Genomic DNA, 288,358 nt, shown 5'->3' on the forward strand with positions numbered 1-288,358 from the left:
TTTTTTTTAAACACTCCTTGGTATAATGACGCACATCTGCAACTCCAAAGCGTATTATCTTCTTTTAATCTTTAACCATTGGAGAGCGCTAAGCTAGCCATTTGTACCTTAAGCTAGGCTAATTGTTACAGACTTTAACTCAATGGTTATGTGTCATGGAGATGCAAGATGAGGGTCCTGAGATGATCAGAGGTTTTGCAGTTCATGAAATGTTGCACACTTAATTTATTATTTTATTTTCTAAGACCAGTGGTCTCAAACTCCAGTCCTCGAGGGCCGGTGTCCTGAAACTTTTCCTTGTGTGCCTGTTGCAACACACCTGAATACAATTAGGTCATTCACAAGACTATAGAACTGCATGCTGAGGTGGCATTTCAGCCATTTGATTCATGTTACAGCAGCTCATGAGTGAATGAACATGGTGCAAAAAATGTACTTTTAGAAGTACTTTTTTTCCAAACACTTATTTAAATTTACTTGAGTTGGGTTAGGGGCTGCCACCTCAGCATGCAGTCAAGTTCTAGTCTTACTAATGACCTACTGATTTTACTCAGGTGTGTTGGAACAGGGACAAATAGAAACTCAAGGACTGGAGTTTGAGACCCCATTTTAGACCATTACCATTTAGAGAGGAATCTAACAGCGTCCTGAAATTTTACAGCAAAATCTGTCAGGGGAAAAAGATTTCCCTTGCAATAATTTTTTTTTTTTTCCATCAGATTCGATTGGTGATTCTGTTTGTTTATATCCTGGTCACCACAGAAATTAGTGAGTTTAGATACAGCTTTAAAGTAAATCCCCAGCTATGTGCCCAGAGGTGTTTTAAAAATGGATGCCAAGCTGTAAAACCTGCTTCTTTGTCTGAACCATGCATTGATTATGACATGTGCCAAAAATGTATCTTTGATCAAGTGAGCAAGTTCAGTCTACGAAACATTTTAGTTTGAATATTTTAATCAGCTTTTCTGGCTCAACTTCAATGCAGGATGAGGCGGTAGACCAGTGGTTCCTCAAACTGGAAGACATAGGATTATTGCTGGTGGGGTGTAGATAACCAGGGGGAAATATACAGATTGAAAATAAACTGAATAAATAATTTTTGTAGGGCAAATAACTTATTTGCTCTGAAACTCTTGGCTTTTGAACAGAGTCATTATAGTTCTGTTTACTACTTATTTTGTTTGGAGTTTTCTTTTTTCCTGGTTTAGTTTGCTCTTTTCATCTTATAACTTTCAGTGTTATGAGCTATAAGGAGGGTATTTCTCAAATCTAGTAAAATCAGCACCATCTCACAACAAAGATTTTCTCCAGCTACTCCAGTTTCCTTCCACAGTCCAAAGCCATGCTTGTTAGCTTATTTGATCTTAGGTGTGAATAGTCATCTGTGTTAGCTATGCAATAGACTGGCGACCTGCCCTCAGCGTACCCTTTCCTCCGATGACAAGCTCCGGAGTAAGTTTAATAAAAAGGTGATGTACGTGTAGGTATGCAGACATGGTAAAGATGACCTGCAGAAGTTCAAACCTGAGCATCAGAATGGGGAAGAAAGGTGATTTAAGTGACATATGGGTGATTTTTGCCAGACAGGCCATGTCACAAAGCTAATGAATGTACAGCTGACGAATGTGAAGCAACGATGTGTTCACCTTGCTTACTCAAGGCAGGACAGCCAACACAATAATAGGAAATGTACCCAATAAGTGGACTTGAGTGTGTTCCCTCATTTCTTGTTTTGATCATGTTGGTGGAGAGCAGAGTCCCAAATCCTTCCCCAAAGGTGCTCAGTCACGTTACGAAGGTCATACTCAATGAGTCATACTATTCATTGAGCCCTTGTGTGCTATGAGTGGGAGCACAGTCATCCTGGAAGAGACCATCAGGACAGAAATGTTTCATCGTAAGGTAAAAATGATGACTCAGTAGTGATTGACATTGACATTTCCATCTCAGGGGACAAGATGATCCAAACTATGACAGCAAAATTTCCCACACAGAACCACTGGATCCCTTCACTGTAGCAGGAAAGGCTCCAGGTTAATCAGCCAAAAAGCTTTGCATTTAATCCCATGGCAAGAAGAACAACAGACGCATTTCATAAAAGATCCAACTCTCAAACTAGAGACAGCTTTTCAAGTAAAAGATCCAGGCCTTGATTTAACAATATATAATTTATTTACAACAATTTTCGGATTGAATTACTATACATACCTTTCTGAAATGTCATAGATAGATATATATATACATAAGGCCAAGTAAATACTTGAAAGCACTTAGAAACGAATTTCCAAAATTCTACCCACAAATCCATATCATTGTCCAAAAAAGTACAGAAAATCTCCCTTAGCAGAAGTTTTTCCATCGCCACAAAAGTTTCGACAACAATTTACATTAACGATAGGGAACACAAAAAAGGTTAAAAACAAAGGAACATAAAGGAGGATTATACAATTGCATAAGCGCTGTGGCATGTAATAAATACAGCATTTTTGACTTGCAGAAAGGCAAGGAACATTGAATCAAGGAACTAAAGAGAAAAAACCATTCACAAGTACAGAAGTCTATTGTTCTTACTTCAAAAAGAAAACAGTTTAGTAAGAGTGACGGGGAGGTATGCACACACCCAATCTCTCTCACACACACACTCAAATACATCCTTGACACTGAATAGTAATGAGTGACACAAAAAGTACAGTGCTGAGATGTTACATTTCTCCCCATAACACAGGGGTGAACTGACAGTATAAACCCTTGAACAAAGCTTGTATGTTACTGACACATACTTACACAGAATTATCAGGCCTGGGTTTTCTCTCAAACTGTATTCATCGCACACACACGCGCACACACACTGAGTCATAGCAGAATTGTTAGATTTGTCGGATGAGCTAGATGTGAAGATAAGATGCTCAACATCCTGGCGGCTGGTGAATTACATTACTGAAATGTGCTTAGGCAACATATCCAAGACGATGACTGAGGGGGGTGAAGAAACACACACATGCGCTCTGACTGTACAGCTGCCGTGGCTCATCTAAACGTGCGCTGACGCGTCAGCGTCCGAGAACCGACACCCTCACTCTCCAATTAGCCACGCAGCCCTCCCACCGACGCGGTGACTCGTTAAGCACAAGTGACAGTTTCCACCTTGGATTTTTAAATGCTTAGTTACAGAAATAATCAGGTGCGCAGAGTTAAGGACGAACAAAACGTCGACAGAAAGCTTTCCTGTGAAACAGTCTCGAAACCCTTAACACTGCAAATAGTCTGCTAGATCGCCAAACAACAGTATATAGGCAAACACGTCACGGTTTTAGACTTGACAAATGCTGCGCCAGTTAAGTGTCTTTTTTGGCTTCATATTAAAATATAATTTACATTTGTTTACAAAGTGATAAGGTGACACAGAGTACTGCGTAAACAAACTGCATTGAGATGCCTTAAAAAGAGGGAAAAAGGAAAGAATGAAAGAGACAGCTACTCTAGAAAACAGTGGATTCGTGGACACGGCGTGAGGATGCGGTGGCCCTCGAAATGATATTCAGAAAACTTTGGTTAACAATTCTGCTGATATACAGTATGCAAAGTGACAGCACACGGCTGGTATAGAAAAGTATTTACAAATTATGCACGGCGATCTGATTCAACGTGAAAAGATTTTGAGTTTCTGATCATTTTCACGGCATCTTTATATAAACTGGTAACGGGACTCTGAGGGGAGATGTGGTTTAACGAGATGGGTTAAACGAGCAAGGCGATGGGCGACGGTATAAAAAGAAAGTCAAACTTTCTGCCTGCTACAAGGAAACTAATGTACATTCCAAAAAATCTGACAATCATTTCATCTTAAAGGTTAAAAACCATTCGAGCCCGCAGGATTGGGCCGTCCTCGCTGTTTGAATGAAAAGGGGCGGGGTTTTCATTATAGCTTTGAACAGACAACTTCACATGCAACCCTGAGGCAGACATAGAGAGAACCTATGGCTAGTTTGGGACTGCTCACACCTCACCGAAGGAAAATTGCTAAACGAGAAATTTTTGTGTTTGTTTGACAGATTCGTTACGAGAAAAAGAAAAATACTGTTAGTGAAATACAACAGAATGCAAATGCGCCGCTTCAGTTTAATGATTTTTGCATGAATCTATTGGATAATTGTTGCTGTCTGGATACAGATAGCCAAAAAAAAAAAAAAAATCCTTTCAAAGGATCTATTTGTGAGCAGAGGGGGTGACATTATGAAAAAGCTGCTCTTTATTTTATCTGAGAGATGGGCTTCTCTCTGATGTGGAAATACTGTTTGCCACACAGCAAATGCAGAATTCCCACCAACATTGCTTTATGAATAATACAAACAAAGCTGCACAATTACCCTTTCAACATGAGTAATCTTGTGATGATTTTGAAGAATTTGTTGTCAGATTTTTCTGAGGGAAAGTGCTCTACATAATTCATATGGAATAATAACCCTTCGGGCCATGTTTTTAGACTACAAAAATCAATGTAATCAAGAGGAAAATGTCATTTTAGAAATGAGCTTTGACGACATTCAGCGTTTGCACACGTGCAGTCGGCGTGCCTCTCGGCCCTATGGCCTCTTCATTAAGCTGTGGAATTTAAAACAGAGAAACGCCACGATGAACGATTGGGGTAATATAAAATGTGGAAACCTTATGGATCAAAATCAGAAGGCTTTAAATAGAAATTTCCTTTAAAATATGACTTTAAGTCAAGATATTAATCACTTCAAAAAAAAAAGAAAAAAGAAAAAGGATCCAGAGAACTCAAACCTCACATATATCGATTTAAAAGGAGGAAAAGCTCCAAAGCGTCTCACTGAATCAAGATGTTAGATTCACAATAGTGATACCGGCTGGACTACAACACACACAAACGCACACACAAACTACATGAGATGGGTTTTTGGGGGGCTCAGACACACAATCTGTTTTTAAACCAGCAAGTCCAGAATCTGCTACAAGCCGTCTGTGTGTTAAACAGATTATGTGACTCACACACGCACACAGTCTCACTGGGTTGCTTTAAAATAAAATAAAAAAGGTAAAGAAAAAAAAAAGTGGGCTAATCTTCTGAGTTGATGTCATGTGACGAACCTGCCAATTGCATATGTTGCTGGTTCTCTTTAACCTGAAATGACCTGCACCCTTTTTTGCCACCTTCCTTTTAACTGACTGTTTAAAAACACACGGTTTTTGAATCCAAGTTCAAAAATTAACGACTGAATTTGCAATATTGGCCATTACTAATAGCGTTACATTTGCATATTGCTCCTTGTTAAGCCGTACGCGGCCTGTTTAGAAGAGTTAATTTGATGTTACCTTTGCAGCAGAACTAGGGTATGGACTAATTTAACTTGGGTCTTTGATGGGAAATAAAAGGTACTTTCTCTACTGAGTCTGTGAATACGTTTTCCCCAAACACACACACACCCAAACTCTACCCCCTTGTTCCTCATTTGGTCTGTCATTTAAAGATTTTTACTGTGTTTGATGGGAAATAGGGACTCAATCCTACATAAACACTTTCTTATCTTCTAAAGTGAAGAAAAGGAACGCTGGGACAGCTCTGTTCTTCGATTCCCGCTGCAGTTATTGTTTTTTATGTGTGTAAGAATGCGTATTAGTGTATCACGTTGTGTACTTTTCCTCGGCACCAGTCTGTCCCTCTTTTCTAGGTTAGCACTCGCCATCGGAGACCAGGAATATCATGGCTTCCTGTTTGCCGATGTCGGCCATGACCGTGGCCAGCTGGTTGATGTTGCCGCTGTGGAAATGTTGCGCCTCCCATAGGTCCAGGATCACAGAGGTTGGGCTTGCTTTGGATGCAAAGAAACTCATGTGTCTGCGGGGTGAGAGAGAGCAGAGAACACAGAAAATTAATTAAATCAAGCGACGCGCACACATCAGAAAGCAGAGCCTCTCATTTTCTCTCCACCTAAAGAGTGTCAGGAAAACCTTTCACCGGGTATTTTATTGTGCTGCCTCTTCTTCTAACTCTGTCAATGTCAGGTTTTATTGTGGGTTATATTGCTACATCCTGATATCTAGTGTCGGCGCACTAAGTAAAAAAATGATAAAAGCTACAAGAACACAGTCGGAGCTCTCGAAACTGCCGTTACATACAGACTCTCTAACAATTCTCATTTGAAGCTTAACTCCACAACCCTCATTCCCTCTTTATTTGATGTTGAAATTGGCCCCAAAATCCCATATAGTAAATCCTATATAGACTTTCACAGTTAAGTCGGAAGTGACCTTTTCTATTTTGGGAGCAGAACCTTTACGATCAAACCCAATCAATGACAACAAAGCAGTGGCCCGCGTCAGCTGGATATTTGATGTTGAGTGGGACCTTATCCCCGCGGTAGCCGAAGATGCTTGTTTGATTAAATGGCATTTCTCTGTTTTTCCAAATGTCCGGGGCTTTAACTCTTATGTAGAACCCACATGACATTAAAAAGGAGAACGATGTAAAGCACAAAGAATCACCGTGCCGTGTGGGTGTTTCGGTGAGGGGGGGAAAGGGGAGACCGGAAAATGCCACCGAGCCTTTTTCACCTTGAGAAAGGTCAGACGGAGTCAGACTTCCTCGTGTCTTTCTGTTTGCCTGGTGAAGCATTATGTGGAGGTTATAAACAGGTGACTGCAGCGGTAGGACACAAGCACCGGGAACACATCGTCACCGTGCTATTTTAAGTCAATTGGATTTTATAGAACGTGAACGGCTCTGGCTCTGCATCAGGACAACGCAACAAAGAGGAGCGTTGGTCAAAAAAAAAAATCTTTTGGGAATGAACCTCTGTGTCATTATTAAAGTTTAAAAAAAAGAAACAAATGTGTCAACCCTGCTTATTCACCTCGCCGCGTGAAACAAGAGCTTATCTTGTATGGCTCAGACGCAGCCGCTCGCACCGTCCTGGGAGAGAAAGATCAAATAAAAGGTTCTTGGCATTTTAAGTTTTATTGATTGGTCCCGTTCCGCTCGGTCTGAACACTTTACACGCGCAGAAACAAACACAGAAATGCAGCATGACAGAATGCCAAGGAGCTGCAGCCTTTTGAGGAAAACGCGTTGTTAAGGACAGATCAAACAACGGAGCAGTTGTTCCTTCCTGAGGTCTAAATGAGAATTGATTATGTTGAGCAAAACATTGCTAATTAAACCTGTAGTGCATCAATTCAATTTGTGATTAATTGGGGTAAATAAAAGTTGATTGGACAAATTAAGTGTACCTATTTGATTTCATTACCAGGTAGAAATTAAATTGGAGGATAAGAGATCAATGCCCGACTACGCTCTTGTTACAGGTGCTTTGGTGATAGAGTACAGTAGCTGTGAGAACGAAGTGGTCGGCACAGATCCAAACCTATTCCAACTTTATCCCCCCCCCCTCCCTGCCGCTGATGGGCAGCTAGCTCGCTGCATTTCCAATTACAGCTGTTAAGCAGAATGTAGCAGGTAGAAGTTTAGCTGCAGACTTTAAGCTTCTTACCTGTTTCTGAGGGAGAAATGAAGAAGGGGGTCATGTTTTCTTGCAGAAATGATAGCTGTATCCATCAAGTCCGCATTAATCCTATAATACTAGCTGTGTCAAAAGAGGATTAGCTTGCTAAAGCATTACTCTGTTTACCTGAACTTTAGGAAAAACACTCCGCTGAGGTGAATCACTCCACACCGATTGTGCTTGATTACTGAAATTTCACTGTTTTTCTGCCAACATCTGTATTAGTACACCTCTTTACTATCATTATTTTGAGTGAGCTGTATTCACATATTGTGCATAAGTCTGCTGTGAAACCTCACTTCCCAAGAAGTTTGGATAAATAAGGCTCTTCAGAATTTCTTCAGAGCTTTCAAAGCTAAGCCGCCGGCTCCGACATGCCTTGACAACGATCAGATCAGCAATCAGATAAGGCGTTATTGTAAAGCTGATCTTTACCTCTCGAGTTTAAGTCTTTGTGCTAGCATTCTCCAGTCGGCTCCGTTGGGACAGGGGGCGTCCAGGCTGCTGCAGATCTTCTGCCTGATGAGGTACGGGATCTGAAAGGCGCTGGGTCCCGCCAGAGCTGTGGCGTTACTGTCCATTAACAGAAACTCAGAGTCCAACGCTCGAGTGTCCTGGAAAGGGGGGGACAAAAAGCCACACAGGTTTTCTGAGCTCAGCAGAAAAATCATCTCCTTTACAAATACCCAAAATGATAAATAGTAGCTGCGGCATAACCAACCGCAGCTTTTAAGTGAGCAGAACGAACGTTACCTTGGCAATGTTAAAGTCCAGGCTAAAGCTCTGTCCCTCCCCCTCCACCTGCCACACACACAGCTGGCAGGTGAGCTCGCAGGTGCTGAGGCTGAGCCGCTCCAGAGTGAACGTGCAGTGCAGGTACCGCTGGGAACCGTTCCAGATGTGGTAGAACGGGATCTCCTGCAGTAGAAGAAGAAGGGAAAAAAGAAGCACATGCAGGCAGCAGCACAGTCAGAACTGCATGTCTGAAACGCGCCACAACACGACCGCCTGCCTAGAATACACTGAGATTATCATTAATTACACTGACATAAGCTGTCATCATTATGGCTAAGTATATCTGAGGCAGCGGAATGACAACGTTCAATTAAGTTAAAGGGAATAAATGCGCTGTTACTGACAAATAGAATCTTTAATAGGAGTTAAGAGCTGCCAGCCCGACTCTGCTGATAACAGAAGAAATCAAACTTTGGATTTTAATAGATTACACACGCAATCTGTCACGCTGGCAATGGAAGCTTTTTTTTTTTTTCCTTTTCATCTATTTTCATTAACTTGCTTTAGCTTTGTACGAACTTTCAGGCAGATATACAAATGGTGGCGTTAGTGTAAACGCTGAAATATCACACCACTACTTTAAAGCTAAAGCACATCACGCGGCGAATGCATAAGCATACTCAATAGCTCTGAGTATTGCTGCTGTATCGGCTTCAGCTTCTGTCTAGCAAACGGATACCAGGGAGTCTTTGGGAGAATGCATTTGAGGCTGCAATTTCTACCCCTCTCTCTCGTCTGCTGCATATTCATGACTTGTTTGCATAACCCAGGAGAAGCACTGTTGTAATGCTGGAGAAAGAGGGGAAAAAAAAGTGCACACTAACTCCTCGCTTTACCCGAGTTCAACGGCTACCAGGATTCTCAGTCGAAAAGAAGTGTGGCCTGCAGCACATCCTACTAACCAAATGGGGGCACTGTTACCCAGGCAGACTGGCAACAGAGCAGCCGAGTGAAACACACAGAAGTCTTCATGGGCCCCAGGGAGACTAAAGGCCTTTTTGACTGCACTGCTGAGAGGGGAATAACACTTCCAAATGAACAGGCACAGTCCAGAGGAATAAGCCTCTGTTCTGGGTGCATTGTTGCCGCCTTGCTTGCTTGGCACAGTCTGCATGCTCTCATTGGGGACCCGGTACTCAATGCTCACATAGTTACAGCCAGAACATTTTCTAGTCCTGGAACATCCCTTGTGCGTCGGGCTGCAGTGTAACTGGCCACGCGCAGGTGCGGGGAGTGCAGTAAGGTGGAGCCGATCCAAAATTCAGGTTGCAAAGTTCGAGATATTTACATACTGCTCTATATTTCATACGAGCCCCCTTTGAGAGAGCGACAGCTAGTATAATCAATCAGCTTGCAGCCCTGAGTTAGTGCACGCAATTCAGCTCCTCTATGCACATGTATACACTACGTGCACACTCGCGGTCTAGGCACAGGGGTGCACACACCCCCAAAAAAAAAAAAAAGTAAAAAGGTTCCCTCTACTCTGACAAATGACTAAGTTCCAAAGTGTGCCAAGAACAGAAAAGGTTATTGGACAGCAGAGTCCTGCAGTAACAGACTTAGAAACACTCCTTTGTGTGAATCTTTAAAGTGATCAACTGAAGCCAAACCAAAACATGCTTAATTAAAAAGTCTGGCCCAACTCTAATGAAAAACAACTTTCCAGAGACATTAGGAGACCACGAAGCCTCATTAACAATAAAAAAAAGTTTCTCCCAAATAGCTTCTGAATAGTCAGTAACTTTTTAACTTTTGTTAACATGCGTTCAATTCATTTTTTACTTTTCTGGATGGCTAATTTAAACTAACAAACGGCATAGATTTTAAATTGAGCTCATAAACAAACACATTTGACGGCCTTATTACTGCCGGTAAACAAATTTAACAGATTCGGCCAGGCACTTGTATTAAATCTCCTTACTCCCACACTGATCCAGAGCGACTCCCTGCCCCTGCAGCCCCTCAAGGGCAGCCCAACGCACCTGGTAGCCGGCTAGCAGCTTGCTCCTCCAGTGCGCCTGGGGCATGTCATGGATGGACAGGCGCAGGTTGTGGTAGCTGTCTTTGAAAAGCAGGACGTGAGGCTCGTCAATCAGCCGACCCCCGAGCTGCCGCTCCATCTGCATCACCTCCTGATCAAAGAGAAAGAGGCGAGAAGAGGTGTCAGGGCTCGGGGATGAGGGGGGGGGTACATTTACCAACACACTCGCAGAGGTAAGTGAAAACGTGTAAAAACAATCCATAACTGTTTTCTGTTTACACTTTGTCTGGTGCATCACTCACGCACACAAAACGGTACCGCTTTGGAATGAAAATGTATCAGCGCACACACACACACGGACGCACGTCCAAAGAAATACACAAAGACATGGTGGAGACACTGAATAGATTTAACTCAAACAGAGAGATACACACAAAGGCCTGTTTGCGCGCACACACACACACACACACACACACACACACACACACACACAGCACAGCACAGCATGAGCATGAGGCAGGGGTACAGTACATCTGAGGAAAAGAAGATAGTGTCTCTGCGTGCGGCCACAAAGGACTGGACCGACTCGTCTCCACGGTGCTTTAATGTCATCGCAAGGTTGATCCTCTGCCTCGGTTTGTATATGCCAGTGTTTTCTGCATCTGCATTAGCATGCAGGAACTGCAGCCATTCCCAGCCTACTGGCTACCTGGGCTGTGATGAAGTAAGTGAACGAGCCATTAGTCAACTGCTCATTGTTCTCGCATGGCGAATCTCCTTAATTTCATTTTTGTTTTTGTGCCAGTAGAGATTTGTAAATGCATGCTTAATATTTTAATCTCTGTGGGACTTGCTCAGTGGACCATTTGTTGCCATCCAAATGACCATCTGGAATGGGATGATAATATCCGGCACATTTGCCTCTGATTTATCAATTCGCTTTGAGCTGGATGCTTTGTTCTGAACATGTCCTCAGAAATCCAGCGCTTTGGTTGCCATTCACATGTGCTGCCTCATACTCCAATCACAGGAGCATACTACAACAGAGAAAACAGGCCTCTGAAATTAGTGGTGTGAAAAGACATCCAAAATAAGACATGTTCTTTTAATCTGTCTGAGGAGGGGAAACAAGATGGCAGCAGAAGGAAAACAGTCAGCCCGGGCGCTCCTCGGAGTCGTACCTCAAAGACAACAGCTCCGAGAGGGCGAAGTGCGTATAGATGGTTGCCATATGTTGAACGCTGCATGCCAGCATGGTTGCCCATGGTATGATTTCAGCAAAGACATCCAATTAAGGTGGAGAATGGTGGTAATTTCTATCTGCACAACACTGATTCAATTTTCTGCCCTCTTTCCCAGGAACAGGCTAGACTGATTCCAATTATAATGGAAAGAAAGCTGTTAATTATCCATTTGGAATCTCTACCTGCGTTATTTCATGTGCTCTCCCCTTTGACGAATGAGCAATTTTTGGTTCAGGCCGACAATTGAATTTCACTGTTTGTTCGCCGCATTGTTAATTTCCATGTTTGCTTTGTGCTTATCTTCTTGTTAACGTGATTATTATGCCCCTTGTGATTATCTAGATTAATTCCCGAATTTGCATTGGTTTACCTTTTTTTTTTTTTTTTTTTAAACCGTAAAAAAAAAAAAATCTAAAATGATCTGAATGTATGCATCTAGCTGGAATATACTTCTCCATGCTCTGCCAGACAAGAGTCTTGTGATGTTACCCAGTCCACTTACTCAGAGAGGGAAGGTCAGACAATGGCGCTGAATCAAAGCGTCGAGGTCTAATGAGTTAATAACAGAGGGCAGCGCGTTCTCCACAGAAAAGCCCTCTGCTATTATGTCTCTTACAGATACAAAAGCCACATTATGTGGGCTTCCAGAGAGGTTCGTTTAAACAGTTCTTAAGCACAATTATTTGTTGGGCGGCGATTAGCATTGCAAATTGGGTGTTGGACTTTGATCAGGTTTTGACCTATAGAATAGATCTATAGCCCCGCTAGCAGCAGAACGAGTGCAGAATGCCAATTATCCTATTATCAAATGTGGCGACTAGAATGAATACTAACTCGAGCCGCCTAGCAGCACGTCAGGTTCAAGGCCGGCACACTGGGATTACAATCAAAACAGGGTCTGGGACATGATTCTCTTGCTACCTGACAGGGACACTGAGGGGGAGGGGGGGTTGAACAACACGGGATGATGCATTTGCTCCTTTAAAGTGTGCTCATGTCCTCGCTTTCAAAATGACACCGTCTCGCCCGCATGTTGTTTGTGTGCGTCCGAGTGGCTGTGACTGTGTGTATTGCAGAGTGGCTTTTTTCTGCAGGATTTCAGCATATGTTCTGGACTGAGAGAATAATGGCCCTCTTTACGCCCCATTATCCTGTTAACAAATGACAGTGTGAGCGAGCTAATAGATGAGAAGCTAAATTTGACCGTATTATTTACTCTTTCTGGGAGGAAAACAATGCAAGGTTTGGAATTAGTTTATCAAATCACATATTAATCATGATTGCACCAGCTCAGTTTTGTTTCCCCCAATTCAGGGGAATATAATAAGAGCTGTTTTCTCCTAAGGCGCCCTGAACCTGTACAGCTATGGGAGCATTAAGATGCATGAGATGGGCAAGAAGTTCAAGTACCGCAGGAGAAAAACCCCTTTTGTTCTGACGGAATTCGAGATAGCCTGGGGTGTGTGTGAAGACTGTGAATTTAGAGTCAGGCAAAGCCAAGACCACCCCCTGACATTCAATGAGGCTGGCTAAAGAGAGTGAGATAGAGCAGGGAGGAGTGAAAAGAGCAGGAGCAGGAGAGGAGAGAGACAGAGGCAGCTTAACATTTGTGTCTCCAGGTCACTAGAGTGGCCAGCTTTAGCAAGAGAGATAACAGGATTACTGCAATCATGGCCACAGTTTTCTATGACTTCAACCCCCTTTATACGCTCACTCATGTCCCCCCACCCCACTCTCCACCCATCCCTTCGGCATGGACCAGAGCTGGGACTGTAATGGACTGGGGGCCGGGCTCCACCAGGAAACAAGAGACACTCATACAGCTAATCTCTCCGGGCTGGTGATGACAGAAAGAGGTTAGTGGCTGCACCGAACGCTCTCCTGCGACAGAAAAGAACAGCCAGCCTTGGATGCCGGGTGGAAACACAAACGAAACAAATCAAAGTATTAGCAGAGGCGTATATATTAAGAACCGGACTGGCACGAAGCTGCAGACTTTCCCCTCACAGCAAGGCCAAGCTGCTTCTTGTGGCCTTGTGTTGTGCCGGCTTTGTGTGTAGCAAACTGATTAACACAACCAGCTCTAATGGAGATTATGAGTAGCCTTTGATCAGTTAATTAGTCAAGCTACATGTCATCCGAAACATGGAGCTATACATGCACACGGGCGGTAATATCCTCATAAACTCGTCCTCAGCCCCTCACTCTCGGCGACGCGGTGTCGTCGTGTTTAAAAATGTGCATTCATAGTGAAGATCCATTTTCAGAGCTGCTCTTTTCAGGCAAATGCATTTGTTTATAGAGAGTAGCCTGGCTATGTGGGCTCCATAAATCTGTGTATTTGTCAGCAGGATGTGACAGGCTTTTCCTCTCTGACTGAGAGTCTATCGGTCTGAGCTCCAGTGGCCGTGCCCGCTACAGTCAACTCTGATTAATAACTACAAATAGAAGGGACTTGTCTGCTCAGTTATAAATGGGGACTGTGTTTGCAAGGGAAAAGATGCACATTCTGCTTAATAAATCACAGAGCAGGACGGGAGAAAAAAAGCACACAGGAACACAGAAATATAATATGGAAACAATTTCTCAGCTGGGCTCAGTGATAAAGCTGACTGTCTTGTTTAACTTAATGCCAGCAATTACTGGGCTATGCTCTTCTGTTTTTCTTCTAGAATTTGTTGCCAGTAACTTTTGTAATGGAGGGATCAGAAAAAAAAACAGTTTGTATTTCACTCCGTACATGCTGCTTTTCCGCTCAAACATGGCTCGCTGCTCAGCAGCTAGCAAGGAAACGTCATAGTGGGAGCACATAAACAGTTTATGAGCCCTTTTTAACGCAAATAAGAATCATTGCTCGAGGTCAAACACTGTACAAAAAGAATCCAGGGGCCACTATTTAACCAGCAAGACATCAATTAACCACCCATTTAAATCCTGGAACATACATTTCTACAACAGGGAGACAGAGAAGCTAAATGTATTGGACTCGTAAGGTGTTACTGATGAGGGAGTAAATCTGCAGTTGGAAATAAAACACCAGGAGTACAAAGAGAGTTCACTTTTACCTCAGCATTTAATTCCTAGATCAAGACTTGGAATTTTATGACTCTAAAAACCACATAAAGGTACAACAATGATTAATTAGACAAACACCTGTATAAACATGTGACACACAAGATAAGCCACCCCTTGTATCTTGGCAACCGTGCCCTTTTATTGCCATGCAGCCATTCCTTTTGGCACCAGTTTTAATGGCTGCTACATCTAAGCAAATTTATCCGAGTCTAAAAGTATTTATGATGCTTTGTTTTTTAAGATGATCTTTTATGTTGGTGATCTGTCAACTATTTACTTCAATTATATTTACACGGTGCCAACAACAGTTGCCTCAAGGCACTTTATATTGTAAGGTTAAGAGAAAACCCCAATAGTCAGATGACCCCCTTTGAGCAAGCACTTGGTGAAAGTGGGAAGTAAAAACTCCCTTTTAACAGGAATAAACCTCCAGCAGAACCAGGCTCATGGAAGGGGAAGTCATCTTCTGTAAACAGTTAGGGGTGACAGGACGAAAGACACGCTGTGGACGAGAGCCAGAGATTAATAATTACTAATGATTAAAGTGGTGTATAAACACAGAGTGCGAAAAGAGATAAGAGAAGAAGAGATGCTTAGTGCATCATGTGAATTGCCTAGCAGCATAGGCCTATTATAACAGGCAATTACTACAAAACAATGCAAACTGTTAAGCTCAATATCAGTCTGAATTGATAGCGGTTATGGGAAAAAGTAAGCATCATGCCAGGAGTTAAACTGAGCCAGCCAAGTTACCCTACCATAAGATACTGAAGTTATTTTAAATCTCTTAACTCCATCTTGTATTTCAGTGCAATATTACACAACGTGTTTAGTTTATCACAAATTTATTTTAGCTACTAAGTATTTTTAATAGGGAAAGTGTACAAGTACACCAAAATCATCTCTGATGAGAACCTTGCACTAGATTATAATCATATACACTGCCCTGCTCGAAGAAACAAGTCCCACTAATATTTCCCTGGATCATGTTTAGACTTGATGAGTTATTTACAACATTTATTTCTGTCTAGAGATGCATTACTCTTGTGCCAAGATCTTGTATTAATGCTGCGAGAGTCAGACTGTTGCGTAAAGTCTTCTCTAGCCCACGCCAAAGATTCTCAATGGGGTTAAGGTCTGGACTCTGTGGTGGCCAATCCATGTGTGAAAATGATGTCTCATGCTCCCTGAACAACCCTCTCAAGATTTCTGTCCGATAAATCCTGTCACTGTCATCTTGCTAAACCTTGAGTGCAATGGAAGGCTGTTGCCTATTTGCTTAAATCCAGGTGGCGACCTTTTTTGTGTAGATATAGGGTAGGTCCCAGTTTTTCATGTGGAAGATGGTCAGTTTAACCGCAGGTGGCATACTCTCTCTACTTTTAAGATTAGGCTTAAATTAAAACTTTCCTATTTGATAAAGCATACAGTTAGGGCGGTATCCAGTGGCCATGAATCCTCCATTACTTACCCTGTAGTAGGTCTAGGTTTATTGCAGAGGGAAGAGATTTTCTTCTTCATTTACATTTTTTCATTCTATGCATAGATACACCACTTTGCATTTAATCATTGGTTATTGTTAATCAACTAATAAGCAGTCTCACAGTCAGTCCCACCCCATCTTATCACATCACGGGATTTCAGAAACTAATGGGTGATTATCAAGGCACCTGTATGGGCTCAAAATGTGGTCATAAATATTTTGTACTTGTAAATCGGTTTTGTACTTGTAAATCAGGATTTGTATGTGTAAAAAAAATTTGTGTGTGTGTAAAAAAAGATTTGTGCGTGCGTAAAAAAGATTTGTGCGTGCGTAAAAAAGATTTGTGTGTGGACTTGGCCAAAAAAAACCCCTGCAAGTTACAAGTACGAATTTTGACCCTATTTTTCTTCCTTTCCTCTGATTGGTCAATGTCATGTCAATCACAAATGTAACAATCCAATCAGAGAACAGATGGGTTTGGCTGTCGGAGGGGCTCTTTTTTTGAACTGCAGGTCTTTGAAGGGAATAAATTTCCTTTTACATGCCAACCCAGCGTTTTCCTTCATCACCACGAAGGAAAACAGTCTGTGGTCGTCCGAGTTTGGTGATTTTTGTGTCACAGGTCTACGTGTTTAATATGTTGACTTCCACAGCCTTTTCAACAGCGCTGCGGACCGCGGGGGGGGGGGCAGTGTTTTGGAAATGACAGTCTTCATTACAAAGCTTTCTTCGTTATGAATTAGCATAGATGTTTTTATTGAACATTTGAAGAACTAGCAAAAAAAACAGAAACTCTTGTAGAGGACATAAAGTCAGAGATAGAAAAGACAAGGAGCAGGTGCATCTAGTACAGGTAGAGCTGCTGCAAAAACCCACAGAGCCCAGCAGCCAGCGCAACAAATTCTGGATCCTTTGCTTTTAGTTAGCAGTTAGCATTAGCAGCACATCCTGCTGATGTGAAAGGACTTTTATGCTGTGACTCACAGCAATGGTCCCGGGTCAGCCCTGACTTTGTGTTAAACTAATCCTAAAGTAATAATGGTATTTCTAACCACTGATATACCACAACTTTATCCTTTCAACAGCTACTGAAAGTTAGGGGACCTAGCTGCTATCGGATATTTACAGTATATAGAGATCCTCCAGCTTCAAACTGTATTACCCTTCAAGGACCTGCAGTTCAAAAAAGCGCCCCTCCGACAGCCAAACCCATCTGTTCTCTGATTGGATTGTTACATTTGTGATTGACACGACATTGACCAATCAGATGAAAGGAAGAAAAATAGGGGAAAAAATTCGTACTTGTAACTTGCAGGTTTTTTTTTTGGCTAAGTCCACACACACAAATCTTTTTTACGCACGCACAAATCTTTTTTTACACATACAAATCTTTTTTACGCACACACAAATTTTTTTTTTTTTACACATACAAATCTTTTTTACACATACAAAACCGATTTACAAGTACAAAATATTTATGACCACATTTTGAGCCCATACACCTGGGTCCATTTTTTACAATGGGGCAAAAAAGTATTTAGTCAGCCACCGATTGTGCAAGTTCCCCCACTTAAAATGATGACAGAGGTCAGTAATTTGCACCAGAGGTACACTTCAACTGTGAGAGACAGAATGTGAAAAAAAAAAAATCCATGAATCCACATGGTAGGATTTGTAAAGAATTTATTCATAAATCAGGGTGGAAAATAAGTATTTGGTCAATAACAAAAATACAACTCAATACTTTGTAACATAACCTTTGTTGGCAATAACAGAGGTCAAACATTTACTATAGGTCTTTACCAGGTTTGCACACACAGTAGCTGGTATTTTGGCCCATTCCTCCATGCAGATCTTCTCGAGAGCAGTGATGTTTTGGGGCTGTCGCCGAGCAACACGGACTTTCGACTCCCGCCACAGATTTTCTATGGGGTTGAGGTCTGGAGACTGGCTAGGCCACTCCAGGACTTTCAAATGCTTCTTACGGAGCCACTCCTTTGTTGCTCGGGCGGTGTGTTTTGGATCATTGTCATGTTGGAAGACCCAGCCTCGTTTCATCTTCAAAGTTCTCACTGATGGAAGGAGGTTTTGGCTCAAAATCTCACGATACATGGCCCCATTCATTCTGTCCTTAACACGGATCAGTCGTCCTGTCCCCTTGGCAGAAAAACAGCCCCATAGCATGATGTTTCCACCCCCATGCTTCACAGTAGGTATGGTGTTCTTGGGATGCAACTCAGTATTCTTCTTCCTCCAAACACAACGAGTTGAGTTTATACCAAAAAGTTCTACTTTGGTTTCATCTGACCACATGACATTCTCCCAATCCTCTGCTGTATCATCCATGTGCTCTCTGGCAAACTTCAGACGGGCCTGGACATGCACTGGCTTCAGCAGCGGAACACGTCTGGCACTGCGGGATTTGATTCCCTGCCGTTGTAGTGTGTTACTGATGGTGACCTTTGTTACTTTGGTCCCAGCTCTCTGCAGGTCATTCACCAGGTCCCCCCGTGTGGTTCTGGGATCTTTGCTCACCGTTCTCATGATCATTTTGACCCCACGGGATGAGATCTTGCGTGGAGCCCTAGATCGAGGGAGATTATCAGTGGTCTTGTATGTCTTCCATTTTCTGATGATTGCTCCCACAGTTGATTTTTTCACACCGAGCTGCTTGCCTATTGTAGATTCACTCTTCCCAGTCTGGTGCAGGTCTACAATACTTTTCCTGGTGTCCTTCGAAAGCTCTTTGGTCTTGGCCATGGCGGAGTTTGGAGTCTGACTGTTTGAGGCTGTGGACAGGTGTCTTTTATACAGATGATGAGTTCAAACAGGTGCCATTCATACAGGTAACGAGTGGGGGACAGAAAAGCTTCTTACAGAAGACGTTACAGGTCTGTGAGAGCCAGAGATTTTCCTTGTTTGAGGTGACCAAATACTTATTTTCCACCCTAATTTACGAATAAATTCTTTACAAATCCTACCATGTGAATTCATGGATTTTTTTTTCACATTCTGTCTCTCACAGTTGAAGTGTACCTCTGGTGCAAATTACTGACCTCTGTCATCATTTTAAGTGGGGGAACTTGCACAATCGGTGGCTGACTAAATACTTTTTTGCCCCACTGTATACTGTCTATTGGCATGCTAACATACACAACCTAAGCAGCATGTCGTAGGCAGGACTGTCCCAATTAACAGCTGCTCCAGCCTTTGTGGTCTTTGAAGGAACTGGGACACACGCATACTTATCGCTTGTTAGCAATGTTAGCTAAAACGGATAAGCATGTCAGTGGGAGCATATAAAGAGCTCTTTCAAAAGCCGAACACAGAACAAAATTGTACTATTTCTGCTACAACAATAATTAAACAAGAAACCTTTACTATATGCTCTATGAGACTGCGTTTCACAATGTTTCACCATTAGCATGCTAACAACAGTCACTGGCAATGCTAATGCTATCACTTGCTAATTAGTATTAAAATCAAAGCCACTGAGAATATTAAGTTTAAATTATTGGACAAATTATTTGAATTGTGACAACATTACGGTGCTATCGTACAATCTACCTGAGCATCATGCCTAGCTGTATAAAATGTCCTTTAAATCTGTCAAGTAGTCAGAGTGGATTGAAATGGTGGCTCAATCTGACAAGTACTGCCAAAGCAAGCAAATTAATCCAATCCAGATATTTATTAGAAACACTACTGCATCAGTATTTATTATGGTTTCTTTTACAATGTACTGGTTAATACGGAAAAAAAAAAAATCTGTGCTTCAACCTCAGTAAAAAAAAAAAATCTGACAGGGAGTGGGTGGTTTATAAATCATTTTTTAAATGTTTTTTTTAACTGTACAAAAAAACACTGGCCTCACAAACACAGACATGTGGGTGTAAAGGAAGCACATTTACTTATCAATAAACACAGATTTTTCATTAATGTTCCGCTATTCAAATTTGGATTATGCTCAGTAGAAAAACATACAGACTTTCAAAAGCTGTCAGATTGTGAAGAATATCACAGCTAAACATATATATATATATATATATATAAAGAAAAGCAGCTGCACTATATTCCAGTCCTGGAAGACACCCTTACAGTTAATTAGATAAAGGTGTTAGGTGTATCTCTCCTCCGAGTTGGAGGCTTGCTTCACTGCAGTTGTGGAATGGCAGAACCTCAGTGATGCTCTCCCACAGGTTTAGCTGGAACAAGCGAGCACACAGCGAGGGCGCTACCAAACGCTGATTATGTCGCCTCTGCTGCTGTGCCAGCCTTGGCTGGGCCGATCAAGAGTGGGACACACATTAAATATTAACTTAATTGGTCCCAGCAGAGCCGTGCTAACATACGGCAAGCATCAGACGAAAATGTCACTGTTTCCCCAGAGCCCCCGCACACTTAGGATCAAAGACAATAACATTGGTTCTAATCTGCTGTAATTGGGAGATAAGAGATTCAATGGTACAGCATGCATAAGTGTAGCTGAATGCATTTGTGTTTGTGCGTGTGCGTGTCTGTCATTCTCCCTGATGGAGGCTTGTCAGCTCAGAGTGACAGCCAGCAATGGGACTAGTCAGAAAAGCTCAGCATCCCTTCTGGTTTCTACACTTTCCTGAACATCCATTTTATCTCTCGTCATTGAGCAGCCTGTTTAATGCATGGAAAGTTAACATCTGCGGTGCATTAGCAGGTTGCAAGCGTGGTCATAAAAGTCACATGTGCTGAAGGTGTACAGTACATACACTCTTCACTGCACCACCTCCCGCTGGTCCACCACTCTCATGCACTACAATTAACTCTAATGGTAGCCATAGTGAAAGTCTAATCATAAATGGTGCATTTTAAAGATAGTGATTAGTGATTAGTCTGAACCTCTCCAGGGAAGTTTAATCTCCACTCAAAGTAGTTAATGTACTTGCTAAATGAACTGCTCCCTCCATAATAGCACCAAGAGCAGTGTGGAGTCGAGATTACTAAGCAGCGTGGGCAACGTTCTAAATCACTCACTAAAAACTACAAAACCCTGGAGACGCCGTGGCTTACCACAGCACCAGGTTGTGTGAGAGACGGGGAGCTAATGCACTCAAGGGCGTCGAGGGAGCTGCAGAGTATGGCAGCACAAGTGCTGGAGTCAACAAGCTCAGATGTCCTTTTCTTGGCTAAGAGAGCCGGAGAATAGCAGAACAAGAGCTAGCCAGAGGGAGAGGAAGAGAGAGAGAGAGAGTTTTTGTGCACCAGCAGCCTTCCTGCATCCAACGCAGACACACAAGGTCATTTCAACAGTCGCACACTACTGGGTCATCGGATGATCTGAATAAAGAGAGCACGCTACTGTTAGAGCTACTCTAATGTCAAGTAAACATATGGGCTGAAATGTATCTGAGGAAAAACACTCTTTAGCTCCCATGTCACATTCTTTTATACACAGTTCATGAGATTTTTCGCCAGGACTTTTCCTGAGTGTGTCGGCTATCATGTGATAGCAGCAGGGGCAAAACTGAAGCACAAACGGACAGACGTAAGGCATGAGAGTCTGTACACAGTTTCCATCTCATCTTCAACTCCCTGACTGTGAGAGCGCTAATTTCAGTGCAAGCTCCCATTGACTTTCGTTTGCCGATGTCCCGCAGACGTCCGTAGATTGCGCTTGTGGAGGGGAGGTTAGCCATTAAAGCCAGCGAAAGTGGACTCTAGCGGGAAGTGGCACTTGTGGCTGCGGGTGGTGTCAGAAGAAGAGGAAGAGCTCAGAGGGAGGGGAAAAAAAAGAGGTGTGGAGAGAAAGAGCAAGAGAGAGAAAAGAGCGAGCGCACAGGGGTTGCTGGGAAAAGATTGGGACAGGCTCTCCTTTTAATTTACTAATTAACCATGCAAATGAAATCTTAACAGGCTACTCAGAGGCAGTCCTCAGGGGAGGGAGGAAGGCATTAGTGCTTGATTATACTCTGTCCATGTGGAGGGGGGGAAAAAAGCGAAGTTGAAATATGCTGTTGAACAAAGTGATGGGAAACTTCTCGGCCTGTGGCAGCCAAGCAGAACCACAGCTTGGGAGTGAGATGTCTCTGTTGACATGGATGGAAAAAGAAAAGCAAAAAAAACAAGAACAACAACCCAAAACACATATAATATATATTATGTGTTTAAGCTGGATGTGTGGATTGTTTCAACTGACTTAGGGTCAGTGTGTGTGTGCGGTGGCGGGGGGCAATCATCATCTGAACAAATGGCACAATCCTGAACTGTACATGGTGTAATCAGGCCTGCGATATCATTCAATTTATCATGGCTGTGCCTACCTCCTACACGTCTGTGCCAGTTTCTGCTAACCTTTCAATGTGGCAGACGAAGCTGTTAGACATAATAGTCCACCTATCGCTCAGCTGATTCGAAACCGGCCAATCTCAGGCCTCACAAACTGCCCGTCAAACACAATAACAGGCAGCGCCACAATTTTCACAAGTTTACCTTGAAGACGTCCTGCGTGTCGTCCATGCAGTATACCCTGATGTTGTATTCCAGCGTGGAGCAGTAAGCGTCCGAGAAGAGCACCAACCTCAGGCGCTTGGCGGCGCCCATGTGCAGGGACTCGCCCACCAGGGCGAATGTACCCAGCTGCTCCGAGAAGAGCCGGCACGTCTCGGCCTCGAGCTGGCAGTAATAAGGGTCTGACACCAGCTCCTCTCCCATCAACAGGACGTCCTGGAAGAGGCAGGGGTGGGGGAGGAAGAAAAAACAACAAAGTGTGGATAGAAGGTCAGGCACCCAATTTATGTAGGAGGCAAGGGCGATGTGTTTGCCTGGATATCTGGTGTGTGTGTATGTGTGTTTGCAAAAGGCTTTTAGGAAAGCAGACTGGCGCAGTAGAAGAGCATCAAACTCTATTGTTCGTGCTGTGTGACAGAGTTACATCAAAGGTAAAAGGTCTTTAGGTAATGTTTAGATCAGGGGGAAAAAGGTCTTCTTTGATCTCGCTTCAGATTCCTTTTTCGCCGCACTACGACTTACTACATCCTGACATAAAGACACACACCTCATACAAAGACATACATCCTATAGAACACCATCAGTTTCCTTAATAATGCATGAACGAGGTATTCAGTTAACATGAAAGGAGACTCGAACAGATTCCTGGCAAGAACAGACGCTTCTGCAGAAAGGAAAGACTGGAGGTGCACTGAATATTGGATTATCGAGACTGCTGGAATTTCCTACAACGATTGTTTCAGATTTGTTAAGAAAGGTGAAAACAACTTGCCAATTTATCTGCAAAACAACAGTCTTGCCTGATGGTGAAAAGTGCTGAAAAACACTAACAGGCAGTACAAGAATTAATTGGTGCTTTAATTTGCCACGGAGAACAAAAAAAAATGACAGGTTTAAAACAAAAACAGAAAAAAACCCTCAGAAACAACACCTTGCATTTTTCATCGTCGTTACAGAGAAGAAATCCTGCATCGCAAATCCATCCTTAACAAGGATGAGGTACCTATGAAAATATCCCATTCCATCACAGTACGGGATATTTTTCATGAGATAATTCCACTGCTCTCTGAGATAATTTGATGGAGACAAATTGGACCCAAGGTGACAACATTTTCTCTAAAATCCCTTCATGCCAGTTGACTGACTCTACCCATTAGCCAATCAAGCTGAAGAGAGCATTCTGCCTGCCAAATGCCCAGCGAGCCCCTGTAGGATCGATTCAACCAGACACCATCTACATCAATAGAATTAGTATTGACACAATTCATTTGCTATGCAACCACAATGGAGTCTCACTTTTTCATCATCTTAATATTTCTACAGAGTGGAACAGAGACCGAGGTGGCTCAATTACGCCACTAAGCGCTCGCTCTACGAGCAATTCATTCCTCTTTCTCCCTCTGCAAGCCTGTTATCCATTTTCACTCTCTCGCCTTGCGTCGTCCTCGCCTGCATGGCGTTCCTCTAGATCTGCATTACCTGCCTGTCTACTTTTCCTCTCTCTCTCGATCTTATTTCTTTTTTCCCCCCCTTCCACTTTTCGTCACACTCTGCAGTTATTTCCACCCTCTCGTCTTCTATTCTCTTGTCCACCTGGCACTTCTATCCCCTTTGGTGTCCACGCAAGCCAGGCCGTTGGGCTATATTTGGTCCGGCCGATGATTAAAAGGGCTGGTCTAACCTCTGCCTCAGACAGGCCAATCCATCCCACAGACACCCCACCGCTGCCACACAGGGGGGGGGGGAGGCTGAATAATTTATGCACAATATCGAACATGAAAGAAGACCTAGTAACACTCTGAAGCCCACCAGCACCCTTTCCAATCTCTCTGGATTGTCGAGATGGTTACACTACCTCAAACTGTGCTTGTTTGTGTGCGTGTACCTGTGTGTGTGTGTGTAGGCAGGTTCTTCCCAACTGCATCCTATTGGAGCCTGGCACTTCTGGTTACTTTCAAATTTCATGGATAGAAAAATGGGGAGGGAACTCTGTAATTGGAAGCCGCGGTCAGAAATGGTCAAGGAGCACTCAGAGGAGTACTTTGAGGATCAGTAATTTGCTTAGAGAATGTCTGTTTTGAGAAACATGTTGCTTAGCAACTCATCAGCTAGAGAGCCAGCGCTTCCAGGCTTTTGTTCAAGCCCCGATGAGAAAACACCTGATGGTCAATAATTTAAACCCGATGGAGTAGATGAGTGCCGGGTCAGAACTATCTCCGCTATATACCACTGAGTGCCTTTCAAGTCACTGCTGAGCAAGTTTGTACTTTTTTGGGGAGAAAAGCTCTGAATAAGTTTAGTAAGACTTTACAAATTCACTGGATGGCAACTTTGTCTTTCTCCAAAGGATTTGTGCTGGAATGATAGTGCCGTCTTACCTCCCAAGCGCCCTCATAATTCTGCTTCTTAAGGCGCACGGCCCAGTTATCCAGGCATGCATCAAAGCAGTGGTCCATGCTGAGGATAACTGGTCGGCTCAGGACCACCCCCGGAGGGCCACAACTCACAATGGGGCTGAGGAGGGTCTGGCAGCCAGCCACGGGTAACCTACACCGGGGAGAGGAGCAAGAGAGAGCGATGGATGCTTTTCCTCATTGAAATATAAGTGAGAATTTATCGGTCTCTTGTAAGCAGGATATGATACTGTCACCTCTGCAAATTATCTAGCAGCTGTAACAGAGAATCATAAAAGCCTGCTGGACTCGCTGACTTGTCGCACCAAGCTGTGATGACTGAGTAATAACATGACACTACCGCGGCATGCTGCAGTGGCTGTGCCACGAGAGACTGAAGTGCAGCAAGCCAGATAAACAGTGTTTTCCCAAACAATTCATTTAACTTAAATAGTGCACATCCCGGTAAAAGGCTACGTTATTTATTTACATCCTTTCTCCACAGTACTGGCACAGACTGCTAAGCCGTTCCTAATGGAACAGTAGAGCATCAAAACAAACAGCCTAGTGGCAGGGAAGACTGCCAGTTAGACAGCGTTAAAGAGACCCACCTTAAATCTTCCTTCCTCTGAACAGTGAGATAAATCTCATAGATCTTTCCTCTGGGGATGGCCTCGGGAGGAATGAGCAGACTGATTCCTAATGCAAATAACAACAAAGGGAGAGAAGAGAGGAGGGGGGTAAGCAGGAGGGAGGGAGGGGGACAGGCTCATTTGTTCAGAGTGAACAACGCTTTTGTCATCCCACAAAGGAAGCCAGCCTACTCGACAAAACTGTAAGGCTGCAAAAACAAAAAACAAATCTATTCTGAAGGTCAGAGGCAGCCTCCTTCAGGTACAGTAGATGCAAATCTCTGCACCGGCAGCCGAGGCGGCACGCGTCCCCACGGTCAACAATTAGCTGAGACAAAAGCGCATGCTGCATCGCAGTTTAAATGTCCTCCGTCTGCCACCAAGTAGATAATTGAGACCATGGAACAGACTACTCCAGGAAAATTGCACTTCCCCAGGAGAGTGTAGGAATGCACACTGGAGAATAGGCAGAGCTATTGAAATAGCTTGAGTGTTGTGGCATTTGAGCTGTGTTTCCGGTGCCAAAATCATCCACTTAGAATCCCATTTTAAATGTTGTACAAATAGAGACTATGTGACACAATCTCAACAGTCTCGGCATGGTAAAACTGGGCCTCTATTCACCATAAAACATCTGTTTGAATAAGGCGAAGGTGCCTAAATGCTCACAGCCTTGTCTGAATCTATAAACCATGTCTTCCATGTGCCCACTCTGAAACTGTGCTAAATGACAGTATATCTGCTTTGAGTTGAAGCATAAAAGTGGTGAGATTTTTTTTTTTCCCCCCCTCTGTGTCCCACTGAGAAGATGGGTGCCAATGCGTGGTATAGTCAACATGGCTTTGAGTTAATCCATGCATAAAACATCTTCAAGAGAGTGGAAGAGAGGCACAGAGAGAGAGAGAGAGTGGTGGCAAGGAAACAGGAAGGGAAAAAAAGGCCCTTTTCTTCCACAAGACGTACCAGCATCGGCTAATCTGGACAGCTTACAATGAGCCAAATGAAAACACTGTCTTCCAGTATAATTATATAAGCTCTAATCGGCTAATGTGAAGAGGGGAAGCAAAATAGGGACTTAATGATGACGCGGTGGACTTTTTATATCTTTTATAAGGCCGATCTTTGCCGTCTTTTTCCCCCTTCTGTCTGTTCTCTTAGCATAAAACTGACACTTGTGGACATTGGCTACAACCCCCAACCAGCTCTGTCATTAGCCAAGGAAATAATTGGAATAATTTGTTATAGATTTTATTCCACATCTCTTTCGGGGCACGGCGTCTTCGGCACACACTCATTATATCTCATCTTGTCACTGCACTGAATGTTCTTTTTAGTTATTCATGCATTGCTGTGTAGATGTGGCTTGTTGACAAATATAAGCAGAATCGCTGTTTTTTTGTGTGATTTAATGTTGGATTAGTGACTTTTTCGGTGTCCCGTCTTATTTCCCTCATAACTGATGGAAACTAATTTGTATCCCATACAGAAATACAGCCTGTGCACTTCATGGCTGTCCTGGCATGAACCTATTAGGAAACATGAGTTTTAAGGCTGAATAGTCTGCAGTGGGTTTCAACAAGACAGTAATGTTTATGGGACTGAGCCGTTATTGTTCAATTCTCCTTGCAAATGTCCAGTCACAGACACTAAAGCAGGTGTAATAAAACATATAAAGCCAACTCGCTCCTGCAGCATTTCCAAACACAGAGCAGATGTTAAATTGTTTAGATCATGTTTCTTTGTGAGCTTAAAGTATAGCTGTAAACAGAGGAACATCCTACAGAGGATTAAAGATGCCATTGCATGACACAAACTTACAATACCGTGTCTGGTGAAACAAGGCCCGAATAAAACAACTGTTTTTACAGTCCAAAGTTGTTGTTTTTTTATTCCACTTTTATGAATCACGTTTATAAGTTTGGGAGCAGTAAAGTGGAAATTGCTTTCAAGTTTGAGGTTTCACTTCTTATTACGAAGAAGCCAAGAGCTGTAAACAGAGAAACATACAGAGTGGTGGGTTAGCTGTTCTCTGTGCAGTGTTTGTGACTGTCATTCTGCATCAGCCGCTATATGGACCTCCAGGGCAAAATCAACTTCTCGAGACTGACAGATAGTCTGCTGCACCTTATGTCTGCAGCACAGTTGCCTGTTGTCACAAAGAGCTAACAAAGAAATAATGTATGGAGTGCTATTAGTTCAGCCAGCAACTGCATCTTTGGTAATAAATAATAATATACAGATAGCGATAGTGTGAGCCTTCATCCATCCAAATGATGTTACCAAAGAGACGTAATAACACAGACTATAGAGAGGCAGCAACCACATCACTACGGGTTTCTGATCAGACCTTTGATCATTTCCAACACCTGACATTTGATTTTAGGATAAATTCAAAACGTTAATTACTGTTAAAACTGAGCTATTGAAAAATAATAGTAGGTTTGTGAAGGTCCCGTCTCCCGTCATCCCCAACTGGTCACAGCAGATGGCTGCCATTATCTGAGCCTTCTTCTGTTGGACATTTCTTCCTGTTAAAAGGAAATCTTTCCTTCCCACTGTTGCTAAGTGCTTGCTCATAGGGTGATATTTTAATACTGGTGTTTTCTCTGTATTACTGTAGTGTCGTCACCTTACAGTATAAATTGCCTTGAGATGACTGCTGTTGTGATTTGGTGCTATATAAATAACACTGAACTGAGGTGAAGATCAATTTCTAGAGCAACCTTTAAATAAAATGCAAGCTGCATGTCTGTAGAACTTGCAGCTTGCATGCATTTTAAATTCTTCAATGTTACTTTTTGCACTCACTTTTTTTTTTCTTGTCATAACTTTCATTTATTTTGATGTAATTCCCCATTTTTTTTTTTTACACTTTTACACTTAAGGAATAAGAAAGTATCAAAGTTCTCAGGGTCCACCATTTGTGTCCTTTTAGCTCCTACTTTAGCCAAATTCTCACAAGCACATAAGGGGAACCTTTGAGTGACCCAAATGTACATTTATTGGTCTATGCCTTGTATGCCCCCTCATGTGGTGAGTGGCACAGCAATTTGGAAATGTATACATAATATTTATATATATATATATATATAAAGATATATAAATAAACCAGCATAGAAATTATAGTAGAACTTTGATGTTAGCTTTAAAAATGATACAAACAGGGAAATTGGTCCAGGCTTTAAGCCTTTATATGCAGCAGAGGAAATATAATGGAATTTTGACTCAGCAAAGCAAAATATAAAAAAAATCTTCCCTAGCATTTCCTCTCAGCTACCTAGGGCATCCAAACAAACAGTGCAGCAATGTAGAGAGAAAATGCAGAGAGGCTGGAATAGGATTACAAGAAAGCAAAAGGCCACAACAACCAAAGCGGATCCAAATAGGCCTATTTCACAGCAGCTTTTTTCCATAAAATGTTGGCGAAACACACATACTAATGCCATTAACAGAGGTTCTGTTTTATTCAGGCACAAAGCCTTTATTAATGTGATTAGTAACACCTGTGTTTCCCTGCCATTTTATCTCAAATTGGCTGCAGTGTGGCTATGGTTTACTGAAAACCATTAGCCACAGGCCTGCACGCGCTGGTAATGTGGGCACGAAGGATTTGTTAGTCAGGATAATACATCATGTTAGGTGGTTGGAAAGCAAACAGAAAAAGATCCCCTGAGGGTACGAGGTTCTCAGGGGGACCACCCTAGTTAGCAGCAGAGCCTCAGGTGGGTAGAAAGCACCCAAAACTGTTTGGTAACCCCACACTACTTGCCCCGGGTAGTAAATACTTCCTCCTGATGTTAACCTTATTATTTCTTCTGAAAACACACATTAAGGCCCAGTAATGTACTGCACTGGTGTTATTTGGTCTCAGAAAAGGGAGCATTATGATGCAATATGACATCAACCAAAGCCTCCAACAAATAGCCAATAAATATGACTTTCTGTTTACAACAATAACAGACATGTAGCAACAGTGAGCTTTTTGTTTACAGGTGATTACAATACGTGAACAAAAGCTTAAGTGGAAGTTTTTTGTTTTTTTAAGCCAAACCAATTGATCTGAACAGTGTGAGAGTCGGAATGAAACCTAAATAGACCTTAATGAAGAACCTACCTGTGTTGGGGATAGTCAGCCTGCCGCCTAGGAAGTTGAAGGTCCCATAGGAGGTGTTGGCCACATCGCGGGGCAGCGTTTTAAAGTAGCTCTGGGTGGAGAGCCTGCTTACAAACTCGGCAGCAGCGTCAGAGTTGAGCTTGCCGTTGTGCAAGGTGTGTGAGCCGTTGGGAAGCGGGTCCAGCAGAGGCCCGTTGGTCATCGAAAACTTCCCGGTGGCATCGTGGCGAGAGCGCAGGGTGCCTTGATAACTGGTGGTGGTGGTGGTTAGATCAGGCTGGATGGTGAGTAAATGGGAGTTCTCTGTTTAGATGATAAAAAAAAGCAAAAACAGCAAAAGACAAAAACAAATGTGTGAATCTCAAAGAGTGGTGGGAGGAAGGCTGGGGAGGGGAGTGGAGGGAAGGGGTCCCTACATCACAGAGACAGACCTCGCACTCTCTAAAGCTGTTGCGAGCTGCACAGAAAACCGAAACAAACACAGAAAAGAAGACACATGGCACAGAAAACAAGAGCACTTGCACGCGCGCGCACACTCTCGACAATACACAAACACAAATTCCAGTCAAAGCCAGTCAATTCCCATCTTCTCTCTCTCTCTGTTTCTCTATCACTGTCTGTCTCTTTAGCAACCACACAATCAATTCCAAACAGAACTCAGATGCAGCTTAGCATCCAGAATATATAAAGGCTTTTTTTTTCCCCCTCTCACACTGAATCACAGACACAGCAACCCAGTCCCCCATCTCCATCCAACTCAGACAGTTGTATTTCTATTACTCGCTGTTAAACCTCTGAGGCTCCACACAGGCAGTAAACAGAGTGGGTACATTTCCTGACAATAAGGTGCTGGCGAAACATAATGTGTCAGGCAGGCAAATAAACAGCTCGTGCACCACACACACGCAACATAATAAATCTCGCTTAGACCACAATCCACTGCAAACACATTCGCGCCACCTCCACAACCACAAACAAACAGCACCGGTGGTACATGTAGATGAGTGCGGCACAGTCACTGTGGCGAAGACGGACAGACGAAAGCGGAACAAAGAACAGTGTCCTACTGCTGTGGGGGGGAGCCCTGCGTGACCGCGGCGCCCACACACCTGGCTTGCTGGGCTTGATGCCCATGGGCTGGAAGCCAGTGGTGAGGATGGAGGAGTCGGCCACGTCGGCATCCAGGCCTTCCTTCTTGCGCCTGTAGACCAGGACGACCACAATAAGCAGCAGGGTCAGACACAGGGCCACGGCCACCATGCCCACGTAGAGCGCCACATCCTCAGCTCCGCTCACGGCTGCAAAGGGGAGGACAAAAAGAGGAAAGAAAGAAGAGGAGGAAAAATTACTAATCAAGACTGGAGGATGCCCTCTGGTGTTCAGTGTTAATGTCATTTTGAGCTGCTGCAACATGTTCTGTGCAAAGGTCTCACTCGAGGACCTGTTTAATGGCATGAAGCATTCCTTCGCTGCCACCTAATGTTGCTTGACGCCTTCATAAAAAGTTAAGGGAGCCAACATTATCAAATACTGCAGGCCAGAATTTCTAAAACTCTGAGGTCTCGATGTCAAGCTGTGGGAAAAAAAGCTAAACAGGAAAAAGCAGTTTCTGAAGCAGATTTTCACCGTTTCACTGTCACATTTCTTCATTTCTGCACCGGATAAATATATCTTAGGCCAGCATGTTCTTTTACCTCTCTTTCTCTAAGCACACAACACCCCAAGAGAAACAGAGAGGGGAAAAAATGAAGCATTTGCTTATGAAATTCTAACTCCTCGTATTGACTGCCTGTCTCACAAATGCACAGGAGTGTCTTTCTCCCAAAAGTACAGTATGAAGCTGACAGCCAAGCTGAGACAAACATCAATGTGTCTGCTTGTTTCTGTCTATGCACTCGTGTGTGTGTGTGTGTTTGTGTGCAAGTATGTGTTTTGCAGCAGAATGGGATTTGCCACGGCTGTCTCCCGGGGCTGGGGGAATTTGGTGGTGGAGGTGGAGGATGCTCCTGGGGCCTTTGTGGAGGGCCATTGTGCTGGTGAGCCACGGGGGCGTAGCGCTGTCAACTGAACACAGTCAAGGAGGGGACGCGCTGAACAGCGCAGCTTTGAGGGATGGAGAACAACAGCAAAGGTTAAAGCACTGCAGGCTGGCATGTGGTGAGTTGACAACAAAAGGAGGAGAACAGGAGCAGGGAGCGCGAGGGGAGCAAGTGTACAAGAAAGAAAACGCAGAATTAAAGAAGACTAAAGCGAAGACAGCGTGTGCCTGCGACTGACAGCATGTGGGATTTGCATTTCAGCAATGAGCAGCAGTAACACGTCCAAAAGGTTTGTGTCAAAATCAACCTGATTACCATTAGGTTTGTCATCTTTTGATAAATATCTCCAGGCTGTCACCACTGTGTAATCCTACTGCATGACAGGAGCCGCGCTCAACCTTAGAAACGCAGATTTGACAAGTTTTAATTGGTGTTTGTAAATCTGTGACACGAGAACGCCACAATTGAATTAGCGGAGCGCTAAAAGTTGACGAGAGAGAGAAAGGGAGAAAAAAATAAGCTCCCTTTCTGTCTGCAGCTCTCATTTCTATTCATCTCTTTACATCAATTTGTCCTTGCCTCTCCTTTTGCCTTGAAAAATCCATCTTTGGACAAAGCTGCCTGACATACCCAAGTGTTTAAGAGAAATGCCAGAATCTATTTCATGGGTGATTATCTCAGTACAATCTGATACTTTAAGTAGCGGATTATATGCAGCCAACCTCTATGGCAGCTCTTCGTAATGCCAGAGATCTCTTGACATGTAATCGATCGCGAATGACTGGCTGAAGATAAACACGAGACTGTGTGTTTTGTTCGTGATGCTACGTAGCACACCTGCACATAACACACTTAAAGCATGAGGACTCTTATCTGATGCATTCAACCTTCCTCCACCTCTCCTCTTGTCCATTTACCTGCCTTTGCCTCGCTCTCCTTAGAGAAGCACAGAGGTGCTTAACTGCAAGAAGCCTGGCTAAACTTTCCCTCCCTTTCACAATGAGCTCCAAAAAAAGGAAAAAGAAAGAAAGAACAAAAGGATGAGAGAGACTCTGGCTGAACTTCTCATTAGAGTTCCCAAATCCAATTGTCTTGGCGAGCCAAAGGCCAGATGATGCCGTGATATTTGAACTTCTTGTGCTGCAGTCCGCTGGGAGATGTGTAGTTTGACTAAAGACAAAGCAACACCCGTCAGTGAGGAGACGAGCCAGCTGGTTTTCGCTGATTGGATAAACATAGCCTTAGATTGGCCGGTTGCTGTTTACTTGCTAAGGGCACACCAAAGACAACTGGCTAACCTCAGATGCAAAGATCCAGTATCTCGACTCTTCCCTTTTCCCAGCATCCTCGCGCCCAGACAATAAAGCCAGTCAGTCAATCAAACAGCTCTTCCTTCTTTCCTTTCTCTCTATTCTGGCTGTAATCTCTGGTGGCTTATCAGAGCATCGCTGAGTGAAGTTTTATCTGACCCGCCAGGTGTCCTAGCGAAACGATCCCGATGCTCACAACAACCCTGACCAACAACTGCTCTCAGCTCCTCCTGGCCCCACTCATTGATTTTCATGATGCCAGCCAATAATTGAAAGGACATCCATCACAGTTTAATTGACATAGCTAATCAGGTTTTATAATTGGATGGGCTTTACTTTAGTCCCTCTCTAACATGCCCCCTCTCTCACACTCTCTCTTTCCAATCGCACTCCACACCAATTTACCTCTCTTCCTCTCCGCCATCAGTCATTCCATCTTTCATTTCCACTTGACTTAATTGCTGGCAAAAACTTTTGATTCTCTTTGTGTGTGACCTCTCGTCATGAGTGACACCCGCCTGAGGATAATCTGTGGATGAGATGAGCTTTTTTCAGAGTTGACCTCAGGCCAATCTCTCTTTGCGCCCGTCTCCACGAGCTTTCGCTTCAGCTCCTCAGACTCGCTCCGGGGCTGGCTGGTAGGGGATCAGTTTCTGACTCGAGATGGGCCGGTATAATTCATCTCCTCTAAGGTCGGTGTTATCTGGCTCCTGTTGAAGTTTGGACTCTGGCTGTATTGACAGTCAGCACAATGGCCGCACCTGATAGTCCTCCACTCTCTCTGCCTGCTTTCCCCCCTCTCTCCTGCATTGATAAATAAGAGTTTTGGAGCCTCCTGCGCCTCTTCCCCAGGCATTTATCAGGACACCTGAGAATATATTTCATCCCATGGCCAATCCTAGTCACTCGCCCGAAGATGAATAACACAGGAGTTCTTAAGGTCAGGGAAATATGGCTACTAAAACTCTCAACGCGAACGTGACTATTACTATCTCCACAATACAGTCGTCCCATCCCTCAGCAGGCTCCGGTGAAATATGGCCCAAAATAAATGTCCGGCCATTTTTCACAAAGCACCGTGACCCCGCTCTGACAAACAAAGCGGTGACGGAAAATCTCAGCCTCCGCGCCGCCAAATTAGCTCTGAAATAAAAAAAAATAAATACAAAAAAACAAAACAAGAACAGGCTGAAGATAAATTAACAGTTTGATGTGCTTTGCTCAATAATTTGTGACACATCCCAAAATGGGATGCTGCTGCAAATTAAGTTCATTACCTTCATTACACACATTAAGCCGAATAATTGTTTTTATGTTGTCCTAATTCCCTGCGCCTGAGAAAACGAGCACCATTATTTTCCCTCCACTATCCTTTCTCTGCCCTCTAACACCTGTCTCCCATTTTGGTTCTGCCATGCTGCCCGCATATTTATTATTCCCCCTGCGTAGATTTTGCATAGAGTATATGTTTGGGCTTCACTTGTTTGTTTTATGAAAATGATCCTTCCTGGGTCAGATTGCTTTTCCAGCTTTGTGTTGCACATTTATTCTCATGTACATCTAAAAACAATAACCTCATCGAACGCGTTTCATTTCTAGCTTAATGAGGGAGATTAGACGTGTCTGTGAGGTCCTCAGACGGACGACGGCTTTTGTTGCAGAGTGACTGTGGTTCACTGTGCAGTTGTTGTGTTAGATTGCGCTGGGAGAGCAGGGTGCCTTTTGTTTCAAGGAGGGGGAGTTTTCCATCTCAGCTAATAGCCTGCAGACATGGTTGAAGTATGGGAGTTGCTGACAAGCCAAAACCATCTTGCTATTTTGCTTATTATAATACTTCACACAGCAATTGTCTATGGAAACACATCTGCTGGGAACAGATTGGGACAGGCATTCTTCAGAGGCCGGCGCTCCGCTCTGCTCTGTCAGTGTAAATACTGAGTGACTCTGTGTGTGCGTTTGCTCGACTGTGTGTGTGTGTGTGAAGAACAATGACTGGCATCTTTGTGTATATATCTTGCTTCTCTTGGGAGGAGCTGCTGACCTTTGATGATGGGCTGACTGAACTCCCTGGTTCACTGCACCAGCCAAACCCGGCTATCGGTGGACACTCGCACATACGTGCACTTGCTTGCGTTGCACTAACACATGCAGCACACAATGCAGCATTCGCATGCAATTCCAAACAATCCACGCCAGCCAAGCATCGGCCTATTTGATCACATCAATCACGGCAAAATACATAATTCAGTTTATTAATTCAGTGGCCCATGTCAACTGAATCCCCATTAAAACTCAGTGTTTACCATGCAGATCAGCCAGAGAGCAAACTATTTATAACATTTTCTCTATGAGACGCCACCCAGAGACTCATTGTGGGCAACATGCAGTATCTTTCTGTCTTTGATATCTGTAGGAAGTGACAGAGCTCTCCCTTCATGTCCATCTGTTCTGCAGAGGACCCCGTGGTGTCACTTTTCCACTCAGCTGCCGTCTCCGGCCATATGAGCCTTGCCCTTTCTCATCCTGACAGTATGCACATGCCCTATTAATGACACGCAGGGGAGTGGCACCACAGTATAATCTGGCTTGAATTAAACAGAAAAGTGCACATGCATTCCCCTACGTTTTAATATACGCACAATATGAGATTAATCACAATTTTAAATGCACCAGTGTAATTGATAGGTTGTGTTGTAATCAGAGGAGAGATGCTTTTATTCCTGGTTTTATTAACAGGTCATAGAGCAACACGGCACCAATATGCAAGGTAGGAAAGAAGGTACATTACCCAATGATAATTAGAAATGATCATCTGAAAAGGTCACACAGGTGGGGATGAGCCAGCAGTGGGCTGCAGATTAATCTTTTGTCTGTACGAGTGTTTAATGAGATGGACACCTTTCCTTCACGAACCCTTTGTAAGATGAACTCAACATCTATGACAAAAAGGAGGCTTCAAGTGTTTGATCGGATAAAAGGAAGAAGATGAGGAAGAGGATCCTTTTTTTCCCCCCAAAATGAAAAATGTTTTTTAAAAAAAATCAAGTGAAAAGCCTTTCCCCCCTATTCCCTTCTAGCATTTACTTGAGGGGCTAATTGATGCTAATGTTGTACACCTGTTCTCTTTGTATTGTTTGTGATCTACTTGTTATAGCTGATGAGGTTGTGAGACTGAACCCTGTTTAATATTTACCTTTGAATAAATTTTTCCACTTCAGCCTTGAGTGGCATGCTTCTTTTTTTTTAAATTAACAGTGTATAATCTAGCAAAAGCTCTCAGATGCTGTTTTGAGTGCATTTATTGGTTTTTAAAATGTTCATTTGCCACTCATCAGCTCAGTTTTAATACACAAATACATAACAAAACAACCATCTACTGATCCTTGTGCCAGAAACTGGCTAAAAAAACATATCTAAAGTAGATGTTTTGTATTGTTTCACTGAGTTGAAGAGTGAGAGTTATCTTGTGGTGCGTGGGTGGTGGTGCACTCACTCTGTGGACACTGCTCGCTGGTACAGTTGAGAGACTGGAGATCAAGCCCCTGGCAGTCTTTGCCCCCTGTGCCAGGTGAGGGCTGGGTGCACTCTCTGCTCCTCCACATCGAACAGTCTGCGCCACATGCTGACCACTTGCTCCACTCGCTCCAGCCTCCATCCACTAGAAAAAAAACAATATAAAAAAATAAAAATAACAGTGATGAAACACATGCACAGCAGCTAAAACTCAAACGAATTCTCTTCAAACAATTTATTTCAACAATAAACCGGGCCATAACTCCCCTTTTTTCAGCAACAACGTGAACTGGTGGAAACGGTGGCGCCAAACTATCTGTGTATTTGCGTGCGAGATGAGAACAAGTGGTTCAACACTCTGTTGCCATCCTGTGTAAATCTAAAATGGAAACCTGGTAATGAAAACCTTTTAAAGACATGCAAATCCACTTGCACACACTCAAATCCAGCAGCTGCACAGAGAAACCGAAGCGTGTAGAGCTGCTGAGGAGAGCCATATTGTCTCTATTCTGTTTTCTTTGTTTATTTTCAGCATGGAAATCAGATGCAACTAAGTTTAACCCCACTGGTGCAAGTGCGGCCTGGTAAACCAAGATGCCAACAAACCAAGGGGAAAAAAGTAACCTCTGAGCAAGCGGTCCATACATACGCAAGAATATAAGTTTCAGATTTCTCATACACCCAGCACAACATAATATAACATTTGAGAGAAGGAACCATCTCACCCTTGTTTGATTTCTTTGTCAAGATGCTAATATAGCGCCTGCGGTGTTGCCTGAAGTGCATCCGAATGCATGACAAAATACATGTGGTATTACTCTGAAAAGAAGAGAAAGTACATTACACCTGCAGCCTGACCATAACTTCAAACAGCCCACAATGAGCACAATGGAAATGGGCCCGTAATAGTTCGGAGCACGCTTGGCTGTAAGAAATATCAGCAGCTTTACCACATACAGAGAGGAAGGCCATTTTGCAAAGGTGGGGGTAATTTGGCATTGCGGCTGGTGCGGGCGGTGGCCGGGAGTAATATTGAGAGTGACACAGCGCCAGGTCTGGGGAAGGTTACTATAGGGCTAATGGGAAAAAGAGCAATAATGAGCTCTCATGGGGGAAAAAAAGGAAAAAAACCACCACTGTCTCACTCTTTCTCTCTCTCCCAAATGTAAGGGTGAAGGGGACCAGACGAGAATTACCTGAACACACACACACGCAGTAAATGCACACCTCTATGACAGCAGCAACCCTTCCCCTGGCTGACCTAAGGGCAAGCAAACCTTAGTGCTCATTAATCCTAGCAATAAAGAGTGCAGGGGGCATGACCTGCAGAAAGCAGCTCTGACCCACTGCAGGTCATGAAGCTTTGGTTAATAAAACATAAGTGAGATGTTACTGAGGGCGAGGGTACCTGTTACTGCATAACTGTATCAACGAATGATTTTATTTGCTTCGCAAGCAAATCCCCAATTGGAGAAATGAGATAGAAAAACACCGCGAGCGCACAGGGTAAATTAAACCCTGCTCCCACACAAGTCTATGTGTCGGTCCGAGTGCGTGTCCGGAAATGACAACCAGAGAATGCGAGACTATTTTTGTGCAAGAGCATATGTGTGTGGTAGGATGCTGACACAGCTTGGGTCCTTTTTTTTTGCAGTCAGATCCATTTGGCAGAGAGCGCAGAACCAATCAGATAATTGTCCTTGTTTGGCATTGAGTGGACCCATCCGTGGGCCAGTGGGCTGATTATCCAGGCTGGGAATGAGAATGATTGAATAGCGAATTACATCCTAATGAATATATTATGTCGCCCCTCAGTTTATCCACACCACGGTGAAATAAAGGGATGAGATCAACATCTGCCCTGATGAGGTGATGAAATTCTACTTCTCTTATCCCCACCACAAAAGCAAGACTAATCGCCATGCAAATGACATTTTCAAACAAGAGGATTGGCGTGGCAACAAAGTGAGAATGTGGATGAGACAGAAGCACTGCGGCCCAAGGCTAAGGCAAATCAAAGAAAAATGAAGATGCATAAACAGTCCTTGATGGCCTGGCTCTGAACGCCGACTCTGCGCACGGCTCCCATTTCAAGAAAGGCGAAAGGTTTTCTCCTAGAACAATGCAACGAGAAACAACAACAAAGTCAAGATTTAACACTAAAATTAGAGCCACACCTCATACTTCGTTTCTTCTCAGAATCCACATAAGAAAATGGTTCTCCACAGAGACAGTTTTCCTTATCAAATCCCCAGAAAGAGATTGTTAGCACTCCTGCAAAAGGCACCGCAGCTGATTTTCAATCATCTGGCACCGCAGGTTTCAGGTCAGCCAGGTCGCCGAGGAGGGACAGTAATACAATAACCCAGTGGCAAGCGCCCGTTTGGACATGTTGCCAAGGGGAGAAGCAAAAGGAATCTAACCATTTTTTAAAGGTCAGTGGGAGGGCCTGTTTAAAGCTTCGCTGTTCAAAAATGACAATCGCCGCTGATGGACACAGTCCGAGATCATCAAGCACCCACGGTTTCTGTGTCCTTGAGGGAACCCGAGGAGGTAGACAACTATCACCGAGACCAGCAGGCCTCTGCTTCCACTGTCCTGTCAACACACATGTGTGTAAGCACCACTAATCCCAGTGCTCACAAGCGGCGGGGGGGGGGGGACAAAAAACAACCACAAAACAGCCACGGATGGCTTTGATAGCTCAGCCACAGAAGTGGGTGACGCAACAGAGATTAATCGCCCGCCAGGAGGCCCGTACTTCTGATAAACGTAATAAAAATGAAATCTTAACATTAGATGTTTCTTGCTTGCTTATTTAGGAGTAGTGTGCAATCAATAACTGAGAAAAGCAACATTTACCCCCGATTTTGACGAAACCACCAAAAACTGACGAAAAAGCGACAGAGTGAGATATGAAGAGGGTGCGCCAAAGAACACAAAGAAACCAAATGGCACCAAGTGATTAAAAATGATGCAAGGCTGTCACCAGATGGCCACCATCTTTTCACACTGAAATAATGTGTTTTTCTGCCACATTTATTTTCCGTTGCCTGTATTTATTCCGCGGATAAAATATGGAGTCGCCTCAACAATCAATGATAAAACACGAAGAAAAACACGACTGTTTACTCCCAGAGTAGAATTAGACTTTTGCCTGCAGTGCAGACAGCAGACATACGGGCGCTAACTCGGATGTCTACGACGCGTACGTGCACGGAAATGCGCACGGATACGCCAGCCCCCCCGAGTCTGTTTATTTTCCATCTCGCTCAATTCTCACGACTCCTGTGGCAAGCCTGAGGGATCTGTGCTATATTTAAATAATTCACAGGAGTTCGAAATCTCTTCAGGTTGTTTGGTGTTCAAACGCAAATCAAGCAACAGTTTATAGTTCATTCGTGCGGGGTGGGCGTCACTGAATCGCTTCCAAAACCGGGGACTTAACTATTTGCTGTTGGCTCAGGTTTAATGTTTGTCTTTGCTGGAAATGTTGGCGTGATCTGACATTTTGCCATGACTATTGGCTCTGACCACAAGTCAGCGCAGGGCAGTCGATGAGAGGGAGACGGATGGACTGCAGAATTATGTGGGATACTTCTGCAGGGATATGCTGGGATGGAGACAAAAGAAATGAAGGAGGCAGCGAGAGGAAAGCGAAATGGAGATAAGCCTTTGCATAGCTTGGCTACTCGCTGTCTCAAGTGTTGATATGCTCTGCTCTGAGCCTCAGGCTTCAGCCTCAGCCGCCTCCTCCTCCACAGCTCCCTGTGTCTCTCCCAGCATGGAGCCCATCTGATCTGCCACACAGGCCTCCGCCAACTCTCATTAAACACTTTGGAGACTTAGACAAAAATACAGATGAGCCTCTCGAGCTTCACACTTTCCTGACGAGAGGTGGGAGCTCGGATACAAGAGTCATTGTGAACAGATACGTGGAGGGTTTTATTACTGAAGAGGCCGTCTGTGTCGGTCCGCGAAGGTCGATATAATCCATGGGTGAAATATGCCTCAGCGACTATACTCTGAAGGAGTCGTGCTACTTTTTGAATGTGGAACAATACACGGCCATCAGCATTTCACCAATAAATACATAAAGGCTCGGCTGGAGGATGCAGAGACAAATTAAAGCCTTCGCATGCCGTCGGTTCCAAATTAAAACTGATTTGTTTCCAGCCAATATTCATGCGGCTCTTATCCCTAAAGGATGAGTTAAGCAAATCTAAGAAGCCATCTCTGCACTTCATAATAGGCTTTTCACAGTATAAGCACCTAAAAACTCAATATATTTTTTCTATAAACCATTTCAAAGACCTAATGCTGAGAGCTAAATGCACTAGAGAGAACTAATGATGAAAAAAAACTTTGTCTAGATAATTAATGAACTCTTGAAACAAGACTAGCATTAAATCATGAAATTTTTAAGTCATAGCTCACAAACAAAGCCGGTGTAGTAAAAAAAGTTGCCTTTTAAGGCAGACTTAAAAAAAAAATCCCACTACTTCTGACTCCAAATGTCAGCTACGTTTAAATAAGTAACATCATGTCTATCTTCAGTGTCACAGCTTCCCATGTAATTCATTTTTCTCAAGTTGCCTTCTCCTAAAACGGACTGAGCTATAAGCACGGGGATGAATAAAGTTCTCATCTGGTAACAAGTGATGCATCTGCCAGGCTGCTCTGTCCTGTCGCCCCTTCCTGAGGCAGGTGTGTTAATCATGCTCTTTATTAATTAAAGAGAGGTATACACACAAACGCGTACATAGGGGCAGTGAATCCGTGTGTGTGTGCGTGCTGGGTGGCAAAAGCGACAGGAGCTGTCTGTCGGTTCACCTTCGACTAACTTCAAAGGCACGTCTGTGAGTACACAAGAGTGTCGGTGCCACTTGTGATGGGAAACAACAGCTCATCATCCCCCAAGCTTTGCTCCGGTGGACTTCTTGGCCTTGAGTGGGGGGAGAGAGTGAAGGGGGAACCCCTCTCCCCAGCAGACAGCTGGGGGCTTCACTGATGTTCCCCACAGCAGACAGGTAACGAGTGACAAAAGGGGGGCAGAGACGAGCATCTGTTGCCGAACAACAGGGCTGATAGGGGTGCGAGCGGGGTCGCGGTGCTCGGATGTCTCCCATCAAAAGGAGAAAAAATTGAGTTCTTTCTCCCTCAAAATCTCTATAAACTGTCTTCACAGAGTACAATGTAATTTTTGTCACAGCACTCCCAATAGTTGAAATGAAACAATTTCTCTTTGTGGAACAAGAGGAAGATGGAGGGAGGGAGGAAGGGGGTGGGTGGGTTGGCCTAACAATAGCAGCTTGAACTGACATTAATTTCTTTAAGCTCATGAAGGTCAGTATCCCGCTTTGCTGTAGAGGAATGTCAAGCATCCCTGGGCACCTCTCTAATTCAATTACTGGTTGCTCCAACTCCAGTAATTCCAAATCCACCCAGGTCCTCACTCTGACTATGAATCCCTGCTTCCCTTTTGTCTTCCTCCCACCGTATTCAGGCAGGCCATGTTACTTACAGTCGTGCTTGACATCTAGTGATGTCTTTACATGCTAGATGTGTAAGACAACACCCTGATTCACTGAGGAAGATAACCTCTGTTTTAGACAGGGAAAAGCTGCCAGTGCCGGGGGTGTTGCATTTCCCTCCCTGCTATTTACTGCGCGTGGGAGATTTCTCCTGTGGTCAGCATGGCTGCTGTGCCCCAGCTATACGTCCGCACACTGATCTGTTGGCAGACAAACAGCCAGCTCCTGCGCACACAGTCAGGCTTTCTCTACTTCTTTTTCAGCTTTCCCCGTTCTCTCTCTCTCACTCCGGGCTTTGTTCTCGCCTTCCTTACACTGTATCTGATTCCACCTGTCTCTATCCCTGCCTACACCTTACACCTCGTTTTTTTTTTCTCCCAAGCTTGCTCTCTCCCTCGCTATCTCTCCCTTTGTCAGGGGCCTAATGTGGGACTGCAAATGAAGCAGCTTGACTTCCATCTCAGGCTACCAGGGATCAATATGTGTTGCTCACTATCAGGCAGGACACTCTCTGCCTCTCCGATGCTCTCACGAGGGAGGATGGCCAAGCAAATGAAACGCCCTCAACTCCTCGCACGCAAACATCACACAAAGGCCGACATAATTCAGCTTTTTAGTGCCCGTATTTACTAGATAATTTGAGCAGCAAACAATAGTGACATAATAACGTGGCTGTAACCGTGTCTCCTTAAGCAGACGGGTCTCTGAAAGAAAAGCGGTGTCTGCATACAGTGCAAAAGATAAAGAGGTATGTGAACAAAGTGCGATAATAATAAATCACTTTTAGCATGAAGCCTTACTGTGCAGACTAATAGGCTCTGACGTTGCGGTGTAAGCGGTCTAACTGCAGGAAGCAATAAAGCCTGACATCTAAGAAAAAAAAAATAGACTGTTAGTGTTGGTACAAAAAAGCAGCCAAAATAAAGATGAAGTGATGACTTCTAGATGCAAAAAAATGCAAAAAGGAAGCCACAGGAAGCCAAGCGCCACAGGACAAACAGGGTTGCCTGGGAGTTACCTGGACAGGTGGCCACACAGGCACTTTTCTGGACGTTCTGCCCCTCACAGGATGTGCCTCCATTCAGTGGCGTGGGGTTGGTGCAGCTCCGACTCCTCTTCTGCCAGCCACGCCCACACACGGCACTGCAGGACGACCAGGTGGTCCACGTGGACCAGCCACCGTTGACTGTCAGACCAGTGCCAAGGGAGGAGGGGGGGATATGGAGGGGTGAGGTAAAGGGGGAGGAAGGTTGTGAGGGAGGGATGGATGGATGAATGAAGGGACAGAGCAGCCAGGATTACCCGACATGCACTAAGGAAAAATAGGCGCGCTGCACTAGAATAATCAAGACTGCTGTTACACTCTTTGCAAAGTGAACAAACGGAAGCGCGAGAGCAAAAGGGTCGCTTCCTGTGTCTGAGCTGGAGTTACACGAACTGCAGTGGAAACAAAATGGCTTCAACAGGGAGCAGAAAAATCGGACGGCGCTTTCCCTGGTTTCCCCCCTGAGGAAGGCACAGCCGCTGCGAAATAACTCGTGGGCACGTTACATATCAGAATCTCCCCCCTGAATTTCACAGAGATAATACGAGGATATAATAACATAATTGTAAAGCCATTCAATTTAAAACCACACTGTCACAGTCATACATGCGTAAAAGCAACAAAACCAACAACAACGTCTCCTCCTGGGAACTGCCAACACACTGCTGAGATATAAATGCATCACGGTTGTTCCACAAATTCGGACTGCGTCCTTCACACGTCCGCCACTGATTTCACACCACAACATATCATTCAACGAAATCAAGTAGGCTTATCTTTGAATTGGAGAGACCACCGCTGTATAATTCATTCCTCTTTTATTTTTTTTAAGACGAGAAACTCAAAAAACTCTGAATTTCTGTTATTACCGCCACTTGTCGGAGCAAACTTTAACCATCCATTGCCACTTAATTGGTACTATGTCTCTCAATCATGCCAGGCGATTACATCAAATCATCCTGTATCTACCGTGTTTCCTCAGACATTCCTGATTTATTGACTTGAACAGCACTGTCGTTCTCTCTCTGTACATACTCCCTTCCTAATTTCCCCCTAACACTCTCCTCTGCTCGTCGTGGCTGAATCATTTCCTTGCCCTCTCTTTGCGATTGATTGCCCGCCATGGCGAGGTAAATTGCCAGGCAACTCGGCCCCTGATTACCTCTTAGAACAGAGTGCAGTCACACCAGCCAGGCCTCGTTAAAATGCATCTCTGGCCCCCTGTTGAACCCCCTTTGAAAAGTAGCAGTTATTATGACTTGCTACATATAGCTAGATTAACTAGCACAGTAGACTCTGGTACCTTCAGCTAACAGATTTTTTTCTCTTGAACTCAGAGCAACGCAAGTGAAAAGCAGCAAGAGTTTCTTTTGTTTGGTTGAGGTTTTTTGTTTAGCTAAAAACCCTCTATCATCCTAAACCAGTGCTGCGACAGTAATAAACGTCATCAAGCAAACAGTGTGATGGAAACAAATAAAATTGCACATGCAAGCAACTCAGCAATTTGCTCCCAACTTTCTGGGTCTTTGAGTGGAAATCATTGTTTGACAACACAAGAAAGGCAAAAAAAAAAAAAAAAAAAAAAAAGAGTGCTTATGGTCATGCCTTCACAGTTAATTCAGCCCTAGATTGCTTCTTTACATCTTTTAACAACAAGCTAATCAATTAGGAATAATTGTGCTTCTTTAGTTTTATGCTGGAGGCTTAGAGGAATGTATGATAATGTGTTCTGACTGCATGCTCCAAATTAACACATTTTTTGTGTGAAAATGCACGACTCAATTTGCAGCTGAAATTTAAAGCCGTAACGCTCGGACCCCCTTTGGGTTTGTTGAATTAAAAAAAAAGAAAAGAGAATTAACCTAATAAAACGAAAGCTTTTTGACAAAGATCTGAAACACACTTGACTCACTTACTGTTTATTATGCTTTTATTGTTAAATATTGATTTGATGATTATGTTCATTAACTAAAATCATGCAAACACTTTTTCTCTCACTCGAATTCATCTAAATTGATGCACAAAGACTCTAAAACCACATTCAGATCATGTTTTCTTAATGGGATTTCATCCTAAAAGCCAAAATTCAATGAGGATTTATACAGACGGGCATCTTCCACATATTTTTAAAAGTCCTCATAGTTTTCTTTTGAGACAAATGTTATTTTTCCACAGTGAGAAAGATGTATTTTTCCACCATACAGCAAGTTTACATTATACAACTATTCATCTTAGCATAATTTCATGATAAGATATAAAGTCATATGAAAAGATACAGATTCAAAGGACTCCATGAATTCCTGTGAAAAACTAAGTACACCCAATGATTCAGTCACTGAAACACCTTTAGCAGCAGTAACTTTACATAATTGTTTTCTGTACGACTTCATCAGTCTTGCCTACATGTTATAGACTTGCAGCTCTCCTCTGGATCATTGTCCCGTGCCATGATCTAATTCAGGCCAAGCTTTAGCTGTCAGAAAGATGGCTTGTATATATTATTTTGGTATACAGAGAAGTTCCTGGTTGACTCAATGACTGCACGGGTTTCAGGTCCTGTGGCTGTAAAGCAAGTCCAAAACATTACCCCTCCACCACCGTGCTCAACAGCTGGTAGGAGGTATTTGTGCTGATAACCTGTGTTTGCTTTTCACCATATGTGGTGTTGTGCATTATGACCAAACATCATTGATCTAAAGAACATTGTTGCAGAGGTCTTGTGGTTTGGTCGTGCTGCCATACTCTTTTTCACTTTTATGAGCCTTTTACCCAGTCTTTCTTTAATTATACTGACTGCAGAATCTGATATGTAGCTCTTGAATTTAAAAAAAAGAAGTTTTTCTCTCTTCTCATTACACAATCTGACCTTGGGCTGAATTTATTGGGACGTCCACTCCCAGGAAGACTCTGTGTTAACACACCTGCATGTTCCAGACCAGCAAACTGTCAGAGGTTCTGCTTTTATTGAGGCGCTCACACTTGCTGATGGTCCTTTAATTAAGTGCATTTGATTAGCAGCACCTGGCTGCTAATTACCCTATAACAGCATTAAGGGTGTACTTAGTTTTTCCACAGGACTGAATAGAGTCCTCATTTTGCATTATTATGAGTCAGTGGATTATGTTTAGCGATCACTATTGCCATCATCGTCTATCCTTCACTACTTAATTTACGAGTATTTATCTATTTACCGCCTTTTATTTTTGATATTGCTTTATTTGAACCGCAACGGCACCATCATGGAGCTGTTACCATGTTTGGCACATTTCATTTTTTGGTTGAAAAGTCAAACAGCAAATTCAAAGGCTTTAAAAACCCCACCGTACATCCCAAGTTGCCCATTCTGTGGAATTTATTTGTAAACCTAATCTATATAACTTCCTATTACAATATTACACAGGTATCAAAAAACAAGAAAGATTTAAATATAGAAAATGAACAGGTAGTGCCTCTTATTTGTGGCATGCACTGTGTTTTCTGAGCTGATGTGTCAGATAATAAACAAGAACTGCTGCTCTGCCCCTACAGTGCGTCACAGTATCATCTTTCTCTGGCAGCCTTAACTAAAAAAAATAAATAAAAGAAACACACCCCGTGTCAGGCATTGTGTCACATTATCCATTTATTATTCTCAATGTTGTTTTCATCAATCGTTCCCTCGTGATTTCCATCTTCTGTTCGCGTGGAGCTGAGAATTACGCCAGGCTGTAATGTATTCAAAACTTTTGTAGTGCCAGTAGCCGTGGAACCCTCTGTGATAGTAAATATGCTGTTTCTCTGCATTTTAATAAAGGCCAGTCTGCTTATCAAGCCAAGTCATTATTTACAGTTTGCTGTTAATTCAATTTCTCTTCTCATACTGGATCCACTACAGAGGAGGAGGAAGATGGCAGCCTCGACATCAGAGACTGCCAGCTTTGGCAGAATGGCTGCCAGTAACATTTTAAGTTGTGGTAATTAAAGTGCAGATACACCACTCTCTCTTTATGTAGTGATTTATGAAAGTGTAATTCTTGCGCTGCTGAAAAACAGAGCTGACGTATGCAATTTGTCACCATATGTCAAATATGTGAAACACAGTGTAATAATAAAAAACTACACTGTAAACTCTGAATGTAACAGTATGAAGAGCTGACGGGAGACTTGCGCCCACACATCTTCCGTGCAGCAGCATGCAAAGGTTAATGTGGAAATGTGGGGCAAGGGAAGCGGCGTGCAAGCTTAAAAGGATTCATCCGAGCCGTTTTCTGCGTTTGTATATTTGAAAGCTCGATCGAGCCCGGACCCCGGCACTAGTCTCTGTGCACAGTTTTGACATCTGCTGAAAGAAGTCGTCACCTACCATAGACAAGGATCGCGGCAGAGGTGCTTTTGCGGCGAGCGACGATGTTTTTGGCCACGCACGTGTAGTTGCCGGTGTCGGCCAGCCGGGCTTTTTTGATGACGAGATTATGGTCGGGCGTGATGACAAAATTGGGGTCACTCGCTGGGTCGATCACATCCTCGTTTCTCTGCCACTCCACCTGAAAACAGATTTCAGCGGTCAAAATTCACTGCAACTCGACAGACAGCAGCTCGCCACCACCCCATACAGCTCTACAGTGGCCAGACATGATGTGGATGAGAGACTTCTACGTCGACGGGTGTATGTGTGTAGGGGGGAAGCAGCGAGGTACTTCTTTTCTGATGCAATCACACAGACAAAAGATGACCAGACGCGGCCTGGTGTGGTACTGAGATGCAATTTATTTAACGCCCTGCTGATTTGAATATTTATTCGCTTCTTGTGGGGGAAGATTGCAGCTTTTATTTTGTAGCTGCTGGACGTCTCTGTAGCTGTCCGCGAACACGACTGATCGTGCTTTGTGTAAGTTTCCGGGCCCTCTTGCAAGAAGCCAAAACTGATGTTATTTCTTTTTTGGTGTTCTCTCAGATTGGCTTGCTTGTTTTCTTGCTCTCACTTGACCTTGTTCTGTCTCGAGAGGAGCAACAGTGCGGCAGCATTGTTGTTGGTATTACTGCCAGTTGTGATACCGCATATAATTGGGCCTTCTTCCTCTGGTGCACCATCCCTGTTTTCCCCCCGTCGTGACTTCTACTCTGATGTTCTTTTCTGCTGAACTGCGGCTGGCACCTTCCTTCCTATTTCTCTGCAAACTGTCCCTACGCTGTCGATCTGCGATTGGCTAGTCTGCGGTTTCTGGTCTCTGGGCTGTCTGAGCGGCTGGCCTGAGCTCCTCTTGTGCTGTTATTAGAGCAGTTAGTGCCTATCTGGGACCGGGAGGATGCAGCGAATGAGGTGAAACAGCTGGCCCTGGTCTGGTCCTCTAAACACACGCACGGCACGGTGAAACAGAGAAAGAGAGAGCGAGTGTGACTTGAGCAGAACAAGAGATACAGTGCATGGAGAGGCGGGAGAGATACACCGAATGAGATAAGGAAAGAGTGAGGCAAATAGATCCATTAATTATGCATAGGCCTTTAGAGATGCCAAATGGGGAGTGAAGCCTCCAAGCCAATGCTGAGTGATGTGACGAGACGACGTGATATACAACTTCCCAGAGATGTAAGAGAGATAATAAATCAATAAGGGCAAATAATTAGAGGTGTAATTTATCCGAACAGGGTTGTCTGTTCCCCTGGTGGAATGGGGGGATATGCCAAGGAGCTGATCTTGAGCTACTCTGCGGTCTTTGTCCCCTCGGTGAGGAAAGGGTAAATGGATGGCAGATTCGGGCCTATAAATATCTCCCCTATCCGTGTCTCACCTCGGCTTGTGGCACTCCCTCGGGGGGATGGCAGCGCAGCAACACCTCCTGGTCCAATGCCACCTCTTTACCCTGCGGCTCCTCCTCAAAGTTCTTTCTCAGGTCTTACAGGAAAAAAAAAGAAGAAAAAGAAGTAGAGAAACAACCAATTAGGATGTGAAAGCTTGCAAAGATTTGAAAGAAACACTTCTCTCTGCAAATAACTTGGCCTGGTGATGTGTCTAAATTTGCAGCTCTTGAAATGTCCGCCAGTGGCCTCGCCGAGCATGTTGCACTCTAGTTGGCCCCTAAGCCACACTGGGATCGGTGGCACCAACCATGTTGCTTATTACAGGCTGCCTGGCTGGTTCAGAGATGCTTGTCTGCTGCCAGAGGGGCCCGGCATCAAGCAAAAGCAATTGCATTACCCCTCACTCCCACCCACTCTCCTCTCCCCGGCATCCGCCAGCCTCCAGCTTCCATCTGTATGACGGCTTGGAGCAGCCACACGAAAACAAAGCCCTGAGGCGCCTGGACAAGAGCTCCTGCAAGCCTGGCTGACTGCATGGGGCTTCACATTACGTCTCATTGAATACTTACTGTTGCACAAAGTCCTAGTATATATTTGTCTGTAAGCCCCAGCTGTGAATTACACAGGTAAAAACTGGGAGCAGTCATTTCTTGCGGGGGAAATAAATGTAGATCCATTTGTATCAGATGAGCCAGACAGGCCGCCGATAGCTGGCGGGACTGGCACAAATTTGATGTGCTCACCCCGGGTTTCAACTCTGAGCGAAGCAATGTGTTATTGTGTTGTAAGAGGCTGAGGGTGCAGCTGTGAGAATTCCTTTAAACAGATGTTGAGCCTGTCCCGACCAATCACACTGAGAGAAAACATTAAGAGAGGCAGGGAGAAACTGACGACATTCGATTTAATTAAAGCTGATAAATTTGGACTGGAGGAGACTTGAGATGTAACAGTGTTGGAAGGCTCGAACCTACGCGAGCGAACATGCGCGTGCGTGGGAACCTCGCCGATGCGATCGCCTGGTTATGCATCGTTATTCAAGCATGTGCGTGTCCTTATCTTACATCTAACTGACTTTGCTGAGCTCTCACACACGGATGGATAATGAATGTGTGTTTTCAAAACGTCTGGTGGTTTGGAGACGGTGCCGTGTTTGGCTCTGTCTGGAATAATACATATTTATGTGGGAATTAATAGGCGGAATGTTTTAAAATACTCAAATGTAAAATGGCTTCTTCTAATAAAGCTTCTGAGGCTGCGGCGAGGGATGTGTCTGCGTTCCCCAGACAGATTTATGATTGCTGCACAGCAATAAATTTCAAATCTGTTTTTATTTCAGTTACTTTCATAGGGATCATTTCTGATATACTGTATCCAGCAGAAAATATGCTCATGAATACTCAAATTTAGAGCTTCACCCTTTTCTTTTTTAAGACCTTCCTCGAGCAGATACATTATTCTGGGGTTCTTCCTGTCGGGGTTGGATGTTTTCTTCTCACAAGTATCATCACAGGAAGATGATTTAACTAAATTGTAATCACAGTAGTGCACTGTGGTGCAACAGATCATAATGTTCTCTGGGCTAATTGTTAAATGAAAGTTAGTCTCCCCCTCCCAACCACCCAAGGTGAAAACACAATATTCTCTTATTACATGCCGACATGCAATACACAAGCACCTTGTTAGGCAGCAGGCTTTGGATTTGTAATGATGCAGTGCTCATTTGACAGTGCACTCACAAGCAATCCTGATGTATGCTTTCTGGCTCTTCTGGGTTCCGGTGGTGCTCCAGGCGACACACTGACACCAGTACTCATCAAGTCCGAAGATCTTCTCCACCTGCTGCCTGGTTATTTCGATTGTCACCTGCATGACTGGCAGCGCTGGAGAGCAAAAACCCAGAAGAGTCAAAATGTTAGACACGGGACAAGCCCGGCTTTGACAGCAGCAACGAGCTAAGAGGCCAGAAATACTTCTCAAAGGAAAAAAATAAAAAAAGAACAAAAACAGAAACTAATGAGCTGAACTGATACCTTAAGTGCATTTTGTACCTTGAACTAAACTAGCAAGTAAAAAAGGAGAGGAAGAATAAACAAGCAGAGAGCTATAATCATATATAAACAGAGTGCTTGTTAACTGCGGAAAATGAGAAGAGAGCCTCACAGCTATCCTTGGTGTAATTTGGAGGGCATGAATACAGCAACAGTTAGGAAGGAACAAGGAAGTGCTAAACAAGCACTCGACAAACAAAAATACTCAACATAATCCACGTCTCTATTATTAAATCCAGGAGGAAGGACGAGTTCAGCATTTCCCCACAACCGTGTTGATATAAGTGACGCCGCTGGAACACGGGGCAAAAGTGGCTTTATTGCTTTTCTAGAGGAATGTAAACAGAAGCCTTCTTTAAACAAAGAAAAATTGGGACAAAATCCAACCCGCTAAACCGTCCAAACAACACAGCGTTGTTAGAGTCGTATCTTTTCTTTTTTCTTATATTTGAGAAGCAATCTTTCATTTCATTTTCTTTTGACCTTCTACTTGGGACTTGTAATCCATGGGTATTTCTTATATATTGAGCTGCGACCTTGATCCCTACCATGTGCCTTACTTTGTCTTCGCCCTGATAAAGAGACTGCCGTGTTTTCCTTGAGCTTCCAGCTTTCTCCCTCCCACCCCATCTTATCTGTTCTCTTTGTTGTCTTTTGGAGAGAGGCGTTCATACGAACACATTTTAGAGTCGCAGAGGACACATCCTGGAGACTAACAGGAGCCGCATACAAAGTGCACTATATTCAGATTTCAATGGAAAGCCACTTTCTAACTTCCATTCACACAAAAGCACTCTGACATACTCTTGATTTGTCGGTGACAATCATTTCCAGCTCCAGACTGAACCTGACTGAAGTGAGGAGCGCTCCATTACGCCATCACAACTTCACAGCAAAGAGTATCCGAGCAAACCAGCAAAGCATAAATTGGGATTTTTTTTTTGCTAAATAATTTGAGGCGTACTGCACATGACTGCACGAGCCCAGGCTGGCCCAATGATGACACGAGCTGTCGGCGAGAGGAGGAGGACGGGCTCCACCGCCGGAGGCCACAGAGTGATAAGTAGCTGTGAGGGTCACTGGCAGACCGCCATGTATTAGTGTCTAAATGCGGCGGATTTTTTGCTATATGTGATCACAGTAAATGTGAGTCCATGTGCAGTGAATCCAGCCCCGAAGCACCACTCCGAGCATCAACAACACCTCGTGCTGTGTGCAACATTTCACCAACATGCTCGCTCGCAGTTAATTTAAAAAGTAGAGAAAGTGATCCTCTTATGTTTACTCTGCCTTTTTACAAAGCCTGCCAGAGACTGTCAAAAAAAGTTAGACTCAATTCCAACATGAGACTGGATTGAGAAATCCTCGTTTATTCTTTCTCGTTGTCTTTCTGAAGGTCCACTACCTCTATTAAGTATGTGTGTTTGTTCTCCGTGTGTGCAGCAAGAGTGTTCGGCGCAGGCTGAGAGAGCACCTAAAAGCTAAAGAAATGGCTAAAGTAACAAAATGGGCACTGCAGAGCATGAACAAATGGAGCATAAGAAACCTTCCTTCCTTCTGCAAATAAGCGGCATGGGGAAATTTGGCTTTTCCTCTTAAACACGTACACGTGTACGCAACAGCTGTAGCTTTAACTTTACATACATCACTTAAGGATTATGCTTATTTCAGCAGCTACATCTTATAGATTCCAAAGAAAAAAAAAATTAAGCACAGTACTGAATGAAATGTCAAACTCAGGAGAGCAGCGCTTCTTATTGGATGTATATTTACTTTTGCAGTAATGTGCAAATTCTATCTTGTATGCCAGAAAGCGCTTTGAGAGGGAGAAGTTGCACATTTTATTTTTGCTGGTGTACACAGCAAGTGTGTACTTGTTCTTTTGTGCATGTAAGTAATAAAATCTATGAAACGCACATTATATATGGGTGAGTACCTGCTGCAGAGCAAAAACTGGGGGAAAAAAATTAATGTAAAGCATGCACTAAAACCTGAACATTAAACGAACGTTTATTTTGAGGAATCTGTACAGAAACATCTGATCGTCCTGACTTACACTGAGCTCACAGCAAGCAGTTTATGCGCGCAAGCTAGAAAAATATATTTAAATACATGAATTTGAAATTTGGTATAAAGTGATATTCAGTGCTCGGTATGGCTCAAATTACAGTAGCAATTCGTTTGATTAATGCAAACCTTCCTCCTTCTTTGAGCTAGGGGGTGAAAGGAATAAAGATCAGTATGGAGATGCAAAGCATGAACAATAGCAACCTGAGGTGAGAAATCCTAAGAAGAGCAATTTGAAGCTCTGCTTGCCAGGGTAATTGCATTCTGTTTCCTTATCTTTTCCTGTCTCCATAATTACCTGCTTTCTGTGTCTGACACCTTCCAGTAACACTGCTGTGAGTCACTCTGTCCAATTTCACTCCAATTAATAAGTAGGACAAAATAATCTCATCACTTTGAGGACAAAACGCGTCTGTAATTTTACAGCAGTTTATAACGATCGGACAGGCTGCTATTTACTGTTGTTTTCCCCAAAGTCTGCTCCATCAACACAGCTATGAGTAAAACAAAACTTTATGAAAATGACTCAGAGACGACTGACGGAGAAACTACATCATTGATTCCTAGAAAGCTGTCCTTCTGAAAGTGGAGCACCGCCACATTTATGACTCAATTACATTAATATTGATTTATAATAGTATGCTCGCCGCCTTCAAGGTGTTAGGAACGGAAAAGAGGAAATTTACACTTCCTTGCCTGAAAGTGTGCACTTAACATTTCTGTTAAATGATAATTAAAACATGGCACGATTCCTGCAGCCTTTGGTTTGATCTGCAGCCCATTTTCTAAATGAGCTCACATCCCAAACCTCAGTGAAATAAGTGAGAAAAATTTAAAGGGTGATTATGTGATTGACACAGTGTGAATCCAGTGCTGGATCCTTTCTACATTTTTGTAGAGCAGTGGGATAACTTACTAGGCCACATTTGAATACAATTTCTGGAAAGTACACTTCACTATTGTAACACTGCATTGGAATAAATTGGACTGGGAAAAACAGAAAAATAAAACATGAACACAAATGCCACCAGCAGTGGAGTCCTCTCCTGTGGTAATTAATATCACTTTTCACAACAACTACCCGCCTGACAAGCTTTAAAGCTGCAGAAACAAAGAAAAAGCATATGCACTCACTGGGCACATCATTAGGTGTACCTGTTCAAATGCTTGTTATCAGCCAGTCACATGGCAGCAACTCATTGCATTTAGGAATCTACTGGGATTTTCCCTGCAAAGATTTACAGAAATGATATCTTATTGGTTGGAGGAGAACGGCCACACAAGGTTATAAGAAGCTAACAGTAACTAAGACAACCACTTGTTACAACCAAAACATGCAGAAGAGCATATGAATCCACACCATGTTGAACCTTGAAGCAGATGGGCTACAGCAGCTGAAGACCACACTGGGGTCCGCTCCTGTTAGCTAAGAACAGGAAACAGAGTCTGTAGTTCACACAGGGTCACCAAAACTGGAAAAGCATTGTGTGATCCGATGAGTTGGCAGGGACAGAATTTCTCATAACATCAATACACGGATCCATCCTGCCTTGTATTGAGTTTCAGGTTTGCACTTGTGGAGTAATTGTTCTGGGGACCATTTCTTGGCACACTTTGGGCCCCTTAGCGCCAACTGAGCATTGTTTAAACACCGCAGCCTACCCGAGTACTGTTGCTGATCATGTCCGTGCCTTTATGACCACAGTGTACACATTTTTTGATGACTGCTTCCAGCAGGGTAACGCACAAAGCTGTCACAATGCTCAAATCATCTCAAACTGGTTTCTTGAACATGACAATGAGATCACTGTACTGCAACGGCCTCCACACCTCCATGTCAATAGAGCACCTTTGGGAGATTCACAGCTGACAAATCCAGCATCTTGGTGAATCTATGCCACGAAGAATTAAGGCAGTGCTAAAGGCAAAAGGGGGTCCGACCCAGTAGTAGAAAGGTGCACTAACATATACAGGGTGTATCGTCATAAAGACTCATCCGACTTCAACGTGCTTTATTTCCATGGATGTTCACTAGTAACGATCGAAACACATACTGTCAGAAAGGGGGGATTCGTGAGTTCCACGTGGTTGCCAGTAGGTAGCTTAACAACAGCAGTGACTCCAGACATGCTTGCAAAGTATGGGACGAGTTTGACTATCTTATGGATATATTTATCTATATCTCTATCGATTGATCAATAGATAGATATAAAAAAGAAGTACAGATAGCTCTTCATCTTAAACTTTTGGCTTCATATAAAATTTGAATTCTGCTAATCTTCTGCTTGATGCATTCACAAATCGTTTCACTACTTGTACTACTTTAAACGACTCACAAGATATTTTCTGCATGATGAGCTGCATTTTTTTAAGGCGTGCAAATGGAGCCTGGTCTACCAGAAGTCTAGCTTGTTCTTAGAAAGCCTAAATAACAACATCCTGCTTGGATTTTTGTCAAGTGATCCTGAAAACAGACCGACTTGTGCCACCTGAATAAATTCTAACATTAATTTTAGCAAACTTGAATTCTTAAAGGCTAAACCAACCCAATCAGAGCATCTTTGATAGCAAGGTGTTGTTCCTTGGTAATTATTTAAATTCAAATTTAAACACATAACAACTGTAAAATAATCATTTGTACATTTGTAGATTTACCTGAAATACATGCAGGGAAGAGTACTGTGCCCTTTTTAGCAGAGTCGCACACACAGGGTGCTTACAAACTCAATTTAAAATAATTTAATAGGGCAATGTAATGCTCCCAGTGAGGCAAAACCCAGAGGGGGAAAAAGTCAGCAAATCATACTGCTGCTGCTGCTTCTGAGCTGTTGAAGGTGCACAGTATTAACTCAAGCCTCAAACAGACAGTTAGCGGTGTTTGAAGAGATTTTAGTGCCCAAATCAAACTTAAACATAAAAATATGAGGAGACAAATTGGATTTTGAAAATTATCCAATTTCCCAAAGAAAATTGCATCCTTATTTCCCCGTGATTTCGTTTACCTGAACACAAACAATTATGGTAATCAACAATTTTTGTGTAAAGCAGAGAGTGGGAGAGAGAGAGAGGATGCTTTTATCCAAAAAGGAGGATTGGGAAAAGTATCAAGGCCACGGGCTCGGGCTCGGAGACAAATAAAGCAAACAAAAACCCCCAACCCCAAACAAAAAACACACATGGCTCTGCCTTGAGAAGGCCTGAATTTAAAAAAAAAAAAATGAAATGGAAGAAATAAAAAAAAGACCAAAGCAAATGCAGAGTGGTTCAGTTCATGAATAAACTGACCTTACTATTGTATGATGGAGTCTTCAGGCAACAGAGTACAATACAAGCTATTACTAGATCCACTGGCACACATACACACAGACACGCACACAGGCCACATCCAGAATTACTGTATTGTGTTTTTATTTTAATCTGCAATGAAGACAAGATTATTTACACATGCACTCCATTCAAATGTGCAAGGAGTGTAACGATGAACAAAAGGGACGGGGTCACACTGTGAGAGCACAGACATCTTTCTCTGCGTGTGTGTGTAGGTAGGATGAATCTCCCCCTGAGCCAACAGGGGCTCAACACACACAGGGTAAACATCATTGGACTCAATCCCGGGTGAGTCGATATTGGGCTTGTCTGAGTGCAGGACTTTATTTTTCTCTCCCTCACTCTTGTTTTCGCAGTCTCTGACCTCAATTCCATAGGGGTCATTTGCTTATCAAAGGCAAGGACTGGAACTTGCAGGTCCTGAGTGGGCGCTCATTGTGACCAAGGAAATTCAATTAGGCAGCATCCCTACAGTGTGTGTGGGTGGGATTCATCAGTGGATATAGGAGGATTAGGGTTGGGTGACTCTACATCAGGGGAATGCACCATTTCAAGGGAGAGAGTTCACAATGGTTGATGGGAGGCACCACAGATGAACGCTTTTAAGAATGCACTGTCTGCACATCCCGGCAACCGGTCAAAGCCATACTCTAAGGGTTTTATTTCCTCCTGTGGTTCTTCTTTGTACCAAATGGCATCAGTGTCATCAACGGCACCACAAGTGTCCAAAGCTTCCTTTTACAAAACCAACAATGTGCTCTTCCGCCAGCCAATTTACCTCTCCTACATGAAAGAAGTCCAGACATCAAGCTAGGCTGGCAAAAAAGACAACTTTGGAGCTCACTAAACAGCCTGTCAAAATCAATCCAAAAGCACAGTCACCTACCAACCTATACAGTATTTACAGCTGCAACCCCATGTCACTGAACCAAGGGCACAACTGCCTTATCCAGTCTTCAAACTTCCATTATCATGTAAAGCAGCCCAGTGATGAGTGGGCCACATTAGGTGACGACGAGAGCTTAAAATGGCAGGTGGCGCCATAAGCGTGCCTCTCCTGACAAGGATAACGTGGCCTTCCGAATAAAGCATGATTCTATTAAAGAGCAGGACAGACGGGAACAGCTGGGGGAGGGGATAAGGAAGCGGGGAGCTTGGTTCACAAGGAATACACTAGGACCTTCCATTCAGGGATGTTGGTGAGGTTGCGACTCAAGTCAGTGGGACAGTGTTCTGGGTCAAGGCTCTGCCTCCGGTTATGACCAGCTTTTCAAGAGCTTCTTTTGATTGAGCTGTCCATTTTTCACAATGAATGCATGCTGCAAGGCCTCTGCCGATGCTCTGAATGTCGTTACAGATTATTCATGGCTGACAAACAGGCAAGCAGGTAGTGCTCCAATCAATCCGGCCAGGTTGAGTGCAATGCCACTCCAAGGAGACTCAGGTGGAAATCTGACAGCAGAGGGGGAAGAGTACAGGACGCAGGATGAAAGACAGGTAATATAATACAAATAATAATAATTGTTATCTGAAGGTTACCTTCATTTATGAGGATAATATTTCCGGATAACTACGGTAGTTTAATGATTTTGCAAGTCCACGGTTCAAGTCATAACATTTTTTTAAATTTTTTTGTTAAAAAAAACAAAAGAGAAAAAAAAAAGATTTTAGCAAATGATTGGATTACGAATAAAATAACCTCCATTACTTTGATGTACTTCCAGGTCACTCTTTATCTGAAGGACCTTTAAACACGATGGCTTTCATCAGACTGAAAAGCTTTAACCAAGGATTAACCACAGCTTCACATGGTTAATTAGCAAAGGCAACATGAGTGTATGGCTAATTAGTTACAAAGAAATTTCATGTATTTCACAACCTTCATTTACTAAAAGTGTTTTAATAGAGAACAGACTGACGTTTGGTTAAACTGTGAAGTTTTCTTAGCATGCTAGTAACTGAGCTACTGATGATGCAATATTTTCCTTTCTGTGTCATGGCTGTCACTTTTGACAGCCATATTTTGACTTGTCACAGAAGGTAAAGGATAGGAGGAATTAATGCCAGCAGTTACTGTAAGAGTCCAGGTGAGCCATGAAAGAGAAACATGTTTTAATCATTTGTATCTTGTTATTTTCAATCCAAACAAGCCAATAAAAAAGGCAGTGATCACTGCTGGCATCTCTCAGTTTTTATGACCACTATTCATTTTAAAGCTAATTTTTAAAAAGCCCAGCCCACGCAGCATGGATGGATTATCTCAGTTGTTCTCCTGACTGAAGTTTGGTAGGGTGACCATATTTTGATTTCCAAAAAAAGAGGACACTTGGCCCAGTCATGAAGAACTTTAATAATACCGTTTGCTTAAAGAAATTTTTAACATATTAAACGATGCCTTCTCTGTGCGGTTAACGAATGGTGAAATAAAAAAATGTCATATAGGCTTTTACAAGTCAACAAATGCAAAATAATAACTCTAAACCCTCTGAAATTAAATTATGGTAAAGAAATAAGGCCTCATCTGTATAAGAAAAATTACCAGTACCGGGGACAGTACGAGGGAAATTTCTTTTGCAGTCCGTCTGAAAGGCTGCACTTGCGCTTTGGCATCTTTTAAACCAGCGGTCTCCAACCTTTTTTGCGCCACGGACCGGTTTATGTCCGACAATATTTTCATGGACTGGCCTTTAAGGTGTCGCGGATAAATACAACAAAATAAAACTAGTACCGGTACCGAAAAAAAGAAAATTTATTCATAACACACGTGAAAAGACCCAGGAAAACAGAGTAAACGATAAAAACGATAACAAAATAACGCTGAAAACCGATAAAAACCCTGAAAACTATACATTTCACACCTGAGCCTCAACTCTCGGCCCGGTACCAAACGACTCACGGACCGGTACCGGTCCGAGGCCCGGGGGTTGGGGACCGCTGTTTTAAACATCATCAGGTGCGCTGCATCCCATCTGTGAGGCAGAACCACAGTCACATGCCGCAGGGGGATGACATCACACATACGGGTGCTCTTGGCCTCTGTAGGCCCATAGAAAAACCCGCACATTTTAATCAATCTCCAAAATCCCCCCGGACAGAACGTGAAAAGTAGGCATGTCTGGGGAAAAGAGGACAGTTGGTCACCCTAAAGTTTGGTCTGTTTACAGCAGCATCCTGCCATGTGATTACATTTGTCCCTAACCATCAGAAACCCTCACATTAACTTTTATCGAGTGGAAAAAAAGTTAGCGTTCATCCTCCAGCTTCACTGTGCTAATGTGTTTATAATATGCTAACCATAGCTGTGTAGCTAGCCACCACGTCGTAGCACATCATTATATACCAGCTAGCCCAACTTCAGTAACCCTACAAACGTCACTGCTGTTTAGTTTTTTGTCTTCATTTATGTTGAAAGTGTTAGCAGAGCTGTACATTTTATTTTTTTCAGAAATCCCTCAGTCAGAACATGGTATATTATGTTTGGGTGGAAACTAGCAAGCTAACTTCCTGTTAACTTCTAACTCAGTTGAATTATATAAATTCTGTTTTCGAGGATGCCTGGATGTTAAACTTAATTGTTACACCTGGTGGAGCAGCCACACTGACCATTTTATTAAATTTAGACAGTTTGTAACTCTCAGTGATGCCGCAGTGTTCGTTCGACGTTGGGACCTGAAGCAGAGCTTGGACCCGGAAACGGCTAATGATGTCAGACTTAAAGACTGGATAGCATGCACAAAAATAATAAGTGGAATGCAGCCATTCTTAATATACATGCTTTCTTTACTTATGTAGAGAGCTTAAGGGATGCCCGTCCCCCATTAAATTGAGGGACCATAATCATGTTGGAGTAGCCCGTTTATTACTGCTGTCTGCATAACATTTAAAGAATCATAAACTTCAACTAAACATGCTAAAAAAATAATAATAGAAAAAAGTGTTTACAAATATAACACAATTTTTCATGAAATGAATATCTGCAATTTCCTCCATCTCATTTTTCCCTTTTCAGACGATCCAATCAAACCTTTCAATAAAATGAAAACACCAGATTTAAATTCCCTTTCCACACAGTGATATTGACTTCAATCTGTAAATATAGTAGATAGATAAGAAAACAGTGTGATAATGGATTATTTCTTCAAGTTGCCATGTTCCCTCTTTTACCCCCATGTGCAAATCTCCTGCCAGAGAGGGAGGCAGGCACTGCTCCCTTTACAGAAATCAAAAACAGACTTTGAGTTTAAGTCATTAAATATATGAAAGTAACTGTGCTTTGTAACGTGTTTTACAGCATCACGGACCGCAAGCTCTAACTTGTGACTGATGCATTGAATGACAGCCAGGTTATGGCTGATCTTTTCACACAGAGCGTGGCTGCTTCTCTCCATCAGCCCGTCACAGCAGCTGTGCCATCCTCTGCAAAGCCAACAACCCTGTCCATAACATTTATTCACAGAATCGTGCATAGCAACACTTTTTAACTGTACAATGTCACAGACAGCAGCTCCAGTGCATAACTGCAGTTCATCAAGTTAAAATAAGAAGCTTCAGATCTCACCTTTGTGGGTAATTCTGATTTTGGTGATAAAGCTTTGATTATCACTTTTAAATGAATCCTTTTAATTTCTATTTAGTTAGTGGTAGTTTTCACGTTGAAACAGTTGCTTGGTTGCATGATGAAAAGTTGGATTGGCATGCAATCTATGCAGTGTCATCAACTGTCATGGGATCGGGAGTGCTGAAAGTGAAAGTTAATTTCTGATATTACTGTCGTTTGTTTTGTACATTGAGTCAAGGGGCATTGGAACAGTCCATCCACAAGGGGCATAGAAATAATTTAGCAGAGGAGGGTATAGAGGGGGAAATCATCGCACCCCGATTGCGCTACACCATTACAATTTGCCAAATCCCCTCAGTGTCCCATCACCTTTCCACTAGTAATGTAATAAAAGCTCAACAGCAGTAGCCTAACAGCAGGTCAGGTCCCTTACTATGACACCAGACTGCAGTTATTAGTATTGTGTATTCTGTCTGGTTACAAAACTATTACACCACTTAAGATAATTCTTCCTCATGTGTCCTTTTCCATTGTTAACTTGCAATCAAACACAATAAAAAATGATTACTTGGAATGCTAAGGCGAGACGGCTTAATTAGATTCAAACCAATTACTTTTTAAACAAAATTTCACATTTAAAAAAAAAAAAAAATCCAAAAAAGATCTGCAGAGCAGGCCACAGCACAATGGGAAGAAGATGACATTTTTGAGTGAAAATGATTTGAGCTCACCAGTAATGAATAATCATGTACACACTCTGTATTCCCCAGGAGAGCGAGATCTTCACAATGCAAGAAAAAAACCCCAAAAAATCCCAACGTCCACTGCCATATTCGTCAGTGACACACACACATTCACACACATTCTCACAAGAATGCAGAGTGTGGAATAAATGACGCTCAAGTTGTTTTTAGTTGCACAGGTGTTCACGGGTTTAGAACGTGATAATGATTTACAAAAACTTCAGAATAGCTCTTCTCTGCACCCGAGCAAAGACATCAAAAACCAGACATTAAAATCGAGTTTCCATTAATGTATTTCACATTTTTATCTGGTTGCTAGCTACCGTACAAAAGCCAGAACTGATTACATCAAATGGACATTAATTCAAAGCAATGGATTTTCCTATTTACACTGTCCCTCCATAATTAGTTTGCCTAACCTTTCTTAATCGTGTACACACACGCTGCACAGAGGCAGTGCCGTGATTTACCACCGTGCCCTTACCAAAGTGCCCTTTTTGTAATTACTCTCCATCCAATATCCTAACCCCGATGATTGGCAAGAGCAAAATGTTCCTGATGCCACAGTCTTCTGGCTGGGAGTGACTGGGACCTGCTCCTTTATCTCCCACATACACCTTGTCCTACTGCGAATGAGAACACGTCGGAGGTGAAGGCCCTGAGCACTTTGCTTCTGCTTCCATTACATTTTGCAGAGTGGGAGGATCTGATAGAAGCTTACCCACATGAAAGCCGTGATAATTTGCTCGGGCTAACATGTTTCTCTCCCCCTTGTCTGACATGGCCTTGGGCGCTGAAGTAAATAAGGAAAGCTGCTTCAGGTAAAGCCAGCCTAGCTCCCATCTGGTTGCTGAGTGCTCTGCGCCATACAAATTACATTAAGACTTCCTCCTCCCTCCTGACGATCTTTTGGTCCCTCTCGGGCCTTTGGCCAGCAGTGTTGTTTCAGTTAGAAGGCAAGAGTTTTTGGTAATCCAATGAAGGTGTGTAGGCGAATGTAAATACTGAGCACAACATCCAGCGTTCAGTAAACAGCCTGGGGAAAAGCAGAGGCTAAAAGTCTTTCTATCTAATTCCATTTCTTTCTACATTTTATTTTTCCTTGAAAGAACTACTAAGATTATAATTTGTATTAATATCAACTTATAGCTTTTGCAGATAATGACTCAGAATGTAGCTTCATTAAACATAAATATTATTTACAGTTCTATAAAAACTGCAAATGAAAATCTCTATGTGGAAGTCACATTTTACTGACACTCATGATCATCAGAAACAGACACAAAGTTACACACACCGTTTTTCTATAATTACTAGAGACAAAGATAACAGTCAGTCGTGTCTTTCACAGTTTCCTGTTTGTGAGCAAAACTCCTGTGGGAGTCCAAAAGTTTTAGAACACAAAGGGGAGAGCTGTCTGTATAAAAAGCTTATACACACACTCACCAACCACAGGAAGTACACCTTCCTAGTACTGGGTTGGACCCATTTTTGCCTTCAGTACTGCTGTAAGTCTTCACGGCATTGAACAAGGTGCTGGAAATGTTCCTCAGAGATTTTGGTCAATATTGACATGACAGCATTGCACAGCTGCTGCAGATTTATTGATTTAACATCCATGATGTGACTCTACTGTTCCACCACATCCCAAAGGTACTCTATTGGATTAAGATCTGGTGACTGTCAAGGCCATTTGAGCACAATGAACTCATTGTTTTGTTCAAAACCAGTTTGAGACTATTTGAGCTTTGTGACATGATGTGCTTTCCAGCTGGTAGCATTTATCAGAAATCAGTACTCACCAGGTCAGGCAACTTTTTCCAATTTTCCAATCTGTTTTCTAATTTTGATGAGCCTGTACAAATTGTAGCTTCAGTTTCCTGTTCTTAGCTTACAGGAGTGAGGCCTGATGTGGTCTTCTGCAGCTGTAGCCCATCTGCTTCAAGGTTTGAAGTGTTGTGTGCTCTTTTGCATCAGTTTCCATCAATTGCCTGATTGCTTTCAATCAGCTTGAAGCATTCATCCCTGCTCAATGGATATTTCCTCTTTTTTTAAGCCCTAGAGATGGTTTTGTAGCTCAACAGCCATTCTGTATAGCGTTCCTTCCTTATTCTGATCGGTTTGCCCATGTCTACATTCCTAAATGCATGGATGTAATGGATGGATTTGCATTCTCAGGCAAAAAAGACAAATTCAGGACTGAGAAATCTGACAGGAATTATAGGAAAAACTCCTAATAACAACAGTTGCAATTCCACTTAAAATTCACATTATATACTACAGATGTGGCATCAGACATTTAAACAGAACCAAATTATTAATTTACACATGACGGTTTCTCTTTAACTTTGTGCCAGTAATGGAGCCAAAAGCTGAATAATGACAGTTTTGGTGACATTAAAAAAAGGCTTTCAGGCAGGAAAATTCTCTGGTGAATACCAAGTAATTTATTCAGTAATTAAAAGTGGTTAATTATTTGGAAAAAAGAAGAAGGGAAAACAGCACTGAATGTGCAACATAATCCTTTAGAAACTGTAAATATTTTAGCAATGACATTTGATTAAAACCACAAACTCAATTCTGGTCCTGGCCAGATGTTCACATATGACAATCAGCTAAGTCGAGACAAAAGCCAGAGTGCACTGTGCTCTTAAGAAATTATACATTAACCATTTATTATTTTATCACATCTGGGATGAAATCCAGGAGTGAAGCACTGGGGAAAACACTGGAGAGTGAGTGTCAACATTGTGCCATGTTGGATATACATAACTGTCACAGAATCAATTTTGCCTCAAGACGTATGGTACAAATAATAGCCTCAACTCTTACTAACCTTTCTCCGTGTTACAAGAGCACCAGAGAACAGCAGCTGAAATAGGATGTGTGAGGGAGCCTCACAGCAATGAAAACAACAGGGGGTAAGGGTTCACCTTCTCTCAAGAGGAATGGGGAAGGAACTGAGAATGCAGAAAACAAAAGTCCACCAAAGGCCTTCTTCTTACGGTTCCTTCAGGGGTCTTCACAGCGGATCACCTGCCTCGATCTCAGTCACACCAACTCTGCATATCGTCCACTATATCCACGAATCCATGAGTTCTGGATTGGGGTCTTCAGTAGTCATAAAATATAATACAAAAAAATAAGAACAATCATATGCATCAAGATATACATCAGTCAATAGGGTTACAACGATGGGCCGTGTGACTTCAGGACAATTCTTGTCTCAGGTTGGAGGCAAATAGAGACAAAGAGACCAAAGGTGTAACCAGGGACTGGTATAGAGTAGGGCTGCCACAAACGATTATTTTGATAGTCGACTAATGCTGGGCTTACACTGTGCGATTTTTGGCCCATTTTGAGACGATTTTTGAGTCGTGCGACCGATTTGGCGATCGGCCCAATTTTGGCCTTCATCGTGCGTCGTGCAGTATACGTGGGTTAACGAGACGCGATTAACACCTCACGACCAGCTCCCGATCATCAATCGCTTGGTCGGGAGGATTTCAAACCTGTTTGAAATCCTCGCGACCGTCGTGAGGGTGTCACCGCAGTTTCTCACACTGCGCACGCGCAAACACAAATGTCAGCGAAAAAGACGGCTCAGCACGGCAGTGCAGCTTGTGATCTGGACACAAGCGATGGAGGTACAACTTATAGAACTATGGCAAGCTCATCCGAGCCTTTTCGATGTGGCCTCACAAAATTATCACGACCACAACAACCGTGAAAATAGTTGGATCTACATTGCTGCTCAATCACAGCTGCCTGGTCAATGTTTTTCATTAGCAATTTAGCAAAGTTGATGATGGTGGTGTGCGTGTCTGTGTGAGTGAAAGACAGAGAGAGAGAGAGCGAGCGACAGAATTTCTGTTATAACCTTCATTTTATGGACGCACAGTGTGAGCACTCGGGTCGCATCAGAGCATCGGGTCATATAGTGTGAGACCCTGCATCGTGACCTACGAACTTCTAACCCCTGCGAGTCAATCGTACAGTTTGAGCAGGAGCTGAATCGCGCGACTGAAAAAAAAATCGCAGTGTCTGCCCAGCTTAATCAGATCATGCATCCATCTGCTCTTATATAACTATCATTAGCTTACAGCTTTAAGTGTTTAAGGTATGTGCTAACTAAAAATAAAGACAAGATGATAGTTTATTAAATTTTAATGAAATTTGCAGATTGTTTCGGTGAAGTTTAATAAACTCCTTGCTATCTAAAATATAACGGGACACCGGAGTATTTTCTCGAGCGTCTCACACTTCTGATAATCAGTTGTCTGCTTGACGTTTATTCAGCTGTGTAAAAACTACAACTTTAATTTCAGCCAAACAGATTTACTCAGGAACAAATAAAATACTAAAAAGTTATCTAAGTGACTTATATATCATGTTTAACCTGAGTAGCGAAAGACAGCGGTGGGTTTGAAAACGATTTGCCGGGAGTCCGGTGCTCTCACGGGCTCTAGTGAGCCATGCCCCCAGCTAGCTATCGAGCTAGTGGGTAACAGATGTCTCCGAAAACGTCGGAGCTCTTTTTTGGTGTCTTGATAAACTGAGCAGATATTTGAGGTTTACACAGCTACATTCTCGCCTGAAAATATGTTAAACGTTTATTTTGTGACCCAGAAAGAATAATAAGAGTAATATTAAAACTAACTAGCTGCCGCCATTGTTGGAAACTGAGCTGCTCTATGTATTATGGGACAGAGCTACTTCTTCTTCGCGGTTTAATGGCAGCTGGCATCCTTGTACATGCACTGCTGCCATCTTCTGTTTCAGTCCGTTATTACACCCTTAAATCCTACTACTTATTCCTGCGTCTTTTGTGATCTTACAAAGCTTCAAACGACACGTCGACTATTAAATCAGTCGTCGACGATTTTGATAGTCGACGTAATCGTGACTAGTCGACTAATCGTGGCAGCCCTAGTACAGAGCTGTACAGACCTAAATACCAACCCTTCTGCTGCATTACAGCGTGTCCACCACCAGAAGCAGACTTCCACTGGTCTGCTCCACACCTAACCTATTTGAAATTTTATTTATTTAGGTTTTATGCACTTTTAAGAGTTCTTGGTGTTTTGCCCTTTTTTGTGGGGAAAAATGGGGAGGTGGTAAAAAAAAAAAAGTCTGAGCATATATTTCCTGTAGTGAGAGAAATGGAAGCTCCGACTTAAACCTGGAAACTGTTCACAGCCTCAGTGTGTAATCTGTTTAAATCCCCTCCAACTACCACAGCGGTCACATGATGCTGAGCTTACAAGGCTCTCATTCCAACACGAAGCGCGTTGTTGAGTCCACAATCAAGTATAATGCGACGCATGAGGGGATGAAGCGCTGCAGACCGAGCACGGACTGAGCCTTTAAATATTGATTTCTTTGTTCGAAACCAACTGCTTTAATTATTAATGCTGCGGATGCAAGAAAGAGAATTGTGGACTTTATAAATAACCTGACACTAAAAAAAAAAAAAAAAAAAACTGGGGTGAAAACACAGAGTGGACCTCCTGAGCCTTGTTTAATACCAGAGGTAGCAGATGTTATGAAGGTGGTGTTGGGATAATATGCAGACATGAAGCACAGATGCACAAAACAACCGAAGCGAACCAAATGTTAAGGAGGAAGTGATGGGCCGTCTTGCAAGACATTTTTTTCCTCCCCCCAATTTATGAACAAATAATTTAAATAATTCTCTAAATAATAAAGTAATTGGCTTTTGACTGCTCTTTAAATACACGTGGCTCCGAAATCTCTCGAAAGACGCAGGAAGAGAAAAACCATCTTCAGAAGAAAAAACGCTAAAACAACACAAATGAATTATTCATTTGAATCACATAAAATCCTCAAGATTGCTTCCTGATGGCTCCCAGACTGGGACGTCTGCTCCTGTTGTTGTCAGCATGCCTCATTGAACACCTGCTTCAATGCAAAGGTTTCCTCAGGTTCCTCAGACGCTCTTTTTCAGCATTCCCCTTTTTGTCCCGTGTCGTGTGGTCAGCACGCTGACCGCAAACACAGAGTCTAGAAGTGTTACACGTGGGCAGGAAAACGCTGACTGCAGACTCCAGTTTTTATTTCCCGAAACGCGAGGGAGAAAACGTTTGCCTGCTTGTTTTTCACTCTGTCACCCACCCGACCCAAAGTCCAACAGCCTCTATAAAAAGTACACAGGCGATGCACTGTAGGTTTACTTAATGCTTTGGAGTAAATAAATTCTTAAAGCACAATACACACTAGACAGATTTAGATGTCTTTGCTTGTAAAAGCACCATCCCACCTCCATTGAAATACCTATTTGTGACACTTTCTTTCTCTTCTCCCACTCATATTTTACGCAGCACTTCATGACAAAATTGAAGCTATTCTTCTTCCCCTCGCTGCACAAAACAGTCCTTTCACTACGGCACCACTATCCCATACCCGGGACACCCCGCAGCTTTTAGTTTAAAAAGGAGAAAAGCTGCGACTTGATGTTTGTTTGAGGACTGTGTAAAATACCTATAGTGAAAGTCTCCTCGGGGCCAAGCACACAAAGCATTAACTTCCCAGGCACCGAGTTCCTCTGCCTATCAAAAATCTCTGAGGACTATTTAGCTGTCAAGCTCCCTCACTACACCTGCAGCTCCACTATTTTTAAATGAATCTGAGCAAAGCAGATGTTGATTGACACTGCAAACTCCCACTCTGTCTCCCTCTGTCAGCATAACACTAGCTCTTTTCCTTTTCCAAAGGATGCAGAGGTAAGTTGAGAGATAAAATTACATTACAGTAGCAAAAATAAATATATAAATGCGAAGCTTTACTGCTGAACACCGAACCACCGGGTCACGGCTGGAGTTTACCAGCTCCTCTCTGTCCAGTTCTGAGGTACATTATGGAATCTAAGCACATTTGCAACTTTGGCCTCTATTTGCTTGGCACAGGGGAAGTGCGAGTGGTCTGGGTAATGCATGTGCTGCAGCATACAAAGCACATTTTATCCAGATGTCTTGGTTAGGGGCAGGGAAAGCTCAGAAGTAGTTAAGAAGGATCCAAGCCAATATTTCCATTTACCTCTCAGAACCTAGCTGCTTTCCACAAAGGTACTGAGAGCCTTTGAAAATGCATTTTAAATGCCTTTTCTTAAGCATTCAGAAAACTAAAATACTTAACACACACACCCAGACCAAGAGAAAATATCCAGCAGTGCATTTCCATTTCAAAATGAGGAACTGGCCACAACAAGAGATTTCTCTTTTAAAAATAACAAAAAACAAAACAAAAACTCCACGCACAAATGCGAGCTTGAAGGACTGTATTGATAACATGTCTATCTTTACCAGACGGCATAAATAAATAACTTTAACGGCTCTAAAAAGAACGAAACACTAAGACTGCTGAATGCATTCCAACTTCCACCAAGGGCACAGCTTTTGTGAGACTGACAAATGCAAAATTACTTTAGAGAAAGCATGGCGCTGAGCTGACGTGGGATATGTTTTGGTGGGAGGACAAAGGCTGTGCGTGTGGGAGATTGGAACAGTGGTGTTGTTGTTTGACAAATGGTAATTATCTTTTTTTTCCCCCACTTTTGTTCCACTAATTGCAGTTAATTTTGAAATTTATTATTCCTACATGTCAAGACCAACTTCAAAAGAAACAGACCCAACCAAATTTGAAACTTAAGAACCCCCCCCACCCCCAACTACTACTTACACAAAGTTGGAGAGTGCGGCCCCTGTATGATTTTATTGGTAGGATCAATCAGCACAGCTGGCTGGTTTTTAATTCAGCCTGCCACACTTTACTCCGACTGCTGCAAACACACTTGCAGTTGTCTCAAGGCCAGACAAACACAGGCTTCAATTAAATCCACTTTGACTCCCCTCTCACTCTGTGCTGTGTTGCTGTGCTTTGAGAAAGGTCTGCTTCCCTGCACATAAACACGTCCGCGCTTGCACTCGCTCAGGCTGACCTGCCTGAGAAGTCTAATAGAACACACTGGCAGATGTGTCACGGGAACAATTCACCTTGCCATCTGTTTTTCAGTGCTTCATTGCCAAATCCTTTCCCCTCCGTCCTGCAATCAAGGGCAGGATGAAATACAAGTCCCATTATGGGGAAGCAGCTAATAATGCATTATCAATTAGTCCCTTTGGCTACTGATCGATGCTTAGCAGGTGGTACAAGGCCATTTTGTTCATTTAGGACTATATTGTCCTCTTCCCCACTGATTCTCTTATTTCCTTCTGTTCATTAGATCCTGGCTCGCGGACCAATCAGGCTTTGCTTAAACTGCAACAGGACTGTTCTTCGATATTCTGCTAAAGATCACGTTTAATCACTTTTGTGTGGCCCCAGCACCACTGGGACACCTCTGTCCTGATTTCACCCGAATTTTGACAACGCTGAAATGACAGCCTGCTCGTTACCGCTTTCAAATAAATGCCATTTGTGTAAAAGGAGCTCGTCTCCTCTAAGGCATCCGTGATGTTGACCTATACAGATGTGAGAGAATAAAGAAAAGAAAATGTGTATTACACAGACATGGAGAGTGGGGGAGAGTGGGTGGGAGCTGGTGTTAGGGAGGCGATTGGCTGCTTTAATACCACAGATAAGTATTCAGGTATTAAAATAAAGGTTACAGATCATTTAGGCTTAGCCTAGCTTATCTCCCCCTCAGATCAGAAATTAAATATGTCATCACATCACAATCCAATGGAGTGAGTCAAAAAACACCAAACAAACCCCCCCAACATATTTTATACAAATGAATCCTCTCAGGTTTGCAGACATCAGGGCTAGCCCTGTATTGTCATAACATTATTAGTTATTTTCCAAAACTGGTAGATGGCTTTAAAAGATTTACCGACTACGTCATACGCGGTATTTAGACTTCAAAGGATTGACAGAGGACAAGAGCGGATGCTGATAAACCCTCTTAGGGATGGGCTATAGTCCCTTTCTAAAGGCCTTTTAAATGATTTGCGGTGTTATAAAAAGAGAATATTAGTTTATTAATATCGTGCGTATGACTCAACGATAAACTATTTCAAAAGGTACAAAGAAAGTGTTTGCTATTTTCTCCATCATGTTCTCTTTTCATTTTCAGGAGCCTTGTCGACATCCGGTTCAATCAACAAAGAAAATATAATCTCCCATCTTTATAAGGCGGTTGCAGAGGTTTATTGAAATAGGAATGTGAAATGCATGTATTTTCCACCTGAGAGGGTCTGCTGCTGGGTGACAACGCGGAGCGTGGATCAAAATCGTTTCCATCAATGCTGGCAGATGAAATGCAAACACAATCAAATCAGCCTGGCCCCATACAACAAGCCTCCGCTCAAATGCCAATCTCCCTTCTCCTCATCATGCATCTGATGAGAAATCATAGAGTGGGAGAATCTCCTAATCTATGCAAACACACTGTCAGCATTGATTTGTTCAGAGGGGATATGTCTTTATTAGGACTCGCCAGACGTCTCCTCTCGCCGACCTGGGAAAGACACAGAGCTGTCCGAGGCTTTGGAAGCAGTCACATCCATAACAATTGAGATAAGTTACTGAGGATAGGTAATGAGAACCCATAGACTTGAGGACGGATCGATACTGGACACTGAAACCAAGAGAGGAAGGACAAATTGTGACATCTCTTCTCTTTTCCATGTTCAAAGGAGTTTCTGAAAGCAACTCCGTGTACGTGTGTGTGTGTGTTATGAAACACAAAGGTGCGTGAGGAAGTCTAACTGTAACTAAACAGCACAGCGTCGGGCTGAGCGCTCCTTTTGTCTTTCCTGCTCTGAATCAGATTCAATAAGCAGACCTGTCTGATGAGGGCAGAGGTCACATCTCCCGTAGACAGTTATCCACATGTCATGTTTTCTACAGCCCGAGCCTGGATACTGAGCGGTCTGACTGAAACATGCCGGCACGTCAGACCTGGGTCAGTTATTAATTTAAACCCTTCCAGTTGCTTTGACGTTTGTCTGAGCGCTGGGACCGACCATGTTTGGAGTTTGCTGAAAATTAACTCTACTGCGCTGGGTCAGACCAGCTCGTGTCAGAAACAGCCACGTATCCCGTATTCCTTCCGCTGCTCCGTTCGGCTGCGTGAAGATGAAGGATTCATCGATCACTTCTTGGGCTCGCTTTGATCAGTTTTGTTTTCCCATTTGATATTCTTTAGGAACAACAGCATGACCAAAAGCGATTAGGACTGAGGGAATCCCTTGATGTTCACTCCGCGGTAATCACAGCAGACAACGGCAGGTTGCTTCAATGCTTTGAGTGCCTCGGTGAACAGACATGCTCAGAACAAGCAGTCTGCTTCAACTTAACTTATGTCACACAACCTGGTGCTCACTGTTTTGCCCGTATCCCACAAACGCAGGTCTGTAGTACTAGGATAGGTCTGCGGTATCAATATATGACAGAATCTAGTGATACCTTACAATGACATCAAGCGATGACAGTAAATCACAACTTGTTGTAGTCCAATATTGCAATATAGAGCTTACTTAATGATTTGAAACATTAGAAAAAGGTATAAAAAAAAAAAATGGTTGAGTCAAATTTACATGCTAGTGCACAGAATGTAATCATGTTGCTCCGTCCTGCTTGGCAAATAAGAATTGCTCTCCAGTTTAATAGATTTAGAGCTGTAACGCAAATTGTTTTTGGTGCAATCCAACCTTATCTCTTCTTTCTGCACGCGGCTTCACGTGCCTCAAACCTCCCACAGTTGCTCAAACTTTGGAAAATGTTATCTCTCTCTCCCCGTCTCTGCACGTTCAAATCGCTGCTGCAGAAAGCGGGCACCGTCTCTTCTAGCTTTTAATTTAATGTGCTAGTTTAAAATGCTCAGTTGCTATTGAGAAGATATTGTTTCAGATTTGACTTATTTGTATGGACTTAATGACACCATATAACAAACACTATTATTGCCTATCAACGTGTTATAACTCTATTATTAGTTATATATATATAGTCAATTATTTAAGTCTGCATGTCTTAGCCAGAGCATGCTGCAAAAAGGTTTCAGTAAGGCTCTGAGTGAAACTCCAATAATAAGTAAGGTTAAGTTTTAACTCTAATTTCACCCTAAAAAGTTTCATTGCCGATTAAAACATTTTCCAAAATACTCAAACGGGCTCAGAAACATTTGGGGGTGGGGGGTGGAGGGTGGAGGTGTTTTTCTTGGTTAATGAATAATAAATTTTTCACACTTTTGCTGACAAACAGCTTAATTATTACCTTTCATTTATTTTTGTACCAATATCACTGGTGGTGGTTTTTCAGGCAGGCAAGTGCTGGAGATTAACGAAAGGTTGTTCAGTGAAAGAAAAAGGCGGGAAAAAGCCGGCAAAGCCAAACTAGGAAAAATAATTACCAAATGGAGAATCAAAGGTGTGGAGGAAAATGTGGAGGGAAGGCTCAGAGATGGATGTGCGGTAATAATGAAACACAGGTAAACTAGAGGGGACGATAAAGCAGCAAGAAATGCAGTAATCCTTCAAAATATAACAGGAAGAGTTGCTGACCACACAAACTCACACCGACACACATATTTTTTTTCTCCGCTGATGTGAGAGAATGACATCTTTAACAACTGACATATCAGCGGACGATCTCCTCACTCTTATTTTCAGCCGCTTGAGCCTCCGTTCCCTTTATGACCAGAATCTCCAGCAGGTAAAGAACTGCTTCACATAAACTACTCAGATCTCACCGAGCCTGCACAGTACAGCAACCAGCTTCTACCAGCTGCAGTCCAAGAGGACTCGCTGGAGAGGCAGCTGATTAAAATGTTCAATTACAGCTCATGATATAAAATGATATGAAACGTTTGCAGAGGAGACCCTTAGAAGCCTGCATGCTTTTTGAGTGTGTACACAGGTGCACACGTGTGCAACCAGGACACAACACTGATGCTAACAAAATAAATACATCAAAGAGTCCAAATCGGTGGTCAACACTGTGCATGCTGTCAAAGTATACAAGGGAGGCACGAAAACAGGAGAAAAGAATGGAGAAAAATCGACGGACAGTGCAGACCACGACAGCGGGCCTGCTGCTTCTTTCACAATCAAAACTTCAAACTGCATGTGTGCCTCATTGTTGAACAGCCACTTATCCATCAAAGACTGGAAGAAAAATCCCGTCTGAATAGAGGACAATAAGCAATAAATCTGCACAACATCTCCGACAGTGACTCTTGATTTTGATGTGTTTGTGTGCAATTTCTATTAATTTATTGTTGCAATTAAGAGCATCCTTTTCATTTGCATAAGAAAAGAAAGGAGGACCCTTGACAAGAATGCTAATCAGCTTAAACAGAGGCTGATAACTCAGGAGCTTTCTGACAGCTTTTGGCTGATCATGTGACCATTTACATCTCTGGCCTTCTTAATAGCAAAAGCACTGGGTGCAAAACACGGGCAGGAGAAACTGCAATCACGCAGAAAAATGGTCACAATTTCTCTAGTAGAAATGTGTTATTTTGACAAGGTGATTTTTCCCCACTGCTCCACCAGGTATAAATTGTCAATCAATTTTTTTCAAGTTGGATACAAGTCCAAACTCCTCATTCCTCCCACCTTAAGGCAGGATGTTGATATCGGGCAGCTTCTGGTGTGACAGAAGTCCTGGTTGCTTGGCAACAGGTACGAGTTTAGAGTCCGGTGTGAGTGTGACATCCAGGGTAAGAACAACCTGACAAGCCTGTGCTACATACACACACACACGCACGCACGCTTTACCACTGTTTGATGTGTGCACCTTACACATTTCTTGCAAGAAGTGGGATTAGACGGAGCCATCAGTAAACTCCTCGGGGCAGTGCTGACATTAAACAGCACAAGTGTTTGAGAGATCGATGCAGGTACCTTGGAGCAGCCTTACCTCTGGACAACCACGCGTCCTTCATAACTGCACAGCTCCACATATGAAACATCCCTCATCAAAGGCAGCGGGACTGCAGACTGATATTCGGAGCTGCGAGGAAGCCTTGGAACTTCACAGGGTTTCTAAAGACCGAGACCCTCGCTCGCTGCGGGGGGTCTGTGGCACCCAGCACGACGGATTTGTTTCATAGACAAATAAATGCCAACTATAACGGCTCATAACGACATGGCAAATGGTCCATCATCATTAAACGTTGGCAGAGCAACATCGCATTAGTAATGTTGTTCCCCATAAAGTCAGCAGTTTATGGGGCACGTCATGTTCTTTTTAGCTATTGACAAAACTATTCATATCCCGCAGATCGAAGTTAAGGAGCAGCCTCCACAACGTCACCCTGTGCTCGCTGCATATCAGCGACTGTACATCATCCAGTCAGTGTGTCTATTTAAATAAACAGGTCACTCTCAACTTAAGACGCACTGTTCAAAACGGATCTGAGATCAAGTGTGTTTTTCTAGCTCTTATAAAAGTGGACGGGGGGGAGAAAGAACAGCCATTATAAATTGGAAGGGAGAAACAGGAGCAGATATTGTGTAAAAACAGTGATAACACATTTTCTGACAACCCATCTAGTCAGACACTGAGTTAAAATAAGCTAAAGAGATATCACTATCAGACGTCTGAGAGGGCTGGCAGGCGGGGGTTTCAGACGGTCTGAAATGCAGTGTGGACAGACCATAAATTAAACAAAGAAACTCAAGGTTATACAGGTAACCAGGAACATTGCTTACATGAATACTTATTTTAATTATGTTGTTTAAAGACGCTGGCCCAGTGGCTTTACAAAAGAATAACAAGTTAAATTAACTGATGATTTGTAATTGGCCGATTGTCTGAGCGCATAGGGCTGTTTGTCCAGCTGGGCTAAACTCCAGCCCCACGTCAACCTCACTCGAAAAGCATTTAGTGGGGTGGACGGATGAATGGAAGGATAGCGACAAAAGACGTGATAACCAGAGAGTGTAACACTTGTGTTAACGGCTTGAACAAGCCAGAATTTCAAAGTGATCAAAAGCTAGAGGCCACTTTAAAAGTTTCTAGAGCGCTCGTGTTAATTTCAATTTCAGTCGCAATTTTCGTGTAATTATTCTAATTAATTATCTCTTCTTCTGCCAGCTGCACTGCTGCCACACTTTTCCTTTTTCTACTTTCTTTTGTCACGAGCACGTGTGCCGGTAAGGAGCTGCAAAGAAACCAGTGCACACGTGAGAGAAATCTGCAGCCAGGTTTCTCTGATATTTTCATTTTCAATAATAATGTTTTTAAAAGGAGATTATTGGACAGTTATTGGCTGCGACATTATGAAGTTTGTTTACAGAATAGCAGTAAAACCGCTGCACGTCACGGCTTGCTAAGTGTTTGCATTCACCCGTGGCTAGTAGATGTTGACCATTTATTTGACAAACTAAAAAAAAAGCACTTCCATTCGTATCACTCCGATTAACAACTGTACCAAACTGTGAGAGCAGAGCTGTTAACACAAGAAGGGAAATCAAATTTTATCGCTGTTGACTCGCAGAGAATTTCTTCCTAATGATGCAAATCACACAAGCGCTCCCTTGTGTGCTCATGTTTTCTCCCTCCCATTTTCAGCAAAGAACTACAATCAACTTTTCATACTTTTTGTTTTGTTGCCATTATTTAAAGACCCTGATGCCAAAAAGAAAAAAACAGAAGAAGCCAGAACAGCCCGCCATCGACAGACGGCGTGTGAGTGACAGCGAGGTTGTGAGACACGACAGGAAGAGCTATAAACAAGCTGTGTACCTGGGAGAATTTGAAGTTTAAAATCACCAAACATTTCTCAAAGATGCTCATGTTAGAAGAGATCATTAGAAAACAAAAACAGGAGATTTGTTTTATTAAGAAAAAAAGAAAAGAGCAGAACGGGAAGGGACAAGCCTGCACGTACACCAATCAAAGCCTCGTTGTGGGAAAATTTTGGAGACTAGATCAGACGTCCTCACCTACCGAAGTTTCAGGCTGAATTGATATCTAGACAGTTAAAGTTAGATAAGCATGCCTTTTTTTGTGCCTACATTTGCCGAGGTGCTGAATGTTAATTCCGAACCCTGTAGCCCAGATGGATAAAATGTTAAAACTGTGAGCTCTTCATCTTAAAACAAAGCGGCAGTGTTTGCATATGAATTAATATATTTCTGATTAAATTTCTCTTCAGAGTTTCCTGAATTCCCTTTGTGTCTGTGTGAAGAAGCCGACTGATGTGCCTATCTTTTCATGCATCTCTCAGTTGTTGCACTTCATCTGCTTTTCAAACATGGCTTTGCTATGTACAGCCAGCCACAAGTGCATGTGTGCACGTGTACCCCCCCCCAACCACCCACTCACCCCCAGAAAAACCTGTCACGGCCACGTTTCTCATTCCCAATCAGTTGTCAGGCTGTAAATGAGTGGTTTGAATTTTGCAGATCGCTGCTGAATCACACCACATCAGTGTCATACATGTTTATGACACTGATGGTGGAGGCGGGGGACTGCAGCACAACGGAGAGAAAAACAAACAGGTCTCCAAGGTGATCGAGAAGATTTCTGAGACTGAAACCAATGTGCTTATTATGAGACTGGCAGGCTAAATAGGCTGGAGGATGAGCCAAGAGCCCGATGGAGCACAGTAATCACTGGCAAATTGCAAATCCAGGTTTCAGCACACAAACACTTTACATAATGATTCTATGAAGTTGCACATGTCATACATCTGTAGCAGACAAAATGCAAAAAAAGAAAAGAAAAGAAAACTGGCTCATATCTGGGTTGAAACACTGCACAGAAGGAGTCCAAATAGAGGCATAATTCAGTGAAAATTGGTTATCTATGTGGTTCACAGATTTTGCGTCTGGTGTACCTGTTGCTGGGTCAACAGTCCGTTCAATCAAGTGGTCATCTTGGTGAACCCACTCGCCGTTGCACTTGAAGTAGATCTGCGTGGCCGGAGTGGAGCGGCAGGTCAGAGTCACCGGCTTGTTCTTTACGATGTACTCGTCCTCCGGCTCTACCAGGAAGTGAGGTAACAGGTCCGAGAAGGCGGCGGGAAGCGTCGCCGTGGCAGCGTGCTCAGAACCTTGGAGGATAAAGAGGAGGAGGAAAAAGATATTCAGAGAGATGTCAAATAAAAGTGAAAAAGAAAAGCTTTCTAAGTATTTCAAGTTGTCATGAAAGCAGGAGCTGAACCTTGTCGTACTTCGTTGTTGTGACTGCTTGACTGGTGAGCGAAAACGCAAGAAAATATCTAATGCAGGGATTGGGAGTCCTTGGTGAATTTGAGCTCATACATATGCACACGAGCGAGGCAGAAGAAGACAGAGAGAGACAGATGGACAAAGAGCAAAAAAAGTGAGATGGAGCTGCGTGGAGCAGAGTTGGCAGTGACGGAGATCGGCCTCGCGTACTCTTGGCTGGGTCGCCGGGATAGCAAAGTCCATGTCTTTACTCCAGCTCTTAATCACAGCCCTTTAACATCACCACTGATGGACCAGCAGCCATAAATCCCCATCTCAACGACTAGGCCACTTCACACTGTGTTATATGGTTCTTCAACCGGGACTCTAACTCTACCCACATTAAACACGACAGGGCACGAGGCAGGGAAGGTTGATGACTGACAGCTAAACAGCCTGTTAACTTAAAATCACTTCCTATATCCAATAGATGTCTTTTTATTCCTTTAAAATCTCACATGACATATAAATGACATGTAAAGGAAGGAGGCGGGAGGGGGAGAGAAACACCTCGGAGATAGGGAGCTGTCCTTGCTCGGATGATGCCACAATTTACGGCAGACTTCTTGCTGAAAAATGTGCTATCCAAATGCTGAGTGACACAAAAGAGCCTGCAGCGCACACATCCTTCCTCCATGAACACACTTTCTCGCTCTCTCTAAACATATTAGCCTTGCGCGAGAGATAGCGAGAGGACACAGAACGGAGTAGAAAGAGGGAAATAACCTCTTTACACCACCGACACTCAAGGGAGACCGGTAAATCCCAAAATAAAACCCCTCTAAAAGGAGTGCGATATTAATTTACTGCCCTGAATCCAATATGGCTGACAAACCAGGAATTAACAACCTTCTCCATCACTCCCTGTGCGGAGGGAGAGGACGGCAGTCCACATCTCACACAATGAAAACGCCAGCACTCGTGCTGACCTCTCTCCCCCCCCCCCACTCCTGTCGTCCTCCCTCGCCCGGCCTTTGTTCATCCTTACAGCTTGCCGATGCCCGGGTCAGGGATAATATTACATTGCATCATAAATACCAATCTTCAGATGAAGACATTATCTGTCAGTTCCTCCCCCACTACACATTATATTATTGTCTCTCTTTCTTCTCCCTTTCTTTCCCTTGTACCCCTGTGTGCTGAGTTGCTAATTTATCAGGATGAGATACAGTGAGGCGCGGCGCTGCTGCTGTCACTGAACCCCATTAATGTTGCGTGTACATGTTTAACTCTTAATGAAAACTAAATGTTCTGTGTCCAATGAACGACATACATCACTTGCTGACACGTTGCCATTTTCCCCGTTTTCCTCATTTTCCGAACACATTTTCTTATTGCATGGATTTGCAGAGGAAAAAAAAAAAAAGACAGCTTTCTATTCGAGCGCCTGACATTACTGACTGCGCATGCGAGTGTACGTTTAGGCCACAGTTCATCTTGAATGGAGAATATAATTGCTTTAAAGGAGAGCCAAAAACTTTGCTAATAAACAGCGTGGGCCTGGCAGGTCAGGCTGTTTGAAAATGTGTTGTTCCTAATGATGGCCAGTTCTTCAAGTGGGCCTGATTCCAGCTTTGTGACTACGGCCATTAGCCGGCTGGGCTGACCCCCCTGTACTCCCTGCAGACTGAGGACGACAGCTCACTAAAACAGTAGGCGAGACTCACCTCGCACCTGCCAGGTTAATCATCTCATAGAGGACAGATGATGTTGAAACAGAGTGAAACCGAAGCCACCCGAGAAGGCTGACAAGTTGTGAAATGACTCGACGAACTACCGATGTTAACTCTCCACCGACTTCCCATTTGCAAGGGGTCACATTCAGAGCGAACTCTCAACTTTTGATGATGTTGCCAATTTGTGTTTTTGAGTGTGTCACAAGGGGTGCAAGGGAGGGCGGTTAGCCTTCCGTTTTAGTGCATGTGCTTTAGGTTAATGAGGTTAAACACGTAATTTCTTTTGAGAAGCAAATTGTCATTTTACGGAAGAGAATTCAAGTCACGCACCGCTTTATGTCAAACCCATAATGGAGGGCTGATGCGTAGTAAATTGGCTTAGATTATTGTCACGACACAACATACTTCAAAGTCAACGTGCACACGCGCTTGCTCGCTCGCACACATAGGGAGTATCAGCCACTTAACTGACTTCTTGCGGGTCAGTGCACAAATCAAGACGTACAGCCCTGCATTATATTCCGCTGAGTGTGATTGGCTCGGGCCGCTGTTAATTGTGAAATGCATCCGAGCCCATTGCCAGATTATTCTGTACGCGCGCAAACAACAAACAGTGGACGCTAAACGTCTCCCTTGTTGATCATACAGCCATGACACTGTTTTAATTGCTACAATATAGTGAATGAGTTCCTGGGGCCAGGCCGCTGTTTGGACTCCTGCAGATTTTCCTGTAAAGAAACCGGGATTCTTTCTTCTTCTTCTTTTTTTAAAATTCTTGTCGTTTTTAAAAGAAACACGCCAAGTTTTGCCCTGATATTTGTCTGCAGCTGCTTTTCTCTTGAGAGACAATTCAGAACACACAACCTCAAATGCACACACACAACAACAAGGGTGCACCAGCTGTCAGTGTGCTGAGCCATGATGTCCAGGGCAGATTTCTTGCTTCACACAGACCCCATGACTCATCTGTCCTGCTGACCACATCAACTCCCAAGTCAGGGGCTGATAAGATGATAAAGTTGTTATGATGCCGTCAGAAAAAAACACTTATAACATATAAATGTTAAAATCTAAAAAATGAAATGATAATAACAACAATTATATTCCTGTAACGACTGCAACTATATATGCTTGTTTTATATTATCACATAGGATTAGATTTTGCAGCTTTGATGGTAACACAAGACCGTTACAATCTTCAATACTTCATAATGATTTCTACTCTAGTGTCATTTACTTTGCAGGAGCAGGCTTCTTTTCCCCCTCGTATACACAGAAAGCTCACGTCTCTTTTCTAAACAAAACCCAACATACTGTAGATGTGCTCCGCTTTTTAAATTTTGCTTCCATCTACATGAAAAGCAGAAAGCGACACAGTACAGCGATGTCAGCCGGCGAAAAAAAACAAAACAAAACAAAACAAAAAAAGGGAAAAGAAAAACGTAGCTGGAGAGGAAATAACCCTCTTTTGTGTTTCTCCCTCACAGCACCAACACATCATATGCCCTTTGGAGCCAATTACATTTTTTTTCTCCCAACATCATGTCCCTGAAGTAAAGCATCATTGAGCAATCACTGGGCATAATTTACATCAGTGTGATAAACAGCAGCTATAACAAGTGTTTTATGACACCATCAGTGCCTTACGATGTCCTCTGAAATTAATTCAATTAAAATTACAATCCAGAATATTATGCAATTTCTTGTTTGGCTATTAACAGCAAAGCTAAGATCAAATGTGTCTCGACCGCTTTGTTGGTTGATGTTTTCCGTCCGAGTGCCTGGGTTTGTATGAGTGGGTTTCCGGACTCTCTTAAACAACTGAGTGTCTTTATTCAGTGATCGCTCTAAACGTAACGTATGTACATAATGGTTCTGGGAAGAGAAGCGCTGATCAGGTCGAGTTAGAAATGCTATCTATATGCCCGTGACGGCATTTACATCGAGAGTGAAAAATGCAGGAAAACGAAGGGATGAGTGCGGTGATAGGGGGGTGGAGGAAAAAAAGCTTCCTCCACCATCATATATAATCTGCTGCACGGCTGACTGATGTATGTTTGTCCCCAGATGAGAAATATTTACTTCAGAGTACATTTTTCAATGAGACAAACACGCTTCAACAAGCACTCGAACCACAAACACAGGCACATTTGGTATCAGGAGCATGCGTGCTCCCCGTATACTGTACACTTACATGCCATCCTGGAGCCGAGACACATATATGAACCCCCAAAAAAGTGCATGTATGCAAAAAAAAAGAAAAGAAAAAAGAAAAAAAAAAAGACCACAACAATGCAAAAGAGCAGACGAAAACAAAAAAAAAAAGCTGCTCACGAACAGCTTTGTCTTTCAATCAATGAGAGGTGCAGAATTATGCATGCAAAAAACCAGAAATGCTAAAAAGCAAAATCACACTATGCAATATCCCTGGTCATTAAGGTCGGTCTGCAAAACAATCAATTACTGTCAGCAGATATCCACCAGTATAGAAACTGCTTTCATGCATTAAATAAACATGTACTAGCACCGGCACCTACTGCAACCCAAACTTGCATCAGCACCAGTTATAGGAGGATGCAGATGCTTTAAAACTATATTAATAAATAAGAGTATGAAGGACAGAAGGAGAATATGAGCCTCGAGGAGGATGAATATGTAAATTGTCCTCACGCATGCCACGTATGACGTTATTACAACCCCCCACCCCCACCCTTAATTGAATACAAAATTGGATGCTAAGCATATAGCGGTGATGCGGGCCCTTGCACATGTGTTTGCATATATTCATCCTAGATACTAATAACGTGCTGCCCACAGTGCTCCCGAAGAGAACATTTCCATAATAGATGCGCTTCTGAAGCTTCAATCTCATCGTCAACTTTGAGAAGTGCCTTCAAAAGCCGGAGACATAAATCATCATTACTCAAAAAACAGGCGTCTCTTTGTTTATGTGATTAAATGCTTTTGCTTGTTTTGTCATTAAACAGTTTGTCAGTAGAAGGAAAGGGAGGAGGAAGAAAAAACAAGTGTGGAGCTGTTGTGTAAATATAGTGCACAACAACACCATTAATGAGCCTTACACCTTTGAACAGGAGCCTACACATTTACTTATTCCGCTTTGTTGATTCCTATTTATCAATTTTCCTTGTCATTGTTCCTTGAAGTAACACCTCGGGGGGGGTTGTGGCGGTGGCGGCGATGGTGGCGGTGGATCTAGGCAGGGAAGCAACTCTGTGCCGTCTAGCACCGACACCCCGCGTCAGCCCCCCACCTCCCCTCGCTTCAGCTCACCTTTCAAGGAGACGCCGTCATGAAAGGCGCATTTGCCTCGAAACCTGAGAGACCATTTTAAGTTTTCTGTCAGGCTAAAAGAGCTGACATTTTGAGAGCGCAGCGTAAGTGAGAGCACGCTGGAAGTTGAGCGACTTGATGCGAGGATTTCTTGTCCTTGCAAATGTGCAGTTTGTGCAAAAGGTGTGTGAATAAATGGCTGAAAGTGATGCTTAAAAAGGAGCAGCACAGCTGGGAGCTGGAAATCTGCGCGCAGAGAGAGTTTGGGATTTTAAACAGGCCCGTGGTGATTCCGAAATCACATTCTTATTGTCGCAAGTGCCGTTGGCGGAGCGGACTGAGGGTCTCCAATTTAGACGAAAACATGCATATTCATTGCTCGAGTGCCACAGCTGATGCTTTGTGGCCATTCATTTCCAGATGTTTCTGCACACAATGCAAACAGTCTTTGGGCTGAATCGGCCTCTCACACAGTCACTTCTTATATCAGTGGTTTCATTGCTGGCTGTAACTTCCCAGTAAGATTATTTAGCGACTGCACTTACTTGGGTGTGCTACTCATGTGTGTATGCGATCCTCTTTGATTACAAATTCGAGTACACAGGAAATTAAGCACGAGAGCACTTGGCCATTTTGTAGGAAAATGAGTAAATAAATAAACTTCTGATCATTACCTTATATTAAGGCCTTTGTTTTTACTGAAAAATATGTAATTCAAAAGCAGAGCATTGCAAATATCAAGTTGCCTCATTACTGTGAGTAGAAATGTGCTCTTCTTGGAGCATTTATGTCGAAAAATTACTTGAGCTCCCACGAAACAGCATAAAAGGCAGGGGAAAAAAAAAATCATCATTCAGAAGCATCTAACTGCTTTTCAGTGTTTGGAGTAAAAAGGTCACTTCAACCAAGCAAAACATACAACTGAGAAAACAATGAAAGGCCAAAGATCAAGTACTTTAAAAAGAAAATGAAAAGAAACTACTGAATATTTTTGGAAAATTCAAAAACTAAAAAGCTGAGTGAGGAAAAACGGTTTTTATTGCTCTCCTGTAAAAGTCTTCACAAACACGAGACACGCTTGACAGATTTGGCTCATTTTAGAGGAACATCCAAAACGCCTTGCTGTAGCAAGACTCGCAATGTAAAATGCCTCCCGATTCTTCAAAGCTTCACCTGTTTGGCACTTCGGTGCATGATGTTTCTCAAAAGAGCCACGGAGATTTAAACACATTTGACTTAATAACTGCACACAATCCTCAAAGGAAGTAAAGACATCCACCGCTGGCAGGAGGAGCAGAGCCAGTCGCAGTCTTTGCCATGCGAGGCACGCACTCGCTTGCGGATTTGTCGTCCCCTTGCGCTTAGCCGGAAACGAGGTTATCCAGAAGCAAGTTGATTATAGGACTCGGAGCAGGCATTGGGAGAAACGGAAACGCAGACGGAGAAGTAAAGGAGGCCTTAAATCTTTGAAATGGAAGTTAGGAAATAATGAGAGGGAGGAAGAAGAAAAAGACAAAAGACAATTTAGATTACCAAATTAATCCTTTAATTACCAGGTATGCCTACAGCTAAAATGGTTTCACACACTGAATTTTACAAGGGCAGAACAATCAGGAAAGTGAGCCAGAGTGCCATAATTATCCCAAACTATAAACTTAAGAATAAAAAAATAAATACAGAATGGCGACATCGACTACTGGAGGACAAAACTAAATAAAGTGTATTAGCACCCAGCTTCAAACCCTGCTGAGTTGATGGAACATAATTCTTCCATCAGCATTCAGTCTCATTATAGCATTAATTCATGATCCTTTTGTGCCGATCAGAATAGAAATGTTTCATGAAAAGATACGAGCAATATTCTATTGCGCTAACCTATCCTTCTAAGGCAACAAGACCCCCTAAAAATACTAGAAAAATGCTCCCCTCACTTTAACAGTCAAAAGTTTTTGTTTGTTTATTAGTGATTTATACATACGCTTGGCTAGGATGCTGGAAAAATGGCACTAACTGCTATAATGTAATATGTTTCAATGCTCATACTGCAAATGCCTTTTTACAACTAGATGGAAATGTGCTCTCTTTCCGCTGCCCTTGCACCAGTCCTCACAGAAAACACACAGAAAAATCACTTTAGTGTCTGTCCAAAAAACCATGTTGGCAACGCAACAAACCAAACACAGAGCGTACACTTGCTGATGTCTGCAGAAGCTCCTTAAAGTTTTTCCAAGGGTTTTTCGACACAAACTATATTAAACGCACCCTTGTGACACTTACCAACCACCTTAACCCGCCTATTCATTTCTCTTCCTCCTCCTCATCTCATCATTTACCACCTTCCCAGTAAAGATCCTGTTAGAAACAAATAGAGGGTGACTTCTATCTAATTACCGTGACGGAGCTCGGAGGCTCCTCGGCATTAGACAGAAAATTAGAACACAACACGAAGATATGATCAATAACGAGGCTAAGACAAACCATCACCTGTTCAACTTTAATAACCTTAACACAATGGCAGAGCCAGCTTTCCAATTTGCCATGCCACCAGCACTTGTAGAGGTGACACACTATGCTACTGGATCTGCTAATGACTCACCATTAGGGTGGAGGAAGCACATGCTCAGTGTTTAGACTGTATTTTTGGCAGTACGGGACAGGGTATGCATGTGCACACAGTAGAGGAGTACCCAGACTTTCTTAAACTAAACATTAAAGAAAGAATTCTAAAATAAATACCTGATTGCACATTTTGATCTGCTCTGCATCCTTGGTGAGTTCAGCATAATGAGTAGGGACACATGAAACCGCAATGTTATATACAAATCTCTGTAAAAAGCAGTTGTAGGATGTAGTCAAAGACAGGGTAGCAGGAGTCACTGAGACTGCAGGACAGACAGCTGAGTGACATCAAGGACAACAGTGACTTGGTGAGTATGCCACTACAAATGGGGAGTTTATCTCCCGGATCCAGTCTAGCCAGCAAGAAAGCATTGAATCACAGTTAACACTGTTCACATATGGCAGCGGTTCTCAAACTGTGGCAGCAGGTGATGTGTGGATGTCTAGGGGAAAGTGCCTGCAGTGAAACTAAGTTGAAAGAGTTGGCTGATGGTGTGTAGTAGAAATTCAACTTTCATTTTTAATTAGTAATGAGTGATAAAAAAAAATGTGAGGAAATGGTCATAAAGAGAAAAAGCTTAAGAATCAGAGACATGAGAATGAATGACCTGGCCTAAAGTGAAGATCTAAAGTAGGTGATCAGCAGTGTGGAGCTGATATTGGTCTCAAGTCATACCATTGGCCTGATTCTTTCTTTGCATGCGCAAATGGCTAACAGGAATTCAAAGGAACAATATACTTAAATAATAAAGAATGTTTCCATAGTGTAGCGGTTTACACATTTACCTAACAAGTGAAAGATTCACAGTTTTATCCTGGGAAGAGATGAATCCCTTTGGGTTTGCGTTAGGAAAGGCAATAGTGCAGAAAGATCAGCCAAATCAAACAGGCTACGCTGTTTGATTCGCTGTGGTCGCTGTGGCGACCCCTTGTGAACAAGAATAATCCCAAGTGCCGATGGCCAGAGGACTGCTGGTCTTGCAGTGTCTTCTGAACACCATTATATCTGAACAAATTTTCATGGTAGTCTGTCCAATAATTGTTATGAGATTTCATTTTGCACCAAAGTGGTGGACAGACAGCAACTGCTATCCTTTTTAGCCATGCCTCCAGCGTGGCTGTTCACCCCCGATCCCTCACTTGAAGAGCCAATAAACACAGATACATGAGGAAAGTCAAAGAGGAACATCAAATGCCAACTCCCAGCTTCTATAATCCATGACTATGACGAGATTAACGAATGTTCTAACTGGCAAGAAATGCAGACATGTGGCAGAGGCACCGTCAAAAAAAACCCCAAACACATTTACTACAATGTCACATGTTCACAAGCAGCAGAGACTCAAATCCAGAGGATCTGGACCTGAAAGAGAAATATAACTGGGAATTATGTAGATAAGTGTGAACCTGTATAGAAATGAAAGGCAGAGCTGGTTATCTGATATGACTTTCTCCCCCAAAGCAAACCAAAGCGCATCTGAACTGTACGCGTGTTTAGGGTATCAGTCGAAGGCAGCGGCGGCGTGCAGAGTGGGGAAACTCATTTCAACCTGAACAGCTTTCTGATTATTCTCTAAGTTTTTTTCCCTCCTTCCTCTCCGGCAGCTCCTTCCAGTCCCCCTGGCATGACAACCAAAAGCAAAGACACACTGGCGGCTGTGACTTAGCAATGCATGAATACAAATCTGTTTTGGAAGAAGTACCGCTTTCATTACTCAGAACACACCGTCTATTCCATTTCAGGTTAATCTACCTAAGAAAAAAAATTTGAGTTTTCTTAGCCAATTTGAGGAAGTTATATTACAAATGAAGTGCTAACAATAGTGAACAAAATGAATCCCCGAGTGTGTGACAGCAGCCACATGTAAGAAAAGACAAAAGACAGATAATGTTCAGTCAAAATCCCTGCGAGTGTAGCTGGCTCGACAGCTCAGCTTCCACACTTAAATGAATATTCTCCTCTTTGAGGCTGACTCATCTTATTTGGCCTTTAACCGTGCATTGGTAATCACTCATGTAATTTGTACATGACTCCCTACCTAGTCATGTACATTAGGAGTGACGGCAATAGTGCCCTAAGAACATGCAGTATGACCCTGTACACTTAGAGGTGACTAATAACAATAATGACGTAGGCTGATGCGCAGTCACCGAAACATTTGCCATCAGTGAGGTGAAAATAAAAGAAACTGCAAATGGAGGAAATTTAAAAAAACGAAAAAAAGAAAAAGAAATCTGACGACCAGCTGCTCAACAACACATTCAAATGAAATCACTGCTTCCTAAAAATGGAGTTTCTACTTGTTTTTCCTCCCAGACAGTCCAATTTGTTTTGCTTTAACAGCATTGAAACTCGAATAAAAGGAGCTAAAAGATGGTAACGCACTTGAGCACAGTGCTTGTTCTGCCTTAACCCTGCAGATCGGATGTAATGTTGTGGGCTTTAAGCTACTTCAGGCTCTGACTGGTGATGCCTACACAATGCAATTTAAACACAAAACTCCCACCTTTGTCTGGAGAAAAATAAAGGTGTGATTTCACCTTATGAAAATTGCTTTAACAATACAAAATGTCAGTAGGTTTGTAATGTTTCATTTGCCTAAACACACGACATTAGACATTATTATACTGCTCAAAAAAAATAAATAAAGGAAGGCTTTATCAGCACATCAGATCTCAATGGGATATCTACACTGATAAGGACTGGGTAATCTGTTAAGAATGAAAGAGTGCCACATCGTTTGATGGAAATAAAAAGGATCAACCTACAGAGAGCTGAATTCACAGACACCATGTAAATCAAAGTGAAAAACTGATGCGTCAGGCAGGCCTACTTTGATTAAATTTCAGTGCCACAGCTCAAAATGGTCCTCAGCAGTTTGTGTGGCATGTCTGACAATACTAGGGCGTGCTCCTAATGAGACGACGGATGGTGTCCAGGGAGATCTCCTCGAGGTCGATCAGTTTCTTCATCCTCCCAGAACTGTTTGCATTCTTTTAGTGCAGCCATTGTCCCACACCCAGAGAAACCCAGAACCCATGCTGGTGCATTGGGTCCTGGTACCTAATTGCAGTCAGGGTGCCGTTGTCTAGCCTGTAGAGGTCTGTGCATCCCTTTGTGGATGTGCCTCCACAAACCATCACTGTCCCACCACCAAATGGTCATGTTGAACAATGCTACAGGGATACCATTCCCCACGGCTTATGTAGACCCTTTTTGTCACATGTGTTCCGGGTGAACCTGCTCTCACCCGTGAAAATTGTAGGGCACCAGTGCTGAACCTGCCAATTCTGGTATTCGATGGCATATGCTAATTGGGCTCCACGGGCTGAGAAGTGAGCACAGTGCCCACTAGAGGATGTCAGACCCCCAGGGCACCCTCATGAAGTTTGTTTCTGATTGTATACTCAGAGACATTCACACCAGCAGCCTCCTGGAGGTCATTTTGTAGGGCTCTGGTGGTGCTTAGTCCTGCTGATGGGTTAAGGACCTGTTTAGCTCTCCTAGAGTAACTGGCTCGGTCCTAGAATGTCCTCCATGCTCTTGAGACTGTGCTGGAAGACACAGCAAAACCTTCTAGCAATGGCACATATTAATACACCAACCTGGAGGGGTTGGACTACCTATGTAACCTTTGTAGCACACATACATTTTGGGTGTTGTCTCATTCTTAATGTCATTAACAACAAAGGATTTGAAACTGATTATCAACTCTCCCAGCTACCTAACTGACCACAGCAATATCCAAGAAGTTTATTAACCTGATGCTATACTCTATTCAATTTTGTCCCTTTAATTTTTTTGAACAATCTGTACAAAAACAAGCAATAGAAAAGGACAAGAAGCAGAATAATCTTATAAACTATGTGTACTGGTGGATTTAGCTAATTTTATTGAAATAACATTGTCTGGGACTTCATTATATTCCAGACTAATACACATTTGTTGGTACCCAAATCACTTTGGGACAGACTTTTTTGGACAACAATAGAGCTCCACAGGGGAGGAACAAGAATGTCAAGTTCTGGATCAAATAACATGTGACCTTAACAATAACAAAACCAAAGCAGTATTGGAATAAAGTACACCAAGTTCTTTTCCTTATCCGCCAGGACAAGACACACTGGGCCTTGTGCCTGAGCCAGATAAGCAGCACACAGGGCACTTCCTCCTGGGCCGTTACAGCAACTGATGATCTTCTGACAGATGATGTGATGAGGTGGGACAGTGCCGCTACGCTGCTAATAATACCTCACTGCAAATAAGGGCTGAAGACATGCACCATCTGATAACAAGGAAGCAGCTCTCAATGTGCAAAAGGTGCCTGGAATTTTTAGCATTTCCTTTTTTTCTCCCCCTTTTTTTCGTCTCTGCAATCTTCCCTCAAGTTATCAGTGCAATTATTATTTAAATTAATTAAAAAAAAAAAGAGAGAGCAGCAGGTACGTTGAATCAACACGATGGTGTAGAATTTCTACAAGTTTACCTTCGGAGACCTTGTTTAAAACGCAATTATTCAGTTCTGTAGTAAACTCGAATTGCACTTGAAAAATTTATCATGCTGAACTTGTGCAGTGGCTGTTTTCCAGCACTCTGAAATTGAAAATCATTTACTGTGTGGTATGCTAAAAATGGCAAGATGTAATAACATTTCCAAAGTTAATCTACAAATAAACAAACTACCAATACACCGAGGTATAGCAGGTGACAATGGCATCCAGAATTAAAGCGTGCCTTCTGTTTACATTCAACAAAGCCTAAACACTCAGACGAAAAGCTTAGTGGTGCTATTGTACTAAGTCACTTGCAGGGGCTACAGCAAACGTATCTGAATTTATAGGTGGACCCCCTTCCTCCAACCAGATTTACAACAGGATACAACACAAACTCACTGAGATCCTCCGATTGAGAAGTGTGGCTTTCAATCTGTCACCTGTGCATTGTGAATACAAAAGGGGCCTATAAGTAAATACTTTGTTATTGCAGTATACAGGTTCTGCAAAGCAGCCCTCTCTCCAACAATGCCAACAATATATTTTCTGGGTTTTTCTTCCTCTCTGCCTTTTCAAATCCACGAGGAGTCTTGATGGCCACACTCTACTACACAGAGACACAAATTGCTTCCACATCCTACCCAGTAATGTACATGAACAATAGCAAAGCATTAGGTGGCTAGCAATAAATATCTGAAAAGAGGCACTTTGCTCCAGGAAAATATACCAATAGAATTCCAGGTTTGGGGGTAGTGCAGTAATCTTATCGGGACTGTCGACCAATGTGCAGAAAACTGTGAATGAACAGTGCAAAGTGCTTTAACGGCAAGAAAGATCATTATCTAAATTAATAAGAACACTTTTTATAAATTGAGTCAGCACGTCACCTTGTTCCTTCTTGAAAGCAGTATAGAAAGGAGAGTCGTTGTGACTAACTGCAATTAGGGCTTTTCTTGTTTGACTGTAAAACTAGCAGGAAAATGGAAGTCTCAAACTATAGGCTCACTTTGAGAGCATTTGAATGTCATTTGGATAATGGAGTGGTATTCAAGGTTTTTTTTGAGGGGGGGAGCTGCTTTGAAATGCAAGGCAGATGAAGACCCCGAGAGGCACCATCAACACGATTTGGTTTTAATGACAATTCAAAATTTGAAAAAAGGGGAAATGTTCTCTGTTCTAAATTTAGCATGACAGAGCTGATTTCACTTTCAGATGATCTTTGGCTAAATAATGAGCCACTTCGTTGTGCAGAGCTGGACGTGCTTTGGCTTCAAGGTAAAATGTGGACCTGCTGCTGCCAGTCCTTTTTAGATGAGCAGGTGGGGAAAAAAAGACAGGTGCTCCAACAAGCTTCAAATCACACATTACATTTTTAAACACACACCACTCCAGCTAATACTTGTTCTAATTGTATCCAATTAATGTTGACATTTTACATGATCTGTCATCAGGTTTCCAGTCAAATTTATATTTTTTTCTTTCCTTTCGCCTTTATCCAGTTAATGAAAAATAGATACTATATGGCTGTTGCAGCTAACAGACAGGAAGTAAGGGGAAACTAACAATCTAGCTATTGAGGTTTGTCACGTGACATCATGAGCACGTTGTTGCTTGTTAACCGCCATGTTGGAAATGATACAGCCACTCCCCAACTGGTTGGCAGTGATTCTTGAGGTGAAATTGGTTGCAAAGAAAGCAAAAAAATTCTCCTTGTGATTGCTCTGGTTGCCGGTACTTTTTCATGCTCGTCTGCAAATACTTGCTAACCAGTAGCATTAGCAAGATTGACCTCTTTTCTAGTCTGGGCTTTGCTTCTTCTTCTTTTTTTTTTTGTTTCATTTAGCTTAGACAAACAGCAAAAATTTGTCCATTACTGTCACAGTTCGATTTCGAAAAGGTCATCCATGCTCTCATTTTTATCCAGACTTGATTACTGTAATGCACTTTACTTAGGCATCAGCTGTGATAACACACACAGACTGCAATTAATTAAAAATCCTGCAGCCATGCTTTTAACAGGCCTTCACTGGCTACCTGTTAGCTTTGAATTGATTTTAAGATTTTATCACTGGGGTTTAAAGCCCTACACAGTCTGGCCCCTGCCCACATCTGTGAGATGCTGACTCCATATGAGCTCGGCCACTGCCTGAGAGCTCTTAGCATGCCCTTGTTAGTGGTTCCAAAGGCTCGTTTAGTCGCTAAATGTGGTCAAACCTTTGCTGTCTGGGCGCTGCAACCTTGTAATTCCTTGCCTGATTTGGATACAGAAGTTAATGGTTACAGAATTGCAGGAAAATTCGGTATCCTCCTTTAAATCTCTTCCTAAAACATATTAACATCAACATTTACTACTATTACATTACTACTATTTAGAGCTTTCTACAACTTCTAATGCTTTTAATGTCCTCAGTTTCCAGTTTGCGTTGTACTTTTCACTGTTTCACTACAGTAGCTGGATGGTGTTCATATGCTAGTGACCAATCACAAGATGGTTTTTGCCAACCAGAAGGGGTGTGCACATTTGTCTCCCATGACTGGCGGTTGCCAGATGATTGCTGACTGGTCTCTTGGCCTGTGTGACTCGGGTCTTATTCACTTGCTCTCACATTGTCACGTTGATTGTCCAAAAAGATGGACAAATTAAAGTCATGTGGACAGCAGTCACATGTCTGCAAAACACTGATACAAAGTAACAACACATGTAACTTGGGTCAACTTAAAAAAAAAAAAAAAAAAAAAAAAAAAAGATTCATGCATTTTTTTCCTCCACCTTTTCTGTTCTTAGTTGAAGCTATTACTATCCCATTTGGGAATTTGGTTTGAACTTTGCAACATGGCAAATCAGACATATCAAACAACAGAGAGAATAAATTCAAGCACAAATCAATAGCAAGTGTAGGGAATAGATAAATGCTATTGCAAAAGAAAGAAATAAAATTGCAGAAACCACTGAAACAACCAGAGGCTGTACCTTAGGGTTGCTAAACTAAAGAGAAGGAAAATTAATTGACACCGGGTGGATGAAGGGATTTTGCTATGCACACTGAAGAAATGTTTAAATGCATTTTCCTAGGGTGAGGGAAAGTCTGCATTAAAACTAGGCCAAAACAGGAATAAAGAGTACAGACAGATACACCAGGAACTGTGTAGAGTAGTACTTGTAGAGTATTATAAGTACAACTTATGAATCAGTAGCTTGTAGAACCAGATTTAGCAGCAACAATCTGAGACCGTTGTTTTCTCCATGACTTTATCTGTGTCTCAAATTAGATGTTGTGGAGGCCCACTCTTCTTTACAATGTTGCTTCGAGTTCACTGAGGTTTGCAGGCATTTGTTTATGCAAAACTTGTTATGCAACACCTCGATTCTTTTCTTATTCAGTCATTCTGTTGTATATGTGTTGCTTGGGAACATCGTTCTTTTTCATGACCCAATTTCAGCCAAGCTTTAGCTGTCGGGCAGATGGCCTTACATTTGACTCTGGGGGGGGCGACCGTGGCTCAGGAGGTTGGGAAGCGCATCTGTAACCGGAAGGTCGCCAGTTCGATCCTCGGGCTCTCTGTCCTGGTCGTTGTGTCCTTGGGCAAGACACTTTACCCTCCCGCCTACTGGTGTTGGCCAGAGGGGCTGATGGCGCAATATGGCAGCCTCGCTTCTGTCAGTCTGCCCCAGGGCAGCTGTGGCTACAACTGTAGCCTCCACCAGTGTATGAATGTGAGAGTGAATGAATAGTGGCATTTTAAAGCGCTTTGGGTGCCTTGAAAAGCGCTATATAAATCCAATCCATTATTATTATTATTATAGAATACCTTGGTATACAGATTAGCTCCTGGTCCACTCGATGACTACAAGGTGCCCAGGTGCTGCAAAATGAGTGCAAACTGTCACCCCTCCACCATCATGCTCGACTACTGGTTTGAGGTGTTTATGCTGATGTCCAGATTTGGTGCTTTGGATTTGGTGTCCTCTGTCCAAAAGACAATATTCCATCATTGTGGTGTGTTAAAATGCAGCATTTCCCCTGGCACCCCTTCCAAACAGACCATAAACTTTTAGTTTATTTATAATCGTATTGATGAACTTTAACATTTAACATACTAACTGAGCCACAAGGTTTCATTTTTTTGAGCATTGTATAGTCTGACCTTGGGATGAATTTGTTGGGACGTCCACTCCCTTGACTGGCATTTTGTTAACATACGCTTGAATGCTCCAGGCCTATAAACTGCCAAATCTTCTGCTTTTATAGAGGTGCTCAAACTTGCGATGATCAGCTGATGATCAAGAGCATTTGGTTAGCAGCAATGGCTGCTACTTACTCTTAATTCCTATGTAAGCAGTAAGGGTGTATTTATATTTATTCTACTCCACCCCACCCCAATACACACAGAGATACACATTTTTCTGTTAAATATAACAGGCTGTATTTTTATTTAACTACTTTTCCTGCTGAGTGCCATATTATGTTTTTATATCCTCCTTTTTGAAACCTAAGAATTGAAAGAATGTACTCTTTTTCACATGTCTGTATAGTCTATAGTCTGCATCAGACCAGGCTTTGAATAATTTTTTACATATAAAGCGTACTAATGTCATTAAGACATATTTCTGCCAACACTAGTGTTTGATATAAAAAGAACGAGGTGTGGGAAACAACAAAGCGCAAAATAAAGACATTTCAACTTGAATTACGCTTCACAGACACCACTATCATGTTATTTTCACAGTTTCTAAGATCCCCTGAACAAATGATTGTGGTTAAGCATCTCATCAGATAAAAGCCGATTGTATGCGAACTCAGATTTAGTAAGAGGGCCTTTTTTTTCTCCCACCAAATTTTATGATGAAACCTTAAATTACTACGGTATTACTGTGGCAATGCATCGCCACTCAAGTTCTGTAATTAAATCTACATTTGTAATAAATGTACTGGTTATTATCTTGTCTGCTCTGCATTAATTTAGCTTCCAGGCTAAAATGGCAATGATGTTAGATCTATTGCACCAGTAAAACAGTGCAAATGGTGCAAAAAATACAGAGACCATTATTGCTGTGTTATCATTACAACTGTATTAGTGGTATAAGATATTAGTGACCCATAGCTGAAAAAAAATAAGCCCCTCAGAGGATCTAATGATCACTTTGAAGTCACTTTCATAAAATTCCAAATGATTTCATTTCACCTTCCAATTATCAATTTATCATCGTTTTCCCATTAGAGTGACTAGGACCTGTAATCTGTTGTCATTTGTTCTGTATTATGTTCAATATTACAGAGCTTTAAAAAGATGCACAACACAAAGCTCACTACTTTATTTCATTTTAATCAAATCATAGCCTGTCTCCACATGCAATAATATACAGGGTACACAGGGAAGGTGATGCATAAAACTTGCACTAGAACACATTTCAACAATGAAGCTGTTATTCTACAGTTTACCTACTGTGATCTAAAAACTAACATTCATTACTGGTGCATGGAGTATATGCTTTCACGGGCAAACAACTGATGTGTGCTAAGAACACGCTAAGGTATCAATTCATCCATTTCTTGGTTTTGACCATGTATCACTGCCAAACCTGGGATCTGTCAAGCAGTGATAGAGGATGCGCATGTTTGATCATGCTCACTGTCAGTCATCATTGTTACTGTATCAGTCTCAATTATACACACACACACACACACACACACACACACACACACACACACACACACACACTTTACAAAATGATTTCAACACCCTTTTCTTCCTAAGCACTAAGAAGTGGCGGTAACTGATTAATCATGTACAGGGAGACGCTGTTTAATCACCCCAACTTAAATGTGTGACAAGAAGTTCACTTTGTCTTGTGGAGCAGCTTTAAATAACTAGAAGGGCAGAGAGAGAGATCAAATTCACCCGATACAGGTGACACCAGGTGTTTTTATTTCAACACATATAAGAAAAAGTTGGAAAACTTGCAGGATTTGGAAACTTTGCACAGGGTCATGCAAAAACACGATCTGTCAAAAGGTCAGACTAGGGGTGTGCTTGGTCTAAAACTTTTGGTTGCAGAGCTCCAGGTGGCTAAACAGGCTTGGCTAGACCTCGAGCAGCACAATGAAAAGTTTCGGAAAACAATTCTTCTGTCAACAAAAGAAACTACACCGAGCTGATCTACCGGCTGATGATGTTTGATTAGAGGTTGGCAATGAAACAAACGGTGTATGTCTAGTCGTACTCAGGATGCCCTAATCTTTCTATCTGGATGGTTATGTTGGACAAGCTTAAGTAACCAGACACCTTTCATCTACGTCCTGTTAGATGAAATGACATGCAATGTCTCTCTCAAGAGAGGGTGGCTGATAGTCAGCTCCTCTGATGTTCTGCCTTGGCTTGTCTGCAGCACAGCTCATATATGCCAAGGTCCACCTCACGGGGATAAAGATAACCTGCCATGTGCGATTTTTTTTTTGGACATTTGCATGTTTTTTTAATTATTAATCTCTTTCCACTTTGATAAACAAGATGTGCAGTTTAATGAACATAGAGGCATGACAACCAAAACAAAACAGGAGTGTGGATAACACTGTATATTACATATCTGTAATAAAACACGGCATTTTATACAATAAGGACAATTATGTCTTAAGTGTATAAACTGTCTAGTTACATGTTAGTTCTGAATGTGTTGCACACTTGTTAATAGTGGCAAAAAATTCAAAAGCACTTACCACAAACTATATTTACATCTTACCATAACGATTGTAGCATAATTATGCATGTGTTACATAACTCCTCCTAATCAGTCTGGATTAGATTTACTATAAAATTCCAACCAGGATTATCAACATCTTTATAGCATTTGGGAATTATTTTAATAACACTTAAATTATTACAAGTTATATACATTATGTGTCATATTATATAATAAACAGTAACATTATGCGCATGTTGTTTGTTTGCTTCACTAAACAAATTTTAGTGCAGCGACATTTTGGGGTCACTGGAATATGTCGTCATATCTCAAAATATGTGTTCAACAGTGAAGCTTGTGTTTGTAATAGATTACTTTGACTTTTACAATGAATATTTAGCTTGCAAAGAGAAAGAAGAAGAAATGTATGAATTAATAATTTGTTCAGTGTTTATGAACAGCTATTTCTGACTTTATATATAAATAAAATGAAGACAAAAAGAATTATACGATAAATTAATACAAATGTGTTATGTGTGTTCTAATACATGAGCAGCGCAGACAAGTACTGCAGACCTGCTTAGTTTAGTTTAAAGAAGTGATCATTCTTTACCCCTCCTAGCCTATGTTTAAAAGATTTTGCATGCAGGCACATTACAATCTTTACAGTATAACCCTGTTAGAAGCTAAAGATTGAAATCATTTATGTTAAAATAAACCCCCCTGCAATGTAATGCAGATGAGATTCTCTGTGTCTTGGTTCACATATGACTCAGTGTTTGGAGTGAACTTTCAAAAGCCACTCTGAACATATAAACTGACCCAATGTTATTATTCACTGCAGGCATCTCTGTCATGGTGGCCCTTGTTAGATAAAGAACTACCAACAATGGAAAACCACACACACACACGAACACAACAATCAAAGTCCAAACATAACATGACTGAATAACCACAACAGCACAAATAAATCATTATTTTAACATGCACATCAGCAGTCCTGTGAGTCTTTGCTCTTCCATAGCTGGAGAAATCACCACCTTGGATTCTGCACTATTTTAAACACAGTTTTATTTTATTTTATTTTTTTAAATGTCGGCTGCGCTAAATGAGGTAATGGGACTTAATGCAAAGTGATATGGCTCTAACGAGTTACACGGACAGACTCGGGCAATAGAGCCCGTCTATCAAATCGGAATAAGAAACAATACAGCATTATATTGCAAGACTGCACAACAGCTTGATGTAAACATTCGGCTGCTCAAAGGCATTAACATTACAGTATCAAAATGTTTAAGTCTGTCAGTATTAATTCGGCTACAATTACAAAGGGCTGAATTAGCATGCTATTTTTTTGTGCAAAGAAAATAAAAGGCAACATAGAACAAAACAGTTAATGAGCAAAGCAGTGCAGATCAACTATCCATCTCATGCCATGACTGATCAACAATGTCAAATACAGTGACCACCCGCAGTGATTTGAGGAAAGTGCTGCTAGTCGAGGATATAAATGTCTGGCATTGTGTAAAAAATGATATTTTGTTCTCCCTTTTTGAAGAATCAGAGTTCTGATGTCCAGTGGCAACCCAACAACCCCCCCCCCCCCCCTCCCTCCACCTAAATGACCCCCATACCTCTGCAGTGGAAAGACAGATTGCCTATTTTCCTATCGCCCGTGCTGGGGCCAGGCCCGTGGCACCTGCTAGACGAGCACAGTTTAGTGCTCTTGCTGTCACCTAACGTATGGGTCTATTGATGTGCTCTGACTGGGCCGGGCTGATGCTACCCAACACGCATTAGAGCCAGCTGTTGTGCCTCATCTGTCTCTGTGTGTGCTCCGATAGCCACAAAAAGACAGTAAACACAGGCTGCTCGAAACATAACGCTTCAACTACCTTCACCCTGCGTCCCGCTGCTCACAACACCATCATCTCCCCGGCCCCTCGCTAAATGAGTGGAGAGTTGTCGGGTCTTAACTGAGTCCAAGAATGTGGCTGATGGGGAGGAAAAAAAAAGTTGATTCGCTGCAAGTATGGTAATTGAAGTCTTGATTACACCCGTCTGAGAAGCTAATTCTAGGATTTAGGATTCAGCGAGACTTAATAGAACGGTTCGTGCAATTGCAGTCCAAAGAGTTAACAATGCAGCCTGAACATTACAAATTGCACACTGCTTTATTTGACACTGATGATTAAGGTTAAAGAATTCAATGATGATTACAGTAAGTGGTTGAAAACAAACAAAGGACCCTGATAAATACATGTGCACACCAATCCAGACTCATCAAGTAATCAGCTAAAAAAAGAAAAACAAAACAAAAAGATGAAGAAGAAAATCACACACACATTTGCCATTAACCAAATATGATCTACCAGATACAACAATATCAGAGGCATGGGGAGACTCTACCTACCCTGTTGAGAAAGATGAGGGAGACGCCCTTTTCAAAGTTTGAGCCCATGAACCCCTGAAAGGTCTGTTCATGCCCCTGCCGGCATGAATAATCACCCCCAGCTTCCCTGTAATGTGCTGCGGATGATATATTGGGCCACATTTATTACTGCTCCGCTTCCACCTGGCTAGGAGCAGCAAGTCCTCCATTAATATAAAAAAGAAAAAAACCCAGGCCTGCAACAAGATTTCTTCACAGCGTATGACTACAGGCTCAGAACCAGTGTTAAGGTTGTGTGACCTTATTGGTAAAAATTAGAGTTATGGAGTCATTTTGCCTATAACAAAGTATGATATAGAGTTCCCCGTTTCTTATAGTCAGTGTCTTTAATAGTTCAGGACCACAAGCGTTTTTAATCCTTGTCCGCAGTCACATGTCTTTGCAAGTCATAGTGTAAGATTTACGTCATCTCGGCAGTGAGAGAAAGCAGCAGTCCAGTCAAGTCACATCACACGCGAGACATGTTGGTAACGACTGAAGATGAGTTGTGCGGGATAACGCATTCTCATTTGAATAGTAATACAGGATTAAAAGTGCAAGCACTTTGCGGTGGTTTTAGAGGATTAAAAGAGTATGACATGGCAACCCTGAGCCGTAAATGAAGAGAACAAATCATCCCTTAAGAAAAACATGTTGGAACATACGTTTCTCCCAAATCTGGGTTCTAGTCACATTGTTTCATAACAAAAGTGATTTAAGAAGCATATTTAAAACTATGTTAGGTCATAGAGTGCTCAGTTAGGAGAAAAGAAATCAAATGATAATGAGCAGATTAATATTAGCACAACCGCAATCTGAGGTCTGGCCAGCACACGTGTGGCAGTATGTGTCAATAATGACTTTTATTATTTGAGTGAACTTATGCGATCTAATCAAAACTAGAACAATTGGTGCAAAATAATGTGATTACCTTTCTACTGGCATGAATAATTTACAAAAATGGTGCGCCATAATAGAAAACCATTCTGGGATTGCTGGCAGATTTACAGCAGCTTTAACACAGCCCACCTTCTCCTACAGTCTCCTTTCTGTCTTCCTCTGACGCTATAAGCTGCAAGTATTCCAAAATGCAGGCCTGCACTTGTTAAAGGTCAACATTGTTAAGTGTCTGTATGTACGCGGGGATAGCCTTTAGTATTGCGCTACGCTACCGCAATGCTTGCAGCCCGACACTAACCACGAAGCAAAATGTTGCAGACACAAATGGACCTTCAGAGACAGTGAGCAAACGTGCGTACACGTCTGGCGTTTGCACATCTGTGCACATGCAGCATGTGTCTAAGAGTGCACGTGTGCTGTGAGGTCGCTACATGCAGCAATTTAAAGCCATCTTCTGGAGAGAAATTACTTATTTGTCCAATTTATTAGAGACTGTTCTGTTCTATTGTGAAAGGCAGGAGAATTCGCATGCCTCTTGATTGAAATCATTGCCACTGGGAGAACCTAGCCAACACCCTCAGAGGAGCTGCTATTCTGAAAGTGAGTGAATCATTGATTTTCAGCAGGAAATCATCAAGGCGAATCTATGGTAAATGAGAGAGTTGAGACGGCAAATGGTCCAGTTCAGCAGGATATTCAGTTATCACTGTATTCTGTCATAGACAGGCCACGGTGTCCGGTTATTGTCAGGGTCGTATTTAAGTGAAGACTAGTCGCTCACAGACGGTGTTTTTTTCCTGCACTTTGGGGAAGTGCAAATGGAAAACACCCTCCAGTGGTGGGGTGGGGGGGGGTGGGGGGGGGGGGGGGGGGATATGTGCGAGTTTGAAAGAAAATGTAATCTTCCTAAAAATAAAAAACCAGACAAGAAAGCAATAACACCCTGAACCAACACTGAAATCCTATTGTGGTTTCTACGCCAAAGGGCTGCTCTATGAAAATGAGGCGCTTTGATGTTTGATTAAAAAAAATATCCTCCTTCTTTGAATCCCTCTAAGATTTGTTTGCAAATTAATAATGCTTGATTTAGAAGATTTAATAACAAGGGCTAACAGCTCAAAGCCAGTTCACAAAAAACACTGCAATTTTTTTTTTTAACACCCCAACAGATTTGACATCTTCATTGTGAAATAATCACATATTTTTTTAAAGCATTATCCACACTTCAACAAATACAATGACAGTCCATCCGCTGGAGTCTGGTCAAGTGAAAACATATACGTAAAGTCTTTTTTTTTTTTTTGCCAAATAGCAGAAAGGAAAAATTAAGTGTCAGCACCTCCAATTAATCAAAACATTTCTTTGTCACTTGTCAAATTATAAACGTTAGCACACCAAAAACACATTAAGCAGCGACGGAAGCAGCAGATTTAACAGTAAGGAGTGTGGCTGTGGTACTGCTGACGGAGAGATTAACGTTATGGCTGAAGGACACCATTGTTGTGAGTCTACAGGTCCTTTTATAAAAATTTGTTCAAGGCTAAAAAAAAAAAAAAAAAAAAATCCAAGATGACAAGAGGTGTTAGCGTAACTTTGGGAGGGTCAAGATCTCTGTCAAAATAAATAAATAAATCTGGGTAAATTCCCAGATGATTAAGCATGCAACAATTTTGATGGTAATAACTGAAATGACTAAAAATTAACAGCCTATTTATGCAAGATAATTCATAATTTTATTGGGCCGTTATATTGGCTGGGTCTGATTATTGGGGGGGTCATAACCCCCCTAACCCCCTTTGGAAATTACGCCCCTGGTTAACCTACTTTCTTTGCTATGACTTCCAGCCTATTTTCAACTGCCTACTGCAGGTAAAGTGTTTATGTAAAGCATGTGAGTAAGTAAATAGTGACTTAGAGCTACATAAAGAGCAATGTCGTCCAGCCTTTGAGCGTATTTGAATTCATCTATTTTTTTTGAATAAACTGAATCTGAATAAACTCAGTTCAAGCTGTGCTGGTAAAAAGTCTGCAGACGTAACTAATGGCTGAAATTTATAAATGCAATATTTGGACAGCCTGTGCATTGCAGTCTGCCTTAAATCTTCAAACAGCAACTAGTCTGATGAATTATGACTCATCTTAAACATTCATCTCTTTGGGTCACCCTTAACATTTTGAAATTATACAACTGATTGACTCGACCGGCCCAAGGCTACTGTGGACCTGTGCCAGAACCTGACAGGATAAGGCAGAGAAAACATTACCTCAAATTTCTAAATGCAGGGAGTACATCAGTGAGGAAGGCAATCTTTGTCTTCAAGTACATTTTTCCGGTGAAGGAAGCCCTCAGCAGGACGTGGAACCGGATGCTGCGTTGCACTGTGGTTGATCTCATGCTCTGTGAGAACAATAAAAAAGCTGGCACCGTGTTTCGAGGTGTTAGGGGAGCTGTGTGCACCACATCTGAGTGCACGTGACTGAATCTCCTGAGCAGCTTAAGTGAAAGTGATAAGCAGTAGAAACGGGGTTCTGCTTCTCACAGGCAGCTTGCAGTGATCGCTGGGAATTCATTGCTCTTTCTAGCCATCAAGCAGGAAGGAGGAGGAGGAAAGTGTATTTAAAGGATTTTCACAATCCTTAATGCCATTTATTACATCTCACCAGCTGCAGCACAAGAATGGCTGCATGTAATTGCGTCCACAGATCTTTTGGCTTGAAGACAACCAATCGAGATGGATCCCTTTGCCATTGCTGCAACTGACCGTGAGTGAATCCTGGCGACTTAGGGACGGGACATTATTTAACATGGACAGAGAGTGACGTTAAGGAGCATTAGGTTCCGGGATTGTTAAAGCGCTTGTCACACTCCGAAGACATCCATCTGCACGACGCAGGCTTCAATCAATAGATAAGTAATCGGCTGCAATGAGAGGCAGCACGTGGTATTACTCACCGACTCTGTCCTGAAACAGCCTCACCGCACAGCAAGCAGAGCGGCACAGAGCACGCAGCTCCATCATGAGGGAACTTATCTTTCAGCTGAGCACGTTGGTATCGACAGGCCAGAACGGAGAGCACCTTTGTATTGGTACAATCAGTCACAAGGGGCTGTGCTTTCATGTTACAATCTCTCCCTGCTTACAAAAAAAAAAAAAAAAAAAAAAAAAAAAAAAAAAAAGTCAATTGGATTAAACAAAATGGGGAAACAACTCTCCTTCGCTACACCTCATGATCACCACTCCTGTGATACAATCTATGATATGTGCGTCATTAAAACACTTAACGGTTTTGCGAAAGGAAAAAAAAAAAAAAAAAAAAAAAGGAGGGAAAAAAAGTGACCACAGCAATAATGGAGCAGCCCAACTGTGGAGCTGTTCCAGTGCAATATCTGACATTGCAGCCATTGCATTTAATTTGCTATAAGAAGCAGTGAATTGTTGCACATGAAATAATGGGATCGCGAATGATGTAGGGGGCGAGAGGGGTGGCAGAAAAGCACATTTACGGGAGTGTGCCGGGGAAAAACACAACCACGGCAGCCGCAAAGTTTGTGGAAAATTACTCCAAATATTGGTCAGTGTTTTGAGCATGATTGACATTTCCTTCAATACATCAGCTCCTAGCTCCACTTTCTCATCAAGCGGAACATTTATAGACACGTTCAACTAAGAGTTATGAGATGATTCTTGTAGGGAAGCTAAAAGTAGGACAAAAGTAATTCCTTTCCTCTTTTGGGTAACCTATAAAAAAGGTAATTATGTGAGTATGTGATGAAATTCTAAATTAACTGCACCTACTTTATAATTGTACTTCACAACCACCAATACTCCAGTCTCGTATATATATATAGTAGAATCCACTTTGAGGTTTGTGGTTTAGCTACATTGTAAGTGCGCACTATACACTGATCAATGTGGGAACGAGTCTTTGCTCAAATTCACCTAAAATGTGCACTCTTAAATTTTTGCAGTATTTAAATCAACCTTAAAGTGTTTGAACAGTAATATATAAGAGGATTAACAACTGCAAAGCAGTAACTCGAGATTCTTGGGCAACACCAAGAGTACTAAAGCAAAAATACATCTCATTTCGATTGAGAAAACAGTTGATACACCCACAAGTGCCTAATGTAGGAGGCAGTGGCGCCTTAAGGGTTTTCAGCTTCCTGTGTAGCTTCAACCAAAGAAAAAGCCGAATCTTACTGAGAGAAAAATGGTCTCATCTGTATGAAAAGGGAAAGAAAAAACACTGACATGAATTTAACAATCAAAACAGGGATATCAAGAGTCTCAAAGGGGAAGGCAAAGGTTGTCTAATGTGCTTCACTGCATAAGAATGGATTGAGCCTTCACATGTTCTGCATACTAACGTCTTCCCCGTAGACGTGATTACTGGAGGCTACGATGGTCATACCTTCTGTCTGCAACATTAAGAAAATAACAGTTTTAACACCTGCTGGTGATTGTTTATGGAACACATTTCTAAACCTAACAAAATAGCTTAATTATCCTGAAATGTGAACGATGAACCCTTAAAACAATGCATTAACATAAGCCATGCCATAAATTAGTACCAATGATGTTGGTGGAAATCGCCTGCTGTGACATTTCTGAGCAGACTTGGACAGCGACACAGCTGGGAGCTGCACACCAATTTATTTATTTTTTTAAACAACAAATACATGCACAACATTTTCTCAAAGAAAATGGAATATTTAATTATTCATATGGATTTTCAAACCCCATGTAAAAACTCCCTCGCTGATACATGCCGAGTTTGTGTGCAACAAGTACAGTGGAAAAGTGGAATCTGTACTTTTATAGATACCCTTCAGGATTTTGGCACTTAAAATCGAACAAATGCACAACAACAAAAAGAGGCTCATGCTACTAAGAAAAATCATTTATAATGGAACAATATTAGTGATGCACCAGTTGCACTGTCCTTGTCTGAATACAATTTACAATTTTTTAAAATGCATATTTCATAACCACGCATAGTTTTTGCAACTTTTCTCTAATAGAATCTTGATTTTATACTTAATAATCAATGCATGTTTACATTTTATCCTAATCTGCAGCAGGTTAGACATCACTCATGCAGGCTTTGTGAATCTGTCTCAGGCAGTGGCCCCCTGGCAACCACCGAGTACATGCAAGTGGTTGTTGAAGGTCATCAATTATATAATGTTGTAAGACAGCAGCCCCCAACCTTTTTTGCATCACGTACCGGTTTATGACCAACAATATTTTCACGGACTGTCCTTTAAGGTGTTGCAGATAAACACAATAAAATAAAACCAGCACCAGTACCCAAAAAAAGAAGATCTATTCATAACACATGGGAAAAGACCCAGGGAAACCTAGTTAACGATAAAAACAAAGAAATAATGCTAAAAACCAACAAAAACCCTGAAAACCATGAATTTCACAACAGAGCCTCAACTCTCGCGGCCCGGTACCAAACGACTCACGGACCCGTGGCCCAGAGGTTGGAGACAGGTGTTATAAGACATATTAAGACATAGACATATAAGGTGCTTCTCTGAAAACCTGCTTGTAGTCGCTTTTAGTTGGCATGAAAGACACCTAATTGTCTGCACATACTTCCCATCTACTGGAAATGCAGCATGTTCACCTTCAAAGTAAAAGTTGTCCCGTTTGAAGACAAGTTGGCATCCTCCATGCAAACTACAGGAGACCACAGCAATATGCTAATAACATGGAGTTTTTGGAGTACGTGGATGGTACTCCAATCCTTAGCAAACCCCTCAAGCTTACCCACACCAATCTCTAAATAAAGTGATCCACGTTGGTGGACAGATTGTGTTTTTAACAAAAAGTACAACTGAAAACTTCCACACACTGAAAGAGACAAACTTGAGAACTAATAGCTGAGCGCCAAATGACATTACTGTGAAAATGAGGAAATGCCAGATTAGTAAACGGGCAGAGCACTGGCTTCTGCGTTAGCATTATCAGGAAGCTAGAGACAATTACAGCCCATTACACATTACACTGTGATTCATGGAAGAAATATCATTTTGCAAATCAATATGTAGTGAGTCAACTGATTTATGTGTTACTTTACACGGCATATGACAACCAAGCAAAGTAGGTTGCAGAGTTGTTGCAGTTGGGATGACGTGCAGCCTAATATCCAGCTCTTATATTGGTGAGGAGGTGGATATTAGGCTACAATGGACCATTATAGACTGACATATTCAAGACTGAGCGGCCACTCACTGGTTACATTCGATTAGCTGAAACAGAGTCGATTCTGGTCACTGATCAATACGTTTGTGAGATAAAATCGATTTAGCTGATTATGGTCAAAAGTCATTTTTATTAAATCACACAAAACACATTTGAAGTGACCTTTTCAAGCACACAGAACTTAATCTCTCTCTGTTAAGATATAAAAAACAGTCTCATTGATTGGCTCTCTTAATAGAACAACAATTTGCTACATTTGATAAAGACGTGGTATTCTTGTGTTGACAGATTTTTAATTTTTAGGCCGTCCTGCTCTAAATATCACCCTCGTACAATAGAGTAGGACAAAGGTAATTCTCTGGATAAGCACATTCAATAAATGCTAGGAGCACTTCTCCAGGGATTCAAAAAGCTATTCAAAAGCCCTATTGTTGCTTGTCCAGTGGTACGCATCCTCTAATGGAAGAGCCGCACTTATACTCGGGACACTGTGAAAAGGAATTACGATGTGCTAATGTGAGGTTATGTTTAATACAAGGAAGAAGCTTCAAGGCCTTAAACCAGTCGACTTCTCTCGAGAGCCCTCCAACCACCCTCCCCGTGTCCTATACTCCGTTTAACTGTCCTACCTTAGCTCGTCTTTCCATATGTTGCAGAGATTTGATTACTTGCCATTTTCCAGCTCATTAATGAAGACTTATGCTGCATTTGTAATGAATGTGTCCTAGCTGAAACATGATCAAGTTTCTGGGCTCACTGAGTGCTTTTCAGATGATTGCTTTCACCTCTGCGGTTGGTTTCATTGGTGGTGCAGGAAGAGGCCAATCCAGAAGCCACTGTAAATGGAGAACAAAGAGGGAATTCTAGCACAGGAACCTAATTATAAACTGATTTTTTGGAAATGCATACGCCGAGCATGTGCTGGAGATGGTTAAAATAAAAAAAAATATTAGGGTTAAAATATGCTATTTTGAAATTTCATATTTAAAATGTTTAACATGTCACGCGTCATCATAAACAAGGCATTAGCAAAAGCCTGAAAGGTTTCACTATACTGACTTTTATACTGTGCGTTTAATAAAGTGTTACATATAATTTCTCTCCCTTGAAAGCTACCGTGTGTCAAAACTCCACATAATAAACAACCAGGCCCTTGTAAAATGGGTCCTGATTCTTTATTAGGCTGCAACAAGGGACCTAAACAGCGGGAAAGCCAAACATTCAGCAGTGCCTTTCAAACAAAATCTAGCTGTATTCAGACTCTGCAGATGTGACTGCTGATGCACATAAGCTGTATTCACAAGAGGCAGGATATCAATGCTGCCATCCATTTGCATCCATACTCTCAGTGCCCATCATTCTCAGTTTATTGTCACCAGCGTGTACACTAATTACAGCCTGTGACTTGTGACTCTGTCTTTTTTTGAGAAGGGTTTTTTTTTTTTCCTGTGTGAGCTTGTTTTTTTAAAATATTGTAGTATACACTTGCTGTTATGCTAAATGCACACTTTTGTTAGATGAAAGGACTGAATGAGGGTGGTAAATTTATTAGACCACCTGTCATTAAAACAGGAACACACACATTTTAGAAATCGGTCAAAAAACCTGTTTTAAAAAAGTTATATTGGCAGTTATTAGGAAAATAAACTAAATTTGTGTTTTTATATCCAAATTTGAGGCGGCACACTGGACTTCTCTGAGAAGCCAGAAAATAGTCAAGCATAACTATCAACCAGTAGGATCATTTTTTCTGTGCAGGAAAGCAGAACAGACTAATCTGGCATCTTAATAAAACAACAACAACAACATGCTTTGCTATATTTATCTTCCTTATTTTTGAAAATTCATGGATATGAATGATATAATCTTTATTTTATAAATGCCTTGTAATTTTTTTTGGTTATTTTCTGAAATTCTAGCATCATAAGAACCCTACCAGTTGATTATTTCAACTACTAGCATATACCAGCTAAGAAATAGTACAGATTACACTTCCTGGCAGCATATACTGTAAAATAACTCCAGCTGCAACAAACTTGCATAAATCCTTATGCATAAATATTTATCATTCACTAATTTAATGTTCCAAACCTGACCTTTCTGCATGAGGATGTTTTTACTTGTGTTATTTAAGTACGACTCGATGCTACTTTACTAAAGATACTGATTGCATTACTTTTAATTTTTCCACATTTCTTTTTTTAACTTAACCTTGGATGGATACAAATACTTATTCCACTGCAGTTCTAGACAAAAACACAGAGAAAGAACACTTTTAGTTTAGGAAGGTTTCTCTTTATATTTAAACAAAAATAATTTTTCCAGAGAAATAAATTAATACATCCCATCTTCCGATAGCTCCAGTTCCAAATAAGACATCACAATCATTTAATACCACCAACGAGAAGCATTAATATAGTATGTAATGATTATCTGACAGCCCTCTCCTGGTCTACTCCAGAACCGCTCATTTGCAACTTTAATTCCGCAAATGGACTCCAAAGCTGTGTTTACAAGGAGCGAGACAGTCTTAGCTGTGACAGCTCAAAAGCAGTTCCCTAGTAATAAAGACTAATGCTGCATAATCAAGTCACATGTACACTAATGTCTACTTGAGAGCTCTTTAGACGTCCAAGTCGGTGCAAAGTTGTATTAAAAATGTATCTTATGTGGTTTATTTCTTTCTTGCCTATATATACTGTGTTTGTAATTTAGATGGAAGCGCAGTAGCTCTCACTTGGAATGGCTCTCGTGGCTGCTAATGATAATAAGCTGTAATAAGAAATGGGTCAAGAACTGACAATGGGGAGTTGATTGCACGTGTTATTTCAATGCCATAACATAATAAAACACCCAGTTAGTACTTGCACTTCCTTTTCCACTCAAAGAGAGACACACACACACACACACACACAGTTATATGCATACATCGCTCCCTATAAGAGTTCTCTGCTAGTGCCAGACATTTATTCTTAAGCTTTTGAGAAAAGTGGTCAAAAGAAGAATTGCTCAGTGAACATCACTGTAAGAAAATACATCAAATGTCTCTGTGGCAGGAGCCAAAATAATACAAGGCTGGTCTGCTATGACTGTCACGTACGGCACCCCTGTTTTCTCACTGCTAAAAGCCCACTGAGGGTGGAGTTGAGTCAGTGTGGAGAATAGTATCTTATGTGAATGTGTGTGTGTGTGTGTGTGTGTGCGTGCGTGCGTGCGTGCGTGTGCGTGTCGGTGGGTTGGGTGGTGATGCCAGAGTGAGGCATTGGAGAGGTGTTGGCATCCCACGCTGAAAAAAAGTGAGGAAATTTGCAGAGCGTAGAAAATTAGTGACTCCCCGCTGGGCCAAAAAACGATGGGTGCAGAGAAAAAGGGGAGGGGAGGACAACGCTCCGTGATGGTGTACAAAATGACCTCTGAGAGGAAGGGAGCGAACGACAGGGGCGGCAGAGAATGGGTGTGTGGGTGGGGGGAGGGGGGGGGGGGGGTCCTCAGGGAGAAGCACAGGGAGGGATCCAAAGCCAGGTCACCTTCTCCAGAGAGAGCAGCTGTGAAAACTCTGCCCCTGGGAGGAGGGTCACAGTCGAAAGCTCTGTATCTTACACACCAAAGCTCAGATTCTCCCTCTCTGCCTTCACCCTGCACAGGTCTGCAATAACAAAGCCAATTAAGAAGCCCAGGAGAGAAGCTAGCACCGTCTCACAGTCGCCTCTCGCTGACTTGGCAACCAGAATTATGGCTCAAGAGAGTACCTTTCAACATCAAATATAGAGAATATCAGCAATTACCATTCAATACCTCCGTTCTCCACTTCCATTTCTCCAACTCATGAGGTGACTCATAAAGCCACTTAAAATTTCTCCCAGATGCATGCTAACTGAGAACACGGGGAAAAAAGAAAAAAAAAAAAAAAAAAAAAAAAAAGGTATGCAACAGCATAACACCTCACGTTTTGAGTTAAAATGTCGCTAATCTCAGCGGAGTGCTTTATTTTGCAATGATTGGGCCACTGCCAAGGTGATCTTATTTACTCCACGTGGCATTTTAGGTGGCATTTGTTTCATCTGGATGTCATACTGCATGACATTAATTCAGATTTGGCTGCGAGAATCAATATCGCAGTATTGTTCTGGGAGACATCAAGAGAACAGACAAGTTGAACTCTGTTACACAACCTTCATTATCCAGCAGCACAAAGAATAAAAAGAAAAAAAATGTTACAATTTTCTTCAGATCTGCACAGATGAGGCTGCCACATGTGTGTGATGTACTGCGAAGAATGTTTTGCAGTTTGTTACCTGAACAGCTATTGTCATACGGTGGTTTGGGCCACAATTTCGGTTATCATTCCTCGCTATATTCTCTCTGTTCCAGGTGCTGCTCTCCGATTGTCTGTCTGTATGGTAGCAGATGCGTATAAGAAAAGTGATTGTAAACAGTAGATGCACTCCTAGATCCTTTTCATGGGTGGCCAAGCTTTAGCAATGTGCTCCTCTGTAACTGTCATCTTGTAGATTTGAAATCCCTCCCCGATCGATTGTACTAAAAGCTTTAATCTGATTGTTAAAAGAGCTGATTTGACAAAGCTGTTATCAAACTGATTTAAGTACCAATCAATACTGCATTATGTGTGGGTGTTTTTTCCCCCTCTTTCAGGGTTTGGACAACTTTTCCAAGGACAGGTTCAGGAATGTCTGTCATGTCCAAAACGCATCCACAAAAACACAAAGACTCACACCCCTTCACAGGGGTTCACATCGGGCTTGCCGAGACAAAGTAAAAAAACAAATAATGCACAACTGCTGGAGTGTGGAAATGAAAAAAAATCATGTCATTCCTTTGTTGATGTTTTAACATTAACTGGGGTGTCTATTGAAATAGGTTCCAAACTCATGTGTGATTGTATTATTCAGGGTGGTGTAATGATCCATGGAGAGTTGTGTAGTTCTCCTGAAAGGAACATTTCTCAGCGAGAAAAGGAACGCACACAGACAGCAACATCAACCTCCTTTTCCTCTTCCATCTTTTCATGTCTTTCAGTATTCATTCCACACACGTATTCAACATTAGAGGGCAAATAAATTGATTGCCAGCAGCTGAAGACACTTATCTCCCAGCGAGTCAGCTTTGCGCTAGAGACCCCAATACCAAAACCGGGAAGCACTTCATTACGTTGATGCTTAACAGTAAGAAAAAAAAGACCAAACACTGGAACAACACCAGCAAACTGCGGTTACAAACACAGCAAACGCAGGTGAGACCGAGACTGAGTAAGACGGAGTGGGACACAATGATCAAGACCTCCGGGCTAAACAGTGTTCATTAGTGACAGCAATGCAGAATGAATGGAGCTGCTTACTTATTCTGTAAGCATCCTGGTAAAAGCGAGCAGGCAGGAACAGGGCTAGCCTTAGCCTCATGCTTGCCTGGGTAGTGATGGCCAATTAAGCTCCTCTCTGATGAGCCATACAGAGGCCCAGCAAGCAATTAGAGAACCAGGAGTTTCTGCTCATTATTGCTGCAGACTATCGGGCATTGTCCTGTGTAACACACATCTTAAGCAATGATATTGCAGAGTTGCTTATTAGATTTTGGTTTATATAATTCAGTTTGAATTAAAGAGAAACTCTCCTGCAACTGCTGCTTTCACGCCCGAAGAGGTAACCTCTCCATGCGCACGCCAGAGCTGTTTGCAGATAGAAAGCCTCTTTGATTTGACATTCAGGACTGTCTTTTTATATGTGATTTGTCAATATGATGTTGATAACCAATGAAGGAGACGACAGAAACCAATGCATCACAAGCGATATAGTCTCATGACTGACAGCTCATGGCCTTAAGTATTGATTTAGTTCACAGATTTGGATGCAAAGCTGGTGTAGGCTGGGGAGGGCCGAGCGGGCTGCGTGCGCAAATTCAGCTCTAATGCAGTCATGAAGTCAAGAGAAAGACTGTTATATTAATGTAAAGCTAAGCAAGTCTGATAATGGGACTGTACAGTATGGGCAATGAAATGGAAAACAGTGCTATAAATATAAAGAAAAACAGCTCCATTTATCATCATTAAAGAACTTGATAGAAAATTTAAACATTAAAATGTATATTCCTTATCTAAAAACTTAACACATCTACTGCTGATTGTTGTTTACAGATAGGAATTCTGTTGTGGCTTCTTTAAAACTAATGGGGGAAAAACCTTGTCAAAGTGAAGATTTAATATGGTTAGATAGGAGACGACTTTTATACCAGATGGCACTTGGGCAGAAATAACTGTATGCTAAGAAGCTGAAGTACAAATAAATATGATTCATTTTTAAGTGCTCTGTGTTTATACAGTACTTTAAGGGTATTATAATTGTTTGCTTTTCATGGGGCCAGGGGCATAGATGGAATAAATGAGAGCCAAAGGTACACTAAATAATAGTAGTGTGCAGGGGAAATACAGAAGCACAGCTAACACATGCCTACTAATGTTCCACTGCTGAAAGGCTTCTGATCCGGCTGAAGCCCTTGTGTGGTACAGCGCCCGTTCTCAGAACCGGGGGGAGTCCATTAAGTCAGTTTGGAGACACTGTGATTTTTCCATTTTCATCGCAGCTGAATCAGCCAAGGTTTCGGTGGCACCGAGTTCTAACCATATGGCTTCGGCCATAAGAATAACAGCGAGGGATCGGCTCCAAAGACTTACACTGTGATGGAGATCAATGACAAGCATTTATCACCTGAGGAAGGGCACTGCATGGGTGTGTTCGTGATCTTTATGGACACCGGTTTATGACTGAGTGAAGTACAGAGGGAATAGGTCGGGAAAAAAATAGAATAATCACAGATCCATGCAGTGGTAAGCTCAGATAAAAACATTGTGAAGCTGCTGGTCTGAATGTGTAAACCCACTTCGATTGGACCACTGGGAGTAATATGTACACAGAAGCCATATGTGAGAAGAGGAATGTGGCTCTTTCCCTAAGAAATGAAAACTTGCCCCTGGAGGACTATTCACCGATGCCCAACCTGTGGCAGGCAGCACATGCGAGATCTTGCCAGCGCACGCACATCTGCACAATCAAAGAAAGAAACAGCTCACGTTTACAAGCATCACCATATAGCTTTTAAGACTAATTATACACAACACTATCATAAGCTCTGCTTCTCTTTCTGGGTTTCAAAGCATATTCAGTCCTGTCGGCTCTCAAAAAAATATCATCATGCCAGAAACTAGCAAGTTGTAAATTTTCCATCACTGCTGTACACAGACGCGTTGGGTTAAACAACTTGGAACATGAAATCCTCAAATATATCAAATCATAATAGCTTTAAATCAGTCAAAGACAATCCAGCTACAATACCTGGCTTCTGTACAGCTCATTTAAAGTTGAGCAGTAGCAAAATTGACATCGAAGTAAGATTATGGATTACCAGATGGTCAGGATTTTTCAGTTTTTACAAGCCAAAAGTGACATTTACAAACAAAAAAACCAAACAAAAAACACGCAGCATCAAAAATGCGTTGAAAGTGAATGATAATCACATTGATAAAAGACAACAGCGCAAGTAAATTTTCATGCTTTAGATACCCATGCTTTTTCTGTGGCACAATGAATAAACTGCCAATTACACAGTACGTTTTCACTGGACCTCATTATCTTTCTGAGTCTTTAGAACGCATTTTACATAGACTACTACACACATGCAATTAAGCTTGCTAAAATTAGCCCCATGAATGGATGCTGAGCATGTGATGAGAGCAGGACAGTGAGCAAGTGAAAAAAATGGGAGAGATGGAGAGTGCGAGAGAAACAAAAATATACAACAAAAACCTTTGTGACAGACTGTAATAATTAAAATCAGTTGATTGGAGATGTATGCTTTGAAGTTAGAAGCCTGAGGATGAGTCTAAATACCTTCAAAGGACGGGCGTGCATATTCTGCGGGGTGCTATCGCAGCCTCAATCGGCCCTGCAATTTTTGATGGTTATTGAATGACATGACTGAATGGCAGCTAGGCGTCCAGGGGAGCCGGAGCCGAGTGCAGTGGAGAACATATGGACATTAGCATAGGCTGTCGGCAGCCTGCTGTCTCACAGACTGCGCCACTGGGACTGGCCTACCTGATGCTCTGCCCGGTTCTGGTTGGACAACAAGCCCAGTGTGCTGGCGTGTTTCCAGCTTTGACAGGACAGCTAAGAAGCTGGATGCTGGCCAAGGTCATTTGTGGAAACTTCAGTTAACTGACATCATAATGAGGGACAAAACACTTAACTAAAATAAAAGAAATGGCCTAAAAAGGAGCAACATTAAATTTTCAACATTATCACTGCCAGTAAGACTGAAAAGCAGCAACATGTTTTTGCTTTTATTGCTCCCCATGTTCGCAAATGAGTCATGGTTTAAGGTGTCAAGGAGCTGGAAGGCATCATTTTATACTAGCACACCTGAGACAGGCAGGATACTAATTTGTGCCACTGCAAGGTAATAATGCGGGGAAGCAGCACATATGACTGTGTGTCATTTTTAATAACACAAATAATTCATTAACAAAAACATACAGTCGAGCTGAATAGATAGCAGACCAGCCCAGGTCAACTTTTCCCTCCTAAGGACGACATCTAACGACCTCCCCCTGTACCTTTAATGACGAGTTTTGACCCATATCAATTAAAGATTTGGTTTGATGACCATAAAAATAGTTTTTTCGCGTTTTCTCAGGGTAGCTACATATGCAGAGACGACCCTCACCAACTTCTGATCAACACCCAGTTATACTCCTAGTCGGCCTTCAAGGGGTAAAGACTTAAAGGACTAAGTATAAAACCCTGGCAGTGCTTTCTGGAGGTCTCTTCACTCAGATTCTAAGCCTTGAAATATATTTCCCCATGTAAGGTCTGGGAAACAGTCAATCAAATCTCCAATTATTAATCCATTATAAATGGCAGCATTGGAAAGTCTTCACTAAGGAAGTATTAAAAACATAATCTTTGAATGAGATTTCATTTAAATCCTTTAGGAAGAGATGTCATCTGGCTCCTGTCTGCAACTAGTGCCGACTATTTATAGATTATCCACATAGCAGAACTCGAGGAATGACTGTGTGATTGTGTGTGTACTGAAATCTGTTCAAGCTGTTCTTTGGTTTCAATTTGTGTAAACTGTCGGCAACTCAGACAGACAGAAAATTAGATTTAAACCAAGCTTAAAATGGATATATTTATAGAATGAGCATATCAAACAGTTTTTTCATTTGTGAAAAGAAAATCCTCTGAAGGAAAAAAAAAAAAAATGGCTACCTGATTAATTTGCTGCAATCAAAATCAACTGACAGCGATCTGAATATACCTTTATAGTTATAGTACATGGCATGTCAATCATTGCTTCTGCACACTTAACGACTATTTTAACACAACCTTGACTTACTTTCTTAGGACTCCTATGAAAAACCAAGTGCACCTATGATTCTGGAGCTTTTAGAATAACCTTTAGCAGCAATAACTTGAAATAACTGTCTTCTGCATGACTGTCTGTTGTATTGTTGTTGAGGACGTTTGGCTTCTTTGCAATGTTGCATTGAGTTCGACAGGCAGCATTTCAATCAGGTGGAGGTCTGGACTTTGACTGGGCCATTGTAACACTTTAAGTCTTTCTGTTTTCAGACATTCTGATGTAGATTTGCTGCTGTGCTGGGGATCATCGTTCTGTTGCATGACCCAATTACAGTCAAGCTTTAGCTGTCACACAGATGGCCTCAACATTTGACTCTTGTATGCGGAGGAGTTCATGCTTGGCTCAATGACTGAAAGGTGCCTAGATCCTGTGGCTACAAAAACAAGGCCAAATCATCAGCCCGCCACCATCAACTGGTTTCAGGTGTTTGTGCTGATATGCCGTGTTTGGTTTTTGCCAGGCTTCATGCTGTGCATTATGACCAGACATCTCCATTTAGATCTCATCTGACCAAAGGACATTGTTCAAGAAGTCTTGTGGTTTTGTTCAGATGCAACTAAACCACATTACCACATTCTTTTTAGAGAGAATATGCCATTCTTTCCAAACAAGCCATATTTCTTCAGTTTTCTTCTTATAATTATATTCTTGTAATGAACTTTAACATTTAACATGCAGCAATCTAGCTCGGTTTCTCCGAGCATTGCACGATGTAACCATTTGAATTTGCCAAGATGTCCACTCCTGCGAAGATTATGGCATCAATCACACTTAAACGCTCCAGACCAGCAACTGCCAAAACATCTGCTTTTAGAGAACTGCTCACATATGCTGATGATCAATGAAGTGCATCTGATTAGCAGCACCTGCCTGCTAATCATCCACCTTAATCCCCAAGTAAGCAGTAAGAGTTTACTTTGTTTTTCATGTGACTGCATACAAGCATGAGAACTCTTTTTTTCCACATACCTGTACATTAAGAACCACACAATGTATACAAAGTAGCACAGCATTAATATTTATACATTAAATAATAAATGCAGCGTGTGACTGTAAGTTTAATGTTCACAGTCAAACATACAGTACTGTGCAAAGGTTTTAGGCAGTAAATATAAATATAAATGTTTATTTAACACTTCCACTTTTGAAAGCATTCCTTGGTTACAGCATTTTTTTCCTCGTCTGCCTAAAACTTTTGCACAGTACTGTACACGTTTAAGCGTATTTATTAATTGGGTAAAGAAATTCAAGTAATGACAGTGTTAAACTCAATATTATGCAGACAACATAAGCATCTAAGGATTGGAAGCATTGTTACTAATAGCGACTGAAAGCACTGTGGTTTGCAGTGGAGTGCATAAAAGGGGAAAAAAAATATCAGGTTGCTGGATAACAATGCCTCTCCATCACTTCATTGTTGCCAAGATTTATTCAGAACTAAAGATCTCCCATATAGTGAATCATCCACTTCGAGAAACAGGACAACTCGTGTCAGTATGGTTGTAGAGATGCATAACAACTCTGGCATTCTTCTGACAGAAATGCCACTACGAAACTGTGTGCCGCCTACGTCTTAGGAATGCAGAGTTCTTGTCTGGAATGTAATATTTATCTTGTAAATGTCTTGCAGGCTCAGCTTTCGCCTCTTACACCGCTTGGTATGTGTGCTTTGGTATGCTGCTAAGAAGTCCATCCATTCTACAAAAACACCACCTTAAATTTAGACATTTCAGAGAAGACATTTGAACATGAGAGATACATTCTGTCTTGAACTCTCTTCAATGTTGTGCTATCAGCATTGCAGGATAAACAGATACAACCCTCGGGTATTGAAGTGGGCAGAAATATTCAGTAGCACATTAGGGATGAAGTTGCCAAAGGCCTCCTAGGGGGTGGTATGCCTGATCCGCATCACACTAGCTTACTGCACCTCTGGATCAGTTGCAGTCTCTCTACCACAGAAAGGATTATTACATTTCACTTGAAAAAAAAACAAAACAATAACTGTAAGAAACCAGAGTTTGGAGGAGGATGTGGGACACTAAAGTAAGAAAGTATTTTTTTTCTCCCTTCTCCACCTGCTCATAAGAGTTAAATGAGCCTGACTATGATCTCACCTCCCTTTATTATCCCCATATCAAATGCTTGATTCAGTTGATTGCTCCCATCCCTCCATCACTGAGGTTTCATCTGATGGGCACCTGTGCTTAGCCACCATGTGAAAGACATGACTATATGTAGTTCTTACACTGTGCTGCCATCATATTTACATTTCATTAGACAATTTCAGAAAATCCCAATTCCTTGTATATGGAAACAAAATATGGTCATAGTACTGCAGCAAGCTAACACATCTGAATGTGTAGAACAGTGTAATTTCCCTTGCATGACATGACACATCCTGCCTTGTGACTACTATACAAATAGTCATTGCAGTGTCGATGCTCAAATTATATACTTACCAGCCACTTCACTAGGTACACCTATCAACTTCTCATTAATGCAAATATCTAATCAGCCAATAACATGGCAGCAACTCATCAAATACATTTAGGCACCCTGATAAAGTTCAAATATAGGATCAGAATGGGGAAGACCGATGATTAAGTGACTTTGATGTGGTGTGATGACCTAATGTGATATTCTTGCATGATAGGTTTACAGAGAATGGTCTGGAAAAGGGAAAATGTCCAATGAGGAGCAGTTCTCTTGGAAAAATACCCAGTTGGTATCAGAGACAATGGCCAGACTGCTTTAAGCTGATACAATGCAACAGTATTTGAAAATAGCCACTTGTTACAGCCAAGGTATGCAGAAGAGCATCTCTAAACATTCAGGACATATGAAGTTTGAAGCAGATGGACTACAGCAGTTGAAGCTCAGAAAACTAAAGCTACACTTCACATGAGCTCCCAAAGAGACAAATGCTGCCTGGTCTGAGAAGTCTCGATTTCTACTGCAACACGTGGACGGTAGATTCAGAACTTGGCATGAACATCATGAAACAACCCATGCAAATACGACCAAAACCCAAATGTCATCTCCCCTGGTCAAAACAGGCTGTGGAATGATGGCAAAATATGAACAGTAGACAGATCGATGCTGATATAGTTTGCATATGAAGTAGAGGTCAGGTTACACCATCTCTTAAAAAGCAAATATAAAGAAAGAAACAAATCAGATTACTGCCAAGAAAGAATTAAATGCATTTACATTTTTCCACACACTGGAGTCTTACGGTCATTACCTCCTTACATATAATCATCATCATAGGCTCTGATGGAATGCTGCATGCCCACTGTTAAGACAGTTAGCTTAGTATGACAAGTAGAGGATTTAAATTTAAAGTAAGGGGTTGCGGGTTTGAGTCCCCCTCGAGGTGACTTTTTAGTCTTCTCATTCTATCAAACTTTTTAATTTTGTTTACTTAATTTTAATCTAATAGATATGAAGTAGAACATTTTGGACATGAACTCACTTACTAAAAAGAACAAAACAATGATATGTAGGTGGCTTTGAAAGCATAACTCCAACTTTCATTTTGGAACCATTTTTCAACTAGATGTGTTGATGACACCAACAGTGATGGTTACACAATATTGAAATATTTGCTGGGATAGCTCTATCCTGTCTTTTATTAATAGTTCAGGCTGCTGGTGGTGTAAGGGTGTGGGGGATATTTTCTTGGTACAATTTTGACTCCTTTGTAAGAATCTGAGTGTCACTTAAACCTGTGTATTGTTCCTGACTACCATGAACCCATGGTATCAGTTTCCAACAGGATAACGCACCATGTCACGAAGCTCACATCATCTCAAACTGGTTTCTTGAACATGAAAATGAGTTCACTGTACTCCAGTGGCTGCCACAGTCACCAAGATCTCAATCCAATAGAGCACCTTTGGGATGTGAAATATTCACATCATGAATGTGCAGCTGACAAATCTGCAGCAACTCTGTAATGCTGGCAGAATCTCTGAGGATTGTTTCCAGCACTTGTTGGATCTATGCCACGAAGAATTAAAGCAGTTTTGAAGGAAGAATCTGGTCCAAAGCAGCAACAGTAAGGTGTAACTAATGAAGTGTCCAGTGAGTGTATATCATACATCCCTGAGGTGAATAAAACCCAATTTTCTAATTCACTGTATCTGTTAGTGCACCAAGTGAATGTTTTGAGCTTAGTGTGAATCCCAAAACCAAATTTTCATAACAGTGTAGAGTAAATGATGGCAAAGGTAGCTACATTACTGTTACTGGATCTAACATCAAATGCTGCCATATATCAAATATCTGCACTGACTTGGCAAATGGGATGATATTGGATTATGACAGCTCTCTTCAATCTAAAGGCTTCCAGCAGCTTGTTCGTCTAACCCAATTACTGTTATTTCAAAAAGGACTTAAATCCAATTCCTGTTCTCATTTCTTTGAGCAAAAAAAAAGAAAAATCAATGTAATTGTTAATTTTTGCAATACTGTATTAACTTGAGTGAGAAACCCTTGCAGGCATCTAACCACAACTAGATTAACTTATTATTCAAGCAGAAAACATACTTTTCATCTCCAGATGGAAAACCTTGGGGTTGTTAACCCATCTTACAGTGAGAAGTAATAACATCCTCAGAGAGAACTTATTTTTTATTCCATACGGTAAAGTTTTGTTACAGCCGCAGACTCTCAGGATTGCCCCCTGGCAACATGACTGGATAGCAAAACAACATTTCCGAATGAAATATTCAAATTTTAAATCAATCTTATCTCGATTGGCTGTTCAGCATGACGTGTTAAATGAGGGACGCGAGTATTTGTATTTTTAGGTTTAAGCTGTAGCTGTCAACTTGGAGTTTGTACATACACTTGAGTTATGTCATCTCTTACCACACACACACACACACACACACACACACACACACACACACGTCTCTGTGCATAAGTCTTCTTTATGGACTCATACATTGAAAAATGATTTTTCCAGATCTTTTCCCAGCTGTTCCATGAATTGCCATGTACTTCTTTTTGGATTCACTTGTTTAGTTGTATACTTTTTACACACTGAACTATTTGAATTCATTTGATCAAAGTGTTTTAACACATTCGCACGTGTGAATCCATTCACGCCAAATGTTTTCTCACATTCCCATGTGGTGATACACAGCTACAGCTCTTATGACCCTTTTTTGTTACCGTATCTTAGGCGCCCATTCACCCCGGGCAAAGCTCTGCTAAAACCATCTGCAGGGGACATATTGAGGAAAAGTAGACGTGATGACTAAAACGAATGTGTTCTTGGTCAGAGATTCTTGCACCACCCCTGACTTAATATTATGTGATGCATTTATTTTTACCCTTCTCCTCCATTGCGGATCAATGTCTTTAATCTCCCCGTGACAGAACTTGTAGGATATTTCATGTGGGAGGAACCAGATCATAAATAGACTCTCAAAAGTTTACTTATTTGAAGCTGACCTCAGTATGAGAAGCATTTCGTTGATCCCAAACGCTACATTTTATAGGGAGACAATACAGAGCTCAAACAGGTTGATGTTTATATCTGGAGACGTGAATCATAAAAATGTTATGACACAGAATGTCTCCCAGATTATGTAAGATCATCTGAGACCAAATTTGACAAGACAATTTTCCCCATTTTGGAGGTTAAACGGCACCAGTCACCTAAACCAACGACAATGCAGACTACAATTCACAGACACCACATATCCAACTGATTTCCTAAGATAACACAGTGGAAACAAAGCATTTCATTAGGCGACTTTACAGTGGAATTAAATTAACACCGTGCTGTATTTTTTTCAAACAAGAGCACCACAGATGTAATGCTCCTTAAATAAACTCTTATCACCAATACTTAACCACGCAGTGCAGTTAATGTATGATAATGTGATGTAAATGTTAATGTCAAAGTAATGAACACCTTGTTGAAGAACAGTATAATTCACTGGAGGTACAGAGTGACAAAATCATCTGAAAGCATATTTAACCAGACACAGTTTCCTCTCCAAACCCTCAAGAAACAGGTGTAGAACACGCAGGGTCATAACTGGAACAGTCTGGATTCTGCCTGCTGTAAGTGTTGTTTCCTTCCCCCTGTTTTCCGCATTCTAGTGGATTGAACAGATGGTTATTTTGCGGGTCGACAATGGTTTTGTCTGTTCTGACTGCTCTTCCATGAAATTTGCAGAAAAAGTCAAGTTTTTACCCCCCACTCACTTCAACCTCCAGAAAAAGGAAAAATCCTTTTTTCCCCCCTGCCTTTCTTTAATAACACAGAAAGGTCCCCATTTGCTTTTCTCCTTCCCACTCCAGACAAAATCTAGATATTCTCATGCACTATTTGATAAGAGATCTGAAAGGCTGGTGGTAGGCAACTAAGTTAACCTTTTGAAGCACTGCGCTTTCTCTTTTTAACAGCCTCCAAAGTGAAGCCAGGATGGCACAAATGCACCTGCTGGCTTTGAAGGAGTTTCAATTTAGCTATATCATCAGCGTCAGTATGATATAAGGATATCATCAGTCTTTCGTTCATCGGGGTCTCTCAGTAAGTAGACCAGGACAGCTTGGACATCTGTGGAGTCTGTGGGATCGATCACAGAGGCAACATTCCTGACAGCAATCAGTTAACTTGAGTGAAATTAGTGGGATCTGTGGATTCGCTCCTAGAGGCAGAATTCATTTGCATAACTGTGTTAAGGTGCTTCATTTCCACCAGCTGGACAAAACAGGAAGCACCTTTATCTTTAATCAATTAGGCGATTACTGAATGATAACATCTTCTGAGGCTGTCCATATTTACTGACATTTCTCCATCAGCTCAATTAACGAGCAGCAGATTAGTTCATTAATATGCAGGAATAATTAATATAATACAATAATACGATGAGGTCATGGCTACTGTGTATTTGCACTTTCTTTTTTTAATGTCTTTGTGTCCGGCACGTGTGTACGCTGCGTCAACAATCGTCTTGAATACAAATGCTAGCTGTTATCAGGAGTTGTAAATCCTGGAATAAATTCTACAAACAGGGCAATATGACTTCCAGAGGCAGCATCCCTCAGGCACAAGTGCAGCTAAGAGGAGATTATGATGCATGGCATTCACCCGAAGGGCCGGAAAATAAGATATATTGGAGCAATTTTGATTTATGATGTTTTCTTTTTCATGGTTGACCTATGTGCGTTAGGAGAAATTAGGAAGCCATTCCTCAGTGCAGAAGTTGGACTCGTGCTTGGTTGTTTGTTGAGTCTTTACATCTCTAACAGATGTAAATTAATCATGGTGGCATTTCTCTCGATGCTGAGGATGAATAGCGACAGCACGCAGAAGAGGCGGAACATTGGAAAGTTTGTGATCAAATAACAGCTTTTTGGGGGATTTTTGCTTAAGCTCTTGACACGCATCTCCCTCAACTCTGATGCGACTGCCTTCATTAAGAGGTTAATTAAAAGACTTGGCTTTCTTCTAAAGCAATTAACTTTACTTCTGTTTTATGCCATTTGCTTTCTCCAGCCGACTGAGTGCAATTTGTCTAATTAAAAAAAAAAAAAAAAAGGGAAAAAAAACATAATACAAGCTGGCTACATTATGGGACGGTGGTAGCAATACGTGCATATTTATAAGCGTAAATAAAAGTAAACACATGAAAAGTTAAGCAGCTCCTCAGCCAGTTCAGGAGGGAAAGCCTTTGAACCATTACACTGAATACTGCTCAGCTGCTAATGCTAGTCCAGAAATACCAGCTCGAGCAGCTCAGAGCAACCCCACCGAGGGTCCCGAACTCCTGTTTGTCTCTGCGGGAAAGAAGCTCTACGGTGCACAAGACCTGGGTAAACGCTTGTGTGCAGAGGCCGATGCAGGTCATGTACATAACTGCGAAAAGATCGCTGATTTACGAGGCTGAATTTAGCATCCAGTGAGTGCAATTGCATGCAGGAGCCATTTTGGGCTCTAGAAATGTTGAACTACTGTCATCAAAGTGAAAAGAATGCTTTCTAAATACACTACATATTACAATGCGGAAATGCAGCGCTGTAACGAAAATTATCACAACTGCATCTCTGCTTCCTACTTTCAAGATCATGCAGAGGAGATGGCTCTCTGTAGAGACGTATAGATACATTTGAGGTATACGCAGCGCCATTTCAATAATGCGACTGCCACATTCTGTGGAGACTCGTGCTTCACCGATGATGTATGTTGCTGATCATCTCTGGTTGCGACTGAACAAACAGCAACATTTAATCAGTTTAAAGCTCTGTCCGACTACGGCGGTGGAATTTTTGGACCATGAAGCTTTGATCTCCCTTATCATTTAGCGTCGTGTTCTGCAGGTGACAGGACATTTTGTGCATATAGACAAGAATTTAGACACCATTTATTTTTTAATGTTCAAAATTTCCGTTTTGAAAATGTGGCTATGCGAGCTTTTAAAGAAAGAAAATGTAACACCATTTGTGTGATTATTTCAATTAGGGTAGCAGGAAGAGGAGAGAGCCCTGCCTAAGACTGACTGAAATATGCTGCTCATCCATTCACTAAGCTAATGAATCACAGTAAGATAAATGGCAGTTGGCTAACCTGTAAAATGGTCCTTTCTTTTAACAGGCAAATAGCCTCATATTGTACTCGGGAAAATAGCTCAATTTATTGCCACCTTCATGTGAATGCAAATGAGGTGCAATCAATACGTCCAAAGTCTGACATGTCATTAATAATAAGTGGCCTAAGGAAAAAAAAAAAAATACACCAACATTAATATAATGCCAGCAATTACAAAGGACATAAATGAACAAATCCCCATGAGATGAAGACAGTTGTAATTAGATAATAAGCAGCTACAGTAAAAAATTTAACACTGCTGTTTAGAAATGTTAGAAAAGGCGTCAAACAAAATGACATCACAATGGCCCGTGCAATTAATTGCTATTCCATTACCAACATCTACACAATACAAGTAACATGAATGACTAGAATGAATGAAGTCGCACAGATCACTTTCCCCGCTTGCGTAGCCACTTGGTCACCAGGAAAAAGGATTTTGCGATTGTGTACTTCAATACAGAGTATGCAAAAATAAATAAATAAATAAATAAATAGAGAGGACAACCACAAAAACAAAAAACAAATAAAACGACCCAACTGCTTTGAAACGGCAACAGACGCGGAGACGGACGCAATCAAACTGTAGTTAAACAGCAGGACTGAGTGAATGGGAGATTCAAGGTAGCTGCAGAAAAAGGGAGAAGTGAGAGATTTATGCTAAACGTGTGCTGACTGACAAAGCAACATCTTCTCAAGGCTCTGCAGGAGATCGGCCTAAATCCTTCTCATAAATTTTATATTAATGCCAGAGGTAACCAAGGTTGTTTTTCCCAGTATTTCTCCAGGTCCATTAAACACATCTAATATATTTCAGCATTCTCCAATTTCCGCATCTAAGTAGCTAAGCTGAATGGCAAAACTTGTACATAAGAGAATGTTTATTCCTTGCAGAGTCTGATGAGACTTCTGTGGCTGTGCTTCGCTGCTAAGGTTGACTGGTTTAAAGATGGGAAAAAAAAGAAAGAAAAAAAAAAAGCTAACAGACTCACCTTCCTCTGCACCTGTAGGTACTGTAACCTTGCCATTTCAGGAGATAATAAGACAAGCCGTCTAAGTGGGGAAGATTGGGGAAGGGGCGGGGAAGCAGAGGGGTGGGGGAGACAATCATTCTCAGATCTCGCTTACCGCTTCTGTTGTAGTTTATTCCTCGGGAATGAGAATTCGACTTGATAACAAATCACAAAACCTTTTATTCCCGGAAAATATGAGAGCTGTCTATCATCAGCTCTGCTGTGAGTAAGAGAAAAAGGTGCAATTTGTTAACCTCTGAGAAGCCGTCAGCAGCAGGTAATGCCAAGTTTCTCCTTTCACACCTTCCTTGGCTGGCCTATTTTAAGGAATGGAGAGCTTTCCCCTCCTAATTCCCAGTACAACAAATCCCAAAGCAACAGACTGCAGTCACTGCCATTAAATACAGTGGCTACCATGGAAACTACCCTGAACTTCAGGATTCATATACCACATAACTAGATGATAGTAAAAAGGACTAAGGTAGTCTATATTCCTGTAACTAATTAACATAATGTGCCACATGAATAATAGTCCTACATACGAGGAGTGAGTTCTCCCTCCCTTAGCGAACAGATATAGTGTGTTCCACTGTTGTTCGCTGACAAACTATATTAGCAGATCACTTAGTCACTGTACGTGCTTGAGATGCATTCGAACTCTGTGCTTTAAACAGAGAGGCACCCGAGCGCGAGACGGTGAACAGTAGTAACTTTGAGCAAAGTGCAAAATGGATTTCGACATCCGGCGCTCTTCTCAGTCAAAATGGTGGCTTACTCTTTTACATCGGGAAAGGAAGAAAACATGTCTCCCAGCTAGACAGGAGCAACAGCGGTGGTTTGATCTCTGCTTGAGCTCCACTTTTCAATTGCTAGTCACAAAGATGTAAGAGCATATGTCTGGCATTTAACAGCCATGGAAGATGCTGGGAAAGGGAGACAGTGACTTTATTCTGGAAAAAAAAAAAAGGAAAAAAAAAAAAAAACCCAAAAAAAACAAAACAGCATCTCACTTGTCAAAAACACACTGATAGACAAAACATTGGAACACACACTCAGACAATTAAAAAAAGCTCTGGAGACGGCGGACTGATTGTTTATCTGCATCGCGGCATAGAGAATTGAAATCCACAGCCACAGATAAGACATCAGTCTTCCTCAGTGGGCTGCGTAAATAAATCTGATTATGGGCAGAATCATTTCCCCTTTAGAATTGTTTTATCTGCTCATTCCATGCCTCAGCACCAGATAGCTCACAAAGTGCTTGGCACAAGGTGACGGTTTGCCTTGTGCTTGTTTCACATCAGGCCTGTTGCCTGCGGAACGATGCCATATCCGATTCAAACTTCAAATTATCTGTAAAAGAAACACATGTCTACTCATCTTGCATTACCACCATATCATATAATTGTTGGAAATGGGGATAATTGGGGCTGGCTAATTAAAGGCTGAAATCCAGAGCTGAATCTAACACAGTTATCTTCATTATGGGTCCATCCTTAAAAAACACGACTGTTTTTATTATTACATTGTTTGAAATGCTAATAAATTATAAAAAATACTGGGAACCAGTAGTACAGAATTGTATTTTCTTATCCTCAATTTCAAGTATTTGATCAACATTTCAGCTTTTAGTGGGAAAACTGTTTTTCTGTACTTTCCTGGCTCTCTGGCATCGTAATAAACAAATTTGCCTAACACGCAAAAGATCTCTGGGTTGAGACTGGGAGGATGCATAAAAACCCAGCCGCAGGAGATGACAAGCTAACGTGCTCTTACCAAGCTAAATGGGATGGTTGCATCAGGAAGGGCATCTGGTGTAAAATCTGTGCCAAATCAAGCATGTGGATCCATCCAGTGTGGTGACTCCTTGGAAAATAAGAGAGCAGCTAAAAGTAAGCCACACAGACACTTCACTTGGCTGCGCAGGTATATTAAAACACCCAACCAAGTGTGTCTGGTGACTCATTTTTCCATATGACTACAGGAGCACTATCAGCTTTTGATGTATTAATGAACAACCCACTTGCTCTTATTTTGAAAAGTTCAGTCATTTCTAACCCGCCGACCGTAGCACTTTACATCTCGAGTTACATGCCGGGCCGCTGTTGTGGTATTTCTTGATTATCATTCAGCTGCTTCTCCAGTCAGGCCAGGCAGACTCCAAGTCCACCGTCTTGGACTCCAGCTGGTAACGGCAATCCTTCTGCTCTGGAGATAACGCTGACCAAGAATGCAGCAAGAGAACGGCTTCATGCGACACTACGCGGAGCTAATAGAGGCTGGAGTGAAAAGTAAGGACTACCATCTGCTGTCCAAGGCCATGGACTTGTTGTCCATCTGTGAGATGATGTGCTCACTGAAGAGGCAGCTGATTCATACTCTGCTACTTCTTCCAAAGTACTCATCTTTAAAAAATATTTACATTTTAAACCCTTTAAAAAGGTATTCAGTCTGTGTGCCCTGCCTTTACCGGACAATTTAGCACTTTAAAATGTTTAAGTACACAACATTTGTTAATTTTTTCTCCAGTACTTGGCAAAATCAATTTTAGGCTTTACAGTCTGGAAAAGGAGATTTGTTTGTGATGGAAGGAGCAGAACTTCTGTATGTACTTGTGCAATTACAGCTCTAATAATAAAGCAGATTAACACTTTTAATCTAAAGCAAATCCATGAAAAACCTGATAATGGGGCGTCTATGTCTAGGATAGCTGTGAAACTTCACATTTCTCAAACAACGATATGTACTGCAAGTCATTCCTGCTTAGAATCATCTTGTAATTTCAGCACACTTAAAGCCTCTGAATATTTGATGCAGTCAAGAAAGACTTTTTTTTTTTTTTAAACAGATGTGGATAAATGAGATAATGTAATACTGGAGTCTGCTAAGCTGTCTGCACAAATCCGAGTGTTCGTTTTAACTGTTTGTAATGTGTTAGAATCCTTTTAAGCCAAAACTGATTTGCAGGAGTTTCTCTGTTAGATCTGATAAAGCATTAAAGGCAATCAGACTGAGGGGTCAGTTCTCTTGGGTGACCTAAATGAGCATTGACAACCACTAAAATGCATTTGGGCAAATCAGACAAGCAAGCAGCTGAGCACATCTACATTGGTCGAGCCTGGTGACAAAGCATTCCCTTAAAACACACCAGATAAAAGACTAATTTGGTCCAACTTTGCTGGAGGGACGCTTATCTCGGGATTCAAATAAGGTCAAAAGAGAAAACAGTCAGAGTCTGTGATAAGATCGTGGTGGAAAAGCAAAAGAAACCCTGTAACCCCTGTGAAAATGAGTTATGCTCTGGATCCTTGTAGATGTTGTTCTGCCTCTTATTGCCATTTACCTCCAGTGAGGGCAACATGAGTCACCACAATGAAGGTAAATAAATAACTGATGAGCGCAATAAAAAGGAAATGCAGAAGTTAGGCTTATCGGAACAAAACAACGGCTAAAATTTCTACAACAGAACGACCGCGATAAGAAAACTGGACCTCAGAGGAAATAATAAACATGAATCATAAATCATCCCAGATTAAATGTTAGCATACTGTACTTTAGTGTAATCTTTTCCACAGCAGGCACTTGTTGTTTTCGAAATTTATCAGGAACATTGTGAGTGTGTGTTTGGAGTGGAAGGGAGAGGGAAATGTTTTTTTGTTTTTTTAAAAAGCACCTTTGGTTACATTTCCAGCACAACATGAGGCTATTGTTAAGAAACCAAAACGAAAAGAAAAAAAAAAGACTTTTAAAAGTTTAGAATTCAAACTATTTGATAAATGATGTCAAGAAAAGGACAAAAACTGCAAGAGCGTGTAAACTAAACGACTCAGATCTTATAGAAGTTGGGTTCATGTCCTGGCAGCAATGAGCCGCGGCAGAGAAAATGCACAACGAGACAGTAATGAAAAAAAGCGTGCTTCCATCAGCTTACTGCTTCACCTGTCTTTGGATGAAGAAAGAAAGATTGCCGCAACAGAACTGTCTATCACTTATGAACTGCAACCCATCAGAGCAGAATTTCTCTCAGAAGACAAAAAGTAGATCACAACACTTTGTCAGCACAGTCCTACGCTTTTCTGATCAATCACCAAAAAGCTGTTTGATTTAGTGACACGGGAAGACGCGAGGTAAAAGAGGTAACCGACAAATCCTTTTTGGAACTTTAACATTAATAACCACTTTTGTTAATTGTAGTTTAAGGGTTCAAAGTATTGCTGCTGATTTTGGCTCTAACTATTTGAACCGCTCTCTCTTCTGGTCCTTCTAAAGCACTTTTGAGTCTTTTTAAAAATACTTTTTCCCGTAATCAAGCAGCCTTAAACCATAATGTCAGTTAAAATACCATGATTACCTCCGCCAAGGAGGTTATGTTTTTGGTAGCATTTGACTGCATGCCAACCAGTCTGTAAACACGATAGCTCGTGTTAATAATCCATTCAAATCTAGTTTACATCCACTAAGGTCTTCAAGGTCAACTTAAAGATGTATTGGTTGAAAATAAAGATTAAAAATATGTCACATCTGACCTCTAATTCAAGGTCAATGGATCAATCTGAAGGTCAAATTGACAATAATACTATAAATAAGTATTTAAAACTAGGTTTCTTACAACCATTGTTCCTATGACAACATATAGACATATATGGAATGATATACCGTGAGGGCATTCCTGTCTTCCTTCTCTCAGCCCAACCGGTCGCAGCAGATGGCCCCGCCCCTCCCTGGGCCTGGTTCTGCCGGAGGTTTCTTCCTGTTAAAAGGGAGTTTTTCCTTCCCACTGTTGCCAAAGTGCTTGCTCATAGGGGGTCATATGATTGTTGGGTTTTTTTCTCTGTATGTATTATTGTAGGGTCTACCTTACAATATAAAGCACCTTGAGGCGACGGTTGTTGTGATTTGGTGCTATATACCTTTGATCACAAACCATTTTCACTTGATATTTATTATTAAACATTTAAACAAATTTACTGAACAATGCCACAAATGCTACAAATGTACTATATCCACAAATAAAAAATAATGTCATGTATATATTACAATGAGTTATTATGGGGGTACATCCTATTCTAGGAGCTTGTAAGCTTATATATTTAACACAATTATTCATTTACATTACAAACATGCTTTTGTTAGATTTTAACATGTCTCTTGTAGGGGGTTTTGTTATGAAATATAATTTAAATGAATAAATAGAAAAAAAAAGAAAAAAAAAGAAAAAAAAAAAAAAAGACCTGGACCTGATGGCGACGAGGTTTTCAGAGTGGGAATTGTGTCTAGACTCCTGGGTGTTTTTAACAACCCAGAAACTTTTTAACTTCTTTTCGGTCAGGCTTGTTGACAAAAGACTTCTTTCCATCACCTTGACTAAATCTGAGCTACATGATGAGTGAGACTGGGCTTTGAGGTAGAGGAGATAAAGGAAAAGGGCACGCTTGATTTATAACACAAAACAAATCGAGAGCCTCACAGTAAAAACAAATGCAAAAAGGACTCATTTTATTCCCATCATCAGGTTTTCATAATCACTAAAAGCCAAAATTGTAATTGAAATTAAAATCCGATTTATCGCTCATCCCTAATAGAGATGCAGAAGATCACAGTGGGGATAGTTGCTGGGAAAAACTCATCTATATTCAAGGATGTCTCCCTATTTGGCAGTTCTTACAGATAATCACACTTGGCTGTGGTTGTTGTTGCTACCTCAGTTAAACCCTGGTGTGCTCAGACATATTTCCAGGCAGGAGGAAGATGGTGATGGGTAAAAACTGAAATCCAAGGATTCAAAAGTCTCAGAAAGTCCTTGTATTTGATGTTGCAAATGTGTCACTTGATGCCTCCAACCCCCAACCCCACCCCATCTTCCTTGTACAAGAATATAGCAGCAATAAACATTTTTACCCAAAAGATCTGCTAACTTTTACTTTATCTGCAATCACGTTCTGTTAAAAGTTATTATGTTAATTGACACCATGATTACGATAAACAACTAGACATTTGCTCAACTAGTTGACTAGATGATTACATCTTGCTGCGCTTCCTAGTAGGCATTAGAAAAACACTGGTAGGTTAACTTCATTTTTCATAAACTTTTTTACTTCTGAATCGTTTTCCTTTCATGTAATAAATTCGTCACCAGTAACATCACGAGTAGAAAGAAAAAAGTGCTTGTTCAGTGATTACATTTATATATTTTATTTATTTTTTGCTGTAGGAAACTGATTGCAAGTAATTGCCCAGAGGTTGAGTACGCAACACCCACAAACTCAACCACATTCGATCACAAGGCAACTGCTCAGGTTGCCTGGAGATGGAATGCAATCACTCTCAGTTTGGCAAAGGTTTAAAAACTGCTGTCTAATTTATAAACGCAGACAGATTGCCAACACATTGCAATCAATCGGACTCAGTCTGCACCAATCAGCGCCATAAGAGCAAGGCTGCCGAATGTCTGTGCCATTTTGCAGCTAAACTGCAGTCCTGAAGCGACATCGTCACTATGACCTATGAGGACATGCCTGGATGCTGCATTTAAGTAGTTAATATGAATTTCTGTGTATGTAGACTACAACAGATTTGTGATTCTCATTGATTTATTACAGTTAATGGCTACATGTCACAAACCGATTGCACGTAATCGCCAACTCACCCCCATTCAGTTGCAAATGGAAAGCAGACTGACTCCATGTTTTTGCTGTTTTCATCTGTCGTGATGGCACCAAAGTCGTTTTGATGATGGTGACCAACCGCCAGTTGCCGCAGACCTGTTCCCTGTCTTCAAAGCAACCATTTCAAAGGCTATGAGATTGCAAGCTCATTGCACATGATTGCACCGCTGTCCCCAACGACTGTTTTCCCCTAGTGTGACTGTAGCTCAAAACGACTAGGTGCACGTTGATCGTTGTGTGGTCTAGATGAAGATGAGAGGGTTCAAAACTTGATTTTCGGAATCAGTGAGGAGAATAAAAATTTAGGTTTCATCACAAACCCCCCCCTCCACACTTCCCACTTCCTCTGTACTTTGACAAATTGTTCACTGGAAGGTGTGTCTTTAAAAAATACAGCTGACATCACAATTGTTTTAGTTAGCAAGACGGCCAACTGAATGATTCAATAATTTTGTCCTTAAATTGCTGAGACAACAAAGTGTCATGAATGCATTTTCAATCCATCATGTCAGCCAACTGTTTCCTGTAAAAATACAACCTAATTAGCCCACTTCAGTTTTTATGTGAACGAGTCAGAAAACTACAGTTTGGGAACTTGATCGTTAATCACTGGTTAGATAAACACATACAGCTGCAGAAAGAAAAATTACAATTAAACCTTAAACACAAGTATTGCGCAGATGCACAGCAGAAAAGAACAGGAGGAGTAAATACCAACTCTAAGCTCGACAATTTCTCACAGCTGCTGCTTGCTACCACTGACAGCAACGCAGCCAGAGTGGTGGTCCGTAAACTGAGATGTGAGAGTGAGTGCAATTTCCCATTCTTCTGAGGCGCGCACACGTAAACACGAGCCAAACGCTGAGCAATATATTAGCCTGCCACAACACACATAGTAAATGATGATAATGCAAATGACTATATGCGAAGAGTGTGAACCGGTTGCACCTGTAAGGTCTGTGGTCATTTGTTATGTGATTGCCAGGGGCATAATGAGCAATAGGCACCCTGTGAGAGTAAGCTCAATTTGCTTTGCCCTTTGTGTTGCGTTATCTGGTCGACCTGTCACTGTTGTATCACAGGGACGTTTACTGGATTTAGAGATCGGGCCGTCGCGGTTTAAACCCACACCTTGTGCTGTCACGGATGCTGATCAGCATTACAGTGCGGTGTGTAAATTACCACAGTGTACTCTCCGGTGTCTCATTTGAACACACGTGTGCTGTCAGTGCACATGCTAATGTTGCTTTCACACTGAATCTGGGTTGGTGGGCATGTCACCCTAGTATTCAAACAAACAGCGATTACGACATGACCAAAAAAATACGTGGGCTTCAAATACAGACAAATAACAAAAACCCCCTGCTGAACGAACTATTCAAAACCGTGCTGCTTGCACTCATGTTTTGGAACACGGCTGCAGACATTTCCTCACATTCATCCACAAGAGCATTAGGATCTGTGTCCACAGAGTGCCCTTTTCTTCTTTTTGCTGGCAGAGTCCATTTTCTATACAAATCCTATAAAATTTAGCGTTGACAGCACTCAGAGCTCCGTGCAACTGTTTTTTTCTTCCCCCCCTCATTCCGCTGCACTCACAGTGCTTTGAGTTGAAAATAGTTAAACTGCTTGTCAATGTCAGTCCTTTCTAACAGACCAGTGAAAGTCAAGAAGGGGCAGGATTTGCAGTACAAACACTGTCAGCGATGGCAGAGGTGAAACTAATCCAGGCTGTCACAGAAAACTCAGTTATTTACAATCTTGTATTAAATACTTTTTTTTCTCCAAACGTAGCAACAGTAAATTCTTGAGAGAAGCGCCTGGAAAATGAGGTCACAGGCACTTCCACTCATTGAACCTGGAAAATCATTTCCTTTCATGGGCCATATTTTATGCATGGAGGATGTATCATGTTGTAGCAAAGTTTAAGGCATAGTAGTGTCCAAAGCTGCCTTTTACATTTAGGAGATCAGACTTGACAAACTAAGGGGTTAGAAGAGCATAAAGGAGATAAAAGCAAGAAAAATACACTACACCAAAATAAACGTATGCTTACACAATGTGACGCTTTACTTTGACTCTGATTTCTCTTCCTCTGGCCAAAATACAGACAGAGACAGAAAGTCCAATAATAATATGAATGTATTATATGTATATACACCGAATATGAATACTGCTATTCCCAGGAGACCCAACTTGATTCCTTGCTGGACTGTGCTCATGTATTTTTCAGGGCTGCAGGTAAGCTGCTTAACTCCACCTCTCAGAATGGGACGAGTGGGGGATAATTCAATAAAGTGCAGCTCTCAGAAAGATCACGCCTTCTGGTCTTTCCCCTTTTGCAAACCCACGACACCGCCTGAAATCTACAATGACAAAACAGACAGCTGTTAACCGGGGACGTGGCATTGAGGAGAATCGGGTCCCAGCGCACACACTCTCATCCTGGTGCTTTCGCATCATCACAGTGACAGTGCTTGCGAGCCGAGGACTGAAAGCGAGGAGGGGGGGGGCGAGGAGTGCCTCAAACGTTAATGTTTCATTCATCAGACCTCCACACCCTGCCTCGGCTGCAGTATGAAAACATAACTGTAATGAAAATTCTATTGATCGGAGTCGCTTCCTTTTAGACAAATTGCACTGTTTTCTCAGCCTTTCAGTGTTTGGAAGGCAAATGTAAAGAGCAAAGATGAAAGCCCTCCAGACATAGTCAATGCTCCATCATGACAGGCGGACCCCTGTCTCAACTTAAGCTAAAACCCTTCTGCAAAGCAGAAAACACATTTTTTCTAAGACATTTACCAACACTGATCAAAAGCTCCTGAATTGCTGTATTTTCTGACATGTCTGGATGCTAAGGTTTCTAATTTTACCACATAATCAATTTAATACACAAAGACATTACAGTAAATTTCCCGGCCTCGTAATGCCGCCATTTAATTAAAAGGGGAATTCTAGTTATGTCAGATATTTTGGCAGCTGTGTATTTGCTACAAAGCTGTGACAATGTAGACTGTTCAAGCTAACAGCCAATGCCACCCAGAATTAGGAGACCTTCACTTCCACCTCCCCCAAATACACCTAGATAATTCTGGAGGCAGGGCAGGCTTTGTGGTTTGAGTGAGATCATCCCAAGCTTTGATTTACCACCGCCCCTGCAGAAACGTCCTTGATCAGGCTGCAGCTACAGGGGAGCTGCTCCTGGCTGCCCCTGTGTGCTCACCCCCTTTGCTGCAATGCAAACATGCACGTCTCAGAGGAAAAAGCAAAAAAGGAGAAAAAGAGCTCATTTCAAAGCCATGCTGCTCATGTTAGTGCGCTGGTTAGTTAGCCTCCCTGTGTCTAGTCTCAGAGGCTTCCAAAGCATCAAGATGGAAATTTATTTATTTATTTTTTTTTAGAGATTTCTGACTTCATCGCCCCTGCCAGCCGTCATTAGGGAATGAAAAGACAAAGAAAACTATTTTTGAAATACTGTACGTGGTCTCAGAGGAGGCGCTTGCAAAGCTAGCATGCATGAGGAAACAAGACAGACAGAGTGTGGATAACCATCTTACCCATGTGAAGTCCTCCTGCATTTCTAAATTAAAGATAAGGAGATAGTGTTGCTGTAATCTCAGTTTGGGATCTCCGTTCTCTGGTGAAGCAAATGGACTTAAAGGAAATAGATCAGGCCAGCATCTCTGGGGTCAAGGGTTTATTTAATGAAGTCATATCAGCGATGCCTACACCTTCCTGTTATCTTCAGCTGACATTCATAACAATGGGGCAGTTGTGAAGTTCAAGTAAATAACCACCGTATTGTTACAGAAGTCAGTTCAGTTTTTTCCTTTCCCCAAAACGATAAAGATCAATGATGTAGATTATAGGAGCATTATCATCTTGAAATAAAATCGAATGTGTGTCATAATTTTCAAGCATCGTTTCCTATTGTTTCTATAAACAGTCAGAGTCAAGCTTTTAAACAGAGCCTCTTAAATCTCAATTCTCACATCGAGGAAATTATTACACTTTAACTGAGGATCGGTTGCTATTAAAAAAAACCCACAAACTATGCCAACTGGGGTGAAACTTTAAACTCAGAAACCTCAATTTCTACCGCTGTGCCACCAACTGTTCATGGTGAATAACAAAATGTGTGGGTGGGGACTGTACGAACAGTTCTGTTTCTATAAACATATCATGAACATGACTTTCAACTGACAGATACAGAGATTTACAACTGGATTGTTTTTAGTATTTTAGGAGGCATTTGAATCTTTATGAAAAGCCAGACTGAGGGAGAGCCACGAAAGAGCAAATCCAGTGAAGACACGTGCTAAAAATAATAAAAACTTATAGTAACACACACTATTTTGCATCTGTGTGTCATAGAAAAGCATACACTGCAGATTCTCCAGTGTGTTTGCATCTCTCTCTATGGCTGTGGGTAAGTGGGGCATTCCCAGTAACTAGAAGCAATAGAGCCATCAGTAAAAATTAAAGAATAAGCCCTAATTTGAGGATAAACTGACACAGGAGCTTTGACAGCAATAACCCGACATGCAGGGGAATTAACCAGGGTATTACTGCTAAACCTGTGGGACTTTGCAGCTTTTGCAGGGGAAACTTAGACATAAAGACCAGTACATGCTGTGACCTTCCCTTTAGGGGGAAAAAAAAGAGGCCGAATCTTGAAGCTGGAAATATCCAAAGTGCTTTTTTTTTTTGGATGCAATATCATTAAACTCTATCAGAACAATTAGTAGCTCCAGCGCCGGAAAGAGAACTAGCAAATATCTTGACATTTATGTGTGTGTGAGAGTGTGTGTTTGTGTGTTGCGAGGGGGGTGGGCTTGCATTTCCAGGCTCATGTTTTGACTCCAAGTGTCATGGAGACAGAGATTTACTGTGACAACGCTGATGCCAAGTGTTGTACTCCTGCAATGCTTTGCAGAAACATGGCACATATAGCATTCTGACTTTGCACACAATATTCCCCGGGACTTGAATTAAAAATGCGGGGGGAAAAAAATAACCTTGGTGCTCCAAATAAGAGATGAAATGAGGAAAAGATATTTTTTTCAAAAAAAAAAAAGGGGAGCTAAAACCAGAGAACACATTATGTTTCATGAGTCAGCCTCGGACAAAAACGGTGACACGGGCAATAACAGCATGAGTTTAAGAATATCCTGGAGAGACTGACGGCTAAAACAGCACATTAACGTCAGTCGCTTTCTCTTGTTAGTTTGGGGCTACGTGTGATTTTAAACTATTATGAATTCTGGCCTTGTTATTCAATCCAACTAAGTTCAGCTATTAAAGGGAGCGCAAAGATAAGGAACGGCATGTTTAGATTTAGTGTAAGGATTTGTGATTCCCAACTACAGCGGCACTATTTGGACTATCATCACTATCAAAAGTGTTTGGAAAAACACGCCATTTACTTTGCCTCCTAGTGACTCTTTTACGGCAACCAAACTTTTATAAGGATCACATCATTGCACTCCTGCTGTTTGCCTCATATTTTACTGTTGGCAGCAGTACAAAAAAATATGCCATTTTAGATTGATTACTGGAAGGATAATGCAAATTTGCATATAATAAAAATTAATTCAGAAGCAAGCCATTACCAGGAAAAATATTCAGCTCCGTCAATTGAATTTATCTATTTCCGTAGCCACAGGAAAATTACAAATTATTCTTCATAACATTTCATTTTGTTGTTATTCTGCATTTGGTTATGTTTTGTTAACACCCTCACCTTTTGAATTTAACTTCATGAATAAAACATCACAGAAAAAAGGGGGAAGCGTAACACTAACATTTGATTACTCCCGTATCATTACTTAATTTTAGCAGTTTCCGAGGCCTAACATGCTTTAAAAAACTACAGTTGCATGTATGTGAATGCATCTGTGTGTTGATCGAACACCTTGGTGAGAATAAATGTCATTGCTCTGCTATTCATTCACCACTTTTGTCCCCCTGCTATTGTTAAAGGACTGGACAGCTTAGCTTCAAGCACATCACCCCATAATTGTTCCTCGGTTCATATCTGTCATGACACTTCTATAGGTCTGCAGCCACTGTCACAAACCACAGCCCGCAGCCCCTAATGGGGTCGCTCTATTCTCCCCCCCTCCCGCCTCTGTATCTCATACAACCAGCCTTTGTTCCTCATAGCACCGTAGCACAATCTGGAGATGCCATTAGTGGGGAGGAAGACAGTGATGTTTAGTGACAGCCAACGACTCCTCTGGTCAAGAAAAGCGCCCCGGAGTCATCAGAGTGTCACACACACCCATCCACTCTGACTGAACCCAGCCTCGGTTCCTCAGAGTTCACCTTTGTTCTCGCTATCTGGAAAGCAGAAAGCTAATTGCGTGACAGGGGTCGGGGTGGGCATCGCCCACGACAGCCTGAATTGTGCCACCGTGTAACACTGCCAGCTCTTCTTGTCAAACACATTGTAGAGGAATCAGGAAAAAAATTAAATAAAAAAATTTAAGCGAGAGGGGGAGACACTCATTTTGCTGCAAGTGGCAGTTTTTGTCTTTATGTGCTGTTCATGACTATTGTCATCACATTTAGGGCTGAGCTCAAAAAAACATGCAGAAATTGTGCAAGCGGCTGGGTAAGATGATAAGAGAAGCTACATGGCCTGTTTGGAGCTGATAGCTCAGACTCAGCATAAATCAAACACCTTCTGGCGATTCAAATAATTTGTACAGTATGCATCATATGTTTGAGGGCTGAGGTGGGGTGGGGGGATTGAAGTATTCAGAGTAAGAAAGTATCATGCCTCAGTGCCCCAAAATGAAATGCTGCAGACTTGTCAAATTACATCTTCCAAGCGAAATGCTTAGGCTGTGATTTGCCAGCATTACTGCACTTTACACAATGCAACTTTTACACTGGAAATTAAGCACGTCTGCAGAGTCCACACATTTATCCCACTACTTTCATCACAAATGTAGCAATAGGCTTCGTTCACGTCACTTATCTGCGGAATGACTGAAGTGTTGTTTGACCCCTCTGTGGTTACTTTACTTCGCCAAAGCAAACAGTAAAGTCAGCTTGCGGTTAATTTGTGGATACGATCATGTGGAGACAAATGCACAAACCACTCTATAGGCAGTTAATGGGTTTACTTGGCTGCTTCATACTTGTGGGACTCGAGGCCCTACTGTTTGCTTTAGGCGCTGGCAATTTCCAACAGGCTGTGGAGGCGCTCTGCATCAATGCTGGCTTAACGCAAAATGGCAGCCTGTTACAGAGCATGGGCACAGATAATGCTTTAGTTTATGTTTGAGGGAGGAGGGAAAAAAAGTTGACCCATGAATCTTTACCAAACTGTGCTACTTAGCTCAGTGCTGGGAATGTGTTGGACTCATATTTGAAGTCTGATCTGCGGTTTTATATAGATAAAGCTGACACAGAAGAAGACAAAAATTGTATTTCCTAATGATCCTGTCAGCTTCTCAGGATCCTGTAATGAGTGAGAAGACTAAGCTATGCCGCTGATTAATAAAATGAAATCTGAAAGGTAAGAAAAGCTCGATAAAGAGGCAAAGCTGAAGGCTGCTGAGGCAAGAGAAAAGCGTCTTTGTAAGATCTTAGAAATGTTATCCAAGTACGGAGGTCCTTTTTTAAACACGGGACTGGTTTGTTTCACAATTTCATCTTGATCCTTTGAACACGAGTGGGACAAATCCGTTCTTACAAATGTGCACGGGGAGGACTTCAAGACTTCCTTAGCAGAGTGCACAAAGATAAAAGACTTTTTTTTTTCTTGAGTAGCAAATGATCTTCTTAAAATGATTACTCTGCTCTTCTGTGTAAAAGCTTGGGATTTCACAGTAACAATTCTGCAGGAAAATAACTGAAAAATATGTATCTAAGGGAAAAAAGTTTAACAATGACACTTTCAGCAGCAATCTGACTCAGCCAGAAAAGTTAGAGGAAATATCAACACAAAGTCACACCGAGTCCAAGGCCAAAAAAAAGTAAAATTAAGGCAAACTGCATTTGGCTTTTTGACAATTTAGCCTGAAACCAATCTGTCTGAGTTATCAGTAAAAAATAAATAAATTAAATAATTAATTTTAAATTGTATTGACGGCAGTTCTGCCACACATTACAGGGATGATTCAAAATGAGGTCTAAAGTCTCCAGGATCTTTTTTCTTTAATAACAAGCATGACGTGATGACACATTGCACCTGCTCGCTGTTTTGCTGTGCATGTAGAGAGTGAAAAAAAAGATATATCCGCTCAACAAAGGGGAGGTGGCGAAGGCTTATAAATAACAGGTTAGAGGAAAACCTTTTTCTGCTGGCTTCCCTCTCCTTGATCTCTTTCTCCTAACATTGCAATCTATTCATTTCCTCCTGCTTGTCTTATAAGACAGTAATGGTGATACAGAAGTGTAATAAGACCTTTAGAAAAATACTTCCCAGTGTCCGGAGACCCCTAAACCCTCCAGAGGGAGACTATTCATGGAGGATTATTGGGCCTTTATTAAGTTGTCATATCAGGTAAGGATTAAGCGGACCTGGTCCTGAACCACTCCCCATGCAGTGCCAGACCACATTGACTCAGTGGAGCCCCCTGGTGCCACAAGACCCCTGTACGAAAAGACTGAGGGAGTTCATCTAAAGGTCCCGTTGGAAGCTCTGAAACCAAAAGGAATCTATGAAAACTGCAGCTCTCAATCTGGAAGGTTTATAACTACAACACTGGGAATTTTTTGAAGTCTAAGAAATTGTCCGTGAAATTCTGTGAAACACTTCAGTACAGATGAAGGACTTCTGTGTTACTCACTTGTTGTGGCTTTTAACAATACAGAGTAGAGCCGGTGTTTTCTTGCTGACACAAAGGAAGACTTTTGAAATTGAAACTCTGAAATTCAACCTCCAAACTGTCTGTGAGTCATAAAACGTCCTTACTCTAGATTTTTAAATGAAAATTTTCTTGTGTACAGCGCAGGCACATGGTTATTCCTGACAAGATCGGGAGCCTGGAGTTCATAGATTTCACTCCATGTTGGCACAATCAAAATAGCTACAGGAAACAGATCATAACTCAGCATTACATTACTTCACTTATGATTATTTCTACATTTCACAGACATTTTTTATCCACAATACTGTACAGCAGGTCTGCACAATAAAATGAACTTTAATGGGATATTTAAAATACATCCTCCATCAATTAAAATGCAAAGCAGAAGCAAATCAAGTGCTCCACAATCAGTGCCTGACCACATGCCTACATGTGCCAGTCACAGCTGTTCCCTGCACTATGCTGCTGGAAATTTCCTGGACTAGTCTAGACAAGTAACACTAAGTTAAAAGACAACAAAAATCAAATGTCTGACACAAGCAGGAGGTGAAAAGCTTCTCCCTCGAAGCAGATCAGCATCCGCTGTTTGGAAAGACTTTGGAATTAGCAGAAGGGATGTTAATCAAGAATAAAATGATATGCAAAGAGCTGTAGAGTTGCGTCTGCATCACAAAGCAACACAACTAAGTTATTAAACCCTCCACAAACTGCAGTATGATGAATGCATGAGGCCACAAAACACACAAACAAACAAAAACAATGTAAATCCATCCAGCGTCAATTCAGACATCCATAAAAGCATGTCACCGTATCCACCTGAAATCAGTCCACTACTCCCAGTGAGTAATAAATGTTTCAGGAAAATGGTCGACGTGCGGGACAAAAGCTTTGTTATCCCCTCATGCTGTTATTTTTTTCGAAAGTGGCAATATCAGTGCTGTATGCAAAACGCTGTAGGGGACATGCAGAGGGACCTCACAGCTGTCAAACACGCCGTTTTATTCATATCCATCGTGCAGGTGAAATGAATGAAGGACTCTATTATTTGTCTGCAAAGATTAATTTCTAAAGACTGATTAACAGAAATGTAACAACTTAAAAGAAAAATGTAGCACCCTGTTGATTTCTTTGTGTTTATTTTTTTAAGAGACACCAAATTCATTATTAATTATAATTATTTAATTGTTATTAATTTTAGGTGAACTGGAAGGACCTATTTTGCGCACAGATGTGAAAGCAGTGTTCTGTTAATGCAACAGAGCAAAAACACATTTTCTGTCACTATCTAGGTAATGCCATTAACCCTCTCAAGGCAGGCGTTGCAGATTTGTAACAAGTAAAAGCTAACAACCTGATTACCCCACATACATATTTTATGAGGTTTTTTTTTACTAAGAAGTACAACTGCAGGTATTCTTTTTTGCATTAGCAACAAAAACTTAATTTGAGCCTGAGAGGTTAACTTAGCCTCTAGTAACGCTGAAGAACCTTGGATTCTTTGACCAGGATGTGTCCTTCAATATGCATCATAAACAAATATGTAGGACTGCTTTCTTGGATTTGCACAATATCTCTAAAAATAGAAATATCACGTCTCAGAGTGATGCTGAAAAACTTGTTCATGCATTTTTTACTTCCAACCTCAACTACTGTAATTCATTATTATGAGGTCATTCTAAAATCTCCCTGAAAAACCTTCAGTTTATCCAGAATGCTGCAGTGAGAGTACTGACAGGGACAGGAAAGAGAGAGTATATTTGTCCCACATTAGCTTCTCTTTATTGCCTCCAAAATCAAATGTAAAATTCGTCTCTTCTTCAGTATTCTTCAATAATTAATTTATATTCAATAATCCCCCTTCTTATTTTAAAGACCTCAAAGTACCATATCATCTTTGCTCTTGGACTGCAGGCTTATTTGAGATTCCTAGAGTGTTTAAAAGTCTTCAGCTTTTGGGCCCCTCCGGAGGTTTCTTCCTGTTAAAAGGGAGTTTTTCCTTCCTGCTGTTGCCAAGTGCTTGTTCATAGGGCATAGGGTCTTATTATTGGGGTTTTCTCTGTATTATTGTAGGATCTTTATCTTATAATAAAATGTGCCTTGAGGTGGCTGCTGGTGTGATGTGGTGCTATGTAAATAAAACTGAGTTGAGTATTAATGAAAATAATTCTTATTGTAATTTTGGGCGTAATCGTGCAGCCCTACTACACGGCACTTTAAACACATAAGACATTTGGCAACATTTTGTGACCAATTCCTGTGTGTTTACATGCCTGAGCAAGCCAGGAAAAGGTGGAGATTTAGGCTTTTAAAACCAGCTGCACAAACCCCTTCTCAAAAAAGAAAAAGAAAAAAAATCACTGTGCTTCAGAACTGTTATGTTCCCAACTGACTTGTCATCTCCAATTAGATTGTCAAATCTTGGATAACTAAGATGAATAAGACTCTAAAGTGTCTTCTGCTTATGAGTGATGAGATGTTCTGAATTAGGAGGGAAAATTTGCTACTGTGGCACATAAATAAAGGCTGGATGAAGTCATTAGAGAAGCTGTTAACAACATCGTACAAGCCGAGCTTGATCAGAGGCCAGCATACATTCAATCAACCCATAAAATTGGACACCAACTCACATTCATTAAATGACAGCCCCATACAACAAATAACTTTGCATATCCTTGTTTATTGGTCACCAGATGTCTTCCTGCCTCAACTCCATGTAGGCAAATTAATTAAATGAGCAAACTGAACCGAGCTTTGTTGTTTTGACTAAATGTGTTGAACAGTGCCAGCAGTGCCCAAAAGAAGCAACGGCAAAATTACAATCAATAATCTGTAAAAGCACTTTCAAGTCCATAAAAAGCATACTAGAAAATACAGATTATTCAGTGTCCAATTAAGCTAAAGTAGCATCTGTTAGGCTGGAGTGGAGGCTGTATGGTGAGATCATGCTGTCTTTGACAAAGGAGGCTGGAGAACCCAATTTCAATAAATCCGCCCACATGAAAATGTAATGCTTATGTCAGCATATACAGTAGTTCCCAAACTGACAGCAACAGTTGGACTTAACTGGCAACCTGTGAGCCAAACAAAGGTACATAAACCGTATGAACAAAAGCTTCTATCACCACATATTGAATCTATATGGCAACATTTACAGCCTTACGTTTTGAAACTCCTTCCACTGCAGAAGACGGCCCCATTAATAGGCAAGGATTACAATCCCCAGCCAAACAAAGACAAACTAAACAATACCCGTTTAGTTTAGTTTAGTTTATTGCACTTTTACAACTTCTCTCAAACATCCTACTGATGCCTCTATTAGTAACATAATGAGCCCTCAATAGGTGTGCCACTGAAATGTGTTTGGGGAGGGGTGAGGTGAGGTGCAAAGACAGCTTTGGGTGGGAGCAAAGAATGATAATGGATGGGAGATAGGTGTGAGTGAACAGCCCTGAGCTGTTTTTCTTTTAGTTGCCTGTCTAATTGAAAGAGCATGTGCTTCACATTGTGTTTGTGATCGTTCGATTTGTGTCCATTCTTTTACCAGCATCCACATATTGAGCTGTTTTCAGTGTTTTGTTTTTTTCCCAGAAAATGTTATATTGCTACATGGCCAACATCATATATTTGCAGGTAGCCACTGGGAATCTGGGCATACCAGTAATTCTCAGAGCAGTGTTTAATTTCGAGACCTTTTTCTTTTTCTTTTTTAAATTTAGCACTTGTTTCCTTAGGCTTGATCAAACATTTACCAGTGTCAGTTTTTAAAATGGATTGTAGTTAGATGTTCGTTCCAAGAGATATTGGATCTAATTGCCTGCCAACTTGTAGCTGAGAAAATCCAATACGGGCACGTAATGATAAAGTAAATAGTGCTTACAGTAGCCCAATAATTGAGCAAATGTAGCCAACCAAACGCCATAAGGAGACGAGAACTTCACATGATTACAAGGGTTTGTACCGTGTAAGCTTTTAATATAAAAAGCTGCTTTACAAGGGACTCCACTGAACAGAAAAACCATTGACTGATCATCCATTAATCTCTTATTATAATGGCACCAGTAGGTGATGACCACAGAGTGCTCCAATTCATTACAAGATACTGAATTGATGAAGTGACCCAATATTCTTAAAATATATATTTTTCTGTAAAGTTCTCAGTCCGACATGTTTTACCATAACACCATGCAGCACTGCATCACTGTCAGGCCTACCCTAAATGATTACTTTACATTATAAGAGCCTACGTGACTAACACTACTAAACCTTCAGCATCCACTCTGCCTGACACACAAGACTGGAAAGCAGTAGGCAATTAACAACAATGCCGGAGGAGAGCTGCTCTGTATTCAGTTTTTGAAATTCAAGTGTCAGTGACAAGAAACTCCAGGTGCGGAAAAAAACACCCAAAAAACCAAAACCACACTTTAATTCGACGTGAATGCCTTGTCAGCGGACATTTTAATCCACAGAAGCCGTAATCAAGTGCAATACGTGCTGTAAAAAGGAAGCATCTAGCCTCAATGGAAGCTGTGTTGTTATGATTAATTCTATTGGAGTGAGGAGTTGAATGTGTTTTCCGTGAGCCTAGCGTTCCTGATGGCCTTGCCAAGAAAATCTGCTGCTTAGCTTTAAGCTTTGAATCTGTAATGTTCAGACCTCATTTCACATCGGGAAATGGTTTGTTTGGAAAAAAAAAAAAAAAAAAAAAATAGGGGGACCTACATAGATCAGAGAGGTTGTTCGCTCGCTGCTACGCTTTTAGGGTGGATAATAAATGGTTCATGTTTTGTGGGGCTCAACTTGCAAAGAGTAACATCAGAATGATTTTTCAGGTACAAGTGTAAGAGGGAAGGCAACAAAAACGAGGGGATCTGACCTTATCCTTGTGTTTGTTTCTTTACGTTTCTATAAGCAATGCAAGAACCCTCAGAAAATGACACAAGTGACATTTGTAATGTCATATCAATGCTGAATTATTAACAAGTTTACTGCTAAGTCCAGTAAAGCGTAACCTTACTACACAACATGCTGTCTGGGCCTGAATGTGTGCCCAAAGTCAGCGCACTGTTGACTCAGTTGAATTGCTTGCCTGAGGCATTGGTGCCTGGACACATACATATAATTAGGAAAGGTCACTGTGCCTCCTGTCTTGTCAACAAAATCACTTCAAGATGACAAATTCTGGCTCAGGCTGAGCCAGACCTCCCTCAGATACCCTTGTCAATCAAGCGCCAGCAGGGCTGTCTGGGTAGCCTTAGGTGATTTCTAATTATGTCTTTTACATGCCATGCTAAATGGGGGAAAGCATAACAATGAGCCATACATTTGGCTGTAGGTGTGAAGTAAGCTTAAAGTGTTATCTTGTATAATTAAGAGGAAGCTGCTGAAAATTCACAAATAGCAATGGAACAGACACGAATATATATATACATAATTTCCTGTGGAATTTAAAAAAATCTTATAATTTATTTGTTTTTTCAATAATAATTTAAGTGAAAATGGCAGCTTTTAACACAAGACATTAAAGAGCAAATGTAGCATGTGTGAAACTTCAGACGCCATAATAAGCCAGAGCTTATTAAAATAAATATCAGAAAGATTTTTGGCTGCCTTACATGCACATAGTGTTTTTTTAATCTCTCCTGTTCAGGCTTGGGGACTGTGAGAACTATTCCAAAAGCTTCAGTTTGGGGTTTTTTTTTTATTTTTATATAGTTTATGGTGAATTTTAAAAACTGCTTTTAAGTTATTTCCTCTTATAGAAGCCAGCCTAGTTTTAGTTTCTGCTTCTTGACTATAGAAGTTTCTCGCATCTTGGGATCTCACTACATCCAATTCTTGTGATACCCTTTTGATACCAAAATTCTGAAAACAATAAAGTATTATAGTTTATCCTTACATACTGAAGAATCCCCACAAGCACAGCAAATGAAATATGGCAACTGGTGCTTACCTCCATGATAACTCCGCCCCAACACATTGATAAGGTAGTAAGGGTTGGGTATTGAAGCAGTTTGCAGTTATCACGACTTGGCGAGTGACCAAGGGGTGATGACTAATTTTACAAAACACAATATGTAAAAAAAATACTATCAAGCTTTGCAGAACAAGGAAGGAAATGCTTCTAATTTAGCAAAGCACCTAAAAGAGTGGCATTGAGATCTGTTTGAAGAATTCAAGTTTAGTAAGTTTCAGTTTAACACACAAAATATCAAATTATTGACCTTGTCTAACATTAATACACATTACCATTTTTTAAGACATAGCTACACTTTGCAATAGCGGGATTTACATAAATGTTTAAGCTAACGTACTGTAGCTAACTTTATGCTAAGTAATAACGTTAGCATAAGATTAGCAGGCTACTCGGCAACAACCGTAACATTTCACCCCGTTTCCTGCCAATATAATGTTAAGATTTTAAATAAACAGTCTGCTTTACTTTTTGATAAAGTAGTTTATGCTTAAATATATCAGTATTTAGTTTTGGTAACAAATTGAGTATTGAGAATTGGGTAAGTCTACTTACATTGTACATGCAGAATATTCTGATGTTTAGTTGAATACATTCTTCCCTCCATGCAGTATCTGACAGCCACACAACACAAACGCAGAAAATGTACATTTCTGTCGTTAATGTTGTTCTCATCAATTACTGCTCCTTTGTTCTTCAAACGTACCTTTGGTAACTGTGGCCAAAGATCTCCATTTCAACTCCATCTGTTCGCAGAACATGTTTCTAAAACAACGCTGGCTTTTCCATATGTTACTTTGTATACTTAACATTCTGCCTTTAGTCATAAGGTTGTAAGTATGCTTTTCCATAGGAGCCTTTTCTGCTTGTGCTAGACTGCCTTTCAGCAAAAAAAGAACAGCCCTATTGGCATTTGTGCAAGCAGGAACATTTTTTTAAAATGTGGCCTCTAGCAGTAATGTGAATAAATGTATAGGAATTCCTCACTGTGATTACATAGAAAATTGAGCTATTTAATATGTGAAAACATTTTTTAAAAGAAAGAAAAAAAAAAAAGAGCCATTTTAACCCCAACCAGATATTTTTTCTGGGCCCTAACAAGGCACCTTGGAAATGCAAACAATGTCATTACTCAGATTAAACAGTGCAACTTAATTTATACTAGTGCTGAAATGAACTTGCTTATGCTGAGATTTCTGTTCTTTTTAGCAGAGAATAGTGTCAAGTTTTAGCTACAAATAAAGGCCACCGTTACTACACTCTTGTGGCAATGAATTAATCACTTCAAGCTAATGTTCATGTTCAGAGCTGATATTCAAATCTTAATTACAGCTGTGTTCTAGTTGCTGTCTAGTGTAAAGAGCAATGGGGCATGGGGAACATGCCAAAACGTGGACCTTTGCCTTCTGACAATACAACATCTTCAAGTTCTCCTAACTAAGAAAAAAAAAAAAAAAAACAAAACCCACAAAACTCAGCTTTTCATAATCTTTTGAGTAAATTCATTTTTAAACCAACTAAACCAAAGTAAAATTGGTACACTTTAATTGAACTTAAGAAGAAATGTTCCTTTGGAAAGCAAGTATAAATTAACTATTTAAATTATGTTTTTTTATATAATGCAACTGCACAAGGCACAAACACTTTTTAACATTATTTCAGTAACACATGGGTCGTGTCAGATTGTATGAAAAACTGACAAATATTATAATATGGTTGGAGGCCTTTCCTGCAAAGGTTCAGTTTTACTTGAAAGTTTTTTTTTAATAGATGCTGTTTTTGGACCAAATAACACTTTCCCCCCCCCTCTAAACCTTTAGCTTTAGTAGCTTTTAGATGCACAGCATTTTCTTGGAGGAACCCGTCATTGTTCAATGTTACCATCAGCTATTATTTCTAATGAGTCCTACTGAGTCAATTAAAGCCTTTAAGACTTAAAAAGCTTAATGAAATTCTGTGACTTCACAGGTACAAGGCTACCCAAACCCAATTTTTTTTTTTTTTAAGTTCATTAAATAAAAACAGCAGCATTTGAAGAAGTGCAAAGTGCTAATTTTTTATTACACTGTTGCAGCACAGATTTCCTTTAGTTCCGTTCAAAACAAACCAAAAAACCCAACAACAAACACCGAAACATGTAATTTCCCTGGGTTGCCACAAACGTGCATACGACTGTACCTGCCACACAGACAAGAGAATTTGAAAAAAATGAAACATTTACACAATAAATTTGATTAAATCTGGTCAAACCTTTTCAACGTGTGACCACGTCAAATGACCTTCACACTGCTTTAAGCTTCCTTTCCTACTGCAAGCTATACACTCTTTCCATCCAGTCAACTGTGTGATGAAGTGGAAGTGGCTTTCACATCGCTCCCTGGTGGCCTTAGTAAGAAACTATTAATCTACAGCTCTCCATATTGCATTCAGATCTGCTTTCCCCAGCCACCACCTGGCCTGAAGTAAAGGCCAAGAGAGGACCCAGAGGACTGGACAGGCTCTTATTATGAGCTGCACCAAGACACCTCTGGGTTTCTACGCACTTCCTCTGACAGTGATTGATGGCCAATTAACCATTTGGAGAAGAGTATTGATCACCCGGAGAACAGGAAAGACCTGAAAACGTCTCCTAACACACTGCTATTCTCACTGTGCAGTGTTAGCAACCAGACAGTACATCATGTATAGTAAAAACAAATACAGGAAAGCCGTATCACACAAGATTGCATCTCAAGGCCAATCCCCAAAGAGTGTGTTTTCAGATGGGTTTTTCCATGTATCACTCACACCCGCCCACACAGACTCCGAGACGTCATGTTGGTACCCCTACATTTATTTTCCCGCTAATAGTAATGAAGTGTATTCTCCACAGACAGCTGTTTAAAAATCACACAAATCTGTTGTTGTTCTCCGATTATTAATGGTATCCGTGATGATCAAGCCTCCTAGTGTTACTATAAATACATAAAAACTATTTGATTTCCTCACGCTGAGGCTACATGAAAACCATTTTTCTGAATTTTACTATTACTGTAAATTCCTGCTGTAAATCAGGCCGGCGAAGATTGTCCAACAGCTCTGCTCAGAGCTCCTCTGTGCTGCTGACTGGGACACAGCTGCCTCTGACGATGCCTAAACGGGGGTCAGTCAAATCAGTGTGGATAGAAGAGCCTCAGCGGTACTCATGTTCTACTCACATTTAATTTTTCTTACTGCAAATCTGCAGTAAGGGTGCACAGCTCTGGATGGCCCCATCTGTAGTCTGGTTAAATAAAAGTCACCAAAGTCATGGTCAAGAAACTCTGGAGAATGCAACTACAGAATACACTGGCAGCACTAAAAATGTCGTACTGTGAATAATTTCTGGGATATAAATATTCACGGGTCTTCACATTTATTTTTATTTTATTTTTTATAAACAGCAAAAGAACAGATCAGCATCAAAGGTTAAAGCTCTGTGTTACATCTCCTTCCTCCTCATGATGCAGGAAGTGAGAGACAAAAGTTCCAGGGAAAATAACATTTGATTAGAACGTCCAGGGAAAGACCCAGGATTCAACTTAACAACCTCTTAACCTTTTCCACCAGCACAGCACCAGCTGCACTCCTTTCCTCATTTCCACCAACCTCAGAGGCGGTGTTCAAACGTTGACACTGGCAAAACACCACAAAACTGATGGGTGCAAAGTTAGAATCTGATGTTAAAGGATATGGGAGTGGTAACCACAGGAAATTAACTGATGACTGGCAGATGTAGCCCACAGATTTCGACCACCGTGATTTTCTTCCCACGGAAATTACCACAAATTCTTCTAGCAATAAAACATAACAAGGGGTTATCAAATCTGCCAAAATGTTGGCTGGTTCTTAATAAAGAGGCAATTTCTGCCCCCATAGACTGCTGTTACAGGACAATTAGCAGGAGAAACAACAGTAGAAACTGAGCGCACTCTACAAACTGCTGATACAGTACACTGTCAGATGCTGTGACCTTCTGTGAATTATTGTCCAGGTTTCCATTGAGGACACAGGGTAATCTCATCCCACATCAGGGGTGAAAGGTCAGTTTTATGCTACCTAGATAGAAAACCACAGATACTAACTATGGCGTGCTAAATTTCAAGGGGGGAAAAAGCCCAACTTCAACCCCTAAGTGCTCTCACATAGACCTGAATCATAGAAATGGGGTAATTGAAACAAAAGGGCAGAGTTTGACAGAGATGTAGTGCCTTCACTGGGCCTCTGCACAGACTGCAGAAAATAAACCCAAACTCCTCCCCCTCTGTCAGGTTCATCCTCCATATGTCCTTCCTTTACTCCTCAAGATAGCCATTTGCAAATGATAAGTGTAGGGACACAGCCTGTTGAAAGATAAGGCGCTTGGGAATTTGTCACCAAATGGAGCGTGCTCCTCCGCTGTTCAAAGCTGACCCTTGTTGACGTGCACTGTTTACCTTTTATTCATTCATTCTGAACTATTATCTCAGCCTTCATTAATCACGGTAACTCAAACTGAGAAAATGACTTTTGCGGGACTTGGACAGGAAAGGGATTAACTCATTTCATCCGTTTCTGCCGTGCAAACAAATGATTAAAAGTGAATAATAATGCAATACATTTGATCCGCTCGTTCTCGGAAACAAGCAATCCAGCTTGCTCCGTCATTTTGATATCATCCAATTCAAATTTTGCGAGCTAAATTCATCGCACGCGTGTGTACTCCTCAAGAGAGAATTCGTTTTAATTCCTTACCGTTCCCTTGGTGTAATTGCCTCCTCGCTTGATATGTTCTGCATCTGTACATCATGCTAATTTACCGTGTATCAGCAGTTGAGAAAATAATTTTAAACAAAAATTTCCCTCCCACCACTGTTCAAGTCTCCCCCCTTTGTCTGTGTCATTTGTATTCATCTCCCACGACTGCAGGGAACGAAAACTCTTTCTGGTTGTAAATTATCGCTTCCCCGTAAAAGACCATATCCCTGCAAATACATGGCGATCATTTGCCATGCATTAGCTACGGGACAAAAACGAAGTGGTTTTAAATTTCTCTGACCAGAAGGCAATTTCCCCCAATAAATTATGTTAATTTCTGCTTTCGCTCTCCTTATCGCATTCTTTAGTGAGTCAATGAGGAGAGACAAAACTGGCTGTGAGAAAGACAACTCTGGGATGATTCACATTAGAATGATGAGAGACATCTGGCAAGAGAATCCCTTACAATACTGTACTAAGAAACGGGGACTCACAAATTGCTGTATTATGCAACAGACTTGTGGTTGTTGTCGTTTAATGGCCATCCCCTTGCATCAGCACAAGGTTTACACCCCGTGGAAATTGCTCTGAGGTGACTGTTCGCACAACTAGGAAGGTGCTTGATACCAAATCCCATGCTCCCTCACTGAACCAGACAACTATCGCTTGGCAACGTTCTCACTGGGCAGATGAAAAACAAACAAATAATTCTGATTCTTGCTGCATGCAGGAACTAACAGGACATTAATAACAGGCAACAGACCAAAGTTTGAATACAGGGTAAAACACAGAAGGAACAGGAATTGGACTAATCTGCAGGCATCCACCTTAGACACACACACACACAGCAGAAATGCATGTATGCAAATCCTTGTGGAAACACCCTCCCACATACACAAAAACAACACACATGCACCTTGCATACTGAAAACATCAAGTGCTGTGCACACACACGCACACACATACACACACAAACTGGCAAATCAGAACGGTTCTTTGTTCCTGAGGCTGAAAGCGTACCTACCCCCTCTGTCCGGCCCGTCAGATCACTCACAACACAGTGAAAGGGAAAGTGCTCAGCTAGCTCAAACTTAGATTGACAGGCCTACCTTTATTACTGAGTGAGTTATGTTTCCCTGCAAAAAAGACAAGCCGGCTTTGATACTGACGAATGCCTAGTCAGCTCTTTGCCTCGCTACAGAGGACAGCTCGACTGAACTCGGCCGAGTCTGTCCCAGTCCTGATGTCGAAAGAATTGGCTTCCAAATTACCTTCCGATTCATTTCTGGATCTCACTTTAGCCTTAAAAAAAAAAAAAAGAAAAGAAAAAAGACAAAAAAAGTGGCCACTAAGCTGTGATAGGTGCCTGGAGGGCTGCCTGTACTGACCTGATGTAGTGACAAGACTGAAACATGGAGAGGAGCGGTCTGGAAGGAAATGTGATATAAAAGAAAGACAGAAGAACGGGGAAGTGAGAAGAAATTTCACAATTAACCCCACATCCATCTTCCTCTATACATAATATATTCTCTTCAGGGGTCATGAGAAAGCTGTGAGCCTTATCCAGAAAGCAGTGAGTGACAGGCAGGGAAACACCCCGGTTAGAGCTCCAGTCCATCACCGAGCGAACAAAGAAACTGAAAACACCTTTGGGAATTCAGAGTCTTGAAAATCGACCTACAACCGCCGGTCTTTGGATTGTGGGAGGAAACCAGGGCACGCACAGGAAACCAAATGAACACGGCAGGAACACGTAACCTCCACACCAAAACAGTTTGCTGCAAGGCAATGGCGCTAAGCCGCTGAACCACCACGCCACCCATATAGAACCCAGGAACCCCATCAAAACACATCACTTCCAACATGAATCACAAACTGACTTGTAAATGCCAGCACACTGCTACTTACTTAGCTTGATATATGGAGGTCCCTCGAGCATGACTGTTTATTTAATCCTAATATATTCATAATTATACCCTAATTAATGCAAGGGAGGAAAAAAAAAGCCCGCTGAATTCATCATCTCGGTGTCCTGAAGCACAAGACACAAATACAGCAACTTTAACATGTTTTGCCTTCCGTCCAAAGCAAGGTTAACAGTTTGGATACGAGCGCGAGGCAAATGGTGTGCGGAAACTCTTGGGTTTTGGATACTCACCAGCAGCTTCCAGCTGTGTGGCACAGTCAGGGTGATATTTAGCATCAGAGGGAATGTTTAAATAAAGTGCTTTAAACAGTCCAAGTGCTGAACTGTGAAATAATGCCTTATGAGCAACAGTGAAATTGACTGCATTGGCTGAATAACTAATGTGGACGTTAGATGGCTGGTTTGATTGTGCACCATGGTGAATATTAGGGGTCAGTGGACAGCACTCGGTTGAGTTGGATTTGTCTAAAAATGAAAGAGGCATTTGCACAGCTGGTTGTGACCATGAGAACATTTTTCCTTTAAAAAAAAAATCAATATTAAAAGAGTAAGAGTATCTTATAGCTCATTTTTCGAAAAAGGATTTTGCTGCTGTGAGAAACTTCCATCCTCGGTGCTTTAGTCCACCTCGCTTGTTGATGATTGTTTAGTGCATTTGCATGCAATCGGGGAACGTCTGGCCAAGCTACATCATAAAATCTAACTCATCAGTGCGAGTAGGTCGTCTACCAACTCAGTAAAGCTGTCAGCATACTGCAAATGCAGCAGGAATGACTCCTGGCCGGAGAGAAACGTGGAGTTGAACGATGCTGTCTGCAGCCAGCCGGAGAGGCTGTGACTACACTACGGTGTGCTCGGTGCGCTCTGTCCTCCACACACACACACAGAGCTCGGAGATTTAATAAGACAATCACGAGGGTGGCGTTACTGAAGGTTGTTTATGTGGCAGGAGGAAAGGAGCGCGACGTTACCGGGCACTAGCTTTTATTGTCCGCCCCAATCATCTTTTTTATTATAGTTCTGATTTCCCCCTCTCTCAGGCAGGTGTAAGCCCCAAGTTACACGACAGCAGGAATAAAAACGCGTGCCATAAACTTCTCGTTGCTGCTTCGAATTTTAAAAAGAAGAAGAAGAAGAAGAAGAAAGCTGGACGAGGTTATTTGGCATTTGTCTGTAAGTTTTAACCTTGGTAGTCACGTCTGAACCCCCCCCCCCCCCCGTAACCTTGAAGGTGTAGGCTAATTGACGAGTGATGGTGCTAGCAAATTAGGGGATAATAACGACCGCCAACAACGTGCGCACCGGAATTTCGACAAAAACACCAGCAAACAACTTGTCACGTGCAAGCCTTCTAGGTTTTCCAACACACAACACAAACTGTTTACCAGTAAAATAAATCACATAAAATACAAATAATAAAAAGCCGAAACAGTTTAATTGCAGCCCAACTCACCACCAGTGCAGGTGAAGCCAGAGAGGACGAGCCAGAGCGCAAGGAGCGTGGCGCTGAGCCTACAGCGGACAAAGGGGCCCAGAAGTAAGGGCATCTTCGTGGGGTTTTTTTTTCTATCACCTAAGTTTTACAAAAAGGCAGAGAGCAGAGACGAAACACGGGCACACTGGGCTTTTTAAAGGTCCGGAGAGTGTCCTCTGTAGCACTTCACGCCTGTTCTGTTTTTTCCCCTCACGCCCAAGTCCTTTCCTCAGCACATATCCTCCTGCCGTAGCGTGGCCATCAGTATCCCGGTCGTGCGTCTTCGTTGCTCAGAACAACGCATCACAGGTGTGGTAAATAAACTGCTGCCTCGCTCTCGCCTCCGCGGGTCTTACTGTAGTCTACTGTATTTCTCCAAAAGCAGCTATCCGTTCACAACTCTCCCTCCGTCTCGGAGCCGAGGAGGGGAGGGTGTTTCTTTGCTTTCTTTCTTCTCACTTTGCTGCCTTCGCGCGAAAGAATACCTTCTCCAAATGCGAAAAGGGAGAGAACTGGCATCGGAGAAAGAACATCTGCTTGCACAGCAATGCTGAAGTGCTTAGAGTCAGGGGAAGGTATAAGCTGCGATGGACGGAGGCGCAAAACCAGGAACGGATTTTGCCTGCACGCTGGGATCGGAGCGCCCTGAGCGCGCCCTACTGCTTTCTCTTAGACAAACATTTACATATCTTATAATACGCAAAACTAACCACACGCTGGGAAAATGCGCATAAAAATGGAAATGATTTCATTCACATCCACGCAATTTGTTTTTTTTTTTTCTTCTTTTTTTTCACATCTTCTGCCTTACATGAAAATGATGGATATGACATTCAGCTATGCAGGATAGGAATCACATGAGTGATTTGCATACAGATTCACACAAATCACATCTGCATGTCGTTGAGGTTCAGTTACATATGCCTCTGGTTTGTCCGTGTGCGTCTGCGTGTGCATCAGTGATGGACAAACATGGGCGAAGAAGCACGAGGATTAGCACTCCCGTGAGAGTGTACACCTGTCAGCAAACTCACACCAGGATGTGACTTATGTTCCAGATAGCTTTTCCTCATTTTCTGGGGGTGTCAGTGGAATGATTATCAGACTCTTCAGCCGTGCCTTTTACAACGCTGCCAAAAATCGACAGCAGATTATTAATACACTTCAGAAGGGGAGGGGGTGGTGATGGAAGTGGTGGTGGGGAGTGTATCTTTGTTTATCAATTTCTCCACTCCCACATACTAGTCAGCAGAATGATAAGTGAAAGCACAGGACTTGGACCACTGTCTTACCAGCTAATTATGGGGCTCATGCAGATGGATGATTTCTTAGATAGAGCTCAGCTATTATGCAAACTCATTAAGACCTTCTCTCTATCCAGTATCTCTCACTAAAGGTCAGAGTCACAGTCAGAATGGCAGAACAAAGCACAGACACATGCACGCACATGCTGAAATAAAGAAAGGCCCTATGGTTCACTATCCACTGCTGACAGGCAGCGTGAATGTGGCGGGCCAGGGATGGCAGATGTACAGCAGCTGAATGGAAGGGGAATGACTCAGCTTTGGTCACTTGTGAGGTTGTTCGTAATGAACTTTCTCATTCTGCTAATCTGCTCTGAGTCCTATCAGACGCTGCAAGCTGGAGACTGCCTCTTCCAGTCACTGTATATAAATGCACAGTCGGTCATATTATTTTCTTAAAAAGAAGCAGGGCTTGCTACATGTGCTTAAACGAATTATTAGTGTGTTTTCTTGCCGTGGTGAGCAGCTTGCCGAGTCAAGGCAGGTCATAACCTCTTCCACAGTCTTCTGGATCTAGCGTCTCTCTCTTTTGCTCCCTCGATCAGACTACAATGAGCAATCACAGCTCTTTGGAGAGTTGACACATTCAGTTGTTCATCGATCTGTGGTGTTGTAATTAATTTTCTCTCCACCACTGGCTTGACTTAGAATATCCCCAGACTCGATGCAGCTTGTTCTCCTGCAGTCAATTGCAAAACCAAGACGGAGCCATCGTTTCTTTTGTATCACCTCGACTGCTTCAGAGCAGCTACGCGACCGCTTTTGATGGCTTGATAAGAAATAAGGAAACTTGGGCGTGACGTGCTGCTGTTTACAGATTAATAAACTGTTGGGCATCCTTCCCTAAAATTGCACAATTACACTCCCAGGATATGCACCCTATTAAGACGGAATCACCAAGTCAATAAATATTGATCCGAAGAAGGTGTCCAGTGTGAAATTAATATTATTTATTGTTTGCAAACAACGCAGGAAGTCCCGGGAGGAGGATGCAACGCAGGACCCAGTCTCCCTTTCAGCACCGACTTGTGGAGAGTGAGGGAGGGTGTATCAGCTTCCATCATGACCACAGCTTCACAGCCTGTTGTTTTGTTTATATCAAATTAAACTGCAATGCTACTCTAGAGAGATATAATTGACCACAGTCTCAGATTAAATGACTGTAAAGATCTTAATAAGCCATCAGTGGATTGCATATTACATTGCAAACCACTTATAAGGATGCAGTCCAATGAGAATTAAACTGGGGTTCATATTTGCATGCCACAGCACTTTAACCATTCATTACCATGGAAAAATGACTGTATGGTGATCAATAGTGTATCACTTTAATTAAATATTATTGATATGGGGTTAGGGAAATTAATTTGAAGCCAGATAAGACCTAGTAGTGTCGGAACAACATGTAAGGCCTTCACATCATAACATCTCGAGTGTTTTTCTTTCTTCTTTTTTAAAATATTCACTATAATAAATAAATGACCAACTCCCCCGACCTTAATGAAATCACAATGAATGCGGCTATACTTAGGGTTCACATTAAAGACGTTAAAGTGCAGGTTATCTACGAGTTCTCTAAAAGCCATCATCGCCGCTGCATTAGAAACACGACTCCTTATTACTGTATCTACTGCAGCTCTCAATACACTAGTAAAAATGTTATGATCTGGATATGCTAGGCATAGCTGTGACTTTGTTTAATTAAATTATTTCACACAAGTGGAGATAAAATAGCCTCCGTGTGATCTCACCACATCTTGTGCAGTTGAGTGAGGAGCAAAACCAAATGAGAGCGAGAAATGGGGAGTTTAAAAAACAGAAGGGAAGAAAGTGAAGTGAAGGGAGAGCGGTGTGGGGGTGGGATGAAGGAGCCCACTGAAGGTCTCTCATTTCAGCAGCACAGACTGCTGATGAAGCTGAACTTCCAATATCCCACCACTTCAGCTCTGATGATTTCTCAATTTTACAGATATGGCCCGAGAATATGATTTGATGAAAATGTAAAATGGGATAACCACCAAATCATATGAAATGGGCCACATTTTATTCCATGACTATAAATCAAACGCAGACACTCCAAAAATTAAAGTTGATTTTGTGTTTTTGATTCAAAGTACACCTCTCCCGACTCGGAAGAATCGAGATATGTCCCTCAAATTAAGATTATCTGTCATGGAGATTCCCCGCACACTTTGTAAGTGGAAGGACTCGATTGTTAAGAGAAAGCCCGGCAATTTTGACCGTAGAGTTGTTCCAAAAGAGAATTTATTCATTGAATGTGTTTCCATCCCAAATAGATTCTGCCTAATCTAAAACACTGCACGAGCGTTTGGAAATATATGATGATTTCATTTTCTTTCAGTCTCAGGGTCATAAATAAATTTGCATTCTGTCAGCAAAATGGGCTAACTGACTTGTAATTCATCAAACCCACTGCTCAGAGCTTAAACAGTTCAACACATGGTAACCTATTTTTGTGGGTTTCTTTTTTTCACAGAGTTGCCTCGCAGCTGTGTGCTCTCGTAGGTGAAATAGAGGGAAAAAAGGCACACTTACATTTTAAAAACCTCATGCAAAATAAAATAAAGAAGAGAAATTAACACCGACAGTGACACATTTCAGGGGGCAGACTTTCATTCTGAAAGATTCATCTGCATAAGGAGCTGATTGCAAATGTTAACAAAGCCTACGGTATCTAATCACGTCCGAATGAACGCGATTTGCCCAACAACGCCCAAAAACAGGATGTGCGTTCATTCTTTCCACTTAAAATAGTTTATACCAATACAAAATTCTTTACGCTTGACAAAGTATGAGATTACAGCTTTACTGGAACGACTTCAGCAGACAATGGGTGACAGTAAAAAGTGTCAGACGGAACGTTTTTTCCCACAAGTTTTTTTTTTTCCACCCATCTACATTTCATTATTCTCAAAAAAGCAAAGAAAAAAAAAAAGATTTCCTGAAGTGTGCTTCCTGGACCGACACTCTTGTTGTCACAATGTCTAAGCATGCATGGGAGAGGAGACTTTGAATGATGTTGAATGTTTTATGACTCCCTGCTTTTGTGTCAGTCCTTTGGAAAGCTGCTCTGAGACTCTGATAGGAGAACCTTGCCTAACACAGCTGAGTGTGACAGCGTAGTGTGGGAATAACACACAGACCAGCCACACTTCCTTTCAACGTGACTGGTCTCAAGACTAAGAAAATGTAACCTGAAAACATATTAGGGTAAAAAATGGTGGATCTAATTTAATTATTATTTTTTTGTTAGTGTAAATTTCAAAGAGTGGTGCTGTTAATAGTAACGGTAACCGTGGCAGCAAGTACAAAAAACATTCACAATCTCATTTTAATAATACTGCTGTTTTAGAAGCTGTATTATTAAAAGCAAATGTACAATTCACTCCACAGCAAGCACTCACCGGACACTTTGTTAGGCACGCCTTGCAGTTGTTGGGTTGGCATCCGTTTTGCCTTCAGAGCTGCCTTAATTATTTGTGACACAGATTCAACTCAGAGATTTTGATCCATATTGACATGATGGCATCACACAGTTATTGCATATTTTCCGTGATGTTATCTTCCATTCTACAACATCCAAAAGGTGAGATCTGCAGACTGTAGAGGCCATTTCAGTACAGCTAACTCTAACTAACCCTCATGTTCAAGAAGCCAATTTGAGATCATTTTGTGACATGCTGGGAGCAACCTTCAGAAGATTGGTGCAGTGTGGTCTTAAAATGATGGACGAGGTCAGAAATAATATTCAGGTGGGTTGAGGTGTTTAATTAATGCTCAGTTGGCTCTAAGGGGCCAAGAAAATATCTCCCACACCATTACACCACCACAAGCTGCCTGAACTGCTGAGACAAGATAGGATGGGTCACTGTTTTCACGTTATTCATTTTCCCATTATTCTAATGTGTGATTTGGTGAGCCCACGTCAATGAGCACGATAAGAACGGCAACCGGTGTGGTCTTCTGCTGCTGTAGCCTATCTGCTTCAAGGTTTCACTTGTGCATTCAGAGATGCTCATCTGCATACCTTGGTTATAGCGAGTGGTTATTTGAGTTTCCTATTAGCTCAACGCTGATCATTCTCCTCTGACCTCTGGCGTCAACAAAGCATTTTTGCTTAGAGAACTGCTGCTCAGTGGATACTATTCTCTGTAAACTCTGGAGATGGATGTGCAGGAAAATCCCAGTAGATCAAAATGCAAAACCCAGCAAGTCTTTCTTTCCCAGTCTGATGCTTGGTTTGAACTTCAGCAGTGGGACATCATTAACAGTTACTGACTGTTATTGTGCAGAGTCTCACCAATCATTTGGTAAATGAAAGATCAGAAATAGCAAATAAATAAATAACCATTGTGATTTTCAGACATAGAAATGTACATCTCCAAATATTGAATTCTGAGAAACAGAAACAACAGCTTGAAAGGTTCAGAGGACAACAGAGGTAATCAGCTTGCAGTGGAAGTTAAATATTTCTTTTGTCCACGTCTTTTACTGCTATCTTTCAAAGATCACGGTTTTACATAAATCGCTAAAAAGCACATAACCAGCTGCAGCTTTAAAGCACAGATGAATGCACGAGTTCTAGTAGTCCAGTGATATAAAAATATATCAACACTATCAGAAGCCTTTTACTTTTACATCTGAAACTTGAATTGCTTTCTCAGGGTGTTACAGTTATAAAATAATTTTCAGTGAACCACTTAATTAACATGTAAGACATATATACGCACATCTGCTGTCATTAGTACATGTTCAACCTTCCCAAAAATATCCAGTGAGAATATCTTTTATTCAAGATATGATGATCCCACTCGTGCAAATAACACTTAAAAAGATGCAAAGACATGTGCAAGCTTATGTAAAACATCCAGTTTCAAATTAAAGAGCAATGACCTACAGTGGCTCAGTCTAATAATTTTACTCTGGTAAAAGTCATATAGCAAGAATAATTGAGACATGCATTTGTCAAATCACAACTCAATACTCTCTTTGACATTTGACATGCAAATAGATACAGTTACTGTGTTAATGGAATGGATGGATCTTTCTGTCACACAACCCAGTCGGCTCATGACATTTTAATTAGCTAATATCTTTTGAACGTGCAGGTATAAGCGGGCTCTCGGTTAGATTTATGCAGCAATTAGAGTATATTCCAGCACAAAGGCATTTCTTGGAAACCTTGTTCAACATTCCCGAGATCACCTTAATGCGATCCATTTCTGCCTCCGACTGCATTCATCCGAAGGGAGTTAGAAAATAAACAGGAGCCAGTGGACGACGCCTGTATACGTTTAAATCTTTATTTTGCCTCTCAGCGTCTGTTTGTGAGACGTCCGATCTATTTGTCTGAACACATTCTTGGAGAGATGTCAGAACGCTATTGACAGAGACCAATCGGGAGGCGAGCGCACATATTGTTCACTCCTTACACATCCTGCTCATTCAATTCTGGGAAATTGCTCTGCCTCAAAAAAGGCTGTCATTATTTTGTCACTCAGCATCCCAGGTGACATTTACAGCAAATAACCTCACTGGGTGAAGGAAACGCCACTGAGAAAATATGAAGTCATGTTTCCAGCTTGAAAACAAAGTGATTGTGCGTCAAGTACTAAAAATATTGACTTTGGTAGGATAAATGTAGGACAATAGATACACTTAAATGGAAATTGAAAAAGCCACTGCAATATCATAAACTTCACTTAGGTTGACAAAATCATTCGGACTATACTTAAATTTTGACTGAGATGTTTTAAACTTTATAAAAGTGTTATATTTCTTTAAGTCAGCTTGACTAAAGATTAAAATCTTTTTTTTTTTTTTTTTTTACACAATCGTCCCCATTTCCAAAGCTTTGCTCTGGCGTTTAATTAAACAGGATGTTTTAGTATGTTCCCAACACCATGTGATTATTTGAGTCCTGTGTGGCTTGTGTTAATGGAGCTATTAACTATGTATGGATGATGGGTTTCATAAAACAGCCACAGATACTTTTTTGAGTGCTGCGCTCATGCGTCCTGTACTGTACCTGCCAGAATGACAGATGGCTATATTACTGATGAAGCCAATTCAAAAATGCAGCTTTCAATTTGATACAGGGCGGCGGTGAAGGCAAGCAGAGAGCCCACCTGATGTTTTCTTATGCTGTGCACACACGCACACATATACACATACAGAGACATGTACATGATCACAGATTCCTAGATAGTTTGGCCTTTTAAGGCATTTTTTTCTGCTTGTAAATGCATACACTGAACAAAAATACAGTTATTTTTAAATTAAGGAATTTTAATTTTTTAATCACACGATTCATTTTCAATGTCCTTAATCTTTTGAAAAAAAAAATGTCAGGAAAAACTGTAATTTTTCCATTTTTTGATTTACAGTATATCCAAGAACTCAATCATCATCAGTACAAACCACAACTTGCACAGATCACATAGATTCAAAAGTTTAAAAATGCCTCACATCCACTTAATATTGACATTGGCAAATGTCTAACTGAGATAATGGGTTTCCCACAGCTACTATAAACTGAATACAGCACTCACAACTCTTAAAATGCATATATTATCGTGGAATATTAATGGAAATTGAAAACACTGACCCTGGCTGAAGAGCTTAATCACATGACCCAGGTGGACAGGCATCAGTATTACAGGCCTTATTCATTAAAGGAAACACTTAAGTCTCCTCTTGGGGCGAGTCTCTTCAAGTGTTAAAACCCGCGAGTCCTGTGCATGTCACTGTAATAGATGGCAGCTCAGCAGTTAAGCCTTTTCCAATAGCAGGAGTTAGATAATGGACAACATTTTTGCTCTTTTACATGCCTGCTTAGACAGGAAGAGTGGTTTAAATAACAATTTAAATTTCTATTGCACTGATATACAGAAAGAGGTGTCATTTATTTTATATAATTCTAATTTATGAAAAAAAATTAATATAGTTTAGAACTATTAAGCCAAAAAAAGAGGATAAAGTTTTGGAAATCAATGAAAGAATGCGTTAAAAGCAAACATTCACTGCATTACTTTAGTAGACATTTTACAATAGAGTTTCAGAGTAAATATGGTACATACAAGACAATAAATTCATCTCTTCATTACAACGCCATAACACACTGATAATGAAATGTAAACAAACCACACAGGTTTTTTAAAGCTGTGCCAAAAGGTTGTCTTAGAAGAGCTGGACCTTCCAGCAATCATGGAAAATAAGGCAGTAAAAATAGTTCAAAGAGCCATAACAGCGGTTCTCTGAAAATCCTTTCATCATTTATCTGCTGAACCTCTCTATCAGCAGAAAGTGCTTTGCTGGTACTGTACCATCATCACAAACAGAGACAGATTTAGCTTTAAAAAAAAAAAAAGACGAAAAAATAGAAAAAAAATCATATGCCTTTGTCAGTGGGGTTACATGCTCGATAGTCAGGAACGGTAACGACAATTCGGCAACGCTCACCACTGATAGATGTTGATTAATTGCTGTCATGGTAACAATAGCATGTGAGCAGCTTTGCTCTGTGCCTTTAGCATTTTATGTTGTCAACACCTGAAGCAGTGGATTAGTAAAAGCCTAAAGTGTAGGCTGTCTGAGCGTGCCTGTGTGACATATCGTTAAATGTCTGCCAGCTCCTGAGCTTGTGGGGTATCATCTGCAGCCCACAAACAGGTTTGAAATTGATAAATGATGCAGCTTGAAAGGACTTGTTTAGAGTTCAGTCAGACAAGCTGTCCCAAATAGATTCAGAAGATCACATGTCAGCAGGATACAGAGATATTCTTACTGGACCAAGGTTGTGTGTGTCAGAGAAATTGTATCCAGCTTCCTGATGGAGTTCATTTTTCTCCCTCATGCCTCGGCTCCATACCCCTTTATAGGATGGAGAATTTATGAGCATGGATGAGACACCGGGACAAAAGTTACAGTGGTATTTTATATTACATGCGAGCCAGTGCAGGTTAGAAAACGACTTACTCTTCGTGTCTATTTTTGTGCGTATTTTGCGTTAATAGCAAAGAAATGAAGCCAGCTAATTAACGATCCCATTAAATTCAAAATATTGTGTAGACCATCTTTTCAAGTGCGCCATGCCTTTATACCCGTGTCAGTGTCTTTGTCAGTGCTCACGTCCCCCTCCAGAAGAATGAAAAGAAGGCTGCTTGTGTACTGCAACACTAGGTTTTATAGCCACAGCTCTTTAAGACCCCAAGAGTTTAGGTATAAAAGTAAGAAAAAAGAATAACACTCAGTCTGCGGCACATTTAAAACCGTTTTCTGAGGGAGGAATAATAGAGCCTGCTGCTGTTGGTAACTGTATGAAGTTTCAGTGATTGAATAGACTGATGGGAATGAATCTTAATAAGAAATGAAAGAAACAAACACAAATTGAGCTCTCATATATTCTAGTGAGTCTAATTAGAATCCTGTTATAGACAGGTGTTTGTGGGCCCCTTTGGCAACTTACAGTTAGCACGTAAACTGTGCCTGTGCTCACTGCGATGATTTTGTTTCTGACAGCAGGCTTTGTCTTGTTCCAGTTTTTCCATAAAAAAAGGGCTTTTTCTCTTATTTGGTTTGAGATTTGTATGGACAGCGTAGATTGTGTGCATGCTGTCAGTGGAGTGGTTACATGTATCACATTACAATACTGGGCTCTCATGCGCTCCCAGTGCTGTGGATTTTTTCATGCCTTCTGTGACTTTTTCACTTCCCTGACCCGCTGGAACTACACCCTCGCTATGATCCAGGACCTTGTGATTTACAAATTAAACACTGGGTTAGAATATGAATAATAGGAATAAGAAAACAGATGAAAAGTTGCTGCTGTGCGCGGCACCATGGAGACACGGCGAAAACGAGGCTAGAGGAACATTGTTTATTCATATGAGTGGATGCTACACTTTATTACGGATTTTAACATAATGAAAAATAGAAATGTATGAAAAGTGATGATAAATAAGGATTTTTAAAGTCATGTTTTCAAAGCAGCTCTCCATGTAGAAACGCTTAATCTCATGCATCCAAAATAACTATGACAGAAATTAATCAAAAGTCTAAAAACACAGATTTGTTAAATATTTCTTTAGGCTAAAATTTTGTTGGAACATGTATATAGACGATTATATCAGTTATGTTACCTGTTTTTTCAGTGTAATATGCATCATACAAACTATACCGATGAGCTAACGTTGCAAACGTAGTATGAATCTACAGCTCATTAGCTCTTGCACACCAAAGGGTTACACTGCCTATACTGGAAGCCCAGAGAGATCATCGCTTGGCACAGGGATAATCCAGAGTACCATACAAATAAACCCAGCATGTGACACACCGAGGCAGGAATATAATTTACATATAGATACCCAATTGGCAAAAACGTTTTTATTATATTAATATAATACCAGCTAATGCTGCTATGAGCATTTTTAGATCAATCAAATACATTTCCAGTTCCATTTAATTGTATTCTTTTTATCCATCAATGAAAATAATTAATTCTTAATGAATAATTGAGTCTCATTTGGCTTCGAATCTCCCTGGCTTTTTAAAAATGTATATTTTCATATTATGTATGTATATGTATACATTTGTAATTGTTTTGGTGATACCAATATGTCATCATGGCTGGACATAAAGTGAGCTATATCCATCTTGTTCCATCTAGAAATGCAAATCTAGAGTATTTTAGCAGGATAAATGTAGTTCTGTTTCCATATTCACAGTTGTTAATGTGGCTTACAGATTATGCAGTAAAGAATCAAACTACTTGAGCTACAATTTAGCTTTTTAGTGCTAAATGGAAGGGATGACGTACTGCAGTGTTTTAATCGGTTCCAGTGTTCACTTTGCCATTGCAATAGGGTAACCAAACCTGAATTTGATTAGAAGAAGAGGTCAAATAGAAAGAAAATGTAGATTTTGTGATAATAAACAAAGTAAAATAGATTTTCAGCATCAGTGCATTTTACCCCGAAACAGTAAAATAAGAAATAAAGGTCTAATTCATCCTATTAATGCTGACTGTGAGCAAAGCACCTGAGACCTGGGGCAGTAAAAGGATCTAAATCAAAGGAGTCTACAGTCACAGACAGTTTTCAGTCTATTAAAGCCAATATACGCCACTTAGCGTCTAAGTTACAGCCCATCTGTGCGGTATTCCTGTTGCCTGCATTAACTTTGGATCTCATAAATCACAGTTCAGAGTTTAATGCAACTGACAAACTTTAGAGCTGATTCTGTCTTTATTGTGCAGGCTACACATCACTGTGATTTACTGGAGTGATTCTGAGTCACGCATGTCTGAAGATGTCCCGCATTAATGTCAACACATTTTCATTGTGTCATCCTTTTATATTAATGTGTAGTTATGGTGTCACAAATATAAAATGAGTGGATGCTTGTGCTAGTCGGAGTGGTATGTTGCAAATACCGTAGCGAGGATTTTTTCAGAGAGAAAGCAAATTATCGCATACTTTAAGTTTGTTAGTCAGGCTGTAAGGATTGAGTTGTTTTAACACTTGAAGACGTTCGAGACACCCAGGCTTAGGGCTACATAGTCTGAAAACATGAAATTTTAATATATGTGCTTAAATGTGTAAAAGTCAGTGGCCACTGGCAGTAAATCATCTGTGTGGTATAAAAGAGGTAATGTCATTTTAAAGGCTGTGACCTGTCCTGTGTGAGGAGGAGAGCTGCAGTGATTGTACTTTTTCAGATTTTTATGGGGAAATGTGTTTTGGAGAAAAAAGACATCATTCTTTCTCGAGTGGTTAATGTCTTTGTCAATCAAAAACTAAAATATGCAGAGCACTGAGCTGCACAACATGAACTATATTAGTTTTTGAATTGCCTGTGGATTAGTGACATATACTGTGCAGTCAGTGCTAGCTATGATATAGAGTAAGGCATAATTAAAACTTTATGGAGGAAACCAGTAAGACTGAATTCAAATTAGAAGCCAAATAACAGTAATTATCTTTGCAGCACTAAATCAGACTTTCTAATTAAACCCTTATTTTAACATGGGTAAATAACATTACACTTTTAAATGTTAAACTCTCAGTAAACCCAACAATGTAGAGGTAGTATCATTCATATTCGCTCGTATTCAGATTCCTGTTGTTAGCCACTGGAAAGTCATCCATAGTGGTCATTTTGTTTAAGAGAGTGCAAGTGTACGGCTTGAGCAACAGAGCTGCTGCAGATTAGATTTTCTTCTATATTAACCAGCCACGTTGACGGATTGAACAGCGAAGAAAGGGCAGCAGCTTGAGCGTGAGGTGGGTGGCTGTAAACTTTTAATATGTCCAGTGTTTTAATCGTTCCTGTTATGCGTCCTAAATCTGAAACACTGAATGGAGATGTTGGAGTGTCAGACAAGGCGAAATGACAGGAGTATCCTTGTGGGTGAGCTGATTACATATTGAGTCTGAAGTGTCATGACAAGTGAGTGACGTGCTGCACACACAGCAGGATAGTTTTGGAAACAACATCAACAATGCATGTATAGCGGCAGCGACAACACAGTGAGCCCTCGGTGTCTGACACTTCATTTTATATCCCAGGTTACACTATCTGGAGTTAATGACGCAGTACATAAAAGCGTGTGTGTGTGTGTGTGTGTGTGTGTGTGTGTGTGTGTGTGTGTGTGTGTGTGTGTTTATTATACAATGCAGTACAAATAATTGCTCTTCACATTAACCAAGAGCATGAAATTATAGTTTCGAAAAATTTAAGTTTGGAATATGGCAATATTATAAGATTAAGGGCTTTGGACAGCATCATCTATTATCCAGAGAGTGAGAGAGAGTTAAGTGAACAGAAAAAAAATAAGTGCTGTTTCAAGCCTGTCTGAGCCAAGCCCAAATTAACCACTAACAGTTTGACCTACTTCATACCCAGAGGGACCGATTTTTCTTTATTTATTTTTTTTCATATTTGCTGATGAGGCCAAAGAAGAAAGTTGCATTAAGTGCAGGGGGAAAAAAGCCAGCCTTTGAAAAACAAATAGGGAAAAAAATGAATAAAAAGAGCTGGGAACAAGATGCTTGGCAAATATAGATAGAAGAAAATGTTAAATGGCCTTCTGACCTTTTACTTAATTCTCTTTAACTGATTGGCCAGCATCTTCCAATATGAGTGATTAACTGATCCGAAATACAAACTAGCTTCCAAAAAAAGTTGGGACACCCTGTAAAATGCAACAAGAAAAACAGATTCAATTGCAAAGAGTTTAGAGATAGATGGAAAAAGTGAGAAGTTGTGTAATTACAAAAAAAAAAAAAAAAAAAAAAAAGAACAAAACAAAAAACCATCCCCCTAAAAAAACAAAAACAAAAAAGTGATGGAACATCTGAGAACTAATTAAGTTAATTTCCAACACGTTAGTAACACAATTAGGTTTAAAAAGAACAATTAGGCCCTTTATGATGACATACAGTCAGGCAGTTAAAATTCAGAATAAGAAGCCAGTAAGGCTGCACCACTGCAGTGTTCTTAACAAATTAACCATATTAAGTTTTGATAATTTCATTACATTTGCTAATCTAAAATTATTATGCGTACATAATCAGGCTCCCCAGGTGCTCACTGACCTCGTGGTTCTTCTTAAAGCTATGGGTTTAGTGCCGCAGGGAGGATATATTGGAAAATGCAAGGTACTGTTATGGAAATTCTCATTTCTCTTCAGGGTATCAGCATGTGGAATTCTCCACCTACAGAACTCAAACTGGACCCTGATAGGACCATTTTTACGTTAAACTGAAGCGGTTTTTAAAGTGCAATCAATCGTGTAATCAATCAGAGATGAATAATCTGCTGCCTCTTGTTTTATATTTGTTTATTTTATTAAATTATACTGCAGTCTGCGCTTTCCAATGCGCGTATAGATTGTGCATGTGATTGATTTTTCCCCGTTTGTGTTTTTAAAACCTCAGCTAGGGATGGGCACTGCAAACTAGCTTCAGCTATAAATGCTGCAGTGTGGGCAGCCTGGTGGTGTGATGGTTAGCACTGTCGCCTCGCAGCAAGAAATTTGAATCCACCGGCTGGCCGGAGAATTCCTGTGTGGAGTTTGCATGTTCTCCGCATGCCTGCGTGGGTTTTCTCCAGGCACTCTGGCTTCCTCCCACGTTCCAAAGATGTATATGTTAGGTTAATTGGTGATTCTACATGAGTCCAAATTGGAAGGTGTGAATTTGAGAGTGGATCTGTCTCCATAAGTTAGCTGGGACAGACTCCAGCCCTACTGTGAAAAAACATATATAAAATAAACAGTAAAAAAGAGAAGTGTGTGTTAAGAAAAACATTGCTCAATATAAAACTGCAAAAAAGTAGGATTTTGTTATCTACATTTCATAATATCATTAAAAGATGTAGTGACCAAGAGTTCAGAGCTATACTGAATGGCCTTAAACTTGAGTCCTCAAACAACAGTCATTCAAAAACAGATTCAAGAACACTTGAACACACGCACAAAGCCCACTTCCAGTATAGACAGCTTTTTGGCTGCACCCATAAATAAAATCAAAAATAAAATGCAAAATAATAAAAATAAAAAATAAAAAAATGGTAAAGTGGAAAACTGTCCTGTGGGCAGAGCAATCAATCTGAAATTCTCATGGAAAACACTGATAAATATTTTATAAAAAAGAGAAGCTGTTTTATTACAATTTAATGGCCTGCATCAATGTTGCCATGAAGGTTGGTTAGTGTGTATGGCATAGGTAACATCTGTGAAGGCACTGTTAATGCTGAATAATATATACAGGCTTTCCAGCAGCGTATACAACAACTTTTTCCAGCACAGGCTTTTTAAAATTTAAGCAAGACAATGCAAACTACATTCTGCATATATTCCAACAGCATTGCTCTGGAGCAAAAGACTCCACATGACAACTAGCCTGCCTGCTGTCCAGCCCTGTCACCTTCTGACCACATGGCAATCTAATAAACAAAAACACATGAGACGTAGCCCTGAAATCCTGAAATTCTAAACCAAGCAAACATCTCCTGGACCGCCTCTCCTCAGCTTCCAGGCACTTACAGACTCTTGCTAAAAGAAGCAGTCGTGCAAGATGATGCAGATGTCCCAGCTTTTTTTAATGAAAGGGGTAACAGGCATTAAAAATAATTCTCAGTCTCAACATGTGACGTCTTGTCTTTCTCAATTCAGTAAGATTTGCACATCGCTGCATTATCATTCCACTTTGGTTTGAGGTTATGATGGATCAGCTGTGGTACAGTATAGTGAATTATGTAGAAGGATTGGTCTTGGCATTCATAATGCTTATAGTAGACACTGAGAGATGAGTCACTGCAAACATTACCTCAAATAAAAAGACCTGAAACAAACTTTGTCAGTTAGCCTCTGTGAGGATAATCTATTTTTCATGGCATGACAGTCAACGGGGATTTAATTTTTATTACTGCTAGGCATCCAATTTTAGTGTCAGATCTATGAAAAACTAATATAAACACAAATGTGCACACATACCCCAGAAAGTAAACAGTGTTTAGGAAAAACAAACACCATCGCGAGCCCTGAGAGGAAATTGAGGCTCAGTACTAAATTGTTGGATGTGGCGGTGCTTTCCCTAACGGCAGCCCAATCTGCTGGAACCTATCCCTATGGAGGATTTCTTGTGAGCCATGTGAGCTCACACACACACACACACACACACACACACACACACACACACACACACACACTCTATTACTGGATGTGTATTCATCAGAGCATGGTGCCATTAGGACAAACTCAGGTTAGCTTTTTTCATGCCATCTGGAAAGGCAGGCATCCATCAGCTGGTTGTTATGCTCACCTCACTGAAAGTTCCCGGCGGTAAACCACTTTTTGGAATTCAACGCAACGTCTCGCGATGAAGGATTTGTTTTACGTATCACCAGAGTGGAAACTTTACAATAAATAACATCATAATGCCCGGATGTCAAACCTGATGACAGAGCTGGTCAGCTGCTTGATCCTTTCAGCTTATTGTGTGATATTTCACAAGAAAAACTAATTTTCCCCTTCGGGACGTGAGCTGTGACATTCTGCATTATCCCCCCCTTAAACCAGCTAGGAATAGCAAAGCTGCACAGTGTGCATAATAGGATAGTTCCGTTTTAGCATCTGTCATACATCACGCAGCAGCTTAATTTAAACATTACTTGACTGAGCGATAGAGTTTGAGTGTGACTGATAGCCTGTGTCACCTAACTAAGGTTTGCAACTGCTCAGAGCTCCAGTTCACTGAAAGACACCCGAGATTTACATGCATGTTCATCATAAACAACTACAGCTCATTTAGCTTTGCTGATGTGTAGGATGCAAATAGTGGCACATCTGCAGACCTCTTCTGATGAAGGCAAGCCAGAGACGTGTCCATCTTAATGTGGTTTGCAACATAAGATTAACATCTCTCGTTTTATTTTTGACATTTTACAGCCATTAAAAAAAAATGACTCATGTGAGAACTTCAGCAAACTGTGAGCAATAATCATTCGTGAATCAGCATTTGCTGCTACAATTTGAGGTTATACTAAATGTTGTCGAAAAATTGCTTTTGTTAAACACGCCCCAGGCTGCTTTACTTCTACCATTTCTCACCTAGAATGACGTCTTTGAACAAAAACAGTGGACAACAGTTGGTGAGTTACTAGATTACAAAGTGCTTACTGAAAAGCACCGCCTCGGTATCCAAGCACGACACGGGAGAACATCTCCAATGACACTGTGCAGCCACAGTTTTGGATTTTCATGGTTATTAAATAACGTGGCAATAAATCTGACTCCAACCTGTTAATTATGGCACAAATTAGATAAAGTGCAGGCAATTTCAGAGATTTGCTGAATTACCTGCGGGTAAGTGCACATTTTGTGTTCTAGAACATTCTGATTGCATCTTTTTATATTCCAAACACACCTGGTAGCAAGCAAAAAGAAGCAAAAACATCCCCCTAAATAAAATACAATAAAATAAAATAAAATAAAATAGAACTCAGTGTTAATTTTGAAATCCTTAGAGCAGCAGCGGCCATAGAGAGAGATCATAGATCGATATGTCCATCAGCCAACTTTCCTTACTTTGACTAAATCTTCTCTTAATTAGTTTGCAAATAAATTCAAATTGCTGTGTTTTTATTGAAGTCACAGCAAGCAACTAAAAATAAGAGTTCATGTCCCTGTGTAAACAGAACAAATTAAAAGAACATAATGAGTTCTTTCTTTGGAATAAAAAAAGTCCTAACTAGAAAAGAAAAAGATTATAATGTGATATACAATAAAAGTATTTATGACATGTTTACTTATTTTCATAAGATTAGTTCTTTTATTAACCTTGTGGAGCTGCCTACAGTTTGTGATAAAGAATTCAGCTTAGTGTTTATTAAACAGTGTTTATATTAAATTTATGGGGGTGAGGGTGGCGGTCTTACTGGGACACTCGCTGAAACTGAGCAATCATTACTTCCTCCTGTGTTTTTCCTGCTGTGACAAGTCAAAATAGATGCATTGAAAAATGCCCATTGATTAGGAGTACATGATGATGAATTAAGATATTTTCCATGAATCTTTCCTTGGGCCTTAAATTCATATTGTGTTTTTTTTTCTTCTTTATTTGCAGAACCACATTTTGGTGATCAATCTCAGGAAGCCACTTTATTAGCTACACCTTTCTAGTACCGAGCTGGACCCAGAACAGCTCAGCACTTTGCAAAGTGCTGGAAGAACTCCTCAGAGATTTCTGGTCTATGTTGACATGACAGCATCACACAGTTGCAGATTTGTTGGCTGCACATCTGACAGCTGCACATGTGAATTTCCTGTTTCACTGCATCCAAAAGGACCTTGAAATCTTCCGTGAACTCATTGTTGCGTTCATGAAACTAGTTTCAGGTAATAAACGATGCTCTGTTGGTACTAAGGGGCTCAAAGTTTGCTAAGAAAATATCTCTTACACTGTTACACCTTGAACAGTAAACCACTGACACAAGGCAGGATGCATCAGCTAAATCTGACTCTAAGGTCCAAATGTTGCACCAAGACCAAGATCAGTTCAGGCAACATTATTCCAGTCTTCTTTTGTCTAATTTTGGTGAGCTCGTGTGAATTTTGGTCACATTTACCTGTTCTTAGCTGACAGCAGTGGAATCCAGTGTGGTCTTAAGCTGCTGTAGCCCATCAGCTTCAAGGCTTCACACGTATTACATTAAGAGATGCTCTACTTCATACCTTGGTTGTAACAAGTAGCAATCAGAGTTACTGTTATCTTCCTATTAACTCCTCGAGTCATTCTCCTCTGATCTGTACTGAGTTGCATTTGAATTAAACAAGTGTACCTAATAAAGTGGCCACGTGTCTTAGCCTAATCTCTGACACTGTACTAGCTGTTCTAGCCTCAACTCTTGGTTAATACTTGAAAATCGCAGGACTCTGAAAGCAGGCGGCTTGTTCCGACATGTTTATTTGGACAACAAATATTCATCCAAGCCCTTCATTTTGAGGATTCATACATAACTGTGCTTCAATAAGCCCGAGCAAAGATATGATCCTCGGAAACTCAGTAATAACAGGTCTCTCACCATTTCTGGTTCATAGAAATTCATATCTTTTCCATGGTCTGTCAAACATTAAGTGTAAATTCCGACTGCATATTTCTGACTGTCGAATGTTTCTACTTTTATAATACACCGCAGCTGCACTACAAATATAATAAAGTGCACGGCCAATTTTCATTTCCAGTCCATCCCTGATGTCATCTGTCTCATCTATTCCGGTCGTTGTTATGCTTGGCTTTCCCCCTTCCCTTCTCTTTTGAAGCACTGAAATTGAATTGGGCTCAATGTGTCATAATTGCCAAACTGCTGAGCTTTACATACCACCAGTTTAGTGGCAGACGTACTGTCCAATACACATGTAAAGGAGCCAGCACACACAACAGCAGAACACAAACTGAAAATTGCAAATGTATCCTCTCAAGTCGATTACTCCATAGCAACACTCTAAAAATGTTTTGACACTTTTTATTGTGTTTCTTTGGGTTATAGCTATAAATACATTTAAAATCAGCCGTAAACAAAAATCAGCCATAAAGTAACTGAAGCAGCTTATCGTACAGCCTATTTACATTTTTAATCTCCTTTCATCAGGGGATTCCCTCTTACTCATGCTGACACACATAGCAAAAATAGCAGCATTAAAATCATGTAGGAAATAAATAATCTGTCAGAAAGCCAAATTCACACAGTCCTCAGGCAAAATAACTAATAAGGAGATGGCATAGGAAAATTGCATGCATTGTTTATGCTTTTTCTTTTTTTGCACCCAGAGACATTTTTATCACAAGAAATGAAAACACATACGAACATAAACAGCTGCTGAAATTTTACAGGGAAGCTGGCGTGTATGTGCTTTGTTATCGTGACATGACAGATTTGAACTTGGCTGTCATTTCAAAAAAAATCAAGCATATATAAGCAAAAAGTATTACTGAAGTAACTGTCAAGCAGATTTTAAAGTAAAACACAGAGGCTGGAGATGTGTCAGTGATGCCTAACACTGGCTAAGAGATCCAGATGTGTGAGAATTCAAGGGCTAGAGCATACAGCATGCGATCCATCAGCTTACTGGAACGTGGTTAAGACATTTTTCACACCAAGTTATATTGCTGTACACAAACTCATGGGATTTTGTTCTTAATCTGACTTCAATGTGTGTGTTGCAGCAGTTTGGAGCTTCTGGTTTTTATTGGTGGGTCTGGTCATTTCTGGATCAGTTTAGCAGCACAGCTAAGAAAATTCTCTGTAATGCATCTTATACTAATCAGGTCTGCTCTGCTTTATATTTTAGCTGAATGAGAATAAAGTCAAGTGACTTTGCCAACAAACAAGATGAATTTTTGGCTCTGTTGGTTTTGTTACTAGTTATATAAAGGGTTGACCCACAAACTTGACCCAATGTGAAAAGCAAGTAATGATTCTGGCTTGATTTAATGTTATTGTGTTGTTTAAGTATCATCGTTACACAAGCGCCACGCTCAGATTCAGATTAAGTACCTGCAGTAAATGGGTCCTTGTTGGCTTGCCTTGTGACTGGGAGTCACTGGAAGTGCAGCAGAACACTGCAAAGCACATCAATGTATCTAAGAACACAGTTTAATATCTCTACACTCTAATTGGAATTTATGGCACACTTACAAAATGTAAAATTTTAAACATTTGGAAACACAGCCTACTCCCTCTACACACATATGTGATCACTGCAGATCATATATAGGTCTGTGTATGTTAGAGACAAGGAAAATACTTAGTGTAGCTCAGTCTATATCAAATTTGAAGGTCATTTAGCAAGGGCCAGTCCCTTTTTATATCATTTACAAAGAGGCGATCCTAAAATTTAATTGAAGGACATAATGGGAAATAGCAGTGTAGAAGGTGCTACAGCTCCCCCTGGTGAATCACAAAGGACCTGCATATCCGTCAACTGAAAAATTAATAATTAAAAACAACTTTTTAATTTTATCAGTTTCTTTTCAAATTATATACATTTTAAAAATCTTAAATAGTTGATTTCATAGTTGTTTAGGTTCAGTCTATTTAAAGCAAATTAAATAAGTACATAAATGTAGCTTTAGTGAAGCTAATGTGGAAGTACCTTACTTGCATTCTTTTTAGTGGCCACCAGGGGGTAAGATGTGTGGTTGCAAAAATCTTTGGTCCAATCCGGTTGTTCAGTCTGACGTCACTAGCCGTGTCTGGACCTAAACTCCGCTGCAGGTCCATATATCAAACGATCACTATGGCATTACTGAGAGTTGAAAAACTGTCTAAAGTCTTTCATCTTTAATAAAATGATCAGCGTTCTGCTCTACCAGGTGTAACAATTGAGTTTAACATCCAGGCATCCATGAAAACAGAATTTATGACATTTAACGGAGTTAGAAGTTAGCAGGGAGTTAGCTCGCTAGCTTATATCTAAATACAATATAGCATGTCCTGACTGCGGGGTTTTGGAAACAAATTAAAACGTACAGCTCTGTTATCACTTCCAACATAAATGAAGACAGAAAACTAAACAGCAGTGACGTTTGTAGGGTTACTGAAGTTTGGCTAGCTGGTATATAATGATGTGCTACATGACCGCTAGCGACACAGCTATGTTAGCATAACATGTGTTCAAGCTAACTTTTTTTCCACTCGATAAAAGTTAACGTGAGTGTTCTCGGTGGTCAGGAACAAATGTATTCGCATGGCAGGATGCTGTAAAAGGACCAAACTTCAGCCAGGAGAACAACTGAGATAATCCATCCACAATACGAGGTTAGTCATTCATATACTGCTGCATGGGCTGGGCTGTAGTTACATCCTAAGATTTTAAAAACTGAGCTTAAATAAATGATTAGCGGTAATAAAAGCCGAGGGAGGTCAACAGTGATCACTGACTGTTTTAGGAGCTTTTTGAGATCAAATAGAAGAAAATACATAATATTAAACGCAGACTACTTTAGGCCCGGAAGTAGGATTCGTCGTGTCATCCCTGAACAACCGGATAGAAGTTTATGGGTAAAAAGCCTTCAGCTATGACCTCGGTAAATGTTTACTTAACAAGTTTATGGACTCTTTCACTCATTTTGGCCATACTGAATAAAAGGTAAGGTTTATTTTGCAAACTGTGGTCATCCCAGGCAACAAACCTCAGAAAGGGGAAGTTATTGCAAGCTGCACAGGAAGTAAGACAAAAAGGTCGCGTCCAAATTCAGAACGGCACAACTCCCGGCACATCATTTTCAGATCACCGCGGACTTTTGCTACTCGGGTCAAAAGTAATATATAAGTCACTTAGACAACCTAAAAATGTTATCGTTGGGCTTTTTACAGTGTTTTGTTTGTTCGTGAGTAAATCGGTTTGGCTGAGATTAAAGTTGTTAGATTAGATTAGATAAAATAAAACTTTATTAATCCCCCGGGTGGGTTCCTCCTTGGTTTTTACACAGCTGACTAAACGTCAAACAGAAAACTTTAAAATTTACGCCAGTGGCCTGTTATATTTTAGATAGCAAGGAGCAGACGGCTGAGTTTATTAAACTCCACCGAGACAGCGGTGACGCTAATCAGAAGGCTAGACCGTCCAATTTCACAGCCATTTACTTCCGGCCTACCTGACCTTCTGAGGACCCGGCCCACGTAGATCACGAAGGCCGGGTCTTCAGGAGGATGTAGCCCATGAATTTGGACACGACCAAAGAAAAGAGGAACTGAGTAAAAGGAGTTGTTTGTATCGAAACTGTGGCTGTATCCCAATTCAGGTTTTGCAGCCTTATTAAAGTACGCAGCCTCAACGGTCCACAAGGGCCGCGTACTCAAAGGCCAGAAGTGCGAGGCTTGTGAAATGGGACGGTCTAGCCTTCGTCGCGCTGCCCAGGTTGCCTAGCAACCATGATACTATCAGCTAGAAACGTTTCATACAGCATTGTGTGACAGAAAGGAAGGAGAAAATCTTTTGTTCATTTGTTTGTTTGTTTCTACATAGGAAATAGGTCAGCTATTGAACGGCGTATATTTTAAAGTAAAGGCTTTAAGTTAGTACAAACGTCACTAATGTCACATAACTTTGCCGACATGTGGCCAACAGTAATGTTTTAATGTTCTTCCTTATTAAACATTTGCACATAAATAAGTGACATAATATTCAGTACTTAAAGTTTACTCTTCGGGCGCCCCTCATCCGCCGTTTTTTTTTTCGGCAAAATTATCCACACCCACCGCCGCGCTATGCATTCTGGGATATGTTGGGCCACGAAGTCTACACCGCCACATCCTTAAAATTCAGGGAAATGAAGGACGCATTTGAGGGCCGCATTTCGAGCAGCCTTCGAATTGGGACAGCCTTCGTCGCGTCGCTGTGACGTAATCGGCCTTAAAATGCGGCCTTTCAGGCTGCAGACCCTGAATTGGGATACAGCCTGTGTGTGATGTGTGAGGTACCAAAATAACACCTATATGAGACACATGTTTAGCTTCTAATGTAGAGATTCTGCAACTGGCTTTGGGCTGTGCAGGGCTCTCTGCCTTCCGGAAGATGATTGAATAAAGAATTATAAACGTTTTGACCACTCCTGAGTCGAGTTTTCTCTGTTCTATCATGGGGATAAAAGAACTGGATTTAATACAGGAAGGAGAATTATTCAAGGTATGCTTAGCGGATAACAACTTGTAATTGGCAAATTGTCAGCCAAGGAGTGCCAGGCCTCATGGTCAGATCTTCCCCTCAATCATTACAATCATTACAACTTGCAAAACAGATGATCGCCAGTGTTAATTTTGCTCACCAACAATTTTCAACACTGACCTTTTTGTTTTTGATGAAAATAAGACCATAACAAAATTAAAAGTAATGCACAATAAGAAAAACTATGATGAGATAAACTGGTGAACAGGTAAAAAAAAATGAGAGATGAGATCCAAGAAGAACTAATTAATATGTGTAGATGGGTGATGATGTAATGTAACGTGTAATATACAGTATGAAATTCTAACTCTAATATGGAGATTATTACTATTATTATTGGAAAAAACAAATATAAATAACAATTTATCATGTACTACTAGAGATATCTTAGTCTGGGACAATGTGACAGAACAACCAATGAGGAAAGCCAACAATATCATGTGAAGATGCTAATATGGCAAAAGTTCTTCCCTGATTAAAAACACAAGAATACACACATATCCAAACCAAAAAAAAAAAAAAAAAAAAAAAAAAAAAAAAAAAAATAGAGGCACCGAACTTTTATTGCACCATGAAATCTGCAACATTTAGAGAGCAATAAGACAGTAAAGAGACAATAAAGAAGCCATAGAATGAATAGCTTGCGAATTATACCATGATGAAACTACATACACTGTATATATAAGCACTTCTAATTTGTCTGACTTCCAAAAACAGGTGTGCTCAAAATGTTTGAGTTTTCACTGTGTAATAAATAGACTATGTTGAGTCTGTTCTTTTCACTGTGCTCTGATAAAATAAAGTAGATCTGCAGTTTTTGAGTGAAGAGAAAAAAAGAAAGAAAAAGCAAACAATGATCACTGCAACAGCATCTCTGTCAAAGCTTTCAGATGTTTTTGAAGTTGACGAGATGGCTAAACATGGTTATTAGACCCATGCTCACAGTGAGGATTTAAGCGCTTGGGAGCGCAGAGCAACCAACACACATGAATTCATGTACTCTGGATGTGGTATTATTCCTTTGCCTCTTTGCAGCCAGCCACCTGTTCCTTTGTTTACTTGCCAAACTCTTCATACATTGAAAAATCTTTGGAGACAAGAGGGCTTGTATTACACCAGACATGATACTCTAGCTGGTGCCTGATGAAAATCAATCCGCAGCCAGAATATTGCACCAAAGAGTCGAGGAAAGCAAACAAATACTAATTTCCATAATTAATCAAGTGCACATAAAAATTGCTTCACTTTTTTTCCATGTAGACAAAGATAAGCTAGTGGTTGTTGCAGAATTTCAACTCTGGCTTGTACAACAACAACAACAACAATAACAACGACTGTTATTGTGGTTTAATGAAATTGAGTGTTTATCTTCTTCTAGCCTATATTTACATTCATTTATTATAAATGTTTAGTTGGAATTCTAATTAATTGTTATTAGTGTAGTTTTTATAGATTACGCTCCTTTCGGTTCTCGTCAGGCTTGTTCTGTTGTATTTGGTTTCATTTCAAACTTGTCACAGTTATTACTCCCTCATCATCTCTTTTTCCTGGCGTTTCATTCAGTTTTCACCTGTCGTGCCCGTGTGGCTTTTGGCACTGAATAGTTGGACTGTAATTTTCTGGCAGGCATGCATCAACACATCTCCATCTTTAGCTTTCCGACAATTGAGTCTCATGAATGGTGTGCTGGAGAGTACCTCGCAAGAAAACAGCAGCAACACAAGTCTGAGAAGGCCCAAATCGTGTCAGCTTTGAGTGGGTCTTCCTGTTTTTCTTTAGCCTGCTTGGCTCAAACATCATAAAAGCATTCAGCTTTTAGAGGAATACAACTGTATAACATGTCAACAGACTAGACTAGACTCTAGTTGTCTTGACATTGCTTCCTTTTATATGATCTTGACCGTGCAGAACATGGAGACAGCAAGAAAAGGTATTGCAGTACAATAACAAGTGAGCCAACACAAATAAAAACAATGATTCCTCTGAAAGTAGGGAAAAAATATGGAACTCAGGTGGCTAAAGTGCAGGAGAAACATCAAACTCAAGGAAAGTCAAACTGGTAGGACTGGACATGGGCAGGACTTGGACAAGGGTAGGAGACAAACAACCAGTCTATATAAGAATCAGTCCATTTACCATTTTATCATTTACCCCTCTGGTGGCTGAATGTGTAGAGAAAGTGAAAATCCTTCATGGCTCATGCCGTAGGTAAAGGGAAGAGGAGACCCTTCAGAGGTTGTCAGGACAATGTTGACACCAACAAAGCTCAGAACAACACTGGAGAGAAAACCCAAAGATCCAAAATAGGAGCTCCTTGTGGATGAAATCAGTGCACCATACTGTAAGACCAACCTGAGCACAGCCTGGAATTTCTTCAAGAAAGTGCATGACTCAGGGTGCCATACAAGGATGCTTGTGTGGGGCACTGAGTCACTGATACTATACTAGGAATTATACAGCTCAGTGTGGCTGTGGAAAGCAACACAGGACGCCAGCTTCAAGGTCATTGCACAAGTCACCGTCAAATGTAGCATTTACCAAGGTGTTTTATGTAGGCTTGACTCCCTCAGCTAACTTATTACAAAGAACAGATACAGATAGAACTAGTGCAGCCTGAAACTCTATGAGCAATGAAAAGAGGGAGGTCACCAGTTTAAGTGTCAAAGCCATGATTCAAGATGAAATTGTGACAATCTATGAATTTACCAGCAACATGCAACCTCACAGGGTGAACTGCTTTAAGTGTACTTCAGATAGGTGAATACAGATGATGATCAGGAAGAAGAGGAAATATCATACAAGACCAAGTCCAAAATGGTAAGCTACTTCCAATAATGGAAGTAGGTCGCATGAAGTTCCAGTACCAGGGGTGTAATTTCCAGGGGGGTTAGGGGGGTTATGACCCCCCCAAATAATCAGGCCCAACCAATATAAACCCATCGATAAAATTATGAATTATCTTGCATAAATAGGCTGTTGATTTTATTTACTCATTTGAGGTATTACCAGCGAAAGTTGCATGTTTAATCATCTGGGAATTCACCCAGATTTATTTATTTTTTAGACAGAGATCTTGACCCCACGAATGTTCAGCACAAAGTTACGCCGATGGGCAGTACAGCACATGTAGCATGTTGCAAGATGCAATTTCTGACAGCATAAACTTAGAGAAACAGCCGAGCAGTTGGGATAGTCTACAGCAGGGGTGGGCAACCCTGGGCACGTGTGCCACAGTTGGCACGCGAAGGGTTAAGTGTTAGCACGACCATAGCTGAGAGGGGACGCAGTTTGTCCCGGACTTCAGCTAGAATGGAAAAAGACACAAAGGTGGAGTTATTCTGTTACACTGCACAGCTGCCTCTTCTCTCATTCTCTCCCCTCTCTCTCCTGTTGCTACTTCAATCATGAAACTGATCAATGATCAGCTGATCGGCTTTTCTCTCTTGTTTGTTTATCGCCCACTTTGCGCCAGAAAGAGGAAACCGCCGGATGTCGCGGTCAACAACAGCAGCACGTTTAACCTTGATCAGCTGTTGTTAGAATTTATTTAATATTTCTTTCTAGTAGCTGATGTTTGCTGGAGCCACAGCTGTAAAACCTGCTGGTCATGATATCAGTTTGGATATCTGGTGAGAGGGAAACATGCAGATGAAACCAGGAGATGTTCTTACTGAATCATCAGAGCTGAACAGGTGATGGAGAAACAGGTTTACCTTTTAGGTGACATGAATGAGTTGAAGGGTTGGGTTGAATATTAACAAACATGCCATATTGGCCCAGTTTATTTCTCTTATCATTGTTGTGAAGAGACCATAAATAGCATTTGTATTTTCTGTTGTACAGTTCATCTGCTGTTGTGGAGTTCTTGTTATGGATAAAAAGTGTCTTTTTTTGTTTAATAACAGCTGATAACTATTCACTGATAGCTGCCAACATCTGCGAACAAATATAATTCTATAAAGTGGTTCTATATATTGTGTAACTGTTCATATAGAGCGTTATTAAATTTATTGCTAATGCAATCATATGGCACACTGACTTCTGAGGAAATTTTAAATGGCACTCGTAATCAGAAAGGTTGCCGACCCCTGGTCTACAGGTCTGTCTGTGCCACCAAATTCCAGTCAGAGAAACCTTAGAAAGCTGTTGTGAACACCAGGGTTAAGATCCTGTGGGACTTCAAGTTCCAGACAGACAAGCAGCAGCTTATACCAGCCAACCAGAAAGTGCTTACATTAGTCTCTTCTATATATTGAAGACTTTGTTGAAGACTGTGTTAGTACTGATGTCACTGTGCGGCGATGTTATCATCTTGTACAGAATTTCCTGCCTGATATGATTGTTTTCAAGAAGAAAAGCAGCAACAGTCTATGTGAGGAGAAAACGTGCCACAGAAAAACCAGTATGTAACATTACTAAAATAAACCCTTTAATGCCCATTTATGGTAGATTTAATTAGTGTAAGATCTGTGGCACCTTGGATTTTTTTTAATGTTCTTGACACACAGGGCTCTTTTACAGCCCTGTGGGAAAAGACCTACACTTTTTCTTTAGGCAACAGCAGTTTGATCTTCTCCTGAGTGTCACTAACATATCACAATAGCCTCGCACAATCCCTAACTTCAAAAATTCAAGTCTTTCGCGCTGTCTAATTTGATCATTAGGGATTATTCATGTTTGTAGTCAGGTTTGCTTGAATTCTCTTTAAACTGTGGCGTAGGTGTACGGATGTGACTCTTGAGTAATAGAGGTGTAGAACAAGTTTAAATCATGAACATAAACAAACTAAAAGCAGTGCTGAGTTGCAAAAGCCTGACAAATGCTCACTGTGGATGGCACCATTTGGATGAATTCAGTGCAGAGAAGACGTGCTGATAGAATTTCAGAAAGTCCCGGGAAAATTGTTCTGTACATCCTTGACTTATATTTGGACCCAGGCAATCAATAGGAACAGAATTATGAGGCACTGAAGCGAGTGATTTTAATCTGGGACTAAATATCCAGTAGTGGATTAGTTTCAGACAATTTCATACCTCCAGAGCTCTTCATGAAATATGGATAAGGCAGAAGAGAGAGAGGGGGGATTATGAAAAATAAAGGCATTTTCCCAAACCTCCTCCTTCGATGGAAGCCAGATGAAAAGTTTTGCAGATGGGCAGCTGGAGGATTCAAGCCACTTTGCATAGCAGATGCCCAAACTCCCACAGCCTTGGTCTGGGCACCAGTTTAATTAGAAAGACCCCCTAGTAAGATACCTTTCAGCACTGACAGCGGTGTTCCTAAACATGCCCACATTTTTTCTCACAGTGAGAAGTCTTATGGTCAATATTACTGATGAGCATGGGTTGCACACACAAAGAAAAAGATTGATGCAAAAATGGGTCATTTACATAGATTGTTGTAGGCAAGTTTGATCCCTTTACATATTCTAATTATTCCTGTGCATACTATGTGACTATACATTCTGCAAGTCAAGTGAAGTTTGTCCTCCAAAGGTAATTTTAACTAGAATGCAAATGTAAAGCCATCTCTATATTGGACTATAATCCAGTGTAAGTACTGAGTGTCTATGGGTCACAGCCTCAAATGGAGAGGAGAAAAATGGCTAGTTTCATAACGACAGCTGAACTGAGGGTCTTCATTAAGGCCCAGTATAAGGTAAATAAACTAGTCTGTTAGAATTAAACAGACCATACAAAAACTAAACCAGCTGGAAAAAGTACAGACATTCTGCACTTAAGTTGAAGTACAAACACTACTGTTAAAACATACTCCAGTAAAGTTGAAGCACTGATTCAACTTATTTACTCAAGTAAAAGTAAAAAAGTACAGACTCTGAAATCTGCTCAAGTAAGAAAGTGAAAAGTAGCTCTTTGGAGGAGGTTTCTATTTTTGTGCAACACTAACTGACCTTTGTTCTATATTAAGATAATGATTAAATAATATCAGTTGATGGGAATACAAACTTTAGCCTAACTTTTTAAAATTCTAATTGTGTTCAGCTTGAATCTGAAGAAAAAGAAGGAAAATCAAACTGGGTTAAAGTGGGATTCAGAAGGTGGGGGAACCCTAAAATTGGTTGTAATGGCTCGGTGCGGGGAAAAGAATCATAACTCAGTTCAATAATTTCTATCGAGAGCTCCAGTAGATTTTCTTAGTGTACAGGCTGTGATCAGCTGACCTGCTGCATTTTGTGGATGCACACAACTGAATTCAACCAGATGTCAGCAGTTGTTTCATGAGTACCCTGGCTGATTTCCATCCTCTACACTGACAGTGCACTGTTTATGCTGTCTGTTTTCTAGATGGTATAAAGTTGGTATGAAGGTGGAATTCAGTCAATGGATCTAAGCATCATCAGCTAAACTGTGGCCATGAAACCACAGCCACTGTGCACCAATCACACACACTGTTCTTTACTTTAAATCCATCACAGTACAGCAAACTAACCTGTTTCATTCAAATTTTAAATAACACCATTAGCCCTCCTCAGTTTACAGCATGTTTTACAAAATTAAAAAAATATGTGTACAGACTGAATATCTGCTTTAAAAACAACTTACATGTAAGCTTTAAATCTGCACTCTACTAAATCCTACTGAGAAGTCCTTACCTTTCAATCTAACCCAGGGGTATCAAACTCCAGTCCTCCAGGGTCGGTGACCTGAAACTTTTCCATGTGTCCCTGTTGCAACACACCTGAATACAATTAGTAGGTCATTAGCAAGAGTATAGAACTTGACTGCATGCTGAGGTGGCAGCTCCTAATCCTACTCAAGTAAATTTAAGTAAATGATTGGGAAAATGTACTTCTAAAAGTACTTTTACTTCACCATGTTAATTCACTCATGAGCTGCTATAACATGAATCAAATGGCTGAAATGCCACCTCAGCATGCAGTCAAGTTCTATACTCTTGCTAATGACCTACTAATTGTATTCAGGTGTGTTGCAACAGGGACACATGAAAAAGTTTTAGGTAACCGTCCCTCGAGGACTGGAGTTTGAGACTCCTGATCTATACCCTCTTCCTCTCCTGTCCTGTCTTTCTTATCTTTCTCCATCTGTGGGTGAAGCTAGCTCTCTTTCCTTTTCTCCCTGTGAAATTCAGCAGCTGGACCTTTTTCTAGCAAGACACTGTAAGACAAACTGCACATAAACGGTTTGTGTGTTTGCTGATGTTTGTTGAGCTCAATGAAATGCTGCATTTGAAATTACCAGACACTTAAAAAAAAGTCACTTTCTTTATGCTCACTCCTAAAGTAACTTATGGACACTGGTGTTGTGGCAAAAAACCACCATCCCACTTTTAACCCCTGACTTCGGCACAAATCATCTCTTTTTATGTGACATCCTCTGGTGATTAATACGGGAACAGCCCTCCTTTGTGTGTTTAGGCTCAAATAAGTTTGATGTGGCTTGCAGTGACGAAATAATAATTCAAATATGTTAAAGCAAGTGTAACAAGTCTGTTTTGAAAATGTAAGAAGTAGAAAGTACAGATATGTATTTAAAAATGAAGGGAGTAAAGGTACAGATTTTTTTCTTTTTTACATCGTTATCATATGTTAAGCTTTTGTAGTCACAATACCACAAACCATCTTTGTCATTTTGGATGCGTGACAATCACGGTGACAGTGTAGAATCAACAGAATAGGCTCTAGTCACAAAAGCCTTGAGACTGGTGTGCAATCATCTGGCAACCACTGGTCGTAAGGGGATAAATTCATATCTCCGACAGCTGTGAATGGCTCCTGGAGATTTATGACAGGTGGTATGAAGACTATTGTTAAAGTTCCAGTCAAAGAGGCAGTGATTCCCAGGCAAGCACCTGTTGTTAAAGAAAAACATGTATGCCACAACTTTGGCTGCAAGCATATTGCTGCAGTTTCTCCTTCAGCTTCTCGCTGAGCTGCAGGGAAATGATAAAAAGTCTGACACAAACCAGATATGGAGAAGTTTTGCCTTCAAAGTAAAAGACATACCTTTTGAAGCATGTAGGCTGCAGTGCTGAGGCACAACTTTTACTTTGAAGTTGAACTCTCTCCATTTTTTAATTTTAAACTTTAGTTGGAACTTTGTATTATTGGGTTTCACATTATTTTCTATAAGCAACATGGGCATTAAAAGACAAACATATGCAACGTGAAGCAAAGGAATATGTAGTGTTTTGTAAGAAAGTAAATACATAAATGTATGAAAACCACACACATGAACAAACATTGTATTTTTTTCCACAAATCAAGAGTGTTGAAAATTCAGTTCATGAGATCTGTTTGTTTAATGCTGAATAAGAAGGTAATGCTTTTATATGTGTAACCTTTGACATATTGTTCATTACTGGAGTAACTGAGATCGTCTTTATTTCTGACTTGGGTTGCACTTTTTCAAGATTTACAACAGCTGGGCTAGTAGTTAGCGAGTATTTGCAAACAAACATGAAAAACTACAGTCAACTGTGACAAGAAACCAAAGCAATCACCAGGAGGTTTTGATGCTGCGCCTTCTTTGCAACTGATTTCACCCAGTGACTGCCAGCAACTGCCACTATTAAATTATCAGTGTACAAACGTGGACATTGAAGCACTATATGCATGTAAAATAAATATATCTTTGTGTTTCTGAACACAATAACCCAACACAGATTCATGCTAAATTTTGTTTATCAAATGGGCCACATCGTCTATTTGCCAGATCATTTATTAGCAAAATGTAATTTGAAAAAGTGGCATCATTACAGCGCACACAGTGCAGTGTTACTGCACCTCTGCTTGTGTTATTTTTTTCTTCTTCTTTTGGTTGGCAATAATAGATTGTACTGGCTCTGAGCAGTTCCTGAAAAAACTTGCAAACCACCAGACTTGCAACAAAATCAAGAGTTTACATTGTATTTGTCAAATTAACATGCATTAAAGTATGCTATCGGAATTTCATGTTCTAAATGAAGAGATTTAGGGACCTGATAGGAGGTTGGGCAAGAATACTAATAGAATAACATTACGGAATAATAATATTTACGAGGAAAAGTATTGGTAGCATCCCTTCTTTGGGTCTAGACAGTGCCAGTATGCTTCTGCAGAGTGAGCTGAGTTTACTTCCATACAGAAAACACATTTTTATGTTCACACGTGGCTGTTTAGTGGTGCAGTGTACATTTATATTACACATGTAAAACTCAACCTAAAGACCTTGGAGAACTTTATACAACTTTTTATCATAAAAATTGCTAATGACACTTCACACACTTCATTAAATTCCAGCACCACAAGGTGTTGACATGCACAACCAAGCAGCGATCTACAGCACTGAAAATTGCAACCAGCACAAAGGTGCCAAAAGTGGTCACTTGAGACTGGCTCCAAAAGCAAGTCAGTTCCTTGAAACTTCCTTTTTAAAATGCCCCAAATTACACCATTATAACACATTTTTACAGCCTGGTACAAAAATACTGATTTGGCCTCTGTGGATAATTTCCCCCCTCATGACAACTCTACATGGGGTGATTTAAAGGAAAATAAAAAATAAAAAACGTATTAATTTGTACACAGGTGTCCCAACAGGAAACTAGAGCCTATCAGCTAGGCTTCACCTCCACTAATTGGAGTCACTGAACTGGATCTTTCCCCCACGTTTGTGCTGTCGGAGCCTTTTGGAGAATTTTTAATGCAACGATCTGACAAAATATTATAGCTTACTGCTTGGTACAGCAAAAAGTCCAAGAAGTTTGTGTCCGACTTTTGTTGAGGGACATTCTAGTGTTTCCTTAGTCTGTTACTTTGCAAGTAATTATCTGTTCTTTGTGTCTGTATGTTGAACCCCCACAACTGTGGGCCAACCTGCTACTGTTACTTTGACATCTTGTCTTGTGGTAATTTCTGCCTCTATAACGGCTAACAAAACCCTGATGTTGAGGCATCAAAATGTGCAGGAAATGTAAGAATTTAACTGTTTGGGCTCCATTAAAATAATAATGTAAGCAGGCTACTTTGCTATGTGCATTGTTGTTGGAAGATTGCAACTTAAGTTACAGAGTTTCAAATGAACTTTGAAAGTTTTCTCCAGAAGTTAAAATGCCAGTGTGCTCTTACTCCAGCCGTCTCGTTAGCTGTAACCTTGGAGCCGTGATGAGGGGGAGGACTAGAAGGAGGCTGTCATAACACTGCATGAACTGGGCCTTTATTTCCTTTTTTATATGGCAGCGAACACTATGCACAACAACTTCTGTTACACTGAAACTTATCCATATCTAGACATTATATGATTTATTACAATAGCTTAATCACCACTGGCCTTATGCACTCCACAGTGGCTGCAGCTGCTTCTCACACCCTCTCACTTGTGGTGTGCCATTTTTTTTCAACTAGATGTACTTAAATTGATGCACACGCACAGAGAAACACACATACATATGACAAATTACTGTATTTACTAAAGGTTTTGTTCATTCCTTATCTTTTCTCACTCTCTCAGCTGCCTCCTCTTTTCTATTTTTGCTGAACTGTTAGGAGAAAGTTTATTTTTGCAGAGTCTGTCGGCGTCCCTTCATCTATTTAATCTAAACTGCTGGGTACCACTGCATTATATTACACACTGATTACACCCTGTCTGTTCATCTTTTTATTGTCGCAGAGGCTTCAAAGCACAGTGTGTTCTGTTAGAGCCCAAGTCACAAACCTATTAAAAATCCTATTATATCATTTCATATTACGAACACGAGCAACTGTGTGACAAAGCTGAACTCCACGTGATCGTCAAACCCTGGAATTGATTCACAATAAGTTAATCTTAACCACACGTTTTCCCTGAATTATTGATTATTTGTCCTCGTGTTGTCATCTATTTGCGTTAGAATAATTTATGAAATTACACTGGGAAAACAATGTGACAACTTGTTATTATCTAACTCTTCAGCTCTCTTCCTGGCTCAGGACTGTATGGTAAGATTCCGATTGCAGCTTTCCTGATATGGATGCATTCAGTGCTTTTATAGTAATTTTGAATTATCGACTTAATCCTAATAAACAGACTATTTTCTTCATAATTGTTTCAGATAGTTCAAAAGAACGTGCTTTTGCAAAGATGTTTGAAACAAGGTTGTGCAATATCTCCTTAACGATTCTTTTGAGCTAAAGAAAAAATTTGAGATCAAACGGTGGAAAACAGTCACATAAAAGCACTTTTAATGAGTATTGTATGAGTATTATATATACATAGCTCACAGTTTCATAACTGTGCAGTACTGTGCAGAAGTCTTGAGACATTCATTTCTTAATGTTTAAATGGGTGCAATGATTTATTGAAAAGTGCAGACCTAAATTAAAATGCGGTGTATAAGGCAAAAAGTTTGTGCATTTCTAATGAAATTTGTATTTGTACAGTATTTGTTGTGGCCATCTTTACAGTTCAGCACAGCCTGTGCCATAGTCCTGGCAGGCTTGCTTTTATTCCACTGTCCTTCCTGTTCTCTTTCTCTTTCCCTCTCCCATCTTGGCTTTTGTCTTGTTCTCCCAGGTGGAGCGCTGGGCTGGCTTTTGCTCCTCATCCTGCCTGCGGGCGGAGCCCTTCTGGGTTCTCGGGCTTTAGCCGTCACACCTGTTTTCCATCTGCTCATTCTCTTGCAGTATTTAAAGACCCGCTTGAGCCTCCATTCTTTGCCAGATTGTTGTTGCCACCCCCGTGGTGTGAAATGCCCTGTTCGAAAGGCGGCTGGGGCTTATTCTCTGGAACCTTCAAGCCCGCCAAAATAAATGCCAGCAATCACTTGACTGAACCCTGAAGCCGATCATCTCCTGCAAGAAAGCGTTAACATTACTTGCCTCTTGCTTAAGTGCTTGCCCACTTTTCACTGCTCATCTTCTCGAGTTCTCTAAACTTTCTCTGCCTGCCTGCTCACTCCCCTCATTGCTGGGTAAAGAGATAAACAAGCAACCACTCGCTAACTTTTACCTGTTATTAAACTCAAACTCTGAATTTTCTAGTTTCTGTAATAAAACTAGTTTCAGGGTCATGTGCCATCTTAAGTTATGGCATTACGGCAGTCTGAACTTCTTATATTTTATGGAGGTCCATTGTGTTTTTTTTTTTTTTCTTTTCATCATTGCAGGCTTTTACTGCACTGTCAGTGCCTTTGGAGTCATTGTCACTATGAAAAATTAAGTTATTGTCAATCATAGACTTTCCAGATGGTGTTGTATGGTGAATCAAACCATTTTCTGTGTCCATAGTTCTACCAATTTCTGACAAGCTCCCCAGTAACACTGGCTGAAATTCCTGCTTTTTTTCCTGCTTTTTAATAATTCAGTGAAAAGATGTAATTACTGGTGTCCTTGTCGGTTTGGACATCCCAGCGATAGTGATAGTAGCAGTAAGGAAAAGATGCATCAACATCTTTCAAGGTTTGTGGCAATAGTTAAAGGAGCTACTATTTGCTTTTTGTGTTGCATGCATTAAGAGGACAGCAACCAAAATCATTTTTAAATCACAGTCTTAATATCACTGGATGCCCGATTCCGTCAGACACAATCTGCTTTATATTTGTTCGGTTAGTGAAGCTGCATAGACTTCTTTCATAAAAAAGTAGCATGTGAGTTTCTGCACAACTGCTACCACACTGCCAGGATGATAATGTATTTTCCACATTACAACTTCTCTAAGAACTGCACAAAGAATAGCTTTTCCTGCCTCTGTCCCTCTGTGCACAGCCTAGCATTAAAATCAGAAGTGAATGACATTCAAAGGATTACCAAACACAGAGATCTTAATGGTTGATTCGAAAACAGGCTGGGAGTGAAAATCTCCCAGATCTTCATCTAGCTTTGCTCCTTAGAGCGTGAGATTAGACAGTAATGCGATCCTTGAATGTGAACATGAAAATAAGTCACTCTGATGCTTATCACCTAGAGACTGAAAATTTAAAAAAATAACACAAATATATATTTATTTACTAAAATAAAAATCTGTGGCGCGTTAAACTATTGTATGAGCTATTGTTTCATATCTGCCTTTAATGTTTGTGTCTGAATGTAACAAATCAATGGGCTTAACTGTTTGATGAAACAAAGGGTTTATCCTGCTCAGCAGCTGCCCTGCAGAAGTCTGTTTACTGCTGTCATTCAAAGTAATTAGCTTCATTTAACTAGAAATATAATGAGTGATTATGAATAATGTGATCACAAGATGATCTAAAATAAAAGCTACCTTTGTGGAAAAGTTCAGAATCCAAATTCATCTTAAAATATCGATTAAAACAGATAATAATGCCTTGTATTAAAATAAAGGTTAATTCCGCAGATGAGAGGATTTGTGACTGGAGCCAAAACATTTAGTCTAAGCAACCTGCAGCCAAGTACTTGGAAATTTCTGTGTTGGCTTGACTATGCAATTACTATGGTTTATGTACAAATTATGCACAGGTGATTTACTTACTGCATACCTTTTATATGGAGACAACACCACCATTAATGGCAAATTTTAAGAGGTGCAGTTTATGTTTCTTTATTGTGTTGTCACAATTATTTATTTACATCAGCCATTTTCAGTTATTAAAGACAAGTAAAAGAAATAAATCTCAGAATCGGCTTTAACGTTAGCCTCTCATTTTCCCTGCAAACTAATATTTATTTAAGGATGGCAATGTTGTGATGAGTCCAAATTTTTAATTGCCTCTGCAGCAATCTCCCAGGTCTCATGGTCTCATCTATCTGTCATGGCAAGCAGTGATACACGTGATAGATGTGTGACCTAATGCTTGTTAGTGTGCATGATCACCTGGACTATTATGCATTTTATAGGAGCTTTTACCTAAATGACCAGTGGGCTGTTTGTTGAACTAATTGATACAGCATCATTACACATGTTACAGATAAGCACACGAGGTTAACCGGGGACAATAGAATCGAAATAGCCTTGTCCAGATGTTTGTTCTCTTACTTTTTACACTATATTTGGCAATGAAGTGATTTCATCATGCATCATTAACGTTTAGCCAGCCCAGGAAAGCCAAAACAACATTTTGAGAAGTTTGGTAATAGTGTGAGAGTGATAATAATTATTCTTCCTTGCTTCACTCTGGTGAAGCAAGACAGCCCAGCCCTTGATAAAAACATACACAACGGTAGGACTGCTTGTGATGAGAACTCCCCTGACCTTAATTAGCTGCGTTCATGGCATTGCATGAACCCATTACCGAGACTTTAAAGCATATCCATTTCATTTCTCACCATTTGTCTACACCTCTGGTCTGGCTAATGAGAGCCAGAAAGGACTGGAGGGAGGCTGTTTGGGTGTTGGAAGACTGTCGCCAACCACAGAGATTTATAAAAAAAAAAAAAAGGAAAAAAAGTAGAATAAACTGGGGTTGCTTGCTGGCTTTATAGCCTGGAGTCACCTCAACTGAGTCTGAAAATTTAAAAACTATCTCATTTCTTCAGAATTTTACTTCCCCTGCAAATTTTACTGCTTTAATTATGTGAATTAAACAGCACGACGCCCAAATATTTCTTGAACATCGCTGTTTGTTTTCGTGTGCACTGATGTTACAACTTCAATATGTCCAAGACAGACACATGTGTTATAATCATTTCATTTGTCCTTTTCTTCCCCATCTATCTTTGCAGACAGTTGTCTGTGTTGGTGAAAAAAAAAAAGCACAAGCTCTACAACCATCCCAATATCAAAGCAGGTGATACTTCAGCTGGAGATTTCTCCCCTAGGGCAGAGTGAGCAGAGTTGACCCTAGAGTGGCCATCCATTGCATTCCTTTGAGTACACTCCAGCCATAATAACACTTCACCACCTCTTTCATCTATCAGCACCAAGCTGCGAGGCGGCTAACTTTGTTTCCTGCTGAACACTTTTGCCGGTGACAGTAATATTCACAAATAATTTGCAATTCAAATGCTTGTCTGTCGAAAAAGGAAAAAGCTGGACCTGCAATGTGATTGAACACAAAATCATATTAATCATATTTTTTTCCTTCCTTGTCATCGCCATAGGACTGCAACACCAGTCCTGGAGGTCTGGAAGCTGTTCAGTCTGTTCACACAGGGAAACCAACATCAAACATTCAAAAAGCCACGTCTTGGTTAAAACTGAGCTGACTGTAATGGAATATGACTGACAGCAGATGATTTTCTGATTACATGCCTGACAGCTTGAACTTACTGAAAATGATGAGGACAGCTGTTTGCTCTGACTCACATGCAATTAGGTTTTGACTTCATCAAAACCAGAAATTAATTAATAGTGAAATAAGGAAAGAAGATTGTTTTCTTTTTATAAGGAGTGTGCGTATATGTGTTCATAACGTGAGGCAGGCACGGCTGACTCTTTTACACTCGTTCACATGGGTACATTTTGCTTAAAAAGTTTCCTTTTTATATGATGGTGCTTGCTTTGAGTGCACCAAGATGCACAATCTATAATTACTGCAAACAGATCAGTTTGCATATTGAACCTGCGATTCATGCTCCTAGAATGAGCAAATTTTATGTTTGGTTTATTAAGACATTTGAAATGCCTACGTCCCAAAGAAAAAGTCTCTGTTTAACTTAACTGGATCTGCAAAGTCCCACCTGCAAAACACTTAACAATGTTCAAGGATCTCCTCCTAGCGAGATGACAAAGGGTTTTTAGTTTTTATTTGATTTCAATATGTATTCTTTATTTTGTAAATGTAAATGATGCTACCACCTATCGCCGACTGCATTAACCAAATAAACTATGTACACTCTTAATTAATGGTTCAATCCCAGGTTGTGTGCTTGGAAAATATCGGTGCAAGATAACCAAACCCCCAGTTTCTCTCCAATACGTTCATTAGAATGAGGACATTAGAAAGCACTTAGGTGTAGAAGAAAAGGTCTGTGAAGGTTCTCAGTTATCCAGGTCGAGGTGGCTCTTCTGTGTTAAGAGCTACCTCGACGGGACAAGACTCGGCTGACCATCTGCATCTAAAGGACAAAGGTCACTCTTTCGAGGATGCCAATGTTCACTTTTCGACAGAGAAGACAGATGGTTTGAAAGAGGAATGAAAGAAGCCATCTATGTCCACTGTGAACAACCATCTTTGAACAGAGGCGGTGGCTTGCGACACCAACTGTCTGCCATCTATAATCCAGTTTTGAGATCCCTTCTCAGACACCTTAACGCCCACTCACACCCCGGGCCATTTGACATGATAGGGTGGGGCTAGGTTTCGCAGGCCATGTCCACACTAATATGTTTTTGTTTGAAAACGCATCTTTTTCTCTCCGTTTTGTCCTTCCGTCCACACTGGGACAGCGTTTTTGGTCAAGGGAAACAGAGCTTTTTGAAAAGCAGATACATTTGAAAACAACGTATTTTGGTGATATGATGCAGTCATGTGACCAGTTAAACTAACTGCTATACAGCAGTTGTTTTGTTTGCTTTCAATTTTGACAGCCCTATTAAAGATTAATATCAGTTTGTACATGCTCTTGATAGCTTTTCTTTAATTCTCACTCGCTTTTGCAACTTTGTACTTTTGTGTTACTCGCAGCAACAACTCCACCTCATTGTCAGTCCATTTAAAAAACTCCTTTTCTTGACATTTTGCCGCGGTGTTTCAAAGAGCCGGGAAGTAAATAAACGGCAGACCGAAATGATGCAGGTCGAATCGTCTTACATTTCACGCATGTGCAATAAGCGTACGTAAGCGTTTTCAGTCGTTTCAGTGTGGATGAACAACTGTTCGGAAACGATTGAAAACAATAGCGTGGACAAGAAATCGCAGTTTTCAAATTTATCCGGATTAGTGTAGACGTAGTCACGACGGTTTTGGCCTTGGCTGATTGTGACCCACATCTGTTTTCACACCTTGGCTCGTGTGATTAGGTAGAGGGTCAATAGGTGGTCCATGACCCTCTTGGGGACACTTCCATAGCGCTTAAAATTTGGGACTCTACACCAGTTCCTCTTAGAATTGAAGAAGCTTCTCAGATGAGAGGTGAAACGTCTTCAAGGAAACTTGAAGAAGTCCAGATGCTTTTCTTTCCAACCTCCTTCGACTCCTTGTGTAAAAGGCTGAATGAGGCATGTTGTTTAAAGTGCTTTCAGTGCTCAAATATAGAGTAGCAAAGAGCTATACAAGAACCAGTCCATTTGCCAATATTATTTTTAGTAAGTTACAAGTAACCAAACCAAAATGTTTAGCAACCTGAGATAAATTCAGGTTAGGTATCTCTAACGCCGGCTGATGTTGCTTGATAAGCTTGAGAGTTTATGTGCTTCAATACTATGCTGTAACTTCATTAAATAAAACATTCCCAAACCACTAAGACCATATATAAAATCCTATAACTGTAAGATCATTAATACTGTGACAAGACGTAAACACAATAACAGTAAAAAAAAAAAGAAAAAGAAAAAAAAGTTGTAATAACAAATAAAAGTAAACATTACCCAGGATTCATTTGAAGCTGCGCACCATTAAAACAAATGGCGGATATAATTGGCCTCCCTTATTTTTAAATGTCTGTAATAAATGGCAATTTGTGTCACTTGTTTTGACATCTAATACTGCCTTTAGACAGGAGCTATATTTATCTAACGTCTCTCTGACTTGGAAAAACAACTTCTTTTTTTTCCCCCAATTAAAGCAGATTTTCATTATGCTTACTGAAATTGCTTCTGAAACTTTTGTCATTAACTCTACTCTTAGTCTGATGGCACCTCTCAAGACACACATAAGCAAGCAGAGGAGTACCTGAGGGGTGCTGACGGCTAAAGGGCTTTGGAGATAAAACAGCTGCAAAACATGCAACACCTTCAGCACGGCAACTTTTGGGAGCCTTCACGTCACGAAAGGCTCACAGGCCCAGAGCAGTGAAAAGCTCAGACAATCAACGAGGATGGGGAAATAAGGTGGTTGGTGTCAGCTGGGTAATTTTGTTTACCTAAGAACTTTGCGAGTGTGAAGTGCTGCTGTGATTATTATGGCGGTTATGATTGCTGTTATCCACAGAGTCATTGTGCTCAACCCGCTGTCATCTTCAATTACCGCCGTCTGGTGGGGGCCCCCCCACCCCTCCAATCCTCGCGCAGCCTGTACAGCTCCACCCTCGACACCCTTACGACTGTTAAAAAGAAAATCCATACACATCAGGTTATCTTTGTGTCTCCGCTTTCTAAACAGAGCATGACAGCGAGGGGGAGGGCGAATTCGTGTTATGCCTCGCGGGTCATCAAGGAGCCCATGTGTGGAATGACTCGCTTCCCTTCGGGTTTTGAAAGACACAAATGTCTCTCGGGGTTGAGGATGGGCAATTCAAGTTTTCAAGTTCAAGTAGTGTACCTTTTGATGTGAGGCTTCGGCTCTGGCGAGGTAGCGTGGGCCTGGAGTGGCAGGTGTGTAGGTGAGCTTACTGACCTCTCAACAGACACAAGATCTGCCAGCTGTAATTGGTCTCTGTTCCATCTGCTTTCTTATCTAGTTTTCTGACAGTCTCTTGACAGCAAAAGACAAATTATTGATCTGTGCTTTAAGGATATAAAGGACATGTAATTTAGCCACAGAAATTCAGCACACACAGTACGAGCACGATACACAGGATACACTCTAAGAAGTATAGTTGACTCTTGTTAAGCACCTCAGTCGGGTTATTCCTCAGAGGAAATCGAAGGACGGCCTGCATGCTAATACTGTCTTAAAATGAAATGAGAATCAAGGTGGCCAAACGTCTCCATATGCTGCTGACGAGCATTTGACGTACAACAATTCTCAGCTGTCATATAAGCCCTTCAGGACACTAAAAGGTATAAAACAAGTTCCTCCTAATTAGTAAAACAAACTGTTTTTCTGCTCATTATTTGTTATAAAACGAACCCCACTTCCTATCCCCTTTTTCTTCGTTTGTTCTTTCTCCCAAAAACTATGAGAAAAAGGGTGAATTTTTTTTCTCTTGTTTTTTTTCCTCCACTGAAATTAATTTAATTGCATTTGTATATTTTGCCCCCAGGCAAGGTTCGCCCACAACGGTTTAATCTTCACACAGAGTGGAATGAAACATACATATATAATGCATGCGCTTCACATTGCACTTCATGTGAATGGTAATTAGAAAGAAATCATTTTAATTCGGTGCGCTTATCACAGGGGATGATGGAAGGGGAAGGTGTGTGGAAAAAAGGGGGAGTGTGGTGTGTGTGTGGAGATGAAGGGGGGGGGGGGGGGGGGCAAAGAGGACAGATAAGGTGGGGATGGCGCTGTCAGAGTGTCACGCAGAAGGCAGGTTGAAATTCCCCTCCTTCAAAACCGAGACAGCCCCGCATCCCTCATCCCGAGGCTGTGGACAGTTTGATCACGACACAGAGAAGGCATCAAACCCGCCTTGTTTCCCTCACTGTCTTTAACCCTCTCAAAGAGATGATTCTCTATTTATAAACACAATAAATATTCCTTGCTTCACCTTGGCACCGGAATTTCAAATAGAGACACACATATGAAAGGTCCCAGACTCATTTGTGGCTTTCTGAACGTGGCACTTTGCACAAATAAATGTGTTTAGTTCCCCCAAGCATCTCTTAACCACGCCATTATTTCTTCATCCATTCACAGATGGCTGCCCTTAGCTTCCCTGAGAGGATTGCAATTATCAAGAGGTGTTTGGCTTTATATTCACATGCTTTAGAAGAATTAACACCGAGGCAATAACTCCAACATGTGTAAGATAAGCACCGACAATATGCCTGCTCCCCAGCACACACCTAAGAAAAGGGTTTAACACTGGATCGAGTAGCTTCAGCGGAGCACTTTTGAAAAAACATCAGGAAGTGAAAACTATAAATATATTGCCCAGTGCATGACTTACCAGTAAATAGCCTCAAGCTGCAACACACAAGTGATACTAAGCTGATCTGACATTATTTCAGTCCAATTTCACTAGTTCTTGGTAATATCACTGGCCCTGCCTGCAAGAGCTCAAGTACTTTTTACATTCTCATCTCAATACGGTGATACAGTAGCCTTTCTAATCCTGTTAATGGCTATCTTTAGCAGAGCCGTGGTGTTTTCTGGCAAAAAAGAAGCCAGTATGCCTGACGATGAGTCAAGTAGCGGACAGGGATTACAAGTCCAGATCTCCTGGCAGTGCACCTTGGCCCTGTTAGGAGAGAACATGCTCCACTCTGCTGCCCATTTACTCCACAGATATGGGCTGCTCAGCTTTTACTGAATGTTTACTCCTCAGGGAATTGGCTCCATCCTGTTAAAGTTCAGGTCACTTCCCACCCCAAACCCCCACCCGCACCCTCCTCGGCTGCTGCTCCCCTGCTCTTCCACCACTTTAGTCACCTTCCTTTTCCACACAGTGCATTTCAAACCTGGATAGCATCAGCAATATCCCTCAGGTTTGGTTCAGAAGTGGGGCAAACGATCAAAGCCCCCCCCTCCCCGAACACTCCTCCAATTCGATTTAAAGTGTCTTTGTGAGCTGGTTTTGTATGTCAGGGGTGTGTTTGCAATAAAAAAAAGGGTACAAAAAGCCACTTGCAGTCTTCACTGTAACTTTATCCTCAGTGGTTTTTGCACCCACGTTTTTCCCTTCAGAATCCAGGTTGCAATGCTTTCTCTCTTCACAACAACTTGATGCTTTATTTGACACTGATGAAGCTGTAAAATCCTCACAAAATCGTTGTGCAGTTTATCTAATTACAATGGTTTATCTATTCCTCCGTTACAGCAGGTGCACAGAGCAGAGTGAACGCTGAAAAAATGTTTTCCAGAGTGGCAACTCAGAGTGCCACTTCTACTGGGTCTCGAAGTCCCAATTTTTATCCCTCGCTCTTGTCTTTAAACAGTATCCTCTTGTCCAGCTGCCATAATCCATCTAAAAATTATGGTTAGGTTGTTTTCAGATAATTTAATTTAGAGATAATTAGACCCCGAGTTCAGCATCTCAGGCTGTACTGTTTAGACCCCACCTTGGTGTTTTGATACAGCTTGCTTGCCAAAGACAACCTAAGGAAGACATAACTCATTACTTGTGATATCCTGTACATAATCCTTAAGAGCTGTCTGCCATATTGGATTGGCTGTGATGGCGAGTTGTCTTTAAACAGTCAGCTACAACTAGCTGAGGGGAAGTAAAACTTGAAAAAGTGCCATGCAAAGCAGAGAGGGAGAATGTTTGCTTTCAAAGTAAAAGTCGTGCCTCAGAAGTGCAGCTGTTTCAAAAACTTTGAGACTAAATTGTGAAACAAGTCCATTAACTCTGTTTTCAAATACAATTTCAATGTATTTTTGCATTGCTTGGTCATTTTTAACCTACAAACCTCCACTGCATTTCAGCAAACAAGCTTTAATCGTAGAGTCAAAGAGAGTTCATAAAAAAACTGCATCTTTTTTAGTGACATTCCACTTAGTAGACATCTTCCACTGATGGGAAGCTTGGAAAAGAATGGAATATCCCACCAGTCAAACTTCACCAATGTCAGAAATTTTAAAAATCTGGACAGGTTTTGATCAACCTTATTTCCTTTTGGAGATGACTTCATGATGTGGTTGTTGCTGTTGTACGTTACTTTTTTGATTGTTATTTGAATTTGGTGACAACTGTGGGCTTTGTGTCGAAATGCGCTGGGCTCCTGCATCTGTCCAGGTTAGGAAGATTCCTCCTACTGGTGGAGCTTCACTGGTTTGTGTGCCAAAAACATACTGGAGTTTTCCACCTTAAACATGACAATGCCACGAGAATAAAGGCTTTTGATTTGAACAGAGAGTGTCTTGGAGTGCATGTGTATACCTTCTGAAGAGTACTTGAAGGAGAAATAGTCTGAATTCAGGAAGCACTCCTTCTCAAAAACTATATATAACTTTGGAACCAAACAAACTATGAGCAATTGCAGTAATATGTTGGGGATCAAACTAACTGCAAGGAGGTTTTTGTTAACCAGTTCGAGAATGCATAGTTTTCCTTGTGAGACCACATGATAGCAGACCAGTCTCTAGGCTTGTGTAGGGATGAGTACCGGTATCCGGTGCCATTCTGACATAAACCAGACCGAAAAGCAGCGCACATTTCTGTGCTTTTTTTCCCCTGAGCTGTGATACACTTTGGATTCTAGCCAATCATTTTACCTTTCCAAGCGTAGTAGGCGGGCCCAGGTACGTACGTTCTTTTAGAGCAGAGCTACAGATTAAAAATGCCCAAGGCAAAGCAGTCAAAAGTTTGTCTGTACTTCACAGCAAAAGATGCAAACTCAGCAGCCTGCAACAAGTGCTTTAACCCTCTTGAGGCAGGCGTTGCCGATTTGCAACAGTTAAAAACTAACAACCTGATTACCCCACATACATATTTTATGAGTTTTTTTTACTCAGAAGTACCACTGCAGGACTGCAGGAAAAAGTTTCATTTGAGCCTGAGAGGGTTAAGGCGATACTGTGCAAAGGAGGTAACACCTCCAATCTGATGAAACACCTGGCGACGCATAGCATTTTTTTTTTTTAAAAGCTGAGAAATGCACCGTATTTGATAGCTTGCTGCGAGAGCTCACACCAAGCACATCTACTGCAGGTGTGGTGCCTGTTATCGGACCTGGAGTTGGAACATACCCGAAGAACAAGAGGAGAGGAGAGTCCTGGCCCCTAGTGTAGCAGAAATGATGACAGTTGATGATGGCAGCAGCAGCCGTTCTTCTCTGTGTCAGTAGCTTAATATTGTTCGTGTGTAATTTACGTTGAGCAGGCTAACCACGTTATTAAATGAATGCACGTAAGGTGAACTAGCAAATACTGTTGTAGTTACATGCGGCTGTCTTCTTGTTTGATAGAGTGATACCATATATGCCCTATAGCTACAGAAAAGGCTAACATTGTTATCTTTTTAGAAAAAAACAGCTAAACATGAGAGGTTTTTGGACAAAGTTTGTGTTTTCCATTGTTTAAGTACCGGTTCCAACCAAAGGAGGTATGTTGTATCTACAGAAAAGGCTAAATTGGTTATCATTTTGCAGAAAAAAAGAGACTGCTAAAAATAAAAACATGAGATGTTTTTGGACAAAGTTTGTGTTCTCCATTCTTTAAGCACCGGTTCGAGCACCGTTTAAGCACCGGCACCGTTTCAAAAGTACCGGTTTGGCACCGGTATCGGATAAAACCTAAACGATACCCATCCCTAGGCTTGTGTGACTCAGCTTTATTCACTTGACCTTACATTGTCACCTTGATTGCCACTTGCCCAAAACAAGAATAGAATAGAACAATCCTTTAATTGTCCCACAAGGGGACGTTCGTGTCACGTAGTTAACAGTCACATGTCTCATTTAGATTTCTCAGGAATTTGAATGTGTTCATTTTTCACTTTCTCTTTTTATTTTTTTGTTTAAAAGTCTACAAACACACAGCTTTGAGAGCTACCACAATTTTAATTGGTGTTATGTGAAATAGTGAGAGTAGGCAAAAGGGATTAGCTACACATAGAGCAGGGGTGTCAAACATAAGACCTGGGGACCAAAATCGGCCCAGCAAAGACCCCAATCTGGCCTGCTGGACAGCTTTGGGCAGGCCTAAATGTTGTACTTCTAGCAGTAGTTTCATAAATTTTAAAGTTTTATCTTTACTGGTGGAGATTCTCTACATGGTCATTCATGCTGTGCTAAAGTAATAGAGGTTTTTTTTTAATTGTTATGGATACAAAGGCTATACTCTGTATCCCTAACACACTATCCATTATACACTTGGATACTTTTTCCTCCTGTAATTTTACATGTTAAACGTTCTTACCATTTAAACCTTACAGATTATTTGTATGAGCCATGCTGACAGATTTCATTCACTTCTTTTTCATGTAGAAAAAATTGACACACACTGTTGAAATTTGACTTCTTTTCCTGATATTCAGCTATCGCAGGGACTAAATGCATAGATAAATGTCTTTACACTGACATAAAGGGGACTTTCACTGGTCTTTGTTTTGATTAAGGTCAAAGCAGACTGTATGTGACCCACCAAGTAAAATGAGTTTGACATCCCCTGCATTAGAAAAAGAAACCACAAAACCAAAAAATCTTTGTGTCATAAGCTTATTTTTTTCTTAACTTTGATTTTGAAGTGTTGTATTAATAGAAAGATTCTAGTCATCGCTCCAGCTGATGACGGAGAAAACCATGATGAGATTCAAGAATTTCACACCACTCTGGCATTACAGATTTCACAGGTTCAGTCAGTCTGCAGGTTCAGGGTGAGGTGTGATGTTGGCCTGCTTGCGACCACATGTACTTTAACAGCCCCAGCCCTTAAAGAATTCATGATTAACAGTATCAAACGAAACAGAGAGGAACAGCAACAAACAATCAGCTGCTTTCCGACAGCAAAACTAGCAGCGGTGGCGACGAGCGGCGGCGGCAGCAACAGTAGCAATAGGATCCCGGCTTTGTTCCTGACACTGAGCATGTGTGTGAACATAAATTCATGGTGAATTCAAAGCCTTCCCTCTTGCCCCCATCAGGGAGCACATGCCACATACAGGCTTTTCACACAGTCTGCCGGACAGGACAGTCAGGCACACAGCAATTCTGCTTAGTTATTTTATCATGAAGCGTTACTCGTGGGACAGCAACACTTGTCAAAGTGAATATTGTAAAGAAACTCAGCCCCGCAAGGCCATGCTCCTATGATTTTGTGACCTTTGTAGAATGTGCCTCATTTAAGTCAAGGGATCTTTTTAAAGTGACTGCAAAGCTCCTTCTTACATGAACAGAAGACCAGCCAGAAGATATTGCCATCCCTGCCCTGCAATACTATTCCTATTTAGTTGCAGCTGTACAGCTGGACATCTTAATTTGTTTAGAGAGTGTTTCTGTGTGTGTTTGTGACATGAGTCCTTGAGGGGGTTCTAAATCCCAAATCCTTTATTCTCACACTTTAAAGAGAATAAACAGACACACAGGCCCCCAAGTACATTTGGATGGCTACATTAAAGGCCAGTGTTAGCTGACATTTTACTATGCCTACACTTTTCCCTGCCTCCCACGAGCTATGAATCAATTAGCCAGTGTGGTTAGATCACATGATCAGTCCCAGGGGGAGCACTCTGAAGTCATCAGAGTTATGAATATCTCCGAAGGCAAGACAGTGTGAAGGTGGTGGGTCAAAAGTGTAAAACATGACGTAAGTATCATTTATGTAGCACACGGGTCGATTTTTCTGGTCAGGGGCCAGAGACCTGTGAAGCCAACATTCACCTAATTAATGATAATCATATAAAAGCAGTTGTTTCTGAGGCCCAACAAGTGCCAGTTTGGTACCTATAATCAAATGTGGGCTGTAGCAAATGCTAAAATCCATTTCTAGTGGAGGTGAAATGACCTCTCAAGGACACAAAGACTCCCTGTTAATGGCACTCTGATGTTATAACAGTCGCTGCACACAATGAAAACATGGTGAGGGCTGTGCAGCTGCAATCAAGACTTGAAAGGTAGCCTATTCTGCTGTCCACCTAGCCATTTATAGGTGATACAGTCAAAAAGCCTTGTCTCTTTCACTGAATGAGCCCATTCAGGGCTACCATTACAAATGTTCTATAGGAGAGATCTATAGGGTAGGAGAGACAGAAAATAGAAACTGCAAGGGTAAAAAGTTGAGAGAAATATTGGGATAATTTAATATGAGGTCACAGTGAATGTTCATGTCAAAAACAAATATCTGGTTGCAAAACTTTTCTTTTTTTTTCTCCACCAAACAAAAATATCACATGTCCAGAAAGTTTTGCAAGAATGTACAGAAGTTACTTAGTGGAAGTGAGATTTTAAATTATTTTGAATAAAGATCGGCTTCTCCTTTACCCAAATTTCGAAAAAAAAAAAAAGTCTTCATGGATGTCTTTATCCATACCTTTTCTATTTGCAGGTAAATTGTGCAGCTTCTGTCGCCAGCTTTATCTGAATGCCTGCAGGTTTCCTGAATTTAAATTTGCTGTTTGTATCTCTCTGTTGTGTTGGTCTATGTCAGGGTTATGTTAATTGACTTTCAGCAGGTGGTTTTGTGCCACTTTCAGATGGGGAAAAACAGACTTTCAGCTTTCCGTTGCTCTTGCTCTTTTTTTTTTTTCATTTCACGTTTCTCAGGTTTTTCTTACACCTCTGAAGTAAATCTGCTTGGAGATAACTTCCAACTTGAAGGCACGAGGCATCATTAAAGTGAAAGGCTTTGCAATTTCATTTTAAATTTCTGTGCAGTTCTGCAGACTAATCATCAAACAAAACCATGTCAAGCATAATTATAGTATGTAAAACACGGGTTAAACTGATCTTAACCTTGCCAATGAGTATGGTTATTTTAGGTCATTCAATTAAACAGAGGGGCTTTTTGGACAGAGTGAGCCAGAGGAATGGAATAATTAATTCGAGGGCAAATAACATGTGAATGTGGCTCATGAGGAATGCTTGAAACCAATTACCGTTTGGAGACTCATGCAAATAAAACAACACGAGAGGTAACCTAAGCGGCGTGATTCAGATGAGTCTTGAAACGTGCGTCCTTTGCACTGTGACACAGCTGCCCGTGATCATAAGCCTGGTGAATACTGAGAGCACAAAGCTGTCCTTCTCTATTCTGCCACAACAGCACATACAGTAAAATCTACAGTATTCATGAAAGGAAGTGTCCACTGCTCGGTTGCTCTGCCACATCCAATGCATTATCTCAGCGCAGAGATGAAAAGGCAGGGGCATGGGGTTAGGAATATTATAGAGACAGATTGGGCACCGAGATCATCTGGACTGGATGCGGGACTTGGCCTGTACACAGCTGTGAAACTGATCAGTGATACTGACAGAGGAGAGAGGGGCACGAAAGCAAGCTGCGAAAGGTCAGGAAATAAAGTAGCTCTCACTCTTATTGTACCACCAATCAGCTTAGCTCAGCTGCCCTTTCCCACCTGTCAGCCACGGATCCGGGCTTGTTTTGATACTACACCCTTTAATGTCATCAATTTACATGAACACCTCTAGTAACGGTGGATGCAGAAGCAATTAGCATCAAATTACAATCGCTGTTTGAGTTAATGGAGCTCAACAAAATTTGGAATTACCTGTGATTAAATACCATCCTGCCTCTGATTCGCCATACGGCAGAGCATAAAGATAAAGGTGGTATTTGTGATATCAAATGCCCAGTATGATGGATTAAATCCAGTAAAATGACAATTACAGAGCACCAGTGACATTTGGTGGGGTTGTTGGGAACCATTCCTCCAGAGGTATTATCTTGAATTGAATTTACATGCAGGGTTTCCAGTAATTACCTACTGAACGGGAAAGAGAGAGAGAAAGAGAGAGAGAGAGGGGAGTGATAGACTGTTTTAATTGGATATTTGGCCCCTCTGGATGTGGACTGAACCATGGAGCAGCATCATTATAATCTCTCATCAGGTTCTAATTTGAACCCTGAATGCCCACTCCCCACTGTGCTCCACACACTTGAAAGTGCAGGCAGTCTGCTTAAATCTTTCTTTATTTTTTCAGAGATAATAATAAAACTGATATTTGAGCATACTTCATATTCAAATGATAAAACCCATCCTATTCAATCCTAATCCAGTTTGCATGCATTCCTCCTCACACCATGATCCTGCTCGGTGTCCTGTTTCTGCCATAATTCTGCTTCCTGAATTGGATCATTTTGTCACATTAAGCTTCACTGCAGACAGAATGAGCAGATTTGTGATCTGATGCACACGCTGAACTTTGTCAGTGGCAAACCTCGCATCGACACCGCACCGACACCCTTTGTCCCGGTGTGCATAAAGAATTGCAGAATTCGCCCAGCAGTCATCCTGCTTATCACCGAACCACCGAGCTGTGAGGTTGTTTTTGGTTGCTGATTGCAGACAATGTGGTCTCACTCAGGGCCCTTCAGGCTGTAAGAACACCGCGCTCAGATGAACCCTGTCAACTCCATTACCTGCTGATGTGAAACGACCTAATGACCTTTGAATGAGCAGATGGGTATAAATCCAGCATTTCACTGTAAACCCTGTCAAGAATGGCAATGCAGGGTGGGAGGAGGGGGGATGGAGAAACGGCAGGAGTGATCCCATACTGAAAATAACAGATGAGAATCTAATAAGAGTCTGAACATTCTGGACGTGTCCTGGGTTTAATGTTTCCACTGATTGTTTTCTGTATGCATCTCTAAATTTCAGATTTATTTTACAAGCTTATTGAAAGATCAGTTTTATCAAGTTAGAGACGAGGCAGAATGCAGACAGCCTTCTGGAATCAATATGCTATAGGTCAGGTGAGAGCCTTGTATCTTTAAAATCGATACTTGCACATCAAAGGAGTATGCCATTGTACTCACTTAACAACTGCAAAAAGGCTGAACCCTGGAGGATCAACCCAATAAGTAGGTCAAAAACAGACCAATTGTGTTAACTGATAATGTGCCTCTGGATGAGATTTCTCCAAGAAATCCAATACTTTTTGTGTGAATTTGTGGTGGTGCATGTATTCATTTATATTTCACAATGTGCTTGTTTTGATCAATGGTTGTATGCGCTTTTAGCATTACTATTGATTGAAACCAAGTTGGAACCGCACCTCTTCTTGGCGTACAAAAGCCCCTTTACTTTTTACCGTTCAGCATTTCTTTACAGGAATCTACATGTAAATTAATCTGCACAGCTGAGTAAGTGCCATATTAGAAACCTGCAAGTGTCTTTGCTAGCAAAGCAAGTTAACATAACTGATGCAAGAGCAGTCATTTCATTGCCTATAAAGAAGCAAGTTGGTTTGCTAAATGTGAGAGGCTGTGATGGAGCCAGCAGCTCGAGAAGCCATTATGTGTGATTTGTCTGCTTGGACAGCCCAAACAGCTGATCATCAGTGACTGATAGGAGGCAATCGCACCGCAATCTTATCAGCGCGCCGCGGATTGAAGCCTGCTTGGTTATCTGCACATTGTATAAGGAAAGCAGTGCGTTTGTTCCCCTGCATGCTTCCCCCCCCCCCTCTCTCGCTCTCTCTCTGCACCCTGGGCACTGAGATAATTTTTCTTCCTTTTCAGGAATTGTAAGCATCCAAGTTTTAGACCTGTGTAGGTGTATATGTTAACATGTGAACATAGATTGTGAGTGAGGGTCTTCATGCCTGAGAGGCAGAGTGAGATAAGGATGCTCTTGTTTCTCAATGAGGGCAGCTACATCGATCTGTTCATATCAAACACCAAATAAGATTAATAAGATTAAACAAGCTCTGTGGGCTGGGGCTTCAAAGCGTGGTGTGAAGTTGTAATGGTGAACTGCGTAAAAACATAGGGCCTAGCTGCCAGAAATTATTTATCAGGGGCAGAAAATAAACTACATGATTAATTAACTACATCTTCTATAATAGGCAACACAAGAAAGGGATTTTTTCTAAAGCAATATATTGTTTGAGTATTTTTCAGGTCTTTATCACATGCAGACTTTCTCCTGCTCTTACAAAGGTTAATTACATTTAGGTTAAAAAAAAGTTAGGAAGTACCTTGAGATTTAGAGAAAGCCACATTACACAGTACTGTTGACCAGAGACTGTGCTGGAAAAGCACAATGCACAGAAAATAAATATATAACTGTAAAATATTTTATAAGAATACTGTGAGAGTGGGCTAAGAGACGTCATTGACAGCAATCTGACCACTTTTGCCTGTATGAGCATGTCTGTGTTCCAGTTGCTTATCTAATCTTGCCTTCACTTTCTTATTTTTTCCTGCTGTATGACTTTGACAGCAGGCGCCTTCACTATGGAATTTCTCACCCACAAAGTCTTTACATTGACCTTACATTAAAGTAGCAACCTTTGAGGTTAAAAATAAAGTCAATGACAAAGTGCCAAAAACTGCAGTTCTCATCATGACCACTTAAGACTGGCTTAAAATTAGGGGCGGGTCTGCTATATGTATATATAGGGCTTCAGAACGTGACGTCGAGGGAGGGGGCGTGGCTAGGATTTTTGGTTGAGGTGCCATTTGTGTAGGCCCAAACAAAGCGCTAACAATTGAGAGAAGCGAAAGCTCACAAATAACATCAGCTATGGTTCCTACTTGCTAGGTGTTCAATTGTAATGTTAGATTGCACGACCAGCAAGGGAATAAGCTTGAAAATGGGCTACCTTTTTATTTTTATTTTTCTACTGTTTCTACTCCACTGCCGTATTTCATACGGGTCCACATTTCCAATGCACCCTATTTTTTGCAAGTACAGTCTCTTTGCATCCGGACGCAATCTGTCTCTATACCGTCCTTTTTCTTTTGATCTGCTTTTAAGCATGGTTTGTAGCAATATTCCTTCCAACACACAGTTTGTTTTGATTCTTGGACTTCCAAAGTCCTATAGCCATTAATTGTCTGCTAAGCTTTACCTCTGCTAAGCACCTGGACTCACTGACTTGTACCTCTGTCCTGTATTTACACTGTTAGTGTCTCTGGAAGCATTTTCAACCGAATAATATGTCAAATAATATGGCCCGCTATGAAGTACAGACCATCCAAGAAGTTTGTCCTCCAAAATTGGTGAGTGAAATGAAATCATTTTTCTTAGTCTGTTATTTAGCACATAAAAGAGGTCTGTGTCTTTTATTGTACTCACAGTTTTGAGTTTTTTGATACAACTTGCTAAACTAGCTCGCAAGCATTTGCTTATAACTCCGCACCAGAGATGGGCAGTAATGCGTTACAAGTAACGCTTTACTGTAATCCGATTACTTTTTTCAAGTAACGAGTAATGTAAGGGATTACTATTGCAAAAAAGGTAATTAGATCACTGTTACTTTCCCGTAAGCACGCTGCGTTACTTTGCTACTAAACCGTTGTGATTTTGTTTGTGAGAGTGTCTCATGACAATGACGTACGAGCGTGCAGCAACAGATGTGTGTATATCAACAATGGATAATATGGAGTGCGGGAGCGAGTACGGCCATGCAGCGTTTGAAGCGTGGAAGTACTTACATTACTTTAAGTTTTAGTCTGTAAAGAGTGACAAAAACATTAGCATCTGCTGTACACTCTGCGTGGGAAGAAAACGTCTTTCTACAGTGAAAAATTAAACTTCAAATCTGAGCAAGCACCTAGCAGGCTGCCTGGTAGGAATGTGAAGTTCACAGAAAAAGCCCCGGATCCTCCCACTGACATGACCGCTGCAGCACCAGGCAAACCTCCCTCGCTCCTGATAAACAGGTGAAAATAGATTTAAGAGCGACAGGACTTAGTGCCACTGATGATGATTGATTTTATTTATTTTCTGTTGTATTTTACTTGCATCTATTTGAAAGAGTGAGTGTAAATAGAAAAAATGATTTTATTTTATATGGTGGAATATGCAGAAAATAGTTTTAAATGTTAAAGAATAGTCAAGTCAAGTCAAAGACTGTTGCATACAATTTAATTTTTGCTTAAATCAATGTGCATTAAAACTATTTTTTAAAAGAGGCTTTCCATTTGATTCAATTTTATATGATGGATTATGCATAAAAACTAGAATTGGGCAGAAAGGTCGATTGCTTTATCACGTATTCCGGTTGTGTATCATGTTTTGAAAAAGAAACTAAGTAACTAATTACTTTTGAAATTCAGTAATCAGTTACTTTTCAAGTAACTTGACCAACACATCTCAGCATACCACACTCTCTCATCTATTGAACAAAGCAATGTGGCAGCTTCCTAAATGCTGAATGGGTTATACCACAGTAGCTATCTTCTATGCAATGCATCTAATCTAATTTAATCTAATCTAGTTTAATCTGTTCTAAATTTTCAGTGTTTGTATTTCTTCTCATGTAGCATTCCACTGATGACAGTTGTGCTTAAAAGGGTTTTATATTTTACTCAGTGCAGTGCAAACCTACATGTAAATTCATAATAATTCATAAATGTGAATGCACACTTTGCAAGAAATGCCTGAAAATTCAGGTTATTAATCACAGTTACAAACTTTTTATTTTTACAGTCTCCAAAATGAGAGTTTAGTTCATTTCTTTCTTTCTTTTTAAAAAATAACTACTGCAACTTAATCCTTTTCCGTAGGAAAGGTAGAAACTCCCCACCTATTGAATATCAATGCAGCCCACAGCCATTGCCAAATCTAAATAGATTACTGTACTACAACAGAATTAAAGAGTACACAGAAACAAAAACCAACACGAACAAAGCAGGCATTTGTTCTAACACCTAATGTGTTAAAAGAAACTGAAAACTGATTGGTTTGAAATATAATTAAGCTCTTCAAGACTTACGCACCTGTTGGTTCATGGTCTTACAAATTGGTGATGATTGCTTGTTATCATCTATCACTCTCATCTGCCAGGACCGGCTGGATGCTTCCGTTCAATGTGATGTTTCAAATTTGCTGCAGATGTTGCTGATGTTCGGACTTGTCCTTTCAGACCTTTTGCACAATTTGCATAAAAGCAGCAGAGTCTATACTACTCAGTCATTAAACTCCTTCAGATGTCCATATGGAGTGTATTCAGCAGTACCGGTGGTAGCTGCTTTGTCTGTTCTAATCATGCTGACAAGCTGTATTGCTGTGCATCACTTGCAGTGCACCCACTTCATGGAGCTCATTCATGAGAGTGAGAATGAGCGATGAAAAAAGTATGTGTTCGATTGGCCATTCATAATCTGCTTCGAACAAAATACTGATGGCAGTTAAGCAAACCTATCAAGTTAATACTTACAAGGAACAACAAAAGCCAACTGGAATGTTATTATTTGTATTTGAAGTATGTTATTATTATAAAAAGTCAGAGGGATAAAAGCAACATTATTACTTCTAAATTCTGATGAGGAAATTAAGCCTGCAGAGATAGACTGCACAGACAGAAACAAATGCACTATCTGTACTGTAGAGTTTCATCAGGACAAGCAAGGCAAGCAGTACTTGCCTAGCAAAAATCTAAAAATAGTGTTTTGTTGTAAAGTTTCTCACCTGTTTGCATCCATTACTGCCATCTTGTGGTCACAGTAGGCTATTTTTGCAGTAAGCCAGCTTGCCTCTGATTCCAATGAAATCCACAGTGATTTCATGGGTGTGGTGTCTCTTTTTGAAAGACTTGATTTTTGTTACTCAGAAGCCAGCCGATTTTTCCTGGTTGTTACTTGATAAACCTCTGATCTTTGAGAGGAGACTGCTGGGAGATTCGCATGCGAGACAATCTGCCGCTGTGAGCACATGTTTGTAGAAACAAAACTAGCTTAAGCTGAGATGTATCATCTTAACAGATACAAATTCCTTTTACTGACCATTTTGAACAAGATGTAATACAAACAAATTAGAGCGCAGTTTTTCTTTCTTTCTTTCATTGCCACATTAGCAAAGAAAACCTCGTTGATGGAGAGGAGAGATCAGAGCCTGCGATGTCCAATATTAAATATATTAGCATTAAATAAAATAAAATCTAAAATAAAAAGCTTTAAGCTCTGTGTGGCATGGTATGAATTTACAGGGGGATTAAAGCTATTATAGAAAAATTAAAGTGTTACATTACAATACTAGTGGTTACATTTTTCAGATTTGCATTTCTAGGAGATGAAAGTTTGGAAGTTTTCATTGAGTTCAACTTCCATTTTTTTTTTTGCTAATATTCTTTTTAAAATCAGGGTTAGGCTTTGGTTTCTGAGCCAATTAACAGCTCTTTTTAGAGATATGTGTAATATAATATAGTAAAAAGAACTATGTATTTTCTAGAATATAATACTAGAGATTAAACAATATCAAGTATGTAAAGTATTTAAAAATGAGCTCAAGCTTAATCCACTCATGGGGAACATTCTTCTTTATCTTTAAAACTTTGTGTACAACTTGCTAATAATAGTGTAATGTCCAATGAGTTGTTTTCAAAGTGATTTGTTGCCTCTTTTGCTTGTCTTTGTCCAATAAAAATTTGGTAATATACTAAATATTTATTTAACTAAAATATATATTGAACTAGCAACAGTATTCTATAGTTCTTCAGCCAGGAATAAGAGCAGAAGGTCAAGACATCCAGGAAGAGTGCAACAAGCTGCAGGAGGCTGTCAGCATAAAACAGTAAAGGACATGCACCACAAAAGGTTATGTTTTAATCTGGCCGAGTTTGTTAAACAGTGAAGGAAGTGTGGCGTCATCACCTCTGTTTGCCTTTCAGTAAAAGTCACAGCACACTACTGCTGTACATATGGAAATATATAAGCAAGCTGATGGTGCTAAATGAAAAGCGAGACGATGACTCGTCACTCAGGTTCATCCTCTGTGGATCAGATATGTTTATACCAAATTTTGACCCAACACCCCACACCACTGGTCACCTAAATCACTAAGATTCATCTTCCTGCAACCATGAAGATCTGTATCTGATTTCACAGCAATCCATCTTGGTGGACAGAAAACAAGTAATTCAGCAAACATCTTGGTAAAAATGAATTACAGCGGAAAAGAAAAAACATGCACTGCATGATAAAAGACCAGCATATTGTTTATACGTCTTGTCTTGCTTTCATCTGTGATTGTGAAGTTAACTGTCCTCGGATCTCTTTGCTTAAAGGATCCAAGTGGTTATGCAGGGCTGCTTTTAGCACACACTCCATCAAGTACGATCAATCACGGTGCTCAAACATTCTGAGCAGGCAGGAAGGATGGAGTTTCAAAATGATAGGGTTGCGCCTGATCCACAGCAGATGACAAAATCCAATAAATTGGGCTTAAATGCAGCAGCTCTGTGTGCAGGCCTGTATTATATCTACTTTATTAGGCTTCTGGCTATTGTAACTATATGACTTTTTTGTATCAAGCTGAAATGTCAATCATTCAATGCACCTCCTGGACTTGAGCTTTGTAAGCCTCTATGGCAACTAAGCATACAGTTGCCATGGTGTTGCATCTATAGCCATGGCAATGGCATGTGGCCCTTATGCCAGAAGAAATTTTATAATTGGGGTATCCAGACAAAAATGTGGATTCAGTAGCACCTGACATATGGCTGGCAGTGTTACCTGTTAGAGCTCTGCAGAGGCTCTATAATGGACTCCCATCGCTCCTGAAGCTGCCCTGCAGCCTGTCTCCTTTCTTTATGGTCTCTCTCCCTGCTAGTTTCACACATGTTAAACCTCATAAAAAACACACACATCATTAGATAAAGTGCATGTTGGACACACTGTTACAGCGTCGTAGTAATCAAAGCTAGAACATCCTTTGTGTTAATATGTATATTTACTTTTGCAGTTTCATTCATTTAAAACCGCTAAATTGGAAAAATAAGGTCCTTGAGTGAATATACAGTGTAAGAAGAGATGTCCTGACAGCCAGAGATGATCATTATCCTGCATTGTTTGATTGGCCCCTTAAAATGTTATGTGAAAGGAAAAAAAAAATATTGGTATGGCAGTTTTAGAAGCACCTTAATAATCTGGTGTATGAGGCCCCAAGGATAACCCTTCTTTCTTAATGGTGTTGTTAGCAGTCTGTTGAAATCCTCGGCCAATACTCAAGGTTGCAAAGGCTAAGGAATGTGTAATTTAATAGAGTATATTTCTATTCTAATGCCGTGCAGCTCCTTTGGTTACACAACACTTTTATACATCTACTACACTAGCACTGCAACAAGACTCTGTGGAATCACTGGTTCCTAAACCAACACAAAGATAACTGAAAATTAACATATGTAGCTAATTACCTTAATCAGTGAGCACTCATTTATCATCCTAATGTCTAAATTACTTTTTGTCAAGGTAAATTAATTTGAATTGCACTTTGAACTTTCATGTCTGCACTTTTTTCAGGACTTCATGGCTTCATATGAACAAAGCTGTTGGAACTTTTCAGAATAAAATCATTTAGCCCATGCTTCACTGTGTTAAACTTCTCCTTCTTTTTGGGTTCTTCTCATACTTTCCTACTTTGGGTTTTATATATGAGAAGATAATTACTTTTTAACACACCGTGCTTTCAGTGTGTTCCTACCCACATGCCCAGCAGCAGTCTTGCCCGGCTGTTTCTGGATGCTTCTCCTCTGAGCTCTCACGTGCCAAAGCATGAAGAAGGTCCGGAAGAAGACTAATTAGCCGATGAGTGGCACTGCAGGCCCAAGAGAATTTTAGTGTATGGAAGAAATGTTTTTTCTCGTTTTTAGATAAAATAAAGATTTTAGCCTTTCATTTACTGTTAAACGTACGACAGAATAAAATAAGATTATTGTGTTCTCTCGTCCCTGGTTATCAGATGAATTGATTCCATCAGTCTTTTGAATTTTCAGAGAAAATGGGTGAAGATCAATGTAACTTAAAACACTTGGAGATGACAGTTAAGAAGCAGATGGGCTTTTTTTTTTTAAATGAACAGATATGTGTCAGTTACTCAGCCATGATGTTCACAGCTATGAAATGCATATTTTGTGACCCACAGTACATCACATTACATTTAAAAAGAGAGTCGTTCCAGACCAGGCATGAAATGAAGCTGTTATCTGACATTCACATGACACTGTATCGCTTTTAGATTTAAGGAACATTAATGAAGATACGCAATGTGGAGCCATTTTATTCTAAATGAAATACATGTAAAATAGGATCATCTGATGAATATATATATATTTTGCTGATTTAACGTTTAATATCAATCTCACACTCTGGATTTGTTAAAATAAAGATCGACTGAAACCGACTTTTCCATAAGAACAAACCTCCAAGATAATCCAACACTTATCTGTATCTGTATTTGTTATTGTCAGACAATCTTAATTGGCTGTGTGCAGGGTTATCACCAAAGCCCTATAGAACTCAAAAACTAAAAGATTCTTGTCAAAAAGGGAGGAAATCATGAATTCTTTTCTTCCTTCCTTTGGTGTTTTCATGTGAAAGTATGCGCTGTAATTAACAGAGCTTTGTTTGACATAAAGGCTAAATGCATCGCGTTGTCATTACAGCTATTACCGCTACTGCAATCGAAGTGGAATGTTGTGGACACCAAAGCCTTTCGAGAAAAATCATCATGACCTCATACAATCCAGCAGCAGTTTGTTTGTGTGTTGGAGTAGATGTGCACGAGCCAAACTGTCACTACTCGGTGCAGATTGGGGAGATGTTTGAGTGCAGCACAGTCATGTTGGCAAAAAGAGGGCAGCATCTTTCCTATTGAGAAGGATTATTTCTGTCAAGTGCAGCACTCATGGGCCTATCTAAAAGCCATGCTAATAAATGTCCATCACTGTGGCTATCCATCACCACTACCCAGAAACAAAGTGCTCACCGCACCATTGTTGAATTAAAGCAAACAAGCTCATCTGCCGGGGAGATGCATGTGAATGAACTGCAGTCGACTGTGTGTGTGTGCACGGAAAGGCATTTAATGAAAAGAGGAAGTGAGAAGAACCCAAAATGCCCCCCACCCCACCCCACGCCCCGCCACCTAACACACATACACGCACTGGCATAAAAAATGCACACAGTTTAATAGCTGTGCCTGCTCGCATGTGCGCAATCATAGACTTCCATGTAAATTTGCCGAACTTGCGCGTCATTACAGCTATTTTTCCGCGAGTACTTTGATTGCGTTAATTATAGTTAATTGGCTGCCTCGCTCAGTTGATCCATCATTACCGGTTATTTGTTTGTAACCAGATTCAAAGTTCTCTCTGAAGTTAGTGTGGCTTGCCGGAGTTTGTGCTCTCTCAGCAGGTTATCTGAAAAGGCTTTCGAAAGTTTCAGCATTGTTCCAGCAGCAGCAGAGTGGCTCCATGTAATCACAAATGGCTGGGTTATTGTTTTACTGACAGAAACGCTCAGATTTCGAGAATTGTGCATTAAACATGCAGCCTAATAAAATATTAAGGTGCAGTGCAGATGGCATTGCGAACCTAAAAAAATAGATGATTTGTTTTTTCTTTCTCTCCTTGCTGTGTAACACTAGCATAAGCTATAAAGGCATCTTTGTGTTTGTTTTTCTGGTAGAGAAAGTTTAAAGTGAGCTAAAGCTGGTAATATTTGCGCTTAAGTGGCCAGAGTCATCTGTGGAAACTCACTGATGATAAGAAGTGCAATTCATTTAACCGAGCACCATTCTTCCTCTGCGATATGTTAAAAGATAGCGGGATACATTAGCAGAATGTACCCCCAAGTGACATCCGAGATAGAGCACCTTGCCCTATTTCACTCAATCAGTCCGCTAACACATCTCAGTAGCAGATCAGAGAGCCTAACTCCTGAAGCCTAAATCTAAGCTAGCTCATGGATTTGCAAGCTAACAGCACGTATTCAAAAATCAACAGCTTTTCCTGCACCGAGGAGGTGTGACAGCTGCCTACTCTACACTGAAACTGACAGTGAAACACAAAACCAGCCCACTGAGAGCCTTTTGTTTCGAATTGCAGATTTCACTGGAAAGAATCACAGTTATTGTTTTCCACAGTGAAGTCCAGCATGACTGCTCTGTCTCACAGTCCAACCAAATAAACGTCAGCGGGCACGTTCCACGTCTGAGTAGTCTTCAGGGCAGGTTAGCAGGAGCAGCTCGTCTGCTGGCAAAGGAGCAGAGCTCTACCAAGTCCAGCCCCATTCTGGATGAATGATCTGCGCTCCCAACTGCCTGGCTCCCTCCATCAAACCTGGCCAACACTCATAATAAATGATAGTGTGGGACAATGCCCTATTTTCACCGCAGAGTCATCTGTCATGCCAGGCCAGACAAAGCCCCCAGAGTTTCATCATTTTCAACCATTGCTCACACCGAAGTTATAGAAAAGAAACCTTTATCTGTTCTGTAATGGTGGTGCAATGCCTCCAAAACACACTCAGACGTGTTTACGGAACCCAAACACGTTTTCTCTTTTGGGGTCTACCAGGAGCTTGATATATGATCTCACACAACCGTCTGTGTTTTTTATTTATGAGCAAATGTGTCTCGGTTCCTGGTCAACACTTTATTACATGGTTGTTCCATTCAATTTTATGTGTTAAGTGCTTAATTAACCCCCGAATTATATTGGGTGGCATGGAAATGCAGAGAGTTAATGGGTAATGTCAATTTGCAGGTTAATCAGGTCACCTTCTATCGTGTGCAAAGCAGCAGAGGCCCCGTGGTCTTGTAGTAATTGTACACCCGAGACTGCTTTGACATTCATTCTGAAATCCATCTCATCTCTGGTCATACTGTGAAAGCTGTGCTATAGTTCCATGTCAGTGTACGGGAAGTTAACATGAACGTACCAGTTCCTGAATCTTTTCTTCCTTCTCCATCAAACAGCACAGCAGTCTAAGAATTAATTTCAGATTCAGAAGCAAATCCGTCACCTTTCTGGCGATAATGATTTATCATCTATTACAATTTAATGATAACGTTTATCTTAATAATTCTCTTTAGGATCACAGGATTGTCTCCTGAAAAAAAAATATGTTTCCAGTCATCTCATTTACTCCAATAATACAGCTTTTCAATCACTTTGCATGCTGAGAAGATGCTGTAGGGTCGTATATCATCTAGATTAGGTATGCAGTGGCGTGTGTAAGAGCACTAAACATGAACTATCCACCTGGTTAAAGAAGGAGGGATCCGATATGCAGACCTGCAGAGTCAGTGCAGAATGTGACCCTGACTTTAAAACATAGCGTTCAAGAACAATGCCCCCATTTTTCAAACTGCAGAATGTATGTATGTGATGGATATTTCTTACACGCCACTACACATGTGACCTCAGGTCAACGCTATATGCTCAGGTGTTCACATATAATCAGGTGGAACGGGGGCAGGCTCTGCTGAAATACAGGGTCAAGTGGTCCTGTGTGGTTAGTATCGTGCTTTGATTATAAGAAGCATATGATGTAGGCAGAACAATGTGCATTTTCTGCTTAAAATTGTACGTCCTAATTAAGACAGATTGCACAGATGCCGGAAAATTGCTGATTTTGAGTGTAAACCATAAGTTTCCTATCACAGAATAACTTGAAATGCTAGTTTTGTTTGCAGTTGTGCTCTGACAAGTTGACTGAACAGGTGTCTCGCAGCAGATACTGGATATCTCTTGTAAGCTCTTTTCCTTCTTGAGAAAATAAAGGATTTAATGGCTGACCAGTTGGAGACTGACGCAAGCCTAATGCATTTCACGGTCCATTTCACCGCCATGAGTACGCCCATTGACAATAGCAGGCCATATTTTATCAATATAATATTTCACAACAAGCGAGACAGTTGATCTCAGAGCGCACGTGCGCTCAAATACGCGCGTGCACGCTCTAAAAATCGTTTTCACACAACATAATGCAAAACATGAATAATCACACCAGCTAACGTTTGACAAAACACGTGGGTGTGATCTTTATGCGCAATCTGCCATAAGTCTGGCTCTCTCCTGACTTGAGCCGCCACCGCTACCCTCAACCTCCTCCAGTCTCGGCTTCAAACTCTTCTCCAGGTGATAGATACTATTTACATGGCAGAGGAAGTGCTGTGAATGCTGTGAGTAAAGCACCTGGGCGCTGGCAGGCAAAGACAAAGTGCCTTGAGAAAGAAATGTAACAGCACTATCTATCTGGGTTATTAGAGTCGCCCCTCAGGATCCTTTTCAACAGAACACTGGCTATTATGTAGGCCACAGTGAAACAATGCAAGGAAAAAGTCTGGCTTGGGTAACACAGCAGAGGAATTAACTGTGAAGCCCCGAACCCTCTGCTTCCCATCTTACACCCCTAGCCTCACTAGTAGGATAATGAGAGAGTGTGCAAAATGGTAAAGTGTTTGTTAGAGAACACGAAATGAGAAGACAAATCTGTATATATATAAATATATATATACACACACACACACACACATTTTGTTCCACACCATCATGACAAACAAATTCTAAGTCATTATTATTCTGTCTTTTACTGGTTAAAAAGTACAGATGACTGGGCTCAGTTTTCTGCAAGCCAAGGTGGATTTCAAATCAGTGTTTTCTTTTTCTTCCTGAGAAATATCACAAGACATTCCACAGACAAGATACACAGGTGAAAGTTTTTCATGCAAAAGTGTATCGAGTGGTGCAGAATTATAATGTGCTATCGATGTAAAGAAACAGGTTGGCACGTACTGAAAAGAGACAGCAGGAAAAATGGCAAAAAAACCCGGCGCCAACAAAATGAATGCGTGTTTGCACCGATGTTTGCAAGACGCCGTGGACTGAGACAGCAGATGAAAGTCTGTAATTGATCATGCTGCAACCTTCCCGGCTCTTGCTTTGAATGTTTGAAATGATTAGTCTCCTGGCTGATGGATTAAAGCTAGGTGGGAGGGATAGGAGGGGCCTGCGAGTAGAAGAAAGAAATGAAACATGTGCACGCTAATTCTCAGTTGCTTCGGTGGTGCAGAATAATGGCACGGTGCTAATGTAAGAGTGATTGCATGCGCGCTCCTATGCTAGCTGGCTACGCCCCCAGTGTTCCTGTCGTTCCCCAGCTCCTTACTGTTTACTTTTTGACTATTGAATTAGTGGGTTAAAAATCTCATTAAGTAGCCTCCCTCTACCCTGCACTCCCAGGCTTCCACTCCTCCTTTTAATCAGCTGGTTTTGGTGGTTCATATAAAGTCTCCACAGTAACTTCAGCAGCCTTAACTCATCCGCAATGCAATTAGAGACATGTGGGTTAATGAAATAAGAATGTAAAACAAGCAAATATGTGGCTGGGACTTTCACGCAGAGCCGGCACACACACATGGTGCAGTCGCACATAATGCTTTATATCATCTACCTCCCACATGCACACGTACTACAACCTTCCTTTGCCTATACGGTATGAACAAAGTACCAAAAAAACTAAAGATGGTGTGGGGGCACACGCATGTGCCAGCAACAACAAGTCAGCAAAGCTATGCTTAGACAGGGAAGTCATTAAGGGAGTATTTAATTAAGGCCGGGAATAAGGTCAATGTTGGAAGGACAAAAATATTCTAATAAAGAGTGGGTGTGGGTTACATCCACAGGATCCCACAGCACTCTCATACATCAGGCCGGGCCATGAAGACTACAGCTCAGTCTCGTAGCCAAGCTATTTCTATGCAGATTAAAAGCTCATTCATCAATTCAACTCTTCTTTTGATTACCTCTTCTCTTCTCTTCTCTTCTCTTCTCTCCCATGGTAGTCACTTTGGCCTTTCATGATATCACAAGAACAAATGTGCACCCATATTCTTAATTAAATCAATCTGTGAGGGCCAGCAGGTGCATCCGCTCACCTTTGCTGCAACTCACTCAGATCAACACACTCAGACTGACCTTGGCCATGCTAATCTGTGCCACCTGTACCTGCTGGCCCAACAGACACGGAGCGAATGGAGTCAGGTGTCAGATGATGACAAAGAGAATCGCAGAGGACCTCTGCACTTGCGATGGGAGAGTGACGCTGACCAGACACCCTCCACTACACCAGAGTGTGTATTACACACTTTTAACTGGTTCAAAGACAAAATATGATTCTTCAAAATCATTATTTCACTTTAAAATGAGAGTAATCAATAAACTTGACATGGGCTCAGTTAGTTTCTTATCTCTTTAACCACTTAGACATCTCAGGTATGCACAAAAGTATTATTCCATCCAATATTTTTAACCTGCTCCTATTAAAGGTGTTAAAAGGTTTGGTCTGTGCAGGAAACCGCAGCTGCTGTCAGCGAGAGTTTATAACAGTTACACCGGGATGCTTTTTTCGGGTCTTATTATTACAGTGAACAAAGACAACTCAAAGCTTGAAGGAGCTTCTTAAACAGGTAGGGTTCTGGAAATATATGCTTCATAATAGTGCTTGCAAAAACATGTGATAATGAGCTTGTGGATCAACCGCTGAGATTTTGGTTTCAGTAATGAGTCCAATGAGAGGCTGAGCTTATAAGGCGCGTAGGCAGTTAAAGCAGTATACAGCTTATATAAAACAGTGTTATCACACTGCCAGTCAGCTATGAAAAATTTGTGAATTTGTAACTTAGTAAACTGAACATATGAACATGTAGGACATCTTCCACTGAAGGTGGGCAGATCGATTCAAACATCGACAGCATCGATACCAGAGCTGGTATCGGTATAACTCTGTGTTGGCTGTCAGATCTATTTTATATATATCTTATAGCACATTTAACAACAAAGGTTGACCCAAAGTTCTTTAGAAACAGGCACATTTACATTCCAAGTCTCCAGATAACCCAGTTTCAAAATGCACGAAAAGCTGAAAGGTGCGCTTTGTTGTATTAACTAATTATTGTGAGAAATAAAAGTGATTTAGCAGTCATTTTAATGATCGTGGAATTTGAAAATTCATTATAATTCATCTCATAAGTCATGACAGGCAGGTTTCCCCGATACTGTTAAAAATATTGTTATTGGTATTGGCATTATTTGCCTTGTATCGGATCGATACCACAATTTGCAATATCTCACAGCACTGTCTTCCATCTTAATGATTCTGAGGGTTTTAATAACTCAGTCAACAACAAGCACACAAGGACCAAATTTCAGTTTCTGGTTAATTTCACTAACTCTGTGTCTCTTATTCTGTCTTTCTTTTTTCTCATGCGCCAATGTCTTTAGTGTGGCGTAGACCAATAAACAAAGGGAAAGCGCGTGTCTGACATTTTTGCCCTGTACCTGCTAACAATGTGAATAATGTAATGCGCAGCCCTATTAGTGTAAGATAAATAAATGTCACGGTAGATCTCCTGCCATGAAATTAACAATTAAAAAGGCAGTTTCTATAATGTGGCTGACAGCAGTGTTGGGTTGACTAATATGATTCTTTGTGTAACAACAGCACAGAGTGTATGTTTGTCATCGTCTTTAGAGAAGCACTGGGCCTGCAGGCCAAGTGCATACTGCAAGTTAAAGCAATTCACATGATTTCTGTTTAGTCTTAGAGCACAGCCTTCACGAAGAATCTCAAAGTAGGATAAATCCATTCTCAGGTCACCTCCTTGACCACTCACACTATAAATAAAGAAAAACACACACACACACACACACACACACACACACACACACACACACACACACACACACTTTAAAGGCCCATATACTGTAGCTACTGTAAAGATTATGAAACAGGTGTTATGAAACAGCATTTTGGGTGCAAGTTTCTCTCAGTTTTACTCTTATTCTCATACAACCAGTCATTAATACTAATAAATCTGAAGGTCACAAAGGCTAAATCAAATCCGATATTTTTGACCCTATGCGACCCATATCCGATCATGGTATGACAGTGTGAACGGCACAAATCCGATATTTTCAAATCCGATCTGGGTCACTTTCGTATGCGGTACTGAATCCGATACATATCCGATGTTTTAGAAAGCGACTGCTGTTTAAACGGTCATGTCGCATTAAATCCGTCTTTTACGTCACTGACACAAGACAGACGCCAATTATCAGCGCCCGAGAAGCGCCCGAGAAGACATCGCGAAGGCTTCCTGGCCATCCAGTGTAGAAATCTGACAGAAATCTGCAACTATCCTTTGAAGCACCGCTCCTCTCTAAAACAGCAATAAGGATAATTATTAGGTTATTTACATTGTTATGTAAATAACAAAATAACTTAAAGCAAAAATTGGGAAACGTAAAGTCCGAAGTCTTTATATTAAAGGTCATTAGTCAAGCAATACCGTTTGCTCTGGGTCTAAACAGAGCGCGTTGTGTGTGATGTCTTCTTTTGCGCATGCGGGGCCGCTTTTGCTGTCGCATTTTATTTGTAGTGTGAACAAGCAGACAAAAAAATCGGATTTGATCAAAAAATCAGAATTGAGCATCAAGACCTGCAGTGTGAACGTAGCCTAACACTGCTTCTATGCAGCTTTAATTCTATTGATTTGGATCTTTGGTCTATAGATTTTAGTTTCCTCAATCCAACTATCCCCTCAGGAAGAAACACAACTGTAGCTTTAGACAAGCCAAAGTGTCAGAGAGCCAAAACCAATAAATAGAACAAGAAAGTGTGGGACCGGAGGAGAAACCTGTCGATCAGGCGATGCACTTAGGTCTGGGAAATTTCTGGACATTGAAACAGTTTTCACAATTTAGTCTCAGTAGTTCACCATATAGACATGAATATAGAGTAAAGTGCAGACTTTTAGATTAAGGATAAAGAGAACTAAGCGCCAAAGAGTGGATTTCCTCCTTTGTGATGTTTTTTTTCTTTTTATGCGTTTACCTCATCTCTCTGTGGCTGCTGCTTTTAAAACCAAGCGAACAATATATTCATGATAAGCTGTGAGGAAATAATTTGAGTACATCCAGGCTAATTATAAACTGTCTAATCACACAAGGTGAAAACATAGAACAACAGCACTGATGCGACAGGGTCCAAAAAAAATGTGGGAATGGAAAATCTGAACTAAGTGGCATGCACTACCACAGCGTCTTTTAACTTGAAAAAGCACTTTAGAGTGTTTCTCATTCACACATGCATTCACAACCTAACGGCAGCGGAGCTGGCATGCAAGCTTAGACTTGTCTTTCAGTATCACGACTGAGGACTCTGACACTTGGACAGGTTATCCAGAGTTACTGGATTAGTATTCGCAGGGAAATGAAGCGAACACATTTAAAAAGCTACACTGTATCTGACAAGCGTTCTGCTCCTATATGCTGTAAAAAAGCATGTGTGAAATTTGCAGTGTACACAACACTGAAGTTATGTTTAACATGTTTAAGTGGCCTCTCTTCTTTGGATCATTGGAGGTGGGTGGCACAAGTACAGTCTTAACAAAGGTTAAACCTACAGATTTTAATTAACAGTGGCATAAGGAAGGTTTTTGGGGTTTTTTTTTTTAGCAGAGCTGTCAGACAAGGCACAGCGTGTAGTCGAACGAGGATCGTGACATGGTTGAAGTCTAAAATTTGATGTGAGATGTTTTCAGCTATTAAAAGTGAAAAGACACCATTCTTCTGCTAGTTCGGTTCGATCAGTGGAACAACAAAAAGCCCGTCTCGCTTTGATGCTTGCAATCTGACTTTAGTTTTGAGTAAAAGTTAGAAAGTTCAGCATTTTAATGATGCGTCTGGATGCCTTACCCCTTTTCATTAAAGGAAACTATACATTCTCTCACATGTAGGAATTTTAAAAGTGTGGGTTTTGGGTTAGGTAATGGAGACAAACTATTTTAATACTTTCATACGTCTTTGAGCACAACTCTTCAAGTGACTAGAATAAATTAAAACAATTCAATTTAATACACTGTGGAGGTATGTAATAACGACAGGAGAGGTCTCTGTGTCTCACTCCAACTTTATTAACTGACTCTCAGAACTTCACATATATTGAGCGCCAAAATCTCCACCCCAACACTTCCGTTCAACTTGGGTGTGAGTGGAGCCACCTGGTGGTCCGCCACAACACGTTCATTCCTCAATCCTTGAAATCCCTTTTTACAGTTAAGATTGCGCCACCCCTATATAGTATTCTACCTTCAATATAGCCTGGTTTAGTCTCCTCATAATTTCTGCAGATACAAATTGGCTTCTGCTCCCAGCGCAGTAGAACAGCATTCGAATAAACACGGCTGGCTCTGTATGAAGACTACAGGGTGCATTTTTTTTGCTCGTTTCCAGCTTGTTTGCGTCTTACCTTGGTGGTGACATTTGTTTGATAAAGACGTTTTCCCGACTAGGCTTAATCACACTCTGCTCTTACTCATTCAACTAATCATATAAATCCCTGACTGCACATGAAGTGTACTCACATATCCCTCAAGCCTATATTACACAAACACTTGTGAGTCAGTGTGTTTGCCTGACACACTGCAGATCCAAGTAGATATCTTATGTAGCGATTTCATTAAAATTTCACCTGGGTATGTGGCTCGGCGTATTTATCTGATGCGCGGTTTTATGTGCCTCACGTTTCTACAGTACTGCGTCTACAGATCGAGCTGGACTTCAAGGTTATCGTTGCTTAACGGCTTTCATATGAGCTACTTGAAGCAGGCTAGGGACACTGCATCTGGTCAGTTTACCCAAAAAAAACCCAGAAGTGCTTGCACTTATAGAGATCATATATGACACCGGTCACTGGGAGCTTTTTTTCTTCTTCTTCTTCTTCTTTTTAATAAAACGATATATCGGAATCCGCCTGATCTGTGGTGCTGCATAAAGTATTCAGCATCTTCACTCGTTGTGCCTTTAACCGCTCTCCTTCTTACTTCTCGTTCAAAAATCATGGCAAAGTTTCCCGTGGCACGCTGGAAAGAATAAAGAAGAAACACTTTGATCGTAAAACAAGGAGACAAGTATTTGTAGTGGTGGTGAGGCTTCGAGGCATGGTGGAGTTTGCCTGCAGAGAATGTGCGGGATGTGAATGGCCTAGCAGGAGCCTGGACAAAGACACACTATTACAGTTAATATGCACCCTCTGCTGCTACTTGAAAAGAGACATTTGGAAAACTGCAGACTGCTGTGATAAGGGTGGATATGACAGTTCTTTCTCTCTTCCCTTCCTTCCCTCCTTTGCTTCAATCTCTCCAGCTCACTCAGTGTCTCTTAGTTCTTTCTCTGTGTCTCTTTCAACATTCTCCTTCCTTTTTTTTTTCCTTTTCTCTTTTCTTTTTGTTTTTTTCTTTGCTTCTTCTATCTCCCCATTCGTTCATCCGCCCTCCCCATCTCCTCTGCTGGTGATGACTGTCCCCGGCACCTCTGTTCAGTCAGCCAAATGTCACATAACAGAACCTGAAATACCAACTTGGCAGTCGATATGGCAGAGAAATGATGGTGAGGGGGAAGGTGCTTCTGTCCTGTTGTCCCCAAAGGTGAGTGCTGGACTCTGGCACCCTGTGTATTGATGACAGCAAACCAGAAGCAGAAAAGACCAGAATGAGTCAATTTTAATAATGTTTTGCTTCCTTTGCTTTGCAGTAATACTACATTCCAATGCACCAGCTGCAAGTGAAGATGATTTTGACACTAATTGAGATTACTGTGGGAAAGGAAAAGTCAGAAAAGAGCCAGCATGCTTTTTGCTGCTGTATTTCTTTTTTTTCTTTCTTTTGAGTGCAGTTAGTCAAACTGAATATATTTTTCAGAAGAGCATTTGATATATAAAAAAACAGGATCAGACAGTGACAAATGATGGTTCGCTGCAGGTTGTAATGGCGCCTGTTTTGATATGCAAAAGAAAAACATATGTCTCTTTTTCGGTGCTTACACTTTTTCCACTGCAGTCATTTAGCTACTGACTGCAGCTTGTCACAAGTTTTTAATAGTCCCTGATCAGCTCCATGGTTGTGTTTCCACTAATAATGTATTTTCCTAATGCTGAAGAAAGCGCTCGCATCATTAATATTAATCTGCAAGTGGACCATATTTCCTCAGTGGTTGCATGTGGCTAATATTAAAAACTGAAAAATAAAGTTTCTGTCCTCCAGGAGTTGACGAACAGTGGGCATCACTGTTGTGAAAAATGTGAAATGCACAATTCCCTATATAGTATATGTACTGTTTTTAAACAGGCACATAGCTCACCCTAGAAAAATAATGCTTGCCAGTGCTATATGCAGCAGTTCCACATACAGTACTATGTTACACCACTAGGTACACGTAATGCAAATATTTAATCAGCTATGGCAACAACTTGATGGTTTTCAGCATGTAGACATGGTCAAGATGACCAATAGGTTCAAAGTGAGCATCAGAATGAGCAAGAAACAGTGCTGAGGCCAAACGGACTGGTCTAAGTGTTACAGAGGCTGCTGATTTACTGGGATTTTCCCACACAACCATCTCTAGTGGTCTGAAAAAGAGAAACTACCCTGTGAGCATCAGGTGTCTGCGCAAAAATGCCAGAGGTCAGAAGAAAATGGCCAGACTGCTTCGAGCTGATAGGAAGGAAACAGCTCCCAAGGTGCGCAGAAGACCATCTTTGAACCTTGAAGCAGATGGGCTAAAGCAGCACAAGACCACAAATAGTAGCAGTTCTGTCAGCCAAGAACAGAAGACTGATGCTATAGTTTACACCGGCTCACCAAAATTGGAAAAAGGTCACCTAGTCTGATGTGTCTTGATTTCTGCGGTGACATTCACCGGCCGGAGTGTTACGGTGTGCGGGATATTACCTTGGCACAGTTTCTGCCCCTTACTACCAACTGAGCATCATTTATGCGCCACAGCCTACCTCAGTCTTGTTGCTGATCATGTCCATCCCTTTACAACCACTTCTTCTGCCAGGATAACGCATCATGTCACAAAACTCAAATCATGTCAAACTGGTTAGTTGAATGTGACAATGATTTCACTGTACTCAAATGGCCTCCACAGTGCCAGAGTTCAATCCAATAGAGCACCTTTGGGGATGTAGTGGAATGAGAGATTGGTAAATGGTAAATGAACTGGTTCTTACATAGCACTTTTCTACTCTACCTGAGCAGTCCAAGGGCTTCATACACCATGCCTTGTTCACACCAGCACTTTTTTTTTTCGTTGCTTAAGTGCTTTCTATCTAACATTCACACTCTGATGGATGCATTAGAGTGTGAGCTTGGTGTTAGTATCTTGCCCAAGGATATTTGGCATGCAGACTGGAGCAGCCAAGGATCAAACCACCAACCTTCCGATTAGTAGATGACCTGCGCTACCTTCTGAGCTAAGCCACCCCAACAACATGTGTGATGCTATCATGCCAATACGGACCAAAACCTCAGAGAAATGTTTCCAGCACCTTTTTGAATCTTTGCCACAAATATTTAAGGCAAGTTTGAAAGCAAAAGGGAGTCCAACCTGGTAAAAGCTAGACGTACTTAATAAAGCGACTGTGAGTGTATACTCTGTATATTATAAAAGAAAGTGGAAAAAAACGTAAAGTAGTGCTTGGCTGTTTCAGAGTACTTTGTATTTATAGTTTAACTGTGGGAGATCACCCAAGACGTCAACAACAAGACAGGGCCAAATCAATATGGAGAAAAATCATTAAAAATAATCAGAGCATTTATTGGCATCCCTATGCCAGCTATTAAGGAATCCTGCTTTTTTTCCACACTGTCTTCATTTGAGGATCCAATTTGTTCTGACCTTTAATGACACAGCATGTAACTGCTGGCTCTGGAGAGAGACATTAATAGACAGGAAAAAACTATTACCAGCCTGCTCTACCTAACTGTTAATAGCAGGGAATAGAAAAACTCCCCGGCTGCATGTCACACTGCACTCCTTCTGTTACATACTAACTCTCGTGCTTATTATGTACACATTTTGCTTTTTTTTTCTTCATCTAAGATGCTTTTACTGTCATTTTAAGAAAGCCTTATCAAGAGACTGTGGACATCTAAGATCTTTGGCGCAGGAAATTGAACACAGTCTTCTTCTGGTATAATTTAGGCTGGGTAGTATTACAAGGATGAGTTATTGTACGTTAGGTCCATTATGAGATATTATGAATATCTTTGTAAATATCAAATGTGCAAGAGAAATGCACAAGTCCATTTATAGATCGAGCATTAATCAGACGGTGGAAAAGAACAGATTTCGAGTCTGTGTAATCTAACGTGAAGAGTTTCGATTATAAGAATTAAACAAGGTGCTTTTACTGCACGCCGCACTGAAGGTTTATTTGTCCTGACCCCTATCAGGGGCTTTGTCTACTGCAAGATCCTCTACATGCTAATTATGGCCGACTTGTTTGTCGCGGAGCAGCTCTTTCTCTTGTTTACTAATGAATACCATGTGTGTTGCTGCTGTAGCCTTGATTAGAATGGATTAGGTGACCTCTCTTCTCTCCTGCTTGCATCCACGTGAAGAGACCCAAATGCTCATCCTTTCTTGCAACCAAACAGTCACACCTTTAAAGTGCATGTGTCATATCCAGTGGGATCTGGCTCCTTCATCTGGTTTACAAGACTGTTTTTTTTATTTACCTGCTGAAACGCAGCTGTGATCACCAGGAGTTTGTCAGCCTGATCAGGGAGGTGAAGAGTGTCCAAAAATGGATCAAGGCTCTTTAAAGTGCACCTCAGTGGGGCACCTGAGGGGAGCGTGTGACCTCCAGGGTCCTCCAATCCATGCACTATTGTTTTGTTCTGCTAATTAAGAAGCAGTGTTCAGGCTGATTGCTTTCCAGTGTGTAATTACTAAACCGTCTGCTGAGAGTGCTTTCCATCTGAGTGCCAGCCTCTCCCCCTCGACCATGAGGAAACTATGTGAGAGCCTGCCGATGCAGAAAGCCAGGGTCGTGAACCTCATTTGCCCAAAAAAAGGTCCAAGTATTCTAAACAAAAATGAAGGACAAGGACGGGTAAAGGATTTACAACAGCCAAGACAGAGGACCAGGCAGGTGTAAGCACCCTCTTTTTTTATCTAAAGGAAGAACATGACAGCCTCAGCCCACCATTTAATGCAGGTATTGCTGTTATATCTCAGAGAAAAATACTGAATAAAGGTTCATTTTTTCAAAATCTGGATGTTATTCAAAACATAGAAGAAAAAAAAAACTCTGACAGAGTGACTCAGGAATCAGGCTGAGAATATCATTTCCAAAGATGCCAAAAAAAAACAAGTGGCACAGTTGGCCCAATTCTAATATAGCAGCACATTTACACACATGATGGATCAAATAAAGAAGTTTGCTTTCACATCAAACTGTAAATGTGAGCACAAGTATTACAAAATGTCTAACTACAGTAAATACCTCGTGGCAAATTTTCATTTCAATAAACATTTCCCCGCAACCATCACTCCGCAGTAATAACAATACAATTGCAGGTGTCAAAGTGTCTACAGTACTGCTCTTCAGCATGCACGCTGGAACACCACGTTTGTTCTGTTTGATCTTTACAATGTATTCAGTATTCATGAACCCGCTAAGCTGAGCAGAATATCTTTTCCGAGGATGCTCGCCATGAGCCGCTTCCACAATATCACTGCTTAGAGGGACAAGCCAGCAAAGTCTGCCTTCCAAATGAACAGCGAACAAAGGGATGCTTGATTTCCAGTTCCGGGTTTTAAAGTCAAAAATGAGACAGAAATGGGGAAATTTGGAAATGCACTTACCGGTCCTCGGGAATAATGAACATAATAAATGATGAAGCTGCAATAAAGAGCTAGCTACCTGTAAGAATAGCCATTACGTTACAAGGATGATGAAGGCATATCAGCTGGTGTTTAATCTTCAAAGGCCACGATGCTCTAATTTTCAGTTTCTAAATCATATAATAACAGCGCCTTGGTAACAGTAACATTGTTTGGGAAGAAAAACTGCGTTTGTTATTCAAAACTAATTAGTTTATTCTGAACATTTTTGAAAGCCTTTATAGGAGAAAACCACATTAGTTTTTAAAGAAAAAATGTCCTTGGAGAGAAATTTGCAGTGAGAAGAAATACGGCTAATTGTAAGGTTTTGTTGTAACAACTGGAATGATGAAAATATCCTTTGGAAAGTTTCACAATAAATGAGGACATTGTTGTGTAAAAAGAGGGGCTGATGCCTAAAATGGGTGCAGTTTATCGATCCAATGCCAAGTAAATACAGTATAGCTGATACCAATTCTTTTAACCTGTAAAAGCAGCTTATACAGGCTTTTATTCTGAAACTGTTCTTTTTTTGTTTTTGTGGAGACCTGGAATGTAAATGTGCCTGCCTCGAAAACACTTTGGGTCAGCTTCCATTGTTTAAATGTGCTATAGGCTATAAATAAAATAGATCTGACAGTCAACACAAAAAGGTTCACACATTTGCTACAGTATATACTTGAGGTATAGTTCCATAAAACCTTAAAAAATAAAAAGTAACATAATATGGTGAGCTACGTACTTTGTTTCTAGTCTCTGTATTCAGTATTGATCCAATACCAATACTAGTGCTTGATCCCCTTACCTCTAGTGCACTCCTGAGATTGAAAACACTGTGTACTCATTCAAAACATCTCAAAGTTGGACATAATGCTTATCTTTCAGTGCTGTTATATTACCACCCCTGGAAAAAAAAAGCCCTGATGGAAAGAAAAGCTTAGAAAAGTAGAAAATAATGTCTGTGACCTAGCATCAGAATTGCTGTTTGAATACATCTCCGGCCCTTTCGGTCGGGGGCAGAGTGCTCACCAGATGTTTACCTTCCCTGCCATGCATGAATGATGATGTCATCACCTGCCATCATCGTCCGCGGTGTGAAAGGCCTTGAAAATTAGGCGAAAATATAGACAAGTTGCAGCACCGGCCGCGATGCATGGAGCCTGGCGACAAGCAGTGCCAGATCCTAAATGAGTCAACACGAGGCTGTTAGAGATATCTCTCACACAGCAGTGCGGCATACATGAGAGCGAGAGGAGGAAAGAGCGAACACGTGAGGTAAAATTTCACATCAGCGTCTTCACTCGAAAATGTGTTGTAATACTCAAAGAGCCCCAGGTGCATTTCCTATTTCTGAGTTGTAAAACTTTAGTTACCAAAGGTCAACTATTCCAAAGATTTCTTCCCCCCTCCCGTGCTCTAAGACACTTTCCAATTACATGACCCATAATTCCAGATATATTACAGCAGATGGCCACTCACCATATATTGTCTCAAGCATGAAATGGATGATGGTGATAATTGACCAAGGCATGGCCTCTATATGACAGGTTCATCTAATGATGAATGTGAGGGAAGACAGCAGGTGGACAGAAGAGTGGGATACTGTAACTCGTTTCTCCCCTTTTATCACAGCGTGAGTCCCCACAACAACATCCTTCTAGTGCTCAAGGGACTGAGAAACATGGAAATCTTTTCTGTCTCTCGCCTCAGCCCCTCTCCTTCCATCCTCCCTTTGTGTGCGCGCGCTTATGCTCAACACAACTGTTCCATTTCATCAGGTTTTAGTCTCTGCTACCCATTTAAAAAAAAAAAAGACACTCAAAACAGGATTTGGGCTACCATTGTCCAGGAGAGACACTGTGTTGACAGCAGACATTTTTCATGCAAGCTGCTCAAAAGCTCGAGACGCAATCTGCAGTGCAACAGGAGAAGAGTAGGCAAATCATTGTGCTATGAAAACAAAAAAAGAGTAAGAGCATCCAGAAATGAAGTAAGCGGCTTCAATTTCAGGATATGTTGCAGCACTAATGCGTGCGGCATTGTGTGTCATCTCCATTTCACCAATTACTCTCACTTCAGTCATGCCACAATGCTCCCAGTGCCATCTGTAATTCAAATGGAGCATTTTCAACCAACACAGGGAAATCTCACTATTTACTCCACAGATTCCTAAACCAGTATATCATGCTAATTCAAAGCTAACATGTCAAGTGAGATAATTTAGACTGCAGTGCTTGGGGAAATCCCCTCTGGCACATTTGTGAGTTGTAAAGAAGAAGTATAATGAAAATACAAAGAAGGATTGTTAGTATGCATTAATGGCAGAAATTAGTGTATTTTAATGGTCTGTTTTGTTGCATCAAAGTAGCTGCAGGATTAAAATAAATGATGCCACACTAAATCAGCCAGGACAATTGGTCCCTGAGCTGAGCTCTATCAAATCGGATCCATTTTGGTCTGCATCAACCCAACTAACAGTGACAGCAAAGAGGTGTAGCTGCGACAGAGGGAGCTGGGACGAAGCAGGTTTAATGTGATTTGGATTGAAAGAAAAAAAGAGTAACTGAGTTTAAAACATTTCCTCCCTGGGCCCTCCAATTTCTTTGTCTAACCAAAAATAAAACTAGTCATCAAAAGTCGTGCGTAGTTAACTTCTCGAATGCAATGTTCACATTAGAAAATGTAAAGTTCCTGTTAATAATAACAGGGATAAGAGTGAAGCGGTTGTTAGCATAGCATCAGTTGCTGGGATATTTATATGCATTGAGGTGCTAAAGCTAGCTAGCAAAAAGGCTAGTACTGTTATCGGTTGATGCGTTGTTATTGGAATTTTATTTTAATTTCACTTGATTTTTTCTCCTACCAAAGGAGCAGTGAGCATGAAATTTACACAGCAGTACCATGCTGGGATTTTCAGCTGAAGAAAAAGTAAATGCGCATAATGTACCTAAGGCTGAGAGACATGGAGTGAGAGGGAGTGCAAAGGAGGAATAAAGAATGTGAGAAAAGGACAGAGATGCCAACTGGTTGCTCCCTGACTTTTTCGGATGTTGTAGCTGCAGTAGCTGTCATTTTTCCATCAGGAGGGAACAAAGTCACCTTGGCCTGCGTGAGGACAGGTGACAGGAGGAGAGGGAGGCTGCGGCGCTGGCGCCGGCCCCTGCTGACGAGGGCCGGTGTGAGTAGAGGTGACAGGAGCGAGAAGCTGCTCACCGGGGGCCCCTGACACCATACAGCACCTGCCCCGGGGAGATGCAGCATCAGCACATTTTTCTACAGGAACCTGGAATAGAAAAGCGGGGAGGGGAAGAAGTTATCAGTTTCCTTTCTTTCCCACTTTACTGCTACTTTATTGTGTTACTCCACTAACCCCTGTCTGAGAGAAAGACAGTGGCAAGGCCGCCGCTTATAGGATCACACTGTGAGCTCTGTCAAAATGTTGATTTTCTGATCTGTGAATAATCTGCTCAGTAGTCATTGCAGTACAGTGCAGTAGTCTTGAATCACCCCTCATTTCTTTATTTTTTGCTTCCATGGAGCCATACTTTATTGCACTTTTGAGGTGTTCTTGAGCAATAGTTCTCCAAGTTTTCTGAAAGTTGTGCCAAGTTCTTCTTTGCACACTGGCTGCTTTATCTCTCATTATCAATCCAAGGATTTTTTTCATTCTTAAGTCACTTAATACCAAGTTATGCATAATTGAACCATAGAAAGGCATCTGACTCAAGGGATGAATCAGTGTTGCCTTAAGTTATATCTCTGGACGCTTTGTTACGAGGAGTCTGTTGCAAAAACACTGGCTTCTGAGAAAGTCAGTGCACGGTTTAAGAATGGGTGGAATATGATCATACTTCAGTGTACCTGTCAGAAGTCTAGTGAATTACACAAGAACTGGACTGAAAATCAGTGGCTCAGAGGAGGTCAGGAGAGAGGTACAACAGCGTGTGTCTACAGCCATCTGAACAACATGGTGGAGCCTCTGTCATGGTTTGGGGTTGCTTTTCAGCCAGTAGTGTTGAAATCTTGTCCAAATTAATGGAATTATGCATGCAGAAAAGTACATTTTGATCCACTGTGAAATACGTGTGATCGGTAAAGACAACGATCCCAAACACACCGCTAGTTCAGAAAAACACAAAATAGAACTCTTTCAGTCGGAGCCTGGACCGCAAAATTATTGAAGCTGTTTGGGTTCATTTTGACAGCCAATGGAACAAAAGTGAAGAAGAGCTTTGAACGTCCTTCAAGAAGCCCGCAGAACTATTCCTGAAAACTACTTAAAGAAATTCCAAGAAAGCTGCCTGAGAGTTCAGACTGTGTTGGAGAATAAAGGTGGCCATTACAAATATCGACCTTCAAGCTCTTTAGAACTTCACAAACTCTGTTTTAGTCTTATATAAAAGTGCATGTTTGCATGTTTTGATTAATTGCTGCACCTATTTCCTAAGTTCCAAGAAAAATATACAAAAAAAGTGCTTTTTCACAGTACTTCACATCTTTACTATACAACATGAGAACTCAAGGTTCAAACCACACCCATACTGAAACTTTCTTTAAAAATTATATATATATATATAAGTATTCACATGTAAAGGGACTATATTGCACTTATGTGGTAACTTTTGCTACCACAGGTGTTTCCTGGACAACATTTTGCCATGATAATCACACACAGAGAGACACAAACACACACAATCATAGTATTATGCCTGGAAAAAAAAATTATACAACCTAGCACTGATGACACTGTTTGACATACACACAGGTCTGTGTAGCAGTTTTGGGTTCATTTTGAATTCCATCTCTTATGCAAAGTGGAAATCTCCACATTGTACTGCTAAATATCTCATCCCTGCGGGTGCTCAATATTTTTCCAGTACTGCAGAACAAAAAATCATATATATGCATTTGATTTTTTGTGTGTGTGTTAATTTCCTTAATTTTCTTTCTCCTCTCCTCTTGTTTTCCCTCTTCTCTTTCTCTCTCACTTCTTCCTCCCAGGTCAGCATCCATCACCATGCAGGAGGCCACCTCTCCTCTGACAGCTTTGTCAATGTAAATTACTGCAGTCTGTCTGGAGTAGTCTCGGCCCATGGAGAGCAGTACCTGCAGGGCTGCCCATCTCCTACACGTATGTGCAAGAACCCAGAACAACCAGCCTATAGGTTCATGTTTTTTTTTGGACTTGCCCCTCTCTCTTGCATCTCTTTACTCTTGAATTCTCTGGATACTCCTGTGCACGTTGTTATTTTATTGATCCTAATCCCCTCCGTTTAACTCAGAACGACGTGTTTTGAAGAAAAGCGGGAGAGATGTTGTCTGGTTATGTTTCTGTCTGACCAAAGATTGCAACCACCCTCGGTATAAACAAGGTTGTGCGCCGCTTTGATTTCCTCCATTACATGAATGATTTGGTTACATATTTCCCCTATGGAACTTTGTTCACACGGTGGTTTCTCCACTTAGAAATATGGCCTATTTCCTGCTTCAAATGAGCTCCCTCAGGATTTATTTACTAAATTGCAAAGGACGAAAGATAATTCATATCTCAGTAATTAGGCATGCAAGAAATACATCACAGAACCCAATACGCCTTGTTATTAAAAAAGAAAAAGCTGCAGTTTGATATTATGTAGATTTAAAAGCCCTCCCTGAGGGTTTTTATTCATTAATTATTTCTGGGTTTTTTTTCTTTATTTTGACTCGAATAGAACATCAGCGTGAGCTGGTTTACACCCACAATGCTGAGCAAATTAAGAACAAAGATGACAGAGGAAAGAGGTGACTCCATTGTTCTTCTCATCTATGTTCCTTTGAAGAAATACAATACTCAAGGACTCATTTGTACAATATTAGCACACAACAAAGAAAAGCGGTTATGTGCTTGTTGGCAGCCTCACATGACCTGGTAGGAAGGATGATAGCGGTGAAACATTTTGCATGCAGTGTGCATGGCAACCTGGATGCAGAGTCAAACTCCTGAACAAAACAAGAGTCGCTCTCGGCGCGCTGTTTATGCATGTGTGCGGCTGTAAGGTGTGTGCTTGTATCTGTTCGCACGTTTCCCTTCACACACACATTCCCGTGTGCATGAATACTCCAGTGTGTCTCTGATGTTTCAGCGATGCACAGCTCCGCAGAGTTGAATTTCAAATGACGGAGAACACGACGACAACAGTTTCCTGAATTATTTTCCTGGAAACGGTGCACATTTTCTGCTTTGAATGTTATAGCGCTATTATTATTAATCTCAGTTGGATGCAAAACTTCAGGCAAACATAGTGTGAGTACACAATTTCAGTCTTCCATCCATGGTCAGTGAAGGTGCTCGAAGCTGTACAGCAGCTTGTCATCCCAGATTAGAGTTTCTGTTCTTTGGTTTTCTAAGCAAAAGCACAAAAAAGACAGAGATAAATACTCCGTGGAAGACTTTCCACTTCACAACCTGTGTGTTCTAAACTGATCAAATTTTAGAGGCAAGGTAAGTAACTGGCGGAAAAAGAGCAGAAACACAACCAAAGCCTGGAAGCAAAGCATCCGTGACATATTAGAGCTCTGATGATGAATATGTTTACGCTTTAAAAAAAAAATAGAGCAATCCAATGCATATATTGAAACATCTTAAATATCCAGTGAGATTGGAAAATAGCTCTTCATATCTGGCCATTAATAAGTGATGATGTTGTGAGATGTTTCCTGATGACAGCACAGCAAGAGGGCATGGGACTAGATAGCAGGAGTCAGGGACTGGATTGAGTAAACCAGCTCTCCTTCAGGCTTGGGAGCACAGCCACCTGTCACTCCTCTTCAGCCCCAGCAAGAAATCATCCAATTTCATCCGCATGCAAGCAGAAGGTCACTGTGCTGGTGGTTCATACTTTGAGAGAGCAGAGAGAATCGCTCTTACTTAGAGCTCCTTCCCCCGGGACTCTTGTTCCTCTCAATCACTTCCCAGACTTTGAGCACGCTAAGCCACTTGGCTTAGATTGTGGCCATTGCACTGTTTGCTGCATCCATTGCAGAGAATCACTCACAATCTGATTTTATTCTTAATAGTAAATTAATTGCAATTTAAAGTGCAATTTAAAGAACGTTAAAAGATTTTGCAGCAGTTTTAATGAGTATTTCTTCTGCTCATGCTACAACTCTCATCTACAGTGCTGTGCAGAAGTCTCGAGCCACCCATCATCCCTATATATTTTGCTTCAGAGGAGCCAGACTCTCTTATAATTTTTTTTAAAGTAGCTAGTAAAAAACTAAAGCAGGAATAAAATAGATCTCCTTTTTTCCTTGTCATTTTCAGTCTAGTCCTTGTTCCTGCACATTATTAGAGGTATTTCTTTTTGTTTGTTAAGCCACTTACCACTGACCTACGGTACGAGTCATGGATCGTCTCGACGTACACTGGAACAAAAGGCAGCAAACATCCGAAAAACTGTTTTTAAAACGTCCTTCAAGAAGCCCGGAGAAGTATTCCTAAAAACTACTTCAAGAAATTACAAGAAAGCTTGGCTAAAAGAGTTCAGGCTATGTCGAAGAATAAGGACGTTCATACCAAATGTTGGCTGTCATGTTTTTTCTTGCCTTATATACTGCATGTATGTTTGCCCATGTTTCAATGAATTGCTGCACCTGTTTCCCATTTTCCAAGCAAAATCACATCCCTCAACAAAGACAGAGCTCAAATAAGAGACGGTCGAACTTCACAGTACACGTGGTTTCATATGAAGAAAAACAATTAAAAGTGACATTGAAACGCTTGAATATGATGGTGTAAAATATTCAAAAGAGAATGGAGATTTGAAAATCTTTTCAGCCAACTTGTACGCAGTGTAGTATTTTAAAGGTGCATTTTAAATGCCTTCTTTGTCCTTCTATTGCAATTACTGTATCCAGATATGCCCACGGGGTACGCGCATCACCAAAATCAAGCAACAAATAATAGATGATGGTCTACCGACCAAACAGAACGCCGGTAAAATGCAAATGCGAGTTCTGCCAACTTGTCGGATGCCCCCACGTGGATGTACATAGCACAGAAAAACACATTCATTTCAAATGACAAGCATTTCTCTTACATAGCTCTAAATGTGAAACCAATTTAATAACACTACCAAGTCTACTTTGTGTGTATACTTTGCTGTGTTCTTTTTCTTTGTGCCACAACCGAATTAATGGATTAATTAAGTTGTATTAATTATTCAGAAAGCTGGGTACTGCTTGGGGATTTGAGACCTCAGAAATGGTAAATTCTTGCCTAAATCTGTGCATGCAACAGTTATCCGAGTATGACCATTAAGTCTGCATTGCAAGGCTTTCTTTAATCCCACTGCAAACATCATTAAATGCATTTCTCTTATTTGAAACATACGTTTTTAGAACACAAGGTCTCTCAGTTGTGTGCCAATGTCGCAGAAGAATGCCTCAAACCCGCCAGAAAGTCTTTGCAAACACAAATGTAAAAAGCAAGCTATTTCACGTTCAAAGAGTTATTTTTGCAGCACCTGTGCCATTTAAATCCTGTCTGATTCTCACTCCGAGAAAAAAACACAAGAGCTCTGTAAGAACAGCCTGCCTCGCAATGCATGGTTTAATTTGTCGGCGTGCAGTCGCCTGTCTGTGTTGGTTCACCGGCGAGCGTCGAAAATCAGAGCTCGTGTCCCGGCGCTGACACGAGCGCACCAGTGGTTCCACTTCAGAGTGACACACAGCATGAGGCGGGCTAATAAATAAATTAATGAGGTCCGTGCAGCACCCTGAATTTAAAGGAGTCATCATTGTTGCAGATAAGCAGAACAAGGCGAATGCGAGTTCTGGGTGAAACTCTGGCCTGAAACACATGTTGCTGTAGGCTTTGATCTGTCCTGACAGCACAGGAGAGCTGCCGAAGACAGGCAAGACCAACAGTGATCAAAGTCAACACCAACATACCTCTGCTTTCAATATTTCATGGATCAGCACTGGATTACTAAAACATGTCATCATGAAACAGCTGACTTTCTTTTTTTGATTGATATTTGTTGAACAGGCATCACCCAAAACTCTTATGTGCTACTGAATCTCTGAAAGCACATCTACACAAATTGGATTTTTTCCCCCCCACCAGTGCCTTATCTCACAAAACGCTGAAGAGACAGTGATGAGAAGTCATGTTTGCACTCGCTCTAAAGTGCTGCAATGAACTCTATGATCAGTACTTTACAGCAGGGTGAACACTCCACCGCAGTGTTTTATTTACTGCCGCTGCTTCTCCTGCGAAACAAAGCAGCAGTGACAGACGCGTAGAACAAAATGCCGAATGCCTGAATCAGAGAGGATCTGACGCGATGACACTATCGGACACACTTCCCCGCTTTGCATTTATGCTAAACTCAACACCTGCAGTGTCACGACCTTGATATTACAGCAAAACCCCTCAAAAATGGCTCAAAAATATACCCAAACGGCAAGTATTAGACGGACTGATGTGCATTATCTTACCTTGCTCAAATATTATCGAGTAGCTGTTGTTTCCTTTAAATATTAATATTCCCATCATCCTCAGTGGCACTTTGTATTTAGTCCTAATTAACACGTGTTGTTGCTTCTTATCATGATTTATTAACACTGTATGTCAGCATCTGCAGCCATTTATACTGCAGCACACTCATGGTGTTGCTTAAGCAAATATTGAAGCTGCCAGCATACTGAACTCTAAGCTAATTTCATGGCAAGTTGTACTTTTGCAAATGAAAAAAGAAAAAAAAACAAAAAACGGCAACACTGGCTGCCAAGTAATTTCCCTCTCCTCTGTCTATCTGTTCACCTGCTATGCTTTGTGTACCAAACCTGCAGTGCATTTAATGACTAACACTTGTTCAGATTTCACCTGGCCGGGTAGAATCTGTTTTTTTTTACATGATGCTGACTTTCCTGAAAGCCTCCACTTTCATCTAAATCTCCCAGTCATGACTGAGGCAGAGGAAAAACTAAAAACAAAAAAACAAGCAAAGCCAATAAAGACCTTCACTTTCATCTAATCTTTGTGTTTCAAACACACACAGCAAAAAGCGTGACATTTTCTTTGTTCTAAGCCCAGAGGGAAGACACACATCCGTTTTTTGATGTTTACTACATTTTTTTTAAAGTCCACGCCAAATGTAATGTTGGATTTTGACCTTTGAGGTTGTTAGCAGTAGTAACACCACAGCAGTTAATTAATTTGACTTTCTATCACTTCTCCAAAGAAGGAGACACGCTATTTCGTGGCAAAGCAACAGACTGCAGAGGACGAGGCTCTCTATGTTTTTATTGTATCTGCAAAAGCAGACGCATAGAGACATCCCCCCACTAAATGAAATGATATGCAAAAACTAGCAAGTTTAAGATTGTTGCAGTCTTCGCTGTACCACTGGGCATTAGTTTCCAAATGTACTTCTAATTAACACCAAAAACCAAGGTCATATTCTTTCGAAGTATAACAGACTTACTCATTTACACAACAAGAGTTGATTTAAATGCAAAATTACAGTTTTGCTTAATTAACTTCCGTCTCCTTAACCATCGGAGATTTAACTTTCCTACTGTAAAAACAACAGGCGAGGCAGCGAGATGCAGCTTCACAGCATCCCCCGACTCACAATAAATTCCCACGTAATATGCCACTCGGATGTTTTAGACGGGGACGTGAGCGGTTTATAGCTTTTAAATGTGAATTGAACGCTTAATTTGCGGTGCCTTTTATTAAACAAAAACACACCAACAACATTTTCATTAGATTCTACCATCCTACAAATCATCCTACCATCCACATATAGTATTTGGGGAACGGCAAAGAGCGATAAAGAATCCGGAAAAGACATCGGTTGAAGCAAGTGATAATATTCCCTTTTTTTAACCTTCCATCCTGATTGACAGAGTCATGATAATGTTTACCAAAGGTCATCTGGGGAACACGGCCAAGTCCGCATCGACAGTTTGTCATGTGTAATTGCTGTAATCTGCCCATTGTCTTAATGACACTGTCAGTGGCCCCTAATGACCCGGCTCAGACGTCACCTGCTGCACTGTATTAATTTGAACTGGCCCCACATTGGGAAGGTTATTTTTTATTGTGTCTGTCAGTGCCTGATAAACCCCTGCACATCATCCATCCTTGTGAGGGAAAAGAGAGTGGGAGGATGGAGAGACTGAAGCATGTTACAATTCTCCTCATCCCACTCTGTTTTCTTCCTTCTCTCTGTCTCACTGCCCTGTATTTATTCTCCTTGTCTTTATTCCTTATTTCTCTCCCTGTCTCCCATTAGCTTACCTCCTTTTTTTTCACCCACCCATTGCATTTTCTTTTTTTCTGTTTTCTGCTCCACATGGAGGCCCTAATATTTTCCCGTGGGGCGCCCACTTCTCTCAAACGGTGATGAATGGCTCTGGCTTCTGTATCGATTTCCAAACTGAAACAATTTAGGGACAAAACAAGTAGCAGTTTATCATATTGATTTTCTTCTGAATTCAGTTTCTCCCTTTAAGGTGACACTGTGTACCTGAATGAATACATGAGTGAAAAGGGTAGATGAATGCTTAACGCTTCCTTGTTGAGCAGTGACTGAGATTTAAGGCCAGCTTTGCGAACGCCAATCTTCTCAAAGTGCTTTTTTTACCCGATGTAGCAGGGATGTGTGTAAAAACAGGTTTCCCAATTCATGACCGACCATCTTTAAAGATATCTGTCATTGACGGAAGTATGCATTGCATTGGATTTTAGTCACGTCCGACCAACAGTGGAAATTGCACATCAACAATTCACACGGTGCGGCTCACCATGCTGTGATGAAGATCAAAGGATTATTATCGACTCCATTCAAAACGGTTTAATTTAGCATGCGATCCATATTAAGTTTTATAAGGTGACCAGAGGCGGGAAGATCATCGAGGACCCCGTCTACAATCACATTATACGGACTAACTTTCCCTGTTTTCTTTTGACGGAGTCAAGTGTCAAGATCGTCTTTTAATACCAGATTGGATTTGATTACAATCTGCTGACGCCGCACACCGCGACACACCTGAAAAAGCATGTAGCTCTGCCCTGAATGCATTAGTGCTGACAGTAAAGTCACAGGCGAGCGGACGTGCCCTTGGCCACAGCGATCTTTCGCCTCACCCCAAACGGTGACCAACACCGACAGCACAGCCGAGGGCGGAAATTGGCCGGGAATGGAAAGGCCTATTAGAAAACTTAAAGCAAACAAACAAAGGAACAACCGTGGCGACACAAGGGATGACAGCTTGGTATAGCAAGCACATTATCTGCTTAACCTTATGTCCTTTCCTCATGCTGCTTCTTCTCTCCCCGGCTGGCTAAATTAGCTTGACTCATAGGGATGCCTGAAACAGAAATTGCTTTTACAAGAAACATCTGCAGGATGGTGACAACAGCAGGGAGCGCAGGCAGTCAGACGCACGTGCAGCTTAGGAAAATCTATTTTCTTAAGAAATTTTCTTAATGGCAAAAACACATTACCAGCCTCATGATAAAATCGCTGGGAAATCAATATGAAGGAAATGGAAAAGGGGCACTGCTCAAAGAGGCCAAAGAAACAGAAAGAAAGTAAATGTTAATGTTTTATAAAACCTTTATTTGTCATACTAATATTTACCTACTTTATTGATGAAATGGGTTCCTATGCGTGGACCTTCATGAGCACGTTATAGCATTAGAAATGAGTCTTTAGCTCAATTTGGAAGAAATTCTATTTTCCTGTTCCCAACTTTTTTCTTTATATCTCTGTCTTGTACATGTGGGTTTCATTCAAGACTACTAATTTACAGCTGGACAAAAAGCACCCTCACTCATCATTAATAAAATCAACAAAGGACTTACTGTATTTTAAGTAACCCCGAGTGAAAATTTCCAGTTTTTCTTTGAGCAACACAATAGACTCTTTTGTTCCAGATGCTGTTTTGTTTGACCTTTTACAATCAAATGAATCTCACGCAGGTATAATGGAGGTAATAATCTCTTGCCACAAGGCAGCTCTATTTTGGTGATTAAAAATATTACACCCACTACTGTTATCAATAGGAGCGTTTTTTTTGCAGTGCAGCAAAAGTTCAGCGGTGAGTGATAAAGCAAGAACTGAGTCACTGTGCTTAATTTCGGTTTGTATTCACACTTTGCTTTAAGAGTGCAAAGAGGATTCCCTCTGTTGTGCACTTGCTAACATTTTAACAGAGAGAAAATGTCACAGGATTAACAGTTGCATTCATCTGCTGAACATTTTGTCAGCACAGGAAAGTAAGTAAACAACAACTGACTGGCAAGCTTATAATGAATATTTATGGTGGCCTGGAGATTAGTAAATTTGACCTTTGGTATTATGCTAGTGGTGTAGTTCAGGGATAAGGTATCGTCATGTATCCTAAAACTAATGAGCCGATTCCACTGGAAGCTGCCGTGGATCATTTTAGTTAGTCGTTGTCCTCAGAGAATGAATTTTAATGCCATCTCTGCCATCATCATCATGCCAAATACCAACTTGTATGCAATACATATTACATATTACTGCTATGTTATTATCATTGTGCAGGTTGCATGACTGGGACATGACATCTTTCTGTGTGGCGTTTGCATGTTCGTCCTCTGTCTGTGTAGGTTTTACCCATGCACTCTACATGTCTTCCTCCTATAAGTCAAGCATGCTAAGTTAACTGGTGATTCAAAAGTATTCATAGGTGTGAATGTGTTTGCACTGCATCAGACTGGTGATATGCCCAGGTTGTACCTGTCGCCTGATCAAATACAAGCTACTATTTAGTTAAATTAGTGCTATTAAATGTGCTATCTCTGTTTCAGAAAACAGTACCACCCATTAAAAATCTGCTACAGTATGTTTAAAGAGGGTGGCAGATTCTGGGAAATATTTGGACAGTTTTATAATTTTATTACAAGATGTCACTTAATGGAAATGCTAATTCCTCCTCAAATATCTTATTTGAAAGCTATCGTGCTTAGTTTTCTGTTTCCTGCAATAAGTTTGATGAGACACTTTGCATTTTTGCCTTAATTTCATCTTTACAAAATGTGTGGGTGGGGTATGGGAGGGAGCAGTTTTCTAAGTTCTGACTGTTTACTTGCACTTTCCTGTGCACCATATGCACTAAAGAAACCATGCAGTGAAAAGATGAAGCATAAGATCGGCATACCATGTGATGCCGTGCACGTTTTACAATACGTCACAGAGCTGTTCCCTGTAACTGCCATGCTATTTGAAAAAGAGCCTTATTTTTTGACTTCTTCTTACCCAACGCAATCTTCCACAGATATTTATTTTTAGCTCTGTATTGTTCTCAAAATGCTTTTGGACATTCAGTAGAAAATGCTGTCTTTGGTGTATTCTGCATGTGCAGCTGAGAATCTAATTTTGCTATAATTTATCTACTCAAGAAAGGTGTGTGGAAGGAGAATAAAGCAATAATGCTCTGCTGTGCAAACAGCCGACAAAAGGAAAAAAAAAAAAAAAAAGCTGTGGTGGAAGCAGAGGCTGCTGTGTATTTTGACCCATGTGGCTACTGGTGGAGAGAAAATTGGTATCAACTATTCTTCCATTTCTTCCATTATGTATTTCTCCCTGCAGGGCTGCTGAATAGAACTGCAAAAATGGTGGTCAAGAAAAGGTTTTGCTTAAGAGAGCGATGTTCCAAACATAAATCCAAAAAGTTCAAAAAAGAAAAACATTTCTGAAAGCATAAACTTCTCTAAAAGTGCACAAAATTGCTTGCTACTAGCTTGCAGGTCTAAGTTAAGAGTCTCGCTCACACAAAAAAAGCTTAGCAAAACTTGACCTTCAAAATAAAAGCTCAATAGCCAGATTAAAATATTTATAAAATATATTTTCTTAATTAAGAAATAGACATTAAAACATACACTAAGTTTATTTAAATCATGTTAACGTTATACTGATAAGAGTCACACAAAGCATATTTGCAACAAAGTGCGAGATATTTAAGTGTTTTAAATAAAATGTCAAAGTGGGTAAAAGGTACAAAGTCTGATTTATAGAGAAAAAAGGGCAACATCACATGTCAGTTTTTTTGGCAGAGCAGTCAGTGATGGACTTTGCAGGAGGATGTGTGGTCACACCAGGGTGACCTTTAGTTAAGTGCCTACAGCTGTGCCCATAGGATGTTGTCAGGCTAGCATTGGCCCCGAATGACCTCTCTGAGCTCAGCAGCACACTCCCACACCAATATCTCAAGGCCATCACACCTTGCAATTCAAAATCATCAAGATTTATTGTAGTCAAGATATCGAACTCCAGAGAATGCATAAGGTGTGACAGAATAGCAGGTGATTAAATTGGTGCACTCTGAGCAGTGAGTGGTGCTTTTTGTGAACACAAGCTTCGAATGAGTGCTTGTTTCCAGATACAAGTTTTCTTGTTTTTTTCCCAAAGCAGCTGAATGTCACTGAGGTGGTTCGTCAAGTGTGTCTCTGGCTCTGCATTTTAGATCAGTACTAATGCGAGCGTGGACAGGTACATGAGAAAATGGCACATTTTAGATTTCATTGGCAAATCTCTGAAGTGAAAAGCAGGTAAAAATGTTTTATGTCGTAAAAGGACAAATATGACACATTACATAAAAATACAGTACTGTATTCACTCATGTTTTTTTTATACTTTTTATATTTGGCAGATATAATACGTTAGAACACAAATCCAGCAAGAGTGGTTTTTGGTTTAGTCAGATATTATATTCTGCTTCTTCCACGTGAGAGGAAAAAAATGTAATGTGTAACACTGTATGTCCATTAGTGACAAAACTATTGTTTTCATCAATATTACATATTTAATAGGCTTTTTAATGTGATGATACATGAAACAAATATGAATCAAAGTAGGGGCAGCTATCCTATAACATTCACACATTACTATAAGAGTGCAGTGGATTTTCTCAGCTTAATATTTATAAAAAATATGTATCTAATGGAGGGCAATGAGTATACAGTACATTCATCTGTTCAACATTTTGGTCCAGACCAAAACATTTCAAAAACTAGCTTCACTGTAAATGGATTTGTGTAGCTCGTAGGAGAGGGACATCAAATTCATTTCTCATATCGTGGGCCACATACGGCACACTTTGATCCTAAGTGGGCCAGACCAATGAAACTTCCTTTTCTATCAGACATTTAACTACACATTTAATCCCCGAGAAGTCTTAATACCAGGAAAAGAAGTGCAATTTCAACGTGATAGTCTCGCATGATAAATGTGTAAAATTACAGAAAAGGTTGTGGTAGCTCATTCCCTTGACAAATCTTTCAGCAGAGAGAAACGCTCCTTTCTGTAGTAGACGGATAGAAACTGGAACTTTTCTGTTAATTAATTTTTATATACTACTTTATTTAATTATTATTATTATTAATATTAATGGAAAAGCTGTAAAACGGTTAAAAGTTTAAAATCTATGCACTCCTTCAAATTTTCCGCAGCTTTCCGTGGGCTGGACTGAAGTCTTTGTCGGGCCAATTCTTGCAGACTGGTTCGGAAAAAATGAAACCATTGTGGAAGTGCCTTAAACCTGCATTCTGTCTGAAGGCCAAGAGATGGCAACAGCTGTGGTTGAAATAACTCTTCTGGTCCTATAGAGGTCTATCAGAAAAAAGCGTCCTGCCTTGAGCTCTGTAAACACACCTGATGAGTTTATGCACTCAGTCGCTCCTTCAGGATGATATGGAATAAAAAATGAACCGAAAAGATGATTATTCATGGTATGTGCAAAGACTAATAGCCTACTAATGACAAAGTTGTTAGAGGACGAGCAAGCAGTTTCATATTCAGACCCCCCGTCACATACTGTTTTTTAAAACCAAGACCAGCCAACCAAACAATAATTCAGACACCAATACACCACGTCATGGTAGCTACGTCCATCTTTTTATTCTGTCTATGGTTATTGATACTTATGGTCCCTCAGTTTAAACTTCATAACCTGCAATGTTCATATTCCCAAAAAAAGTCACATCTGACTTTCCTCCTTTGCCACCATGTAGTCAAAATCTAAACTTGTATGCACCAAATACTACAACTGCATTAAACTGTACAGTAATTTAAGAGTAAAATTAGCTCAACTCCTTCTATGGCTTTGACTTCAGCCCGAGGTTTACAGAAGCTTTAAATTTATATAATTAAATCTTCTGTTTCACTTCGCTATCCCCAGAGGATGTTTCGGTGACATAAGATCAAAATTGTATTATATATTACTATTTTATCAATCTGTCATGTGTAATGATCCCAGGGTAATCTCTGATGTCTAACGAGCTGCTTCACTGGTCCACCAAAGTCCACCGGACAGTTGCGATCGATCTGGAGTGTGAGTGTAACTCAGCTGCAAACAACTAAGCCAAAAAAAAGAGGACTTTTACAGTTTTTCTGTTGGTTTTTCACCCATGTTTACCTCCTGATTCACAGTCTATAACACACTCCCCCCCCCAAGAGTTTCTAACTAAACTTTCTGATACAGGCAATTAAACTGAAATGAATGAAATCTCCTATTGCTTAGATGGATGCCCTCACAACACATGTGCATGACTAAAATCCTGTCTTTTTAAAGGTGTGTGCACATAATATGATTGTAAGAAATTCATAACCCATTTAGTTTTACACACAAAACAGAGGAAAAATCTTAATTAGAGAGTTTTTCCTTCTCCGGCATACCTGACCTTTTGTTGAAAATGAGCAGTTTGTACCAGGCTCTGTTTGGTTTTTAATAACTAGAAGAGGACATTTTTATTACCAGCTTTCTACATGTTGGCACATGAGTTGCATTTTGATTCATGCAGTACCTTTTGATGAACCAAAATGGAAAATAAATTATAATCTAACCAAACAGATACCTCGGGGAACGTTTAAAGCCACAATCATTAAAAAAAACTGCAGAGAACAGAGAAGTGGCACATTATGTTTCTGTTAAATAGTTTTCAATTTCAGTCCACACTCGAGGAAATCACTTTTCTTCCAACACAAGCCCGCGCACTTTCATCTGGGATTGAATTTTCCCTTAACATCTTCCTACAAGTTTTTTTGAACTTCATTTAGATGAAATCAAAGTATTTTAAGTAGTCAAGTGACGAAGGGTTCACCAGCATGTTCTAAATTTCTGCTACAGTATGCATACCTCTCAGAAAGACAAAGATAGATTTCCTGTGTTGCAGAGATCAACCCGTCTTTCTGCCACTGCTCAGTAGTCCCTGCACCCACCCTCACCCTGGCTTCCTGCAGGCAGCACATACATCCTGATGCCCTCAGCGGCCATGGGTCTGGGGTGCAGCACTGAGCTTTAAACTGAAACAATAGATTATTGTCACCTCGGCCATGTTAGAGCCAACAGTGAAGAGGGCCTTCTGAAAAGGACAATAGGGTATGAATTGATTTATGAGGGTTCGGGGGGCCATAATGTGCAGTAGTAACAAGGAATCAATGGGCTAGAAAAATGCTAACAGCAGCCCTTTATGTTCTAAGCCTTTGTCTCACCCAGAATTTAATTAATTTCTCTCCTTTTTGGGAGAGGGTGGAGTGGTGATGGAGAGGCGCATCAGTCTTCTCCCATGCTGCTGCTTCATTGGAGTTTATAAACTAGCTCAAAATGGCCTTTATGAAAAGTGAACATGACAGATGTGATGGCGTTCTTTTAAAAATAGCTCATCCCATTAGGACTGTAATGTATTTATTTTTAATTCTTATTATTTTAACTGAGAGACCAAAGCAAATAGATAAGAAAGACTTCTGATGTGTTTTTTTGTTGTTGTTGTTGTTTTTTTTAAATCTGTAGGTTGCTAATGTAAAATGAGGGACAAAGCAAAGAAAATCTTGCTCCAGATGGCACTGATTGCTGTGTTTACCTGAAATCATATCTCAGATCATCTTGACTCATTTTTATGTATGTTATGTTAATCAGCTACCTTATGTCAAGCATTTCTGAGAGGTTTAAACTTTGGCAATAAAAAAGAAAAGAAAAAACAGCCCTTTTTTAAATTGTAGAAAGTATGGTATAGAAACAAACTGTAGCACCATATTAAATGTACAGGTAAACAAGCATAAACAGTGACCTACAGCGAACAGAAAATTATCAATCCTGTCATCTTTTTGCCGTCACTTGTTTAACTTAATGGGCGCGCAGCTATGTGAGAACTGCTATTACATTTAGCAAAATAAAACTCTATCCTCAGGCTTTACCCAGAACTGTGCCTGATGTATTGGCTTTCTGTCAGGAAGTGTTAGATGGAATATGATGTGCTATACGGTACATTAAATGATGGCCTGTATATCAAATTAGTCACTGAACTGTCGATGAATATTACACTCAAACACACTTTAGTTTGGCTCGTATGAAGTGGCGTGATTTTGTTGGCAAAGATCGTTTGATAGCAGTTTCTTTACCAGTTAACTGGCGGTGGCACAACAGCCAGTGACTCAGCTAAACCCAGTGTCATAGCGTTAAGTGTGGTAGTTTATAGGAAGGTGTTTTTTTTCCTATTAATCTGTGGAAAAGAAAAGAAAAAGAAATAACTGTTAAATCTCTGAAAAATGCCTTGTCATTGTGAAGTGGAAGTGCTCAAAACTGCAGCTTAATGGATGTCATTACATATTTCTCTTCATCAGCTTGCATAAAAGTAAACTGCTTCTGTGTAACAGCATAAACAGTATGCTTGCAAATACAGTTGAGGTCTCAAGTTTACATGAACTCAACAGGCATGAATGTCATGGTAATTTGGGGCTTTTAGTGATTTCTTTGAACTCTTTGAATTTCGCGCAGAAGTTTGAATTTATTTGGACTTTTCTCTAATCCACACAGAGTCAAAAGTGTACACACAAGCTTAGATACATACATACGCTCTCTGTTAATAAGTCGTGCTGAAGAACAATATCTTCGACAATAGCAAAAGGCCTGTTAGCTTCTCGTTAGTTATCACAATGAACCACATCTGTTACTTTCTTTGCCAGCATAAAAAGTTTTTGTTTGACAGTATGCACTGAACTGACTGAATACTGAATACTCTGAAAAATGGGAAAGTCCAAGAAACTCAGTAAACATCAAAGAAGCAGAATTGTAGATTTAGACAGCTTGAGAGGGTCTCTTGGAGGCATTTCTAAACAACTCAAGGATCATGAGTTCAAACAACTGTACGCAAGTGCAAGTTATTCAGATGTGTCACCACTTTGCCAAAGTGTGGAGCAGGACCAAAACTGTCACCCTCAAATTACAGGAAATTTGGTATGATGTTCAGGAAACACTGAGGCTCAAGCCTGCCATGAAATGAAAACTGCTGGAACACCAGTTTCTCTGTCCAGCAAAGTTAGTTTTAAATCACCAAGGACTGAGAGAGTGCTGACCAACAAAGAAGCTCCTTCACCAAAATAGCCATTATTAACCTTGAATTAAATTTGCAACTGTCATCATGGACAAACCAAATGCCTTCTAAAGAAAGGTTTTTACAATCACAGGAGGCAAAGATTGAGCATGTTTGGAGGAGTAAAGGTGAGACTTTCAAACCTGAGAACACTGTACCAGCTGTCAAGCATGGTGGTGGTAGCATCATGCTGTGGGGCCGTTTTGCTGTCAGTGGTATTGGTCTATTGCACAATGAAAAAGGAGGACTGCCTCCAAATTCTTCAACTTCACCCTTACATAAACAGCTGCATGGTTGAAACTTGGACACAACTGGCTCTTTTGACAAGCCAATGATCCCAAACACACATCAAAGCTGGTTTTGGAATGGATGGCTAAGGCAGACTAACATTAAGCTTCTGGAATGGCCTTCCCAAAGACTCGAGCTCAGTCCTATTGAAAATTTATGGATATGTTAAAAATGAAGTCTTCAGAAGTTTTTTTTTTTTTTTTTTTTTCTTTTGCCTGTCCCGTTTGGCTCTTTTGCCATCAGAATTGTTGTCTAAAGGCAAAGAAAGATGCCCAACGGATTTACTTTACCAAATTGACCATCCCAGCCTTGCCGTAATGGTCCATTTGATTCACCTTTTATTGTTTATTTTATTTTCACTTACTGAATACGGGACAGACTTGACTGGGGGAAAGAAGGGGAGAAAGAAAGAGGGAAAGAGAAACAGCTGAGAAGAGGGATGGGGGAGAAGGGCAAAAGACAAAAACCAACAGAATGAGCAGAAAAAAAAAAAAGAAAAAAAAATGCATATATCAATCACCTGGATCACCTGCTGAGAAAGAAAAAAGAAAACAAGCAGAAGAGAACAAGAGTAATAGAATAAACAACATCACAATGATATATGGGAATATGACAGTAAATACTAAATATTAAACATTATTGTGCAGCACATAAGATCAACATAACACAGTGTGCTTTGAGGTAGAAGCCAAAAAGGGTGTAGTTTATGGGTGTGATCACCCGTGTGTACACCTGTGAGCATGGACGCGCTTGTTTTTTCAAAAGGTTCCTTCATGTAATGATCTGCTAGAGGGTGTGGGGGGGCCGCAGCCCCGTCCTCCAGGGCATGAAGCAGGTATGGAGGAGATCAAAACTCCAGACATCCAGAGGCCCCCAGAACACAAGAGACCAAGGAAGACCAGCAGAGGGGCAGCCGCGCCACTGTCCCAGAAAGAGCTGAGGAGAGTCCCAGATGAGGGCTCACTCAGCAGCCGCGGAGCAGAAGCCAGGGGGAGTTGTAGTGACGCGCCCGTGAGCTCCGCCGGCAGCCAGCCGTGCCTGAGTGACCGAGCCCCAGGCCGAGAGGCTGGGGGCACCCCACCTCCGAAGTGGCCCGAGCGAGCCCCAGGCTCCAGGCCCCGATAAGCGGCCGCCAAGGAGTGAGCCGGTGTGTACCTGGACGCCCACCCCCGGACACAAAGAACCACCAACGCACCGATGTCTGAGGGAGTCCGCCACTGGCAGGGGAAGTGGTGGTAGGGGGAGATAGGCCTCCAAACCTTGGAGGGCCTAAGATGTCCCCAGAGAGGTGGCGCCTGACACCCAACCTGACATATAGACACAGAAATACAGGCACACACATATACAAACATCCATTCCCACCCTCATGCTCTCATATGCACTTACTCCACACTCAACCAACGTGGAGACAGACATAAAGAGACGCTGTACACACAATCACACTCCCCAAGCATACTCTACAAACCGGGTCCAGGTACCCTTGCCCCTGGAGGGGGGAACTGCACCCAGACCCAGGTGGTGTTACCCTTTTCCCTGCGGTGGGGGGAGGCAGACCGCCCCGACTCCGCAGCAGCAGGGAGGCCCCACACTCCAGACCGCAGTCGGACGGCCAACTCCTCCTCCTAGCCCCCCCGCTCCAGCAGGTCGCAGAGAATGGGGGTGAGAGAAGACTCCAAACCTCCCTCCACCCGCTCATTGTAGTGTTGATGCATGTGTGTTCTAAGGTGCATTTAAAACCCAGGAGGGCATGGAGCTACCTGCCAGAGAGCAGCAGGTAAGCGCATGGTCCCTCCTGCTAGCCCTCAATGTCTACGTGTATTTAACATTGAGAGGTGGGCAACGACGCCAGGGGTGGGGTGTACACCCTGATGGTACTTTGGATTCTGTGTATCGTGCCCACCCCTCTTCAGAAGTTTTTGACGGCTACCAAAAGCATCTAAGTTAAGCCACAACTCACTAAGGGACATTTAACCAAATATTAGTGGGTGTGTGTATATATTTAAGCCTGTATGCACGATTTTACTCCTCTGTAGATAACAGAAAAATACAATTCTTGCTTTATAAGGTCATTAAACATGCATGCTGCACAATCATTCCACCCTGGAAAAAGAACATTTTTAAAGAAATCATTAAAAAAAAAAAATACTCCTTCTTAGATGTTCTCTGAGTTTCTTGCACTTTCTCATTGTTATGAGTATTGGTTAATCCAGTGAGTGCTGTCAAACAATTAATTTTTATGCTAGCAAACTACCAGTTGTGCCAAATCTTGATTACTAATGAGACGTTAATAGAGCTTGGCCTTGTCAAGTTAAGACAAATTGTTGAGCCTTCAGCACCACTTAATTAAAACATTTAAGTATTTGCATATATTTGAGACTGTACGTATAATTTCAGATGTGTGGATTAAAGAAAAATCCTAAATAAATTCAAACTTCTGCACCCAGTTCTTGTTTTCCTAAAGCCATTAAAGATGTATGCTTTACAATCATTCAATCTAGAAAAACAACAGTTCTAATAAATTATTAAAAGCTTAAATTGACCACGATATTCATGCTCATGCATGTATGCAAACTTCTGAACTTCTGACCACAGCTGTACAGTAAGTATCCAGGGTATGTTGTATGTGTGTGGGTAAAGTCATCTGTTAAATTTTTTTTCCTACTTTCAAAACTTTACTTATGTCTTTTGCACGGTCGATTCCCCATGAGAGAAAACAGCGCCCCCTTACTACGGCTAGCCAATGTCCTTGGTGCTGATGTGGGTAACTCATACAATATTCTCAAACCCTCGTGGAGAAATAGTTGCAGCAAACCAGAAATCTATAGGAGTATTTTTTTTTTTTCTTTTCGACTTTTTGGAAGTGCAACCAGAAATCAGATGCCTGTGGTATTCTGGATGATTACAAGTGGGCTTCAAGTGTGTATCATGGCAGTGAGCTGTAAACAGGGTGCTTCGGGATGATCAGATCACAGTCCTACAACAGCTCAAGGTTAAAGACATTTAAATCTCTAGAAAATACGTCAAATAGTGAAGACAAGAAAATCAATAATCCTGCGTCACATCACTGCTTTAGTGTTACTTACTTTACATGCATACAGTAGCAGAATCAGGTTTTCCTTATAGGGCTGCCAGGCTGAGACAATTCTGCAGCATATGTTTCACATAATTTCATATCGGTTTCATGTAAACCCAGAAGCTACAAGTTTTACACCATTCATAGCTCCGGCGCATAGCAATAACAACCAGTCACTCACAAGGTTAGCTAGTAAAGCTTGATTAGCAATTGGCATGAGCTAAACTTTAGCTGCTGGCGACTAAAATTGTTCATAAATAACATGGTCATTACTCACTGCAATGACCAGCTTTTTATGTCCAACAGAACTGACAAGTGAGCGAAGCCTTATATAACATTTAACACCAGATAAACTGCCTGAATCTCTGAATCTGATGTCTCATTGCTCTTCTGTCCGCGCGGCAAATCGCTTTAGGCCAAATGGTCAGTTTCTTTAGCTACTCAGTTTTTTTTTTCTTACCCAGGCTTGAATGCCAATTAAATTATTACATGTTTTTCAATTCTTGACAAACTTGCTGTGAAAATGTATCCACATGAAAAAACATATGGTAGTTGCTGGATGTAAATTCAGTTTTAAGAATATAAGTGGTTTCACCGTTAGTTTTGTCAGGTGGTTACCAAAGATAAAAATCTTACTGCGATAAAACTGCCATCACTATCATGTCGTTGTCCTGAATTATTATCGCTTATGATTTCAATTTGACAATTTTCACACATAGTAATATTAAAGTCATGAAACACAGACTTGACGAGTGATTTTGGATTAATCTAAACAAAATGTGGAATATTTTAGGAATATATATGCCAGCATTCTTATACCATTAGCAGTTCACAAAAAAAATCCAGTGGAGATTATGCTGCCCTCACGACACGTGACCCTGTGAGGTTAGACAGCTAGCGAACAAATAGAAGAGGTCTTCCACACAAGGCTTGACTTTCTTGTTTTTATGTAACTAGAATATGAGAAAAAATGAAAATGAATCGCTGGTTAACACACATCTTAATAACAACTTGCCGATTAGCCTAGCTTAACATGTACATTACATCAGCATACAGTTCGCTCCATGTAAACACATATAACGACTGTCTCTACACATGTCAATACTCACAAAGACGAACGTTTTCCGAGGTGCGAACGTGTAGAGCACTCTTAGCGTGAACATGAACTAGTCCCTATTTAATAACTGCCGGAGCACTTTTTCACGACATCATAAGCGAAAGGGTACATCAAAGATAGGTTAGTGAACAGGACGCTCCCTCGCTCCATTTCCGCACATAGGATACAAAGATCTCTTGTGGAAATGATGTCTCACTCTGAGCTTATTTATCACTCTGCTTATGTGACTCAATCAGCACACACACCAACCGCTGACTTTTGACTCAAGGGCATAACACTCCCCGCTTGATATACACACATTATATCACAATAAACATCAATACAACATATTCAAACATCATCTAGCATTGAAGAATATTCATTCAGTCTCTGCAAGCAAAACAACAATCTCTGAAACTGGTCTGAGAAACATTTTAACAGTCCCATCTTTTACAGTCCGCACTTCCACTTTTCGGACCTTCTTGTCGCTGCTGGGGAATGTTTTTACTATTAGTCCCATGGGCCATTCGTTCCTGCTGGCTTGGGGGTCTTTTAGCAGGACCACATCTCCTATTTTGACATTAGGTCTAGTCTCTGTCCATTTTGCACGGCCTTGTAAGGTGGATAAATACTCTCCCTTCCACCTTTTCCAAAAAGTGTCAGCGAGGAGTTGAACATGTTTCCATTGTTTCCCAAACAGCTGCCCTGATGAGAAGTTCCCAAGTGGGGCGGACACAGCACTCATCTTCTGCGTTAGTAGCACTGCTGGAGTGAGTACTGCAGGACTGTCAGGGTCGGTGGATATGGGGACAAGAGGCCTTGCATTAATAATTGCCATCACCTCGGCCATGAAGGTGCACAACACTTCATGAGTAAGACGTGTTTGTTCAGTTCGTAACAACATTGCATCCAGAATGCGCCTGGCAACGCCTATAAGGCGCTCCCACGAGCCTCCCATATGAGACGCATGAGGGGGATTGAAAGTCCAAACACACCCTCTCTCTTGCAGGTACTTTCCTACTGCTTTGTTTCCTGAGTTTAGGTCTAATTCCTTACAAGCGCCCACAAAATTTGTGCCTCTGTCCGAGCGCAGAAACTTGGCTGGGCCCCGAATAGAGAAGAGCCTTCTTAATGCATTGATAAAACTGTCAGCAGACATAGTCTCTATCAGTTCGATATGCACAGCCCTAGTTGACATGCATGTGAATAACACAGCCCAACGTTTGTTCTGGGAACAACCACCTCTTGTACGACGCGTCACAATAGTCCATGGCCCAAATACATCTAGGCCTACAGTGGTAAAGGGTGGTTCAGGGGTGACTCGGTCTGCAGGCAAGTCTGCCATTTTCTGGATCTGCATTTTGCCTCGCAACTTGCGACATGTGACACACCGATGAATGACAGATGACACAAGCCGCTTCCCTCCAATTATCCAGTACCCAGCACCACGGATAGCTCCTTCAGTTATGTGTCTTCCTTGATGAGCCACTCGTTCATGATAGTGAGTTACAATTAGCATGGCGATGTGGCTGGTAGATGGGATAATCAGAGGGTGCTTTTCATTCTCTGTGAGATCGGCAGCAGAAAGACGTCCACCGACTCGTAAGAGACTGTCTTTGTCCACTACAGGATTGAGCTTTTTGAGTGCATCAAATATGCCACTGACCTTCCTTCCTTCTTTAATGTTTTCAAGCGTCCCTTTGTAAGCTTCTTGTTGGACAGCTCGAATAATGACTGCTTGGGCTCGGATGAGTTCTTGGACGCTCGGTGTCTCACTGAAACCTTTCCATCCCCTTTGTCCACTTGTCTTTTGTGCAAAGGATGTAACTACATGAATGAGTCTGGCTATGACTCTGCAAAGAGTGATCCAGTTTGAGTACTTTTTGAAACGGTCAGAACCCAACTGTGGCTCTGCTACAGTAGTTTTCATTACTTTTATTACCGGATGTATCTCTCTGTCTTTTTCAGGTTCGATGAGCGTGAAAGGACCAGTGCGTGGTTCTGTGTGTGGGTCAGAGTACAGAAAGGGTGGACCTGAGAACCAGGTGCTGTTCTGCAGGTCTGCTGCTGGAATGAACCGAGTGGCCTGATCAGCTGGATTTAACTCAGTTGGTACATAATGGCATTGACTCGGATGGGTGGATGCTCTAATGCGCGTAACCCTGTTGGCAACATACATGTAGAATCGTCTGGAGGTGTTGTGTATGTACCCCAACACAATCCTGCTGTCTGTGTAAAAAGTCACATTGTCTACTTTAATGTCTAACTCATCTCTGATGAGCTCAAACATTTCCACCGCGAGCACAGCAGCACATAGTTCCAGGCGTGGTACAGTATGTGCGGGGCGAGGTGCGAGTTTAGACTTCCCCATCACAAACCCAGTATGACACTGTCCTTCACTGTCAACTGTACGCAGATAGACTACTGCACCTATAGCGACAGTGGAGGCATCACAGAAAATGCAAAGTTCTTTCACTTTCGTTGTGCTTAACGTACCTGGGCTGTAGCACCTTGGTATTTGGAGGTTCTCAAGGGCTTGCAAAGAGTCTTTCCATGAGTCCCACCTCTCCTGTTTCTCAGGGGGTAAGAGTGTGTCCCAGTCTTTTCCATCAGATGACAGTTCCCTGAGTAATGCTTTGCCCTGCATTATTATGGGAGCAGCAAATCCCAAAGGGTCATAGAGGCTATTAACTGTCGACAATACTCCCCTCCGTGTGAATGGTTTGCTCTCATTTGACACCTGGTAAGTGAAGCTGTCAGATTGTAGGTTCCAACAGAGTCCCAAGCTTCTCTGAACTGGAAGAGGGTCTACTCCTAGGTCTAAATCTTTCAGGTCCTTTGCACGATCCTCAACAGGGAAAGCTTCCATGACTTGACTGCAGTTTGATGCCACCTTGTGGAGGCGCAAGTTAGACTCTGCCAACATGTTTTGCGTTCTTGTGAGCAGGTTGATTGCTTCCTCTGGCGTGGCGACTGATGTGAGACCATCGTCGACATAAAACTGACGCTCAACAAACTGTCTTGCATCAGATCCGTGTTCTCGTTCACCCTGCTGTGCTGCCTGTCTCATGCAGTAGATGGCGACAGCTGGTGACGGGCTGTTTCCAAACACGTGGACCTTCATTCTAAACTCGACTATGCTCTTTGTGATGTCGTTGTCCTCATACCACAGATAATGGAGATAATCTCTGTGGTCTTCGCGCACAACGAAGCAGTAAAACATTTGCTGCACGTCGGCTGTCAGGGCTATGGGCTCTTTGCGGAAGCGCAACAGCACTCCCAACAGGGAGTTGTTCAAATCAGGTCCACCAAGAAGCACTTGATTGAGCGAAATTCCACCACATTCTGCACTTGAATCAAACACGACTCGTATTTGTTGTGGCTTCTGTGGGTGGTATACACCAAACGTGGGCAGATACCAATGTTCTTTATTTTGCGGCAGAGGCGGGGCAGGCTCGGCTTGGTCGTTATCCAACATTGCCTGCATGAATTGGATGTAGTGATCTTTCATTTCTGGTCTCTTTTCCAAAGTCTTTCGGAGAGAGCAGAGGCGTTTTAGGGCTTGTTCTCTGTTGTCAGGGAGCCTCCTTCTCTGTGAGCGAAAGGGTAAAGGTGCAACCCAGCTGTTCTCTTGGTTTTGATGAACTTCATTGTCCATTATTGTCAGGAATGCTCTGTCGTCGATAGACATGGCTTGTTTGTTATCACCCTCAGATCTAACAAACACAGAGTGTCCCAAATCGTCTGTGATGCAGGTTGCATTCATAGTAACCCCATAATTCTCTTTAACGTGAATTGTGTTTGGGCAAGGCTCAAAATAGGATGCACGTCCATTATCTAAGGTGTGTGTTTTATAGACATTGACCTCTGACTGATTGTGCGCTTTTCCTAGACACACCTCCCCCACAATAACCCAACCCAGGTCTAGCCTTTGGGCGTATGGTGCATCATTGGGTCCGTTGATTTGCTCACGTACCTTATGGACCCTGATGACGTCCCGTCCAAGGAGTAAAAGGATTGGGGCGTGGTGGTCGACAGGTGGGATGTTATCTGTCACTGGAAGAAGATGTGGGTGATGCTGGGCAATCTCTGGAGAGGGTATTTCAGATCTATTGTCTGGAACAGAGTCACATTCAATTAAAGGGGGTAGTTAGATGTTGACTTCTCCATCCAAGGACTCGAGGAAGAAGTTTACAGCTCTCCTACCTAAGGCTTGTTCTCTGCCAGAGCAAGTCTTTAAGGTGTATGGAGTGGGTTTGGCATTGACTTTGAAAAGGCTGAAAAACTCTGACTTAACCAGTGACTTGTTGGACTGATCATCTATTACCGCGTACATTTTTATAGCTCTCTCTTTTTGGCCTGCGGGATACACTTTGACCAAACTGATCTTAGAACATGAACGTGGGCTATCACCTTGGCCACATACCTCTGTGCACTTTGAATCGACTGAAGGTGAACTCTCGATTTGCTCTTCATTGTCGTTGTTTCCTGGTGTAGTACTCTTAGGGGCAGGAGTAGGACCAGGATGCATTGCAGATAAGTGTTTAAGGCTGTCACACTCAATACACTTAACCACTGCTTTACACTTTTTCGCAATGTGTTGGACAGACCCACAGCATCTGTAACATATGTGGTGCTCTTTGAGATAGGCTTGTCTTTCTTCAATAGGTTTGTCTCTAAAGAGCTTACACTTTTTGAGTGGATGTGGTTTTTTGTGGATTGGGCACTGGCGATCCGGTTCCTCCATTTTCTTTGGACTGAGATTATTCTGGTCCGGGTCTGCCGTAATGTCCATTTTGTGTGCTGACACGGTAGGTTTGCGACTATAAGACCTCAGCTTTTCTGTGGGAGAAGGGACATGGGTGTTGGCCTTGGACATAGCAAAGCTTGGGTCATTCCTCATTTTCGCTTGCCGCTGGACAAATTGTGTGAAAACTGAGAAAGGAGGAAATGACACACTATGAGTCTCCTTGTACTGTGTTCCTACAGTTGTCCACTTTTCCTGTAGGTTGAAGGGAAGTTTTTCTACTATTTGCCTGACTCCTCTAGCTGTGTCCAGGTAAGCAAGTCCTGGGAGTGCGCCATCTTGTTTAGCACACTGTAGCTCCAATAATATGTCACTAAGTTCCTGCAGCTTAACATTGTCTTTGTTTGTGAGTTTGGGAAAGTCCTCTACCTTTTTTAAGAGTGCGTCTTCAATAGCCTCGGGTGAGCCGTAGCACTCTTCAAGGCGTTGCCAGACCATCTTCACACCTGCAGCAGGATTGAGGGTGTGTACAGCACGAATGCGCTTAGCCTGTTCGGATGATGTTGGACCCAACCATTTTGTTAGCAAGTCTAATTCCTCTCTTGGAGACAAATTTAGGTCTTTGGTTGCGCTGATGAATGAGGTTTTCCATGCCCAATAGTTTTCAGGTTTGTCATCAAATTGCAAGAGACCTGTGCTGACTAGTTCTTTGCGAATTAGGTATTTTGCAAACTGTTGCATTTCACTTGATTCAGGTACACAGTTGTTAAGGTCGGGGGTGTGCTTTGTGGAGTTGGACCAGTACGTGTCGACTACACCAGTGTTCACTGTTTGCTCCTGTTTCCTTTCTCTAGTTACAGGTGGTGTTTTCGTCTGAGTGTTGGTTATAAAGGGATTAGTTATTTGTGTGCTGTCTTGTGCATCTACTTCATTGCGATTTCCTTTAGGAAGCTGTGCTGAGTCGTGCTGAGTGTCTGGGTAGAGTAACTCACATTGTTGTCGAACATATTCGTTAGTGCGGTGCACTGTACTGATGGGCTCAGCTTCCTCACAAATTTGTCCGTAGAGCTCCCCGCTCTGAATCTCTGCTTCTTCATAGGCTGAGGCCTCTGCTTCAGCTGCGGCTATTGCTTTTTGGCACTGGAGGACATGTAGATGAGCATCCAGTTCAGCTCTCTGTTTCATTGCATTAGCTTCCTTTTCAGCGAAGGCCAGTTGAGCTCGTGCTGCTTGAGCTTTGGCGTAGGCCCTTGCAGCTGCTGAAGCTGTTGATGAGGATGTCCGTTGAGAACGCCTTGTCGATGTTCTGGATTGCTGCGACTTGGTGTCGAATGGTTGAGACCGTTGCTGCGTTGTAGCTGGTTGAGTGGCAACGTCTGGTTGCTGTTCACCACCGGCTGCTTCGTCTAGCTCTTCAGCAGCGTAGTCTTTTAGGTAATTTCTTCCTGAGCGTAGACTCATGTTGCTTAAAGTAGCTCTGTATGTTTGAACCCGCTGAGTAGGCGTCTTTTCCTTCGTCTTTTTACTGTGCTGCCCTTACGACACGTGACCCTGTGAGGTTAGACAGCTAGCGAACAAATAGAAGAGGTCTTCCACACAAGGCTTGACTTTCTTGTTTTTATGTAACTAGAATATGAGAAAAAATGAAAATGAATCGCTGGTTAACACACATCTTAATAACAACTTGCCGATTAGCCTAGCTTAACATGTACATTACATCAGCATACAGTTCGCTCCATGTAAACACATATAACGACTGTCTCTACACATGTCAATACTCACAAAGACGAACGTTTTCCGAGGTGCGAACGTGTAGAGCACTCTTAGCGTGAACATGAACTAGTCCCTATTTAATAACTGCCGGAGCACTTTTTCACGACATCATAAGCGAAAGGGTACATCAAAGATAGGTTAGTGAACAGGACGCTCCCTCGCTCCATTTCCGCACATAGGATACAAAGATCTCTTGTGGAAATGATGTCTCACTCTGAGCTTATTTATCACTCTGCTTATGTGACTCAATCAGCACACACACCAACCGCTGACTTTTGACTCAAGGGCATAACAGAGATCATACTTAAAACTTTCCTGCACTCATTTCATGTGAAGTTATTATTTAAACACACATGAATAGCGTGAATAGTACAAATCTATTCAGTGGATTGTCAAGTTTAATGTGTAATAAAAGCCCCATACGTCCTTTGTGATGTATGCCAATGCTATAGCCACACATCGATTCTGAATGCACCTCACTATATTGTATATACTTTTTTCTTTATTACAGTTTCCATGGAAATAATTAAGAGTATTTTGTGGATTTAAGAAAAGAAGCACATGCATAATACCTCATCTTTCTCCCAAGATCAGAACGTGAATATGTGTGCATATTTGTAATATATGCAAATCAATCTGATGTTGGCACACGCTTTAAATCAACGAGGAATTCTAAATTGGGTGCCTGTTCCAACATTAGAGATTAAAGGAGAGATTTTTTTTTTGTAGTCGTGTTCAATTTGCATCTTTAAAAGCATTAATTTATCATTTGACCAAGTGTCATTATTTTCCATCACGTCTTCTATATTCAGAGCTCCATCACTCACATCTCAGGATGTGTTAATTACATGATCACTGCTTGTCAACGCAGCACACGGCTAAGTTACGGACGACGTGGCTGCCCTACAAAGAAAAGGTAGATGGGCAATTAAGAGAGGGCATTTCTGTAAATAAGCTATGTGTGGTGAATATAGAATAACAATAACGACTTCACGTGCTTTCGCCAAGAAAACAATCTATGAATCAGCCATGATTTGTACAAAATGATTCTCTCAAGAGTGTAATAAATCATGATGAAGTGCAGAGGTGCCATGAAATATCTGACACTTAACTGACAGATCTGAATTGAAAATATATTGACTGCTGCTGTCTGATATCCGCTATGTCAGTATGTGTATAGGTGTCTAGGAGGTTATATGAACATTGATTTGTTGGCTGTTTGTGTGTGCTGATGTTCACCACTTGGCCTCAATATTGCCAAGAGCAATACCTCCCAGCAACTCAGATATTTGCTGAAGGCTGTCTGTGGTGCTATTAAACCAGTATAAAACTACTGTAACGGGAAACAATTGGCATACTGGCCAATGTAATGATAGCACTAGTTTAATGAACCAAATAACTGGATGGGACCCATGACACACTAACACTTACTAATATGATTATTTTGCAAATTAAAATTCATTTAAAACTGTTATCTGCCCCACGCTGGGTATTTTAGTAAACTCTCACATGACTGAGACAATGCTTGAACGATTAGGTGGAGAAAAATACCTAAAAAAACAAAAACAACATCCAACTAACCCAACAGCAAAAGCACAAGTGTAGCGCTACTAACCAGAAAGGATTTATTGTGACTGGGAGGCGGAGAGGCAGACCTTGAGCCCTGACTTTCGCTTCAGGTCTCCTGCACTCACTTCTCCTGGGAGATAGCCAGGGAGCGGGTCGCCAGATGAAAACGTGTTAAGATAAACAATGCATCCAAGCCTCATCTTAGGACACGACAGAGATCAGCCACAGGTTCAGACTCATCGCGCACACAGAGCTATGTAAACCCTACACTCTAGGTACCAGGTAAGCCTGCACCAGCAGCCAGACAGCTAAACCAGCCAGGCGTGCGGATAGGGGCGGTGCAGTGAGACAAGATATTTCTCCTCTATTTTAGGCAGCTTCCTAACAAGCGCGCTCAGACAGGGCTGTAGGGGAGCTGGGTAGCTGCTGAGCCTGGCACAGCACAAAGCCCAGAACAGAGCAGCCAGCGGGGCTAACAACCATCAGCAGCCCAACCAGCTGCTGCTGAGTGCCCCAGTCCAGGCACCAAGACTCCAGGGACAACAGCGATCAATAAAACCCACAGCCCTGGAAGATATGCGGGAAGAAATGTGTTGAGGCAAAACAGGCTCGTTTAAAGCTAAACTGTCCTATCAGTAGGGTTAGAGGAGCATGCTGAATATCTCTCCAGAGAGCAGGGAAGGAGGGGATGTTACATTCACTCTAAGAGGCTTTTGGATGGTCTGCAATTTGGAAGGTCAGAGTAATTGGCCAAATGAGGGTTAGTTCTGAACCGAGAGCATGTCTATGTGTGTGTCTGTGTGTGAGTCTAAGTGTGTTCGCATCCTGTCTGTATCCTAGCGGAAGAGAAAGAAAAGCCGAGAAGAAAAAAGTGAAGAAGAATTGAAGAAGGTGCAAACATCTGTTCAGTCACATGGGTGATTTGACAGCCAGAATGATAAGTCTCACTCCGTGGTGCCAAACCATGATGGAGGTTTTGAATATTTTAACATGAATTGGCCTTTTATTCTGGAGATTTGAATGTTTCACCTGGAATTCTTTTCATTATTCATATGTTTTTCAGAAAAAAAAAAAAGAATACCTGGTCTTCCGTACCAAATAGATCTGCTGACATTATATAGTATAGCTTGTCTCAGTGCACCTGCAGTTATCTGCTCTGACTTATTACAGTGTGAACTTTGCATGCTTTACCAATTCTTAAACTAAAATTATGGTTTAATATCATCCTGCATATCTGCTATAAATGTGGCCTGATGGCTTGTGCTTCTTTGCACGTACCACCTCCTCAGTTTAGAGCCAGGAAAATGAGGACTCATGTAAAAACAATGAATATTGAGGCAAGATTTACGTTTCTGCAGCTTTCCAAACAAACATTATTTTTCCATGAATTGTCTTGAACGCTTATCTTCAAGTCCGGCCCAAAGTAAACACAGCAAGTAGCCTCCCTGTAATAGCCAGTGCAGCTAACAGCATAAAGATATAATTTCAGATCAGTGTGCCAGCTGAACTAATCACCCCGCATATTAATCTGTTTACATGTGTGAGGCTGACTTCCCCCGCGGTTACGCTATTATCCTGTGGGTGGATCACAAGCCATTTCGCTGATGGTCAGCCATATTCATTCGAACTGGCATAAAGAAATAAGGAGCTAAATCAAAGTAAAAAAGGAGACAAGAAGAAGGAGGAAGAAACGAGAGGGCAGCAGGACGACCCCCAAAAGTCAACTGTGCTTATGAGACTGCTGTTTCTTCCTCTGAACAGCCAACAGAGGAAGAGCATTTTTGCTGCAAACAGAAAACTGTTGATGCCAGATTTGAAAATATTTGTCTCAGAGGAAAAAGAACGGGGCAAAGGCCCGCTGGGTCAAATGGTCAGCTCTCTGCGTGGTAAGGAAAACAGCTGAGACAATGATAATGCGCTGCTGTGCAAGGGAGAATTGCACAACACAATATCTACGGTGCTACCTGAGTATTAATATTAAAGTAACAATAATAATAGCATTATAAACAATTGAAAAGACACATAGAGGACATTTAAAGCACATTTACTGCAAAAGTACAAAGAAGAGTACACATACAATTAAAAGGCAGCATTAGAGGGCAGTCCTGCACGCAAATAGACAGTAAACAAATTGAAGCCTGCGTTAAGTAGCGATACAAAATGCAAAGTGCGATATGCCCCGTGGCCCTTGTGCAAGCAAGTAACACAAGGGCCACGGGGCATGTTGGCAGAGGTCTAACAGTATACAGTATATCTCTATGAGTGTATTTGTGTGCCTGTGTTTTAGTGAGTGTGTAGGGAGCTCTGGAGGGGTGGGGTGGGGTAGGGGTGTGTGTCAGACCATTCTCAACAGTTTGACAGCTTTGGGAATGAAAGAGGCTGCTTTTCAAACCTTGTGGTGCGTGCATGTATTGCCTTACCAGAAGGGAGTAGTTTGAGGAGGTGCTGGACAGGGTGCATCGGGTCACAGATGATGTTTACAACATGTAAAAATGCTATGGTCCAGCAATAAAAACTACCACTGGGTTATAGATTTCCCCTGCACCCACTGGGATTTGATATAAAAGCGGCAGATTAAAGAAAAAGCTACAGTCAGATTACTCGCCGCAGGTAAAGGATGAATGGATGGGGCGTCTTTGAGTTTGTGTCAGTTGATGTACAGAGCAATTAGCCGCAAGTGGAGTCTCTATAGTCTGGATTTAGTCAATAAAGACCAAACAGTGTGAATCTTGCAGTTTTCTTGCAATTCAGAAACTTTGCTGCGACTCCTCGAGCAAAAACACATGGTAAATGACAGCGATCCCGATGTATTTAGCCATAATGGCTTCTTTGTGTGCTTACTTACAGACTGAGATGCAACTGTTTGAAGTGATTCGTCCATAAATCACGTTTAATTGGACAGCCATAACAGAGGTTTGTACTGCTTCCCCCAATATACATTTGAGTTCTCATTTTCATGAATTACCACTGAAGAGATTGCGAGTGCAAAGTCAGCACAACCATTAAACCCACAAGTGCCACATTTATGGGAAATCCATGATGCTGAAATGAAATTGAACAGTGCTTCAGATCTTTAGATCTTTCGAGTCTTATGATTCACAAAACAGGTATTTGGCCTCACAGATCTGAAATATATGTTCACATATTGAGATCTGTCTTCAAGAGTTTTCTGATATGTATGAAAGAAAAACTCTTTAGAGAAATATAGCCTCAAAGCTGATCAATCCACATATATTCACACTGTTTCTACAGAGGTAGCTGAAGATTTTTCAACTAAACTTGCTTCTAATCATCAGTTTTTCTGCAGAAGTTTGAGTCCAATTTCAAAATTCTAGGATTGCATTTGTGGCAGATTTAAAGAGAAATATCCGAGTCACTTGTAATTGAAGATGATTATGCAATTAGAAGAACTCTTAGATGCTTGATTTATGCCATTCTCCTGCAGGCACGCTTAAGACTACTTGATTCTTTGGTAAACCAAAGCGGTCTTTAACCTTCTGCTTTTGGTATTAGTAGATTTATCACAATCCAGATGGCTGGTTTGGTGTACATGTTGCAGCTTTTTTAAACAGGCCTTAATACTGCAGCCAAAGGAGCCAGGCCCTAAGGCAAAAATGCACTCAAGCAGTGAAGGTAAATAAATCCAGTGAAAAATGCTGACGGTGTGTTCTGTGGCTCATCCACTCCTCGATTTCTCTAAAAAAAAAAAAAAAGAGAGAGAGAGGAAGATGTTTGCTTGTTTCAGATGACAGACAAGAACGTCAATACACTTTCATGATCAGCGACAACACGAGCCAGAGCCTTTCTTTGTGCCGCATCAACACTTTAAACAGCAGCAGTCATGGATGTGGCTAATCTAGCTGCAGATCTGCTGGGATGCAATCATCTGTGTCCTATGTAACAGCGGTTTACTTCCGGCGTTGCGTCTCGAAGGCAGTTGTGTGCAAGTTCACACTTCGCAGGAGCTCAGTCACTTCACACAGATCAAAGTTAAGTAGCTCACATTTCACAAAAATGCACAATTTTAAATGTTGAACTAAGTTTCCAGCTCTAAGTTTCCCCTAAATGAATGCCTTTTACTGTTTGAGCTGAGGATGAATGGTTTGTGGGAGTTAAGGGATGAAAAAATTAGACTCCTTCTATATTCCTATTATATTCCCTTTCAGAATATTAACCACATTTTTGTGTTTGCCAAGTCAGTACAATGCCTTTTAGCCTCCATCCACCCTTCACAGAATCAAACAGATACATTTAGCAGCTTCACAATGCTGCTTTAAGAAGAAAATTACTTCCTCTGTGGCACTCAACAGTTACACTAGACCCAAAGAGTAGAATCATCTGATATGGACATAATGCTTTGGAATACTGGGCTTGAACTATACAGTTATATTAAATTCACCTTCATAAAGCCAGCATAGAGGCAGACCTCTCAGCAGCGCCATGTAAAAGTTTGAGGACATAAATGCATAAAAGAAAGTTATCCGAATGTCTGCGTAACTGAAATAGGAAGTAAGAAAAACGGGGCTGTTTTGTAAGCTGGGTGAGCCAACTTTAGTTTTAACGCAGATACTTTTCAGTGTCTGTGCAGGAAACTTGAGCGCCTTACTGGAACAAAGCCAAAGGAGTCAAGCGTCCCATGTGTTGTGAATATAATAAGAGGACACATATGGCTCACTTTGGATGAAATCTGTATATCTGCGAGTGTGCGAAGAGACTCTGAGCGTGTGCGTGAGAAGAGCGCACGCGTGAGATCTGGCACTCGTGGCAGACCACAGACCTCGCACTGTCATCCTCTGTTGAGGAGGCGCGACTGAGGTGACATTCACGTCCCCGGTAATTATCAGGACTATGATGTGGGAACATTAATGATGTATGAGGGCCCAGCGAGGGGTGAGAGCCGCGGCTTCACAGGGCCTCATTACTAAGAGATACCACCAGCGAGAGAGACTGCACTGCCACACCCAGCCTGGACTCTGCTGAGCATTCTCCAACACTTCACTCGCAGTTTTGCTCTGTTTTGTAAGTGCCGCTGTCACACAATAAATTATCCTCGAAACCGACTTGTTTATATGAACACAGCTCACTGGGTCCTTCCGCGGGAGCAAGGGAGCGAGGCAAAAATCTTGAATTAACAATGTCAGATTTAGAGAACTCAGTCAGAATGTCAAATCGAGAACTTTGATCCTCGCAGACCTCAATTTTGCCCTCTTGTAACTAGAATGGACAAGATGTCTGATTATCTCTAATTAAAAATGATTAAGCACCTACTTACTGCGGTCAATGACCATTGACTTAGGGGAATGCTGATGTGGTGAGTGTGGTCCTGTTTTTGGGTTAATTCCAGCAAGCCTTCAAATTTCTCATTTTAAATCAGAGAAGGTGCTCATTGACCAGATTTAAATCATTAAAGTCATCCACTTCTCTCCTGTAGGGGGATTATAGATCTCTGGGCTCCCCGTGCTGTCCGCTTCATGCATGCTGAGCAGAGGGGATGGGGAATGGAGCCAGTGAATGTGAAAAACGAATAAAGGGTTCAAATAGAAAATAAAGACAGAGGGAATAAAGTCGATTACATCTCTGGATTGTCAAACATTTGATCACGAGCCAAAATGGGAGATCAACACGGAAGGAGGAAGAGTCAACATCTCTGTGCATCGCACAGTTAAACACAGGATAAAAGGTGATAACGTTTTTGTTTTTTTTTTCTTGGGGGGGGGGGGGGGTGTTTGCGAAAGTTCCACTGTGGTGGTTTTCTTCTTCTTCTTCTTGTTTTTTTTTACCTCTTTCCTTTTTCTGAGTTGTAGTACAGGTTCTTGGAGAGATGTCAGCCGACTAGCTGTCACAATCCAGAGGGCACGTGCATGACTTTGTGTCTAATCAGGTGTGGTATCCATGGAAACTGAGGTAGCGGAATGTCATGTACTGCATCTCGTCTCGCAGTGCTCTTGGCAAACACTGATGCTCCGGGATTCGTGGCCCACATAGAGCACGTTAGCTATGTTCAGCACAACACAGCCGTCACAAACACGCCACCAAACTCAGCTTCTCATAATGGAGGCTCCTAACCTGCTTTAGACATCATTAAATTAGGATCCCCTAGGCTGTATTCCAGCTACAGAAAAATGAAAAAAAAAATCAACTTCCTCATGACTGAATGAAAACAACACAGAGGACCAATAATAGATATGTTTATACAGGGGAGTAGTCTTAATATTTCTCAGTACCTCAGCCAACATAGCTGGATAACTTCTATTATAGTATTTCAACATATTACTGGGAGATTTACCATGTTCATCATCTTTAGCATGTTAGCAATATAGCATTTATAAATTGGCTCAAAGCTGAATGGGAAATGCTGGGACTCCCCCCCCCCCCAAAAAAGAAAAAAAGTCTGTGCCATTGTGTGAAAATTGAGAAAGATCCACCCAGGAGCTAATAAAAACATGTTTGCAGGGTAACCCTCTAGAGACCATGGCCCTGTGCTACCAAGGGAGCTCAACATACCCAGGGCTTCTTTTATCTGGATTCACTCAACCTAACAGGATAAAGTATAAGTTATGGTTCCAGAAATGTGTCCATCTGCATACCTGTTTTTGTTTGGACTGTGAGTAGAAAGGGGTATTTACCCAACACAGCAGTGCTCCTGTGCAGTGCTTCAAAATCAGAACAGCATGTCACTTGACATGCATGATGTATACATCTGCTGAAAGCTGATTGGCTGACAAGTGAGCTTGAATGGGGAAGGGAGCAACAGCAGAGGTCAGCGTACGTATGTTAGATCTTTGCTCTGGCTGGCTGATCGACCAACAACAGAACGCGCTAGAGGAGCCCGCAGACCAGTTTTTGCAGGACAACAGATGCTCTCTGCAGGTAGACGAGCCATCTCCCGGACTGCCAGCAGACTGCTAATGTGCTACCCCTGCTGAAACATAAATTCCACTTCCACTGGGAGGCTGGAGTCTATCCCAGCTGTCATAGGACGGGAGGTGGAATGCACCCTGGACAGGTCGCCAGACTATCGCAGGGCCAACACAGAGGGGCAGTCACTCTCACATTCACACCTATGGGCAATTTAGAATCACCAGTTAACTGAAGGCAAGTGTTAAAGGAAGCCAGAGTACCTGGAGAGAACCCACACAGAGATGGGGAGAAGTCGCAAAGGCCCATCGCCAGATAGTGGATTCAAACCCAGGACCTTCTTTCTGTGAGGCAATAGTGCTACCCAAAATATGAAGAGGTTGAACAGACAACACAGACCGAAAGCAACACAGTTGCTGCAGGTAAAGCAAAGGTATGAGTGGCATGTGGACAATGAGGAAAAGTGCTATAAAAGGCTTTATGAATGTGTTTGTACTTTAAACATTTTAGTCAGTAAGCCTGGAAAAGAGGTACTATATTAATGTAAAGTGTAGAAGTCAATTTAAATCTAATTAGATATACAAAGAGGTGTTTACAAAGGTTATAAAGCTAGTTATGTAGCTATTTGGTGGTTAAGTGTTTTGATATTTACATGTTTACACGTTTGAATGTTTAGACATGCATGTTCAAACCAGTAATAAGTATGTGTTATATCTACCTAGTTGTTTTCCCTGTTTTGATCTGAGTATAAGATTTCCTGGCTTCTGAGAGGCCAGTGAAGTATTCATGAGGGCGGCACACAGGAAGTGTGGGTTGTTGTTGCTGTGTGCTGAGAGTAAAGAGGCTGTTAAAAAGTTATCCATCTCCATCTTGCTGTTCCTAATTATTCAGAGAGATTCCAAACCATCTAGTGAACCCTCACATTACATTAATAAGAGCTATTATATAATATTGGAAACCTATTAAGAAAGGCATCAAAAATGTTGAGTGTGTAGTTTAACAGACTTAATCACTAAGAGACAGGACAATCTGATGGATTTTAACTGTGTATTTTGTTAAATTAATGCATAAGATGGTTTTATTCTTTCAGCTACAGCCCTGATGTTGTTTAACAGTTTGAGGATCGGCTTCGTTTTTGATATAAAATCCACAAATACGAACAGATGCCTTGTTTTAGGATCATATATTAGTGCTCACATAACAATAAAGTAGTTGTAAATTTTTTTAGAGCCATGAAGAAGAGAAAAAAAGAAATAAAGCTGGATATAAGATTCATATCTATCACTGATGCTCATCAGGGACTTTTGTTTAATTTGCCTCAGAAACCAGATATCGGAGTGATGTGTCTCAAGTGTTCCAGTAGTAAAATTGGAAAAGCAACAGAAAGCAGGATTTGTTTTGCTCCTTAGCATGGTAGAGCCATTCATGCATCACCATCAAAACAGTGCAATGCTTAAAACACTGTGGCAGCACGGTGATAGATAGAGCCGGGTCAGACCTCTGTGTATGGTTCATTGAGCAAATCACAGATACACAACACTAGAAGTACAGACTGCCAGTTTTACAGTTTTACTAATCTTTACGTGCACTGCCGCCATCTTGGCTTTTCAAGTTGGGGTTGGCGGGCCAGCCTTGACTTTCAAAGTGAAGGCCTTTAAACACCGGATGTGTAAAATGCAAATATTTCCTGTGTTAAAAATATTCTTATCACCTATTCTTATTGCAGCTATTCACACCGACCACGTACTTTCGCTGGACAAATTTGGAGCATTTTGCAGATTTTTCAAATGCGAATAAACAGATCTGACCATTGAGACCACTGCACTTAGCAACAAGTGTGTTCATAGCTCAAAATGCACACCAGTGCTGTATATACAAATCCTAAAATAATACAGTGTTATCTCAGACATAGAGCAAAACGCTCTAGGTCAGTTGTCTCTCTTAAATTTCTCTGTCTCCTCAGATGTGATCTTCACTCTGCAAACAAGAGCTCAACCGAAAAAACCGAGACAGAAACCAGAGAACCCAGAATCTCTGTTTCTTTCTTTTGTTGTGTAGAAACATCAGGACCAACTCAGCATTGCTTGATGTTGATTTGTTGACCCCCAGTGCATTTTTTGAGGATTATTTTTTCTGAAATAATGTCGATATCATTTTTTGTTGTTACACAGCAAATTCAGATCCAGAAAAATCTGAATTTCATGTCTCTTTTTTGCAATGCCATCGATGTGTAATGGTCTTTAGAAGTCTGACTTGAGGGCGTGTTCCACTTGAAAATTCGGACTCATGACTTCAAATGGAAAGCTCCATTTAGAAGAGGGGTGGGCAACTCGAGGCCCGGTGTCCTGCAGGTTTTAGATATTACCCTGGGTAATCACATTACCAAGCCTCTGGAGAACTTCAGGACATGTTGATGAGGTCATTTAGCCATTTGAATCAGCTGTGTTGGATTAAGGACTCATCTAAAACCTTAGGACACTCGCCCTTGAGGCCTGGAGTTGCCCACCCCTGATTTAGAAGATTTTTTTTTTTTTTTTTTTTTTAAATGTGACCCTCTCACTATCCATAAACAAAGATCTGACGGATCTTCCAGGAATGGTGACCTCATTTTTCAGAGAATTCATTGGATAATCTGTGGTGATTTTATACCTGTTGATCTGTAATCTAGAGCCGTACCGATTTGCAGCACAAGTTACCATGGTGATATACCACCATGGTAACCTTTGTGTTACAGAAAACCCAGGGTTTACCCTGAATTTACCTGGATGAGAAAATATCCTGCTTCACACTACTGGCCTCAGGATATTGGTGTAAAAGTACCAGCATAATTAATCCAAAAGCTTCTGAAAGAACACAAGAGCAGAATAGTGCGGCAGATTGAGGCGCAAGAGTTAGCAGTGTATTTTACTTTAGATGGTGGTAGCAGATTAGCTGAGATGGAGGCTGAAGTAGGCTGACAGCAAGACTTGTGATAGACCGTGACCCTGAAACAGAGAGAACAAAGCTGCTACAGGATCAGGTAAATTCACTACAGCCTAGCGACTTTAGCTGGCGTTGTATGTGTGTTACCAGACTAGTAGATACAGCACACAGCGGAGGAGAAGCCGGGGCTGAAATGCTGCAGAGCCTGATTACGGATTACTTTCAGGTGCGCAGACTGATTGCAAGGCAGGTGATGATTAAGTGCCACGCCCAGTCAGATACAAAAACAGACACCCACACACCCACAGGACAAAATGGGAATCGTAAGAGAAAGGAGACAGGGAAGAAAATACCACACAATCTCAACGATTTAGTAACACAAACACTATGACAAAAAAAAGCCAGGGTGATGGAGTGACCAGTTAACTGACTCAGAAAATAAGATCTCCAAACAATGACAACATCTTTTAGATACTATGACAAATGCAAAGCCATTTCCACTGAAATGTTTCTGTCCACCGCTGTAGGTGTACAGTAGTGGATAAAAATTTGTCAGCAAGATTGTGAACATAGAGCTTTTAATCAAACAGCCGTGGAGACAAGTTGAAAAAAAGGTTCTTTATATATTTGTGTTCAGATAACACGTAAGAGGACAAGGCCGTTGTCTAACACACTATATTACTACTTAAGTGAAATACTTTGGATCTGAATGTTGTGAAAATGTCCACAACAAATTTACTCCCAGCAAGCTTCAATTGTTCCACTCCATAACCGAGTACAATTGCTTTCTGATTGTCCTCGTGTGCTCAAATGAGTCAAACTAAGGTGAAAACCACTGCAGGGTTTCATTCGTAAACAAACTAATTCACTCTAAACACAAAACACTCCACAGTTCCTCCGGATACTGCTAACACATTACCATTTAGTAACACAAAGAGTGTGCATTGCTAGCAGAGAAAATGGTTTTAACATTGTCAACAAGGTTATAATCATTTTAATCTCTGCCGACGCGTGTGACCATAAATTTAAAAAACACCAGCCTCAACAGTGAAATCGGGGGAAACAAAGGCCCATGAAAGACTAACGAGGATTGAGGGCTATTCTGTACTAGTTTTCATCACACTTGCTCCAGTTTCATCAGAAATTGATCTTAGCAAACATACAGAACACGTCTCCAAGTGACATTGCCCAAACGAGGAGGAAAAGATTCTGTAAAGTTAATTGAAATGCACTGCATGCTGGGAAGTACGCCAGCGAGCATAATTAAGATGTTCTCTCAACTTACAAGTTAAACTCACAGGAGTTCTGAAGCTGATTAGAGGCAAGATGAAACTGACAAAAGTATGAATACGAGGTTACTCGCTGATTAAGAATTAATCATTTCCATGATATTGTTTTTACATGTGATGTGTAGAGCAGCAACTCATGTTTTTTTAGACGGCATTAGAAATTGAAATTCAGTCATTACACTTACTAATGTTAGTGACACCTGACACAACTTCAGAATTTAGGGCTTGTTTGCTACTTTACAAGGAGATGGGAGAAGCATAACAACATGTAACTCCAAAGATGTCTCATTTACATAGTGTGTTGTCTTAACCATTATTCAGCTGCTTTGTATTGTACAGGATATGAAACTCAGGACTGGTGCTGCTGCGTGCTGTCAGCAAGGCTAATTAGTTGTTTATAATGAGTAAATATCTTGAAACCTCAGGCCAGCTGCTTAGTAACTGCAGCATCTTTTTTAGTGCTACTTTTCCCCTGTGTTACCTTTGCAAGAGTATATACTCTGCAACAATTACATACAATTAAAGTTGTGATACAACACAGTCAAAAAAATGAAAAAGAAAGTGCACGCAGTCTTTAAACGCCAAGGTTTTACATATCAGGACAAAATAATAAAAAAAATCATCTGGTCCTTAACAGATCTATTTGTTTCATAAAAATTAAGTCAAAATGCAGGAGAAGAATGCAGTGAGAAAAACCAAGTACACCCTGCATTTATAGGAATTAAGTAAAGCAGACCAGTTTGCTACTCTGGAGCATTCGGGTATGTGTTAACACAATACCAGTGAGGAAAGACCTCAGTAATGACCTTAAAGAAGCAATTGTTGCTCAATCTGGGAAGGGTTATAAGGCCATTTCCAAACAACTTGAAGTCATCATTCAACAGCGAGAAAGATTATTCACAAGTGGAAAACATTCCGGATAATTGTCAATCTTCCCAGGAGTGGACGTCCCAACAAATCCAGCCTAAGGTCAGTCCATGCAATGCTCAGTGAAACTGCAAAACACACTAGAGCTACACCTCAGGTTATACAAGCCTCAGTAAGCATGGTAAATGTAAAGGTTCATGACAGTATCGTTAAAAATAGACTGAAGAAATATGGCCTGTTTGGAAAGGTTGCCTCTTCTCTCTAAAAAGAACATGGCAACATGGATTAGGTTTGCAGAGTTGCATCTGAACAAACTACAAGACTCCTGGAACAATGTCGAGACTAAAGAGGTGATGTTTGGCTGTAATGGACAGCACCACATTTGGCAAACACAGCATATCAGGACAAACACCTCACACTAACTGTCGAGCACGGTGGTGGAGGGCTGATGATTTGGGCTTGTCTGAGCCCAACAATGAACCTCTCTTTACACTAAAGTATTGGTGTACCCAAACGTGAAGCTGTCTGTCTGTCAGCTAAACCTTGGCCCAAATTAGGTCATGCAAGAAGACAATAATCCCAAGAACAGCAGCAAAATAAGAGTCAAGTTGAAACAATGGCCAGTCAAAGATTCCTTCACAATGACGTGAGTGAGACTGATAAAGTCACACACACAAATGATTAATTCAACCCATTTCAGGTGGTTACTAAATCATGCTTCTGCTTCTGTGCTTTGGTTTTGTTTCTGTTGAATAAATCATGACATAGTGTAATATGTAGTTCATCTGAAGTTGTATTAAATAATTTAGAGACGTGGTGAGGACTAGTTATAATAGTTTATGTCCTGATTCCTAAAACCTTAGACCTGACAGACAGTATACTTTCTTTTTACCACTATATATACACTAAACACATATATGTATATACAGCATCAGGAGCATTAGAAGGAACTAATTTCAGCAAATATATTAAATTAGGGTGACCATATTTTGACTGCCAAAAAAGAGAACACTTGGCCCAGTCATGAAGAACTTTAATAATACTGTTTGTTTAAAGGAAATGTTAACATATTTAAACGATGTCTTCTCTGTGCAGTTAATGAATGGTGAAATAAAAAATGTCATATAGGCTTTTACAAGTCAACAAGTGCAAAAAAAAAGAGGACGGTTGGTCACCCTAATTACTTTAACAAAGACAGCTGTTGCTTTGCATCCTAGAAAAGCTTTTATTTCTTAGTCAGGCTTTCTCTCCTTTTTATGGCACATGGGCTTTAAGCATTGCAGAGTCTCAGCTTGTTGCAGAGACCAGGCTTCACTGCAACAAGGACATTGCCTTATTCTGTTGGCTGGGGGAGGGGGGTGTGGGCAAAAGATGGCAAGAGTAATCGTTGCGGTTACTGTTTTATTCACTGAGTCACTGTCCTTCAACATGACTGACAAGAGATCATATTCAAAGACTGTATGTGAAAAAGAATATGATCAGTGGGCTACGTCACCTCGTCTCCTGCTTTTTTTTTTTTGTCTCACCAAACCATCTTCAGGTACAAACTGTTCATAGGTGGTGCCAACTAGTTAGCAAATATCTCTACAACACAGGATACTTCCTTTATACAAAATTGTTTAAAAGCCGCTAAACCGAATGGGGGGGGGGGGGTCTTTTTTTCATTTGTAAATTTCATTATTTGTATTCATCTAATGTTTTTATTGTGATTTTAATTTTGTTCTCTTGCTGTTTTGTAGTTTTGTTTTCGTTTTATTGATCATTGTGCAGCACTTAAGCACAACATGTTTTGTGTTTAAATATGCTATTGTACGGTGGCCCTAAGAGGCCAAACGGACTGCAACTTAAGAAAACACCAGCAATAAGAAAAACTTGCAAAAGCACACAAAACACAAACAGATTTCCAAAAGCACAAGGGAAGTGTTTCTGGGGAGACAATAACCCCTTAAATCCCCTTTCATTTCTATTCTGATGCTCAGTTTGAATTTTTGCAGATCATCTTGATCATATCTGCATGCTTAAATTCATCTAATTAGCCATGTGATTGACTGATTAGCAATTTGCTTTCATGTTGAACAGTTGAAGAGGTGAAGCCACCAAAGTGGTCGATGAACGTGTCGTCAATGGTACAGTATTGTTGTTGGAGGAAATATTCAACAAAACCTTAAAAGTTTTGGGAGTTTTATTTTATTTTTTGCCCTCTGTAGCCTAAAACTTCTCTGACTCATTGCTTTCTCTGTGGGTTTTTTTTTTCTCAGCTGTTGTGCGATGGTGCTGTGCTCTAGACTCTGAATATTAAATGTAAATCCAAGACATAACCATGAAAAGAAAGGAAGATTGGAGTAAATGAGCTTCTCTTAATTGTATATATGTGCACAGTATATAAAACCTAAAACTGGTAGTGTGCCCAGCGCTAATATCAATTAGCATGCAATATCAATTAGCTACCAATCTCACGGCACATTAGTAGGGATAATGGGTTGACCCCTAATACGACCCCGTCCACGTCACTTCAGTGGATCCTTCCAAAGTACTTTAGCTTTCCACGCTTGAAAATCTACGACTGTTTGCAAACACAATGCAGTAAAGGACATCAATTATTTAAATCATCTTCTCCTGAGGTGAGAAGGTTAAAATTCAGGTATCAGAGAGCAGCACCACAATGAGGCATATTGCTCTTCTTTTATCCTCCGTTCACTGCAGAAGAAGGCCTCAGCTTGTATAGTGGCTGAAGGGTCTATAAATGTTCTATGCTCTGCGTCCCGTGAGTTACAATGCTCAGGGCAGGCAATAACTCACACCATTAAACATAACGAGGGCTTAGACGGGGCTAAGGCATTGGCAACAACGAAAAATAATGTCTGATCCTGCGATGATGGCGTAATATTCCTTTCCTCTGATTTGTCAACCAGCGACAGAACCAGACAAACCCAGAAGATGCTTGTGTCATGGACTGACAGACAAGTAGCAAGGAAGATCCATCATTCAAGGTCAGTTAATCTGACTGATTCTGAATCTGGTTCCTTTCTTTAGGGAAATTTTAGAAAGGGGGGAAAATCAGAACTGCAGAAGAAACAGTAAAAAAAAAAAAAGTGTTTGTTGGCCTATCGGATGTACCAGTCCTTGGAAAAGAGAAAGTCTAGAAGTACAAAAAGAGATGAAGGATCAGGTTGAAAATACCAGGAGATATTCTCTAAGCTCTTTTATGAGTAAAAACATGAGGCTCAGTCTTAGATATTTGTTGAGCCTCAAAAGTTGTAAAGGTCAGTCTTTGATGTATTGCAACATAGAGTATGAGCGTGTTATTTAAATCCTTGAGTCATATTTTAGAGTGGGTGCTCTAATCCCAGTAGCTCCAGGATACGGGAACTGGTTTAAAGTTGATCATGAGATAAGAATCGTGCGGTTCGTTGACATATACAGTACATGCAGAGAGTGTGTTCAGCTGGAAGGAGTTCATCTATTATTTTTACTCATCCATGATATGTAGATTTATGTCATTACATAGCTCTGTGATTAAAATTTCTCCACTCCGACACTGCTATGCCACACCAGAGTGCTGCGAGCATGAGATAGCAATCTGTTATCTCTGTTTTAACGCCATACTTTCTCCTCCATATTCATGTGTTACAGCATGGCAATCAAAAACCCAGCGATTAACCTGTTCTGCCACCTCACAGTGAGAAGGGCTGCTGGACTGAAGCTGAACTTAAGATGAGGCAAATGAATGAATTTAAAAGGGACCATGGGTGGCAGTGAGCTTGAAAATCAAAGCTGACATCCGGCGCTCAGCAGAGGAGGAAAAGACATGTTCAAAGTTGCTTTTAGATCACAAACTCATGCAAACATTCACTGCATGCATCAGGTTTTAACATAATAATTACAGTGCCTTCTACACGATTTCTTACACTTGCACATTTCAGATCACCAAACACATTTTACTTCTAGACAAAGATAACCTGAGTAAATACAAAATACAGTTTTTCAAAATGGTGATTTCCTTTATTAAGGGATCAGAGTTATCCAAACCTACCTGGCCCTCTGTGCAGATAAATTCACAAAGCTGAGAGAGTGAAGCAAGCTAAAAGATCTCAAAAAGCAACACATCATGTCATGATCTAAAGTAACATAAGATCGCCTGAGAAACAAAGTCATGCTGGAAGGGGTTACAAAGCCATTTCTAAGGCGCCAGCAAACCACAGTCAGAGCCATTATTAACAAATAAAGAAAACTTGGAACAGTGCTGAACCTTCCCAGGAGTGGCCGGCCTAGCAAAATTACTCCAAGAGCGCATCGATGACTCACCCGCCATCACAAAAGAACCCAGAACAGCATGTAAAGAACTGCAGGCCTCACTTGCCTCAGTTTAATGTCAGAGTTCATGATTCAACAGTAAGAAACAGAGTGGGCAAGAACGGCATCCATGGGAGAGAAGATTTCCAAGACTTCTGGGAAAACTATCTGTGGACTGACGAGACAAAAGCTGAACTTTTTGGATGTTTGAGTCATAAAACTAAGGCAGCATTTCATAAAAAGAGCAGTCAAACATGGTGGTGGTATTGTGGTCTGGGGGTGTTTTGCTGCTTGAGGACGCCTTGCTGCTGTAATTGATGGAGCCATGAATTGTGCTCCTGAAGGAGAATGTCCGACCATCAGTTTGTGTCATTGTGAACTTGAGTTATGCAGAGGGGCAGCGATCCAAAGCAAGTCCAACTAAAAAGAGGCAAAAATGAAGGTTTTGAAGAGTCTTTGTCAAATTTCAGCCTAAAATCAGATTGAGATACTTTGGCTTAAATGATCTTAAGTAGATCATTGGTGATCAGAAATCTTCCATTGTGTCTGAATTAAAACAATTTTGCAAAAAAGAGTGGACCAAAATTTCTCCACAGCAATCTGGAGGACTCGTTACACTTGATTGCAGTTCTCGTTGCCAAGGGTGACACAACCAGTTATTAGGTTTAGGGCCAGATAGGTTTGTAGAGTTTTTCCTCCTTGAATAAATGAAATCATCCTTTAAAAAATGAATTTTGTATTTACCCAGGTTATCTTTGTCAAATATTAAAATTTTCTTGATGATCTGAAACATGTAAGAATGACAAATATGCAAAAAAACTGAAAAATCGGGAAGGGGGCAATTTAATAAGAAAGCAAGATTTTTGTTTTTTTCTAATATTTAACTTAATGTGACACAGCATTTTATTAACAAGGCAAAGTTAGTGTTCTTAATCCTAACTATAAAGCAGCAGTAGTTGGTCTTTGGAATTCAAGTTGGAGTGAAACAATGTGGTTGTTAGATCTATTGAAGTGAGTTCAAAGAGCCAAAATTCTGTTTGTTGTTAATAAAAAATACTTTTTGTACACCACAATTCTCCCTTAATAGCAGTGTTGTTAATGCCGGTCGTTTTATCTCATATCTGCCTACAAATACAACAGGTTAACCCCTGACTTGATCCAGCTGCTGCATCTCTGCTGAATGTTACAAGCAGCTAAACTAATACAGCACAGCTCTGGTGCAGAAGCAGCTCCTGCTCTGTCACAGCAGGGTTGGCTGTGGCCTCTTCATAACCCTGCCGGGTGCAGAGAAGTCAAAGAGGAACCAGAGACCACGGCTTGTTCTCCAAGCAGCGTTTAAATTACATAATGTGGACAAAATCCAATTGTTTCCAATCATCTCAGGCTCCCATGTTATCCATCATTTTTATTAGTGCGGCAGTGAGATAAGACTTTGGTATGTTTCTCAGGGAATCCATCTTCACGTGATAGAGAATGCAGATTAACTATGTTTTACAGGGAGGCTGGCCAAATTGCAAAGCTGCTGGACCTCTGTCCAGGTTGGTGCTGCAGAAGAAGACGTCGAAATAAAACAGAAAAGAAGATAATGCAGATTTTCCAAAGTTGGTGTATTAAAGTACCAAATCTCCTTGCAAAAGAGGAATTGTGATGACATAAAGTGAAAAGCAGTCCTGGCAAAGAGGCTGTTGTACTGCACAGGGATTTATGAAATTGAATTTCAATGGCACATTGAGCAGTTCATTGAGAGCGTGCCAAAAGTGAGAATCCTATGACGGATTGAGACAAATCACTGCCCAAATGAGCTGACAACAAGATGCCTGAGGCATTGCATTACTATTCAATTAGCATTTAAGAGGGCTTTGGGGAGAATTGTTTTGTTCTATTTTGCAGATAAAATATGAGCATCTCCCACAGATTTCTCATTAGGGCCACTTTGAGGGTAACTCTCACCCCATTTATCTTCTCCAATGTGGACCCCTGGGGAATTGAAAGCTTCAGATTAGGAAGAGAGGAGACACAGTATTGAGTTATGCTCATTGAACTGCAGTGTGATGAGTAGTTAACTACTCTCCTTTCAGTTCCTATCTGGATTTGTTGAAGTTGAAAGCGCTGCGGACGCCTGTAAACATGGAACTTCCTTCCATATTCAATTTGTTTAGGTTTTGATGAGTCTGTCTCTTATCTCTTAGTCTCCACTAAAACTCTGTCTCTGACATCCCCGGCTCCACTGTACCATCACTTTCAATTTAAAATGCTGCCTGTCATCTGTTATTGAATAACATCGTTTCCTCCTAGTACTGTGTGGCAATGAAAACAAGAAGTGCAAACTGCGAAAATATGCACTTTTACTTTATAAATCCTGGCTTACCTCAGCCATCAGCTCATGCCGTTTTAATTTTGTTTTTCATAAATCCATTATGAAGGCTAATATTCGTGAGAAACACTTTTCTTTTTTTCCTTTTTTTCAATCTTATGGCACATTAATCACAGGAGCTCCAATATGTTTTTGTTCTGGTTAAGGCAAAGGTTTGCCCAGAGCTGATAAACACCTACGAGGTCCAGTTAGTGGCCAAGAATCCAACCAACAAAAGAAAATCAACACAGAAAAGGCCAGGTAAAAACCCACAACAGAAACACGACTACAAGGACCACACAACCCTATTCAGACCGTACCTTTATGCACCTTTTTTCCCACAATCAATTTGATTTTCTCTTTTTAATTATGGCAGGATGATGATGTATGCTCCACTAATAAGACATGAATGGGAAATGAAAGGTCGGTGAGACCTAGATAAATGACTCCCATTATTTCACCAATCGGATAGAAGACCCTCTATATGTTCTAATTTGAATGATAATAAAATTCTGAATTGCTTTGTCCTAGCAGGCCACTTTTTCCACGATAAGCATCCTGGCAAGGTAACCTTGTCCTATAACCTGGTCTCACATAGCCTTCTCAGGGCTGTAAGTGCTTAAAATGCGGACAAAGAACACAAAGAACATAGCTGCGCATTGATTGTGTATCTCTGTAATGAACGGCAGCAAAATTATATTTTATGCAAAAATATGCATTTTCCCTCAAGCGATATAGAAAATAGAGCCACAGTTCTCAATCAGTGTTAATGAAGAGCAGGACCATATGTCAAAGCACGTAATGTCTAAGACAAAAATCTCAACGCTTCCATTATTTGTGCTTAGAAGTCCTAAATGAATTGTTTATTTTTAGTTTGCCTATTGGCAGAGAGGATAAGGTGGCTTTGGGACTATAAATAATAAATCACATTGCCCTTGTCTTGGAATACGTTTGAAAAGCAATGAAATATGATAAAGTGTCTCATCCGGGTTGTCTGATATTTGTAGCAGTCACTTGTGAGTTGACATGCAGCACTGTATAGGTTACTGATGGCACAGCACAGCAAGTCTCAGTGGGTCTATAGAACAGGAAAGGCAAAGGCAAAACAAGTCGATCTCTGTCTGTAACTGTGGAGCAGGGCTGTTGGAGCTGCAGCTGTCTGTGTTTAAAACACGGGGCACCAGGTTACACACTTCATTAGACAACAATGAATATAAGTGAGACCTGTATGCTGCCTTTTATTTAGGATAAAAAAGAAAGATCCCTTTCAGAATGAAACTTCTCAAAAGCAAGTATAGTCTTGAGTTAATTGTCTTATTAGTAGGTTGCTGTATATCTGAGCTATTATCCTTTGACACTAAATAAATTAACACTTACTAATAACTTAAAGCATTCTATAGTGTTTTCATTAATTGCAGAAATGAATGCAAAGGTTTAAACCAGTTATTTTGTTTTCTTTTGAGATGTACATTCAATAAGGAGTAAGGAATAAATGAACTTGAACGCCACTTAGTCAGCATGACTTTCCACTATGTGGCATAAAAAGTAAGGCAAAAGTGCAGCCAGACTTGCGTCATGCCTTTTTGACTTGCTGTAAGAGCAGCTAAGTATGGGACTAAAAGGTCAGCCTGTGGATATTGGAATGCACAGTGCAAAACTGGAAGAAATGTGTTTTTGTAATAAATAGCAATGACATGGTTTTGTGGATTCATTTATTTAGATTAGGCCCAGTATTGTTCCACTTTATGAAACTAATTGAATTCCTTATGCGTTTGAGTAAACGGACAAACAAATTAATCAGGAATTGGCAAATGGGTCTCTATTCAGCTGTGTTTGTGTGTGTGTCTATGTGCATGCACTGCATAAAACATACTCTGTGTGTGTGTGTTTTGTGGGTGGCCGGAGCAGTTTATAATGATGTGCTTGGGTGCACGACCCTGTCTGAAAACTTGAAGAGCTGAAATGAGTTCCCTGACAGTAACATCAGAAAAATTATGGCACAGCAAAATGTCATTGTTTATTTCACACATACACTCTGTCCAAACGCTTCACACTCACCTTCAGGTGCTGACCACAGACAGTAAAAGTTACATAATTTCTGTCCAGCAGTAATATTCAGCAGTCGTTATTATCGACCAATATTCGCTATTCCAAATCATGTTTATCGTGTTTTTGCTTTGGGGCTGGTATACAACGGAGGGATGGGGGTTCTGAAAGTGCAAATAAATATATTTATTCAGCAATTTAACAGCACATGTAGGCAACGGAAAATACTAAAAAATAAAAATAAAAATCTCAATATTCGAGAGGAAGAAAGGAAACTAAGTTACAAAAAAGAAAAATGTTTTTGGAAGATGTTAAAATCTAATGAACACATCTGAGCATTGAGTTATTTGTGCTTCCTGGAATGATAAATACTCAGTGCTATGTTTAAGATTATATACTTGCTATTTTGAGTCCATAAGTGACTTCATATTAGGAAGTTTAGCAATCCAAAGTGCACTACAAGTACCCAGATAGTGTATTCGTAACAGTCGAATAAATGTGGAACAAGCTACGCCCCTCACACGCAATAGTTAGCATCTTAGCTGTGGGTATTTTTAGACCTAACTCATTTGTACAGATGGTCTTGGTCTACTAGTGAACATCTACCAGGTAACTACTAGTGAAGTTTGAAAGTTTGAGTTCAATGCCTTAAACACCTTGCAGGTTTGAATCTGAGACGTGGCCAAATATCACAAATGTGTAGAGTAAATGTGTAGCAACTAGCTTTAAATTTGATGGAAAGTTAGGGTAAATCCTCCATATTACCCACTGGTCCAGAAGCACCTTCTTCCTGTATGTTGTTTTGTTGCGCCCGCCACAGACACATCTGACCAATAAGCATACTGAACAGTCACGTGTGGCTTGGAGTGACTAAATTTGGTTTGCTTGGAGTCCACTTTAAGTTTTCTCAATTTGCAAATAGGTGAATATCTTAGAAACTGATTTGGACCAGATTAAACAAACTATGGGCATGAACTAGCCTGATGCAACAGTGGGGGAGGGACAAGCTAATATTCAACCGCTAGAAGAATTCAAATTGCTGCTGCCAGCGCCAGCTAGCAAGCTAATAGCGCAAGACTCCTGTCAGGCAACTATGATTTCTTGTGTATTCCTGTTAAATTCTCATCTTCCCTGTAGAAGATGACATGCTAATATTCAACCACTAGAAGCAATTCAAATTGCTGCTCCCAGTGCTAACTAGCTAGCTAACAGTGCAAGATTCCTGTTGGGCATTAAACTATAATTTCTTGTGTATTCCTGTTAAGTTGTCATCTTCACCGCAGAAGAACTTTGTATCATGTGTGGTCAGAGACCACCAAATGCAGGGGTTAGGGGCAACAATGCTAGTTAAATGTTGCAATAATTTCCACTAGAGGCCTTTGAGAAAACACAACTGTAATTCATGCACTGAGCTATGTGTACACAGAGGAAGTTACATGGAAGTGTTTTAGCTACAGTATTTGAAAACAACCTGTATATTACTGTGTTAAAACTAAACATTCTGATTTTACTAATAGCAGATATGTGTAAAGAATGTGTATCCTTTAAAATATAATATATATATATTTATTTGTGTATCTGATTGGTGGTGCAACTGACATGTCATGCCTAGATTGCACCACAAATTTAGATGATGTGACACTCAAAGTATCTTAACTTACAATCTTTTTATACTATATTTGTTATTATTTTTAAATGTCAGATGTTGTATGAATTTTATATTACTCTTTATTTATTTTGAGCATAGTGTATTGTGTAGTTATTGCAGACTGTCCTCTGTTTATTATTTGTTCTGCTACTGTTTGGCAATAAAGTGTGCTGTCATTACGTGTCACACTGTATGGTCATACTGTTTGCTGATCAGTTTGCTCGGTTTTCATTTTGAATTCTGCTTTCATCATTTGTAATGTCTCCGGCTTTAGCGATTTTGCTATGTCTTATCAAGGACCCAGGGCTTTCTTTAAAAAAGGAAAAAAAAATAGTAATAAAAACTGCAAAGGGACTTTGGGAGAAAATCAGACATTTGAACTGCCTGATTCGAAAGAAAAGAAGCAAAAATATCAGACAGACTCGTTTCATCTGAACTCTTAATATATTTATATGCATTTCTGTATTTGGTTGCGCTGTCTGTGTTTGCCACCAACAAGACATTGTTAAGATGTTATCTGTGTTTCTTCATTTGCTTATGCTCTGTTTCTCTGTTACTGTGTCACAATGATTGTGAAACTATTTTTCAAGAGAAAATTCCTGAGAAACCAGACATAAACCATTTCTTTCATGGTCAAAACCTCATAGAAATTATTAAATGTAATGCAGCCAATAACCTGTTGGGCTTTAAAGGGTTTTTTTTCTCTCCCCCAGCTTATTAATATCTGAGCGCAAATTCAATCTTTGAATTTGATGAAATTCACTGATACTAAACCAGACCTGATTTAGCATTCTCGGAGTATACTATCATTACAGAAGGAAGAAAAAAGGGAAAAGTGCTGTCAGAGACATCAATGGGTTTTTAGAACATATCAAAGCACAGTTGCTCTGAGGACATGATAGGGTGGTATACCTGTTTTTATCTCCGAATGCTGCCCTGATGTTTTCTGAAGCCTGCCTACCACTGACACAGCCTTCAAACTATTATCTCTCTGCTTCCTTCCACCTCGCCCCCACCGCCCTCCCCTCTCTCTCCCCGCCAAGAACATAAAAACACTCTCCGCGAGTCCCTGTCTCAGCAGAAAATATTGTGAGATATAATGATGATGCGTCACAGGGAGCAGAAAGTAGTAAAAAACAGCTTTGCTGTTCACATGCAATTTGGTTTTAGAAAAGACGATTTAAAGTAAAAGCGCTTTCAAAACACAAACGTATATGAGACAGTGTTATGATCGCAGCTAAAGTGAAGAGGAAGAGAGGTGTGTTTTAATGGAGGTAAATTTAATCTGAGTAAAGAAGCGATTATGTAAATTCCTCCGCACAACAATGGGATCATCAATAAGAGCGGGATGTTCATTAGGCTCAGAGAGCTTTAATATATGGATGTTTTGGCTAATACACAAAGCAGATTGGTAAGCAAGCTCACTCATGCATGATTTCTCTGTTAATCGCTTGACTCTGTATTCAAATGTGTCAGCCGCAATGGGATGCTACATCTTATGCTCTCCTTACAAATCATATTAGCGGTCCCAGCTTATACAACCAAATGCAGTCAATGCAAAATACATGGGACTTTTTTAAGTGTTATTTTTTTATGGATCAAATGAAGGACAGCTGCGCCTGTGGGGGAAACACGACACCTACTAAAGTGCAGTAGCACACAGTTTGTTAGACTAGACTAAAATGTTAGTCAGGTGAATACGTAACGAGACAAAAGTGATTAAGGAATCAATGAAAATTCATATTGGGGAAGCTTTGATGAACGCTGTGTGTGGCTCAAGAAATTGCCTTAAGTGAAGTAACACATTTTTAGGCAAGTAGGTAAAGTGATATAAATGAAGCTTCACTCAGATCCTCCTCACAATAAAAAAAAAAAAGTATTTTGCTCAGCATAGCAAATAATATATCTTTAAGAATTGCATTCATTTCAGTCATGAAAACATTCATCTTCACATGACTGGGAAAAATCTTTTCATAGGAATTAAAAGAGTAAGTAGCAGCCAGATGCTGATAATCAAAGGCATTTGATTAAATGACCATCAGCAAGTGCGAGCACCTCTATAAAAGCAGAGGTTTTGGCACCGTGCGGGTCTGAAGCATTCAGGTGTGTCTTAAGAGAATGCCGAAGAGGAAAGACATCAGCAATCTTAGAGAAGCAATCTGGGCATTGTTATGAAGCCATTTCCGCCTACTTGAAGTCCATCATTCTACTGTACAGTGAGAGAGGTTATTCACAAGTGCAAAACATTTAAGCCAGCGGTCCCCAAGCCCCAGGCCACGGACCAGTACCGGTCCATGAGTCGTTTGGTACCAGGCCACGAGAGTTGAGGCTCAGGTGTGAAATTCATGGTTTTCAGGGTTTTTATTGGCTTTTAGCGTTATTTTTTAAAATTCTTTTTATTGTTAACTTGGTTTCCCTGGGTCTTTTCCTGTGTGTTATGAATAAATCTAATCTTTTTTTTGATACCGGTACTGGTTTTATTTTGTTTATAGATCCGCGACACCTTAAAGGCCGATCTGTGAAAATATTGTCAGACATAAACCAGTTGATGGCGCAAAAAAGGTTGGGCACCGCTGATTTAAGCAATTAGCAATGTCCCAGATTGTGCAAGAAAAACTACAAAAAACAAGAGCTACACACAAAACTCTACAGCCATAAGTTAGCCTGATAAATGTTAAAGTTCATGACAGCATGGTTCAAAACAGACTGAACAAATATGGCTTATTTTAAGGGTTTTAGAGCAGGAAGTCTCTTCTATCTAAAACAAACATGCCAT

At 41.1% G+C, this 288,358-nt stretch overlaps 3 protein-coding genes and 1 long non-coding RNA gene across 7 annotated transcripts; 1 reads left to right on the forward strand and 3 right to left on the reverse strand.

Moving 5' to 3' along the window:
• Nucleotides 1–1,579: 1,579 nt before the first annotated feature.
• unc5a (unc-5 netrin receptor A) lies at nucleotides 1,580–155,449 on the reverse strand. Of its 4 annotated transcripts, none has more exons than XM_040015380.1 (16): nucleotides 154,830–155,449; nucleotides 77,491–77,706; nucleotides 50,676–50,819; nucleotides 48,930–49,033; nucleotides 47,504–47,684; nucleotides 43,135–43,302; nucleotides 36,563–36,727; nucleotides 30,788–31,018; nucleotides 29,721–30,023; nucleotides 25,586–25,673; nucleotides 24,960–25,128; nucleotides 22,564–22,797; nucleotides 10,298–10,447; nucleotides 8,274–8,438; nucleotides 7,956–8,134; nucleotides 1,580–5,857 (listed from the first exon to the last, which is right to left on the reverse strand). In XM_040015380.1, the coding sequence occupies exons 1-16, from the start codon at nucleotides 154,921–154,923 to the stop codon at nucleotides 5,692–5,694; spliced, it is 2,757 nt and encodes a 918-aa protein (XP_039871314.1). In that variant the 5' UTR covers nucleotides 154,924–155,449; the 3' UTR covers nucleotides 1,580–5,691. The 4 variants fall into 4 exon arrangements, with proteins under 4 accessions (XP_039871314.1, XP_039871315.1, XP_039871316.1 ...); XM_040015381.1 differs by having other exon boundaries at nucleotides 30,830–31,018; nucleotides 154,830–155,448; XM_040015382.1 differs by lacking the exon at nucleotides 43,135–43,302 and having other exon boundaries at nucleotides 154,830–155,447.
• LOC120723728 lies at nucleotides 109,409–118,695 on the forward strand. The gene is made up of 3 exons (XR_005693816.1): nucleotides 109,409–109,422; nucleotides 109,741–109,747; nucleotides 118,339–118,695. It is a non-coding gene; the product is annotated as an uncharacterized LOC120723728 (long non-coding RNA).
• A 100,022-nt stretch (nucleotides 155,450–255,471) lies between the features above and the next one.
• Nucleotides 255,472–259,363, reverse strand: LOC120724252. Its single transcript, XM_040016354.1, has one exon. It carries the CDS (start codon nucleotides 258,981–258,983, stop codon nucleotides 255,597–255,599), a length of 3,387 nt encoding a protein of 1,128 aa, XP_039872288.1. The 5' UTR covers nucleotides 258,984–259,363; the 3' UTR covers nucleotides 255,472–255,596.
• On the reverse strand, nucleotides 259,350–261,972 carry LOC120724253. The gene is made up of 2 exons (XM_040016355.1): nucleotides 261,747–261,972; nucleotides 259,350–261,590 (listed from the first exon to the last, which is right to left on the reverse strand). The coding sequence occupies exon 2, from the start codon at nucleotides 261,423–261,425 to the stop codon at nucleotides 259,368–259,370; it is 2,058 nt and encodes a 685-aa protein (XP_039872289.1). The 5' UTR covers nucleotides 261,426–261,590; nucleotides 261,747–261,972; the 3' UTR covers nucleotides 259,350–259,367.
• Nucleotides 261,973–288,358: the final 26,386 nt, after the last annotated feature.

Source organism: Simochromis diagramma, unplaced genomic scaffold (genome assembly GCF_900408965.1).
Source record: "Simochromis diagramma unplaced genomic scaffold, fSimDia1.1 OVJJ01000685.1, whole genome shotgun sequence".
In the NCBI taxonomy this organism is placed as follows: domain Eukaryota; kingdom Metazoa; phylum Chordata; class Actinopteri; order Cichliformes; family Cichlidae; genus Simochromis; species Simochromis diagramma.

What these genes read in the sequence shown, in the direction of transcription:
- unc5a (XM_040015380.1), bottom strand. Translation starts at nt 154,923, where the DNA reads ATGCCCTTACTTCTGGGCCCCTTTGTCCGCTGTAGGCTCAGCGCCACG. An exon ending in CTGTGTGGCCACCTGTCCAG is followed by an intron (nt 36,728 to 43,134) that starts GTAACTCCCAGG and finishes TTTTTTTTCTAG; the next exon opens with TGGATGGAGGCTGGAGCGAG. An exon ending in AGCTGCTAGCCGGCTACCAG is followed by an intron (nt 8,439 to 10,297) that starts GTGCGTTGGGCT and finishes CTTCTACTGCAG; the next exon opens with GAGATCCCGTTCTACCACAT.
- LOC120724252 (XM_040016354.1), bottom strand. Translation starts at nt 258,983, where the DNA reads ATGAATGCAACCTGCATCACAGACGATTTGGGACACTCTGTGTTTGTT.
- LOC120724253 (XM_040016355.1), bottom strand. Translation starts at nt 261,425, where the DNA reads ATGAGTCTACGCTCAGGAAGAAATTACCTAAAAGACTACGCTGCTGAA.